Source organism: Miscanthus floridulus, chromosome 5 (assembly GCF_019320115.1).
Source record: "Miscanthus floridulus cultivar M001 chromosome 5, ASM1932011v1, whole genome shotgun sequence".
NCBI lineage: Eukaryota > Viridiplantae > Streptophyta > Magnoliopsida > Poales > Poaceae > Miscanthus > Miscanthus floridulus.
This window is the reverse complement of record NC_089584.1, coordinates 72,879,148-73,167,505: the sequence shown is the minus strand read 5'-3', so window position 1 is coordinate 73,167,505 and position 288,358 is coordinate 72,879,148. Positions and strand designations below refer to the sequence as shown.

The following is a 288,358-nucleotide window of genomic DNA, read 5'->3' as shown; positions in this document are numbered from 1 at the left end:
GGAACAGACTACCCTTTCGTTTGGGTAAAAACTATTTACTATATGATAGTAAAAAAGACAGGTGGTATCGTTCCCTTGTGGAGCCCCCGAGCGACCTAGGCCAAGAGTGTTTAGGCCGGGGTGCTTGTAGGAAGTATTGATAAGAACATTGCCATTGTCGTCCTTCAGTCAGTAGGCGCCCGGTCAGATCACTTCGGTCACCGTATAGGGTCCTTCCCATGGCGGAGAGAGTTTATGTTTCTCCTTGGTTGATTGGGTTCTTCGGAGCAAGGATCACCAGTGTTCGGTCAGTTATTTGACCCTCCATTCACTTCCAACTCGAAATCCTATGTGAATGAAGTTTGCTCCAATTGATCTTAGGGCTACTCCTGAGCTACCTAGTGCTAGGTTTGACAAGTGTGCACCACACCTAACCCACTAGACTCACCTTGGTCAAGCTACTAGTCCATACCCCCCTTAATAGTACGACCAAAGGAAAAACAAAGTCCTAAACTACTCTAAGTGCCTCTCTATCACTAAACGACACTTAGAACTAGTCCATCCTTAACCTTGTCGTCCATCCATTAAAAATCGAAATTATTTCCATCCTTAAGGGCATGACAACCAAGATTGCCCAATCAATTGCCATTACCATGACCTAACTCAAATTGCCTCTGTAAAACACACGTTAGTTATAGTAATCTCGTGTCGCCATTAATCTTCGAAACCCAACTAGGGGCCTAGATGCTTTCATGCATGAATAGTCATCGGCGATGAGTTCAACGACGACCACCCTGCATCCTACCTAGATGCCACTCATCACCCGGTGAAGCCAGTCGCTATGTCCCCCGTGCTTGGCCAGATTGTCCTGATTCTAGGCCGTGGCGGAGCATATGCTAGATAGCAGGGACCTGGGCGAAGGCGGCGGAAAAGTAGCCATTCGTGCCCCAACTGGTGCATGGCCTGCCTGCTCGAGTAGTGGAGGGCTGCGTCCCTGCCCGCCAATGCCTCGGCCACCATAGACAGGTCTCCTCCCCTAATGCCGATGGGTGGTAGGACATTCTTCCCCAGCAAGAGACGAGTTCGACGGCTGCCTCGGTTGAGCATCATCCAAAGCTGCTCTTGAAGGCCCAGAGGATCCACGCTGAGTTTCACAATAGATGTTTCAACTGTCTCTCCTACTCGTGACGACTTGCCGGTTGCCACGACGGTGTCTACGCTGCCATAGTTTCGACACCTTGCCAAGGACTGCAAGAATCCCAGGCCTACTTCGACGTTGGTGGCGAAGGGTGCCAACTTGCCACGGCACTGTGCTCGTGAACCGCCCTCGGCCTCCTAGCACACGTCGCACGGTGGTTCCCTAAGCTCGGAGGGTGCAGCACAGGGGCCCGTGGGGGGCGTCGGCGGCAAACGACGTCGACGCCGGCGTCGCAGGACTAAGCTGACAAAGGATATCAACACGGGTATGACTGTTGACATCGCCACCAACACCGCTACTTCTGGTGCTGCTGTACTCTGCTTTTCCAAGCTAGATCCGCTAGCGTTGGTGATGTGCGTGAGCACGGGGTCTCACTGCCTCGTTCGTCTTGAGCTGACCAGCGAGAGAACCAGTGCCCGGGCGCCAGCCTACTCTAGAGGTCGTCTCCTAGGAGATTGAAGCATCTTTGATGGATACATGTTCTCTAGTGATGGTTGTTTCCCCGTCGTTGCTGCTACAGGAGCTGCCACAGCTCACGCCACCTCGGGCTAGGCAACTTGAGGTCGAAGATGAGATCACGGTGTGGACATGCACCCCTAGCGACGCGATGCCCATGCCACGAGAGGCTACTTGGCGTCTTGCAAGGTTCACCAAGGATGTGTAGTGCAAGAGAAGGTCGCCATTGATCGCCAGTCCTCCAAGGCATAAGGCGGGAGCAAAGCGCCCCCTGCCAATTAGGAGCAAGCGGATTGTCGCTCAGCCATTGTCGCACATACTAACCTCCAAGCGAGGCGAGGTATTACTCAAGCATAGGATGGGCATCGCGCTGCTGGCAGTACCAAATTGAAGCTCTAGACGGGTTATTCTCAGCGACCAACAATAGGGCCGGTAGAAAAGCTCTTCTCGGACGCCGGAGTAGGATCACGTAGCCAGCAGTGGAGGCGCGTAGCTTCGTAGGTTGTAGCACTACTCCTAGCTTGGTTGTAGACATTTTATGTAATATCGAAGCTTGGAACTGTTTGCTAGGATGGTCCAGCCTACGGCTGTAAGACCTCCAAGGGCGCTCATCAGCATCATTTGTATATTTAAACTCTTCTTAATTATAATGATGCATAAATCTTTTGCGTATTCGAGAAAAAAAACACTTTAATCCACGTGTGTTAGGGTGGATTAGAGTGGAATTTAGTTGAAGTTCCAGTCCAATCCACCCCAACAAATGTGGATTGATGAGAATTTAATTAGATCAAAACAAGGCCTAATGGAGTAGAGTTTTCATGTGTGTATGTATGTTTATATATGGGATTGAATATGCATGTATGTTTGTGAACATTTGTATCTATGTTGTGCGATTGAAAAAAAAAATTAGCGCTCTAACTAGCTGTCGGTGCGAAAAGTGACTAATACGTAAATATTTGTAGTTTTGCCGTACGTTGTGATTGGATGTGGCCTAGCACTCAATGATACAGGGTTCTTGCAGTCAGTCGGTTCTTGGCAAATTCAGGCAACGTGTTCTACGTCCAGTTTGAGTCGGTCGGTGACTTTATTCCTGAGCCCAGGTGCTCGAAGTTTGCTATGGGGTTACAAACGAGAGGGACTAACATGGGGGGTATCAGAGGTCCGGTCGGACTCCGGACTGAAGGGCCAAGAGCGATGAGAGCTCCGATGTGCACTAAGTGTTCGAACGTATGCTCAATCTGGCTTAGAGTTATAGAGCCAAGCAGAGAGAATCAGAGTCCACTGTCTGAATCGTCCTCCTTTTTGGAGAGAGCGCATCCCCTTTTATAGATGAAGGGGATGATTTTACAAGAGAGAGTGTGAGAGAAAGGAAGTGTGTGTGCTACCTAGTCTTGTTGCCCACAACGTCGGGTACATGGTAGTTTGTCGACGCCCACAATATTGTTGATGATTTGATGCATGTGGTTGGTTCCATCGTATTCTTCTGGTATGGCTAATGTCGGCGCCTACCATACTGTAGGACAAATGACAGCGCTCATAACACTGTTGGTGTTCTGACATGTCTGGAAGGTGATAAAGTACCCTTCTGACTTGACCTGACAGTACAGTCCTGTAGGTGTACAGGGTACGATCCTCGGTATTGCGGTTTGACTTCAGCGCCCTGCCTTACTTGCTCCGTCTGATTCTTTGGGTCCTTATCGAGCGGACGTCCCCGTTCGGTCGTTTTCCAGTCGACTCCGACCGCGCTGGTCGGAGAAGAGCTGTAAGCAGAGGTTCGGTGTACTCCCGGTCGGAGTCGGAAGCGAGCGTCGTCCTCTCCTTTGTCAGGCCTTCCGGTCGGAGAGGTGGGCCGGAGTTGGAAGCGAGCGTCGTCCTCTCTTTGGCCAGGCCTTTCGGTCCGAGAGGCGGGTCGGGAGTTGAAAGCGAGCGTCGTTCCTCCTTGGCTAGGCCTTCCGGTCGGAGAGGCGGACCGGAGTTGGAAGCGAGCGTTGTTCTCTCCTTGGCCAAGCCTTCCGATCGGAGAGATGGGCCGGAGTCGGAAGCGAGCGCCGTTCCTCCTTGGTCAGGCCTTCCGGTAGGAGACTGGATCGCCTTTCTGGCCTGTCGTTAGGTTTTTAGGCCGGCCCAGGAGTTGCGCGTCGTTCGTAACATCGTTTGCTGAGCCGAACTTTTACTGAGAAACAGGTTCATGAAGGACCCCGGGTTTATGAACCCGACGCTAACAATCTGCCATTGTGCACTCTGAAGGTGCCATCATATCGTTGCTTGGACGCTCCGTCTCCGTGCACCAAAGCCACGCATTGCAGTTGGCGTGGCAAGCAGCTGCCAGCCATTAGCTCCTATGATCTGAACATCTGGATGTGCAGCTAGTACAGTCCTACGTGGACTGCACAATTTGGGGGCAGAAACTAACACGAGTGATAGTGAGATAATCTGCTGAAAACACAAGATATCATGAGCAGCAGATCAATATCAACCTGGAACCAGCTAGAATTGTCTAGATTAACAGCTCCAGCGGATCATGTTACTCTTTGGAGTCTGGATCTTCTTGCAAAGGATCCACTTCTAATCTGTACAGTGGCATGTTCTCCACTAATTCGGTCCGTTCGCTGGTTGGTTTCTGGGCTGATAAGTCCGACTGGTGCTGGTTTGTTGTGAGAGAAAAATACTGTTGGCTGGCTAATAAGCCCTGGCTAAAACCAATAAACGAACAGGCTGATTATCGTGTTCAGCTTAAATGATGGCACATGGTTGATTTTGTCGATTAAAGCGACGGGTTTAATTTGCCTCCATATATATGATTTGCGGGTGTTTTTCGATCCATTGTTTCTTGTTCTTCAGCGCTGGCCTGATTGATGTTCGACGTTGGTGATTTGTTGTGAGGTTCAAGGCCGATCATTGTAGGGTGAGGGTTTGTGGGCAGACAAACGGCCACCTGGCACCTGAGCTTAATTTGTGTTCCGATCAAGACCAGTGATCGGTCCTTTTCATCCTATCTCTATCTCTCTGGATATATGATGCGTACCAAATCAATGTGCCAAATGAACGACCCGGGACTTCGCGGTAATGCACCTTCACTTGCAAGCTTTCGTGGTTTTCAGCATTGACCACTTCGTTAAGTTAGCCGGTTTGTTCCTGGGTCCTTGCTAGTGTCAACGCACTCGGCACTGCTATTGGTTAATCACCATGCATATCTAAGATAAGTAACATTCTGGCCATAAATATATAGCAAATGAGTGAAACAAAACAGTACTTCAATTGTTTGAAAATACTACTACCACTCCTAATTGTTTTAGAAAAAAAAAAACATTGGATCTACATGTTACTCATGGGCTGTAGCAAATAGTACATGCAAAAGTGGTGCATACAACGTGTGCGTGGTATATGTGCGTTCAACCTGTAACTGGAAAAAAAAATTACACAGAGGTAAACAACTTAATTCTTAAATGAAATCGATCCAACAAGAGATAAGATCCTGATGATGCAGAAGTGGAGAACAAATGATTTTGTCACAAAATTGTGTGGAAAATAATTTGCATAAACAAAAACACACGACAACCTTGAGATAGCTTCTCCGATCCTTAAACAACGATCCACATCATCGATCAAACATTCAAACATATGCTATTCCAATTCCAAGGTTGATATTCATGGACAAGCCGTTCTCACACTGTATACAATATACCAGAAACAACAATCATCATATCCGTGTCCCCGTTCGCTGGTCTGAACTTTGGCTGAAACTGGCTGAAAAACACTGTTCTGGCTGAATTGTTGTGAGAGAAAAACACTGTTCCGACTGAAAAACAAGCCGAACAAGCCAAACTTTAAGACAAGCGAACGGGGCTTAATCAAAGGATCTGCTCTGCTCGTGTTTGAAAAACATCCCGGAACAAACCAATGCGCAACCAGGAGTTCAAATCAAGCGCATCGGCCGGAATAGTCCGTCCAAGTGCGGTGCCCCAACCGCAAGATTGAGGGGTTCGTCTAGGAACCCATTAGCACTAACTAATATATAATGATCTGTCATGAAACCACATCCACCGGCATACTGGAATTATTAAACTAATGCAGATGATTGTTGATAGCTACTGCACATCTTGTACCAAAGACACACTCCCTCTCTCAGAGAGTGTTCGGCTGGCTGATTAATAAGAAAAAAACTGTTTCGGCTACATTGATGTAAGAGAAAAATATTGTTCTGATTGGAAGACACTGTTCGCGTGAACAGTGCGAACGTGAGTGGACTGGACAGCCAGCCGAACACTCTCTCAAATGGCATGACTAATGTTTGTTAATTGCAGCTGGCCGTACCAGTAGTAGTAGTAGATGCATGCTCCTAAAAAAAGGGTGTAATAAGGAGGGGAGATGTTTTTGCTGTCAGGTTGGTGATGCGCATTGTGGCATCTCGTTGTCGTGATGCGTGGTGCCCAACGCAACCACACGAGGCCCAATCCATCCACCCATTCATTGGAACCAATGCAAATCATCATCTATCCAATTCCAATACCGCAACAAACACACGCACAGGAATCAATCATCATCCGCTTGCTTCACAGCTTGTTTGTTGCTACATGTACACCGTACCGATCGATTCTCTCGTGCAACGCAACAACTGCACGTTATCCACAACACCGTGCCGTACGTACAAGTACATGTACAGGGATGTACTATGTATACAGGATCGTTTCCAAAAAAAAAAAACTATACATGCAGGAACAAAAAGGAATACAATTAAAGAGAAAAAAAAAGGTAAAGATGTGTTACTTTCCTCATCATGGTATATATTTTACAACTCCAAAAGCTCCAAAGTGCAAAGACATGAAAATTCACATCAGCTCACCTAATGCAACACCCAAAGAGAGCTTTTTTGCCATTTTAAAATAAGCACAAAAAGCCTCCACAGCTTTCACACACAAATCTCACTGTCAACTCCTAACTACCCAAACGCAAAATTAGCAAACGAGGAAATCATTCACAAGCAGTACTGTACTGCAGACAAACCAGGATTAGCGGCCAGAAGAAATACTCTTTTGTGGTATCCTTTTTTCTCTCCATTTTCTCGTGACCATTTTTTTCAATTTTTTTTGCCCAATTCACATTTTTGCTTCGACGTCAGTGTCGTTAGAATCCGACGGCGACGGCGGCGGTCGCCGGCGTCTGCGGCAACGAGATGCCGTCATCTTCGTCTTCGTCGTCGTCGCCGAAGAGGGACCCGATCACCATGAACTCCCCCTCCTCCTCGATCTCCACGGCAGCGTTCTCTTGGATCTGCCGCTGCCACTTCTCCCGGTACGAGTTGAGCTTCTCCAGCTTCAGCCCCTCGTGGAAGCTCTCGATGAACCTGTCCGCCTTCGTGTTCACGTCGGGGCTCGCGCAGTACGCCGGCGCCGGCGACGCCGTGACTGAAGGGGAGTCATCCTCGCCCTCTGATACCAGCGGTGGCGGCGGCGGCGGAGGCGGAGGTAGCGGTGGGGACGGCGGCGGGAGCGGGTAGTAGGTGTAGTAGACGCGCCTCGGGTACAATGGCGGCTGCTGCGTGTGCGTGGGCGTGGGCGCCAGCACGTGGGCGCGTGGCGGCCGTGTCCTGACTGGTGGTGGCGGTGGTGCTGGAGGCGCGGGGCGAGACGGAGGCGGTGGTGGTTTCTTAGACCGGCGAGTGGGTGGAGGCGGGGGTGGCGGCTGCGGTGGCGCCACGGAGTGGGTGCGGCGGCTCTTACTGCCCTTCTTGAAGAGATTGGAGAAGATGGAGGAAGGCGGTGGCGGGGGAGGGGGCGGTGGTGGAGGCGGCGGCCGCGGAGGGGCGCTGGTGGTGGTGCGAGCAGTGGAGTCCGGGCTCGCCGACGCATCTGACGACGGCGACGAGTAGTGGCCATCGGAATGGTGGTGGTGATGGGGCCTCCTCTTGGCCTTCATGGTGATGCTCTTGCGCTTCTTCTGGTAGAACGTAGCAATGGCGGACGCTAGCTCCTTGGCGCCGCCCACGCTGCCGCTGCGCTTCTTCTTGCTGCGCGACACCGTCGAGGGAGGCGGAGGAGGGGGCGGTGGGGGTGGCGTTCCAGGCGGGAACATGGCCGGCGATGGCGGCGGCATCGGGTTCCTCACCTCTTCCACTACTATCTCTTGCTCCAGTTCCTCTGGTCTCGGCAGTGTCTCGACGCTGTGCCGTCGCCGTCGAGGAGGCGCCGGCGGCGGAGGCGGAGGTGGTGGAGCAGCAGCAGCCATCACCACCGGCGCTTCCTGCTCCGGGACCACGTCCACCGCCTCCGAGCTCCACCTCCTGCTCCTTGCCGGCGCCACCGCCGCCTCCCGCTCCGTTATCACGTCCACCGCCTCCGAGGTCCATCTCCTGCTCCTCGCCGGCGCCACTCTCGCCTCCTGCTCCAGTATCATATCCAACGATTCTGAGTTCCACCTCCTGAGCCTCGCCGGCGCAACCGCTGCCCCCTGTTCTGGCATGACGTCCACTACCTCCGAGTCCCACCTCATGCTCCTCGCCGGCGCAACTCTCGCCTCCTGCTCCAGTATGCTATCCAACGACTCCGAGTTCCACCTCCTGAGCCTCGCCGGCGCTACCGGCGCCTCCTGCTCCGGCATGGCGCGCACCACCTCCGAGTCCCACCTCCTGCTCCTCGACGGCGCCACCGTCGCCTGCTGTTCCGGCATCACGTCAACCATCTCGGAGTTCCACCTCCTGAGCCTCGGCGTTGCCAGCGCCTCCCCCCTCTGTTGCTGTTGTTGCGGCGGCCTCCCTTCGTCCACCTCGGCCATCCTGGGGAGCCTCTCGACGCTCCTCCTCCGCCTCCGCGGCTCCCGAGGCTGCTCGGTCCGGCCGCGCTCGACGAAGGTGTCGACGGGGATGGTCTTGACCTCCGTCGTGGTCGTCGTCGTCCCCCCGTGCGGGTCGACGTCCCAGGTCCGCTCCTGGCGCTCCGGGCGGCGTGCCCGGTACAGCTCGGCGTCGTCGTAGAAGCGCCAGGCGGCCTCCGGGGACGCGAGCGCCCAGACGCCGTCGCTGCCGAGGCGCAGCTCCGGGTAGGAGCTGCTGCTCTTCATCCGGCGGATCCCCGAGGCGTTGGCGTGGTTGGTGCGGGACAAGCTGGCGTAGATGGCGGACATGGAGTCGTCGTAGCCGTCCCACTCCCCCGAGCTCGTAGTAGTCGCCGCCGTGACGGCCTCCGCCTCCGCGGCATGCGCCAAGGACCCCAGCCGATGATCGTCCTTGGCCGCCGGTGCGGAATTCGCGGCGGAATAAGAGGAGTCCCCGTCGCCGCCGCTGCCGCTGCGGCCAAGGAGGCCGCAGAGGATGGCGAAGAGCACGAGGCAGAGGTTGACGACGTCCCAGCCGCTCTTGAAGTTGATCCCGCCGCGGCGGTACCCTCCTCCTCCAGTGCCGCCTCCACCTCCTCCTCCTCCTGCCCAAGGCGTCCCGCCGCCGCGCCGCATCGCGGAGGGCAGGAAGGGCAGCAGGAGCAGCGCGAATAGGAGCACGAGGACCCAGACCTTGGGCCCGCCGCCGCCGCCCGCATTGTCGTCGGCGTAGTGGTGCGCGGGCGCGTTCACGCTACCGCCGCTCGTGCTCGGAGCACCGTCGTCAACCGCAGCGGCTGAAGGATGATCCCTCACCTGGCCGTCCATCCCAGCTCCTCCTCCTCCGAAGCTGCTCCGTCGTTGCCGCTGGCGTCGTTGGCTGCCAAAGTTTCTGTCGCTGTCCGTCCTAGCTAACCCTGCTTTTCTTGTGTCTGCCTGAGCTCACGGACACGGAGGAGGAGATATATACTAGACTCGTAGTACGTGAGGACGGACACACAGGCACAGGCAGGCAGGTTTTTGCTTTGGGTAAAGGTAAATCGGTGCCTGCTCTGCTTGACGAAGCTGATTGCTAAGCTAACGCCGCGATGATTTGCAGCCTGTTTGGCTCGACTTGTCTCGCTTGTTTAAGTTTGTTTTAGCTTATTCTCTCTCACAGAACACTAATAAGTCGGTACATAATAGTTTTGTGTACCAGTCGAACGGGCTGTTGATTTGGGAGGAAGAAATCCGCGTACGATTGGGAATGATTAGGCGAGCCACTTGCTACAGGAATGCTGACCCTCACCACAAATAATGAACTGTTTTTCTTAATCCGCTAACTAATGCCGGTCTACCGTCACGCGCTTGCACTGCTGTGCTGCACATCATTCCCAGAAAGAGGAGCAGGGGGAGACGGGGGACGTTACGCACGCACATTGTTCCTTCAATACTTGCACTCCATACATTGTTCGTGACATAAGAGACCTGCGCGTCGCGGCAACAACAACGCAACAAGCCGTTCGTTCTCCATGAGCTGCCTGAGGCATGGCCTGACTGATAGACTGATCAGCTGCAGATCCCAAAACCACGGCGTAAACTCCGTCTGCAGCATCAGCGTCCACGCTGAGGATAGGGTACCCAGCCCAGAATGGTTTTGTTTGGTTTGGTTTTGTGTTTCTGGACTCTGTTCAGCTGATCTATAAGAAGCTTGTGTCGGCACCATCACCATGATTCATGCCCTCCGCCGGCTCCGGCCGTCCAGCCGAGCAGGGCGATGCGACTACGCGTGAAAACAGTATGGTATGGCCGCTCCGTTGGCTACCTCATCATTCACGCGACGACCAAACAAGTATGAACGGTTCCCGACCTGAGGCAGCCTCGTCTCAAGTCCATGTTGACAAAGCACCGGCAGGCAGCAGAATGCATGCAGGTGTGAGATACTAGCATCACCAGCGACACGAAGCGAAAAAGCTGTGATTTGGACTCACGCCCCTGGGCAGGCACGCACGCAGAGTTGCAGAGAGAGATAGACAGACAGAAAGGTATGTAGCCTGCTTTCGTACCAGGCACTGTACTCCAGTACACGCATGCATGCAGCATGCTACGCTGATTGGGGCCCGCCGAGCTGAACTGTCCCCAATCACAGACGGCCCAATCAATACACACACAGTGCCAGTGCTGTTAATTGGAATAGTATGTTCTCTTGGAATATTATAACATAATCTTACTAGAATGAAGAAACAGCCAATCACCAATAGCGTATCGCGTACAGGTCTCAGGAATCCAAGCTCACATGCACCAGCTATAGCTCATATACAAGTACGTACCACATGCGTAGCCCCAGGCGCGCCACGCCTAATCCCATGAGTGATCAGAGGCTAATCACCTGGCCACAAAAGCATTAGCAGAGCCAGAAGCTTTTAGGAGCTCGGCAATTCTTATTATACAAAAATATTTAGCTACAAAATTACAGGGTTCTACTTTGATATAAAGAAAATTTACTTTTGAACATAGACGATGAGCCCGGCTGGCCGCCCGGGGTGCTCGGGCGGTGGCTCCGCCACTGCCAGAAAGGAATACAGAGACTCAGGCTAGAGGGGCTCCGACCGACGCTAGCTCTGTTACGGAGCTGGTTGGAACACCCAAAACCCAGCTCCTCGGGCTCTTTTCTGGTTGCAGACGGAACCAGGGACTTTTAAGTGGGCCACACAGTGGGCGGAGCCATAGCCGCCGAGAGCCACTAAACGTAGCCTTAGAGAAAAATCAAAAGGGCAAGTCAATCCAGCCTTCATTCCGCTCTCCCAATCTACCATTTGGTCATTTCATACGTTTGTTCATGGTCCATCACTTTGATATTTTTGCTGCTTCATTCCTACTAATCCTCTCTCGAATCTGCAGGTCAGTTGACTCGGGTGGCTAGGTAAGAGCTTGTCCGGACGAGCGAACCCCGAGCCAACCCTAGCCTGGACGCCCCTTCCCCGACGTCGGCGACGGCGCTGGCGCACATTAACGCTCCGACACCACGGCCGCCTCCTCCCCTCCCTTCCGCACCCTCTCCTCCCTTGATGTGCGCGGATCTCGCGACCACCGCGCGCCCGCAGCCGCCGGCGCCACTGGGCGCGGCCCCCGCACCGACGCGCGCCTCCACCTCACCCTCCTCTACCTCCACTGCTTTCCCTCCCCAGCCATGTGACCTCACGGACGCGCTTCAGCTGTCCGCAGCGGTTGCACACGAGGTGACCGCCTGGACGCCGCATCCACCCGCGGTGCCGGTGCCTTCCTCGTCGCTGGCTGCAGGAGCGCCGGCTGCCTCGGCCTCCCGCCTCTTGTGGCCGCCCCTGCATCACCCAGCGCCGGTGAGGCCTGGTGGGCCTAGTGATGGCGCTGCCATGTCACCGCAAGCTGCGAAGGAGGTGGCCGGATCCCGTCCGGACAGTCCCCATGTGGGCCGATCCACCACCGTCGGCGATGGGGAATCCACCTCGCCGCAGCAGCCGCTGCCATCTCAGCCCTTGACCTCGCCGACGGTCGGGGAGACGTCGCTGAAGGCCTTCCCACTGTCAGCAACCTCAGGCATCCTTGTGACGAAGGCCTCAGTACCCAGCTCGTCGCAGCGGCCCCCTCCGGCGTCGGGGATCGACATCCTTGTCCATCCTTCCGCCCCTAGCTCGTCGTCGTCTTCGCTCTCCGCCCAAGCTTCCCCCTTCGGTGGGGCGTTCCAAGTCTCACTGATGGGCGGAGGAGGACCGTGACGCCTCCGATGCGAAGTCATCACCGGCTATCTCCCCAACCCCATACCTCGACGCCGTTCGGCGGGAGCCACAGCTACAGACGTCGTCGTTGCCGGAGCATGCCCCGACACACTCCACCATCGCCAGGGGCACGCGCGACGGGGTCACTATTGTTTCACGAGCCGGGAGGCGGGGAAGGTGCCCCAACCACCAGTGGCCATCTCGCAGCTCGTCCATGGGCTTCCTATCCGAGCCTAGGACAGCGGCAGCGGGACCGGTCGAGATGCTCGTGATCGTGCGTAGCGTGGGCCGGTTCATCAGAGGCCAAGGCCTTAGCCTGCTCCCAGCATCCGGCAACTCTTCTCCGCTCCAGACGCCGACGACGGGCATGAGGTCCTTTCGCGAGGGACATCTGGAGGCTGAGATGGGGCTCCACCGCCGTGACCGTGGCATCTAGTGCCCCGTTTCCCAGCAGAGCTATAGGGGAAATGCCTCAACTGCCTCTCCACCTCACATAGGTTGGCCACTTGTAGGGTACCCCAGTGATGCCTGTGTTGCAGGGTATTCCTCTATCGCGCGCATGATTACAAACAACCACGAAGGCCAAGTTCGGCAAGGAACGACGTACCTGGTGACTTGGGCGCACACCATCAACGTCCTTCCTAGGGTCGTTGTGACCAGCCATGCCCCCACACCGGTACACTAGGCTTGGGCGTAGAGGGAGGTAGGCCAGGCTCGGACGAAGCCATGCCGGGCGCCGCTAGGCGCTGTGGCAAAGGACGGTGATGTCGTAGACATCGGGTGCAGCACATAGATGACGGCAACGCTGTGGCGCCGAACAACACTGCGACCACCGACAGTGCTGCCCGGGAAGGTCAAGATGAGCCCACCACCGTGGCAGGGTAGGGTGATCTCACCAACGAGATGGGCTTCGTCGAGCCTGACCCATTGACGCTGATGTTGTACCTAGGTGCCACACATGATCACGACATCACGGAGGACCCAATGTTTGAGGAGTTCGCAGCCTCGCTCATCGGTAGTTGGATCGTCAAGTGGCCTTCCCTTGAGCGCATATTGTCACCTTTGGCGCCCCCACCCCAACTACAAGGTGAGGCCCCAGCGGTGGTGGCCCTCAGCTAGAAGATGAGGACCCAGCAGCGGTCTCCTACGAGCTATGGACACCACCCCCTCACCCCATTCAGTGGACAGTGGACTCACCGAAGACACACACGGAGCACAGCTACCCGCCTGGCTTTAGACCAGTCGACCTCACGGTGGATGCTGGCCCTCCTAGTTCACCGCCAGTGGATACCCACCAGATTATGGACAACGATGGCTCCACCAAATGCCGCCTTGATAGTTTCATCCATAAAGTGACTCGTTGAAAGGGTCAAGATGACGACTAGAGGGGGGGTGAATAGTCTTTTCTAAAACTTAATCTCGTCGGCTAACCGAAATAAGTGCGGAATTATAACTATCGGTCTAGCTAAGACTACACCCCTCTATCTATATTCACTGGCACCTTTCAAAGATACTAATTAGCAACAAAGGTGCCGGGCTAGCTAGAGCTCTCCTAACCAATTCTAGAAGCAAGGTCACACAAATCTATGCCACTAGTACTTTAAGCGACAAGGGAGCTCCTACACATGCTAGTAAGCAAAAGCACAAAGCCAACTAAGCTCACTAGCAATGCTCAATAACAAGGCAACCAATGCCAAATTAGAGAACGCAATTACTTAGCTACACAAACTAAGCAATGTGACTAACAAGGTTACACAAACCAAATTAGCCACGCAAGGGAGCTACTTCTATGCTACACAAGCAAGAAGGTAACTAGTAAGCTATATAAGCTAACTAATTACAAGAGCAACTACACAAGCTTAATATGTATAAAAGTAATTGCAAGCTTGTGTAATAGGGATGCAAACCAACGGGAAGAACAAGGTTGACATGATGATTTTTCTCCCGAGGTTCACGTGTTTGCCAACACGCTAGTCCCCGTTGTGTCGACCGCTCACTTGGTGGTTCGGCGGCTAATTGGCATCACCCGCCAAGCTCGCACGTCGAGCGCCGCAAGAACCTATCCTGGAAGTGAGGGTAGCTCAATGACACGCTTTACTAAAGTTGCTCTTCGTGACTCCCGCGGGGCGAGCACAATGCCCCTCACAAAGCACTTCTCCGGAGCGCCGCACAAGCTTCTTACGGGCTTCGACAGAGACCACCACCAAGCCATCTAGGAGGTGGTAACCTCCAAGAGTAACAAGCACCACCGGCTTACAACTTGATCACCCAGTGCCACTCGATGCAACCTCACGATGCAATCGCACTAGAATCGCTCACTCACACAATCGGATGATCACTATCAAGTATGTGTGAGATAGAGGGTTCCTAAGCACTCTCAAGCATGGACACAAAGTCCCTCAAGGTGCTCAGCACCAGCCATGGCCAAAGGCCACTTCTATTTATAGCCCCAAGGGCTAAACTAGCCTTTACCCCTTCACTGGGCAACTGTCGGGTCGACCGGATGCTCCGATCGTGTTGACCGGACGCTGAGCCCCTAGCGTCCGGTCGCTCATAGTCAGCCACGTGTCCCGACTTCAACGGTCATCTGTCTTGACCGGACACAACACCTGAGTTGACCAGACGCTGAACACCCAGCGTCCGGTCGTTTAAAGTAAGGTTCCAAAACCGATTTTTGCCGACCGAACGCGTTCGGTCGCACGTGATCGGACGTAGCCCAGCGTCCGGTCATACTCTAGCTCCTGCGTCACCATGCGTCAGCCTGACCGGACGCGCCCTGCTAGCATCCGGTCACTTCCAGTGCTAGCGTCCGATGCACCTAGTGAGACTCTGTCTTTTCTGTGTAAGGCGCTGGTGGCACCGTCGGACTGTCCGCACTCTACGGGCGGACACTCCACCAGTGGAGTTTCTTCACCAAGTTGATCCACATCAACTCCAACTCCATCTGTATTGTAAATGTGCCAACACCACTAAGTGTACACCACCATGTGTATGTGTGTTAGCTTTTCACACTCATTTCCCAAAGGATGTTAGCCACTCAACTTGCCACGCCACTCGATCCTAGCGACGATGGAAAGTTAGATCACTCAAGTGACACTAGATGACCGATATGCAAATAAGTTTGCTTCTCTTGATAGTACGGCCATCTATCCTAAACTCGGTCATAAACTTCTCTACACTCCTATGACCGGTGAAATGAAATGCCCTAGGTTATACCTTTGCCTTGCACATTCTATTCCTTCCAATGTCAATGCAACACATGCACCAACACGATCAACAATGATATGATCCACTCCATATCATCACATGATCATATTGGTTCATCGATCTTGACTTTACTTGCTCTTCACCGTTGCCATCGTCCATCAGCGCCAAGTCTTGCTCAAGCTTCACCGCCACGCGGTCCATCACTCCAAAGCCTTCGACTTGCCCTTCACGCTTGCAACCGGTCCATCAAGACAAGTCTTGTCTTGATCTTCTCCACCTTGATCACATGACTCAATGTCATGTCTCATGTGCAATGAGCTCCTTCATCTTCACATGTGTGAGCTTTGCAGCATCTCCAAGCCATTTTCACCTTCATGGCATATGTTCCTCACACACATGTACCTGTGGACTAATCACCTGTGTATCTCACATAAACACAATTAGTCCACCTAAATTGTCACTCAATTACCAAAACCAAACAAGGACCTTTCACTCGTAAGAGGGACTCTCTGCTGATTCATGAGCCTCCTAAGCAACCTCTTGCTAAGCCGATGCGGCCATGGTGGAGCAGGCGATTGGTGGCTTAGAGCCTCTCCCAAGTACTTGCTTCCAAATGAGGAGAGGTGCTGATCATACAGCATATGGGCTACACCAAGGGTCTATCAGTGCCATCCATGTCGGAGCAGGAGCCCTTTGACAAGCTCTTTGATGGACGCGCTCTTCCTGGCCGTTGGAAAGGGCTCATCCAGGCAGCCGCGAAGACTTAAGGCCACCTCCTAGGTTGCACTGTTGTGTTGGTATTAGTTGTTTCTAAAAGCATCTAGGCCCCTAGTTGGGTTTTGGTGATTAATGATGACACGAGATTACTATGACTAACATGTGTTTTGCGGAGGCAATTTAAGTTAGGTCATAATAATGGCAATTGATTGGGCAATTATGGTTGTCATGCCCCTGTCGATGGAAATCATTTTGATTTTCAAAGGATGGTTGACAAGGTAAAGGACGGACTAGTTCTAAGTGTCGTTTGGTGTTGGAGAGACACTTAGAGTAGTTTATGACTTTGTTTTTCATTTGGCTGTACTATTAAGGGAGGTATGGACTAGTAGCTTGACCTAGGTGAGTCTAGTGGGTTAGGTGTGGTGCACACTTATCAAACCTAGCACTAGGTAGCTCAGTAATAGCCCTAAGATCAATTGGAGTCAACTTCATTCACATAGGATTTTGAGTTGGAAGTGAATGGAGGCTCAAATAACTGACTGGACGCTGGTCTGGTTATGACCAGATGCTGGAGGGTGAGTCTGGTTAGTTCATTTGATCAACTGCAGTCATTTGGTACTGACTAGACGCTGAGTGGAGGAGCACCAGACGCTGGAGTGCCTACATCTGGTCCACTCCAGAGAGGTTTTTCTTGACCAGACGCGTCTGGTCGGTGCTGACCGAACGTTGGTCAGAGTTTAGTCAGAGCTTAATGACTCTCTCTGACACAGTGGGGGTACAACTGATTGAAGAATCTGGTCACCCTGACTAGAGCATCCGGTCAGCCCGCAGAGTGATGACTCAGCCTTCAAACGTTATGTTTTGAATGAGGGGGTATAAATACATATCCCACTCGTCCATTTGAGGTCTCTTGCCCATTTGTTCAGCTGAGAAACACCTTTGTAGTGCAAGGGAGAGCAAGAGCCTAGTGAGGTGATTGAGATTTGATAATCCAAGATTAAGGACCTCATTAGTGCATAGGGAGTAGCAAGTGTGCATCCACCTTTCTTATTAGGCTTGTCTTGGTCAAGTAAGAGTTTGTGCTTGTTACTCTTGGTGATCACCATCACCTAGATGGCTCAGTGGTGATTTAGAGCTTGGTGATCATCTGACGGAGCTTGTGGATGACCCAAGTCAAGTTGTGAGCGGTTGTGGGCAATGCACCGCGACAGAGTGTCAAAGAATCTGCCCATAGAGAGCACTAGATCCTTGCGTGGATCAAGGGGGAGCTACACCCTTGTGTAGGTGCTCCAACGAGGACTAGTGGGGAGTGGCGACTCTCCGATACCTTAGGGAAACATCGCCGTGTTCCTTTCCCTCTCTTTACATTAAGCATTTACATTTGAGCAATTCATTTAATGTCTTCACATTCCTAGAATTGCCATGCTAGAGTAGGATTGGAACCTAGGGTGCAAAACTTTTATGTAGGAGAACAATAGAAACACATTCTAGGCACAAGGGGTGAAATAGGCTAAGTGTAGGGCTTAATTATTGCAAAAAATTAGAATTAGCCCAATTTACCCCCCCTCTTGGGCATCTTGATCCTTGTAATTGGTATTAGAGCCTCGTGCTCCTTAAATTAGGCTTAACCGCCTAGAGCAAGATGTCCCACGGGGATGGACGCCCTCCCATCTTTGAGGGAGATGATTTTCCTTATTGGAAATTCATATGGAGGCATACCTAGAGGCTTTAGATGTTGGAGTTCTTAGAGCCGCCTCATAAGGCTTCCCAAAACCTAAGGATCCCACCAACCTTCAAGGCGATGAGGTTAACTATGAGAAGTGGAATGCGAAGGCTAGAAACACCCTCTTTAGAGGCCTTTGTAAGGATGTTTTTAACCATGTGTGGAACCACAAAGACGCCCATATACTATGGTCAGACATTTGTGTGCTCCATGAGGGAACCAAGAGTGAGCGTGAGGAACGCTACCACCTTGTGATGAAGAAGCTTAATTCATTTGAGATGCTTCCTAGAGAAAGTGCCAATGAAATATATTCACTCTTGAATGTTCTTGTAGAGGAAGTCAATAGGCTTAGACTCACACAAATGCAACCCTCCGATGTTGTGAGAAAGATCTTGAGTGTCCTCCCCATTGACAAATATGGGCATATTGTGACGGTGCTTCATCAAGGTGATCTTTCCACCGCTACACCAACTCAAATATTGGGAATGATCAATGCACATGAGATGTACATGCACATCACTCCACAAGATGGCTCTTCTTCCACCAAGAAGAGAGATTTGGAATTCAAGGCTAGTCAAGAGAAAAGGGGCAAAGCAAGAGTTGATCATGATAGCTCAAGTGATGATGAGATTGATGATGCAAGTCTTGCTCTCATGGTGAGAAGAACCGCCAAGATGCTCAAGAAGCTAAACAAGAATAGTATCAAGTTTGATGGCAAGAAGAAATTCTTCACTCGTAATAGAAGGAAGCCCATCTCCAAAATGGATTGCTATAATTGTGGAGAACTTGGTCATCTAGATCATCAATGCTCCAAACCCAAGAAAGACAAGTACAAGAAGAAGTACAAGGGCAAGAAAGATGACTCAAGTGATGAAGATGATGATGAGAAGAAGAAGAATAAGCCATACAAGAAGAAGGATGGCAAGAAGAAGGAATTTCACAAGAAGAAAAAGAATGGCAAGGCATACATTGTTGGTGATTGGCTCATGGACATTGATTCATCAAGTGGCTCATATGATGATGAAAGTGAGAAGGAGAAGGAGAAGGTGGCTGCTCTTGTGATTGATTCTTCACTATTTTCACTAACACCGCCGTCATCATCCTCTACACACCTATGTCTTATGGCCAAGGGTGAACTAAAGGTACAAAATAATGATGATAGTAGTGGTGATGATAATGCTAGCAATGATGAGAGTGGTAGTGATAGTGATGAAGAATTTGAATCACCTTCTTATGATGATCTTGTCAAGTTGCTAAACCAATACACTAAAATCATTAGAAAGTCAAGAGCTAAAAATAAAAAGCTAGAACTTGAGAAGGACTCACTCTTAGCAAAATATGACATAGCTGAAAAAGCTAGTGTTGAGCTTAGAGAAGAAAATAAAAATTATGTCATCCAAACTCAAGGAGCTCAAAACCTCTAAAAGGAGCTTAGAGAAAAACATGATAAACTTGAGGGGATACATAAAGAGCTCACCACTAGTTACAATTTGCTAAAAGAAGAGTACATCAATCTCAAGATTAATCATGACAATCTTGTTCTTTCTCATGAGTTATTATTCAATGAGCCACATGAAGCTACTAACAATGTTGTTAAGATTGATATAGCTACATCATGTGATGACTTGATTGTTGAGAGCATTGAGCAAGGTTCTAGTAGCAAAGGCAAGAAAGTAGTTGAGTCCGACAACTATGATGAGTATGTCAAGCTCAAGAATGAGAATGAAAAGCTCAAGAAAGATCTTGAAAAGCTATCAACCACCAACACAATTGTGATAGAGAATCTTGACAAAGATTATGATATGGGTCTTGAGAATGAGATGCTTAAAGAAGAGAACAAAAGACTCAAGGTGGAGAAAAATCATGATGAATTTAGAGAAGAAAACAAGAAGCTCAAATTGGAGAAAGTGCATCTTAAGACCGGTTTGAGCAAGTTTACAAGAGGCCAATATCTCCAAAGTGAGATACTCATAAACACCGTGATGAAGATGGATAGAAGTGGTATTGGGTACTTGGCAAATCAAGAGAAGAAAGCTCAAGCTCAATATCAACAACAATACAAGTCAAAGCCTAAGCCAAAGAGATACTTTGAGTGTGGACAAGAAGGTCACTTTGCTCATGAGTATCAAACCCCACCACCACAACCCTTGCCCAAGCATGCTAGACCCTTTGCTTTCAATGCTCACTACATGCTTAGAAAGGATTCTAGTGGAAAGATGAAAGTCATGTTCTTAGGTCCTCCCAACAAGAATAGGCCTAAGCAAATTTGGGTTGCAAAGTCACTAGTTGAGAAAGTCAAGGGCCCCCATCAAGTTTGGGTCCCTAAACAACAAGCTTGATCTCTTATGTGTAGGTGAACTACAAGACCGGTGGAAGTCATTGGGTTATTGATAGTGGTTGCACTCAACATATGACCGATGATCCTCGTATGTTCACCTCACTAGATGAAGAAGTAGATGGTCAAGAAAGGGTTACATTTGGTGATAATTCAAAGGGCAAAGTTCAAGGATTGGGAAAAGTTGCAATATCAAATGATCATTCAATATCAAATGTGCTATATGTTGCTTCATTGAGTTTCAACTTGCTATCCGTTGGTCAATTGTGTGATCTTGGCTTTCAATGCTTGTTTACCAAGAAGGAGGTGGTTGTGTCAAAGAAAGATGATGATCAAGTTATATTCAAGGGTTTTAGATACAACAACCTATATCTAGTGGATTTCACCTCCGAAGATGCAAACTTGAAGACATGCTTATTCACCAAAACAACACTTCGGTGGCTATGTCATAGAAGACTTGCACATGTTGGGATGAGCTCACTCAAGAAGCTAATGAAGAATGAATTGGTGAGAGGTTTGAAGGATGTAAAATTTGAGAAAGACAAACTTTTTAGTGCATGTCAAGCTGGCAAGCAAGTTGCAAACACTCATCCAACAAAAGTTTACATGTCAACAACAAGAGTGCTAGAGCTTCTTCACATGGATCTATTTGGACCAACAACTTACAAGAGTTTGGGAGGAAATCTCTATTGTCTTGTGATAGTTGATGACTACTCTAGATATACTTGGGTGTTCTTCCTTCATGACAAGACCAAAGTGACCACATGTTTTAAGAAGTTTGCCAAGAGAGCACAAAATGAATTTGAAGTGAAGCTCAAGAAGATAAGAAGTGGCAATAGAAAAGAATTTGACAACACAAATATTGAAGAATATTGTGCTGAAGTAGGGATCAAGCATGAGGTCTCCGCAACATACACTCCTCAACAAATTGGTGTAGTTGAGAGAAAGAACCGGACACTTATCACCCTTGCGAGAACATGAGTACAATACACCTGAAGCTCTATGGGCGGAAGCTATCAACACCACATGTTATGCATCCAATCGCCTATTTCTTCAAAAGTTTCTTGGCAAGACCCCTTATGAGTTGCTCAATGGGAAGAAGTCAGACGTATCATTCTTTCGGGTGTTTGGTTGCAAATGCTACATCTACAAGTAGCGGCAACACCTAGGGAAGTTCCAAAGATGTTATGATACTGGTTTTCTTGTTGGTTACTCATCAAAGTCCAAAGCATATCGAGTATTTAATCATGGTACCGGCTTGGTTGAAGAAACATATGATATAGAATTTGATGAATCTAACGGCTCCCAAGGAGCACATGAGAATCTTGATGATGTAGGTGATGAACCATTGAGGGAGGCCATGAAGAACATTCTAGTTGGAGACATCAAGCCCAAAGATGATGGACATGATGTACAAATGATTGATCCACCCTCTTCATCAAATGAGCCACAAGATGATGATAAAGATGGGAGAGTAGAAAATGAAGATACTCATGTTTCCCATGATCAAATGGTGGCACAAGCTCAAGATATTGATGGTCCACAACCTCCCTCTCAAGTGGTTGATAGAAGAAAATCACCCCTACTACAAGCACATCCACAAGATCTCATCATAGGGAGTCCTTCAAAGGGAGTAATGACTCGCTCTCAAAAACTTGCTTTATTTATTGAACATCACTCGTTTGTTTCTTGCATTGAACCTAAGAATGTAGAAGAAGCTCTTCAAGATTTGGATTGGATAAATGCCATGCATGAAGAGTTGAACAACTTCACCCGCAATGAAGTTTGGACACTTGAAGAGAGACCACAAGGTGCAAGAGTCATTAGAACAAAGTGGGTGTTCCGCAACAAGCAAGATGATCAAGGCATTGTTGTGAGGAACAAGGCAAGACTAGATGCAAAGGGGTTCTCTCAAGTTGAAGGGTTGGATTTTGGAGAGACCTTTTGAAGGGTCAAGATGGCGGACTAGAGGGGGGTGAATAGTCTTTTCTAAAACTTAATCACGTCGGCTAACCGATACAAATGCGGAATTAAAACTATCGGTCTAGCCAAGACTACACCCCACTATATATGTTCACTAGCACCTTGCAAAGATAACAATTATGCAACAAAGGTACCGGGCTAGCTAGAGCTCTCCTAAACAATTCTAGGAGCAAGGTTACACAAACCTATGCCACTAGTACATTAAGCAACAAGGGAGCTCCTACACATGCTAGTAAGCAAAAGCACAAAGCTAACTAAGCTCACTAGCAATGCTCAATAACAAGGCAACCAATGCCTAATTAGAGAGTGCAAATACTTAGCTACACAAACTAAGCAATGTGACTAACAAGGTTACTAAAACCAAATTAGCCACGCAAGGGAGCTACTTCTATGCTACACAAGCAAGAAGGTAATTAGCAAGCTACACAAGCTATCTAATTACAGGAGCAACTACACAAGCTTAATATGTATAAAAGTAATTGCAAGCTTGTGTAATGGGGATGCAAACCAATGGGAAGAACAAGGTTGACACGATGATTTTTCTCCTGAGGTTCACGTGTTTGCCAACACGCTAGTCCCCGTTGTGTCGACCGCTCACTTGGTGGTTCGGCGGCTAATTAGCATCACCCGCTAAGCCTGCACGTCGGGCGCTACAAGAACCTACCGCTTGAGTGAGGGTAGCTCAATGACACGCTTTACTAAAGTTGCTCTTCGTGACTCCTGTGGGGCGAGCACAAGTGCCCCTCACAAGCACTTTTCTGGAGCGCCGCACAAGCTTCTTGCGCGCTTCAATGGAGACCACCACCAAGCCATCTAGGAGGTGGCAACCTTCAAGAGTAACAAGCACCACCGGCTTGCAACTCGATCACCTAGTGCCACTCGATGCAACCTCACGATGCAATCGCACTAGAATCGCTCACTCACACAATCGAATGATCGCTATCAAGTATGTGTGAGATGGAGGGCTCCCAAGCACTCTCAAGCATGGACACAAAGTCCCCCAAGGTGCTCCACACCAGCCATGGCCGAAGGCCACTTCTATTTATAGCCCCAAGGGCTAAACTAGCCGTTACCCCTTCACTGGGCAAAAATCGGGCCTTCCAGACGCTCTAGTCGTGTTGACCAGACGCTGGACCTCAGCATCCAGTCGCCCACAGACGGCCACGTGTCCCGGTTCCAACGGTCACTTGACTTGATCGGACGCAGCAGCTTTCAACTGACCGGACGCTGAAACCCTAGCGTTCGGTCGTTTCTAGTAAGGTACCGACCTCGACCGGACACGTCCGGTCACACTTGATCGGACGCAGCCAGCGTCCGGTCACACTCCAACTTCTACGTCATCGTACGTTAGCTTGACCAGACGCACCCTGCCAGCGTCCGGTGCTTTCAGACCCAGCGTTCGGTCAGTTGACCGACGCCAGCGTCTTCGCGATCAGCTCGTTTTCACTTCTAACTTCTTCACCCTTGCTCTAATGAGCCAACCACAAGAATTTGCATCCGACGCAATAGAAAATAGGCATTCCATTTTCCCAAAAGCGCCGAATGTGCCAACACCACCAAGTGTACATCACCATGTGTATGTGTGTGAGCTTTTCACAATCATTTCCCAAAGGATGTTAGCCACTCAACTTGCCAAGCCACTCGATCCTAGCGACGATGCAAAGTTAGATCACTCGAGTGGCACTAGATGACCGATATGCAAACAAGTTTGCCCCTCTTGATAGTATGGCCATCTATCCTAAACCCGGTCATAAACTTCTCTACACACCTATGACCGGTGAAATGAAATGCCCTAGGTTATACCTTTGCCTTGCGCATTCCATTCCACCTCCTTCAATGTCGATGCAACACATGCACCAACACGATCAACAATGATATGATCCACTTCATATCATCACGTGATCATATTGGTTCATCGATCTTGACTTCACTTGCTCTTCACCGTTGCCATCGTCCATCGGCGCCAAGTCTTGCTCAAGCTTCACCGCCACGCAGTCCATCACTCCAAAGCCTTTGACTTGCCCTTCACGCTTGCAACCGGTCCATCAAGCCAAGTTTTGTCTTGATCTTCTCCACCTTGATCACATGACTCAGTGTCATGTCTCATGTGCATTTAAGCTCCTTCATCATCACATGTGTGAGCTTTGCAACATCTCCAAGCCATTTTCACCTTCATGGCATATGTTGCTCACACACATGTACTTGTGGACTAATCACCTATGTATCTCACATAAACACAATTAGTCCACCTAAGTTGTCACTCAATTACCAAAACCACACAAGGACCTTTCACCTTTGCACCGGCTGCAAGACTTAAAGCCATTAGTATCCTTCTTGCATATGCATCCCATCATAAAATGAAATTATATCAAATGCATGTTAAAAGTGCATTTTTAAATGGTTTCATAAATGAACTAGTCTATGTTGATCAACCTCCTAGGTTTGAAGACCCTAGATATCCTAACTATGTCTATAGGTTGTCCAAGGCGCTATATGGGCTTAAGCAAGCCCCAAGAGCTTGGTATGAGCGCCTTTGGGATTTCCTCATTGAGAAGGGCTTCACCATTAGGAAGGTCGACACCACACTATTCACCAAGAAGCTTGATGGAGAAATCTTCATTTAGCAAGTATATATTGATGATATCATATTTGGATCATCAAATAAAGATTATTGCAAAGAGTTTGGTGAATTGATATCGAAGGAGTTCAAGATGTCTATGATTGGAGAGCTTATATTCTTTCTTGGTTTTTAAGTCAAGCAAATGAGAGAGGGGATTTTCATCTCTCAAGAGAAATATACCAAGGACCTTCTCAAGAGGTTCAAAATGGATGAATGTAAGCCAATCAAGACACCAATGCCATCTAATGGACATCTCAACCTAGATGAGGGAGGTAAATCTGTTGATCAAACTCTCTACCATTCTATGATTGGTAGCTTGTTATATTTGACCGCATCTATGCCCGACATCATGTTTAGTGTGTGTATGTGTGCTAGATTTCAAGCTTGTCCTAAGGAGGCTCATATGGTTGCCGTTAAAAGAATCCACAGGTACCTTAAGCACACACCAAGCATTTGTCTTTGGTATCCCAGAGGAGCTAGATTTCAACTAGTTGACTATTCTGATTTGAATTATGCCGGTTGCGAAATTGATAGAAAAAGCACATCCACGTGGGTGCCATTTGCTTGGTAGATCACTAGTGTCTTGGACCTCCAAGAAGCAAAATAGTATGGCTTTGTCCACCGCCGAAGTGGAATACATTGCCACTGGGTGCTTGTTGTGCATAAATTCTTTACATGAAGCAAACTTTGCTAGACTATGGTGTAGTTCTAGAAAAGTATCTCTTTTGTGTGACAATGAGAGCACAGTAAAGCTTGTTAATAATCTGGTTCAACACTCTCGCACCAAGCACATAGATATCCACCATCACTTTCTTAGAGATCATGTTGCAAAAAATGATATATCACTAGAAGGTGTAAGGACCGAGGATCAATTGGTGGATATCTTCACTAAACCGCTAGATGAGGCCACTTTTGTCGGTTGAGGAATGAGCTCAATGTGCTTGACTTTAGTAACTTCACTAAAAAATGAGCTTGTGTTGTCCCTTGCATTGCATTGTAATATAAAACATGTTTATTTTTTAGTAATGCACTTAGGGCTTGTCTAACATGGTTAAGATAACCACCGAAAAGCATGTGAAGAAGCTTAACCTTGGATCAAATTTGACAAGTAACTCGACTTACTTTCAAGTATTGCATTGCATGTGCATGTGTGTTGCTTTGTCGTTTCTTTTCGGTTATCTTTTGAGCACCCGCTATGTTTGTCCACAAATAGAGAGAGCATTTTAAGCTCCTATTGGTCATAAAACCCTCTTGGGTGGTCATATGGTGCTCCTCGCCCCTTTTATTGCATATTTTCTTAAAAAGAATTATAGCATAAGGCAAAATACTTTGAAAATTTTGAGGGCTTGAGAGAGGTCTCTCACATCAGTCCCAATTTGTAGCACCCGGTTTTAAAGACAAAACCAGATACACACTATATGTGAGCCCAGGAAGTCAAATCTCACATATAGCCACAAATAAGGGTAATATCAAGAGACAATACTTATTACATAACGTATTAGTAAAAGGAATATAACCTCAGAGTATAGACAGTGGAAAGTCGACTCCGATCTTCTAGCAAAGACTCCAAATCCATAGGGACGACTGACTGGTTGACCACAAGCCTAACTCCTCCAAACCAGCAATCCGGTACCCATTCGGGATTTTTATCCAAAGTATAGAAAAGTAAAGCAAGCGTAAGTACATGTCGTACTTAATAATTATATCATGGGGTTCATGAGGCTCAAAAGGCTAACACTAGTTTACTATAATTAGCTTTAATAGGTCATCTTTTTAAGCAATTGAGTAGCAAAGAATTTATCATTCCCATAAACACATGATCAGGTAAACATGATTAATTATTTATTAGTACAATTAACCAATAGTGATCATCTCTATTCCATAAGGGTCTAAGGCCGCTCGTGACCGTGAGCACAACTGTTATAACAATTTTACACTCTACAGAGGTTGTACACTTTCACTGTGAGTCATGATTTACCCTTTCACCCGAGGTAGCTAATCTCTTGACCCACTTCCAAGGAAGGTCGATAGGGTTCACTATGAAGCCTTTCAAAGGTTTGTCTAACAAGTTAGGGCTGCTAGGCGTATGTGGCCCTTCCCTAGGAGTGGCACGCGTGGGCACACAACATGGTACACACATCCCAGCAGGAAAGGAAACATACCCTCTTGTGCCATAAAGGTAACCACTAACAAGCTAGAAAAGGTCCTCATACTGAGCTAAAGCCAGAGCCATATAGCCCTCATAGCTATACTGTAAGTCTCGGATGATCGCTTACAGATAAGTCCTTAGGGAGAGAAATCTGAAGCATTTAGAAAGTAGCTAAATACTCCAGCCCTCTGTTTCCATGTTACTAAAAAGTTATGTTTTAATGTTTATTGCATATACCATTAGTCAAGTTACAAGATCATGGTTTAGTTAAGCACTAGCAAAAACTACCCAATGCAATAACCCAAAGGTATCAAGGTACAAGATATCAAATATCTAGGATATCCTTATTGGCAACAAGGTAGACACATGCAATATGAATTAAGTGATTAAATATGAATAGGTAACAAGGATGGTCCCATGCTATACTTGCCTTACAACACCAATCCTTCGGTAATCTTTAATCTTCAACGTCCTTCTTCTTCTGGATCATCACGTATATCTCACTGACTGGACGTAATCGTAGAACACCACATAAGCATCCATACACATACATGCATCGCATACAATTGCATCTATATCAGAACAATACACCAATCATAGAAAAATAAGTAAAAGAGATTGAAACACGATTCTATGCATCGCTACGAACACACAGTCGCGAGAAGCACTCTAATCGGAGCTACGGGTGAAAAGATACAACTACCGAGAGTTTTACTTTATACGTGGAAAAGAAAACTATAGGCTTCATTTATTTTAACTATATAAATCCATATCAGATATTTTATAAATAATAAATATTGAATTAAGTCAATTTTAGATTTTAATTATCAACTTAAACTAAATCAAATCATATTTTATTTATGAAATTCAGTTGCATAATCATTAATTAAGATATGATTTAAACCATGATTTTTCTGAAATAGTAATATAGTAAACACTATTACTATTGCATAGATCTCATCGTTAGGAAATTAATGCAACTTGAACGGACTATTTTGGAGTTAAAATGAATAAGTTATGATTTAAACAAGTTTTACTTTAGTTAAATAATAGATTAAATCTACCCATGAATTTCAAATATTGAAAACATGCCTAACAATTGTATAAACACATAGAAAACATAAATACGGTTCTAACGTAATTTGAACGGGTCAAATCGGACTTAAAACGTAAAAGGTACGCATGAAATAAGGTTCCGTGGCATTTCTGTAAATAACTCAAACTCATTTTTAAATTAAAACAATTAAAATATGAAATTACACGACTGCTGAACTGCGGGTACTATTTTTGGAAAACACAGGGACCTAAACGAATAAAAATAGGGCTGAATTATAATTAATTTGAACTACTACGGACTACAGGTTGATTCACCAAAACTAGAAGGGATTTTATGCAAAAAGGTCGTGGCTTGACTGCGGGTTTGACCCGGCTGCTGACTGGGCGGATACGTGGCACGCGCAGACTGGCGTAGGGAAATAAGGCGAAGCTTTGGGATACTCCGGCGTCGCGATTTGGGGCACCGGAACGAGGAATTGTGGCGGCGGCTGATGAGCGTGAGCGCAGACAGAGGAAAGGGAGAAGGAGGGGGCTCAGTTCGGATTTATAGGAGGGACGGGGCATTGTAGATGGTAGGGAAGCGGGAGATGGTGATTGGCCACTTGCCATGTGGGCGCGGCGGCTTGCCGAGCATGGCAACGCCATCAACAGCGACGAGAAAAGGAAGGAAGCGTGCGGGGAAGAAAAGGAAAGGGAGGGAGGCGACGCTGACGTGCGGGGCCAACAGCGCAGTGAGGGAGAGGAGGGTGAAACACGTGTGGGCGACTGATGCACGGGGCTAGCGGCGTAGAGCTAGGCTACACGGGCGCACGCACGTGAAGCGGGCCGTCGAGCAGTGGGCCGCGCGGGCGAGGCAGCAGGCGCGCGACGCGAGTGGGAAAAGCAGGAAAGGGAAAGGAGTGGGAGGCGCGCGGAGTGGGCCCGTGACGAGTTGGGCCGAGGCCGGGAAGGAGGGTAGGAAAAGAGGAAGGGACTGGGCCGGTTCCAGGGGCTAGGCTAAAAAAGGAAGAAAGCAAATTTTCAAAATGAATTTCTTTTCCAATTCTAGTTTTCAAATCCAAGCCCAGTTCAAATCGAATTCAAGTATAGTTTCAAATATACTTCCCTATTCAAATGAAAATGGACAATTTTGTTAGGCTTCCCAAGATAAACTTTATAATTTTAAAAATACTTTTATTTTTCTAATTTTCTTTTCTTTTATTTTAAAGCCATTTTCAAACCCTTTTAAAAAACATTCCAAATTACTTTGGAGTTTTGGATCAACACCATTCATCACAATAAATAAAATGCAACAACATGTATGCTCACACATGTTGCTACCTTATGATGGATTTTAAATTAATGAAGATTTTTTTATTTTTCCTATATTTCATGTGCACAAAAATTCATAAATAAATCATTTAAGCTCTATTTTAAAAGAGACAAATTTTAGGGTGTTACACAATTGGTGTTTATTTATGTCTTATTGAAGTTGGGACTTGATTGGAAAGAGGCAGCGCGAAGGAACTTTGAAGATATGCTGAAAAAATGGTGACCGGACGCTAAACAATGTTCCTCCAGCATCCGATGTGAAGATGGCCCTGCATCTGGTCAAACAAAGATGAAGATGTCAGGATCGATCGAACTCTGTTGTGCGTCCGATCATGATCCACCAGACGCGTTCGGTCATGACTTGAGGCGTTTTGGACCTCTCTGTTGTCGACTGGACTCCAGGTGGCAGTGTCTGGTCAGTGTCACCGGTGCGCTCGGTTAGTTGAATCCGTGTGGATCTAAAATTCCTTTTCTTCTATGTCACGTGAGGGCCACCATGAATAGGTTTCCTTTGTCTTCACCTCGTTCGTATCCTATTCATCACGCTGTCGTGCCCTAACCCGCCTCCACTACGCCGCCATCCTAGCCGCTACCGTTGATCCACTGAGCCACCACGCTGCTCTACTCTGCTGTGCCGCGCCTAGTTCACGCAGCCGAGCTCTACCATGCCACGCTCGCGCCTGCTGCCACGCTCATGCCTACGCCTCCATCGCCGCTGTAACACCATTGATGTTACACTATAAAATCTTTTTGCTAAAAGTTGTCATGAGCATCATGGTTATGTGTCAATGTATGTAATATTGTGTGTGAATCAATTTACGTAACTTAAAACGACCAATGGAAATGCTTAACGAAAGGTCGTTCATGACGTATGAAATTGTTAAGTACGGATGTTCGTGAATTTTTATTGAATGAAAACATTATAGAACATACATATGAAACTTTAGTAAAGTTGGAAGTATGAATGTTGTAGATGACGATGAAATACCTGCGGTTAAGAGATGAATTCACTAGCTAGCATACCGAATAGCTTGGAAATAGAATTTAACGTGAATCCGATTGAGACTTAGTCGATTTTGTAAGTCTGAAAAGTGGTTTGACTGTAACACCCTGGCCCAGAGCTTAATAGGATTAATAGGATACTTATACCAATAAATTGCAACTTCTTTTCTGGAAGCCCATCTCTTAAGAACTCTAAGGTTAAGCGTGCTTGGCCTGGAGCGATGGGTGACCGACCGGGAAGTCTTTCCCGGGTGCGCATGAGTGAGGACAAAGTGCGCAAAAAAGACTTGTGTGGGTCTGTGAGGACAGTCTATGTCCTAGAAAAGCTGCTAGATGTAAGCGGGCCCGGCCTTGTAGAGGTGGGACGTTACATTAACAAAGCTAGGTTTGGTGATTTTTGTAGAAGAATTGGGTTAAGAAGTGATGGGGTATTAAGGCTGGTTTTAGTAGCCTAGCATGCCCTCTTAAGTATAGCATAGGTGGCTTGGCAATTGAATCATCAAATTAGATTTTTGGGACGCTCTTAAAAAGCGTGCATGGCACGTTTTGGGCCGAGTTCCTCGTGTTGACGCGGTCACCGTGCTCCTGTGCCATCGTCGGCATGTTGGCCATGTGCGCGTGTCTAGCCGTGCTTGGCTAGTCATGGTGGCTGGCTGCCTGGGGCGTGCAGCTGCTCCTCCACACTGCTGCAAGGTGTGTTGCCACTGACGTTGCTACCGGTGCCTTGGGACCGCTCGTGTCACTCTGTTGTTGGCTTTGCTCTGCCAGGTGCCATTGCTGTTAAGCTCGGGTGCAGTGGCATCGCCACTGCCACGCCAGGCACGTGTTGCACGAGCAGAGCATGCACACTCCCACACTGCGCACCGCCACGCTCGGCGGGCCCGATGCCCTGGCCGCCTACCCTCGCTAGGTCACTACCACTGCTTTGCGTTGCGTCGCATCCGTCTGAGCCGCTGCGCCACCGCTATCCCATCACCATGCTACGCTGTGCTGTCACCGCCACACCATAGCGTTGCATCACGTCCGCCTATGTCTCTACATCGTTGTCATCAAATTCGTGCATGTGGCCTTGTCGAGGCCACCTGCTTGTCGTTCGCCATTAATGGCGCCACGATCACGCTGCCACCGCCCGCACATGGGTATGCCCCCTCTCCTCGCTATGTTGGCTCGCAGTGCTTGCGCATGTGCATTAGCCATGTCCTGCCAGAGCTTGGACAAGCAGTTAGCCCCATTCCTTTCTTTTCCCCTTCCTCCTCTGCTGCCGGTCTAGCCAGGCTGCACAACCAATTTGGTTTGGATAGGTCACGTCCAGTCAATTTAGTGCACTCCCAACTCCATCTTCTAGCCTGCTAGCCAACGGACCCCACACCATGTCAAATCATGCCTTGGCTAGCTCCAATTTGGAGTCAGCGTCCACCATCACGCCATTAAAGGCTTAGACGCTGTTGCCATGGGCTTTACCTGCCTGGTCCTCCCAAGCCCAATTGGTTGCACCGCTAGCCTTGCCTTGCAGTCCTTCACCCCGTGTGCACCCTAATTTGCACTGCTATGACCTACCAAGCATCACTGACGTGGTCACGCCACCGCGACCATCGCTGTGCTTGCCATGTGCGCGTGGCCGGACGGACCCGGTCTGTCCCTGATCAAGCCACCACATCAGGTAGGTTCTGGGTGAGTTGCTAATGCCCATCCTCTAGTCCTTTCATCTTGATTGTGCCTGGGCTCATGGGAACATGGACGTCGCTGCCGCAGGGGGTCCACCACCATGGAGGGAGCTCTAGACAGCGTCTCCGTTCACTGCTTCACCGCCCACCGCCTCGTGTTCACATCTAGGTGAGCATCGACTTGCTATTGGAGACGGGGAGGGGCTAGGCTGGCCAGCGAGACCGCCCAGTGCTGTCGCCACTGCGCTGGTGTAAGAATAGTGTTGCGAACCTTGGAGGGAATCACAAGTAGCTTAAGGTCATTTTCGCAAAAGACCAGCGCGTGCGGGCCTCCCCATCACGGGCCATCGTCGCATGGTTGGGCCATGCCTGCGTGGGCCGCGTCAGTGGGTTGTGTCTTAGTCGATAGAGCTAGCTTAGTAGCTTGATAGATGTATTCTTATCGTAAGAGTTGTTGTTGCCATATTACTAAGTGTTGCATCATCATTTCATGCATGTAGATAACGAGTTGGTAGAGTTCGTGCCTGTGGATGAACAGGAGTATGAGGAGATCATTGAAGAGTATGAGGAGGAGATTCTCATTCAGGAGGGAGCCCTAGAGCCATCAGTTGCTGACTTTGTTGACACCCCGCCTACCCAAGGCAAGCCTCGGTGCATAACCCTTATTTTGAATGATCACTGAATATATATATAATGTGCATTTATGTTATAGGCATTTTATGGAAACTACATGTGAAGGGTCGAGATGGCGACTAGAGGGGGGGTGAATAGTCTTTTCTAAAATTAATCACGTCGGCTAACCGATATAAATGCGGAATTAAAACTATCGGTCTAGCCAAGACTATACCCCACTATATATGTTCACTAGCACCTTGCAAAGATAACAATTATGCAACAAAGGTGCCGGGCTAGCTAGAGCTCTCCTAAACAATTCTAGGAGCAAGGTCACACAAACCTATGCCACTAGTACTTTAAGCAACAAGGGAGCTCCTACACATGCTAGTAAGCAAAAGCACAAAGCTAACTAAGCTCACTAGCAATGCTCAATAACAAGGCAACCAATGCCTAATTAGAGAGCGCAAATACTTAGCTACACAAACTAAGCAATGTGACTAACAAGGTTACTAAAACCAAATTAGCCACGCAAGGGAGCTACTTCTATGCTACACAAGCAAGAAGGTAATTAGCAAGCTACACAAGCTAACTAATTACAAGAGCAACTACACAAGCTTAATATGTATAAAAGTAATTGCAAGCTTGTGTAACAGGGATGCAAACCAACGGGAAGAATAAGGTTGACACGATGATTTTTCTCCCAAGGTTCACGTGTTTGCCAACACGCTAGTCCCCGTTGTGTCGACCACTCACTTGGTGGTTCGGCGGCTAATTAGCATCACCCGCTAAGCCCGCACATCGGGCGCCGCAAGAACCTACCCCTTGAGTGAGGGTAGCTCAATGACATGCTTTACTAGAGTTGCTCTTCGCGACTCCCATGGGGCGAGCACAATGCCCCTCATAAGCACTTCTCCGGAGCGCCGCACAAGCTTCTTGCGCGCTTCGACGGAGACCACCACCAAGCCGTCTAGGAGGTGGCAACCTCCAAGAGTAACAAGCACCACCGGCTTGCAACTCGATCACCTAGTGCCACTCGATGCAACCTCACGATGCAATCGCACTAGAATCGCTCACTCACACAAACGAATGATCACTATCAAGTATATGTGTGATGGAGGGCTCCCAAGCACTCACAAGCATGGACACTAAGTCCCTTGAGGTGCTCCACACCATCCATGGCCGAGGGCCACTTCTATTTATAGCCCCAGGGGCTAAACTAGCCGTTACCCCTTCACTGGGCAACGGTCGAGCCGACCGGACGCTCCGGTCGAGTTGACCGGACACTGGACCTCAGCGTCCGGTCGCTCGTAGACGACCACGTGTCCCGATTCCAACGGTCACTTGACCTAACCGGACGCTCTAGCTTCAACTGACCGGACGCTGGACCCTCAGCGTCCGGTCATTTCCAGTAAGCTCCCGAGCATGACCGGACGCGTCTGGTCGAACGCGATCGGACGCACCCAGCGTCCGGTCACACTCCAGCGACTACTACACTCCACGTCAGCGCGACCGGACGCAGCCTGCCAGCATCCGGTGCATTCAGATCCAGCGTCCGGTCAGTTGACCGACGCCAGCATCTTCTCCATTTTCTTCACCCTTGCTCAAGTGTGGTAACCACAAGAATTTGAATCCGGCGCAATAGAAAATAGGCATTCCATTTTTCCAAAAGCGCCGAATCCCGCCTCGCAAGCTCGGCGGGAGGGAGAGAGGGACCCAAACCCATCTCACCCCTGCAAACACCACCTCCTTTGTAAATGTGCCAACACCACCAAGTGTACACTACCATGTGTATGTGTGTTAGCATTTTCACAATCATTTCCCAAAGGATGTTAGCCACTCAACTTGCCACGCCACTCGATCCTAGCGATAATGCAAAGTTAGATCACTCGAGTGGCACTAGATGACCGATATGCAAACAAGTTTGCCCCTCTTGATAGTACGGCCATCTATCCTAAACCCGGTCATAAACTTCTCTATACACCTATGACCGGTGAAATGAAATGCCCTAGGTTATACCTTTGCCTTGCGCATTCCATTCCATCTCCTCCAATGTCGATGCAACACATGCACCAACACGATCAACAATGATATGATCCACTCCATATCATCACATGATCATATTGGTTCATCGATCTTGACTCTACTTGCTCTTCACCGTTGCCATCGTCCATCGGCGCCAAGTCTTGCTCAAGCTTCACCGCCACGCGGTCCATCACTCCAAAGCCTTCGACTTGCCCTTCACGCTTGCAACCGGTCCATCAAGCCAAGTCTTGTCTTGATCTTCTCCACCTTGATCACATGACTCAATGTCATGTCTCATGTGCAATAAGCTCCTTCATCATCACATGTGTGAGCTTTGCAACATCTCCAAGCCATTTTCACCTTCATGGCATATGTTGCTCACACATATGTACCTGTGGACTAATCACCTGTGTATCTCACATAAACACAATTAGTCCACCTAAGTTGTCACTCAATTACCAAAACCAAACAAGGACCTTTCAACATGCATAGATATACCTATCTATGAGTCCTACTAGTATAGGTTGAGTAGCTGCTATGCTCAAGATTTTGGTAGCGTGAGTAACCTACCGTTACTCACAATAGGTGATTATTAAGATCACTCATGGTAAAATGGTGGAAATGTGTTGACAAAAGATACTCGGCAGTCCACCGAGGGGTATCCCATGATGGTAGATTTATCATAGAGGTGAGCAAGATCAGGAGCGAGATGGTAATACAAGCACCAAGGCCCAAGATTTAGACAGGTTCAGCCATCAGTATGATGTAATACCTATATCCTGTGTTCTGATGTATTGCATTGAGATGTATCTATCTCATGTAGATGTATGTATCTTGTCCACTAGGGGACCCCTGCCTCTCCTTATATACTCTAGAGGGGCAGGGTTACAAGGAAAGTAGCCTATTTGGTACAATACAATATCTTGCAGTGCACGCCGAGCAGCGCCATGCACGTCTTGATCTTGTGGACTGGGCCACCTCTGATGGTGTGGCCCATGTCTTGTCTTGTGGATATCGGGGGCCATACCCCCACAGCTAGTCCCTGAGCCTAATAGTAGGTGATGTAGTCATGTGGTGCCAGGGTCAGAAAGTAGAAGACCAGCCGAGCAAGCAGCCAGTCCCCGGGCGTAGCCATGAGATGAGAAAAAGCACATTCACCACAAGGTAAAGTGTGCCCACTTAGTCCCTAAGCCTGCTGGAAGATGAAGAATGAATCTTGTAGTAGGGTCAAAGGAAAAGAAGTCTAAAAGCTTGCCGACTGTTGGTGCGGGACCCATGGGATACCCCGCAAGGAAGGGAGAAGATCTAGTCTAACTAGAATTCTTCCCATGTAATCTTAGTAGTAGTATTATTCTGTAATCCTACTAGGAACTCTCATTGTAAACTGACTAGGATTCTGACCTCTTGACTATATAAAGGAGGGTAGGGTTCCTAGAGACGGGACTTAGATTTTACAACACGACACTTTACAATCAATCCAACGCAAAGGCTAACACCGACTGGACGTAGGGCTATTACTCGATCATGGTCGAGGGCCTGAACCAAGATAAATCGACCGTCTCTTGCATTAACTGTTGAGTTCTACATACGCTGAAGCCCGAATATACTACCCCGGGTACCCCCATGGCAGGCTATCGGTGGTGAAACACCGACAGCTAGGTAGAGGATTTCGGCGACTTTGCATCCGAGAGCTCGATGGACCTTGACAACATGATCTTCTCGATGGGATCAACCTTCATCTTTGGCTCATGGATCTGCGAGGCGGACGACAATGGCAAGCTCCAGAGCTGTCTCCTCAAAAATTCAAATCACCATGAAGACCATTTTATTTTGGTGACTATGACAGATCAACTTGCTAGAAGATTCGTGCAGCTCACGATGTCCAATCCAACTCAGATTTCACAGCTTCACACATCCGATTCAAACTCAGGTTCCGCTTCTGAGACGAAGTCTTATCCGAGTTCTTTTGGAAAACTGAGTTCTTTTCCGATAAGGCTCCGGAACACGACATCAACCTATCAAGAATACAACTCGAAGTACACTCAGAGTACTTTAAAGAAGACGAGTCCTTTTCCATTCAGTCTCGGCAACTTGGCAATGTCTTATCGGGCACAGCTCAAAAGATCTCTTAATCCAGTGCTTGGAATACCACTGACAGGAGCTCAAGAAGGTCTCATACTAATCGTAACATCTCAAGACTACATCATCCACTGGCCAGGTTCTGTTCTTGAGGATAGCAGTACCCGGCTAGTTGACACAACAACAACAACAACAGCTCTACCCTACCAAGAAGGAGACTCGATCTATGACCTTGAAGCCTCTACTAAAGTTATCAACAACTCCGATAGTATGAAAACCAATGCCGATGATAGAATAACTCACGCTCGAGAAGTATTCATGATTCGCCATCCTCGATCACCATTGGTCCCCCAAAAAGCGCTTGACGTTAGGTCTTTAGATGAATCTAAGTCCAACATATCACCATTTACCCAGGGGCACGATGGTGAGACCGAGAGTCAGAGGCAAGCTAGAGAGAGAAAGAACAAATTGAAACAAGGATGTCAATGCCGTGCTAAGCAGTGCAAGGAAGCTTGGATCAGATATAAGTCAGACCTAGCCGAGTACAATAGAAGAAAATCAGGGCGAGAGGTAGAAGAAGGATGAGCGGCGAATACACCCTACGATAAGATCCGAGAAGCACTAGAAGAACTCAGGGATTAGCCTACCTATAATCCCTATCACAAGACTCCCTCCAGCTATGGCAAGATACACAAGAACCGCAAAATACACCCGGAGGCTTCTCTACTTCACAAACTACCATATTCATGACTACAGAGATTTCACACAAAGCAACAGAATGCTCGATGAATCAAAATAGCACACAAGGAGGATATTTATAGGCCAAAAGAAGCGGTGCACATAGACCGGAAGCACCAACGGAACAAACCTAACAAAGGATACAGTGAAAAGACAGAATTCAATGAAAGAGGACTCAGGCGTGAAGGAGCAGTACTTGAGAACGAGCATATTCAGAAGAATATACCAACACTGTACAACTCGTGAATGAACAGCATTTACTATCAACCACCACCATACAACTACATCTAACAATAGCAGACTACAAGAGAACATGTTAAGAACATGTATCCAAGTTCTTTTTGGATAAAAAGAACCCAGCAAGAGGCTCGGGGGCTACGCTCAATGACTGCACTTTTTCCTTCAAAAAAGCGCACATCACTCAGAAGACTTCCTCAAGACAGCAATTTTTCAAACAACATAAGATCCAAGACCCTCTAACTTTTTGTTCCAAATAGCAAGAGGCTCAGGGGCTACACTCAGTGAGTGCACTTTTTTCCTTCAAAAAAGCGCACATCACTCAGAAGACTTCTTCAAGACAAACCACTTCAAGACCACACGACAAAAAAGAACCCAGACATGGCTATATCCGAGATCTTTTTAACAAAGAACCCGGGTATATGCTCAGGAGCCCTTCGATAAAGAATCAGAGCAATTTGAAGAGAAGACCCTCCAGCTCCTTGTGCCAAACAACAAGAGGCCCGGGGGCTACACCCAAATGGGAGTACTTTTTTCAAAAGGTACACACCACGTGAAGATCTCATGAAGCGCTACATGGTTTCACTCAAGAAAGCATTCGAACGATGCTTGTTTCTGCTTGACAAGACCTGAAGGAAAAAGACGAGGCTTCTAGAGCTCAACCATGAAGTGCTCGGGGGCTTGTCGGTGCGGGACCCATGGGATACCCCACAAGGAAGGGAGAAGATCTAGTCTATCTAGGATTCTTCCCATGTAATCTTAGTAGTAGTATTATTCTATAATCCTACTAGGAACTCTCATTGTAAACCGACTAGGATTCTGACCTTCTGACTATATAAAGGAGGGCAGGGTTCCTAGAGACGGGACTTAGATTTTACAACACGACACTTTACAATCAATCCAACACAAAGGCTAACGCCGACTAGACGTAGGACTATTACTCGATCACGGTCGAGGGCCCAAACTAGGATAAATCGACTGTCTCTTGCGTTAACCGTTGAGTTCCGCATAAACTGAAGCCTAAACATACTGCCCCGGGTACTCCCGTGGCAGGCTATCGGTGGTGAAACACTGACACCGACATTGTCTTACATGCGCGTATCAAGACCCCAGATGTGCTGCCCAAGATTAGCACCCTGATCCAAACAGCATGGAGCAGCTTGATAGCACACCGATGAGACGTAGCAAGATCCGACCAGCAAGGGAGTCCCCGGTGTCGCTGGAGCTATCCAAGCACCGATGAGCGAGGAGTCCCCAGCGTCGCTGGCGATGACCGAGCACCAAAGAGCAAGGAGTCCCCAGTGTCATTGGCGATGTCCGAGCACCGAGGAGCGAGGAGTCCCCAGCATCATTGGTGATGACCGAGCACTGAGGAGCGAGGAGTCCCGACGTCACTAGCGATGACCGAGCATCGAGGAGCGAGGAGTCCCTGGCGTCGCTAGCGATGACCGAGCACCAAGGAGCGAGGAGTCCCCGGCATTGCTAGCGATGTCCAAACACCGAGGAGCGAGGAGTCCCCGGCGTCGCTAGCGATGACCGAGCACCGAGGAGTCCCTGATGTAGCTGGCAATGTCCAAGCACCGAGGAATTCTCGGCAAAGCTGCCAAGGTCTGAGCACCGAAAAGCGAGGAGTCCATGGTGTCGCTAGTGATGACCGAGCACTGAGGAGCAAGGAGTCCCAACATCACTGGCGATGACCAAGCACCGAGGAGTCAGGAGTCCCCGGCATCACTGGCGATGATCGAGCACTGAGGAGCGAGGAGTCCCCGGCGTCATGGACGATGTCCGAGCACCGAGGAGCGAGGAGTCCCTAGCATCGCTGGCGATGTCTAAGCATCGAGGAGCGAGGAGTCCCTGACGTCGTTGGTGATGAGCAAGCACCAAGGAGTCCCCAATGTCGCTGGCAATGATCGACCACCGAGGAGTTCCTGGCGAAGCTGGTGAGGTCTGAGCACCGCATAGCTGGCATTGTCCATGTGGTGAAGTGTGCCCACTTAGTCCTCGAGCACGAAGAAACTGAGCACCGAGGAGTCCCCGGCGTAGCTGGCGATGTCCGAGCACCAAGGAGTGAGGAGTCCCCAGCATCGCTGGCAATGTCTGAGCACCAAGGAGCGAGGAGTCCCTAGCATCGCTAGCGATGACCGAGCACTGATGAGTCCTCGGCGTCGTTGGTGATGACCGAGCACCGAGGAGTTCCCAGCGAAGCTGGTGACGTCCAAGCACCGACATAGCTAGCGATGTCCGTGCGGTGTAGTGTGCCCACTTAGTCCTCGAGCACGAAGAAATCGAGCACCGAGGAGTCCCCGGCGTAGCTGGCGATGAAGCACAAGCAACGAACAGTCTGGTCAACTGGTCGATGGTGAAGTGAGCATTGACTAGAAGCGACCGGCAAACAGTTCGATCAACTAGTTGGCGACAAAGTCGATGAACCAAGCAGTCCGACCAGTTGATCGGTGGAGAAGTCCGAGCACTAGGTGGTCCGATCACCTAGACGATGACCCTGCAATACAAATATGTAGAATGGGTAGTACATGATGTAAAATATATGAACTTTGGAGAAAAAATAGCGTGCGTTGCTTGGAGATCAGTTGGAGCAAAGATGTATTTAATCTAAATCGCCTGAACAGTTAGTGTGTAGCTAAGTCTCCAGCCCTAGCTAGCCTGTTAACCATAACACGGAGCGCAGAGCCCGTGCACATGTAGGAGGAACAAGCATTGCTAAGGAGCCGCTGCTAACCACCCAATACGCAGAGGGCAGACGCTCGTGCACGTGTAGGGAGGAGCCAGAGACAGGGCCATCTCTGGAGGCGTCTGAGCATCAACATGACTATTCGGGGGTTCGGAAAATCGTTTGGAGAGCAAACATGGAGAAAATAGCTTGGAGAAACATCATGGCGATTAATGAAGATTGGAGAATATTTAGAAAAATATTAAAGCATGACTTAGCTTTAGACAGAACGACTGGTCGGTGGTGTATGGCGCTATCTGGTCGGCGAGAGGATGGACGTTTTCAACCTGGTCAGTGAATCTACCCCATAGGGCATGTTGGTAAGCGGCGGTGGTGTTGGTGAACCCAAAGGGTAGGGCCGTAACCCCTAGAGTTTCCCGAGCAACCTACGATAGATCTGGATCGGAGGGTGGTTGGCGCCGAACCAGAGTGTCTAGAGCCGATTCGGCGATGGAGAGGTAATCAACGAGCTTCAGACCGACTCGATCGATGGATATGATCAGATCGTCATTGTTGATCTACCTCCTCTGGTAGCGAGGAAACGGGCATCAAATTATTGATGAAGGCGACCTCAGAGGCGGTTCCAAGATTGGATCTATAGTCACGGGGCTGATGTAGCCAGCGATGAATCATCGTCGTGGACCGGCATGTATCTCCACGAGATTGATGACAAGAACGTGCTATTGATTTGTGGTCCATCTGGCTCGCCATGGATCAAGCGCACACCCCCTACCTGGTGCGCCAACTATCAACAAAAGATGCTTGGCAGTCCACTGAGGGGTATCCCACGATGGTAGATTTGTCATAGAGGTGAGCGAGATTAGGAGCGAGATGGTAATACAAGCACTAAGACACAAGATTTAGATAGGTTCGGCCGTCAATATGACGTAATACCTACATCCTATGTTTTGATGTATTGCATTGAGATGTATCTGTCTCATGTAGATATATATATCTTGTCCGCTAGGGGACCCCTGCCTCTTCTTATATACTCTAGAGGGGTAGGGTTATAAGGAAAGTAGCCTATTGGTACTATATAATATCTTGCGATGCACACCGAGTAGCGCCATGCACGTCTTGATCTTGTGGGCTAGGCCACCTCTGATGGTGCGGCCCATGTCTTGTCTTATGGATACCAGGGGCCATACCCCTACAAAAGGAAAAATGGAGACCAGGCAGGGATATGGTTTGGGTATTGGTGGGTGTTAGAGGTTGTGTACTACGGCCAATGGGTCATAGCTTGGTTACACTTTTTCCCTATCTGTGTCGGTTAAGGACCGGCCATTACATTGGACTCTAGGCAAGTTACAGACTTATTATCTCGAGCACATACTTGTGTATGGCTATAGCGAAGGCTTGTTGCTCTCTTGTCGTGGGTTCTGGCTCTTTCTGGACCGACTGATTAGGGGCAGGGATGGTGGAGGTGTAAGCACCGCACTGAGTCTGGGATTTAAGAGGGGGGCTTGGAGTCCAAGTTTGGATGGGGACCTAGACCCCATGATAGGAGAGTGGCAGGTTGGTCCTACTTGTGCCTAGGGTACAAGCGGGGCGTGTGTTTTGGGGTACCCAGTTGGGTACATTGATTCGCGAATCGCCGAGCAATCCGGTATGGCTTGTCTACACTCTAGCACCGTAGTAAGAACTCAAAGAGGAAAGGTTGTGAAATTGAACTATTTGCTCAACTCTTGCTTGAAAGTAGAATAGGTGCTTAAATAGAATGGTTAGATAATGAACTAATCATGAATGCTAATAATTAACATACATAAGGATTCACTATTAGTATTGCTTTCTGCAAAAAGGAACCCAGCAAACCATAAAGCTTATCATATTCCTTGGAGTCAGGAAATTATTCCCACTAGTCGGATAAGTCTTGCGAGTACATTGTATACTCAGGGCTTATTTACCCCTATTGCAGGTACTGCTTGAGGAGTAGCCGTTGTGTGAAGGATTCTTCTGGTGGGCATAGATGGTTCCTTGTATATTATTGATAGATGTTTCTTTTTATTTCGGTGTTTAATTTCCGCACTCTAAATTTGGTCCTGTAATAATGTATTTCAAAGAACTCTAGATGTATGAAATGGACTAAGTAATGTAAACTCGTTCTCATTATTGGATCCTGGGGGAAAAAGGTGGATTATTTGGGCTCTCCCTTGGGGTGTGCTCGACAGAATCCACCCGATGTAGGTCGCTCTCGGGGTGCTTAGTGTCTAGTGGAAGACAAGCACCTTCGTAAGTGTGTTATTTCAGGTGGTTCTACCATAGTTGGTACCAGAGCCAATAATGAGTCTACGAGTTTCATCACTCTTTTCCAAAGATTAAAATTTGACCAGCAAAAGTTTTGCAAAAAGTAGGATGCGATAAAATTATGTAAATAAGTATAAGCCCTAGCAATATGGTCTATCTAGGATAGCGGCCCTTGTTTTACCTAATCATTTTTCTACAGGTACACTACCTTATGCTGCATAAGAATCATTTAGCAAGTAGAAAGTGAGTGTGCGATGTGCCAAAAATTTTGCGAATGCCGCTATATTCTGGCTTTAGTGAACGTACAGGCCGATGCATACATCATGATAAGAGAATCTTGTTTAAACTAAACTCCCCCTACATGTATAATTAGATTAGTGAATTGATAGGATGAACTAAAAGAATGCTTTAATAAATGTCTTATCATTTCTCTAATCTATTGTTCCTGATCTATAGGGTTGTCCTAAATGGTGGTTCCTATCTATTTTCAGATGAATTTGAGGTCCGGTCGTGGGAGCACTAGTGCTGGAGTGGGCCATGGCCTTGGCGAAGGCCAAGGTGAAAGTGGCTGGGGCAATGGGAATGGCAATGGGGAGAGCCATGAGGCCCCACTTCTGGCTCCACCTTCGCCACCGCCACCTCTGATGACTCATGCAGAGATGATGGTGGAGATGTTGGCTGCTCGTCATGAGTCAGCTCATGCCATGGAGCTGCTGGCACAAGCTATCGGTGGCATCGCCTGTGGAGGCCACGAGGGCAATGGTGGGAACGGGGGTGGTGCCCACGGTCCTGAGGAACCCTACTCTTATCAAGATTTCTTAAAGACGCACCCATCCACATTCACGTCGATGGCTGAGCCTCTGGATGTGGAGCATTGGCTTCACATTCTAGAGAAAAAGTTTCTGCTACTCACCATAACTAAGGAGCAGAAAGTGCACTTTGTAGCACAACAACTGTTGGGATCTGCTAGTGCATGGTGGAACACATTTAATGCCATGTAGTCGGTGGATCACCGGGTGACCTAGCAGGAGTTTAGTGCAGCCTTTAGAGAGTATTATATTCTTGCTGGTGTTCTAAATAGGAAGTTGATAGAATTTCTAGACCTAAGGCAAGGAAGCATGTCCGTGATGGACTATGTCAACAAGTTCAACCACTTGTCATAGTATGCTGGGACTCACGTTGATACGGATGAGAAGAAGAGGGACCATTTCTATCACGGCCTCTCTTGCATCTTGCAGAAGGAGTTATATACAGGAAACTACCAGACCTTTGGGGAGATGATGAACGCTGCTATTGCCATGGAGGGATTGTAGCATGACTTTCAGGCACAATGGAAGCACAAGTAGGTGGCTACTAGGTCTTCTAGTCACCCCAGGCATAGAAAGTATAGGTTGTCAGGCGGGTGCCCTATCAATCTTTGGGTGGGCATTCGTTTCAACAGCCTCAGACCTTTTAGGCTCCTTTCATTTAGTATCATGCACCTACTCAGTAGGTGCAACATCAGCAGCCTCAGGGACAGCAGGTCCAACCTCATCAAGGATAGGGGAACAAGCCTGGTGCTTGTTTCAAGTGTGGCAAGGAAGGCCACTATGCCTAGGAGTGTCCGCAAAACTAGCCTACCTAGTCTACTCAGCCCTTAGCTAACTCCCGCTTGATCAAGTGGATAGTTATAAAGAAGAAAGTACCAGTGAGCCGATCTAGACAGGTTAATTTCACGAAGGCTAAGGAAATATTGCAAAATAAACCGGTGATGGCTGGTATGTTCACCGTTGATTCTCATCTAGCTTATGTGTTGTTTGATTCTGGTGCATCACATTCATTCATGAGCTTGGGATTTGCACAACGGCACAATATACCTCTTATGGCTATACCTTTTGCCTATAGAATCAGTACTCTAGGTGTGTAGTTGTACGTTAATACGTGGATGGACACAGTGGGATTAGTGTTAGCCACTCACACTTACCATCTCTAGTTCATGGTGTTGTCTAGACAAGGCATTGATGCAATTCTAGGAATGAACTGGTTGCAGGTATATGGGGTAGTCTTGGATCTAAAGTAGAGAGTTGTTGAGTTACGACTACCTTCTTCTGAGGATAGGATGTCTCTTCTTATGCCCTCAGATCCAGCCTTACCTGTTGCTGCTCATGCTGAAGCTTCTCCTGATCTTGCCTCTATTCCTATGGTCTGTGAGTTCCTGAATGTCTTTCCTAAAGATCTACCAGGGTTTCCACCGAATAGAGATGTGGAGTTTTCCATTGAGTTAGAGCCTGGCACTGCTCCTATCTCCCGACGTCCATACCACATGGCCTCGAAGGAATTGGCTGAAATGAAGAAGCAGTTAGAAGAGTTGTTGGAAAAAGGATTCATCCATCCTAGCTCATCACCATGGGGTTGTCCAGCCATTTTTGTGAAAAAGAAGGGCGGCACTCTTTGGATGTGTGTGGATTACTTCCCTCTCAATGCGGTAACCATTAAGAACAAGTATCATTTACCTCGTATCGATACTTTGTTCGATCAACTAGTAGGTGCCAAGGTGTTCTCCAAGATTGATCTCTATTTAGGCTATCATCAAATCAAGATTAGACCACAAGATATACCAAAGACAACTTTTTCTACAAGGTATGGGTTGTATGAGTACCTAGTCATGTCTTTTGGTCTCACCAATGCTCTTGCATTCTTCATGTATCTCATGAACTCAGTCTTTATGCTAGAGTTAGACAAGTTTGTGGTGGTATTCATTGATGATATCTTGATATATTCTAAGAACAAGGAAGAGCATGCCCAACACCTTTGGATAGTACTGACTCAATTGAGGGAACACAAGCTATATGCCAAACTCAGCAAGTGTGAGTTCTGGTTAGATCGAGTGTAGTTTTTGGGACATGTTCTGACTCCTGATGGCATCTCTGTAGAGCCAAGCAAGGTGCAAGATGTGCTAAATTGGAAGTCTCCCAAGTCAGTGCATCAGATTCGTTAGTTCCTTGGTCTTGTTGTATACTATCGGCGCTTCATTTTGGACTTCTCCAAAAATAGCTCAGCCAATGACCAAGCTGCTCTAGAAAGATGCTAAGTTTGTTTGGAGCTTGGCTTGTGAAGAAGCCTTCCAAATTTTGAAGAAATTTCTTACCACTGCTCCTGTCCTAGCCCAACCAGATATTGATAGACCTTTTGATGTATATTGTGATGCCTCGAAGATGGGGTTGGGATGTGTGCTTATGCAAGATGGGTGGGTGATAGCTTATGCTTCATGCTAGCTGAAAAAGCACGAGGTGAATTATCCCACCCATGATTTAGAGCTGGCTATCGTGGTGCACGCTCTAAAAATTTGGAGGCATTATTTGTTGGGGAACAAAGTACACATTTTTATGGATCACAAGAGCCTCAAATATATTTTCACTCAGTCCGAGTTGAATATGAGGAAAAGGGGATGGTTGGAATTAATCAAGGATTATAACTTGGAGGTATATTACCACCCTGGAAAAGCTAATGTGGTAGCTGATGCTTTGAGCCAAAAGTCATATCAGGTTGAAGAAACACCTTTGTCTCTCAACCATGCTGAGGTGCTAGCTCACATTGCCTTAGTCTCAGATTTACTTGAGCAGCTTATTATGGAGCAAAGGCAAGATACTTCAGAAATTCCTCACATCATGAAACTAATTGCTGAAGGGCATGGTCCTTAGTTTAGTATTGATGAGCAAGGGGTAGTAAAGTACAAGAATAGATTGGTGGTTCCATCAAATGAGGAGCTTAGAAGGAAGATTTTGAATGAAGCTCATCATTCCAAGTTGTCTATTCATCCTGGCAGTAACAAGATGTACCATGATTTGCGCCACCTGTATTGGTGGTCCAATATGAAGCATGATATCACCAAGTACATCATAGAGTGTGACACTTGTGGGAGAGTTAAGGCAGACCACATGCATACCCCAGGATATTTGTAGTCCTTGCCCATTCCTGGATGGAAATGGGAAGATATTTCCATGGATTTCATTGTGAGTTTACCCCGCACATCCAAGGGCTATAACTCTATTCGGGTCATTGTGGATCGCCTTACCAAGTTAGCTCATTTTCTCCTAGTGGATTCTAGATATTCAGCTAGAAGGTATGCCAAGCTGTATTTTGACCGAATTATGACCCTGCATGGAGTTCCTCTCACTATCGTCTCCGATAGAGGGTCCATCTTTGTCTCCCATTTTTGGGAGCAGCTCTAGAAGTGTCTTGGTATTAGCCTCCTCCGCAGTTTAGCCTATCATCCATAGACTAGTGGCCAAATAGAAAGGGTCAACCAGGTACTTGAAGATATGTTGAGAGCTTGTGTCATTTCTTTTCCTAAGAAGTGGGACGAATGCTTGAACTTAGCTGAGTTTTCCCACAACAATAGCTATCAAGAAAGTATTCTTATGGCACCCTTTGAAGCTCTATATGGGAAGAAATGTAGGACACCACTTAACTGGGTTGAAGTGGGAGACCGTGGATATTTTGGGCCTTATTTCATCAAAGAAGCTCGAGAGCAAGTCAGTATTATTTAGAGTCATTTGAAGGTAGCTCAGAGCCGACAGAAAGCTTATGAAGACAAGCGAAAAAGACCTTTGCAGTTTGCAGTTGGGGAATATGTGTACCTCAAGGTGTCTCCTATGAGAGGGGTGCATCGATTTGGTGTTCATGGCAAGCTAGCTCCTCAATATGTGGGTCCTTACAAGATTATGAGGCAGTGTGGCCCAGTTGCTTATCGTCTCTAACTTCCAGATATTTTATCGGCTGTACACAATGTGTTCCACGCATCTCAGTTGAAGAAATGTTTACGAGTACCTGATGAAGCTGTGGAAATTGAAGGACTTCCCCTCCAGCCTGACTTGATGTATATGAACATCCTGTCAAGATCTTAGATGAGAAAGAAAGAGTGACTAGGAACAATGTGATGAAGTTCTACAAGGTTCAGTGGCAAAACCAATCGGAAGATGAAGCAACGTGGGAGCAAGAAAGTTACATCCTAGAGCATTATCCCCATCTTCTTTCTAGTTCATCGAGGTAGTTGTTTATTTCAAAATGTATTTCTTATATTTTTCCCACACTAGGCACATGAAATCTTAGGGCGAGATTTTGTTTTAGGGGGGTAGATTTGTAACACCCTCGGTGTTACACTATAAAATCTTTTGCTAAAACATGTCATGAGCATCATGGTTATGTGTCAGTGTATGTAATATAGTGTGTGAATCAATTTACGTAACTTAAACGACCAACGGAAATGCTTAACGAAAGGTCGTTCGTGACGTATGAAATTGTTAAGTACGGATGTTCGTGAATTTTTATTGAACAAAAACACTATAGAATGTATATACAGAACTTTAGTAAAGTTGGAAGTATGAACATTGTAGATGACGATGAAATACCTACAGTTGAGAGATGAATTCACTAGCTAGCATACCGAATAGCTTAGAAATCAAATTTAACGCAAATCCAATCGAGACAGTCGATTTTGTAAGTCTGAAAAGTGGTTTGACAAAGCTAGGTTTGGTGATTTTTGTAGAAGAATCGGGTTAAGGAGTGATGGGGTATTAAGGCTGATTTTAGTAGCCTAGCATGCCCTCTTAAGTATAGCATAGGTGGTTTGGCAATTGAATCATCGAATTGGATTTTTTGGACGCTTTAAAAAGCGTGCATGGCACGTTTTGTGCCAAGTTCCTCGCATTGACGCGGTCATCGTTCTCTTGTGCCATCATCGGCATGCCAGCCATGCACGTGCGCGTGCCTGGCCGTGCTCGGCTGGTCACGATGGCCGACTGCCCAGGGCATGAAGCTGCTCCTCCACACTGCTGCGAGGTGCGCTGTCGCTAACGTCGCTACCGGTGCCTTGGGACCGCCCGCGTCGCTCCGTTGCTGGCTCTACTCCGCTAGGCACCGTCATTGTTCCGCTTAGGTGCAGTGGCATCGCCGCTGCCACACCAGGCATGTGTTGCACGAGCAGAGCACCCACACTCCCATGCCGCGCACTGCCGCACTCAGCGGGCCCGATGCCCTGGCCGCCTACCCTCACCGGGTCACTGCCGCTGCTTTGCATTACGTCGCATCCATCTGAGCCACTACACCACCACCATCCCATCACCGTGCTACGCCACGCTGTCATCACCATGCCACATCGTTGCGTCGCATTCGCCTACGTCTCTGCGTCATTGTCGTCGAATTCGTGCTCATGGCCTTGCAGAGGCCACCTGCTTGTCGTTCGCCATTAATGGCGCCACGACCGCGCTGCTACGCTGCCACCGCCCACACACGAGTATGCCCCCTCTCCTGGCTACATTGGCACACAGTGCTTGCGATGTGCGTCAGCCATGTCCCGCCAGAGCTTGGACAAGTAGCCGGCCCCATTCTTTTCTTTTCCCCTTCCTCCTCTGTTGTCGGTCCAGCTAGGCCACGCCACCAATTCGGTTTGGACAGGTCACGTCCAGTCAATTTGGTGCGTGTAACACCCTTGGTGTTACGCCTTAATCAAAACACTAAACCATGTCATGAGCATCATGTTTATGTATTATTGCATGTGGTAAATGAGAAATTAAATTTTATTGCACTAATTCTCAAATTGAGCTCTAATTTATTCCTTGTCCAAATTGTCCTTCCAGCACGTCATCTCTCTCCACGTGAGAGCTCCATAGCCACAAAGTCAAATGATAAATTATTGTCATTCACTAATTATTAGCATACCACTTCGCAAGATTTATATCTCCATCAATCTCGCGATGCGCCACGGTCATCTCTCGTTGTTCTAATTATCCCGCATTTACTTCGCTTGCTAATCACCTTGCAAAATTATCAGTGCATGACGTGCTGCCGCTGCCTTAGTGTGTCGCACACGCTACGCATTACACGCCCTCGCTCACTGCTCTGCAAACGCAGTGAACGCACCCTTTCCTCACGTCAGCACCGGAGCAATGCAGATTTTCCACACGTAGTACTGTAGATGGGCAGAAATCACTGTTCATGCGTGGAAACACTGTTCACTACGGGTCACTGTTCAACCACGACCGCGCGCCTTTCACAGACACCGTTTTTGTTTACCTTTAAGCAAGCTAGTTAGCCACTAACCTTATGATGCGTTGCTGTCGCGCCTTTGCTTCTCCATTCCTGCGTCTCCTGTCTTTAAAAGGGACACGCCAAGCCGCCGAGCCATCTCGCTCCGCTGCTCACTTGTTTCTTCCTCTCAAATCAAGTTCTTCTGTTCTTGCCCAAGAGAGCTGCATCTATCGATTTCTCCCCGAGCAATAATCAGCTGAGGTAGCTAGTCTGCAATTGATCTTCTCATTCTCTAATATTTCCTTGACCTGTGGTCTCCTCCCCCATTAATTCCTTGACCTGCATGAATGAACCAGCGCCACCGCCAAGCATGTTTCACCCAAAGCACACTCCAGTCCTGATGTGCTTGTAAGTCCAAGACCACTCAAAGTCCATCACTGAATTAATTCTCTCATGATCAAAGACCACACCACCGCACACGGCACGGAGCCAGAGGACAACCCTGCCAACTCGTTTCATGCTTCCAGACTACCTAGCTTGTCATGACCACCCACAACCAGTGCTATATATGGTTCTGCTCCGCTCCACGTAGGGCAAGCAATTGCTAAGCTCCCTGGTGTCTCTCATCTTGCATTGCCTCCGCACATCGATCACCGTAGGCGGCACTTCATTCAATTTCGAGGTAGCTAGCCTATAAGAATTCCTTCATCCTCCTTCTCTATTATTTTCTTGACCCATGGTCTCATCTAGTATTTCTAGACCCACAGTCATGTGCAAGTCAACAAGTCCAATAGCATGATTGTCCTTCTCCAATAATATCATTTTCTTCAACTCTAGAGCTCATTTGAATTTATTTATTTATTGTGAAATAAATTTTGTTAGATTCCTAAATTCATGCTCTATCTGTTAGTGTAATTAGTTCGTATAGTTCAGTGATACCTTTAGGATTACTTTATTATTTCAAGATGCGTATTATTATTATGGTTATTTAGAGAATGAATTTTTGTGATGCATTGGTAGAAGTGCTAGCCCTAGAATTCTATTATAGTAGGTTCATTGTATTATTATGTGCTCACTGTAATTTTTGTGACCTTAGAATAGGTTGATAAATATGGTAGCTAGTGCACCTTGTTTTATCATATATATAGTAAATTGATATCAGCAATAAGGATACCTTTAGTTGCTAAGATAATACATGAAATGTTTCATACCTGTTTAGTGGGAATAATAGGTAACTTTGCGTATTAGTCATTAGAGTTAGCTTAGTAGCTTGGTAGATGTATTCTTATTTTAAGAGTTGTTGTTGTTGTATTACTAAGCATTGCATCATCATCACTGCATGCATATAGAGAACGAGCCACTGGAGATCGTGACCTTCGGCGAGCAGGAGTACGATGAAGTCGTCGAAGAGTACGAGGAGGAGATCCTCGTGCAGGAGGACATTTTGGAGCCACCCGTCACTGACTTTGCTGACACCGCGCCTGCCCAAGGCAAGCCCCGGTGCATAACCCTTATTTTGAATAATAACTGAATATATATCTATGATGTGCATTTATGTTACAGGCATTTTATGGAAACTACATGCATAAATATATCTACCTATGAGTCCTACTAGTATAGGTCGAGTAGCTGCTATGCTCAGGATATCGGTAGCGTGAGTAACCTACCGTTACTCGCAAATAGGTGATAAATATGATCACTCATGATAAAATGGTGGAAAGGAAAATGGTGACCGGGTAGGGATATGGTTGGGTTTTGGTGGGTGTAAAGGGTTGTGTCCTGCGGCCAACAGGGCATAGCTCGGTTATACTTTTTTCCTGTCCATGTCGATTAAGGACCGGTCGTTGCATAAGGCATCGTGGGCAAGTCACAAATTTATTGTCCCGAGTGCATACTTGGGTATGGGCGCAGGGAAGACTTGTTACTCTCTTGTCGCGGATCCGGCTCTTTCCGGACCGACTAATGGGAAGAGGAGGTGGTGGAGGTCCTTGCACCACACTAAGTCCGGGACTCAGGATGTGGGGGCTTGGAGTCCAAGTTTGGACGGGGACCTAGACACCCGGGATAGGAGAGTAATGGGTTAGTCCTGCTTGTGCCTGGGGTACAAGCGGGGCGTGTGTCTTCGGGGCACCCAGCTGGGCATATTGATTCGCGAATCGCCGGGCGATCCGGTATGGCTTGTCTCGTGTTTAGCACCGTAGTAAGAACTGAAAGTGAAAGGAGAAGAAATGGAACTGATTGCTCAACTCTTGCTTGAAAGTAGAACAGGTGCTTATATAGACTGGCTAGATGATAACTTAATACGGCTGATAATAATAATACATAACTAAGGACTCACTATTAGTATTGCTTTTCTACCAAAAGAAATTAGCAAGCCATATAGCTTATCATATTCCTTGGAGTCGAGAAATTATTCCCACTAGTCGGATAAGTCTTGCGAGTACATTGTGTACTCAGGGTTTATTTACCCCTGTTGCAGGTGATGCATGAGAAGTACCTTGTGTGGAGGATTCTTTTGGTGGGCTCAGACGGATCCTCGTCCCTATCGCTAGATGTTTACTTTTAAATTCCGTTGTTTATCATTCCGCACTCTGATATTTGGTATTGTAATAATGTACTTTTAAGAAACTCTGATGTATGAAATGGATAAGTATTGTAACTCGTTCTCATTATTGGATCCTTGGGAAAAATGTGGATCTTTCGGGTTCTCCCTTGGGGTGTGCCCGAAGGATACCACCCGCTATAGCTTGCTTTCGGGGTGCTTAGTGTCTGGTGGAAGACGAGCGCCTCCGTAAGTGTGCTATTTTGGGTGGTTTTGCCATAGTTGGTACCAGAGCCAATAATGGTTACGAGTTTCATCACTCTTTTTCAAAACTTAAAAATTTGACCAACAAAAGTTTTGCGAAAATTAGGATGCTATTATATTAGGTAAATAAATATAAGCCCTAGCAATATGGTATATCTAGGATAGTGGCACTGGTTTTATCTAATCAGTTTTCTATAGGTACACTGACTTACGTTGCGTAAGAAATCGCTTAGTATACGGAAAGTGAGTGTGCGATGTGCCAAAAAGTTTTCTGAATGCCGCTATATTCTGGCTTGAGTGAACGTTTAGGTCGAAGCATGCATCATGATAATAGCATCTTACTTCAACTGAAATCCCCCTTCACGTATAATTGAGTTAGTAAATTTATAGGACTAACTAACGAAATGCTTTAATAAATGTGCTATCATTTCTCTAATCCCTTGATTCTGATCAGGAGGGTGCTCTAATGGATGGTTCATATCTCCTACAGATGAATCTAAGGTCCAAACGTGGGAGCACTAGTGCGGGGGCAGCTCACGGTCTTGGCGAGGGACAAGGCGAGAGTGGTCGGGCCCATGAGCCCAACAGGGAGAGCCATGGGGCTCCACTTCTAGATCCTCCTCCGCCACCGCCTCCGCCAATGACTCCTGCAGAGATAATGGCTGAGCTATTGGCTGCTCGCCAGGAGTCAACTGCTGCTCGCTAGGAAATAGCTCATGCCATGGACATTATGGCACAGGCTATCGCGGGCCTCGCCCGCGGAGGCCACGGGGGCAACGGTGGGAATGGGGGTGGTGCCCGCCACCCTGAGGGACAGTCCTCTTACCAGGACTTCCTCAAGACTCACCCACCCACATTCACGCCATCTGACGAGCCCCTAGAGGCAGAACACTGGCTTCGCACCCTGGAGCAGAAATTTCGGCTGCTCGGAGTGACCGATGAGCAGAAGGTGTACTTTGCGGCGCAGCAACTTTTGGGGTCCGCAGGTGCATGGTGGGAAACCTTCCAGGCCACGAAGCAGCCAGATCATCCGGCAACATGGCGGGAGTTCTCCACCGCTTTCCAAGAGTTCTTTATCCCTGCTGGTGTCATCAACCAGAAGGTGACCGAGTTCCTGGAGCTACGCCAGGAGAACAGGACAGTGATGGAATATGTGAACAAGTTCAATCACTTGGCTCAGTATGCTGGCATACATGTGGACTCTGATGACAAGAAGAAGGACTGCTTCTTTCATGGTCTCGCTCCCATCCTTCAAGAGAAGTTATACACGGTGAACTATCAGACCTTTGGAGCACTGATGAATGCCACCATTGCCATGGAGGGTTTTCAGCAGGAGTCTCAGGCTGATTGGAAGAGGAAGCGGGTGGCCATAGGGTCTTCTAGACACCCTCACACTCAGAAGGTTCAGGTTATCCGATGGGGGCCCTATCAGTCATCAGGAGGCCCTTCGTTCCGGTAGCCCTAGCAGACTTCATAGACTTTCTCTACACAGTACCGTGCACCTCCTCAGCAGGTGCAGCCCCAGCAACATCAGGGACAACAGGTTCCACCTCGTCAGGGGTTTGGGAACAAGCCTGGTGCTTACTTCAAGTGTGGCAAAGATGGCCACTATGCCAGGGAGTGTCCCTAGCATCAGCCAGCTCAGTCCGCTCAACCGTCAGCAAACTCTAGGCTTATCAAGAGGACCATCATCAAGAAGAAAGTGCCCAGCAGGTCTGGTTAGGTGCACTTCATGGATGCTCAGCAGGTTGTGCAGCAGGAGGCGGTTATGGCTGGTATGTTTACCATCGACTCCCATCCAGCTTTGGTGTTGTTCGATTCTGGTGCATCACATTCCTTTATGAGCATGGGGTTAGTAGAGTGGCACAACTTATCACTTATGGCTATACCATATGCCTATAAGATCCATACTGCGGGTTCCCAAATGTTCATCAATACCTGTATGGATACAGTAAGTTTGGTATTAGCCACCCACACTTACCATCTACAGTTCATGATAATGCCTGGGCAAGGCATTGATGCTATTCTTGGAATCAACTGGTTGCGGGTGTATGGGGTAGTATTGGATATGAAGAGGAGACGTGTGGAGTTATGGCTTCCTTCTTCTGAGGATAGGATGTCTCTTATTATACCCTCAGAACCGGTCTTACCTATTGCTGCCCATGCTAAAGCCTCTCCTGATCTTACCTCTATCCCTGTGGTTTGTGAGTTCCCAGATGTTTTCCCTAAAGATCTTCCTGGGTTGCCACCGAACAGAGAAGTAGAATTCTCCATTGAGCTTGAGCCTGGTACTGCCCCTATCTCTCGATGCCCATACCGCATGGCTCCAAGAGAACTAGCTGAAATGAAGAAGCAGCTGGAAGAATTGATGGACAAAGGTTTCATCCGTCCAAGTTCTTCACCATGGGGTTGCCCGGCCATTTTTGGGAAGAAGAAGGATGGTACCTTGCGGATGTGTGTGGATTACCACCCTCTTAATGCGGTAACAGTTAAGAACAAGTATCCTTTGCCCCGTATAGATACTTTGTTCGATCAGCTAGCTGGTGCCAAGGTGTTCTCGAAGATAGATCTCCGATCAGGCTATCATCAGATCAAGATCAGGCCACATGATATACCAAAGACAGCTTTCTCTACTAGGTATGGGCTATATGAGTACCTAGTGATGTCTTTTGGTCTCACCAATGCTCCTGCCTTCTTCATGTACCTGATGAATTCTGTTTTCATGCTGGAGCTGGATAAGTTTGTGGTGGTTTTCATTGATAACATCCTGATCTATTCCAAGAATGATGAAGAGCATGCCCGACACCTTCGGCTAGTACAAACTCGACTAAGGGAGCACAAGCTATATGCTAAATTTAGCAAGTGCGAGTTTTGGTTAGATCGAGTGCAGTTTTTGGGGCATGTGTTGACACCTGAAGGCATTTCTGTAGATCCCAGCAAGGTGCAAGATGTATTGGATTGGAAGTCTCCCAAGTCTGTGCATCAGATTCATCAGTTCCTTGGTCTGGCTGGATACTATCGGCGTTTCATTCTTGATTTCTCTAAGATAGCCCAGCCAATGACCAAGCTGCTCCAAAAAGAAGCTAAGTTTGACTGGAGCCTAGCCTATGAAGAAACTTTTCAAGCTCTGAAGACTTTTCTGACCACTGCCCCTATGTTGGCCCAACCGGATATTGACCGACCCTTTGATGTATATTGTGATGCCTTGAAGATGGGGCTGGGGTGTGTGCTTATGCAAGATGGGTGTGTGATAGCTTATGCTTCGCGCCAACTGAAAAAGCACAAGGTGAACTACCCCACCCATGACTTAGAGCTAGCCGTTGTGATCCATGCTCTGAAGATTTGGAGGCATTATCTGTTGGGCAACAAAGTGCATATCTTTACAGACCACAAGAGCCTCAAGTATATTTTCACTCAGTCTGAGCTGAACATGAGGCAAAGGAGATGGTTAGAATTAATAAAGGATTATAATTTGGAAGTCCATTATCATCCAGGAAAGGCCTATGTGGTGGCTGATGCGTTGAGTTGTAAGTCGCATCAGGTTGAGGAAATACCCTTATTGCTCCACCACACAGAGGTGCTAGCTCATATTGCATTAACCTCAGAGTTGCTGGAGCAGATTATTCGGGAGCAGAAGGAAGACCCCGAAGAGATTCCTCACAATAGGAAGTTGATGGCTGAAGGGCGTGGCCCTCACTTTAGTGTTGATGAACATGGAGTCGTGAGATACAAGGATAGACTAGTGGTTCCATCCAATGAAGAGCTGAAAAGAAAATTTTTGAATGAAGTTCACCATTCAAAGTTGTCTATTCATCCTGGCAGCAACAAGATGTATCATGATCTGCGCCACTTGTACTGGTGGTCTAACATGAAGCAGGACATCACCCGACATGTCGTGGAGTGCGACACTTGTGGTAGGGTTAAAGCAGATCATATGCGTACCCCAGGATATTTGCAGCCCTTGCCCATTCTGGCTTGGAAATGGGAGGATATTTCCATGGATTTCATTGTGGGTTTACCCCCACACAACCAATGGTTATAACTCTATCTGGGTCATTGTGGACCGCCTCACCAAGTCGGCTCATTTTATTCCGGTGAAGACATCATATGCTGCCGGGAAGTATGCGGAGATATACTTTGATCGGATTGTGACCGTACATGGAGTTCCCCTAACTATCATCTCTGATAGGGGATCCGTTTTTATGTCTCATTTCTGGGAGTGACTCTAGGAGTGCCTTGGGACAAGTCTCCTCCATAGTTCAGCTTATCACCCCCAGACTGATGGTCAAACAGAAAGGGTGAACCAGGTGCTCGAAGACATGTTGCGAGCTTGTACCATTTCTTTTCCTGAGAAGTGGGATGACTGCCTGAAGTTAGCTGAATTCTCTTACAATAATAGCTATCAGGAAAGCATCCGCATGGCACCATTTGAAGCTCTATACGGAAGAAAGTGTAGGACGCCACTCAACTGGGTTGAAGTGGGGGACCGCGGATACTTTGGGCCTGAATTCATAAAAGAGGCTCGAGAGAAAGTAAGCATTATTCGAAGTCACTTGAAGGCAGCTCAAAGCCGATAGAAAACTTATGCTGATAAGCGGAGAAGGCCCTTGGAGTTTGCAGCTGGAGATCATGTATATCTCAAGGTGTCTCCGATGAGAGGGGTGCATCGATTTGGCATCCATGGCAAGCTAGCCCCTCGATATGTGGGTCCATATCAAGTGTTGGAGAAATGTGGTCCAGTGGCTTACCGTCTACAACTTCTAGATATTCTATCTGCGGTACACAATGTGTTTCATGTATCACAACTAAAGAAGTGTTTGCGGGTTCCTAATGAAGCGGTGGAAATGGAAGGACTTCCCCTCCAGCCAGATTTAACTTATGTGGAGCAGCCTATCAAAATCTTGGATGAGAAGGAAAGAGTGACCAGGAACAGCGTGGTAAAATTCTACAAGGTGCAGTGGCAAAATCATTCTGAGGCTGAAGCCACGTGGAACAAGAGAGTTACCTATTGAAGCATTACCCCCATCTCCTCTCTGGTTCTGATAGTTAGTTGCTGCGTCAAAATGTAATTCCTACCTTCTTCTCACATTAGGCACATGAAATCTCGGGTCGAGATTTTGTTTTAGGGGGGTAGATTTGTAACACCCTTGGTGTTACACCTTAATCAAAATACTAAACCATGTCATGAGCATCATGTTTATGTATTATTGCACGTGGTAAATGAGAAATTAAATTTTATTGCACTAATTCTCAAATTGAGCTCTAATTTATTCCTTGTCCAAATTGTCCTTCTAGCACGTCATCTCTCTCCACGTGAGAGCTCCATAGCCACAAAGTCAAATGATAAATTATTGTCATTCACTAATTATTAGCATACCACTTGGCAAGATTTATATTTCCATCAATCTCGCGACACGCCATGGTCATCTCTCGTTGTTCTAATTATCCCGCCTTTACTTCGCTTGCTAATCACCTTGTAAAATTATCAGTGCATGACACGCTGCCGCTGCCTTAGTGTGTCGCACACGCTACGCATTACACGCCGCTCGCTCACTGCTCTGCAAACGCAGTAAACGCACCCTTTCCTCACGTCAGCACGGGAGCAATGTAGATTTTCCACACGTAGGTACTGCAGACATGCAGAAAACACTGTTCACGCGTGGAAACACTGTTCGCTACGCGGCACTGTTCATCCGCGGCCACACGCCTTTCACAGACACCGTTTTTGTTTATCTTTAAGCAAGCTAGTTAGCCACTAACCTTACGACGCATCGCTGTCGCGCCTTTGCTTCTCCATTCCTGCGTCTCCTGTCTTTAAAAGGGACACGCCGAGCCGCCGAGCCATCTCGCTCCGCTGCTCACTTGTTTCTTCCTCTCAAATCAAGTTCTTATGTTCTTGCCCAAGAGAGCTACGTCTATCGATTTCTCCCCGAGCAATAATCAGCTGAGGTAGCTAGTCTGCAATTGATCTTCTCATTCTCTAATATTTCCTTGACCTGTGGTCTCCTCCCCCATTAATTCCTTGACCTGCATGAATGAACCAGCGCCACCGCCAAGCATGTTTCACCCAAAGCACACTCCAGTCCTGATGTGCTTGTAAGTCCAAGACCACTCAAAGTCCATCACTGAATTAATTCTCTCATGATCAAAGACCACACCACCGCACACGGCACGGAGCCAGAGGACAACCCTGCCAACTCGTTTCGTGCTTCCAGACTACCTAGCTTGTCATGACCACCCACAACCAGTGCTATATATGGTTCTGCTCCGCTCCACATAGGGCAAGCAATTGCTAAGCTCCCTGGTGTCTCTCATCTTGCATTGCCTCCGCACATCGATCACCGTAGGCGGCATTTCATTCAATTCCGAGGTAGCTAAGCTACAAGAATTCCTTCATCCTCCTTCTCTATTATTTTCTTGACCCACGGTCTCATCTAGTATTTCTAGACCCACAGTCATGTGCAAGTCAACAAGTCCAATAGCATGATTGTCCTTCTCCAATAATATCATTTTCTTCAACTCTAGAGCTCATTTGAATTTATTTATTTATTGTGAAATAAATTTTGTTAGATTTCTAAATTCATGCTCTATCTGTTAGTGTAATTAGTTCGTATAGTTCAGTGATACCTTTAGGATTACTTTATTATTTCAAGATGCGTATTATTATTATGGTTATTTAGAGAATGAATTTTTGTGATGCATTGGTAGAAGTGCTAGCCCTAGAATTCTATTATAGTAGGTTCATTGTATTATTATGTGCTCACTGTAATTTTTGTGACCTTAGAATAGGTTGATAAATATGGTAGCTAGTGCACCTTGTTTTATCATATATATAGTAAATTGATATCAGCAATAAGGATACCTTTAGTTGCTAAGATAATACATGAAATGTTTCATACCTGTTTAGTGGGAATAATAGGTAACTTTGCGTATTAGTCATTAGAGTTAGCTTAGTAGCTTGGTAGATGTATTCTTATTTTAAGAGTTGTTGTTGTTGTATTACTAAGCATTGCATCATCATCACTGCATGCATATAGAGAACGAGCCACTGGAGATTGTGACCTTCGGCGAGCAGGAGTACGATGAAGTTGTCGAAGAGTACGAGGAGGAGATCCTCGTGCAGGAGGACGTTTCGGAGCCACCCGTCACTGACTTTGCTGACACCGCGCCTGCCCAAGGCAAGCCCCGGTGCATAACCCTTATTTTGAATAATAACTGAATATATATCTATGATGTGCATTTACGTTACAGGCATTTTATGGAAACTACATGCATAAATATATCTACCTATGAGTCCTACTAGTATAGGTCGAGTAGCTGCTATGCTCAGGATATCGGTAGCGTGAGTAACCTACCGTTACTCGCAAATAGGTGATAAATATGATCACTCATGATAAAATGGTGGAAAGGAAAATGGTGACTGGGCAGGGATATGGTTGGGTTTTGGTGGGTGTAAAGGGTTGTGTCCTGCGGCCAACAGGGCATAGCTTGGTTACACTTTTTCCCTGTCCATGTTGATTAAGGACCGGTCGTTGCATAAGGCATCGTGGGCAAGTCACAGATTTATTGTCCCGAGCGCATACTTGGGTATAGACGTAGGGAAGACTTGTTACTCTCTTGTCACGGATCCGGCTCTTTCTGGACCGACTGATGGGAAGAGGAGGTGGTGGAGGTCCTTGCACCACACTGAGTCTGGGACTTAGGATGTGGGGGCTTGGAGTCCAAGTTTGGATGGGGACCTGGACACCTGGAACTGGAGAGTAATGGGTTAGTCCTGCTTGTGCCTAGGGTACAAGCGGGGCATGTGTCTTTGGGGCACCCAGCTGGGCACATTGATTCATGAATCGCCGGGCGATCCGGTACGGCTTGTCTCGTGTTTAGCACCGTAGTAAGAACTGAAAGTGAAAGAAGAAATGGAATTGATTGCTCAACTCTTGCTTGAAAGTAGAACAGGTGCTTATATAGACTAGCTAGATGATAACTTAATACGGCTGATAATAATAATACATAACTAAGGACTCACTATTAGTATTGCTTTTCTGCCAAAAGAAACCAGCAAGCCATATAGCTTATCATATTCCTTGGAGTCGGAAAATTATTCCCACTAGTCGGATAAGTCTTGCGAGTACATTGTGTACTTAGGGTTTATTTACCCCTATTGCAGGTGATGCATGAGAAGTACCTTGTGTGGAGGATTCTTCTAGTGGGCTCAGACGGATCCTCGTCCCTATCGCTAGATGTTTATTTTTAAATTCCGTTGTTTATCATTCTGCACTCTGATATTTGGTATTGTAATAATGTACTTTTAAGAAACTCTGATGTATGAAATGGATAAGTATTGTAACTCATTCTCATTATTGGATCCTTGGGAAAAATGTGGATCTTTTGGGTTCTCTCTTGGGGTGTGCCCGACGGATACCACCCGCTATAGCTTGCTTTCGGGGTGCTTAGTGTCTGGTGGAAGACGAGCGCCTCCGTAAGTGTGCTATTTTGGGCGGTTCTGCCATAGATCCCAACTCCGTGTTCTAGCCTGCTAGCAAACTAACCCCGCACTGTGTCAAATCATGCCTTGGCCAGCTCCAATTTGGAGCCGGTGTCCACCGTCGCGCCATTAAAGGCTTAGACGTCGTTGCCATGGGCATTACCCGCCTGGTCCTCCGGAGCCCAATTGGTTGCACCCCTAGCCTCGCCTCATAGTCCTTCACCCCATGCGCACCCCAATTTGCACTGCTACTGCCTGCCAAGTGCTACTAACATGGTCAGACACACCCGATCATTGCTTTGCTTGCCATGTGCGCGTGGTCAGACACACCCGGTCTGTCCTCGGTCAAGCCACCACGTCGGGTAGGTTCTGGGTGAGTTGTTGATGCCCATCCTCTAGTCCTTTCATCACGGTTGTGCCTGGGCTCATGGGAACATGGCCGTCGCTGCCACATGGGGTCTGCCACCATGGAGGGAGCTCTAGACAATGTCTCTGTTCACTGCTTCACCGCCCACCGCCCACCGCCTCGCATTCGCATCGGCTCGCTATCGGAGGCGGGGAGGGGCTAGGCTAGCCGGCGAGACTGCCCAGTGCTGTCTCAGTCCGCTCAACCGTCAGCAAACTCTAGGCTTATCAAGAGGACCATCATCAAGAAGAAAGTGCCCAGCAGGTCTGGTTAGGTGCACTTCATGGATGCTCAGCAGGTTGTGCAGCAGGAGGCGGTTATGGCTGGTATGTTTACCATCGACTCCCATCCAGCTTTGGTGTTGTTCGATTCTGGTGCATCACATTCCTTTATGAGCATGGGGTTAGTAGAGTGGCACAACTTATCACTTATGGCTATACCATATGCCTATAAGATCCATACTGCGGGTTCCCAAATGTTCATCAATACCTGTATGGATACAGTAAGTTTGGTATTAGCCACCCACACTTACCATCTACAGTTCATGATAATGCCTGGGCAAGGCATTGATGCTATTCTTGGAATCAACTGGTTGCGGGTGTATGGGGTAGTATTGGATATGAAGAGGAGACGTGTGGAGTTATGGCTTCCTTCTTCTGAGGATAGGATGTCTCTTATTATACCCTCAGAACCGGTCTTACCTATTGCTGCCCATGCTAAAGCCTCTCCTGATCTTACCTCTATCCCTGTGGTTTGTGAGTTCCCAGATGTTTTCCCTAAAGATCTTCCTGGGTTGCCACCGAACAGAGAAGTAGAATTCTCCATTGAGCTTGAGCCTGGTACTGCCCCTATCTCTCGATGCCCATACCGCATGGCTCCAAGAGAACTAGCTGAAATGAAGAAGCAGCTGGAAGAATTGATGGACAAAGGTTTCATCCGTCCAAGTTCTTCACCATGGGGTTGCCCGGCCATTTTTGGGAAGAAGAAGGATGGTACCTTGCGGATGTGTGTGGATTACCACCCTCTTAATGCGGTAACAGTTAAGAACAAGTATCCTTTGCCCCGTATAGATACTTTGTTCGATCAGCTAGCTGGTGCCAAGGTGTTCTCGAAGATAGATCTCCGATCAGGCTATCATCAGATCAAGATCAGGCCACATGATATACCAAAGACAGCTTTCTCTACTAGGTATGGGCTATATGAGTACCTAGTGATGTCTTTTGGTCTCACCAATGCTCCTGCCTTCTTCATGTACCTGATGAATTCTGTTTTCATGCTGGAGCTGGATAAGTTTGTGGTGGTTTTCATTGATAACATCCTGATCTATTCCAAGAATGATGAAGAGCATGCCCGACACCTTCGGCTAGTACAAACTCGACTAAGGGAGCACAAGCTATATGCTAAATTTAGCAAGTGCGAGTTTTGGTTAGATCGAGTGCAGTTTTTGGGGCATGTGTTGACACCTGAAGGCATTTCTGTAGATCCCAGCAAGGTGCAAGATGTATTGGATTGGAAGTCTCCCAAGTCTGTGCATCAGATTCATCAGTTCCTTGGTCTGGCTGGATACTATCGGCGTTTCATTCTTGATTTCTCTAAGATAGCCCAGCCAATGACCAAGCTGCTCCAAAAAGAAGCTAAGTTTGACTGGAGCCTAGCCTATGAAGAAACTTTTCAAGCTCTGAAGACTTTTCTGACCACTGCCCCTATGTTGGCCCAACCGGATATTGACCGACCCTTTGATGTATATTGTGATGCCTTGAAGATGGGGCTGGGGTGTGTGCTTATGCAAGATGGGTGTGTGATAGCTTATGCTTCGCGCCAACTGAAAAAGCACAAGGTGAACTACCCCACCCATGACTTAGAGCTAGCCGTTGTGATCCATGCTCTGAAGATTTGGAGGCATTATCTGTTGGGCAACAAAGTGCATATCTTTACAGACCACAAGAGCCTCAAGTATATTTTCACTCAGTCTGAGCTGAACATGAGGCAAAGGAGATGGTTAGAATTAATAAAGGATTATAATTTGGAAGTCCATTATCATCCAGGAAAGGCCTATGTGGTGGCTGATGCGTTGAGTTGTAAGTCGCATCAGGTTGAGGAAATACCCTTATTGCTCCACCACACAGAGGTGCTAGCTCATATTGCATTAACCTCAGAGTTGCTGGAGCAGATTATTCGGGAGCAGAAGGAAGACCCCGAAGAGATTCCTCACAATAGGAAGTTGATGGCTGAAGGGCGTGGCCCTCACTTTAGTGTTGATGAACATGGAGTCGTGAGATACAAGGATAGACTAGTGGTTCCATCCAATGAAGAGCTGAAAAGAAAATTTTTGAATGAAGTTCACCATTCAAAGTTGTCTATTCATCCTGGCAGCAACAAGATGTATCATGATCTGCGCCACTTGTACTGGTGGTCTAACATGAAGCAGGACATCACCCGACATGTCGTGGAGTGCGACACTTGTGGTAGGGTTAAAGCAGATCATATGCGTACCCCAGGATATTTGCAGCCCTTGCCCATTCTGGCTTGGAAATGGGAGGATATTTCCATGGATTTCATTGTGGGTTTACCCCCACACAACCAATGGTTATAACTCTATCTGGGTCATTGTGGACCGCCTCACCAAGTCGGCTCATTTTATTCCGGTGAAGACATCATATGCTGCCGGGAAGTATGCGGAGATATACTTTGATCGGATTGTGACCGTACATGGAGTTCCCCTAACTATCATCTCTGATAGGGGATCCGTTTTTATGTCTCATTTCTGGGAGTGACTCTAGGAGTGCCTTGGGACAAGTCTCCTCCATAGTTCAGCTTATCACCCCCAGACTGATGGTCAAACAGAAAGGGTGAACCAGGTGCTCGAAGACATGTTGCGAGCTTGTACCATTTCTTTTCCTGAGAAGTGGGATGACTGCCTGAAGTTAGCTGAATTCTCTTACAATAATAGCTATCAGGAAAGCATCCGCATGGCACCATTTGAAGCTCTATACGGAAGAAAGTGTAGGACGCCACTCAACTGGGTTGAAGTGGGGGACCGCGGATACTTTGGGCCTGAATTCATAAAAGAGGCTCGAGAGAAAGTAAGCATTATTCGAAGTCACTTGAAGGCAGCTCAAAGCCGATAGAAAACTTATGCTGATAAGCGGAGAAGGCCCTTGGAGTTTGCAGCTGGAGATCATGTATATCTCAAGGTGTCTCCGATGAGAGGGGTGCATCGATTTGGCATCCATGGCAAGCTAGCCCCTCGATATGTGGGTCCATATCAAGTGTTGGAGAAATGTGGTCCAGTGGCTTACCGTCTACAACTTCTAGATATTCTATCTGCGGTACACAATGTGTTTCATGTATCACAACTAAAGAAGTGTTTGCGGGTTCCTAATGAAGCGGTGGAAATGGAAGGACTTCCCCTCCAGCCAGATTTAACTTATGTGGAGCAGCCTATCAAAATCTTGGATGAGAAGGAAAGAGTGACCAGGAACAGCGTGGTAAAATTCTACAAGGTGCAGTGGCAAAATCATTCTGAGGCTGAAGCCACGTGGAACAAGAGAGTTACCTATTGAAGCATTACCCCCATCTCCTCTCTGGTTCTGATAGTTAGTTGCTGCGTCAAAATGTAATTCCTACCTTCTTCTCACATTAGGCACATGAAATCTCGGGTCGAGATTTTGTTTTAGGGGGGTAGATTTGTAACACCCTTGGTGTTACACCTTAATCAAAATACTAAACCATGTCATGAGCATCATGTTTATGTATTATTGCACGTGGTAAATGAGAAATTAAATTTTATTGCACTAATTCTCAAATTGAGCTCTAATTTATTCCTTGTCCAAATTGTCCTTCTAGCACGTCATCTCTCTCCACGTGAGAGCTCCATAGCCACAAAGTCAAATGATAAATTATTGTCATTCACTAATTATTAGCATACCACTTGGCAAGATTTATATTTCCATCAATCTCGCGACACGCCATGGTCATCTCTCGTTGTTCTAATTATCCCGCCTTTACTTCGCTTGCTAATCACCTTGTAAAATTATCAGTGCATGACACGCTGCCGCTGCCTTAGTGTGTCGCACACGCTACGCATTACACGCCGCTCGCTCACTGCTCTGCAAACGCAGTAAACGCACCCTTTCCTCACGTCAGCACGGGAGCAATGTAGATTTTCCACACGTAGGTACTGCAGACATGCAGAAAACACTGTTCACGCGTGGAAACACTGTTCGCTACGCGGCACTGTTCATCCGCGGCCACACGCCTTTCACAGACACCGTTTTTGTTTATCTTTAAGCAAGCTAGTTAGCCACTAACCTTACGACGCATCGCTGTCGCGCCTTTGCTTCTCCATTCCTGCGTCTCCTGTCTTTAAAAGGGACACGCCGAGCCGCCGAGCCATCTCGCTCCGCTGCTCACTTGTTTCTTCCTCTCAAATCAAGTTCTTATGTTCTTGCCCAAGAGAGCTACGTCTATCGATTTCTCCCCGAGCAATAATCAGCTGAGGTAGCTAGTCTGCAATTGATCTTCTCATTCTCTAATATTTCCTTGACCTGTGGTCTCCTCCCCCATTAATTCCTTGACCTGCATGAATGAACCAGCGCCACCGCCAAGCATGTTTCACCCAAAGCACACTCCAGTCCTGATGTGCTTGTAAGTCCAAGACCACTCAAAGTCCATCACTGAATTAATTCTCTCATGATCAAAGACCACACCACCGCACACGGCACGGAGCCAGAGGACAACCCTGCCAACTCGTTTCGTGCTTCCAGACTACCTAGCTTGTCATGACCACCCACAACCAGTGCTATATATGGTTCTGCTCCGCTCCACATAGGGCAAGCAATTGCTAAGCTCCCTGGTGTCTCTCATCTTGCATTGCCTCCGCACATCGATCACCGTAGGCGGCATTTCATTCAATTCCGAGGTAGCTAAGCTACAAGAATTCCTTCATCCTCCTTCTCTATTATTTTCTTGACCCACGGTCTCATCTAGTATTTCTAGACCCACAGTCATGTGCAAGTCAACAAGTCCAATAGCATGATTGTCCTTCTCCAATAATATCATTTTCTTCAACTCTAGAGCTCATTTGAATTTATTTATTTATTGTGAAATAAATTTTGTTAGATTTCTAAATTCATGCTCTATCTGTTAGTGTAATTAGTTCGTATAGTTCAGTGATACCTTTAGGATTACTTTATTATTTCAAGATGCGTATTATTATTATGGTTATTTAGAGAATGAATTTTTGTGATGCATTGGTAGAAGTGCTAGCCCTAGAATTCTATTATAGTAGGTTCATTGTATTATTATGTGCTCACTGTAATTTTTGTGACCTTAGAATAGGTTGATAAATATGGTAGCTAGTGCACCTTGTTTTATCATATATATAGTAAATTGATATCAGCAATAAGGATACCTTTAGTTGCTAAGATAATACATGAAATGTTTCATACCTGTTTAGTGGGAATAATAGGTAACTTTGCGTATTAGTCATTAGAGTTAGCTTAGTAGCTTGGTAGATGTATTCTTATTTTAAGAGTTGTTGTTGTTGTATTACTAAGCATTGCATCATCATCACTGCATGCATATAGAGAACGAGCCACTGGAGATTGTGACCTTCGGCGAGCAGGAGTACGATGAAGTTGTCGAAGAGTACGAGGAGGAGATCCTCGTGCAGGAGGACGTTTCGGAGCCACCCGTCACTGACTTTGCTGACACCGCGCCTGCCCAAGGCAAGCCCCGGTGCATAACCCTTATTTTGAATAATAACTGAATATATATCTATGATGTGCATTTACGTTACAGGCATTTTATGGAAACTACATGCATAAATATATCTACCTATGAGTCCTACTAGTATAGGTCGAGTAGCTGCTATGCTCAGGATATCGGTAGCGTGAGTAACCTACCGTTACTCGCAAATAGGTGATAAATATGATCACTCATGATAAAATGGTGGAAAGGAAAATGGTGACTGGGCAGGGATATGGTTGGGTTTTGGTGGGTGTAAAGGGTTGTGTCCTGCGGCCAACAGGGCATAGCTTGGTTACACTTTTTCCCTGTCCATGTTGATTAAGGACCGGTCGTTGCATAAGGCATCGTGGGCAAGTCACAGATTTATTGTCCCGAGCGCATACTTGGGTATAGACGTAGGGAAGACTTGTTACTCTCTTGTCACGGATCCGGCTCTTTCTGGACCGACTGATGGGAAGAGGAGGTGGTGGAGGTCCTTGCACCACACTGAGTCTGGGACTTAGGATGTGGGGGCTTGGAGTCCAAGTTTGGATGGGGACCTGGACACCTGGAACTGGAGAGTAATGGGTTAGTCCTGCTTGTGCCTAGGGTACAAGCGGGGCATGTGTCTTTGGGGCACCCAGCTGGGCACATTGATTCATGAATCGCCGGGCGATCCGGTACGGCTTGTCTCGTGTTTAGCACCGTAGTAAGAACTGAAAGTGAAAGAAGAAATGGAATTGATTGCTCAACTCTTGCTTGAAAGTAGAACAGGTGCTTATATAGACTAGCTAGATGATAACTTAATACGGCTGATAATAATAATACATAACTAAGGACTCACTATTAGTATTGCTTTTCTGCCAAAAGAAACCAGCAAGCCATATAGCTTATCATATTCCTTGGAGTCGGAAAATTATTCCCACTAGTCGGATAAGTCTTGCGAGTACATTGTGTACTTAGGGTTTATTTACCCCTATTGCAGGTGATGCATGAGAAGTACCTTGTGTGGAGGATTCTTCTAGTGGGCTCAGACGGATCCTCGTCCCTATCGCTAGATGTTTATTTTTAAATTCCGTTGTTTATCATTCTGCACTCTGATATTTGGTATTGTAATAATGTACTTTTAAGAAACTCTGATGTATGAAATGGATAAGTATTGTAACTCATTCTCATTATTGGATCCTTGGGAAAAATGTGGATCTTTTGGGTTCTCTCTTGGGGTGTGCCCGACGGATACCACCCGCTATAGCTTGCTTTCGGGGTGCTTAGTGTCTGGTGGAAGACGAGCGCCTCCGTAAGTGTGCTATTTTGGGCGGTTCTGCCATAGATCCCAACTCCGTGTTCTAGCCTGCTAGCAAACTAACCCCGCACTGTGTCAAATCATGCCTTGGCCAGCTCCAATTTGGAGCCGGTGTCCACCGTCGCGCCATTAAAGGCTTAGACGTCGTTGCCATGGGCATTACCCGCCTGGTCCTCCGGAGCCCAATTGGTTGCACCCCTAGCCTCGCCTCATAGTCCTTCACCCCATGCGCACCCCAATTTGCACTGCTACTGCCTGCCAAGTGCTACTAACATGGTCAGACACACCCGATCATTGCTTTGCTTGCCATGTGCGCGTGGTCAGACACACCCGGTCTGTCCTCGGTCAAGCCACCACGTCGGGTAGGTTCTGGGTGAGTTGTTGATGCCCATCCTCTAGTCCTTTCATCACGGTTGTGCCTGGGCTCATGGGAACATGGCCGTCGCTGCCACATGGGGTCTGCCACCATGGAGGGAGCTCTAGACAATGTCTCTGTTCACTGCTTCACCGCCCACCGCCCACCGCCTCGCATTCGCATCGGCTCGCTATCGGAGGCGGGGAGGGGCTAGGCTAGCCGGCGAGACTGCCCAGTGCTGTCGCCACAATGCTGGTGCATGCGTGGGTGCCCAAGGACCTGGCTATGGTAAAGATGGGATGTTCCGAGGGCTAGTTTGCTTAAACGCTGACTGTGAGAATAGTGTTACGAACCTTGGAGGGAATCATAGGTAGCTTAAGGTCGTTTTCGCAAAAAGACTAGCGCGCGGGGGCCTCCCCGTCGTGGGCCATCGTCATGTTGGTTGCGCATGCACGCACGCACTGCATGGGAGTGGGCCGCGCCTCTCGCTCGTGGGCCGTGCGAGTTAGAATCTATTTTTCATTTTATAAAGGATAGAATTAGCTTTGTAATTTACATTCTAAGTTGAACTTTGGAAATTAATATCAATTCACATAGGCAGCCAAAAATTGTGAAATAAATTCTGTTGAGTTCCTAAAAATGTGGTCTACCTGATAGTATGATTGGTTTATGTATGACTATGTTGATGCTAAGGTCTATTAAATCATTTGGAAGTGCTAATATCATTTAGATTAATAATTGTAGGAATTCTTGTGGCAAATTGGTAATAGCTTTGGATATGAAATTTTTATAGTAGGTCCATTAGATTATTAGGCACTCACTGTAAATTTGGTAGCCTTAGAATGGGTTCATAAATATGGTAGCTAGTACTCCTTGTTTCATTATATATATATAGTAAATCGGTATTAAGAGTGAGAATGCCTTTAGTTGCTAAGTTAATACATGAAATGTTCATACCTGCTTAGTGGAAATGATAGGCAACTTAGCGTCTTAGTCAGTAGAGCTAACTTAGTAGCTTGATAGATGTATTCTTATTTTAAGAGTTGTTGTTGCCGTATTACTAAGTGTTGCATCATCATTTCATGCATGTAGATAATGAGTTGGTAGAGTTTGTGCCTGCAGGTGCACAGGAGTACTAGGAGATCATTGAAGAGTACGAGGAGGAGATTCTCATTTAGGAGGGAGCCCTGAAGCCATCAGTTGCTGACTTTGTTGACACCCCGCCTGCCCAAGGCAAGCCCGGTGCATAACCCTTATTTTGAATGATCACTGAATATATATATATGATGTGCATTTATGTTACAGGTGTTTTATGGAAACTACATGCATAGATATACCTATCTATGAGTCCTACTAGTATAGGTCGAGTAGCTGCTATGCTCAGGATTTTAGTAGCGTGAGTAACCTGCCGTTACTCACAATAGGTGATTATTAAGATCACTCATGATAAAATGGTGGAAAGGAAAAATGGAGTCCAGGTAGGGATATGGTTTAGGTATTGGTGGGTGTAAGAGGTTGTGTCCTATGGCCAATGGGTTATAGCTTGGTTACACTTTTTTCTTGTCTATATCGGTTAAGGACCGGCCATTGCATTGGACTCCAGGTAAGTCACAGACTTATTATATCGAGCACATACTTGTGTATGGGCGTAGGGAAGGCTTGTTGCTCTCTTGTCGTGGGTTCCAGCTCTTTTTGGACCGACTGATTGGGGGTAGGGATGGTGGAGCTCTAAGCACCGCACCGAGTCCGGGATTCACGAGCGGGGGCTTGGAGTCCAAGTTTGGATGGGGACCTGGACCCCATGATAGGAGAGTGGCGGGTTGGTCCTGATTGTGCCTAGGGTACAAACGAGGCATGTGTTTTGGGGTAACCAGCTAGGCACATTGATTAGCGAATCACCAAGCAATCCGGTATGTCTTGTCTACACTCTAGCACCGTAGTAAGAACTGAAAGAGGAAAGGTGGTGAAATGGAACTGTTTGCTCAACTCTTGCTTGAAAGTAGAATAGGTGCTTACATAGAATGGTTAGATAATGAACTAATCATGAATGCCAATAATTAACATACATAAGGATTCACTATTAGTATTGCTTTCTGCAAAAAGGAACCCAGCAAACCGTAAAGCTTATCATATTCCTTGGAGTCGGAGAAATTATTTCCACTAGTCGGATAAGTCTTGCAAGTACATTGTGTACTCAAGGCTTATTTCACCCCTATTGTAGGTACTGCTTGAGGAGTAGCCATTGTGTGAAGGATTCTTCTGGTGGGCACAGACGGATCCTTGTATATTATCGATAGATGTTTCTTTTCACTCCGCTGTTTAATTTCCGCACTCTGAATTTGGTCCTGTAATAATGTATTTTAAAGAACTCTGGATGTATGAAATGGACTAAGTAATATAAACTCGTTCTCATTATTAGATCCTGAGGGAAAAAGGTGGATTATTCGTGCTCTCCCTTGGGCTGTGCTGGATGGAATCCGCCTGATGTAGCTCGCTCTCGAGGTGCTTAGTATCTAGTGGAAGACAATCGCCTCCGTAAGTGCGTTGTTTTAGGCGATTCTACCATAGCCGCACCCGTGCCTACGCCTCCCGCACCGCTCCCACGCCCACGCCTATGCCATCCTCATCATGCCGTCGTGCCCTCACCCACGACTGCCGCCTGCATCGTGCCGCGCCCTCACCCGCGCCCGCACCTGCCTCACCATGCCCGCGCCCATTGCACCGTCGCGCCACCACACGCGTCTCACCCGCCGCCATGTGCTCATGCTCCACTCTGCCACCACGTGCTCGCGTACCACCGCGTCACCATGTTGCCATCCTCTCGTGCCGTTGAGCTTTCTATCTAGGCGCCAGCAACCCTAGCCCTAGGTGTAATCTTGCCGATCCCGAGTGGTGCCCCGTGATCCTCTCCTTTGCTTGTCGGTCACCGGATCATCGGATTTCATCAGGTAGCAAGCTATCGATTTCAATTTCTCATCTACTACTTGCTTCTTAGGGTTTCTCACCTCTAGATGAATATAGTGATTATTTATATTTCCTATCTATTCCATCGTGCATTGAGATAGTGCTCTTTTGGTTGATTTGGCAGTTGTTAGTAAACTTGGGGCCAAGCCCACGAGTATGGTTTGAGGCTAAGCCTCACGAGTGTCAGTTGGCAGTTGTTCTGTATTAGTGGTAGTGATTCTTGTCAGCTTCAGAGATGGCACGTTGCAAGAATGCTGGAGGTGGTCCCAATGATGAGAATCTAAGGCTCCCACCTCGCCTATTTGCTCAGCAAAAAGGAAAGGCAAAAAAGACTACAAAGAAGAAGCACAAGTTAGATGATGTTGAGGTAGAGAGAGCAACAGCAATGGCGGTCGCCGTAGAGCATGCAAAGAGAGGTGGATCTGGGAGTGCCATTCACATAGGCAATTAGTTGTCACCAGCTCAGAGGGTCACCGTCGAGAGGATTGAGACTAGTCATGGTAGTCTACTTAGGACTATCATGCTTGGAGGACGGTGTGTCTCTTTAGAGGATGCTCCAGAGGTCTCTCTTGCCAAGAAGAGTTAGACTCAGGGGATGACTAAGTAGCAAACATAGTTGATAGAGTAGATATAGGACGCTCAGCAGGGAGAGCAGGTTGAGGAGGCAGAGCAGGCAGCACAGCCATAGCTTCGATGCTCTAGTCACACACGCACTCAGGTGTCACCGAGGTCTCAGACATAGAGGTGGGGCTCTCATCCACCTCCCAGACCATAAGGTCTGCCTCCCATGGTACACCTTGACCTGAGGGTAGCCACAGCCAGACAGGTGCAGTAGCTATGGTTTGTATAGTTTGAGGATTGGTTTTCGCCAAGGCAGGATGAGCGTGACTTAGAGCACTTCTACACTGTGTTGTAGGAGGACTTCTATGCTACATATCTCAATAGCGGTGTTGCTTTCAGATCACAGCGGGTCTGCTCCATAGAGTCTCTTATTACAGCTACAGGCGAGCAGATCTGTCCTCACCTTTCTTATCTACCAGGCTTGATAGATCTTCTTGGATGGACTGGTCGCTATGTTCCGTCATGGGTTCATGAGTTCTACTCCTCTCTATGGATTGACCCGAGGCATAGGTTTATTCACTTTTCTTTTAGAGGTTGTGACTATAGGCTCCAGAGCTCGAGGGTTAGAGAGATACTGAGGATTCCAGAGTCACCTATTTGGCTTCACAAGGTATGCTATGGACAAACAGAGCCTCTAAGACACCCTCACGGTGGACTTGTGCCACCTATAGATCTTGTTAGACCATGCTTCACAGAGCCGTTCGGCGAGGGGTTGAGTAGGACACCATGTGACCTTACACCTATAGCTCAGCTCCTTGATGCTACTATGAGGAGGACTGCTTTCGAGGATGGGCTACCACGAGGGCCTGACTTAAATTTAGCTATGGCTAGTGCATTATCTGGTGTCTCAGACTATCTTTGATATTTGAGATGTGATGCTTTTAGAGATTGAGGACATACTAGCAGAGGGCTTCAGAGGTCACCATTAGCTGTCTTATGCTCATTGGATCACTTTCCTACTCCACAAGATAATTACACACAAGTCTCTAGGGACAATGGCAGAGTGGACAGGTGCTACTACTGAGTTTCCATAGTATGACATGAGCCAGATGCTATGTCACAGTCGTGCGAGGACATCTTGCCAACCGAGTCATCGCCCAAAGGTACCAAAGACAGCAGCTCAGTAGAATGAGATTATCAGGGGCATTGCAGTGATAGAGGAGGAGCAGCTTGATGCACAATAGGAGGATGAGGTTGAGAGCAACCCGAGTGATAGCTCAGATGATGACTATCAGCTTATTCTGCAAATAGCTCCTCGACCGCATGATAGAGAGGCCAATGGCTCTAGCTCAGCTCCACCACAGCCGCCGTAGACTCACCCAGCACTTCTAGCTGTACTTGAGCGGATGAGACAGGACCAGGCACACCAGGCATAGGAGACCGTAGCTGCACTTGCTCAGGTTTAGGCACGACAGGATGAGTTTCAGCGGTAGCAGCAGGCCATGCAGCAGCAGTAGCTTATGATTCAGCAGTAGTTACTTGGCTTCATGCAGCATGTATTCACTGCTATAGGGGTTGATCCTCAGCAATCTACATTTCAGATAGGCCAGCCTACCACCACCACTCCAGTGACTCTAGCTGTATAGCCCAGTGGGCTTCTAAGTCAGAGATAGCCAGCTCCTCAGTTTACCTCACCTATAGAGCAGGTGTCTTAGTGGTTTGCTTCACCAGGGATAGCTCAGGGTCCGCACTTTACTCCTATTGTTACAGGCTTCACTCTGACTCAAACTTCTTCGGCATTAGTAACGGATACCCCAGTCTCTAGGAGTCTCAGCGCTACCTTCAGTGAGCTTATAGGGCAGCCTACACCTCCAGTGTTTCAAGTCCCTATCCCTACCTCAGTTGCTCCAGTTACCGAGACTACTAAGATGATTCTGTCATCTGTTGCATCATCCGAACCACCTTAGACAGTCACTCCTACACTTGAGGCTTCAGCGACAGCGACAGAGGCAGATGTGGCTCCACTTTCTATAGTGACACCTCTAGAGTCACAGGCCACGCCAGTTACTGAGCAGACCCAGACCGCTTCACCTTCACTTCCAGCGACAAAGGACCAGACCACTAAGAGTTTAGGGTTAGAGGATGATGTAGCTCAGTTTCAGGTCTCTCACTGCACCTCAGCGCCCGACTCGACTGCTCCTGTCCTGTCGTCCGACCCTTAGGTTTTGGTGCTTGACGCCAAATGGGAAGAGGGAGCGATTATGTTAGATTTAGGGGGAGCATGTGAGATGGTCTCGATTCATTTCTTTTGGTCTTTTGTGTGTGATACTTCATGCATTCATGTTTACTTTCATGCATAGTATTATATACATGTGATGGTGAGACTTATGTGACATGTGTGATCTCTACATTGATATATATATATGTCATGTCACTTGGTTATGCTCATTTGCTTTGCTTCCATATTTTACTCCGATTCAAATGAGCTATACTTCATGTACTCATGCTTAATTCATATCTTTTGAGTACACTATGTTAGCTTGGGTCATATAAGCATGTCTAACCCCTTTGTTCTTATTATCAAAAGCTTATATGAACCAAGCATGTTGAAAACCTCACTCGTCTCTTTTACATACTCGAGGCTATGTTGTCATCAATCAACAAAAAGAGGGAGATTGAAAGCATATAGGCCCCTAGTTGCGTTTCGGTGATTAATGACGACATGAGATTACTATAACTAATGTGTGTTTTGCAGAGGCAATTTAAGTTAGATCATGGTAATGGCAATTGATTGGGTAATTATGGTTGCCATGCCCCTATCGATGGAAATCGTTTCAGTTTTCAAAGGATGGACAATAAGGTAAAGGACAAACTAGTTCTAAGTGTCGTTTTGTGTTGGAGAGACACTTAGAGTAGTTTAGAACTTTGTTTTTCCTTTGGCCGTACTATTAAGGGGGTATAGACTAGTAGCTTGACCTAGGTGAGTCTAGTAGGTTAGGTGTGGTGTACACTTGTCAAACCTAGCACTAGGTAGCTCAGGAATAGCCCTAAGATCAATTGGAGTCAACTTCATTTACATAGGATTTTGAGTTGGAAGTGAATGGAGGGTCAAATGACTGACCAGACGCTGGTCTGGTTGTGACCGGACGCTGGAGGATGAGTCCGGTCAGTTCATTTCATTAACTGCAGTTGTCTGGTACTGACCGGACGCAGAGTGGAGGAGCACCGGACGCTGGGGTGCCTGCGTCCGGTCCACTCCAGCGAGGTTCCAGAGAGTTTTTTTTCTTGACCGGACGCGTCCGGTGGGTGCTGACCGGACACTAGTAACCGGTCAGAGCTTAACGGCTCTCTCTGACACAGTGGCGGGTACAACTGACCGGAGCGTTCGGTCAGCCCACAGAGTGATGACTCAGCCTCTAAACGTTATGTTTGAATGAGGGGATATAAATACATATCCCACTCGTCCATTTGAGGTCTCTTGCCCATTTATTCAGCTGAGAAACACCTTTGTAGTGTAAGAGAGAGCAAGAGCCTAGTGAGGTTATTGAGGTTTGATAATCCAAGATTAAGGACCTCATTAGTGTATATAGAGTAGCAAATGTGCATCTACCTTTCTCATTATGCTTGTCTTGGTTAAGTGAGAGTTTGTGTTTGTTACTTTTGGTGATCGCCATCACCTAGATGGCTCGATGGTGATTAGGAGCTTGGTGATCATCCGGCGGAGCTTGTGGATGACCCAAGTCAAGTTGTGAGCGGTTGTGGGCGATTCACCGCTACGGAGTGTCAAAGAATTAGCCTGTAGAGAGCATTTGATCCTTGCGCGGATCAATGGGGAGCTACACCCTTGCGCGGGTGCTCCAACGAGGACTAGTGGAGAGTGGCGGCTCTCTAATACTTTGGAAAAACATTGTCGTGTTCATTTCCCTCTCTTTATATTGAGCATTTACATTTGAGTAATTTATTTAATGTCTTTATATTTCTAGAATTGTCATGTTAGTGTAGGATTGGAACTTAGGGTGTAAATTTTTATGCAGAAGAACAATAGAAACGTATTCTAGACACAAGAAGTAAAATGGACTAAATGTAAGACTTAATTATTACGAAAACACCTCTCTCTTGGATATCTCGATGCTTTCTCCATCCGTGCTTAACTATCTTTCCTAAAGCTAATGCATGCCTGGTTCTGTGTGCGCGCGTGTGGTTTCGTGTTGGTAGGCACCATGAGAGGGACGGTAGGAGCAGGACTAGCGTGTGGGCGGTGGTGTGTTCTGGGAGGCTGCCGGCCCTGCAGCAGGGATGGCCGGGTGCTGTCTCTTGTTATTTTAATATCAGGGATGGTCCATGCGCGCGGCGAGAGGGAGACCGGGCGATGGCGCCGCGGCAACCGCACAGACTGGTGTGGATTCTCTGGACCGGTAGTTGGAATGGTCGGTGTGCACTTTCCAGGAGGCTTCCGGATCAAATGATTGCTCTACGACCACCGGTCTGTTCGCTTAAGCTTTTTTTTTAATATGAAATAGTATTTTTTTCTCGTAACAAATCAACACTATAAATCCGCCACAGCCCTACCAAGTGCAGCCGAACAGAGTCGACTCGAGGCAGCTCCTGTAGTGTAGCCCAAATGCTACGATCACTACTACTGGTAGCACGACGACTAGCTACACAATTATTAACGCCTGACATATACGTATAGTATTTAACGTATCGTTGCCAACAGGACATATACTATACTACTACGACTGCTGCTGCTGCTGCAGTTTTCGACGGTTTCCTTCAAAGTCAAGCAAGCATATATGTATGCCGTATAATCAGCGTGTGGAATCCGGAGAAGCTAACCGCATTTGACTGCCTGAAGCCACTGAGCTAGCTGGTTGCCACATGTCCACGTTGGTCGCGTAGAGTAGGGAGCTGCAGATCGAGCATTGCAGCGGAACAGCCAGACTTGCCGGTGAACCCGTGCTGGTTATACTTGGAAACCGAGGCCTGGTTAAGGGTCTGGTTCTCCTGAACTAAAGTATTTTAGACTAAAATCTGTATTTTAGTTGGACTAAACAACCAAACACTTGACTAAAAATGGACTAGAATCCTTTAGTCCATAAAACTGAACTAAAATAGACTAAAAAGTGTTAGGGACACCCATGCCTCTCATTTATTGCTCTCTCTCTTCATTTTAGTCTATTTTAGTTCAAGAAACCAAACATCACTTTAGTCCACTTTTAGTTCATGAAAAGTGGACTAAAACTTTTAGTCCATGGACTCGAGAACCAAACAGGCCCTTAGTTCCTCACTCTAAAGTTTATTTCCTATCACATCGGATGTTTGACAGAGTATTAAATATAGACTAAAAAATAACTAATTATATAGATTGCGACTAATTTGCGAGACGGATTTTTTAAGCCTAATTAGTCCATGATTTGACAATGTGGTGCTATAATAAATATGTGCTAATAACGGATTAATTAGGCTTAATAAATTTGTCTCGCGGATTACCGAAGACTTCTATAATTTAATTTATTATTACTATCTGAACTTCTATAATTTAATTTATTATTACTATCTGAACACTTCTATGTGATATCTCAACGTGACATCCTAAACTTTACTTCCTAAATTTAAACACCACCTAACATTATTTCTCTCTCATGCATTGTCTCTCTCTCTCATGCATCAAATGGCTGCCATGCATGCATGCGTGTGTGCACTGCTCCCATTATTTCTCTCTCACACACACATTGACACACAAGGGCCAGTTTGGATGCCAAAATTTTTGGCAAAACACTACTGTAGCGTTTTCGTTGTTATTTGGTAATTAGTGTCCAATCATACTCTAATTAGGCTTAAAAGATTCGTCTCGTGGATTTCGTCTAAACTGTGTAATTAGTTTTATTTTTTATTTATATTTAATGCTTCATGCATGCATCTAAAGATTCGATGTGACGAGGAATCTTGAAAAATTTGACATTTTGGGGTGCAACTAAACAGGGCCTAACATCTTGTGTGTTGCATCAAAGGTCATGTCATTGACACTTTGCATCGATTCTTGAATTCATTTTGGTCAAAAACGTGAGCCGTCAATGGCTAGAAAAAAGTGGAGGCCCATTTCTAAATAATATAGATTAACTTAATGACTTCTTACTGCCACGTGGGACGCCTAGCACCATGTCAGCAAAAACCTTTGTTAAAATCGCTTGCTGAGGGAGGTAAATCCAACGATTTCAATAGTTCGAGGAGTGTAAACATCCGATTTCTTGGTTAAAGGAGGTAAATCAAAACTACTGCAATAGTTGAGGGAGGTGAAGATGATTTTTTCCCTTAATTAATAACATGTCACATTTTTCAATCACATAAGACTCGTGCCAAGCCAGGAGCCCAGGACCCACAGCCGATCCAGCTTTATTCAGCCCATGGCCCCCAAACGCAATCGATTTTGGGCAACGATTCGAACAGATTCTTTGGCTGGGCTCAATTCCAACCTGGTTGCGAGTCTCATCCACCAGATAGATTCAACAAAGAAAAAAAAGAACATCCACCAGATTGGTGTTGCGCTGCAGTTTTTGATACCAACTAATTTGTGACGGCGACGATGTCCCAGCGGTATATTAAGAAAAATTCAGCAGATCAATTCTTATGCACAGTTTACCTTTTCCAAACTTCGGCAGTTTGGTGATAGCAAATCTGCCGTCAATCAGACAACCAGATACTGCCTCCACCATTGGCATTGCTTGGCAGCATAAAGAGTTAAAAGTTCACTTTTGAACGGCTGCTAAGAAAATTCAGATGCTAAATTCCCATACCGTCTACAGGTCATGGATATAATAATTGATGGTTCATGCACTCAATTTAACCAAAACTTGGCTATAAGCCATCTGAAAGTTGACACCAAAGAATGAGACCAGCAACAATGCCAAGAAATGACTGACCACCTCTTTCTAAGATTCTTCTTCATTCTTGGCTACCAGTCTAACATGCTTGCCATCAACAGAAAATCTGGAGATTGAAGCTATCTGCAACAAGCAGCAGTAAAAGGAATATGCATTAGTAATCAAAATGCTCTAACATTGGAATCAAGGGGAGGGAAACAGCAGGTAAAGTAGCTAGATTCGTTTCATGATGATTGATTACTTTATCCATCAAGGTAGCGCGGAGCCCCTCCTTGTCTTTAGAGACACCACATTCCTCAAGCTCCTTGGAGACTAGCTTTTGCAGCTTCTTTAGCTTCATAACTCCATCTGCGTTCTGAAATAAACCAGCACAATTGTGAACAACATATAGTTTAAAGGATGCGACAATATAGGACAAGATCAAACTTTTTAGGCTCACCGTCTTCAGTGTTTTGGTAATAATCTTCTTCCATTTGATCTTTTGTTTTTCAACACTTTGGCAGTTGGCACCACTTGCTAGTTCATCTACCTTACTCTTCGCTTTGTTTTCTGACTTCACATCGCTAGACTGCGTCAACTCTCCAACGCTGGAACTTATTAAATACTGTCTTTTTGTGTTATCTGGCTCCTCTATGGTCATATCATCCATTCGTTTTCTTTTCCCAGCATCTTTATCTTCTTTTTTTCCACGATCACCACTCACACCACCATTTACTTGAGCAGATTCTTTTGCGGGTACAGCTCCGGCTTCCTTCACATCTGGAGTTTGTTCTGCACCATCTTTTTGTTTCTGAGAAGCATGGAAGGCCTTCGCCTTTGCCCTATGCTTCTTCCCATCAGCATGCAGTAAGAGAGTTTGCTTGCTTGTGGTAGTGGTCTTGCATAGGCTGTCATGCAAATTGACAATAAGTACACAGTTCCTACATATCTAAGCAAGCTCCTGAGTTCTTTGAAGCAAAGATCAAAACACTTCAAATCAAGAACTTGAATGTATGCGCAATGTGCTGACAACGGGATAAACCCGATATTGTTTATATAAACAACAACGACAAATTTGCTTTCTCAGATTTTGAAATTGTCTACAGAAAAGAATCATAAAAAATCAACCTAGCAGTCAATATACATGATAAAGGCACTTGAAAAATATAACACTCCAATGAACCAGAAGAAGACCCAACCTTAAGAGAGATGCAACTTAAAAGAAAAATAGAAAAATTTAGCCTCTACATTACCATGTTTACTGTAGAAGTGTATGTCTGGTTGTCTACATGTACACACTTGTACTGCCCATGTAATAAATAACATAAAAAGGGGCATACACAGTACTGAAAGCTACCACACAGGGTGACATCTGGGAATGGAATTTCTCGACAGCCTTACCCTTGCTTAATTTTGCAAAGAGGCTGGGTTGAACCTAGGACCTCCAGGCCACAAGTGGAGATACTCTACCAACATGCCAGACCCATCATTCATAAGAATTAAGAAAGATATAATACAAATAATTTTAATAGTTCCCAGCAAGCTTTTCTAAATGGAAAAGGAAAGCTAAAAAAATTGAACTTATATCACAGACGTTTGCAACTACAAAGATTACTGCAACCTCTTGATTAATTGTATTACCATGTCTAGTCATGTATATAGATGTACTTGCACTCCATGTGAGTATTATTAATCCAAAAAAACAAAACAGTCCCAAGCATGATTTTTATCAACAGAAAAAATGAGAAGCATAGAAATAAGATATAAACATTGATCACAACCAACACCTCTATGGTTACTTGGTTAGGAGTAAGATGGTTTAGAACTATGGCATCAGCACTGTTACTACATAATAATCTGCAATAATTATTGTGTACTCCGTATATACTAAGGGATCAAATTGGCACACCTACAGAACCAAGGAGGCCATGTCGACAGCCCAACATTGATATCAACATCTGCATTTGGCTTTGGCTTATCTGCCTTACCCTGTACACCATTGGATGGCTTGTTCTGTCCCTTAGGGCCATACTTCTCCTGAATGAAAAAAAAAATACAGTAAAAATGAGCACAGGATTGAATACTAATAATTTGCACATATAACAATAGCCACAGTAACCACATGTCATTGTTTCAGTGCACTTAAAACTTTACAAGGCCCTACTTGACTGAATGCACTAACTATGGAGAACACACTCCGAAGAGTCCTATACATATTATAATCTGTACATAAAAAGGCACTGCTCAGTTAGAAATTAGAGCCTCCACATATTCTAACATAAGCCTTCATGGTTATAAAACTTCTATTGAAACTACCAATCCTAATATGAAAAGGAACAAATCAACCTGCAGACTGTAACCTCTAGATGTAGCTTACCAACAATTGCAAGAAATGACCATAACAGTGCTAAGTTTATCCTAAGTCAAACAATGCTAAATTTGAACAAACTTATAGAAAAGAAGAACGACATCAAATTAGCATCGTTGGATACATTATGAAATATATTTTCATAATTTACCTCTGTGTGGTATATGTTAATACACTTCTCTATAAACTTGGCCAACTTAGGACAAACTTGATCCCATATATTTCAGGACAGAGGGAACATCAACAAAAATGAACAGGTTTATGCACTCCAAACAGTAGCCAAGCAACATTGCCTAGCCACATTAAAGTAGCAAAAGGGGAGCGAACAAATAAAAACACCTACAATCCAATGCAACAGCAGTTCATAGGCACCAATTGCACCGTCAGACACATATCCTTCATTGGAATTGCAGAGACGAACAGTAAATTGCACACTACAGTGAGGATTGAGCAAGGCACAGAGAGAGAGAGGTGCGGATGAACTCACGGCCTCGGAGATGCACTGGGTGTGCCCCTGCACGGTTTCCTGGCTGAAGAACTCGCCGCAATCGATGCATGACAGCTGCGGCCACGCAACAAAAACATCAATTAACCACCGCGGCGCCAAAGATCGGTCCAGAAAGGAACCGGAACAGGGGAAGGGAGTCGGGCGCCGCTCTGACCTTGTACGCGGAGCAGCAGCGGAAGTGGCCGGCGAGCTTGGGCTTCTTGAGGTTCTCGCCACAGTCCTCGCATTGGAACCACACCATCGCTGATGCTCTTGGAAGCTTCTGGCGGCAGGAGTGCGCCCCTCGCAGACGAAGCCTTGTTCGGGCGCGTATGCAAGCTAGGGTTTTGGCTGAAGGAGGCGAGACGCGAGGGGCGCTCGCATTGGGGGTTTTTCTGCGGCCCTCTCGAGAGTGGAGGAGGGGAAGCCAAGGGTGACAGCCCATCATTCACTTGGAGGCCCATATGGCCGATCATTCCTCATTTCCCTGGGCTTATTTACTCCGAGATCTAACGCAAAGTAGCTCTACAATTTTTATTATAGTGACGTGCTACTAATCTGTGCTTTGCAGAGGATATCCACATAGAGTTAGTCACGTGGCAGCCACATGGAGGTTCTTGGCCTCAAAGTTGATATCAAGTATGACTCCAAGGATTTTCGTGAAGATTAAGGATACTATAAGGTCAAGTGCAAATTTGATGCTTGGAGATGCTTGACGTTGTGTCTACGTAGGTCTTTTTTTTTTAATCTTTGGTTGTATTATTAAGAGGAGCTCAAGACTAGTAACTTGATGGGAGTTTGGGTTCAAAGCACTTGGATGTGCACATGAGGTATACTCTCCCAAGTCAGCTCAGAAGTGGTCTCATTGGATAGATTTTAAGTAAAAAATCTCAAAGAGATCAAATTAGAGGAGATCAAACTTAAAACAGGCTAAAAATATGCAACGGAATGTACACCAGATATGATTGAGACCGACTCTACGGATCATCTGGTGACACTGTGCTGACTCACTTAACATGGCCACCGGAGTTCACCCTATGGTTCGGTGGAGCTTTGTGATGCCTAATGGATTACCAGATCATCTGATTAGGTTGTGACTTGATTGTGTGTCAAGTGACCAAGATATCAAAGTTCACCGTATAGTCAGTCCAGTGTGCTTGTGTGGCACCGTACCCAACAGATCATCCAACAACAGTGGCTTCAACTGTGTGTGGAGTGCCCAAGCTTTTGGAGTTCACTATATGATCGGGTGTCACCATGTGACACCTGATGTTTCATCCAGTGAAGGTCTGTTCGACTTAGTGTTGCAGCACTAAGTAAGCACATGATGAACCGATGATGCCATCGTGGACAGCAACAAATAACACGTGGGGTATGTTATAGCGTATCGCTTCTTACCGTTGGAAAACTGACCTGAATAGGATCATTTTATAATTTGGTGCGACTATGTGCCGCTCGGCAGATCATCTGGTAATAACTGCAACTGCATAATTTCTTCAACGCTTAACAACTCCTTCCCACCCTATATATATGTTTTCTCTTACCCATTTGGAGCTCTCTTCGACCCTAAAATATAACACACATATAGAGGGACATTGAAAAGGGCTTGATGGCATCCAAGTCAAGATTGCAAATTGGGAGAGTGTGCTTTGTTGTACACTCGGTGTTCTTAACTTGGATTGTGATGGTTGAAGACGGGTTACTCTTAGTGTTTGCTAGCACCTAGACGGTCCAGTGGATTGATGACTGGGTGATCTTCTTGATGTAGCTTATTGTGGGAAGGCTTATATTGATGTTCTGGATTTAAAACCTGCCCATTCAGATTGGAGAAGGGTTATTCACTAATGAAGATTTGAAACTTTGTGACTCAAGAGAGCATAATCGAGTCTCTTTGACTTATCGGTGCTCCAACGTGGATTGAAAGATGGTGAACAGCTACCAGCTACCATAGAAAAAAATCTGATTATCTATTTGTCTTCTTTCTTTTCATGCACTTACATTCTTTGCCTTTTTTTTCTTTCCTTGCACTGACGTTGGTGTTTGGCATGGCTCCTGAGGGGCTCCTCTGTTTTTCACTAAAAAACGGCTACTCCGAAAAAACGTTTGGCAGGAGCCAGGGCTAGGCCAGGGAGCTTGCCAAACAGGGCCTTAGTTTTGTATTTCTGCTCTTGATTGTATGCAAGATCTCTTGTGTGTTAACCAGGATCTTCCCTCATAGAGTGCTTAGTCGTAGTTTCCATATCGCTATCTAAGGATCTCTTTTTGTGTGATGATGTGCTTCCACCCCGTTACAATTACCGATGTCAGCCGACCCAATAAAACATGTAATTTCTTAGGCTAGTCTCAATGAGTTTTATAAGAGTTTTATGCATATTAAATAAACCAACATGACAAAATATAAATGGAGAGGTGATAAAAGTTTCATGGAATGAAACTTGTTTACACTGTTTTCAACACCTGAGAGTCTTAGAAACAGGGCCATAAACTCCCACTGAGACTAGCCTTAATAAAATCTTTGCATCTCTAGCTTAACTCTATCGTTTTAGACTTTTAGTGGAGCTAACTAGCCTTAATAAAATCTTTGCATCTCTGTAACACCCCAGGTGTTTGCCTTCCACATTTGCACTTGCATTTCATGAACATGAGCATCATTCATCCATTCATAAGCTTGTGTTGCATGAAACATGTTTTTGAAACATTGCAACGTATCGTTATATTTCATGTGTGTTGTTTCTTTTATGAAATGAAAAGTGTGCAACACTTAAGTGCAACATGTGCAACTCACTTTAGTGAAACAAAGTTAGTTAATACTATGCAACAAGATCATGAAACATGTGAAATATGACTATGAAACATTTGTAACATTTCATGTGTTTTTCATTGTTTCAGTACATATGATGCTTGATTCTTGTGTGACCAAGGTGTGGGGTGGCTAATAATTTTCTTAAACAACTTAGTGACACCTAGAATGCCATTTGGAACATTGTTCATATTGATCATGTTGCCTAAATAGGATTTCAAAAAGTGGTTTGACTTGTTTTGACCCCTAAACCCCTTTTTGTTTGACTGTTTAAAAAGTGGAGCTTAGGATGTTTGCATGTCTAAGCAACCTAAAACAAAGTTGTAGCAAATTTGATAAGGAACAAACTTTGTTTAGAAGCCAAGTCATGAAAATGTGCACAACATGTTCAAAAAGGATCCACAAGTCAGAAGTGAAAGCTGATTCAACACTAAAATATTTCTAAGTCCTAAATGCTTGCCATTTCAGTTTGATTGGGCCAACTTTGGCTTGATATAACTCTTGGTCCTCTGTGATTTAGCTGTTGATTTCTAAAGCAAAGTTGTAGACCTAGCTTAACTCTACAACTTTCATGTACATTGCTTCCACTAATTCGTCACGGTTTAAGAGATCAAACACTGTCAACACATGGCTATCAGGCTGATCGAGTTAACTGAATGCGAGCTACAGTACCTGACAGAATTCAGAAAATGAGCGCCGCGTGGGTGACACTCGTCGCCGCCCATCTGACCGCGCTGCCACGCGCTGTGGACGTCCTGGCGCTGCTGGCCATGACTTGAACTCGCGCCCGCCTGCTTGACGCACTCGCCATTTCATTTTCTCCATTCCAGTCGCCTTCCACCGCGTGCAGCAAGCGAGCTCAGCCGCTCCGCCATTGCTGAGCAAACTGCGCCGTCGCAGAGCTTGCTCGCCGCCGCAAAAACGCGAACTACGTCTTCACCATAGCTCCGCCATGTTCTCCTCTACCTCCTCCACCTCTTAGCCGTGCCGATTGGGTCTTGGTAAGGGCGTATTTGCCGTTTCCACCACCGCCGCCATGACGGGGTCTCGCCGGAGTTGGAGCTCCACGCGGCCAACTACCACCGAGGCTTTCTCGTCCCCTTTTCTTTGCGTGGGTAGCACGGTAGTGACCTCCTGAAGCTCGTACCGAGCTCGGTTGAGCCAGCCATGGCTTGCCGTCGCCGGCAGCTCGCGCCGGAGCTTTGCCGTGCCACCATCACCGGTGACGAGCCCCCTCTGCTAGGTCTTAGGTCGTGCCACTTGCACCAATCAGTTCCTCTCCTCACGCAGAACAAGTAGGTAGCCGTGGTTTCGCCAGAGGAGCCGCCGCCGGCGAGCTTCGCCGTGTTCCGCGCCGTCGAAGCCGCCTCCCCTGTTCTGTCTCACTGACAAGCGGGTCCGGCTGACAACCGGGTCCCACACGTCAGTGACGGTGTGTTCATAAGGATAGTTCAAATTTTCAGTTTTGAATGCTGTTTCAAATTTTGTTAGACTCACAGTGAGGTCTAGTATTTGAGAAAAATATGTCTTGAGCATATGATGTAGAAATTTTGGATGAATTAAATAGGAACTTGAAAGGTGTTTTTGAATGCATGCAAACTTGTTTAAATCATATCTTGAGTTTCTGTGATCCAAAAATTATGAAATTTTGTGGGTAAGCTAGTCTTGCTTAGTAGAAGCTCTGGTTAAAATTTGAGAGCCATTGCATGTATAGTTTTTGAGTTATAGATTTTCCTTTTATCATTGATGGATACTTGTATGAATTTTTGTAAATTATCTAGGAATCCTATGACCATGAAACTTGGCGGGTAGTATCTTAGTACCTTAAGGATGCTAGGAAAAATATGAAATCTATTGCTTGACACTTTTCACTAAGGTTTCCTAATTATGCCATTTTAAGACATTATGCCTTATCATTTTTGTGTAGACTGTTATACTTACTCAAATGGTGTGAAATTTTGATGGTAGTCTACTTAGAGCATGTAGTATCTACTGTAATTTTTGTAGATTTAATGGTGTAGTTTTCATATATGTTTACCATTTCCTCTAATTAATTAAATAAATTAAGAAATGTATTAAAAGAAATGTTTTGGTGATGAACACCCTACTTTCTGATATTTTTGTGATATGTGTAATAAGTGAGTAGAGTTAGTTTTGTCCAATTATTTGTTTACATCATAAGTTAATAATTATTTCGTTTGCATTATGTCCTCTGGACAGATCTGGGAACTTTAGGAAGTTCCCCATGATATTTTGATTTGCTGTGAATGTGATGAATACAAGAGTTGTAGATAATTTATATATCTAGCTCCTGTCAAAATTTGAGGGCATTTGGCCTAGTAGTTTAGAAACTACAGCTGTTTAAAGTTAGGTTCCAGTTTTGCTTACTCTCTGTCTTGTGAGGATAGAGTTCTGTTGATCAAAGAATTTGACTTGGTAAAGTATTGAATCATGCTTTGAGGTCTGAAAATGAATTGTAGACAATTTCATAAGCTTTCCAGATTATCTTGTTGCATGTCATTTGGATTTATAAATCTCCAGTTATGGCTAGTTTACAGTACCGCTACATAGTCTTCATTTTTCTGAAATACAAATGCTTGAGTGTATGCTTGATGCAATGTTCTCGTTGATTGTTTAGGGGTTAGCCTAACTTGAGAATATGCTTAGGTGCAGGCGCTAGGTCATTAACTGAAGATGAGCAATTATACATTACGTTGTATAAACTTGGTAAGTGAAAGTGATTTGAATAGGGTTTAAGTTGGAATATGCAAACTACAACGAATATGTGCATTCCCCGAGCATCCCGGACATTCGTTCATGTGCATCCATGATATTTATCTTGCGCATTCATGCAATAGGTGTGCCGGAGGGAGTGACGTTGCTGGAGTTCGAGGGAGCCAGCCAAGAGGAGGAGCCCGAGGTGCAGGAAGCCGACGAAGCAGCCGCCGCGGAGGAGTTGCCCGAGTGCCCTGACCACCAGCCTTCCTCGTTCCTGAAAGGCAAGCCTCAGAGCATATTAAGCCTCCCATGTTTTTACAAGTACATTGAGTATCTTTTATTCGTTGATGATGCATTAAGTATAGGAATTGGTTGGAACCAATTGCTGCATTATATATCCCTCCTTGTCCAGATATCGCACTGGAATCCTATTTAAGTTCAGGAACGGGTTAAATGCTTAGCCATGCTTAGTGCGGTAGAAGTCAGGTGATTTCCTGTCACCTACGAGCTTTAGGATGAGGTGGATCACGGTTGGCTATATTTGCTATCGTGGAAAAGAACCATGTTAATAATGAATTAAGACCGGGCGGAGTCTTATGTAGGTTTGGACATAGTGACTCCGTCTGAGTCGTTTAAGGACTGATACGTTGTATATCCTTATGTCATGTTGAACACAGCCTAACACTTAGCTGGCCGGATAAGTCGTTCCGACCGCGAAGCCTAGTAGCTCGGTTCAGGCCGGGGACGCGAGCAGGGGTCCGCAATCTGGATGGAAGTAAGGATGTGCAGGGAACCATTGGCGTAAGCCCAAGGGCGGGTTAAGTCACCGAGCACTCATGGCAAAGTGGTTCTCTGATTTTGCGGCACTGTTCGGACTCGCGACTTCTGAATTGTACCAACGGTGACTTATTTGCGATCCTGACGGGGGAAGCAGGGTTTGTGTTAGGAATACCCCTCCAGCTGGATAGAAATCGATTCGAATCGCCGTCTCTCCCGGATAGTGAGAACTTGACTGAGCAGCGACAACGTAGATTCAATTAATTTAACGATATGGTTAAATGGAAGATGATGATAAGGTTGCCACAATGAATACCTGATATGATTATTAATGTTTGCACCCTAATAAAATGATTGCTTAGTACAGATGCTAATATAGTTGACAGGTTAATGGCTAAAAGTCACTGCTAGTTCAGGTTAAGAGTTAATCATTATTACTTATGCTTTTCTGCAAAAAGAAAGTGTCAGCCAGATCCACTACATTAAGCTATGCATAATCCTTGGTGTCATTTGTTTTGGTTTTCGACGGGTAAGTCTAGCTGAATACATTCCCGTACTCAGGGTTTATTTCCTCTTGTTGCAGATGACCTTTTATATCAGGGATTCTGTAAGTATTATTTCCACCCGGCGGGTGATGAAGACTAGATCATGGGCATGATCTCTGTTCTCTTATCTAAATGCTTTTGCGGGCTGTGATCAGCAAACCAGTATGCGTATTTGAACTCGGGTGTGTGAGTTAAACTATTTGCTTCCGCATGTTTTACAAGACTTGTTTTGTAATAACGATGACTCTGTGATGATATAATCTATTTGCGAACGTCTATGAAATGTTGTAACGTACGATATGTTATGTTGAATTACTGTGATCTTGGTTGTATACAAGTTGGTTTGAAATCCTTCGAGATTTCAGTTGACTACCGGGTTTATATGGGCTCAAGTTCGAGAATTTAATCGTTTCGACGATTGTTTTTATACTTGTGCTCTTATAAATTGGTCGGTTCTGTGACAATCTCTAGCTTAACTCTATCGTTTTAGTGGAGCTGATTCTGACGCCATTTCTATAGCTTCGCCCATGGCGTTATTTATTGTGTAAAACTCTCAAACTCTTAGTAGACTTGCTTAGCATATTTCTTTAGATAGTTTCAACTTGCTTATTTTTCTTTCTTTTTCTTTGACGTAAGAACTCGCTTATTTTTCTAAGGATATTTTTAACTTCATTAGCCATAAGGCCTCTACATTAGTATAATCTTTTTTGGTCCTAAAACTTTACCATGCATATGTTGAGTACAAATTTATGTAGACTAAGGTCGTTGCTTTAAATTAAACATTTTTAGCCCAACTCAACCCTTTTAGACCATTCGGTTCTTTCAACCAGTATCCAAATTTCGAGGCCATACTTGTACTACCAGCTGATGCAATTGATAGATTTCCCAAATTCAGGAAGGCATGATACAGACCCTTTATAACACTTGGTTTCTTTTGTACCCTACAAGCTCAAATATACATTGCCAGATACTTGGACGCCCAGCTTGACAATAAGAATACAGGGCAACGAAGAAAGAAGAATGAAAACAGGACCGTCACCACGTCAGGAAACATAAACCCTCACACGGATTTCGCAATCTGTACCATATACGAGGAACACAGCCCTTGGCAGCCCAAATGGCTTAAAAAGAACTGAGAAAATAAAGAACTGGGCTAAGTAATGTACTAAGGCAGCGGACTAAACTGACCAAATTTGGATTCTCCAAATCTAGGTTCCTAGCAACTTGTCGCTATAATTGTCCATCAAGCCATCATGGTTAGGTTTTGCTCTTGAACTTGCGCTGTGCTTTCAGGTCAACTACAACGACAGTGATGTTGTCTTTGCTCCCCTTCTGAAGGGCAAGCTTTGACAAACATTCAGCAGCCGCTTGAGCAGCTGGGTCTGCGGAATCACCAACCCGTGGGGCTGATGATGAGCTTGTGCCATTCTTTTTGTGCCACAGAAGTATCCGCTTGCGAGCAACTTCGCATACCTCTTCATTTGACATTACGTCCCAGAGGCCGTCACTGGCAAGAATAAGGCACTCATCATCCTTAGCCCGTGGAACTATTGTTACCTCTGGGACTGGAATTATCCATGGCTTCAGATATCTGTCACCTGCAACAAATAGAAGCCATTAAAGTTCTGATTGTTAGAGAATGACCAACCAATTCTATTCCAGGCCCAAAGGGGCAAGTATACATGTGTGTACATATGCAAAGAACCGACATGTCAGCAACTGTGCCCGAACAGTCTTGAACTCCGGACGAAGCCGAGAGAGGAACTCGTGAAGGCGAAGTGTGTCTCTCTGGTCCCGGTGGCGGTCACAGCACCAACAAGTGCCACCACTGCAGAACTCAGCACCCAAACCGTCTAGACGATGCCAGACGTCTGTCATCTGACGGTGGAAGTCCTCAACTGTAGAATCAAGCTGACGAAGTGACTGAGCCTCCTCAATAACAGCAAGGTACATTGCTTCGTTATGGATCTCGTAACTGCGACGAAGGTGGTCCCACATAAGGTGCGAAGTGGCAAGACCTTTGAGGGACCGGGCAAGATCAACCTCCATGCTTGCAAGTAAAATGGCTTTAGCAGATTTTTCCTCGCGCAGCCAAGTCTCATAAACACCGAGATCAGACTGGTAGCTCTCCATCTCAAGCTCAAACGCCTCAAGTAAAGCAGTCTTGGCATCATCAGCAGCATCTGGCGGGTACGTGGGCGGCGTGGGAAGAACAGCATGCGAAGGACAGACCCGCTCCCCAGTGTGGTAGCCCCACAGCAGCTGTCCGTCCATATGGAAAACAAAATCTCCCCAATTGGTGCCATTGAAAATGACAGGGCACCGAGGGACAGGAACAACACCAGGACACCCGGGAGATGTCATGAAGGAGACAGCAAGCCTCTGTTTTTTATTCCTTTTTTTTGGACAAGAAGGCAGACAGAGGCACTCGCAACTTACGCGAGGCGGACAGAGGCGTGTGAGGCCACGCGGTGTGCGCGCCGCGGGCGGAGGGAGACCGCGCGATGGGTGAAGGGGCCTGGCGCGGGCGGGCAGCGGCAGGTGCACGGGAGGCGGGCGGCAGCTGGCGCGCGGGCAGATGACGCGCGGGAGGCGGGTGAAGTCCGGCGCAGGCGGGCGGCAGCTGGCACGTGGGCTGGTGGTAGCCGGCGCGCGAGGTCGCGGGCAGCCGGCGCACGGGGCCGCGCGGGCGTACGGCCGCACGGGACGGCGGCGGGGTCGGTCTTGAGGTGAGGAAGAAACCCTAGCTCTTTGATACCACGTTAGAGAATGACCAACCAATTCTATTCCAGGCCCAAAGGGGCAAGTATACATGTGTGTACATATGCAAAGAACTCCTCCAAGTAAAGGGAAAATACAAAGTGCATCTATACATCTAACACTGATCATATTATACATGCTTTTGTATCTTGGAATCTTGTTTCAAGTAAAACAACTAAAACTAGCAAGCTTAGACTACTCGGTTCTTCTACAAGCAGATATGAAAAAAAAGCATGACATGTCCTGAGTATGGTCCACTTAGATAGTTAGGGTAACATGATAAAAAAAGGGCATACCCAGTGCAGAGAGCTCCCACTCTGTGCGGGGTCTGGGGAAGGGTGTCAGTGGCAAGCCTTACCCTCGCCTGTGCAATGCGAGGAGACTGTGACTCGAACCCGGGACCTTCCGGTCACAGGCGGTACATACAAACATCAAAATGTTGTAGAAATTACAATAGAAAACATTGTATTTCAGAGTCAAGAACTCAAAAGAGAGCATGCAGCAGAACATCAAAGGTGTAGGATGCCCAGAAATGAGTACTCGAGGATGTTCGGAGTCAACCCAATAACATCTCCAAACTCCATTAGTTTGAATGCATCATGCTATTGGCATGATGGCTCCAAAAGGCCTCTGTAACTTTCAACCATGTATGGCGACAAATAGGAGACAGACAGCCCTTGCAGAAGGATATAAAACATCCTAGGATTCCATCACCCCCACGGTGTACAAATTTCTCCCCAGCTGCTCTCTAATGCACAACCGTTAAAAAAGAGACATAGTTAGGGAAAAGAATGGGCCAGGGGGGGGGGGGGGGGGGGGGGGGGTTCTAGGCTGCCTAGTTTCCCCAGGTTTACAAAGCAACACGGTAGAGCATAGACATCAGAACAAGAGTGCAGGGAAGATCTATCACCTATCTATGCCGCCAATGAGCATACAAAGGGCCATGACCAAACCATACAACTACCAGGCCTCTGTGACTTTCAACCATGTACGGAACCAAGTATCACAAGCTATTGGTCTTATGATGATTCAGGATATGCAGTTTTTCTTCTTTTCTTCCCTCTACGATAGTGCTCCCATAATTCCACAAGAAAGATAGCTTTTAACTGTTGTAGGACCCTGACCTTTCTTGGCCAATAGAAACTTGAGACAGAATAAAATGAGTGGAGTCGGAATCAGAATGTTCAGGGTATAAAGGAACATTGCAGATACGATTCTTTGGATGCTCTATTTGAACAGGATCTGAATTCAGTGCCATGTACTACATCATAACAAAGGGCACAATCCATTTTCATGGCTTCCTTGAATTTAACAGTTCTAGCCAAGACGTGTAGTGCTTGGAAATTTGAACTTACAAAAATATTACAACACGGGTGAGCCTGGGAAGTATGAAAATCGTGTAGTATACAATTTGGAGTAATGCTAATGTGAACAAAATGGTTCCTTGCCACTTAATAAACACAGACAGTTTACAGATAGTTTCTCACTTGAAAGCCAGAAATACTTTGTCAACAAGTAACAAAAATTAAATCAGCTCTTATATAACATTCCTATTTTGCTTGGTAACTTTTCATTTATCATGCTAGGCTGCTAATTTGCCCCAACAATTTTTTTTTGTAAAAACTTGACAGCAGAGTAGCATCAGCAATCAATCAACACAGATGACATTTAGGTAATGGTCCTTCAGTGCATACTATTGTGCTGTTGTGGACCAGAAACTACATAAGAATTGTAGAATCACCAGGTAAAAAAATTCGATAATAACTAATACATTCCCTGTCACCAAAACTAGAGGTTGCAGAGATGTTGATGAACTAGTAAACCAAATAGTAATTCATCAACAGAAATTTATTCAAATTTCCTTATCCAAATCATTGCATGAACAGTAAACCAAGGTGACTTATTATATAGTAAAGCAGTGTGCTGGAGAGTAATAAAAGGCATACCAATTGATCGCGACATTGCAAGAACACCGAAAACTCGATAACCATTCCATTGTATGACCTTGCCACCTTCTGCCTCAATCCTTGCATACTCATCCTCCCTGTTAGGCTGAAGAACGAAAAAGAGCAAAGCAGTCAACATCTGATTAATATGTGAACTGAAAGGTCATGCAAATAAACAGCGTTCCAGGAGAGCTTACTTTATGATCCACCGACAGAGGCACGGGCTGCTTGCCACGGCAGAGCACTGCCCGTGAATCTCCACAATTGGAGATAATGATATGCGAGGAGGAGATGACAGAGACGACCGCCGTTGAACCCACGGTCTCAGGTGCCACAGGTTCTGGCGTGAGCGCCACAGCAGCATTACTTGTGCATGCTTCGCCACCACCTCCCCTGATCGCCTTGCCCCCAACCTCGTCATCCACTCTAGCCAAAGAATCCACAAAGGCCTTTTCCCACTGTTTCTTGAACTCCATGTCTCCCAAGTTAGCAGCACACACGGTCTCCTCTATCCTGCTCAGCTGCTCCAGTAGGGCCACATGGAGGCGTTCCCGACAGTAATTTGCTACCTACAACAAATTGAGTAAATGCCACTCAATGTAGCTGTACCAATAACTGTCTGTTCGATTTAGGAGTACATACAGACTTGAGTAGAGTACCAAAAATGAGCCTGCTAATAGGAAGTCATTAATGAACGGTAAGCATACCTGTGCACCACCGTGTCCGTCATAGACACCAAAGAAATGTGCAGGTAAGCGGAACGTCATGGGATCGAGACCATCGACCACCGCATTGCCAGTGAGCATCCAGAGTGGCACGTCAAAGAATCGCGGCTCTATAGCAACGGCATCCTCCATCTCCGGCCGTCGGCCGCATATGGAGGTGTAGCCCCACAGTGGCACGCAGTCCACGGCGAAGACACTCCTCCCACCAGCCGCGACCCTGGCCTCCGCCTCGACCGTGGCCGCGGACGCGGCCGAGTCCTCGAACACCATGGGGCCACCCTCCGCCGTGCCGAAGAAACCCAGCCCAACCCCCTCGAAGTCAGCGCTGGCCACGCTGCTGCAGTCGCTGGCCAACGAGCACGGGCTCCCGGCCACAGACGCGTCTCCCCCTTCCCCTTCCGGCGCCAGCGCGTCGTCGTCCACCGCCGACGCCGTCCTGACCGGGGGCACGGAGATCCCCTCCATGGCTCCCACGACCGCCGCGGCGATCGGGTCCGCGGCCGCCGCGGCGATCAGCGAAAACGCCGGCGTCGGCGGCGCGGCGAGCGGCGCCACGACCGCTACGACGTCCTCCATCCCTCCTCCAGCCTCCCCCTCCGCCGCCTCCGCAGCCGCCGCCACCTCCTCCAGGATCACCTTCCCAGGCCGGCTCAAGTCCTTCGCAGAAGCACCGCATCGCTCCCGCTCCCGCTCCCGCTACCCCTCCGCCGCCTCCTCATGTGGCTCAAGATCTGCTCCGATCCGTCCCCAAATCCGGTGCCCGAACCTCGCGCGGGTCCGGAGGCAGGCGCACGCGGATCCGAGTCCAAGCCCACCCCCGAATCGCCAAAGCACACGACGGGCAGGCAACGCCCTCCTCGTGAGTCGTGAGGAACTTGGGAAGGAGAGTAGCGGCACCACCAAAGACCAAAGACCAAAGTGCGTCGTGCAGTAGCGAGCAAGGCAGGTTGCGAGCAGCGCCCTCCTCGACCTGGGGAGCGGTGAAGCGGAGGCAGATTTGGCGGCCGTTGGGTAACGCTGCGCTTGCGGCTCGGGAGCCGGGAGTTTCCGGCAGAAAGGAGGGAGAGGCGACGGGCGAGGGAGGGAGGGCAGGAAAGCTACGTGCACTCGCCGTGTGCCCGCGCGCGTGTGGGGGACAGGTGTCGAGGCCGCGCCAGTGGGGACGGGCGGGACGCGCGGGGGCCGCGGAGATCGGGTGCGCCGCCGCGAGCACCCGGCAGCGGCGGGGTTTAGGGGGGCGCGTGTTGATGATTGGGGAGGGGCGCGTGGAGGCGGGGACGGGGCCCGCGAGGGCAGGACAGCGAACTGAGGAAGAAGCTACTACAGGTAGGCCTGTGAGGGATGGGAGGGATGGGAGGCGTACTGCTGCTCAGGTTTGGGCTGCCACTGCCGCTGCCCATGGTGCGATTGCCATTTGTCGTCTCGTCTCATGGTCATGCCGTTAGTACTGTACAACTGCGGTTGTTCCTAGCATATCAGAGAAAGAAATTAATAATATCACGTTTAATTAATCTTATAAAAATAGTATCAATGTTTTTATTTATATAATAGGTTTATAATAAAAATATCATATGTAATTAATTCAATGATGCTTATTATGTCATAAATATTAGTGCACTCTTTTATATACTCCCTCCGCCCTAAATAAATAGATTTTTTGGCAAGTTTTAAACAGATTAGTATAACTGCCAAATGGCCATATTACCCTTGATTAATTTGAGTTCCACCGTTAAGCTACGCACTACTTGGTGTTTAGGTTACGCGCTGGTCACATAATTTATTATTCATCTAGCCGGTTGCAGCAAAATTGGCCAACGGAAGGGGCTGCAACAGTAAAAACGATGGGAATACGAGGAGTATTAAATGGGCTGGTGGACCGTCATCCTACGGGAATCGACTTCTTCGTGAATAAATTTTTATTCTAGGAACTGATTCGTAGACAGATGGAGTATTTAGTTAAACTTAAGACTTGTCGACACCTTCAAATATATAATCATTTAGGACTTCGTAACTATAAAAACCTAAACATAGGTTTAATATTAGTATGAGTACTGTACACTAGTGCCAGAGCGGTACAGTACATAATTTAGGGCAGTCTCAATAGTGCATTGATGATGGTTTCTATCCTCATTAAATGATATGCCACGTAGACAAAACGCTGAAATGGTAACGTAATTAATGAAGAAAGAGAGTAAAAATCATAGAAATTGTTTCTTCATAAAGAAATCAGGTCTACTCTTGACCCAATACATCAAGAAACCATGAAATCGCCATTAGGGAGAAACCACCAGTTTCTAGGGAGCTCGTGTCGCACTCTCATTGAAAGAAGAAGATAAAGTTAGGAGAGAGAAAGAGAAAATAATTATTACTCATAAAAATCATAGGTTAGAAAGCGATATTTTTTTTACGGTATCTACTAATTTTTTTTATTGAAACCGCCCTTGCACCTGAAAATCTTGTGGCCAAAACATGATCCAGCTGTTTTGCGTGAGCGACGCAAACATCTTTCCAGAAAAAGGGGGCAAGATAGCGAGCGAAAAAGAAAACGCTGAAAATGACACACCAGCTATCAGCGCTGCCACGTGTTTCTTCCCAAAGCCAAACCTTCCAACGTGACGAGCGGGCAACAGTGCGACACGAGCCCGTGCCCCGGGCCCCGGCCGGCCCCCTCTGCGCTGCGCCTGCGGTACAAGTACTGATCACTCTGCAGGAGTGACCACGACGCCCGAACAGCAAACACCGCATCGCGCGCCCATGTGCGGCCCTCGCCCTCCGTGAAAAGGAATGGATTGGAGCGGCCAAGTGGATGTCTGGAGCACCGTCACTGGCAGTTGGGCACCGGGGACACACACGTCAGTGAGCCTACGGGAGGAACCTCGAACCCGGCGTCTTTTTTTGGGCTCCGAGTGGGCCCAGCTTCACAGCACGGCAACGGTGGCCGTCAATCGGAGTCGGAGCACGTGGTTTTCTCTGCTCCGTCCGTCAAAGCTCACAAGCTCGGATCGGCAGATGGTGGGTCCCTCGTGTCCGGCTGGCTTTAAATAGCGCTGGCCCGCGACGCGACGGGACTTGGACGAGCCGAGGCGTGCGCGCCCAACACGTGGAGGGAGAATCAGCACGTCACTACCGTAGGGACGGTCGCAGAAGAGCAAAAGGCTACGCGCACAAGGGACGGCTTCTTCTTGGCACGCATTGGCGGAGCTAGGTTAGAATTAAAGGGGATCAATTCTTGTGACTAATCACTAGTTATAGGCATAATCTTCTTTCTATATAACACAGCTATACAATTCTAGTGGAGGAGTTTGTAACCTAAATTAAATATATTAATAGACAAATGAATGCATATGCAGTCTACTATATGTTACTTGATGAGTGTAAGCTGTTGCAAGATAAACTCCCGCTAATTGTCATTTGTCCTTCTTAAGTAGAACAAGAGAGCTAAATAGACCTATTAAAGTAACATACTAATATAAGTGAAATATTATAATACAGTTACACGCGAACAGGGGAAACAACAGCGGTACTCATTTGAAACGGCCAGATGAGCTATACACAAATGCTAATTAAGTTTTGTAATAATGCGTTGAAATATACTCCGAGCATCGTCAGGATGGAAGTAGCTAGAATAAAAAAGAAGCTAATGCAAGTTTAGTCATGGCGTAGATGAATGCTTGTAGCTAGACCATGCAGCGATGTAGATGTGTGTGCGTAGTTGCAACTTTCAAGTGTGCATATATGCTACTCAAGACTAGGGATGAAAATGGTACGGATATTTTCCGACCGTATTTGAAACCGAATCTGTTTAGAGGGATTGAGATCTGTCCGTATCCGAGTCTGGATATCCAACATCCGATACCGTATCCGTATCCGAATACTCAAATAGCATATTTATGATGTCGATATCTAATCGTATCCTATCCGACATAGTTGATACTATCCGTATTCGAATCCGAATCCGGACAGAAATATGAAAACAAATATAATATCAATGATATCCGTCCATATCCGATCCGTTTTCATCCCTGCTCAAGACACATGCTCTCTTTGCACATCTATCCCGAGCAAGAGGGGGGGGGGGGGGGGGGGGGGGGGGGCAGGATGGCCCCAATGTGGCTCCGCCAGTGTTTGCATGAGTCTCATGCGGCTTGGACATTTTATAGCTTGGGACTTCTCTCCGCTCATGTTTTTGAGCTCCACTCTCAAATTTATATAATTATTAAGGGTGGTTAATTATTACTACCTCAATTTTAGGTGCATTCTTAGTTAGTGTCTAAAATTTGACCAAATATATAAATAAAAATATTAATACCTATGCCTCCATTATAAAAATCTATCTCAAGATAAATCTATACTTATTTGATATCATAACTATTTATACCTTTTTTATATAGTTATAGGCAAATTCTAACACGCAATAGATGGTGTCGATGGTAACACTTTCGTGTGAATTTCCAAGCCCACGCATGAGTCCTGCATGTATCTTTTCATTTTTTAACAGTTGCTATTTTCATGCAACTCACATTCCTATTTTTATTCTATGCGTTAATTAAGGAAAAGCAATAGAAAATCAAAAGTTGTAGAATACACTATATTTGAGGACAAATTTAAAATGCCAGAATACACTAAAGAGTGAATTATATTACTAGTCTCTTAATCAAAATTCGCATTCAAAAAAATGGATTTCTTGGCAGAGCCTATAGTCCTCGCTGCAATATAGAGCCCTAAGTTCTAATTTGTCTACAATATTGCTGCAGGCGCCGCCTGTGCATGGAAGATCGCCGTGCACCTATGCCAGTGGCGGCAACAACAACATGCCCCACATCGATTGGTAGATCAGCTTGATGGCCAGGCGTCAGCACAACATACGCCCGTTGTTGCTTAGCCACCTACTAGTTGGTCCACCGCCACCACCGCCCATGATCCTTCCTCGCCCTCGACATGTCTCATGTACCGCCTCATAGTGTCGTCGTCGCTAGCAGAGCCATTGTGCCTATAGAGCAATAGGGCGACAAGATAGGTCGCCAGATTGTGCCCGCCATCAGCAGCGAGGACGAGATCATCGAGGCATCATCGGGGGCTATGGTATTCCATGAATAAGGTTCATATCCTATTGAAGAAGCAAGCCTCCGGGTTGCCGAGTTGGGTTAGGCTAGCAAGGAGGGCTTCGTAGTCGACGGGGTCATCCCACGTTGTCCCGCATCTGAACCAAACTAGTAACAGACGCTGACCGATGGTGGGGTTGCCGTAGATGTTGTCCATGGATGAGCTAGTGAAAGGTCCTTGTTTGGTTTTGGTAATTGAGTGACAACCTAGGTGGACTAATTGTGTTTAATGTGAGATACACAGGTGATTAGTCCACATGTACATCATGTGTGAGCAACCTTTGCCATGGAGGTGAAATGGCATGGAGATGTTGCAAAGCTCACACATGTGATGAAGGAGCTCATTGCATATGAGACATGACATGGAGTCATGTGATCAAAGTGGAGAAGATCAAGACAAGACTTGGCTCGATGGACCAGTTGCAAGTGTGAAGGGCAAGTTGAGTAATGACTTGGCGCCGATGGATCGAAGCAACAGTGAAGAGCAAGTGAAGTCAATATCGATGAACCAATATGGTCATGTGATGATATGAAGTGGATCATATCATTTGGTGATTGGTTGGTGCATGTGTTGCATCAATAATGGAGGAGATAGAATGGAATGCGCAAGGCAAAGGTATAACCTAGGGCATTTTATTTTACCAGTCATAGGCTTGTAGAGAAGTTGATGACCGGGTTTAAGAAGATGGTCGTACTATCAAGAGAGGCAAACTTGTTTGCATATCAATCATCTAGTGACACTTGAGCGATCTAACTTTGCGACGTTGCTAGGATCGAGTGGTCTGCTGAATTGAGTGACTAATCCTTTGAAATTTTTTTGTGAAAATGCTAACACACTTGCACTTGGTGGTGTACACTTAGTGGTGTTGGCACATTTGCAAAGGAGAAGTTGTTGGAGTTGAATTGGATCAACTTAGAGAAGAGAGAAAGGTTTTTCGATGTACTCTGAACTATAGGATGGCTCTTGATTTGAAATTATACATTGCTCCATTGTGCTTTGGATCAAATATGCAAGTGGGATGTGTATACATTTGAATAAGCTTTCCAAAATGTCCAAGATCATTGAAATCAGAGTTCGGAGCTAAGAGTTATGGTCATTTTAGCGGTGAACGGTCAGTGACCGGACACTGGACCAGACACGAGTCAGGTCAGGACCTTCGAGTCTGGTCACAGAGTCCAGTCAGTGTTCCCGAGAGGGCTGTTTAGGGGCTGCGATCGTACGCTGGCAGTGGGGCACGCCCGGATGCACCTGTGACACTATTTCAGGCCTAGAAACGCTGACGGAAAGCGACTGGATGATGTGGCGAGTCTGGTCAATGAAAAACCTCTCTAGAACCTCTCTGTTCATGATCAGACGCTGGGTGATGGCGAGTCTAGTCGATTGACCTGACACGGAGTTCGTTGGTGCCCAACGGTAACATTCAAATGGCTAGTACACGTGGCATGCGCAGCGTGACCAGACTCTATGACCAGACTTTGGACCGAACTCTAGGGTGAGTCCAGTCAGCGAGTCCGGTCAGTACACAGAAATCAGGATGAAGGGGGTAATGGCTATTTTAGCTCTTGGTGCTATAAAAGGAGTGTGTGGCTGGCCTTGGCACATGCTTAGCACCATTGGGACTTAGTGTCCATGCTTGGGGAGTGCTAGGAGAGCCTCTAACTCACTTGTGCACATAGTGGTTTCATCTGATTGCGAGTGAGTGTGATTCTAATGCGATTGCATTGTGAGGTTGTATCAAGTGGCACTAGGTGATTGAGTTGCAAGCTAGTGGTGCTTGTTACTCTTAGAGGTTGCCACCTCTTAGATGGCTTGGTGGTTGTGACTCCATTGAAGCATGCGAGAAGATTGTGCAGTGCTCCGGAGGAGGATTTGTGAGGGGGGTTGTGCTCACCCCGTAGGGATCGCGAAGAGCAACTCTAGTTGAGCGTGTCATTGAGTTACCCTCACTTTCGGGGTAGGTTCTTGTGGTGCCTAATGTGTGGGATTGGCGGGTGATGCCAATTAGCCACCGAACCACCAGGTGAGCGGTCGACACGATAGGGATGTAGCTTGGTGGCAAGCAAGTGAACCTCGAGAGAAAATCACCGTGTCAACATTGTCTTCATCATCTTCTCGGTGGTTTGCATTCCACAAAACACAAGCTTGTATTACTTTCATATACATTGTGCTTGTGTAGTTGCTCTTGTGACTAGTTTAGCTTTAGTAGCTTGCTAGTTGCCTTCTTGCTTGTGTAGCATAAGAAGTAGCTCCCTTGAGTGGCTAATTTGGTTTTAGTAACCTTGTTAGTCACATTGCTTAGTTTGTGTAGCTAAGTAATTTGTGCTCTCTAATTTGGTTTGTGTAGCCTTGTTGTTGAGCATTGCTAGTAAGCTTAGGTGGCTTTGTGCTTTTGCTTACTAGATTGTGTAGGAGCTCCATCGGTTGTGTGAAGTACTAGTTGCATAGGTTTCTGTGACCTTGCAAGCTAGAATGGTTAGGTGAGCTCTAGCTAGCCCAACACCTTAGTTGCTTGTTTAGGATCTTTTCAAGGTGTTTGTTAACTTAGATAGATAGGTGTAGTCTTGACTAGACCGATAGTTTTAATTTCGTACTTATATAGGTTATGTAAGGAAAATGGACCCTAGGCCTATTTACTTTGGATTTTGATGTTTGATGATCAACACAATCAAATTGGACTAATGAATTTGCAAGTGATTGTTTTGTAGTTCAATAGGATGCAAGACGTGACTTGGACGAAGGCAACATGATGATCCGATGATCAACACCATAAGCAAGGCCTTAGAAGCACAAGAGAAGACCCAAGATATCAAGCAAAGTTCAAGCATGAAGATAGGAACCAAGCTATACGCAAGATCATGAAGAAACAAGGTCACAAAGTGTCTGGACGCTAGACCGGACGCTGGTAGCACAGTGACTAGATGCCCCAATCAAGAGGCTCAGCAGCATCAGCGACTAGACGCTGGACTAAACACTGGTGGCAGATCGACCGAACATAGGACAGCAGAGTCTGGTCGAGTACAGAGAGGTTCCAGAGCGGTGAAAATGCGACTAGACGCATTTGGTGGCATGTGACCAGACGCTGGCAGCATCTGATCAGTTGATCATGGCTCCAACGGTCAGGGCGACCAGACACGTCCGGTCAGGACATGATCAGCACCCGATCAGTAGTAGAAAAGCGGGATTTCATCCCCAACGGCTACTTTCTTAGTGGAGCTTATAAATAGACCCCCAACCGGCCATTTGAGGAGTGTGGAGCTGAGGAAACATATCAAGGGTGTTGATACACTATTTTAGTGATTTCCACTTGCATAGTGCTTAGTGTTTCATTAGGTGATTAGCGTAGGTGCTTTGCGAATTGCTTAGGTTGATTAGACCACCGCTTATGCACTTGCTCTAGGTTTAGGCCTAGTGTTTAGTGAGGTTTACATACCTCTTACCACACAGTGCTTATGGACACCATTGTTGTACATCGGAGGGCTTGTAGTCTTGTGAGATCACACCAACTATGTTTGTGGTGTGGCCGCCACTGTGTACCGGAGGGAACAAGGCCCACGACGTTTTAGCCAGAAGCTTGATAGTGAAGACGGCGAGGAGCATCCAGAAGAGGCTTGCCAAAAGACATGTCAGAGACCCACTTGCGCATGGGGAAGGCCCGAGGCTATCCACGGAGTTACCCGACCAGGAGCTTGGCCCTTGCGAGGGATTCCTTGCGAGGGGCTCCAACGAGGACTAGGGGGAAGCTTGCGCGCTTCTCGATACCTTGGTAAAAATACTGGAGTCATTGACGGGAGTTTGCATATCTCTACCTTGCTCTTTAGCTTCCACATTTACATTGATTGTATTACTCCTTTTGTGGTAGAGATAACAACACACTAGCAAAACCGTAGTTGCACATTTAGATAGTTTATCTTTTGCATAGGTTTTGCTAAGGTTAGAAAAAGAGGCCATAGTTTAAAGTTAGAATTTTAAGTTGCCTAATTCACCCTCTCCTCTTAGGCGTCACGGTCCCCTTCAATTGGTATTAGAGCCGGTTGGCTCAATTTGGACCTTTGGCTTAATCGCCATTGAGCCGACACTATTTAGAGTAGTTGGGATGGATACCTCTAGGCCTCCACACTTTGATGGCACTAACTTCCCCTATTATAAAGCTAGAATGGCTTGCTACCTTGAGGTAGTTGATTTAGGAGTTTGGAGAGTCACTCATGATGGGATGAAACCCATTAAGAATCCTGATAAACCCACAAAGAGTGAAGAAAAGGAAATTCATTTCAATGCTAGAGCTAAAAATTGCTTATTTGAATCATTTAGTATGGACGTGTTTAACCAAGTGTTCACTTTAACTACGGCTCATGAAATTTGGTTAAAACTCCAAGAGCTCTATGATGGCACATCTAATGTCCATGAGCAAAAACATTATCTAGCTAAACAAAATTATGATTCCTTTACAATGAATAATGATGAGCTTGTTCGTGATATGTATTCTCGTTTGAACCTAAATATCAATGAGCTCCATTCAATATGATTAACAAAGCTAGATAATGCAGACATCATGAGGAAGATCATCTCTATGCTACCACAAAAGAAATATGCAAGCATCATCACAATCCTTCACAACATGGAGAACTTGAGCACCATGACCCCGGGCATAGTCATTGGCAAGATAGTGGTATTTGAAATGTCATGTAAGATGGGTCAAGAAGAAGCCTCTTCATCAAGCAAAGGCAAAGCTCTCGCATGTAGCAAGAAAAAGAAGATGAAGAGCAAGCAAGTTGAGACAAGCTCAAGCTCAAGCTCTTCAAGTGAAGATGAAGAAGAAGATGAGGACGACGACGACGATGATGATAAAGACACAAGTGAAGATAATCAATCTTTCTCCTCCACCTATGACCTTGATGAAGAATCAATCAAACTAATCAACAAGGTGGAGAAGATGATCCAAAGGCCCAATGCCAAGGGTGTGCTCATCTAAATCCAAGATATCATCTTCACTAATCAAAGAAATGAGCAAAGAAAGAGAGGATGCTACGGATGCGGTGAGTTGGGGCACTTTGTGGAAGTTTGTCTAAACAAGCCCACACCCAAGACAAAGAAGAAGGCATGCAAGAACCAAGCCCTCACATCAATAAGGTCATGGGATGATTCTTGAAGTGAAGAAGAACACCATCACAAGAGGCGAGGGCGCAAGCACTCATCATCAAGCTCTTCTCGTATGTGCCTTATGGCATGAGGTAACAAAAGCTCATCCTCTAGTGAGAGTGATAGTGATGATGAAATGCCTTCTTATGATGAAATTGTGCAACAAAATCTTAATTATGCTAAAGTTTGCACTAGTCAACAAAAGAAGCTCGAAAAATTAAAAGGTAAGCTAGATAGTTCACAAGAAGCATACAAAAATTTGCTTGAACAATATGAGGACTTTGCTAATCTCAATGTTGAACTATCTACTAAAATTGAGAAACTTGAGGCTAGTGCAACAACAAATGCATGCACAATCAATGATGAGCAACTTGTAAAGAAAAATAAAAAATTGAAAGAAAAGTTAGCTAGCTCACAAGATGCTTATAAAAGTTTGCTTACTAAAATGGAAACAATGTGCAAACATTGTGATGAGCTAACTAATAAAGTTGCTAATCTTGAAGCCGTTAGTACAACCCCCACCAAGGCATCTAAAAAGAAAAGTTCTATCATTAATATGTCTAAAAAGGATGCCTCTACTTCTTGTAATGATTTATATTTAGACTCATCTTTGTGCAACCAAGTTTGTGTTGAGAAAGTTATTGTAGATACATGTACACAAGAGGTTGCAAAGGAGAATGAGCAACTCAAGCAAGAAGTAGCTCGCCTCACCAAGGACTTGACTCACGTGAAAGGCAAGGCAAAGTAAGCCCAACTTCATCAAGATAACACCATCAAGGGAGTGAAGAAGCTTGATAAAGGACAAACCGTGGTTTGCTACGTGTGCCACAAGGAAGGTCACAAGTCCTATGAGTGCAAGGTGAAGAATGGGGGAGGAGCAAAGAAGAAAGAGAAGAAGCAAACAAGCAAGCTCTCCAACACCTACACCAACAAGGTGGACAAGAAGGCCTCCACACCATACTTGTTAAAGAAGAAGAAAAATGACAAGGTGGTGGCCATCAAGGTGAACAAGCAAGCCAACAATGGGGTCAAACGCTTTTGGGTGCCAAAGGAAATCATTTCTAACATGAAGAGCACCAAGAAGGTTTGGATCCTAAAAGGGAAGTGAGAAGTCTAATAGACTTCGAGGAATTTGGAGACTTGGCAAAGTATGGGTGTATTTCATGGGGTGCATCATGATGGACAAAATCATTGCCAAGTGGGTTAGTGAATACTATGGACCTAAATTCCTCTTCCCATGTTTGGTAACTAGATTCAATTTCCTTCAAGTAGTATCAATTTGCATTTCCTATAAGTGGTATTTCTTACAAATTGGTATCTTTAAGTATCTAGTTATTTTTTATGCGTATGTTTGCATTTGCATGCTTATATCTTTTGTCATGCATACACTAGGTATATCTTATGGTAGGCTTGCTCGGTTTCATTCTTAACCCTTGGAGCAAACCTACATGGTTTAAAATTGTTTAGGAGCACGGCACATAGCTTGTCTTTTGATTGTTCATCTAATATGTGCCAAAGTTCAAATTATAGATAATTTCTCCCGAATATCATCTTCGAAAATGATTCTCACATTCATGAGATGTCATCTTTCAAGTGGTATTATTGATTCTAAAATAAATGTGTATAACTTCTACAAGTATTCCACACTTGTGTGCACAAATTTAGGGGGGGGGGTTACTCTACAAGTTGGATGCCTTGAGACTAACACCTTTTCAAGCTTATCATATGTGTAGTAGTCTCATTGCAAGGAAAATGGAGTCCCCGGAGTTAAGCATCATATTTCAAATATCCACCACCTATTGCAAGTGGTAGAAATCAAATTGGTTTCCACATGTGGTATTTCTAAACCAATATCATCATATTGATTTCATTTTGATACTTATATGCTTTCTCTATGCATTATATAGATTAAATTCCCTTGTGCAATAAGTTGCCAAATATGCATATGCCTTGCTTTCTACCATATGTATGCATATATTTAGGGAGAGCTTAATCTATATAATGTGAGAGTCAAATTTTGTGACCTATTCCACTCTACACTCAAAGGATCACAAAGTTTGACCCTCCCTTGTGCTACTAATGTCTTCCTTTTTGGTGTTTGATTCCAAAGGGGGAGAATTTAGAGGACCAAAAGCAAGCACTAATTTGTAGGACCAAAAGCTAGATCATAATAATTTACAAGTGGTAATGGTCTACAAGTGGTAATGGTCCGAGAAAGGGAGGATAGTGGATTATGGATTGCCTATGTAATGGGGAGAATTTGTAGGAAGCAAGGCTTATATCCATAATGCCACATAGGGACATTTGTAAGAGCAAGATAAGTTTTCATGTAGTATCTTTTAGTCTTATAAGTAGTATCTTTTAGCATCATATAACCTTGCCCCTTGCATTGCATCCTAGCAAGTAGGTAGTTTTCAATTTTCAAAATTATATTATTTGCTTGCTTTGGTCGTGTTGTCATCAATCACCAAAAAGGGGGAGATTGTAAGGAAAATGGACCCTAGGCCCATTTACTTTGGATTTTAGTGTTTGATGACCAACACAAGCAAATTGGACTAATGAATTTGCAAGTGATTGTTTTGTAGTTCAATAGGATGCAAGACATGACTAGGACGAAGGCGACATGATGATTCGATGATCAACATTGTAAGCAATACCTTAGAAGCACAAGAGAAGACCCAAGATATCAAGCAAAGTCCAAGCATGAAGATAGGAACCAAGCCATATACAAGATCACAAAGAAACGAGCTCATAGAAGTGACCGAACGCTGGACCGGATGCTGTTAGCACAGTGACCGGATGCCCCGATCAAGAGGCTCGACAACATCAGCGACCAGATGCTAGATTAGATGCTGGCGGTAGATCGACCGGACGTAGGACAATAGAGTCTGGTCGAGTACAGAGAGGTTCTAGAGCGGCGAAAATGCGACCGAACACGTCTGGTGGCATGTGACCAGACGCTGGCAGCGTCCGATCAGCTGATCGTGGCTCTAATGGTCGGGATGACCAAACGCGTCCGGTCAGTAGCAGAAAAGCGGGATTTCATCCCCAACGGCTACTTTCTTAGTGGGGCTTATAAATAGACCCCCGACCGGTCATTTGAGGAGTGTGGAGCTGAGGAAACATATCAATGGTGTTGCTAAGGTTAGAAAAAGAGGCCATAGTTTAGTGTTTGAATTTTATCTTTTGCATATGTTTTGCTAAGGTTAGAAAAAGAGGCCATAGTTTAGTGTTAGAATTTTAAGTTGCCTAATTCACCCCCCTCTTAGGCATCACGGTCCCCTTTAGGTTAGCCGACGCGATTAAGTTTTAGAAAGGACTATTCATCCCCTCTAGTCCACCATCTCGACCCTATAGCAAGTTGCCTATAGGCTGCAGAGGTCATTCATGGGCTGCTTTGAGGTCACAACAAGGTGGTCGGCGATCTCAATGGCCAGGTCAGTAGGGGGTGTCATTAGCAACATGCGGTGCCGCTTCACCTCCATGATTGCCGGCGTCGACATTGCGCGTTGTGGAGCGCGACGAGGCCAACCGAGGGCTCACGCGGCGATGTGATGGAGCTACGGTGTGTGGATGGCGATGAGCCAGAGGGCTAGAGAGGTAGAACAGAGCGATCAACATAGTATGTTGATTAAGGAGGAGGGGGGAGGTGGTCGAGTGGCAGGCTAAATACCCTCTGCGAAGTGGCATGGGAACTTGCAATTAGCCACGTGGTGCAGTCAATTTTCTCCATCCAACTTCTAACGCCATTCTGGGAGAAGCATGCTCCACTAAGATTGCGTGGGAGACATGGCCTATTTGATGAAAATGAAAGTCCCACTGAGACGTGGCCTATTTAATGAAAAATGAAAGTTCCACTAAGATCGCAAGATCGCTCGAGATCCAATGAGCGGGGATAGTTTGAAATGTGTAGGTGATTGTAAACCACGTCTGGCATGCAAATCCAACGATAGGTCCAGCCAAGAATCAACACTCCTCTTTAGTCCCAATAAGATGGCAATTGTGAAGGTCAGGGCTGGTGAAGAGGTCAATCTCAGGCTCATCAACACCACATGGGACAGCAAAATGCCTCAAACCACTACGGCTTGCCTTGCCAAGAGCATGCTTCCCTATACCAGCTCTTAGATCATCTTCGTCGATAGCAACCTTGTGTCCCTCATGCTTGATATGCATGCGATGACGGCAAGGCATCAAACTAGATCCGATCGGGCCAGAATCAACTTCCCTCTCCTCTTTAGCTTCGCCACCCTAATACCCAAGCTCCTCAGAACCAACAAACCGAGGGTTACCCAATTCATCAGGCCCTTCATCATCTTCATCTTCATCATCACTGTTCACGCCAGACTCACTGTTGCTGCTAGAGGAACTAGAACCATCAATCTTCACCACCTTAGAACCCTCGCTTCCCTCTTTCTCCTCACCATCGTCACCATCGTCATCTGAGATCACTTGCAAAACAGGCAGATGAGAAATACTTGGCATTTTATGGCTAGGTAGATCCCCCAACCACGCTTGGCCATGGTGCCATGGAAACCGTGGCCACCGGCCTCGCCGTCAACACAGATGAAGCAGCAACCTTCGATGCGGCAACATGATCAACCTTAGATCCACCAGCGCACCCACGACCATGCCCACCTTGCTTAGATGTACATGTGAGTGTGTCACTAGCCCTAGCTCGCTTTCTCTTATTGCCAACCTCTGAATCTTTCTGCTCCATAGACAACCAATCGGGGTAAACCAACCCAAGCAAATTGAAGCATCAATTAACATGATGATGGTCGGCCAAGGCAATCTTTATCGCCTTATTCTCAGTAGTCCCCAAAGCCCCAATGAGTTCATCAATAGCCTTCGCAACCTTTTTATACAGGACCTTAACCCCAACATCTAGGGTGTTACTCTTCCACAACACCTTCGATGAAGCCTGCTTGACATCTAGGCCAAGACCCTTCAAACCACACGCCCGATACTTCTCATCATCCTTTATAGCAAACCATGATAGATTAGCCCTCAAAGGCAAAATCTTCACGCAAACAAACTCCTCAACCAGGTCATGTGCACACTGATGATGCAATAAAGTCCTGAGCGCATCCACAGCGGTGGCACAACCATCAGTCATGATACACTTCATAGTCACACTATCAAGCCTCAATAGCTTCTTGCAAAGACTTGGCTCTCCTTCCATCCATATATAGAACCAATTTTTGGTCCAAGGCAAAGCCCACTTGTTTTTCTAAGCCTGAACTAGAACCTCCGCACCATGATGATACACGAAGGTATAAACACCAAACTACAAATGCACAGGCTTACCATCAACAATCACCTATTGAGGCTGAGGATGGACCTAATGAAGTTGCACAAAGCCCTCAAGATCTGGCTCAACACCTTAAGACTTACGCCCTAAACATAGATACCGAGCTTCACAAAACTAGAGGGGTTTAGCTAATGAAACTTAAGGTTAAACCTTTTCAGCACGCCAACAACAAGAGGGTGCACCGTAAACCTCAAGCCAGCCAAGAAGAATTCCTTATAAACAACAACCTCATCATCACGAGGATCGGGAACAACCTCTCCCTTAGACGGCCTCGCAAGATCCCAACCGAACCAACCAGCCTTCGTGAACTCATCCAAAGTGCTCAAAGTAACCCTCGATAGACCAAACTCAAAGCTCACTATAGCATCTGAAGTAGAGTCAGCAACCTCTAAAGTATCAACAGGCCTCGTAGTTTTCTTCACGTGAGCAATCAATCTACAAAACACACCAGCACACTCTTTAGTACAAAAAAACTCAAAAGACAACAAGTACAAGTGAACAAGCAAGTACCTCAATAAGCGTGATGAGGCAGATGAAGCCAGCAAAAGCATGAACCCTCAAAAAAGCAACCCTCACAACAATCAAACCCTAGCTCAACAAGCTTAGCAGTAGCAACCAGCCAACAAATAGATGGGGCAACAATGAAAAACCCTAACCCACCGTAACTATTTATAGGCACCAAGCACCCACACCTAAGGAAAGAAGCTGGTGCAAATCTCGAAGAATCATGAACAACTCCCTGAGAAAAACACGGAGAGAAAACACCCAACAATCCTGCGTCCCACCCAACTCCACACCAGGCCCATTCACCCAAATAAATCAACGGCCTAGCTCCAGTCAAACAAGATAGGGGTGTTGCTGAACCGGGGCCAAAAGCTAGGTATCCACGCGTGCCTCCCACCCCAAGTATTAATGTTGCTCCGACCCATCACACTGGGCCCCATCCTTGATGGGCTGCTGTTGGGGGGAGGTACCCCAGCACTGCTCCTCCCCTCACCCTCGACCTAGAGCTAGCTTGACTAATCTGCCCTCATCCTGGGTGCCACCCCTATGATGAGGGTGCCCATGTTTGGCTTATTTCATCTGTGTGTTCAGGTGCATGTTCGAAGATTAGCTGCGCCGATGGAGCATGGCGAGAAAGTTGGGAGGCGCAGACAGTGGACAAACCCTTCCTAGGATGTGCGAAGGTTGTTGCCTACCTCAGAAAGGAATCGGCCCATCAACAGCTAGACTAGGGAGTGGTTGGCTGAGGAAAGGAGATTACCATCATACCCATGTCCCTTGTATAGCATGTAATGGTTAGGGTCCGACCCTAATGTAATTCCACCATGCCACCGGGTATGCCCTATAAATGCTTAGGGCGCTCATGTAAGAAGGAGGTTGAACTTTTTCTAGATGAATTAATGGACATTTAATCTACACTTTTCCTTGTTTTCCCATACCCTCGCTCATCCCTTCAGGACAGATTAGTCACTCACCTATGGGAAACCCTCGGCCTCTCCCTCATGCCCCTTAGCGAGGGAGAGAGGCCAAGAGTGACCCCATAGTTAGCGCCATCCATGGTGACCCTAGTCCACCACTCCTCAAAAACAATGGCAACAACAAGAAGAAACACCGAAAGGGATCCACCCCCGCCGCGAGGGTCAGGCCCGGCGGCGGGAATCTCCACAGGTGGAGCTAGCGGGACTCTAGTACTTCAACCCATCGTTCAACCGTCGAGAACATAGCTCAAGTCGGATGGGACCAAGGTAGCCAAGGCTGGAGCCCACCCCCAGTCCAAACCATCTAGAACGAAAGAAACTAGTTATGTGCCGTAGGACGACTAAAAGCTCTAGTTTGGTTTTGGTGAATTGATGAAACCCTAAGTGCTAACCAAGTTCATCTAAGTGATCATGAGATAGGTAGCATTATTCCAAGTGGTGAAGCAGCGGTGAAGATCATGATGATGGTGATGCCATGGTGATGATCAAATGCTTGGACTTAGAGAAGAAGAAAGAGAAAAACAAAAAGCTCAAGGCAAAGGTGAAACTTGATAGGAGCTTTTTTGTTTTGGTGATCGAGACACTTAGTGAGTGTGATCACATTTAGGATCGATAGCCGTACTTTTAAGAGGGGTGAAACTTATATCGAAATGCGGTTATCAAAGTACCACTAGATGCTCTAACTCATTGCATATGCATTTAGGATCTAGTCGAGAGCCAACACCCTTAAAAATGTTTGTGAAAATATGCTAACACACGTGCACAAGGTGATACACTTGGTGTTTGGCACATTTGAGCAAGGGTGGAGAAGTTAGTGAAGTAAAGGAGGTGTTTGTCACTATGAAACTTTGACCGGACGCTGGTCACATGGTGATCGGACTCGGAGGAGTAGTGTTCGGTCATTTATAAAACTAGTGGGCTACTCTCGGCATAAGATTGGACGCAGGTGATTGGACTCTAGCTAAACACTATTTAGGGTCCTGTCCTACTAATGTGGTGGCACGCAAACAAGAGGAGGAGGAGCGGATGCACCGGTGCATCTGGTCATGGTGGACCAGACGTGTCTTGTAAAAAAACCCGACTCTGGTGCCTTACTGAAAACGACCGGGCTCTAGTGATGGAGCATCTGGTCACTTTAAGCTGTGGATCTAGTCGCAACTTAACATGTGGCACAAAGTAGACTAGCTAGTAAGATCGAGCACTCAACATTTGAGGCTGATGAATGTGGCAAGCATCGGGCGATCGGACACTGGGGTCCTGTGTCCAATCAGCCCATGTTTCATTGGACAGTGGAGCCAACGGCTCTATTCAAGGGGGCTCTCTATTTAAGCCCCATGGTTAGCTCAAGCTCACTCTCTTGGCCATTTTTCCATTAACATAGCAACCTTGCGAGCTTAGCCAAAGCCCTCCCACTCATCTCCATCATTGATTCATCATCTTTGTGAGATTGGGAGTGAATCCAAGTGCATTGTTTGAGTGTTTGCATCTGGAGGCACTTGGTGTTCGTGTTTTGCTATGAGTTTGGCTTGTTACTCTTGGTGGTTGCCACCACCTAGATGGTTTGAAGCTGCGAGGATCATCGAGTAGAGGTTGGTGATTGTCTCTGGCTCCGATCATGGTGATTGTGAGGGGTTCTTGACATTTCCCCAATGGAGAGCCAAAAGGTACTCTAGTAAATTGCTCGTGGCTTGTGTGATCCTCATCTTGTGTTGGTTGTGTGGCACCCTATTGAGGATTTGGCTTGTGATGCTAATTTGCACGTGAACCTCCAAGTAAGTGAATCGCCACAATGAGGACTAGCTTGCCGGCAAGCAAGTGAACCTTGGTAAAAAATCATTGTGTCATCATTTGATTCTGAGGTGATTGGTATTCATTCTTGTGATTGATTGGTTCATTCCTTGACTCGGTGGTATAATCATGTTGCTCTCTCTCTCTTTACATTACCGCAAACTAGTTGTCAAGCTCTTTAGTGTAGCTAGTCGTGAGAGCTTGTTAGTTTGGTTAGTGTGGCTCTTTAGTTAGCCTTTGAGAGCACACTAACTTAGTGCAGTGACATAGCCATTGTGTAGATAGAGACTAGAAACTAGAATTGTGGTAGGTGGCTTGCATTTTTAGTAGGCTAGCGCAACACTCGCTTCGCCTCATATTTGTCTAACTAGTTTGATAAGTGTTGTTGTAGAAATTTTTAATAGGTTATTCACCCCCTCTAGCCATTAGGACCTTTCAAGTGGTATCAAAGCCGAGGTCACTGTGATTTGAGGCTTAACAACCTTCGGTGTCAAAATGGCTCAAATTAACAACACCAAGAAGCCACCCCAATTTAATGGCTCCAACTATCCCTATTGGAAGGCTAAGGTGACAACATATATCAAGTCTATCAATAGGAAGGTTTGGAAAGTGGTGGAGACCAAGGTTGAGATAGAAGATCTGGAGAATCCCACCATCGCCGAAGAATTGGTTCTCCAAAACAATGACATTGCTCTTAGTGTCATTCATGATGCCATTAATGAGAGAACATTTGAGCAAATCAAGAACATTGAGATGGCTTATGAGGCTTGGAAGAAGTTAGGGGAATCATTTGAGGGCACTCAAGCCATGAAGGGTGCCATGGCATATATCCTCAAGGAGAAGTTTGCTAGTTTCAAGATGAAGGTGGATGAGAGTGTGCCGAAGATGTTTCATAGGCTTCAAGTGCTTGTCAATGATCTCAAAGCACTTGGAGAGAAGGTGGAGGACAAGGACTTCTCCCATAAGTTCTTGAGATGCCTACCCTCAAGATTTGGTACATTGGTCACTATTCTAGTGAGGAGTGGTTTGGACATCATGACACCAAACCAAGTGTTAGGAGATGTAATGACCGATGATACATATAGAGACGATAATGAGAAGGGAGAAAAGAAGGAAAAGAAAGATGAGAAGAAGGATGAGAAGAAGAAGAGTGTGGAATTCAAAGACACATCATCCAAGGGCAAGGCCAAGCAAGACACATCAAGTCAAGAAGGTGCTTCAATTGTGAAAGCAAAGATCATCTTGTTGCTCAATGCTCATACAATAGCAACAATAGTGTTGATAACAAGAAGAATAAGAAGAAGGACAACAAGGAAAAAAAGAAAAGAAGGATAAGATGACCTTCAATAAGAAGAAGAAGGGTGGTTCGTATGTAGTCACTTAGGATAGTGATGCTTTCTCAAGTGATGATGATGATAGTGATGATGACAAGATCACCAAGAAGAAGGCCCTTGTAAGCATTGCTATTAATGAGAAGCCTTCTCTCTTTGACATTCCATCATGCTTCATGGCTAAGGCCACTAAGGTACAAACTTGTGATGATGGAAGTGATGAGGAACATGATAATGAAAATGAAAGTGATAGTGATGATGATGAACCAACTAAGGATGAATTACTTGACATGCTAGATGATGCTAAAGAACACTTTGACATTAAGAGAAGGGAATGCAAAAGCTTGCATAAGGAGCTAAAAGCCCTTAAGCATGCCTTTGATGAGCTCAATGCATCTCTTAAGAGGCTAGAGGAAGCCATGAGAAGCTTGGCAAGGTTCACAAGAAGCTTGAAAAAGCTCATTCCTCTTTACACCATGGATGTGAAAGCTAAGTTCATTGGTACACCATGGATGGGCTCCAAGAAGAAAGTCATTTGGGTACCAAAGAGCTTGATCACTAACCTTCAAGGACCCAAGCAAGTTTGGGTACCTAAAAAGAATTAATCTTCTTTTGTAGGTCCATTACAAAGCCAGAGGAAGGCATTGTGTTCTTGATAGTAGGTGCACTCAACATATGACCGGTGATGCAAGAATGTTCAACTCAATCAATACCAATGGCAATGATTATTATGATAGTATCACCTTTGGTGACAATGGCAAAGGCAAGGTCAAAGGGCTTGGTAAGATTGCAATATCCAATCACATAAACATATCTAATGTGTTGCTAGTAGAGAGCTTGAACTTCAATTTGCTATCCGTGGCTCAATTGTGTGATCTTGGATTCAAATGCATATTTGGGGTAGATGATGTAGAGATCATAAATGTAGATGGCTCTAACTTAATCTTCAAGGGCTTTAGATATGAGAATCTATACTTGGTTGATTTCAATGCTAGTGAAGCTCAATTATCTACATGTTTGTCCACTCAGTCTAGAATGGGTTGGTTATGGCATAGAAGGCTTGGTCATGTTGGAATGAAACAATTGAATAGATTGGTCAAGCATGACTTGGTTAAAGGCTTGAAAGATGTAGTGTTTGAGAAAGATACGCTTTGTAGTTCTTGTCAAGTCAGAAAACAAGTTGGAAACACCCATCCTAAGAAAAGCATGATGAGCACTAGTAAAGCATTTGAGTTATTGCATATGGACTTATTTAGGCCAACTCAATACACTAGCATTGATGGTAACAAATATGACTTTATGATAGTGGATGATTATACTAGATACACTTGGGTATTCTTTCTAGTGGACAAGACTGATGTGTTTGAAACATTCAAATCATTTGTCAAGGGCATTCACAATGAGTTTGAAACAACCATCACAAGAGTTAGAAGTGACAATGGTAGTGAGTTCAAGAACACTAGAATTGATGAGTTATGTGATGAATTTGGAATTAGACATCAATTCTCAGCCAAGTACACTTCACAATTAATTGGCCTTGTTAAGAGGAAGAATAGAACACTCATTGATATGGCAAGGTCTATGCTTGTGAGTACAATGTGAGTCAATCTTTTTGGACCAAAGCTATCAACATGGCTTGCTATTGTAGCAACCACCTCTATTGTCACCCATTAAAAGATAAGACACCATATGAGCTCTTGAATGGTAGAAAGCCCAACATTGCATATTTTCGAGTCTTTGGTTGCAAATGCTATATCTTGAAGAAAGGCACTAGATTGGGCAAGTTTGACAAGAAATGTGATGAAGGATTCCTACTTGGATACTCAACTACTAGCAAAGCATATAGAGTTTGGAATTTTGATAGTGGCACTCTTGAGGAAGTTCATGATGTTGAATTTGATAAAACCAAGGGTTTCCAAGATGAGAATGAGAACTTGGAAGATGTTAGAGGCATTCAACTTTCAAAAGCCATGAAGAACATGGATGTTGGTGAATTGAGGCCTAGGCAAATGAATGAAGATGAAGACGATCAAGTGCAAGGGCTCTCTAACACAAATTTGCAAGATGGTACAAATCAATCTAGTACAAATGGCTCTCATGACAATGAACAAAATCAAGTGGCTAGCACATCATCTCAATCCAATGATCAAGCAAGTGCAAGCAATCAAGTTCCAACACTCCAACCAACCAATATTGTAAGGGGTCATCCATTGAACACTATTATTGGTGATATTTCAAGAGGTGTGCAAACTAGATCAAGATTGGCTTTATTTTGTGAGAATTTCTCATTTGTGTTATCCATTGAACCAAAGAAGATAGATGAATCATTGAAGGATGTTGATTGGGTGAATGCTATGCATGAAGAATTGAATAACTTCACAAGAAATCAAGTATAGGAATTAGTAGAGAGACCAAAGGGACATAATGTGATTGGAACCAAATGGGTTTTTAGAAACAAGCAAGATCAAGATAGGATAGTAGTAAGGAACAAAGCAAGATTAGTAGCACAAGGTAATACACAAATTAAAGGTCTTGACTTTGGAGAAAGATATGCCCCAGTTGTTAGATTGGAAGCAATTAGAATCTTATTAGCCTATGCTTGTGCCCACAACATCAAACTCTATCAAATGGATGTCAAGAGTGCATTTCTCAATGGTTACATCAATGAAGAAGTATATGTTGAGCAACTTCCCGGTTTTGAAGATGACAAGAAGCCCGACCATGTGTACAAGTCGAAGAAGGCATTGCATGTCTTGAAGCAAGGGCACCTAGAGCATGGTATGAGAGATTGAGGGACTTCCTACTCTCTAAAGGGTTCATGATGGGCAAGGTTGACACCACTCTTTTTCACCAAGAAGATTGGCAAAGATTTATTTATGTTGCAAATCTATGTTGATGACATCATATTTGGATCAACCAATCAACACTTTTATGAAGAGTTTGAAAAGATGATAGCTAAGGAGTTTGAAATGTCCATGATTGGAGATTTAAGTTACTTCCTTGGTCTTCAAATCAAGCAATTGAAGAATGGTACATTTATGAGTCAAGGCAAGTACATTAAAGACATGCTTAAGAAGTTTGGCATGAGTGATAGCAAAGCCATTAGCACACCAATGGGGACAAATGACAACTTGGATAGTGATGCAAGTGGCAATATGGTGGGTGAAAAATTGTATCGGTCTATGATTGGAAGCCTACTCTATGTGACCGCATTAAGGCCGGATGTCATGTTTAGTGTATGCATGTGTGCAAGATTTCAAGCCTCACCAAGAGAAAGTCATTTGAAGGCTACAAAGAGAATATTGAGGTACTTGAAGCATACATAAAATATTGATTTGTGGTATCCCAAAGGAGCAAAGTTTGAGCTAGTTGGTTACTCCGACTCGAATTATGCGGGATGCAAGGTTGAAAGGAAGAGCACCTCTGGCTTATGTCAATTGTTGGGAAGATCACTTGTTTCATGGTCATCAAAGAACAAAAATAGTGTTGCATTATCAACCACTGAAGCCGAATACATATCCACCGATAGTTGTTGTGCACAAATACTTTGGATGAAGGCCACCTTGAATGACTTTGGAATCAAGTTCAAGAAAGTGCCATTGCTATGTGACAATGAGAGTGCAATCAAGTTAATCAATAACCTGGTTCAACATGCAAGAACAAAGCACATTGATGTCTGCCATCATTTCATAAGAGACCACCAACAAAAAGGGGACATTTGCTTTGAGAGTGTGGGCACCGAAGATCAACTTGCCGATATATTCACCAAGCCATTAGATGAGAAAAGGTTTTGCAAGCTAAGGAATGAGTTAAACATATTGGATATCTCAAATATGTGTTGATGCACCCCCCACTTATATGACATGCCTCTCCTTTGAGCAATCTAAGATAAAAGTTGATTGGCATGGCATACATCCTTACTAAGGACATGTTTAGTGCATCTAGTCATCTTTCACTTTTAATAGGCTCATTCATGAAAATCAAATAAATTTGATGCTTTTATGGTACCACTATTGCTTCTATGCTTGACTTGAACAAGTGGTAGCATATGACATGTTTGTGGTCTTATAAACCTAGTGTTTGATCTAGAAAATGAGCTATAAGTGTTTAACTCAACATGGTATAAGATAACCCTTATTTGCAGGTGTGTAGAAACTTATCCTTGGATCAAACCAAGTTAAATATCTTTGGTGAGTGATCTAGATTGGACCAAATTTGGGAAAATAATCCTCACCCCATTGATTGACATTGATAATCTCAACCTATTTAAAATTAAACCATTGTGGTCATTAATGACAAAGGGGGAGAAATAGTGTACAAAGATAGTGAAAAGATAACAAAGGGGGAGAAATTGAGAAATTGACATAGGGGAGAGATATGACAAAGAAAGGGATCAATTAAAATTTTGAGGACATAAGTAGGGGGAGCAAGCTCATAAAGTTATTGGATGCATTTGAATGTGCATTTCATATATTTGCTTGCATGGCACAAGTTTTAAATTTCAATATCCATGCTTGTGTGGTGTATGCTAGTTGTAGGTTTGAATGATGAAATGAAAAACTAGCATGCATAGATTAAGTAGCTAGACTCATGCTCATATTATGAAAAGTAGACCCTTACCTCTAATGTTGATCTCATGGGGTATTCTAGTTTTTTTTTGTGGATGCCTAGTTACTCATGGTGCTAAGAATGGTATATTGGTGCACTCCGATTGGTATCACGCTTCAAATGTCCATCTCTTATACCTTAGCATCATTTGGTAGACATTGACTCCTACAATTTCTATCTAAACCTATGTGTAAGATACTATCCAAACTCTTAGCACATATGTAGGGGGAGCAATTGCTACCATTTAGGGTTCATGAAACTTGTCCATATCCTTTTACACATGGTAAATATGCTTGGGCAAGCAACATGGATTCAATTAAATTTCAATTCATATCTTTGTGTAAGGGTTGTCATCAATTACCAAAAAGGGGGAGATTGAAAGCTCTAGTTTGGTTTTGGTGAATTTATGAAACCCTAAGTGCTAACTGTTAGGAGTATGCCCTAGAGATAATCATAGAGATGATTATATTGCCTTGTATCCATGATATATTATGAGTTCATTGAATTTCCATTAAAGACAACCTATATCGGTTAGCAATTATGTGAATTATTTGTAAAACTCTTTTACTTGAATGGTTATTATAATGTTGTCCCTGGTCAGAGTTCATGTGAGGACACACATGAATAATGGATTAGCACATTATTAGTTGATGACTATGTTTCACAAGTCATAGACATGGAGATGTCAAACTAATAATGTGGGCATATGTATGACATGGGGCTAGACTGACCCAACGTGAGATGTCGTTATTATCTCTATTCACATCATATACGTTATGTCCTTAGACCTAAGATTGTTGTATGTATTCAAGATGTGAAATGACCTACTCAGGGACTATCAAACGCTACTCCGTAACAGGGTAGTTATAAAGGTGGTTTTCAGATTTGTCGAGAAACATGCTATGAGACATAGACAATCAAAATGAAATTTGCCCCTCTCTATATATGAGAGAGATATCACTGATCACTCTAATGATTAGATCAAGAAATGCATGGTCGTGCTTGGGTTAAGTGTTAACCTTTGAGTTGGACCAAATATCGTGAGGCAAGGGAATAACAAGTATGTGGTTTTGTGGTGGTTCTTCTAATATGATCTTTGCATACGCATAGGAGTTGACATGCCTTGCTAGAGGCCGCTATCAATTAATGGCCGAGTAGGAGTACTCGGGCAATGTCTATGTGTGCGTGAACCCATAGGGTCGCACGCTTAAGGGGCTGGAAGCCTAGTTCGGATTGGATCTGAATTAGACAAGGCTTAGGGTTACTAATGGGCCTCCAACTCGGGAACTAATGGGCAAATCAATCCACGCCTTTTTGTAGCCGCCGCCGCCCATCCTACGACCGCACCTGCTGCTCCTCGTGGACCTAGCAATCCAGAGGCGCAACGCTTCCTCCCTGTATGTGTGGATACCTCGGAGGTGCTGCATCTGGAGCACAAGGACACACCCACAAAGGGGACAGATGGACGGATGACCTCACAACTGCATGGCACTGCTACGACATGTTTGACTACATCGAGTCGCTTCCGCTGCACCTGCGTGTCTAGTGGTAATCCTGTGATCTATAACTAGCAGTAGATCTTGGTTTATGAGGTCGAATTTTTTATTTTCCAGCTAGCGTAGCGTCCTCATAACCCTTCAGTGGTATCAGAGCCATTACTGCATTGTTATAGGTTTGGATGAGTGCATATGGAGATATGCGCGGTTGTAGATGAGTCTCTGATCGTGGTTCGTGATTTTACTGTGTTGGTCTTGTAACGATCTACTCGTACCGATCGGAATTCCGCCATCTGAGTTAAGTGATACATGTAAATCTAGTCATGGCAAGATGGAGATCAATCAAATTGATTGAATCGAACCTAGGTCAAGTGCCGAGCGCATGTGATGCGCAATGGTGATAGATTGGATCTACTGCCGGGCGCCGGGGTGCAAGAAAAAGTGCTGTTCGGTAAAACAGCCATAACTTTTGCATACGACCTCAGATTGAGACAAATTCTATATGAAAATTGTAGAGAAAAAAATTTTACATCCGATTCTCACCGGTCTTTCTGGTTTCGCTGAAATTAGTTTTGCGAAAAAGGCCAGGAAGATTGTGTTTTTGGCGTTTTAAGATTAGACGTCGGAATCGGTTAACTCTATTTTGTAGGAATTTATGACTGGTATAGCCCTTATGTGTATGTGATGCATGTATGTAATTAATTCATGGTTTGCATGTCGTGAGTATGACGATATGGCTGGAGCCACTAAGATATTGTCAAATTGATGTAATGGCCTATGTGCCAAACTGTGATGATCCTATCCGCGACTATGTAATCTTCTTCACTGCCTTATGTTAGTGATAGCTAGTCTTGGTGGACTCATCACTGAAGGATGGCATACATGGATCATGGAGATGGAGATCATCATGAGGAACAGTTGGATGGAGATGGAGATCCCCAAAGGAACATTGGGCTATACCATGTCATATCTCTGTGTTAATGTCGTTCTTACTATATTCTACTTTCACGTGCGATAATGTTTTTTGTCTACATGCAATGGTGAAGTAGAACGATCCCTCGGCAATGTTTAAGTTAAAATGCTTCCCTAAACCTTGCACTGTCAGGTGTCTTGTACAATCGGTGGTGGGTCTATGAAATTAGGGTGCCACTGGTTTTCCTTGACTAGACAGGTTCGTATCGGATACTTATAGCAGAAGGGTTGGTTACTTGAACAAGGTCATCCTAACGGTTAGGGACCTTGGAGCATGAGTAGTTGGGCACCAAAGCATAGAGATGCTACCCAACAATAAGAGTCATATGTGATATGATTAGCAAAGAGTTGCTTACCAATCTACCATCTCTTCTAGCGGTGATGCTAAAGCTCACTAGTAGACTTGTTAGTTGTGGGTCTTGAATCACTAAGTTTCAATAGAGGGATATTGATTTTAGTGGGAGTAGATTATATTAAAGTTTTAATATTGTTTACTCTATCTTGGATACATTGTCTTAGTATTTTGCATTACTTTTGTTGTAGATAAATGGCACCTAGCAATCAACCATTTACTTTGCGTTCAATTCTTGAGAAAGATAAGTTGAATGGAACAAACTATGCGGATTGGATCCATAACCTGAGAATCGTTCTTAGGGTAGAGAAAAAGGAAGAAATTCTAGACACCCCATTACCAGATGAGCCTACTGATAATGCACCTGCTACAGAGAAAAATGCTTACAAGAAAGCATGTGATGCTGATCTTGAAGTGAGTTGCCTTATGCTTGCTTGTATGGAACCAGATCTGTAGTTGTAGTTTGATAATAACCATGCAGCGCACGATATGATCATGACGCTCAATGATATGTTCCAGACTCAAGCCAGGACTAAAAGGTTCAATGTCTCAAAGGCTTTTGCTGAAACCAAGCTAGCAAAGGGCGCAGCAGTTGGGCCACATGTGATCAAAATGGTTGGTTACACTTAGAGGTTGGAGAAGCTGGGCTTTGCAATTGACCCTGAATTAGCTACTGATTTTATTCTCGCGTCTCTTCCACCCAGCTATGGAAATTTCATCGCAAACTACCATATGCATGGGGTGGAGAAGGGCTTGAATGAGTTATGTGGCATGCTTAAAATAGCAGAGGCTAACATCAAGAAAGGTGCTGGCAGTAGCCATGTGATGGCGGTCCAAAACAAGCCTAAGTTTAAGAAGAAGGGCAATTCTTGGAAGAAGAAAAAGGGCAAGGCTAAAGATGTGATCTCTAAGCCAAACCCACCTGCGCCCAAGGCTGGACCACCTGCTGATGCTGAGTGCTTTAATTGTCATGGGAAAGGTCACTGGAAGAGGAACTGCAAGCTATACCTAGAATCCATTATGGATCGCGGTAGTAAAGGTACTCCCGCAGCTTGTACACTTGTTGTTTATGTTACAGACATTTTCCTTGCTAATTCTTATATTAATTCTTGGGTATTTGATACCAGATTGGTTGCTCATATTTGCAATATGATGCAGGGAATGATAAGAAGTAGAAGCGTGGAAAGGGAGAAGTTGATTTCTGCATGGGCAATAATGCAAGAGTTGCTGCGTTGAACGTCAGGATGATGCAACACCACCTCCTGTCAGGATTTATTATGGAGTTGAATAATTGTTATTTTGTTCCTAGTTTAAGTCGAAACATTGTGTCACCTTCATGTTTGATGAAGGATGGTTATTCATTTGCGAGTAAAGACAATGGTTGTGTGATCTCTAAAAATGACATGTTTATGGCTTCTGCATCCATTGTGAATGGGTTATTTATTTTAAATCTTGAAGATGCTCCTATCTGTAATATAAGTGCTAAAAGGCCTCAGCTTAATGAGTTAAGTCCTACCTATATGTGGCATTGTCGTTTAGGTCATATAAGTGAGAATCGCATGAAGAGGCTCCATTCTGATGGGCTTTTAACTTCGTTTGATTTTGAATCATACGAGACATATGAGGCTTGCCTGCTGGGCAAGATGACCAAGACGCCTTTCATAGGTTTTCCTGAGAGGGCGGTAGACTTGTTGGAACTCATACATACTAATGTATGCGGACCAATGAGTACGACAGCAAGAGGTGGATTCCAATACTTCATAACCTTCACTGATGACTTTAGTAGATATGGCTATGTCTACTTAATGAAACATAAGTCTGAGACATTTGAAAAGTTCAAGGAGTTTTAGAGTGAAGTAGAGAATCAACGTGGAAAGAAAATTAAGGCTTTGCGATCTGATCGTGGAGGCGAATATTTGAGCCACAAGTTTAGCAATCATCTAAAGAGTTGCGGAATTGTTCCACAGCTTATGTCACCTAGAACGCCTTAGAGAAATGGTGTGTCTGAGCGACATAATCGGACATTGTTGGACATGGTTTGGTCTATGATGAGCCAGTCAGACCTACCGTTATCATTTTGGGGATACGCTCTAGAAACAACCGCTTTCACATTGAATAGGGTACCATCTAAGTCAGTAGTTAAGACACCACATGAGATGTGGACTGGTAAGAGTCCTAGTTTGTCTTTTTTGAAAATTTGGGGTTGTGAAGTTTATGTCAAACAACTTATGACAGATAAACTAACACCCAAATTAGACAAATGCTTTTTCATGGGATATCCGAAGGAAACTTTAGGGTATTACTTCTACAACCGATCAGAGGGCAAAGTGTTTGTTGCTTGGAACGGTGTTTTCTTAGAGAAAGAGTTTCTCAAAAGAGAGAAAAGTGGATAGAAGGTGTATCTTGAAGAAGTTCAAGATGAGCCAGTTGGGAAGGACTCTATGAGTGATGCTAATATAGCAGAACAAGTTGAGATACCCATGGCAATAGAAACACCACCACAACCATGAAGGTCAGCAAGAATCCATGAGTTGCGTGGGGATTTGTTATTGTTAGATGATGATGAACCTATGACTTATGCGGAAGCAATGATGGACCTAGATTCCGAGAAATGGCAAAGTGCCACGAGATCCGAGATAGATTCCATGGGAAACAATCAAGTTTGGAAGTTGGTTGACCCGCCTGATGGGGTTAGACCCATAGATTGCAAATGGATCTATAAAAAGAAAAAGGATATGGATGGAAACATTCACATCTATAAAGCTCGACTTGTTGCAAAGGGTTTTTGGCAAGTTCAAGGAATTGGCTACGATGAGACTTTCTTGCCAGTAGCGATGCTTAAATCTATCCGGATCATTCTAGCAATAGCTGCTTATTTTGATTATGAGATATGGCAGATGGATGTTAAAACAACCTTTCTAAATGGAAATTTGGATGAGGATGTGTATATGATACAGCCCGAAGGTTTTGTTGATCCAAACAATGTTGGAAAAATATGCAAGCTTCAGAAATCCATTTATGGGTTAAAGCAAGCATCTTGGAGTTGGAACATTCATTTTGATGAAGTGGTCAAAGGGTTTGGCTTTCATCAGAATGAAGAAGAACCTTGTGTTTACAAGAAGGAAAGTGGGAGCGTTGTTGTATTTCTGATCTTGTATGTGGATGACATATTATTGATTGGGAATAACATTCCTATGTTGCAATCCATAAAGACTTCATTGAATAATAGTTTTTCTATGAAGGATTTAGGAGAAGCAGCATATATTTTGGGCATCAAGATCTATAGAGATAGATCAAAGAGGCTTATAGGATTAAGCCAAGATATGTACATTGACAAGGTGTTGAAACGATTCAACATGGAACAGTCCAAGAAAGGGTTCTTGCCTATGTCACATGGTATGCGCTTTAGCGATAAACAGTGTCCTTCAACAGCTGATGAGCGGAAGTGTATGAGTAAGGTTCCATATGCCTTGGCAGTTGGTTCCATCATGTACACCATGATATGTACTCACCTAGATGTCTCATATGCTCTAAGTGTTGCGAGCAGGTACCAAGCTGATCTAGGAGAGAGTCACTGGACACTTGTTAAAAACATTCTTAAGTACTTGAGAAGGACTAAAGATGTGTTCCTAATCTATGGAGGTGAGGAAGATCTCGTTGTAAATGGTTACACTGATGCTAGCTTCCAAACTGACATGGATGATTCACAGTCTCAATCAGGTTTTGTGTTCACAATAAATGGTGGCATTGTAAGTTGGAAAAGTTCCAAGCAGGAGACGGTGACCGATTCTACAACAGAGGCTGAGTACATTGCAGCTTCTGGAGCTATAGAGGAAGGTGTTTGGATGAGGAGGTTTCTCATTGAACTTGGTGTGTTTCCAAATGCGTCTAGCCCATTGAATCTACATTGTGACAACAATGGGGCAATTGCGCAGGCTAAGAAGCCAAGGAATCACCAAAAGAGCAAACATGTACTGTGGAAATTTCACCTCATTTGAGAGTTTGTTAGACAAGATGAGATCAAGATGTGCAAGATACACACAGATTTGAATGTTGCAGATCCTTTGACAAAGGCTCTTCCACAGCCTAAGCATGAGGCGCACATAAGAGCTATGGGTATTAGATATCTTCGAGATTAACTCTAGTGCAAGTGGGAGATTGTTAGGAGTATGCCCTAGAGATAATCATAGAGATGATTATATTGCCTTGTATCCATGATATATTATGAGTTCATTGAATTTCCATTAAAGACAACCTGTATCGATTAGCAATTATGTGAATTGTTTGTGAAACTCTTTTACTTGAATGGTTATTCTAACGTTGTCCTTGGTTAGAGTTCGTGTGAGGACACACATGAATAATGGATCAGCACATTATTAGTTGATGACTATGTTTCACAAGTCATAGACATGGAGATGTCAAACTAATAATGTGGGCACATGTATGACATGAGGCTAGACTGACCCAACATGAGATGTCGTTATTATCTCTATTCACATCATGTATGTTATGTCCTTAGACCTAAGATTGTTGTATGTATTCAAGATGTAAAATGACCTACTTAGGGACTATCAAACGCTACTCTGTAACAGGGTTGTTATAAAGGTGGTTTTCGGGTTTGTCGAGAAACATGCTATGATACATAGACAATCAAGATGGAATTTGCCCCTCTCTATATATGAGAGAGATATCACTGATCACTCTAATGATTAGATCAAGAAATGCATGGCCGTGCTTGGGTTAAGTGTTAACCTATGAGTTGGACCAAATATCGTGAGGCAAGGGAATAACAAGTATGTGGTTTTGTGGTGGTTCGTCTGATATGATCTTTGCGTACGCATAGGAGTTGACATGCCTTGCTAGAGGCCGCTATCAATTAATGGCCGAGTAGGAGTACTCGGGCCATGTCTATGTGTGTGTGAACCCATAGGGTCACATGCTTAAGGGGTTGGAAGCCTAGTTCGGATTGGATCCGAATTAGACAAGGCTTAGGGTTACTAATGGGCCTCCAACTCGGGAGCTCATTAGGGACGCCTATAAATATGTGGGGTGGGGCAATAGGGCAAATCAATCCATGCCTTTTTGTAGCTGCCGCCGCCCCATCCTATGCCCGCACCTACTGCTCCTCACGGACCTAGCAGTTCAGAGGCACAATGCTTCCTCCCTATACATATGGATACCTTGGAGGTGCTGCATCTGGAGCACAAGGATGAACCGCACGAAGGGGACGGACGAACGGATGACCTCACAATTGCACGGCACTGCTACGATGCGTTCGACTACATTGAGTCGCTTCTGTTGCACCTACGCATCTAGTGGTAATCCTGTGATCTATAACTAGCAGTAGATCCTGGTTTATGAGGTTGAAATTTTTGTTTTCCGGCTAGCATAGCATCCTCATGACCCTTCACTAATTGAGTTCATCTAAGTGATCATGAGATAGGTAGCATTATTCCAAGTGGTGTAGCAATGGTGAAGATCATGATGATGGTGATGATCAATTGCTTGGACTTGGAGAAGAAGAAAGAGAAAAACAAAAAGCTCAAGGCAAAGGTGAAACTTGATAGGAGCTTTTTTGTTTTGGGGATCAAGACACTTAGTGAGTGTGATCGCATTTAGGATCGATAGCCATACTATTAAGAGGGGTGAAACTTGTATCGAAATGGGGTTATCAAAGTGCCACTAGATGCTCTAACTCATTGCATATGTATTTAGGATCTAGTGGAGAGCCAACACCCTTGAAAATGTTTGTGAAGATATGCTAACACATGTGCACAAGGTGATACACTTGGTGTTTGACATATTTGAGCAATGGTGGAGAAGTTAGTGAAGTAAAGGAGGTGTTTGTCATAGTGAAACAGTGATCGGATGATGGTCACGTGGTGACCGGACTCGAGGGAGCACTGTCCGGTCATTTATAAAACTAGTGGTGTGCTCAGGCTACTCTTGGCCTAAGACCAGATGTAGGTGACCAGACTCTAGCTAAACACTATTTGATGTCTGGTCCTGCTAACGTGGCAGCAAGCAGAGAAGAGGAGTGGACGCACCGGCGCGTCCAGTCAAAAAAATCTAGCTCTGGTGCCTTACTAAAAATGACCGGACTCCAGTGATGGAGCATCCGATCACTTTAAGCAGTGTGTCCGATCGCTACTTAACATGTGGCTTGAAGCAGACTAGCCATTAAGATCGAGTGCTCATCATTTGAGGCTGATGACACATGGTGAGCATCGGGCGATCGGACGCTGGGGTCCTGCATCTGGTCAACCTAACCGGCACGTCCGGTCAGCCTATGTTTCACTAGATAGGGGAGCTAATGGCCCTATTCATGGGGGCTCTCTATTTAAGCCCCATGGCTGACTCAAGCTCACTCTCTTGGCCATTTTGCATTGACATAGCAACCTTGTGAGCTTAGCCAAAGCCCTCCTACTCATCTCTATTATTGATTCATCATCTTTGTGAGATTAGGAGTGAATCCAAGTGCATTGCTTGAGTATTTGCATCTAGAGGCACTTGGTATTTGTGTTTCACTATGGGTTTGGCTTGTTACTCTTCTTGGTTGCCACCACCTATATGGCTTGGAGCAGCAAGGATTGTCGAGCGGAGGTTGGTGATTATCTTCGGCTCTGATTGTGGTGATTGTGAGAGGTTCTTGACCTTTCCCTGATGGAGAGCCAAAAGGTACTATAGTAAATTACTCATGGCTTGTGTGATCCTCATCTTGTGTTGGTTGTGTGGTACCCTATTTAGGGTTTGGCATATGATGCCAATTAGCGTGTGAACCTCCAAGTGAGTGAATTGCCACAACAAGGACTAGCTTGCCGGCAAGCAAGTGAACCTCAGTAAAAAATCATTGTGTCATCATTTGATTCCGAGGTGATTGGTCTTCATTGGTATTCATTCTTGTGATTGATTGGTTCATTCCTCAACTCGATGGTATAACCATCTTGCTCTCTCTCTTTACATTACCGCAAACTGGTTGTCAAGCTCTTTAGTGTAGCTAGTCGTGAGAGCTTGTTAGTTTGGTTAGTGTGGCTCTTTAGTTAGTCTTTGAGAGCACACTAACTTAGTATAGTGACATAGCCATTGTGTGGATAGAGACTATAGAAACTAGAATTGTGGTAGGTGGCTTACATTTTTAGTAGGCTAGTGCAACACTTGCTTCACCTCATATTTGTCTAACCGGTTTGCTAAGTGTTGTTGTAGAAATTTTTAATAGGCTATTCACCCCCCTCTAGCCATTAGGACCTCTCAATAACGATGAAGGTGTAGAGGCAAGAGGCCTTGAGGCCCTAAACTAGATGCATGAGGAACTCTATGAGAAAAGGCGTTGAGTCAAAGCCCACCAGAGGTAGGCATGCCTACAAGTCATAAGGTAGAAAGAAGACGAAGCCAGGGAACAACTCAGGAAAATGGATGAGTACCTAGCTTCAATCGAAGCTAATCCAAACAATCTACCCAAACAACATGACTTGCCACCTTCGCTCCACCCAAATCCACCTCTACCCCACCTGAACCCACCCCCACCACCACCACCTTGATTCCACCAGCTCTACCCATAGCACCACAGAAACCAACCCCCGCCAATGCCATATGATCCAAAATCCCCATTGACCTAGATTCTCCAAACTAGAAGCTAGCCGCTCGAGTACAAACCATAGAACCTACCAAGGTACGATGGAAGCATAGACCCTCACCAATTTGTAATGAGCTACGAAGCGACAGTGGCAGCAGCAGGTGGGGATGAGTACACCATGGCGAAATCCTTCATGATTATAGCATGGGACATCACCCAAAGCTGGTACAACAACCTCCTACCAGGCTCCATTGATTCCTGGGGGAGTCTCCATGAAAAACTATGCAACAATTTCAAAGGTATCATCCCCTCGGTGACCAATCCCATATAATTGTTCACCTATACTCAAGCCAAAAGAGAACCCCTCCAAGACTTCTGATGAAGATTTGTCCAACTCAGAGCATGAACACAAAATATAATAGATGATGCAGTGATTCTAGTGGCAGTCAACAGAGTAAAACCTAGGCCATGCTCCTCTATTCTAGCAAGGAAGCCACCAAAACCATCGTAGAGTTACATGAGGTCATGGATAAGTACCTCAGATCAGACACTGTCTTCCATTCGAAGACTAAGGCTTTGAAACCTTAAACATGCCCGCCTTCAAGGACACTATAGCATAACCAGTACCCTCACAATGAACCAGTCAACCTAAACATCGTAGAGACCACACCTCTACAGCGCCATAGATAGCAACCAAATCCACCATCTCAACAGACCCCCACCAATAGCTAGAACGACAATAGAGACAATACCCAAAGTAAACCCAACCTAAGAGATCCATTGAAGCTATACTGCCATTTTTGCGGACTAAGCAAAGGCCACTCAACAAAGCAATGCGCATGTTTCATGAAGGGAAAAGAATATCAAGAAGCACATCAAGCCGTCACTTCAGGCCCACCAAAACCTATTTACTACATAAGGAGACAACCCACCCCTAAGACCACCCCATACCAATACACTCTAGTAAACTACGACATCCCCTCGCAACAACATCCTCAGCATTACCCAACCTTTGCCGACTACAATCCCTCCTATCACCATTACAACACCTACGACAACCCCTAGCCATTGTACGGCTACAACAATCACTCCAACAGCTAATCATACATGATTACTCACCCACCAACCCCACCATAAATACAAAGCTAGCACCCAGCCTTACCGCCACCACCCCCACCACCATCAACCTAGCCACAACAATAGCAAGTAAAACCAGAACCCATGAGCCAACCCCTTCAAACTACAATCAACAACCCAGCCACAACCTTTGCATGGTCCGTAGAGGACCTCCGAGGGGTAGACAGGTCCATCATTGAGCACACACTCGACATCGACAAAATCACCCCCCCGATCAAGCAAAAGCTTCACAAACTATCTGAAGAAAGAAAGCAAATAGCCAAGGTGGAGGTCCAAAGATTGCTCGACGCAGGGGTCATCTGACTAGTTAAATACCCCACTTGGTTATCAAATGTCATGCTAGTCAAATAGAAAAATTGCAAGTGGAGAATGTGCGTCGATTTCATGAGCCTAATCAAAGCTTGCCCTAAGGATGATTTCCCATTACCAAGAATAATCACCCTCATCGATTCAACAGTTGGTTGCAAGCTCTTGTCACTCCTAGACTACTTTTTAGGTTACCATCAAATTTGGATGAACTAGGAAGACGAGGAAAAAAACAAGCTTCATCACTCCTTTCGGAACGTACTACTTCAGAAGAATGGTAGAGGGGTTACGCAATGTAGGGTCAAGTATTCAAAGAGGATAAAGCAATGACAGGAAAAGTATTCAAAGAGGATAAAGCAATCTCAGCTTATGTCGATGATATCATTATGCAAAGCAAGCTCAAACAAGAACATGTCGAGGACCTCCATAGAGCTTTCAACAACCTTCACAACGCAGGGCTCAAATTGAATCTAGAGAAATGCATATTTGGTGTAAGGAAGGGAAAGCTACTCGGTTGCCTCGTCTCAATAAGAGGAATCGAGGCCAATCCAGAGAAAATCGATGCAATTCTTAGCATGGAACCCCGACCTCAAGAAAGCTAGCACAGAGGCTCGTAGGAAGACTAGCAGCATTAAATAGATTCATTTCAAGGTCCATGGAGCGAGGGCTCCCCTTCTTTGAAGTACTAAAAAACATAGATTCGTACAGTTGGGGACGCCAACAACAAAAGGCTTTTGAGGATTTGATGGTCTACCTGCACAACCTAACAACCCTCGCTAGCCCCCAACCCAGTGAACCACTCCTCCTATATGTTGCAGCCTCGTCACATGCCGTTAGTGTAGTACTAGTAAAAGAAAATCAAGAAGAGCATCAGAAGAAGCAGCTACCAGTGTATTACATATCCAAAACCCTTGACGGAGAAAAATGTTCTATATGGAAATGGAGAAGGTAGCATATGTAGTCGTCATGGCCTCTAGAAAACTAAAGCACTATTTCTAGGCTCACAAGATCACTATACGCTCAAGTTTCCCTCTTGACAACATCTTCAAGAACCCAGAAGCCATAGGCCAAATAGGAAAATGGGCCACCAAAATCAACGACTTCGCATTAGAGTTCATCAAGAGATACACAATCAAATCTTAGGCCCTCGTAGACTTCTTTGCAGATTGGACCCCCAACACTCACAATATAGTGGAAGTCACAGAACCAATGTGGACAGTGCACATAGACAGAGTGTAGCAGAACCAACCAATTTATAAGAGCACAAGTACAATGGCAGCTCGCAAGCGGTCGCACTGTCATACTTGAGTCCATATAAATCCGATAGTCCATCGAGTTCCACGATGGGTCTCAATTAATCATCAACATATAACCAAGATCATACATGTCACATGTTACATAAGGTTCACAAATACAGTTCATTCATCAGAGTACGAATTAAGGTTATTACAAACCAAGTTTAGTAGATAGTAGCCGAAGCAAATTAAAGTTTGAAGCTAACATTTGCCATCATAGTTCAAATATAGTGCCAACTAGTGATCACACTCCCACAAAAGCAAGTAAGAAGGATTAACAAGAGATGTCTACCCGGGGCTCACTCCTCGTCCACGGTGGGACAGAAGCAGTTCTTACAATAGCCATGATAAACTGTACCATCTGCAACAATGGGAATAAAACCCTGAGTACAAGAAGATACTCAGCTAGAGTTACCAGTCATAAACAAAAAATAAAGTGACTCCAAGGATTATGCTAGACTTTATAAGTGGAGCTAGCTTGATAATATTTTGCATAAAAAGCGACTAACTCAGTTGTACAATTATAATTTGGTCATCAAGTTAATTATATCTATTCATCTCTAGATTAGCAACTAACCTATGCCAAACATGTGGTATATCATTTAGTAGCATACAATAGTAACCATAGCTACTATAGCAATCCCATGTTCATCCAAACCATCACATTCTATAACACAGTTACTATGATGTTTGAGCTAGCCAAGGTTCTCACTGTCCGAGAGAGACGCCAATTCGAATCGATTTCAACTAGCTGGGAATTTATTCCAAACATAAACCTAGATAGACCAGATCAACGGTCACCTTATGATTCGATGCTAGGTTCCGATCTTCATGACATAGGATTAATCACCAGATAACTAGCTGAAGAACAGCCGGATCAGTACTTCCATAGAAAGGAAGCTTGGTATATCTTCGACCTGTCATGGTTAATATATATACAAAATAGCAAGCTTATATGTGGTATAGGATAATATGTGGAGCTCTCACAACCTCACCTCTCGTACCAACCGAAACTCTTATGAAGTCCCTGCGGGTTATAGAAAAAAACAGCGTGTGGTGGTAATGAAAGTGATGGCTAGGCGAATACAAGACCAGAGAGTACCAATTATGATGGCTTGTATGTGGAGCTTGGTAGGGAGTGATACACAAGGAATGCAATCTAAAATCTAGTTGTTGTAAAGTTAAATAACAATCCAAACTAGAAGTTCTCTGCCTAGTGCTGACCATAAGATATGAATGATGTAAATAGATCAAACACACGCGCAAAGAAATTTTGAATTTGATACAAACAAGGAGTATGATTGGGATGCAAGTGTTGCGATCAGACCCAACCACAATTTGCACCAAACAAAGATAGCAAACGGGTTACTCACTTGATATGAAAAACTTTCAGCACTTGTGCACATAAACCAACTGAACTTCAACTTTTATTTCACAACTTTTCTCAACTCTCTGTTTTTTTGTTGCACTTCTTTTTTTATAGAACTAAATACAGGGATTAGATATAACACTTGCACACTTTATGATAGAAACAAAAGTAACCAGTAACTATAATTTGATAGGATCAAAGTTTACGCGAAGGAGATGATATGGGTTTCAGATTTTTTTGTGTGGGAATGTTCAGATATATGAAAGAGGCACAAAGGACACGCGAAGGAAAATTATGATCAGCAACTAAAACAAGACTCTAATGGACTGAAACTTAACAAAACTCACTAAAATAACAGATTGAAACAAAGGGCTATGACAAATATTTTTGTGGCTTTTTAGTGGATAGGACGAACACAAAATATATGTAGCTAAGGGTAAAGAATCCTACCATCGTAATGAAAGCTCTGATACCAGATCATACAATGCTAGGTCCTGATCTTCACGACGTAGGATCAATCACCAGATAACTAGCTAAAGAACATCCAGATAACTTGCTGCAAGCAGCGATAACTAGTGCAATCTGGCAAATAAAACTCGAAGCCAACCACCGTCTTTAACCGGCAACCTAAATCGAGGATTCGCCCAACCACACTATCAAAGAACCAACCAACACAACCTACAATCAATCAAGGCAAACCTTGAAGGGAGTAGGAGCACCAATTAGAGTGGATGAAGCCGCCGCTTCTATAAATCCCACGAAGGAAATCACAAGAGTAAAGGGGTAGAGATCACTCTCAATATTTGTTAGCACACAGCTGAACAAAGGGGGTTCTGTATTTCGATTATCAAAAGTCTTCTTTTGCTTAGGAGTACATGGATATTTATACTAGGAACAACCCTCCGAGATAGGTATAAATATGAAAAGGAAAAGAAAGGGTAGGCTATGTGAACAAGCTTCCCCGAAAAGAGTTTCTGAGTAGTTTCCACGTGGCTGTTGGTCTTCTGCGCAGTCTTCAGTGTTTTGGCAATAACTCCATCTTGGAAAATCCAAATGACGTGTTGTTGGTTGCATTGGAAAGCTAACTTGGTAAGGTTTCACACCATGTATAGCATGCACCACGAAACATTGTAGAATGGTATAGTTTAATATGAGAAGTTGTACCAATATCATGTCCTAAGAAGACTGTTAACCCTCTAAGTAGTCTGCACTAAAGCTGGTCGGATCTACACTAAAACTGGTCGGATATGGTCAGCCTTGAAGCATTAGAAACTAGATTTCACAAGCTTTCCAAAAAGTCCTCATGAACCTCCATAGCCTTCGGGAATAAAAAGTTATGATATTTTCTTCTTGACAGTACTGTCAGTTTCAAGCGGTCTGACCAGTATGCACTAAGCTGGTTAGATTTCATTAGTTACTACTCAGAACTACTCGACATTAGCATCATTGGAAAGTAGACTCAATAAGCTTTCCAAAATGTGCTCATTCACCTTCATAGCCTCTAGGAATCAAAAGTTATGAATATTTCTTTCTAACTGTTCTGTAGGACTGGTCTGGTTCAAGTGTGGTTCTTCTATGTATTCATCACCTTGTGTGTTCTTGCCATTCTGCTTGGTGAACCCGAGCAACAATAACGTGCATGACTTAGGCAGTATATAATTCTCATTAATATTAAATTGAACTTCATAAAGTAGCGCGTTCACCTCTTGTTGTAGCTTCTTTGCTCGACTACGTGTAATCGGTCCCTTAAAGACGTGATATGGTGTAGCTGTAGGTGGTGTTCGGGTTGGACTTGGTGCAACTTGAATTGGTGATGGCGTGGTCATATCATCCTCCTCCCCTTAAAAAGGAGTCGTCCTCGACTCTACTCCGTCTAAGCCCAATAACTATGCTAGGCCAACAGGGCTAAATGCTTTGTCTCTGTTACCATCTACTTCTTCCATCACAGCAAGGTGTTTGAATCTATAATCATATAAACCAAGTAGTAGTCTTGTAGGTGGAAACCAAAAGGATTTAGAATCAAGTTTAGCTTTCACCTTGAATGGATGCTTAGGATTAAGAGTGAATGTTGATGTCCTTGGCATGGTTATATCATCCTTCCTGACTTCAAGAAAAGTCATCCTCGACTTTTGTTCACCTGAAATCAGCTTAAACAAACTAAAGGGTGGATGTATGTGCCAATTGCTAAGATCACTTATTGAAGATTGTTTATTGCATTCTTCATTATTCATATGCACATTATTTCTTTTCTGGTGAGAGAAATAGTTTTTCAATGTTTGTGAACCTAATATTAGCTTTGAAAATGGTAGCACAAAAATTTCTTGCAAACCACTTATTTTATTCATGTTATCATGTTTCATCATAGGGAGATCAATCATATCAAATGATGGGAGTGAAACATTCATGGCATTATAAAGATTCATATGTAGATTATTACCTTTTAGGTTTGATGAGGGTGTATGTAAAATAAAATGTATTTCTGAATTTTTACCTCCATCATTGCCATGATTCAAACTTGGGGCAACAATGAATTGGTTATCAACATTGAGTACCTTTTCACTTCTCTCATCAAGTATGGTGGAGTTATGAGCATCAATCTCTTCCTCATTTTCCTTGTACACCTGCATATTTTGAGAAACAATACTAAGAGTAGACATTAGTGGGTTAATGTTTAAATTATTCTCACATGTTTTGCAATAAAGCTCTCTCTTTTTGTGTGGTGTATCCCTCACACTCCTTTTGTTGATGCTCTCAACCTCACATTTAGTGGAATCACGCAACTCACTTTTATTTTCACTCTCACTTAATTCGGCTATGTGGCTCTCATTCTCACATGGGTATTGATGCACAATCACTTCGTCGGCTTGTGGAGCACCATATGAATAGGCGCCATCATTCATGGTCTCTTCCAGTGGCATTGTGATAGCAATAGTCAAAGCACAACAACCATCTTTTGACTTCTCAAAAGACATTGAATTGCATTGGTTGAAGTGGATTCATCTTTATCAATCTTGCCTTCAATCTGAGTTTTAAGTGGCATGTTGGAGCACAAAGTTTTAGCACCACTGTCTAATAATTCATCACATATTGCAGCTGATGGTACCATACATCTTTGCATTATGTTCATGCTTGGAACAACATTAGTTTGCAACCGCAGTTTTGTTGGAGCATGATGAACTTCATCTTAGACAAATTTGTCACTCGCACTAGGTGACACAATAGTAGCATCTTTCTTCTCACATTCATCTTGCAAACTAAAGATATGGGTAGCCATCATGTTCAGATTAGAAGGTCCTTCAAAATTTGAAGTGTTCTCAATCTCTTCATCACATTTTTGCTCTGAATTTTCATCGTGTTGCACAGAAAAATTCTGGATGGTGTCAGAACATGTAACTTCACCACATTTAGCACTAGAACAAGACTCAACATATCTAAGATCTCCAACACTTGTGTTCATGCATTGTGATGGCACTTCTTGCTAAATAATTTTCAGATTTGCATGCTGTGAAACTACAATAATTTCCTTCAATTGAACTCTCAAAGGATCAACCTTGGATAGAGAAGTACGTTCTCTAGTATCACAACTCAATTGATTATCTTCCACAACTTGCATAATGGTTTCTTCTAGCTCACCTTCTTTGGTATGTGCAGAAGAATTTTCTTCTTGATCTTGCTCAGAACTGAGAGAACCAGTGATGAGAATATTTGTAACTTCTTCCTTCACAATTTTAGATTGTAACTGACACTTTGGGATAGCAACTCTCTTAGGAGTTGGTGTAACATTATGATCTAGAGTAACGTTACACACCTCATCATTTCTCTTATCAACTTGAGGCATAATGTTGTCTTCTTGCTACTCAATAGAGTTCTTCTTGGAGTTGCATTGTTGATGTTCACTTCTTTTAGCACTAGAATCAACTGAAGAAACTTTTGGGACAACATGTCCTCTCTTCTTGCATGCTGATGCTTGCTTCTCTCTAGCAACAGAGGATATAGTGGGCTGAAGCTTAGATCACATGTCTTGGCACAAATTAATGGACCTTGTGATCTTGTCTTGCTGCAACTTCATAATTTCCTTCTCTTCTCTAATTGCACAACTCAAAAGATCTTGCATGCCTCTAAAATATTTCCCCTCAACAGCAATAGCAATATTAGGATTAAGGCCTCTCTTGAAGTAGCTCATTGTATCGATACCATCAATAATATTGGCTCGATGCATGGAAGAATATAGCTTGTCATAATATACTTGGACAGATTTAGTTCCTTGCTTCACATTCTCCAAACGATGAAGCAAAATCAACCCATATTTCCTTGAAACAAATTCCTTTCTCATGGCCTTCTTCAAATCTTCCCAATTCTTGATGAGACGCTTATGTGGATATTGTTTCCACCAATCAAGAGCATAATCTTCAAATTCAAGTATGGCTCATGATATCTTCTTGGTTTCAGAAAATTCTTGGACTTCAAGTTCAATCTCCATTTGCTCTTACCAATCAAGAAATTCCTCCGGATCAGTACTTCCATAGAAAGGAAGCTTGGTATATCTTTGACCTATCATGGTTAATATATATACAAAATAGCAAGCTTATATGTGGTATAGGATAATATGTGGAGCTCTCACAACCTCACCTCTCGTACCAACTGAAACTCTTCTAAAGTCCCTATGGGTTACAGAAAAAAACAGCGTGTGGTGGTAATGAAAGTGATGGCTAGGCGAATACAAGACCAGAGAGTACCGATTATGATGGCTTGTATGTGGAGCTTGGTAGGGAGTGATACATAAGGAATGCAATCTGAAATCTAGTTGTTGTAAAGTTAAATAACAATCCAAACTAGAAGTTCTCTGCCTAGTGCTGACCACAGGATATGAATGATGTAAATAGATCAAACACACGCGCAAAGAAATTTCGGATTTGATGCAAACAAGGAGTATGATTGGGATGCAAGTGTTGCGATCAGACCCAACCACAATTTGCACCAAACAAAGATAGCAAACTAGTTACTCACTTGATATGAAAAACTTTCAGCACTTGTGCACATAAACCAACTGATCTTCAACTTTTCTTTCACAACTTTTCTCAACTCTTTGTTTTTTTGTTGCACTTTTTTTATAGAACTAAATACAGGGATCAGATATAACACTTGCACACTTTATGATAGAAACAAAAGTAACCAGTAACTATAATTTGATAGGATCAAAGTTTACGCGAAGGAGATGATATGGGTTTCAGATTTTTTTGTGGGAATTTTCATATATGAAAGAGACAAAAAGGACACGCGAAGGAAAATTATGATCAGCAACTAAAACAAGACTCTAATGGACTAAAACTTAACAAAACTCACTAAAATAACAGATTGAAACAAAGGGCTATGAAAAATATTTTTGTGGCTTTTTAGTGGATAGGACGAACACAAAATATATGTAGCTAAGGGTAAAGAATCCTACCGTGGTAATGAAAGCTCTGATACCAGATGATACAATGCTAGGTCCCGATCTTCATGACATAGGATCAATCACCAGATAACTAGCTGAAGAACAAACAGATAACTTGCTGCATGCAGCAATAACTAGTGCAACCTGGCAAATAAAACTCGAAGCCAACCACCGTCTTTAACCGGTAACCTGAATCGAGGATTCACCCATCCACACTCTTAAAGAACTAACCAACACAACCTAGAATCAATCAAGGCAAACCTTGAAGGGAGTAGGAGCACCAATTGGAGTGGCTGAAGCCACCGCTTCTGTAAATCCCATGAAGGAAATCACAAGAGTAAAGGGGTAGAGATCACTCTCAATATTTGTTAGCACACAGCTGAACAAAGGGGGTTCTGTATTTTGATTATCAAAAGTCTTCTTTTGCTTAGGAGTACATGGATATTTATACTAGGAACAACCCTCCTAGATAGGTATAAACATGAAAAGGAAAAGAAAGGGTAGGCTATGTGAACAAGCTTCCACGAAAAGAGTTTCTAAGTAGTTTCCGCGTGGCTGTTGGTCTTCTGCGTAGTCTTCAGTGTTTTGACAATAACTCCATCTTGGAAAATCCAAATGATGTGTTGTTGGTTGCATTAGAAAGCTAACTTGGTAAGGTTTCACACCATGTATAGCATGCACCACGAAACATTGTAGAATGGTATAGTTTAATATGAGAAGTTGTACCAATATCATGTCCTGAGAAGACTGTTAACCCTCTAAGCAGTCTGCACTAAAGCTGGTCGGATCTACACTAAAACTAGTTGGATCTGGTCAGCCTTGAAGAATTAGAAACTAGATTTCACAAGCTTTCCAAAAAGTCCTCATGGACCTCCATAGCCTTCGGGAATAAAAAGTTATGATATTTTCTTCTTGATAGTACTGTAAGTTTCAAGCGGTCTGACCAGTATGCACTAAGCTGGTCGGATTTCATTAGTTACTACTCGGAACTGCTTGGCATTAGCATCATTGGAAAGTAAACTCAATAAGCTTTCCAAAATGTGCTCATTCACCTTCATAGCCTCTAGGAATCAAAAGTTATGAATATTTCTTTCTAACTGTTCTGCAGGACTAGTCTGGTTCGAGTGTGGTTCTTCTATGTATTCATCACCTTGTGTGTTCTTGCCATTCTGCTTGGTGAACCTAAGCAACAATAACATGCATGACTTAGGCAGTATATAATTCTCATTAATATTAAATTGAACTTCATAAAGTAGCGTGTTCACCTCTTGTTGTAGCTTCTTTGCTCGACTACGTGTAATCGGTCCCTTAAAGATGTGATATGGTGTAGCTGTAGGTGGTGTTCGGGTTGGACTTGGTGCAACTTGAATTGATGATGGCATGGTCATATCATCCTCCTCCCCTTGAAAAGGAGTCATCCTCGACTCTAATCCTTATAAGCCTAATAACTGTGCTAGGCCAACAGGGCTAAATGCTTTGTCTCTGTTACCATCTACTTCTTCCATCACAACAAGGTGTTTGAATCTATAATCATATAAACCAAGTAGTAGTCTTGTAGGTGGAAACCAAAAGGATTTAGAATCAAGTTTAGCTTTCACCTTGAATGGATGCTTAGGATTAAGAATGAATGTTGATGTCCTTGGCATGGTCATATCACCTTAGGTCACCTTTGGTACAACTCAGGTACACATTTTGTGGGTTTGACCAGTGCCGCACAATCAGGGACAACTAGCTGCCAGGATGATCTGGACTACACTGCCCTTGGGCTTATGCCTAGCTCCCCACACATCCTTACTACCATCTAGAGTGCGCACTTTTATAGAATAGGGCCTGTCCTGAGTTGAGCTACTCGGCTTCACGGTTGGAATGAGTTATCTAGCCAGCTAAGTGAGAGGCATGCGTTCAATCTTATCACAAGTGCCAACAACAGTACGATCCTTAATCAGCATAGACGAAATCACATGAGTCAACCTACATATAGACTCCGCCCGATCTCCATTTACATTACCCCATGGTTCTTGTCCATGATAGCAAGTGCTTTGGTATCCACCTATATCTCGTAGGTGATAGGAAATCACCTGACTTCTACCGATCTAAGCATGGCTAAGCATATGTTTAATCCTGGACCTACATAGGGTTAAAGGTATATGTAACTAGACAAGGTAGTTCTTTACATTAAGTGTTTCCAATCAACTCTTATAACCTAATGCATCAAACATAAAGGACTCAAGTAATATTTTGTAAAACATGGGAGACTTAGAATGCTCTAGGGCTTGCCTTTAAGGAAAGAGATTGGTCGATGATATGGGCACTCAGGGAGATCTTCAAGAGTTTGCTCCTCTTCTCCTGGAGCTAGGTCCTGAGGCGTCTCCTACTGATCCTCCTCGTCTTCTTCGTTGAACTCCAACAAAGTTATTTCTTTGGACGATCCTATATGCATAAGCATGAAATAAGCTATCATGAATGCATATATGATGACATGTATAATATGATATGATGTGATGAATGCATCCTCACATGTGTTTTCAACAACTTTGCATTAAAGTAATAACAAGTTGCATCTTATTTTACTAAGTAGGTGCTTATCTCTTCTCTAATAACTAAACAAACACTTATGTAAATCATTTTCTAGACTATAAGATAACAACCACTTGTTTTGACCATAACTAGAGTTATATATATCAAAATAATATTGTTGTGGACATTTTGGAAAGCTTATGAAATTTCCTACTACCTTATTTTAATAATCTTAATGTGATTCAGTAGTTATCTAGGTCAAATAATTCAATCATTCAAATCTATCTAGAGAGCAAGCATTTCGGATAGTAGAATTCTAACAGCCATAATTCTTAAACCATAAGGCCTATGACTATGAAACTTTAACACAAGGTAGATAAGTAAGTTGTCTACAACTTTGTTATTAACACGTTTTATAGAAAAGACCATTATCATCACAAAATTATCATCACAACTGGAACTATATATGCAGCCATCTAGTTGAATTATAAAGCAACAATTAACTAGTTGCATATAACCAATTACTTTTAATCCTAACTAATACATCAACATATCATATGCATCACAAGAACCATAGGAAACATCATAGTTAACTATAACTAAATTATTTATATCCATTTATTAATTTTCTTAGATAATAAGGTGATTTAAAGGATAAATATTCCTAGTGCTAAATAAATTCTGAGAAAATTATAGAAGCCTACAAATGACATTTAAAGTCTACTGTGCAAATGTCATGCCATTTGCATAAGTATAACTACCTCAACAAAAATGACAAGTTACATAGGATTATTTTAGTAAAAATAGTTTATCATAGTGAAAAGTGTCAAATAATAGTTTTAATATTTTTCTTACATTCCTCCAAGCATAAGAATACTGTATAAAAATTTGCATGATCATATGATTTGTATTTTTGTCCCAATTAATTTAACTAGAGACTAGCAATTAATTAGAATTAAATATGAAGACCATATTCAAAGTATGCTTACTATAGGTTTAGTATTTTTCCTAGCTAGAGCATGTCAACATAAGACCAGCAAAATTAGAATCATTATTTTATCACCTTTCTAGCTCAAGTTATGCATTTAACAATATAGAAACCATTTAAAAAGCATTTATCTAGCTACATTTTATTCTCCTAGAAAAATACTAGAAACAGTGCATCTCATATTTTTTTCAAATACTACACTTTAAGTTGAAACTAATAAAATTTGGTTCACCAAAATTGGACACAGCTAGCCTGAGATATGAATTTTTAAAACATGCATTCAAATCTATGAAATAAATCCAGAAAATCAAATATCATACAGACTGCCAGCCAGGGCCCATGGTCAATGAGGACCCACCCGTCAGTGAGACCAAAATAGGGGATGGCGCGGACCAGCGAGAACTCGCCAACGATGAGGTCTCCGGCGATAGAGTCTTCACCACTACCTCATCTCATCCATGTGCATCGACTGGTAGGCTTAGTTAGCCCAATGGCTCACCGGAGCAAGCTCGACGGTGGCCACGGTGGACGGCGAAGGCCGGCGGGGTATGCCAGCCATCTTCAGCTATGGCACACTTAGGTGAGGACGTCTACTACATCCTAGTGACCTAGCGAAGCTACATGGTGCAAGTGAGAGTTCGAGGTGGCGTAGGTGAGCTTGGTCGCGTGCATGGCCGTACGGTGGCGAACGGAGCACGGTGGTGCTCATGCTGTTCTGGTTAGATGGCAACGAAAGGTGGGTCTCTATCATGCCACTAGCGAGGTCTAGGGTTACTTGACCTAAGGCATGAGAGAAAGGAGGGAGACGACAAACCAACTCGGCGGCGGTGAGCTCGAGTGCCATGGCGGCCATGGCGGACGCGGGCGGAGCGACGACTCGTTCTGGTGCCATCAAGTGGTGGCCTCATTCCTAACTCTGGCCTAAGCTTCTAGACGCTAGAGTGGTGCTAGAACAAAGAAAATGAAGGCATACGGTGTGGTGGAATGGTCGGGCCACGAGCACGGTGGCGCTCCGATGATGACAACGACTGCGGCGATGCGAAAAGCCACACTACCTAGGGTTGATAGGTGGTGCTGGTGGCTCAAGGAGGTGGAGGTGATGGCATAGCAGTTATGGTCAAGATGAATCAACCAGCAAGGCTACATCAGCGGCGAGCAGTTGTGGCAGAGCTACGATAGTGCTGTGGAGAGGTAGAGTGAGCAAAAGGGAGTGAGAACAGGCAAGTGGTTGGAGTGGCGGGCGTGCGGTGCTTAAGTGCACGCTTGGGCCTAACCAGCCGGACCAATGCTAGTGTGCTGCTACCATGTGGTGGCCATGGCCTGTGGCCAAATGGCCATGACGCCACGCGCGGACGTAGGTTCAGACGCCGCCATTATCGACTAACAGTGCAACATAATGATGTTATAATTCCTAATATGTTCGTGCACTGCAAAAACTTCCTTAATGAAAGTTGTAGAGCTACATGAGATCTCCAACTTTGCTTTAAGAACCATCATCTAATTCTCATTGGTTAAAAAACTACACAACTCTAAAGTGAGGTACTTTGAAACTGAAAATTGTTTCCACACTAAGAAAATTTTGCAAGTCTCAAAACAACATTTTGTTGATACTTGTGAGCTATTTTTGAACATGCTATGCACTGAATTAAACCTTGACCCAAAAATAAAAGTTGTTACCCTAGTCAAGTACTACAACTTTTATTTAGGTCACACAGCCATGCAAACATTCTAAGCTACTGTTCAACTTTGGTCAAACTAGTATCATGAAAATGGCATTTCAAATGAAACCAACACTTAGAAGCAAATTTGGCCTATGTCATGAGTACAAACATTGTTTCATTTACCATCCTAGATGTGTCTAAGGTGTTTTAATGACCTCACAACCATTTCATACATTAGTCATACATGATTGCAAGCATAAACATATATATAAATCAACATTTCATGTGACAAAGTATAGGAATGATATGAAATTTCATAAGCACATGTTCATGAATGCTTGGATGATGCTTGTGCTCATGAAATGCAGGTGTGAAATGCAATGCTTAACACCAGGGTGTTATAGCCCCTCCCCCTTATAGAAATCTCGTCCCAATATTTGCAAGACCTACCATTCTTTGTAAAAGGCGAGATAAACCTCACGTAAGTAATCTTCCTGTTCCCACATGGCATCTTGTTCACTGTGGTTATTCCACACCACCTTATAGAACTTAATGACCTTGCTCCATGTTACTCTTTCCATCTCTTCTAGCACTCGGATTAGTTTCTCTTCATAAGTCAAATCCGATTAGAGCTTAATGTTGGTGGGTGCAATGGCTTCCTCAGGTATGCGAAGACATCTTTTCAACTAAGAAACATGGAAGACGTCGAATATTGCACTCATTTCTAGAGGAAGTTGTAACTTGTAAGTGACATTTCCTTTCTGTTCAATAATCTTGTATGGCCCTACATATCTAGGCGTAAGCTTTCTTTTTACTCCAAATCTCTACACTCCCTTCATAGGTGACACTTTTAAGTATACATAGTCTCCCACTTCAAAAGTTAGTGGTCTTCTTATTTTATCAGCATAACTCTTTTGTCTTGATTGATCTGCTTTCATATGCTGTTGGATAATGCATACCAGTTCTTCAGCTTTAGTGACAAAGTCAATGCCAAAATATATTCTTTCCCCGAGCTCAACCCAATTCAAGGGAGTTCTACATTTTTGACCGTATAAGGCATTAAAAGGAGCCATCTTGATGCTCGCTTGATAACTGTTGTTGTCAGAGAACTCGGCTAAAGGTAGCCATTTCTCCCAAGAACCATTGGAAGATTAACACAGACACTCAACATATCTTCTAAGATCTGGTTCACTCACTCGGTCTGTCTAGAAGTTTGTGGATGGTATGCTGAACTTCTGATTAGTTTAGTTCCCAAAGCTCAGTGCAAGTGTTCCTAGAAATGAGCTATAAATTGTGGTCCCTGATCTAAGATTATGGCCCTTGGTACTCCATGTAGTCACACAATCTGAGAAACATATAGCTCAGCATACTTCCCTGCGTGATACGCTGTGTTAACCTGTATAAAATGTGCTGACTTGGTGAGACGATCTACAATGACCCATATGGAATCATGACCTTGCTATGTTATTAGAAGGCCGATAATAAAGTCCATACTTATTTCCTCCCATTTCTAGCCTGGAATAGGCAAAGGCTAAAGTAATCCAGCAGATTTCAAATGAACGGCCTTTACTCTACTGCAATTATCAGACCTAGCGACATAGGTAGTGATCTCTTTCTTCATCTTGGTCCACCAAAATAGGTTTTCAAATCTTCATACATTTTGCTACTACCCGGATGGATAGACAACTTGGATGAATGAGCTTCATCCAAAATTTAATTTCTAAGCTCACGGTCTTTTGGTACTACAAATTGGTTCTCAAACCATAGCACACCTCTTTCATCGAACCTAAAATGCTTGGTGTCTTGTTCTTTCATCTTCTGCTTGATGTGAAATACACCTACATCTATCTTCTGCAGCTCTATGATTTTGCTCTCAAGTGAGCAACTAATAGTGATATTGTGCAGCACAACAGGATGCATGAAATTAAATCCATCTTTCAATAAGGCTTCCAAAGCGTTACAATGAGATTTCTGACTAAGTGCATCTGCTACAACATTAGCTTTTCTCGAATGGTAGTGTACTTCCAAATTGTAGTCCTTGATTAGCTCTAACCATCTTCGGTGTCTCATGTTTAGCTCACGTTGAGTGAAGATATATTTGAGACTTTTGTGGTCAGTATATATGTGACATACGTTTCCCAACAAGTAATGTCTCCATATCTTCAATGCATGAACAACTGCTGCAAGCTCTAAATCATCCGTAGGATAATTGACTTCATGCTTCCTCAACTGCTGAGAAGCATAGGCAATAACTCTTCCTTCTTCAATGAGCACACACCCCAAACCTATACCCGATGCATCATAGAACACATCGAAAGGCTTTTCAATATCGGGTTGTGCTAGAACAAGAGCTATAGTTAATAAGGTCCTTAGGGTGGGAAAAGTAGTTTCACACTCTGGTGTCCAATTGAACTTTTCATCCTTCTAAAGTAGTCTGGTCATAGGCTTAGCTATCTTGGAGAAATCAGGAATAAAACGATGATAGTAGGCTACCAGTCCTAGAAAACTCTAAACTTCATGAACCAAAGTCAGGGCCTTCCAATCCATGACCTCTTGTACTTTAGATGGGTCTATAGAAATTCCATCTCTTGATAAGATGGGACCAAAGAAAGGTACTTTGCTCAACCAGAATTCACACTTGCTAGACTTGGCATATAACTTATGTTCCCTTAATCTAGACAAAATTATTCTTAGATGCTCTGCATAGTCTGCCTCATTCTCTGAGTAAATCAAGATATCATCGATAAACACAACCATGAACTTGTCGAGCTCAGGCATGAACATGAATTCATCAAGTACATGAAGTAGGCAGGAGCATTCGTCTATCCAAAAGACATGACCAAATACTCATACAAACCATATCTAGTGGAGAAAGTTGTTTTAGGTATATCCTCTGGCCTAATCTTAATCTGATGATAGCCTGACCTCAAGTCAATCTTAGAGAATACCTTTGCTTTTGCTAACTGATCGAACAAGATATCGATAAGAGGCAAAGGATACTTGTTCTTAATGGTCACAACATTAAGCGGCCTATAATCCACACACATTCTCAAGGACTTGTTCTTCTTCTTTACAAATAAAGCTAGACATCCCCATGGAGATGAACTAGGTTGAATAAGACCTCTGTCCAATAGTTCTTGTAATTGAATTTTAAGTTCAGCTAACTCATTTCGTGGCATCCTATAGGGTCTTCTAGAGATAGGTGCCATACCTGGCACTAACTTAATCTTAAATTCCACATTCCTATTAGGCAGTAAACCTGGCAACTCATCTAGAAATACATCAGAAAACTCACAAACCACTAGAATATAGCAAAGGGTAGTGACTTGGATAGCGTAAGATAAGTTTTGGAGATCAAAACTTTGGGGAAATGGTACTAGAAAGGCATTACCTCCCTTTGGTTCTCTCAACATAATTGTCCTAGTACTAGTGTCAATGAGAACTCCATGATCACTCATCCATTTCATGCCTAAGATCACATCTATGGCTAATCTGGGCAATACTATTAGATCCATCATGTACTCCCTCTCTTGTATAGAGATGAGCACATCCCTGATTATGCGATTTGTAGAGATAGTAGCCCTAGTCAAACTTATACTATAACCACCATTGCTTACTTCAATTATTTTCTGATCATACTTAGATGCAAAGGCTTGGCATATAAATGAATGAGAAGCTCTAGAATCAAATTAAACAATGGTGGGAGTTTGTTAACAAGAAACATACCAATGGTGACAACCTCTCCCATAGGAACTTCTTCAACAACAGTGTAATGCACGTATCCAGGACATGCTTTAGGATTTGCCTGTCTCTGATTGCCCTAGTTTTGATTGTTGTTCTTCTTAGAATGGGGGCACTCTTTGGACCAATGGCCAACTGATTATAGTTGAAGCATGGTTGATTGCTCCTGGGTCCTACTGAGCTTCCTTGCCCTCTGTTTCCCTTGGGTAGGGCAATGGTGAATGCCTTATGAAACACCTTCTGAGGTTGGTTGGCCTGGGCTTTTGGCGGAGGAGGCCTAAACTTGGGCGCTGGAGATCAAAACTATGGCCTAGCTGCCACTATAGCTCTAGACTAGGAAGACCCTGAGGCACCTACCTTAGCTATTCTCTTGTGGCCCTTCGCCACTGCATACAGATTGTTTTGGTTCTCCTGAGTCAAGGCATCACTGATGAACTCATTGTATGTGGTGCACCTTGAGTTGGCCATGGTTTTCATTAGCTTAGTGCTAAGGCCTCTCTTGAAGCTTTCAATCTTCTTTTCCTCTATATCGATGAACCCTGGGGCATAACAGGACAAATTATTGAATGCATGCATGTATTCCAAAAGGGTCTTGGTCCCTTGTGTGAGTCACATGAACTCGGCTGCTTTCATGCGCATTAGCCCCGGGGGAATGTGATGTCCCCTAAAGGCTAACTTAAATTGCTCCCATGTGACCTGAGAATTAGCAGGTAGAGATGATAGGAAATGGGTCCATCATATTCTGACCGGCCCCTATAGCAGATGGGATGCATACTCTACCTTCTGATGCTCCGTAACCCTCAATAGATGGAACTTTTGCTCAATTGTGTTAAGCCATTCATCCCCCTAAAGTGGTTCTTCGGCCACCTTGAAGATAGGAGGCTTAGTGTCTAGGAAATCCTTAAAAGAGATATATTGATTTGGCTTAAGCCCCTGTTGTTGCTAATGGGCGCGAGCAGTGTTCTATGCAATGAGGCATAGGGTTTCCTCCCAACCGTCATCCTCGATCAACATCTCTTGATCTTCTTCTTCCTCATTAAGGATCAGTGCAGTTGGTTGTTTAGGAAATGCACCTCATGTTGAAAATCAACCACCATGTTCTAGGTCTGTGCAAGCTACTGGTGCAAGTCCCTCTCGACATGGTCTTATTGCATGTTCAAGGCTTGGGTCCTATCTCATTCTACTTCTGCCATAGTTGCATGGTTGTTTGCTAGGATCCGTTGGTGCGTATCTGTGAATGCCTTGGCACGGGTGGCCTCTAGCTGCTTCCGCTGTCCTACTAACACTGCCTGATCATCCACTCTTGCCTCTTGGGTGGTAGCTCTCTGCTGATCAACTTGCTCCATTTGGGTGTGAAGATTTTCTAAAGCTACATAAGCTTGATCAGTTTCCCATCGAGCCTCACTTGCTGTCTTTTTGTGCTTGCGCACATGCTTCTTTAGCTTACGCTATGCAGCTTCGGCTCTCATGAGCTTATCCATGTAGGTGGCATACGACTCCTACCAGAAGTCCCTGGTGTCCTAACGAGTGTAGAACATCTTCATTATTGCAAACATTGCGTTCATAGCGGAACTAGAACTATCTACCCACTCATCCCGGTCTCGGATCATCGCATTGCTATTACGCTATGCCCATACTGTTGTGGATGGATCCACCCGAGGAAAAGTACCTATGGCACTACCGGTGAGCTCATCCCCATGTTGCTGACAAATCTGACTCAACACCTCAAAATCCACTACTTGGGTAGCCTCCCAAGGAGTTCTTCCTTCATATTTTGCCCTCCATTCCTGCTAGAAGGTGCTTGGTTACGAGCTGGTATGGTCAGCTATACTTCATACCATGGTTGTCCCTCTAGGTATACTTCATTCTAGTAATAGAGGGGCGGTTTGTAATACCCCACATAATGCAAGACTCTCCAAAGTAGGGCAGGAGTACCAAACATCAACATGAAATTCTCACTTCCAGTCGTTGCTGCCATCTATACCAACAACATGGTGCAACTCACATGAGACAAAGTCATAATGGATAAGAGTTACATAATCAAGTAAGAGATTTACAAGGGGAGGAACAATGCAAGTATGTAATAATGATGATTTATCTTGATGCACGTACGTTCCATGTGTCCTCACAAAATTAGGAAAATTAAAACTTCTAACAGCATACACTGTGGCATACAAGCGTTCTCTCATATATAACGTAACTAGTCGGGCCACACGTTCGCTGTTAGTGTACCTGCACAAGAATTCTATTTTAGCCTCAACCCCACAATTGTATATGCAGAATGTAAATCTGGGCTCTATGTTGCAAGCTAAATACTTCCATATATATATACCCATATATATATATATATACTTCCATATCGGAACTACCCAAAAGTAAATATGTCCTATATATACATATAAATATGCATATACAGTCATATCAAAGCTAACCCATAATTAAATATGTCCGCATATATATGAGACATATATATACTTCAGTATCAAAGATAACTCTCCCCATAGACCGCATGCTCACAACTTGCGGTCATGCCACTGTGATGATGATTGGCATCTTACCTTGGGCGTAGAGGCATTTGATCCATACATTACCACTCAAGTGAATGGCATCCATACAATAGCATGCCGTATGGACCACGAAATTGAAAACCCCCAAGTTAGTACTTAATTAGCCACCTAAAGTCTTAACTGGGCATAAAGGAAGTGATCACTGGCACACTTTAGATTCAAACTCTAGGTTTTAAACACCTATATATATAGCTATAAGTCGCTAAAAACTAGTTTTGGAAAACAAAAACCTTTGTTTTAAATACACATGGGGCAATTAATGTTGAATCTTGCTCTGATGCCAGCAAGTGGTCGCACTGTCATACTTGAGCCAATATAAACCCAATAGTTCATTGAGTACCACGACGGGTCTCGATTAACCATCAACATATAACTAAGATCGTAAACGATTCAACATACATGTCACATGTTACCTAAGGTTTACAAATACAGTCCATTCATTAGAGTATGAATTAAGGTAATTACAAACCAAGTTCAGTAGATAGTAGCGAAAGCAAATGAAAGTTTGAAGCTAACATTTGCCATCATAGTTCAAATATAGTGCCAACTAGTGATCACACTCCCACAAAAGCTTGTAAGAAGGATTAATAAGAGATGCCTGCCCGGGGCTCACTCCTCGTCCATGGCGAGATAGAAGCAGTTCTTGCAATAGCCGTGATAAACTGTACCATCTGCAACAATGGGAATAAAACCCTGAGTACGAGAAGGTAGTTAGCTAGACTTACCCATCATAAACCAAACATAAAGTGACTCCAAGGATTATGCAAGGCATTATAAGTGGAGCTAGCTTGATAACATTTTGCATAAAAAGCGACTAACTCAGTTGTACAATTATAAGTCGGTCATCAAGTTAATTATAGCTATTCATCTCTAGATTAGCAACTAACCTATGCCAAGCATGTTGTATATCATTTAGTAGTATACAATAGTAACCATAGCCGGTGTAGTAATCCCATGTTCATCTGAGCCATCACATTCCATAACACAGTTACTACGATGTTGGAGCTAGCCAAGTTTGTCACTATCTGGGAGAGACAGCGATTCGAATCCATTTCAACCAGCTGGGAATTTATTCTTAACACAAACCCAGGTAGGCTAGATCAACGGTCACCTTTGGTACAACTTAGGTACACATTTCACGGGTTTGACCAGCGCCGCATAATCAGGGACAACCAGCTGCCAGGACGATCAGAACTACCCTGCCCTTGGGCTCATGCCTGGCTCCCTACACATCCTTACTACCATCTAGAGTGTGCACTTTTATAGAATGAGGCCTGGCCTAAGTTGAACTACTTGGCTTCATGGTTGGAATGAGTTATTCGGCCAGCTAAGTGAGAGGCATGTGTTCAATCTTGTCAGAAGTGCCAACAATGGTACGGTCCTTAATCGGCACAGACGGAATCACATGTGTCAACCTACACATAGACTTTGCCCAAACTCCATTTACATTACCCCATGGTTCTTGTCCACGATAGCAAATATAGCCAACGATGCTTCGGTATCCACCTATGTATCATAGGTGATAGGAAATCACCTGACTTCTACCGATCTAAGCATGGCTAAGCATATGTTCGATCCTAGCCTATATAGGGTTAAAGGTATATATAACTAGACAAGGTAGTTCTATGCATCAAGTGTTTTCAATCAACTCCTATAACCTAATGCATCAAACATAAAGGACTCAAGTAATATTTTATAAAACATGGGAGACTTAGAATGCTCTGGGGCTTGCCTTTAAGGAAAGAGGTTGGTCGGTGATCTAAGCACTCAGGGAGATCTTCAAGAGTTTGCTCCTCTTCTCCTAGAGCTATGGCCTAAGGTGTCTCCTACTGATCCTCCTCTTCTTCTTTGTTGAACTCCGACAGAGTTATTTCTTCGTACGATCCTATATGCATGAGCATGAAATAAGCTATCACGAATGTATATATGATGACATGTATAATATGATATGATGTGATGAATGCATCCTCCCAAGTGTTTCAATAGCTTTTCATTAAAGTAATAACAAGTTGCATCTTATTTTACTGAGTAGGTGCTTATCTTTTCTCTAATAACTAAAAAACACTTATATAAATCATTTTCTAGACTATAAGACAGCAACCACTAATTCGACCATAACTAGAGTTATATGTACAAAATTAATATGGTTGTGGACATTTTGGAAAGCTTATGAAATTTCCTACAACTTTATTTTAATCATCTTAATGTAATTCAGCAGTTATCTAGGTCAAATAATTCAATCATTCAAATTTGTCTAGAGAGCAAGCATTTCGGACAGCAGAATTCTAATAGCCATAATTCTTAAACCATAAGGCTTATGACTATGAAAATTTAACACAATGTAGATAAGTAAGTTATCTACAACTTTGTTATTAACAAGTTTTATAGAAAAGACCATTATCATCATGAAATTATCATCACAACTAGAACTATATATGCAGCCATCTAGTTGAATTATAAAGCAATAATTAACTAGTTGCAGATAACCAATTACTTTTAATCCTAACTAATACATCAACATATCATATGCATCACAAGAACCATAGAAAACATCATGGTTAACTATAACTAAATTATTTATATCTATTTATTAATTTCTTTAGATAATAAGGTGATTTAAAGGACAAATATTCCTAGTGCTTAATAAATTTTGAGAAAATTACACAAGCCTACAAATGGCATTTATAGTATACTGTACAAATGTCATGTTATTTGGATAAGTATAGCTACCTCAACAAAAATAACAAGTTACATAGGATTATTTTAATAAAAATAGTTTATCATAGTGAAAAGTGTCAAACAACATTTTAAATATTTTTCTTACATTCCTCCAAGCATAAGAATACTGTGTAAAAATTTGCATAATCATATGTTATGTATTTTTACCCCAATTAATTTCACTAGAAACTAGCAATTAATTTGGATTAAATATGAAGACCTTATTCAAAGTATGCTTACTGTAGGTTTAATATTTTTCCTAGCTAGAGCATGTCAACACAAGACCAGCAAAATTAGAGTCACAATTTTATCGCCCTTCTAGCTCAAGTTACACATTTAACAATATAGAAACCATTTAAAAAGCATTTATCTAGCTACATTTTATTCTCCTAGAAAAATACCAGAAATAGTGCATCTCATATTTTTATCAAATATCACACTTCAAGATGAAACTAATAAAATTTGGTTCACCAAAATTGGACACTCCTAGCCAGGGATATGAATTTTTGAAACATGCATTCAAATCTGTGAAATAAATCCATAAAATCAAATATCATACAGACTGACAGTCGGGGCCCGCGGTCAACAGGGACCCACCTAATGGAAACAGGGATCCCGATCTTCCGTCAAGTTCAAGATAAACAACGATTTGTTCGAAGAGCGACACACCGATCCGGCTTCAGATCACAAAGACCCAAACCCTGCAACCTTAGCACCACGTCTCCTCTAGTTATCAACCGTGTCACAATCTAGTTGACCTCACCAAGAAGGCTAATCCTTGCTGCAAATTGAAGAACACAAGCAAGAACAAGATAAAAAGCAACTCAATTAAAGTGACAATTGCAGATGAATGATTAAGCACTTGAAGTTGGGGTCTTGCAAACCGATAATAGCGACTGTTTAATGACAGATTGATCTAAAACAAAACCCAAAACCTAATGTAGATGGTGGCTACTGATTATATAGCCTAAGGGACATCCAAGGATCCCTCTTCATGTCCTAAAGGTGTCCCAACACGTTACAAGGCCCAACGGCCCAAAAGACGACGACGCAGCACCATGACAGATTCTAGACATCAAATTGTTTCGCCGATTCCCATTGATTCTGATGGAATTTTGATGTGGGACTACTTCCATTGGTTTCCTTATGAAATTATCTTTTCATCTATATGTGGATCATCAAAAACAGAGTTTGGATGCGTCCTAGGCGTCCATTTTATTCCAGACTGGTCCTGACGGCCGAGGCAGACTCGAACTCGGATTGGACTGGGCCTCTGGCTTGGCTTGGACATCCTTGCTGGCCTCCTAAGGTGGTGGCCAAGGAGGAGGATGTCCAAGGCCATCTCTTAGGCATTCTCCATCTTCTTGATGTGTGCTCCAACTTGGGCCTACGTCCCAAGGATGTGTAACAAGCCCATGACGACAGTGTAGCTCCTGCCAGAAATAGTGATAGAATATATTGGTGATTTGGAGGCCTTGCCGATGCGATATTCAGATGGAACTAGATCTATTTGAAAGCTTATCAAACAAGCTTTCCATCAAGTGCTCATTGACCTCGATTGCACTCCGGATGGATGAGTTATGGCCTTCCCAATGAGGCACTATCGGGCTGCCGACGAACCAAAAGTTCAACTTTGATGAACTTCCATTATAAAACACATTTGAACCTACAATCAAATAGTGACATATATATGTGGAACCAAGTGAATTATAACCAAAGCCACTATGCAAATGTAGGAACGAGCGCATCTTATAATCATTGTTCATATCCGAAGGTGCCATGTCCTCATCATCCTCCCCTTCTTGACAACAAACCGTCCTCGATTTGAGCTTAGTTGGTGGACAAGTTGTCGGTAGTAGCCAACATTGCTCCCCTTCTTGAAATTTAACCTGTTGCCTCATTACAAAACTTGGGGATTTCGACATGACAACATTATCGCTATTGGTGCCCTCTAGTTGATCATATTTTTGCACAATGAAAGGAGATTTCAGAGTTGAACAAATATAGACACGATGCACCATATACTCTCCTTTACAATTATATTTGCCAATAAAGTAACATGTACATCTAGATAACCATGACAATCCTACACAATTAAATTTCTCCTCCAAACTACTCAGAGCACATAGTGTCTCAAACTCAATATACCCCAAAGTATTTAGAGAAGACAACAATTTTAGTTCATCTTGTTCAGTGGCAATTGGAAGCAATTGTTTATTTTTAGCACAAGTATTTGGTTCCAAAACAAAAGAATCATTCTCATTCACTGGTTGCGGCACATTAATAATCATATCACTATCACACAACTCTTCTCTATCGCAAAGATCAATAGAACATTCACCATGTGTCAAAGGTAAATCAATAGAAGATTTTAGTATAGAATTATTAGCATCATTGGTGGAAAAAATCAGCACATCAAGAGAGCTCTTACCTGATACATTTACCTATTCTTTCTCAGTCACCTTGTCCTCTTTTTGGGATACATGCTGCAAAATATTAGTTCTAACAAGAGGCAAAGCACTATCTCCATTTTGTAAAAATTCAGATTTAGATGACAGTATTGTAACATCTGAAATAGCCCATTCTTTTCTAAAAGGCTCATTTTTTCTTCTCTCTGCTCTCATGAGATCTTCTCTTAAAATTTTAGTAGCAGTCATAGGTATAAAAGTAATTTTTCTACCATTATATCTGAGCAAATATTTATTAGTAGTTGTGTTGTGCAAAATATTATTTTCAGATATCCATGGCTTGCCTAGCAATAATTGACATGCTTGCATAGGTACTATGTCAAATTCTGCGCTGTCCTTATAAAGACCAATTGAAAACTCAATACGAGCAATTTCAGTTACCTTTATCTTATCCCTAGAATTTACCCATTGCATGTAATATGGATGTGGATGTGGCTGTGTGGTCAGACCAAGCTTCTCAACCATCTCTAAGCTTGCAAGGTTGTTGCAAGTCTCACCATCAATCATAACATGACAACGTCGTTCCTTCACAACAAAGTATGTTTGGAACAAGTTGTTGAACTGGTTTTGCTCTGCCTTCTCCATTTGAGAACTGAGCACGCGCTGTGCAAACTCTGTAGTACATGCAGGAGGTAACGGTGATGATGTTGTTGTAGCCGCGGAGGAGGAAGGTTGTGTGCACGCTCTAGTGACCGCTTTTGCAATTATTTCATCCATACTTGTAGTCAGTCGGTCCATGATGTCCTGCATTTCACACTTAAAAAGAAACTCATTGTTTGGCATTGTTAGCAATCAAAATAAATGTCCTATCAACTATTTATTGGTCATTGGAATCACACTCTCACACGTCTTACCAAGTTCTTACAAGGTTCTTACCAACGCAAAGCAGTGGACGGTACAACCGGTGGCTGGTTCACGATACCTGTGAGGGTGTGACACTAAGATTGCAAGGGTCTTTTTCTGTACCGATCTGAAGTATATGTGGATCTTGGGAGGCACGAAAAAGAACAAGTATATATATGTGGCACACAAGTCAGTGACAGACAACAATATTAAATAAATGTCCAGAGCACTTGTCCTAGTTGCTGGCCTATACATGTTTCTATCACTAGTTGTGATAAACAAGAGAGGAAACAAGGATGAAAGGAAACAAGTATTAAAGGTAGCAACGGATATGAACAAGGCAAAAGATACCACAAACAATAGAGCTATTGAGTGTTCCTTATGTGCTCCTTTTCGATATCTTCTATTCTCTTTTACTATTTTTTCTTTTATTTTTTGTCCAATCTTTTTTTCTTGCTTTTGCTCTTTTGATATTTTTTTCTCAGCAAGGAGCACACAAGAATAAACCACAAAAAATTTGAGCTCAATTGAATAAAAGATGTGGCCTATAGAAAATTAGGACTGTGCTCTAAAAAGCATACCAAAACTTGTGGGCCCAGAAACTCAATTTTCCTAATCGAATTTCACAAATCTAATTTTTGCGAACCTAGCAATGCTAGGATGAAATAGATCTAAACTTTTCTGGTGTTCTCCATAGATATAAAATTTTCCCTGTTTCAAGTTCAGATGCAAAAGTTATGACTGTTTTAAAGAAACTGCTCGAATCAGGGTTTTAGTGGACACAAGATGCAAACCGATGGTGATACAGAATAGCGGCGGGTGAAGGGATCAACACAAACTAGAAAAGAACACAATCTAAACTAGCAACAAGACTTTGACCTAGGACACAAACTCAACAAAGCGGACTCTAAAACTGAATCATGCAAAGGCTATGGCACGGATGGTTATAGGATAGGAAACAAATATGGCATTGGACTATGGGATAAAAGCAAAAACACTCGAACTAAGGGTAAGATGCAAACTTGACGGTATACCTAAAGCTCTGATTACCACTTAATGGCAACGGGGATCCCGATCTTCTGTCAGGTTCAAGATAAACAACGATTTGTTCTCCAAAACAATGACATTGCTCTAAGTGCCATTCATGATGCAATTGATGAAAGAACATTTGAGCAAATCAAGAATATTGAGATGGCACATGAAGCTTGGAAGAAGTTGGAAGAATCATTTGAGGGCACTCAAGCCATGAAGAGTGCAAAGGCATATATCCTCAAAGAAAAGTTTGCAAGCTTCAAGATGAAGGAGGATGAGAGTGTGCCGAAGATGTTTCATAGGCTTCAAGTGCTTATCATTGATCTCAAAGCACTTGGAGAAGAGGTGAAGGACAAGGACTTCTCCCACAAGTTCTTGAGATGCTTACCCTCAAGATTTGGTACATTGATCACTATTCTAGTTAGGAGTGGTTTGGACACCATGACACCAAACCAAGTGTTGGGAGATATAATGACCGATGACACTTATAGAGATGATGATGAGAAGGAAGAAAAAAAGGAGAAGAAAGATGAGAAGAAGGATGAGAAGAAAAAGAGCATGGCATTCAAAGCCACATCATCCAAGGGCAAAGCTAAGCAAGAAACATCAAGTGAAGAGGATGAATCATGGGATGATGATGATGATGAGAAGATGGCTCTATTTGTCAAGAGATTTGGCAAGTTCATGGTGAAGAAGGGCTACCATGCTAGAAGAAAGAAGTCTTCTTCCAAGAACAAAGAAGAGTCAAGAAGGTGCTTCAAATGTGGAAGCAAAGATCATCTTGTTGCTCAATGCCCATACAATAGTGAAAATAATGATGACAACAAGAAGAACAAGAAGAAGGACAAGAAGGAAAAGAAAGAAAAGAAGGACAAGATGGCCTTCAAGAAGAAGAAGGGTGGTTCATATATAGTCACTTGGGATAGTGATGCTTCCTCAAGTGATGATGATGATGATAGTGATGATCACAAGACCACCAAGAAGAAGGTTCTTGCAAGTATTGCCATCAATGAGAAGCCTTCACTCTTCGAATCTTCATCATGCTTCATGGCTAAGGCCACTAAGGTACAATCTTATGATGATGAAAGTGATGAAGAACACGTTGATAATAATGAACATGAAAGTGAAAATGATAGTGATAGTGCTGATAATGAACCTACTAAAGATGAATTATTTGACATGCTAGAAGATGCTAAAGAACACTTTGACATTAAGAGAAGGGAATGCAAGAGCTTGAATAAGGAGGTAAAAGCCCTTAAGCAAGCCCTTGATGAGCTCAAAGCAACTCATGAGAAGCTAGAGGTAGCCCATGAGAAGCTTGGCAAAGCACACAAAAAGCTTGAAAAGGTTCATTCCACTTTGCTTAATGAACAAGATAAAAAGAAGCATGTTGAAACTTGTGATGTAGGTGTAACTTGTGATTTAATTAATACATCACTATCTATGCCTATCATTGTTGCTACTACTAACCCTTCTTGTAGCACTTCCACTTCCACCTCATCTAGTAGTGATGGTCTCACTTGTGATACCTCACTAGTGGTTGAGAATGAAAACCTCAAGAAGGAGGTCACTAAGCTCACTCACAACCTAGCTAAGGCTTATGGTGGTGAGGACCGCTTGCTTATGTGCTTGGGTAGCCAAAGAGCTTCTCTCTACAAAGAGGGATTGGGCTATATCCCCAAGAAAGGCAAGGCGGCCTCTGCTCCTCACAAGACTAGTTTTGTGAAGAACAATGGTTGGTTTTGCATTAGTTGCAAGCAAGTTGGTCACAAAGAGCAAGAATGCACCAACAAAAGCAAAAATGCTAATGTATCCTCCATTAAGTTTAATTCTTCCTATATGCTTGTTAAGGGTACAAATGGTATGAAGGCTAAAATCATTGGCAAACCATGGATGGGCTCAAAGAAGAAAGCCATTTGAGTGCCAAAGAGCCTAGTGACTAACCTTTAAGGACCCAAGCAAGTTTGGGTACCTAAAAAGAATTGATCTTCTTTTGTAGGTCAATTATAAAGCTAGAGGAAGGCATTAAGTTCTTGATAGTGGGTGCACTCAACACATGACTGGTGATGCAAGAATGTTCAACTCAATCAACACCAATGGCAATGATGGTTATGATAGTATCACATTTGGTGACAATGGCAAAGGGAAGGTCAAAGGGCTTGGTAAGATTGCAATATCCAATTACTTGAGCATATCCAATGTATTGCTAGTAGAGAGCTTGAACTTCAATTTGCTATCCGTGGCTTAATTGTGTGATCTTGGATTCAAATGCATATTTAGAGTAGATGATGTAGAGATCATAAGTATAGATGGCTCTAACTTGATCTTCAAAGGTTTTAGATATGAGAATCTATACTTGGTTGATTTCAATGCTAGTGAAGCTAGATTGTCTACATGCTTGTTCACTAAGTCTAGCATGGGTTGGTTGTGGCATAGAAGGCTTGGTCATGTTGGAATGAAACAATTAAATAGATTGATTAAGCATGACTTAATTAAAGGCTTCAAAGATGTGTTTGAAAAGGATAAGCTTTGTAGCTCTTGTCAAGCCAGCAAACAAATTGGAAACACCCATCCTCAGAAAAGCATGATGAGCACTAGTAAAGCATTTGAGTTATTGCACATGGACTTATTTGGGCCAACACAATACACTAGCATCGGTGGAAATAAATATGGCTTTTGTGATAGTGGATGACTACACTAGATACACATGGATATTTTTTCTAGTGGACAAAAGTGATGTGTTTGCAACATTCAAATCATTTGTCAAGGGCATTCACAATGAGTTTGAAACAACCATCAAGAGAGTTAGGAGTGACAATGGTAGTGAGTTCAAGAACACTAGAATTGATGAGTTGTGTGATGAATTTGGAATTAGACATCAATTCTCGGCCAAGTACACTCCACAATCAAATGGCCTTGTTGAGAGGAAAAATAGAACACTCATTGATATGGCAAGGTCTATGCTTAGTGAGTACAATGTGAGTCAATCTTTTTGGGCTGAAGCTATCAACATGGCTTGCTATTGTAGCAACCGCCTCTATTGTCACCGATTGAAAGAGAAGACACCATATGAGCTCTTAAATGGTAGAAAGCCCAACATTGCATATTTTCAGGTCTTTGGTTGCAAATGCTATATCTTGAAGAAAGGTACTAGATTGGGCAAGTTTGATAAGAAATGTGATGAATGATTCTTACTTGGATATTCCACTACAAGCAAAGCATATAGAGTTTGGAATTTGGATAGTGGTACTCTTGAGGAAGTTCATGATGTTGAATTTGATGAAACCAAGGGTTCACAAGTAGAGAATGAGAACTTGGAAGATGTGAGAGGCATTCAACTTTCAAATGCCATGAAGAACATGGATATTGGTGAATTGAGGCCTATGCAAGTGATTGATGATGAAGATGATCAAGTGCAAGTGCTCTCCAACTCAAATGTGCAAGATGATACAAATCAAGCTAGTGCAAGTGACTCTCACGACATTGATCAAAATCAAGTGGCTAGTACATCATCTCAACCCAATGATCAAACAAGTGCAAGCAATCAAGTTCCATTGCTCCAACCAACAAGTATTGCAAGAGATCATCCTTTGGATACAATCATTGGAGATATTTCAAGAGGTGTGCAAACGAGATCAAGATTGGCATCATTTTGTGAACACTTCTCATTTGTGTCATCCATTGAACCAAAGAAGATAGATGAAGCTTTGAAGGATGTTGATTGGGTGAATGCTATGCATGAAGAATTAAATAACTTCACAAGAAATCAAGTATGGGAGTTGGTAGAAAGACTAGAGGGACACAATGTGATTGGAACCAAATGGGTCTTTAGAAATAAGCAAGATCAAGATGGAATAGTAGTAAGGAACAAAGCAAGATTGGCAGCACATGGCTATACTTAAGTTGAAGGTCTTGACTTTGGAGAAACATATGCCCCGGTTACTAGATTGGAAGCGATAAGAATCTTGCTAGCCTTTGCTTGTGCTCACAATATCAAGCTCTATCAAATGGATGTTAAGAGTGCATTTCTCAATGGTTATATCAATGAAGAAGTATATGTTGAGCAACCTCCTAGTTTTGAAGATGACAAGAAGCCCAACCATGTGTACAAGTTGAAGAAGGTATTGTATGGCTTGAAGCAAGCACCTAGAGCATGGTATGAGAGATTAAGGGACTTCCTCCTCTCTAAAGGGTTCACAATGGGCAAGGTTGACACCACTCTTTTCATCAAGTAGATTGGAAAAGATCTATTTGTATTGCAAATCTATGTTGATGACATCATATTTGGATCAACAAATCAAGAATTTTGTGATGAGTTTGGAAAGATGATGGCTAATGAGTTTGAGATGTCCATGATTGGAGAGTTGGGTTACTTCCTTGGTCTTCAAATCAAGCAATTAAAGAATGGAACATTTGTGAATCAAGGCAAGTACATTAAGGACATGATCAAGAAGTTTGGCATGATTGATAGCAAAGTCATTAGCACACCAATGGAAACCAATGGCAACTTGGATAGTGATGCAAGTGGAAACATGGTGGATCAAAAGTTGTATCGGTCTATGATTGGAAGCCTAATCTATGTGACTGTATCAAGGCCGAATGTCATGTTTAGTGTATGCATGTGTGCAAGATTTTAAGCCTCACCAAGAGAAAGTCATTTGAAGGCTACAAAGAGAATATTGAGGTACTTGAAGCATACACCGAATGTTGGTTTGTGGCATCCCAAAGGAGCAAAGTTTGAGCTAGTTGGTTACTCCGACTCAGATTATGCGGGATGCAAGGTAGAAAGGAAGAGCACCTCAGGCACATGTCAATTGTTGGGAAGATCACTTGTTTCATGGTCATCAAAGAAGCAAAATTGTGTTGCATTATCAACCGCCGAAGCCGAATATATATCCGTCGGTAGTTGTTGTGCATAAGTACTTTGGATGATGGCCACTTTGAGTGACTTTGGAATCAAGTTTAAGAAAGTGCCATTGCTATGTGACAATGAGAGTGCAATTAAGTTAACCAACAATCCGGTGCAACATGCAAGAACAAAGCACATTGATGTCCGCTACCATTTCATAAGAGATCACCAACAAAAAGGGGACATTTGCATTGAGAGTGTAGGCACCGAAGATCAACTTGTCGACATATTCACCAAGCCATTGGATGAGAAAAAGTTTTGCAAGCTAAGAAATGAGTTGAACATATTGGATTTCTCAAATATGTGTTGATGCACCCCCCATTTACATGGCATGCCTCTCCTTCGAGCAATCCAAGGTAAAAGTTGATTGACATGACATACATCCTTGCTAAGGACATGTTTAGTGCATCTAGTCATATTTTCAATCTTATTAGGACCTTTCAAGTGGTTCCATTTTATTAGGTTCATTCAAGAAAATCAAATGAATTTGATGTTTATATGGTATCACTATTGCTTCTATGCTTGACATGATCTAGTGATAGCATATGACATGTTTGTGGGCTTGTAAACCTAGTGTTTAATCTAGAAAATGAGCTATAAGTGTTTAACTCAACATGGTACAAGATAACCCTTATTTGGAGGTGTGAAGAAGCTTGTCCTTGGATCAAACCAAGTTAAATATCTTTTGTAAATAATCTAGACTAAACCAAATTCAGGAAAATGATTCTCACCCCATTGATTGACATTGATAATCTCAACCCTACAAGTAATACTATCTACATTTAGAACCTTTGTGGTTATTGATGACAAAGGGGGAGAGAAAACAAAGATATGGGGGAGAGAAAATAAAGATATGGGGGAAAGAGAAACAAAGATATAGGGGGAGAGATATGAAAAAGGAAAGGGATCAACTAAAATTTTGAGCACACAAATAGGGGGAGCAAGCTCATAAACTTGTATGATGCATTTGAATGTGCATTTCATATGTTTGCTTTCATGGCACAAGTATTTAATTTACACATCCATGCTTGTGTGATGAATGTTAGTTGTAAGGTTGAATGATGAAATGAAATCACTAGATAATTTTCATTTCCAAGCAAGTCTTTACAAGTGGTATCTTTTTAAAGTATGTTTCCAAGTGATATAGAACTAACCATGGTGCTAAGGATGGTATATTGGTGCACTCCAATTGGTATCACGCTTCAAAGGTCTATTTTCTATACCTTAGCATCATTTGGTAGACATTGACTCCTATATTTCCTATCTAAGCATATGTGCAAGCTTCAATCCAAATTCTTAGCACATATGTAGGGGGAGCAATTGCTACCACTTAGGGTTCATGAAACTTGTCCATATTCTTTTACACATGGTAAATATGCTTGGGCAAGCAACATGGATTCAATTGAATTTCAATTCATATCTTTGTATAAGGGTTGTCATCAATTACCAAAAAGGGGGAGATTGAAAGCTCTAGTTTGGTTTTAGTGAATTGATGAAACCCTAAGTGCTAACCTAGTTTATCAAGTGATCATTAGATAGGTAGCACACTTCAAGTAGAGAAGCTTATGAAGATCATAGCATGACAATGGTGATGGCATGGCAATGATCAAGGGCTTAAACTTGAGAAGAAGAAAGAGAAAAACAAAAAGCTCAAGGCAAAGGTATAAACCATAGGAGCTATTTTGTTTTGGTGATCAAGACACTTAAAGAGTGTGATCACATTTAGGTTTGATAGCCGTACTATTAAGAAGGGTGAAACTCATATCGGAATGCGGTTATCAAAGTGCCACTAGATGCTCTAACTCATTGCATATGCATTTAGAATCTAGTGGAGTGCTAACACCCTTGAAAATATTTGTGAAAATACGCTAACACATGTGCACAAGGTGATACACTTGGTGGTTGGCATATTAGAGCAAGGGTGGAGAAGTTAGAAGTGAAAACAGAGGTGATGCTAGCATCGGTCAACTGACCGGACGCTGGATCCAAAAGCACCGGATGCTGACTGGCTATGTTCGGTCGCGTTGACTGGCGGTACAGTGGCTAGGGTTTACCACTGGACACTGTGCTGTGTCCGGTCAAGGTGGACCGGACGCGTCCGGTTGAGGAAAACTTGGTTTTGACCCTTATTGTACTCGACCGGACGCTGAGGCTCCAGCGTCCGATCAATTCTATCGGAGTGTCCGGTCAACATTTCGACCGTTGGAATCTGATGAACACTATTGAACACAGATAACACATGGCCGCCATTGGGCGACCGGACGCTGAGGAGCAGCGTCTGGTCAGTTGGACCAGAGCGTCCGGTCACCCCGATCAGTGCCCAGTGAAGGGGTACAACGGCTCTATTTCGTGGGGGCTTCTATTTAAGCCCCATGGCCAGCTCAAGCTCACTCTCTTGCACATTTACATTGACATAGCATACTTGTGAGCTTAGCCAAAGTCCTCCCACTCATCTCCATCATTGATTCATCATCATAGTGAGATTGGAGTGATCCAAGTGCATTGCTTGAGTGATTGCATCTAGAGGCACTTGGTGTTCGTGTTTCGCTGCGGATTTCGCTTGTTACTCTTGGTGGTTGCCACCACCTAGATGGCTTGGAGCAGTGAGGATCATTGAGCGGAGGGTGATGATTGTCTCTGGCTCCGATCGTGGTGATTGTGAGGGGTTCTTGACCTTTCCCTGGCGGAGCGCCAAAAGGTACTCTAGTGAATTGCTTGTGGCTTGTCTAATCCTCATCTTGTGTTGGTTGTGTGGCACCCTGTTGAGGGTTTAGCGTGTGAAGCCAATTAGCACGTGAACCTCCAAGTGAGTGAATCGCCACAACAAGGAGTAGCTTGCCGGCAAGCAAGTGAACCTCGGTAAAAATCATTGTGTTCATCCTTTGATTCCGAGGTGATTGGTCTCCATTGTTATTCATCCTTGTGGTTGATTGGTTCACTCCTCTACACGACGGTATAACTATCTTGATCACTCTCTTTACTTTACCGCAAACTAGTTGACAAGCTCTTTAGTGTAGCTAGTTGTGAGAGCTTGCATGCTTGGTTGGTGTGGCTTTTTAGTTAGCCTTTGAGAGCACACTAACATAGGGTAGGGTCATTGCTCTTGTGTAAATTGACACTATCTAAACTAGAATTGTGGTAGGTGGCTTGCATTTTGAGTAGGCTAGTGCAATACTTGCTTTGCCTCATAATTGTCTAATCTTTTGTTAAGTGTTGTTGTAGAAATTTTTATTAGGCTATTCACCCCCCCTCTAGCCATTAGGACCTTTCAGCAGCGCCGTGACAGATTCTGGATGTCAACTTGTTTTGACAATTCCCATTGATTGTGATGGAATTTTGATGTGGGACCACTTCCATTGGTTTCCTTATGAAATTATCTTTCCATCCATATGTGGATCATCAAAAACAGAGTTCGGATGTGTCCTGGGCATCTGTTTTATTGCAGACTGGTCCTGATAGCCGAGGCAGACTCGAACTCAGATTGGACTGGACCTCTGGCTTGGCTTGGACGTCCTTGCTGGCCTCCTAAGGTGGTGGCCAAGGAGGAGGACGTCCAAGGCCATCTCTTTGGCATTCTTCATCTTTTTGGGGCATGCTCCAACTTGGGCCTGGGTCCCAAGGATGTCTAACAAGCCCATGACGATAGTGTAGCTCCCGCCAGAAATAACGACAGAATATATTGGTGATTTGGAGGCCTTGCCGACGCGATATTGAGATGGAACCAGATCTATTTGAAATCTTATCAAACAAGCTTTCCATCAAGTGCTCATTGACCTCGATCGCACTCCAGATGGATGAGTTATGGCCTTCCCAATGAGGCACTATCGGGCTGCCGACGAACTGAAAGTTCAACTTTGATGAACTTCCATTATGAAACACATTTGAACCTACAATCAAATAGTGACATATACATGTGGAACCAAGTGAATTATAACCAAAGCCACTATGCAAATGTAGGAACGAGCACACCTTATAATTATTGTTTGTATCCGAAGGTGCCATGTCCTCATCACCACCCGTCAGTGAGACCAAAACAGGGGACGACGCTGACCGGCGAGAACTCGCCGACGGCGAGGTCTCCGACAGTAGCGTCTTCACCATTGCACTCATCTCATCCATGTGCATCGACTGGTAGGGCTTAGTTGGCCCAGTGGCTCGCCAGAGCAAGGTCAATGGTGGCCATGGTGAAGGTCGGTGGTGGTATGCTGGCCATCTCCGGCTATGGCACACTCAGGCAAGGACGGCTACTCCATCCTGGTGACCTAGCAAAGCTACATGGTGCAGGTGAGGGTTTGAGGTGGCATTGGTGTGCTTGGCCGTGTGCATGGCTGTGCGATGGCACACGGAGCACGGTGGTGCTCATGCTGTTCCGGCTAGATGGCGATGAAAGGCGGGTCTCCATCATGCAACTACTGATGTCTAGGGTTACTCAACCAAAGGTGTGAGAAAAAGGAAGGAGACAGCAAACCGACTCGGTGGCGGCGAGCTCGAGTGCCACGACGGCCATGGTGGACATGGGTGGAGCGACGACTCGTTCCGGTGCTGTCAAGTGGTGGCATCATTCCTAACTCTGGCCTAAGCTTCTAGACTCTAGCGCGGTGCTAGACCAAAGAAAATAAAGGCATGTGGTGCGATGGAACGGTGAGCCGCGAGCGCGGCAGCGCTCCAATGACGACAGCGACTACGGCGAGGTGAAAAGCCACACTACCTAGGGTCGGTAGGTGGTGCTGGTGGCTTGAGGAGGTGGAGGTGATGGTGTAGTAGCTGTGGCCAAGATGAATCAGCCAGCAAGGCTGCATTGGTGGCGAGTGGTTGCGGCGAAGCTACGGCGGTGTTGTGGCAAGCTCGGTGTGGTGCTGCAGAGAGGCAGAGCGAGCAAGAGGGAGTGAGAGCGGGCGAGTGGATGGAGTGGCGGGCGCGTAGTGCTTAAGTGCACGCTTAGGCCTGACCAGCCGGGCCAACGCTGGCATGCTACCACCATGTGGCGGCCATGGCCTGTGGCCGGTCGGCCATGACGCCACGCGTGGACGCGGGTTCAGACGCCGCCATCGTCGACTGACAGTGTAACATAACGATGTTATAATTTCTAATCCGTTCGTCCACTGCAAAAACTTCCTTAATGAAAGTTGTAGAGCTACATGAGATATCCAACTTTTCTTCAAGAACCATCATCTAATTCTCATTGATTAACAAACTACACTGCTCTAAAGTGAGGTACTTTGAAAGCAGAAATCGTTTCCACACTTTGAAAATTTTGCAAGTCACAAAACAACATTTTGTTGATACTTGTGAGCTATTTTTGAACATGTTATGCACTCAATTAGACCTTGACCCAAAAATAAAAGTTGTTACCCTAGTCAAGTACTACAACTTTTATTTAGGTCACACAGCGATGCAAACACTCTAAACTACTGTTCAACTTTGGTCAAACTAGTATCATGAAAATGGCATTTCAAATGAAACCAACACTTAGAAGCAAATTTGGCCTATGTCATGAATACAAACATTTTTCCATTTACCATCTTAGATGAGTCTAAGGTGTTTTCATGACCTCACAACCATTTCATATATTGGTCATACATGATTGCAAGCATAAACATATATATAAATCAACATTTCATGTGACAAAGTATAGGAATGATATGAAATTTCATATGCTCATATTCATGAATGCTTGAACGATGCTTGTGATCATGAAATGCAGGTGTCAAATGCAATGCTTAACACCAGCGTGTTACATGGAGCATGGGGTTCAACAGGTGCTAGAATAGTGGCAATCTTAACCTCGTCGTCCAGTATCAAACTCAGATATGCAGTGAGGCTAGAATTCCAATGCATAAACAATAGCGTAGAATATGAAGCACTCATACTGGCTCTATCAAAGCTCCACGCACTCTCAGTAAGGTGAGCAATCATCAAAACCGACTCCTAGGTCACCTCTGGCCATATCGAGAAAAGCTTCAAAGCCAGATATCCCGAATTACAAAAGTACTTGCACATAGTCCGCAAGATCGAGGTTTCTTCCTAGGAATCACAACCAAACCAATACCGAGATCAGAGAACAGCGAGGCTGACGAACTAGCAAAAGTCATAGCTTAAGGCATCACCTTATCCTCGAATGTTTTCTATGAGGTCATCAATCAACCCTTGATAGAACTAAACATAAAAACACCAAAGCTCATCAATGCAATACATAGCGAAGACTAGAGAGCGCCCATAATGGCCTATCTCAAAGGATATCATGAACCAGAAACCAAAGAGGAAGAGAAAAGGATGCAACAAAGGGCACAAGGGTATAGAATCATTAATGATGAACTATACAAGGCTAGCGTAACAGCACCACTGCTCAAGTGTGTCGCATCCAGTGAGGGAAATAACTTTTAAAGGAGATACATGAGGGTTCATGCGGTTCACACAATGGACCTAGGGCTCTAGTGGGCAAGGCGTTTAGACAAGGATTTTACTAGCCAGCAGCAATCAATGACATAGCCTTGCTTGTACAACATTGCGAAGGTTGCCAACTCTTAGCAACACACTCAAACTGACTAGGGACTCAAACAACACTAATTTACCCAGCATGGCCTCTCTAGTGATGGGCAATGGACCTAGTCGGACCATTGCCAACAGCTCTAGGAAACCTCTGCTTTACAGTGGTCACCGTCGAGTACTTCACCAAATGGATAGAAGCAAAGCCACTAGCTATAATAACCTCATAGACTATCAAAAGATTCTTCTGGCAACAAATCATATGCCACTTTTGGAGTGCTAAGAGAACTCACAGTAGACAACAAAACCCAATTTGACTATGAAGTATTCAAGTAGTTTTGTATGCAAATAGGAACAAAGTTGTGCTTTGCTTCGGTAAGACACCCTCAATCTAGTGGCCTTGTCAAAAGAGCGAACGGTATAATCCTCCAAGGCATCTCAAGAAGATTGCACGGCAGACCTAAGGGAAAATAGACAGAAGAACTCACCTCAGTCATATGGTCACACAATACCTCTGAATCGAGGGCAACAAAATTCACCCCCTTCAAACTCCTCTTTAGAGAAGAAGCCATCCTCCCAGAAGAGCTTACTCACAAATCACCAAGAGTGACCTTCACTAAAGATGAAACAAACACCCTCGATGAAGAATAGTTAAAAAGACCTCGTAGAAGAACTCAGATGCCAAGCAGTCAACAACCTTCGCTCATATCAAGCTAAAATTGTCTGGTGGCAAGACAAGAAAGTGAACCCCCACAAAATTAGCATAGGAGACATGGCGCTAATCAAAAAACAAAACACAAAGATGGCGGGCAAGCTCCAACCAAAATGGGTAGGCCCATACTTGGCCACTCAAGCAAAAAGACCAGGAGCATATAATCTCCACGATAGCGATGGCAATCAACCACCTCCCACTTGGAACATAGATAATCTTCAAAAATACTATCCCTAGTGGCGCCTTAGCATGCACTCGCACAATGTAATTTTCCTTTTTTCATTCAACAATCTAAAAACTTAGTGATGCACTCTTTTTCCTTGTGAAGGGGTGCAAGGTTTTTTAACGAGGTAGTCGCTCCAACCTCTAATGTAACATTTATTCCCCAAAACCTCAACCTCCGCCGAAATGGGTGGGTCATGATCAACCCACCCTCATCGACGAAAAAGCATAGGTAAAGATTTGTACCGACCAGGGTCCCTAACCAATCAACCCCCGCTAGGTACAAAACATTCCTCCAAAGCTCACAAAAGCAAAACCCCACCCGACCTTAATATAAGGTCGAACGCGGAGGTCAAAACAAGTGAGCACCCTCACAAAACGCTAGGGAAACACAAAAGCAAACCCCACCCGACCTTAAGATAATGACGGACATGGAGGTCAAAACAAGTGAGCACCCTCGCAAAATGCTAGGGGCTCACAATAGTAAACCCCACCTGACCTTAAGATAAGGATGGACACGGAGATCAAAACAAGTGAGCACCCTCGCAAAACGCTAGGGGCTCACAAAAGCGAACCCCACCTGACCTTAAGATAAGGACGGATGTGGAGATAAAAAAAAGTAAGCACCTCGGCAAAGCGCTAGGGGCTCACAAAAGCAAACCGCACCCGACCCTAAGATAAGGATGGGTGCGGAGGTCAAAACAAACGAGCACCCTCGCAAAGTGCTAGAGGCTCACAAAAAGAAAACCCCAACCACCCTTAATATAAGGACAGACGCGGAGGTCAAAACAAGTGAGCACCCTCGCAAAGCGCCAGGGGCTCACAAAAAGCAAACCCCACCCGACCTTAAGATAAGGATGGACACGGAGGTCCAAACAAGTGAGCGCCCCCACAAAGCGCTAGGGGCTCACAAAAGCAAACCCCACCCACCATTAAGATAAGGACAGACACTAAGGTCAAAACAAGTGAGCACCCTCACAAGGCGCAAGGGGCTCACAAAAAGCAAACCCTACTCGCCCTTAAGATAAGGACGGATGCTGAGGTCAAAGCAATTTAGCACCCTCACAAAAACACTAGGGGCTCACAACATAAACCCCCACATCCCCAAGACACAAAGACAGACATAGTGCCACCGATCCTCAAAACAAAAGGATGAAAATGAGGGTCAAAGCGCGTGAACACCCTCATAAAGCAAAACAACCCAACCAAAGGGTATCCTCGCACCGCCGACTCAAAATCCAACAACACAAAAACAAAAGGGGGCCCACAAGAATACTAAATCAATCGTCAAAATTCAAAAACAAGTCCAATGCATTGAGAAAACATCTCTCATAAACTAGCCGCATTCACCACTACATCAAGAAACAAATCAACTAGGATTAAATACTCCACCCACCCAATCAACATTAAAAACAAATCACCACACCAAAACCCAATAGCAGGTTCACCCTAATGATATCACCCCAATCCACCCAATGGGTCGATCAGCAACCACAACAACAGCCACAATTCTCAACTCCCCACACTCGAAAATGCCTCCCAAACTTCCAAACCCTCATAATAGAAAAGCCCCCACCTAAAAAACCACCAGACCCCACCCTTGACAATCCAAATGAGGGTACCACAAGAACAAACATAACGCGGGATAGCTGGAGCAATCTCATCTGTGAACCCAACTAACGTAGTCCCAAAGCCTAGAGCACTCATGGATATCGCAAGAAAAAACGTAACATCCCCCGAGTGCTCCCTCGCCACCAATCTCAAGCCCGGGAGCACAGGGACTGCCAACACCTCCTACTAGAAACTGGTGCATGCCAGGCAACACCTCTGCTCAACTATGCGAGCCCTGAGGATCAAATATATCTAGCAACCCTCGGGTGAAGGTTCAGCGGAAGCAAAGTTGACAAGGACTATGGAGTTGTCCACCAATAATTCAAGAGGAGAGGTTTCAATCCCACCCGCCTACAAGTGGGCAATCATCCACACACCAAAGAAGCTTCGCTAAGAACAAGAACATGAAGGCGCTCTAGGAGAAACTCATACTCAAAGCGGCACGGAGCCTTGTGAGGTCCAAGCTCCACAAGAAGGAAACCAGTGAACCCTGCGGCCAACAAAGACAGCATCAATCAGTACCTCCATCACAAAGGCGACAACAAATCACCAAGGGCTGACCAAGGTTCATCATCAATCGACGGGTAGCAGCGAAGCTGTCGTATCATCTTCCACGAAGACGACAATAAAAAAAGTTCACCATGACAAACCCTCGATGTATTTAGAACTAGCACTGCTAAGTAACCCCCATCAAAGAAAATAAAGTAAAACCTAGCATTCTTCTCTCATTCTATTTTTACCCAAAGCGCGTTAGGTTCTACAAAACAAAAAAACAGCGAGCCTCGCCTAAAAGAAAGGGGGAATCGCTGCACGACAAGTTTTAGAAAACAAAAAAATAGCAAGCCTCGCCTAAAAGAAAAGGGGGCGTCGCTGCGCGACAAGTTTTAGAAGACAAAAAAATAGCAAGCCTCGCCTAAAAGAAAAGGGGGCATCGCTGCGCGTCAGGTTCTACAAAAGGAAAAATAGTGAGCCTCACCTAAAAGAAAAGGCGGGTGTCGCTGCGTGTTTGGTTCTACAAAACAAAAAACAGCGAGCCTCGCCTAAAAGAAAAGGGGGACATCGCTGTGCGCCAAGTTTTAGAAAATAAAACAAAACAGCGAGCCTCGCCTAAAAGAAAAGGGGGCATCGCTGTGCGCCAAGTTTTAGAAAAAAATACAGCGAGCCTCGCCTGAAAGAAAAAGGGGAGTCACTGCGAGTCAGGTCTTAGAAAACAAAAATAGCGAGCCTCACCTGAAATAAAGGCGAGCGTCGATGCGCGTCAAATTTTGGAGAACGACAAACGGCGAGCCTTGCCTAAAAGAAAAGGGGGGCATCACTATGAACCAGAGCAAAAACAAAATCGCACCGCATCCTAACTAGTCAATTAAACAGCTCCAAATAATGTTTACAACGATTAGAACCCTCAAAGAGGTTCCCAAGAACATGCCAAATTTACAACAAATACAACAACAACCTTTACATCGATAAAAAATAGACGTCAAGTCGACCCTTGATGCCGAAACTCCCTGACATCGAGAGCATCCTCTTCAAAACACCTCGCAAGCCACATCCCTCGCCATCTACATGACTGTATTTTCAAGCACAATCTCAACCAGCTCATCTGCTACACCCTACACAGACTCAGCCACATCATCCACAACCGCCTACAATCCCTCACCTCTACATGGCCCCTCAACCCTTACAATTGGGCCCCAAAGAACGGGTGCCAAGGGAACCAAAGGCAAGTCACCTTCCAAAACCCTCGCGTGGTACATTAGTCGATGGTCACGCTCCTCAAGCTCCAATGGCTCTAGCTTCGGCACCTTCAGCTCCCCCTCAACATCTAGACTCAGGTGCCCTCGCCGAAAAATAAAGTCTATAGCATCCTCATCATCAACATCGTCCAAAACCCCTGAAGTAGACCCCGAACCAAAATGCAAGCGCTCTGACTGACGATTCATAAGATCTATGTCCCGCCAAAACCTACTCGCTTCCTGATTCTTCTTATCATACAAACCAACCTTCGCCCACCAAAAACAATCGAATGACAATGAAGGAAACTTAGACTTAGCATGCGCCCAAGATGCGCTAGAAATAAACGTATCCTGACGATTCAACATTAGGGGCAAAACATCCAACACCTCACGCGTAGGCCCTGTAGGAACCTAAGCAATGAAGGCAACAGTCAACCACCAACCAAAAATAGACCCTCACAGGGGAACAAACTATTTTCCAAAAGGCACCACCATCCTAACTACAACACACATGCGCGTCAAACCTACCCTGTTGTATCAACATCCATGGCTTGCAAGGCTGGCACTCCTTCAACTCATGCTTCCTCGGTCCCTAGGCCCGCAACCAACCCCAACAATGACCTTGCTGGTAGACGCCTTGCTGACAGTAGACGTCACGACCCTCGTGCTTATCAAAGAGGTCCTAGCCTCGCTAGTTTCGCCAGCTAAGGTTGGAGCGTCCCAAGGCTGTGTCAGCTAGCAAAATGAACAAAATCATAAGTAGAATAAAAAGGAAGGGAAAGGAACGACAAACAACAACAAGACTAAAGCCACAACGTACCTCATGAGTGCTAGCCGCTGCCTCATTAAAGGCAAAGCCCGACCCTCGCCCTCTATCCAAAACTTCATCAAGAAATGTGCCACATCATTCTTGCAAAGCAAGTCACTGGCTACACCTCGCACATCCTCCAAACTAGGAAAGCCATGGTTAACACACACAAGCCTCTTCTAATGATCGCACCCAGCAGCTTGAAAAGACCACACAATGGCGAGGGCAGCCCCATAAGCCCCAAAATCAGCAATGCTGTCCAACAGTGGAGAAAACTAGCCTAGCTCCGCCTAAAACCAAGCAGAGAATGCAGCAGGATCAGCCTCAGGTAACACCCTACTTGACTCCGCACCACCCTTAACAAAAGCATTATCAATGGCAACCTTCACCTCTTGCATACATGCAAGCAAAGCGGCATGCTAGCCTTCCAACTTTTTAGCGTTCTCCTCTGCCAACTACTCAGCCTTTTTGTGAGAATCCTCAGCCTCCCTCAAATCCTCATCCTTTCTTTTTAGCTCCGCGTTAAGGTCAACATTACGACTCAAACAAGCCTCTGCGTCATCAACCAAAGCTTTATTCCTTACAATCGAGGCCTCAAGTGACAAAACTTTCCCTCATAGCTCCTTGTTTTTGTCCTTCAGATCAACCTTCTCCTTCTCCAATGAGGCAATTCGCTCCTTTAGCTCAGTCTCAACATGACCATAGCATCGACGTGCAGCTCAAGTGAACATAATGGCCCTAACCCTAGCCACCTTGACATCCTCAGTCAAATGATCTACTGACTTGTGGGACATCAAAAACTCTGCCTCTAGCATGCAAATCCAATGATAGGTCCCCACCAAGAATCGATGCTCCTCTTCAGTCATAATAAGATGGCAATCATGAAGGTTAGGGCTGGTGAAGAGATCAATCTCAGGCTCATCAGCACCACATGAGATAGCAAAATGCCTCAAACCATTGTGGCTTGCCTCGCCAAGAGCATGCTTCCCCATACTAGCTCTAGGCTCATCTTCATTGGTAGCAACCTCACGTCCCTCACGCATGATATGCATGCAACAATGGTGAGACATCAAACTAGATCCGATCAAGCGAGAATCAACTTCCCTCTCCTCTTTAGCTCTGCCAGCTTGAAACTTGAGCTCCTTAGAACCAACAAACTAAGGGTTACCTGATTCATTGGGCCCTTCATCATCTTCATCTTCATCATCACTGCTCATGCTAGACTCACTGCTGCTGCTAGAGAAACTAGAACAATCAATCTTCACCTCCTTAGAACCCTCACTTCCCTCTTTCTCCTCACCATCATCACCATTGTCATCTGAATTCACATGCAAAATAGGCAGATGAGAAATACTTGGCATTTTATGGCCAGGCAGAGCCCCCAACCATGCTCAGCCACGGCACCAGCGAAACCGTAGCCACCAGCCTCGCCGTCGACACAGACAAAAAAGCAACCTTTGATGCAGCAACACGATCAACCTTAGATCCCCCAGCACGCCCAAAACCATGCCCACCATGATTAGATGTACTCATGAGTGTGTCACCGGCCCTAGCTCGCTTTCTCTTCTTGCCAACCTCAGAATTTTTTAGCTCCACAGACATCCAATCTGGGTAAACCAACCCAAGCAAATCAAAGCATCGATTAACACAATGACAGTCAGCCAAGGCAATCTTTATCGCCTTATTCTCAGTAGTCCCCAGAGCCCCGATGAGTTCCTTAATAGCCTCCGCAACCTTTTTATACACGACCTTAACCCCAGCAGCTGGGGTGTTACTCTTCCACAGCACCTTCGACCAAGCCTACTTGACATCCAGGCCAAGACCCTTCAAACCATGTGCTCGATACTTCTCATCATCCTTTACAGCAAACCATGATTGATTAGCCCTTAGAGGTAAAACCTTCATGCAAACAAACTCCTCAACTAGGTCGCGCACACACTGATGATGCGATAAAGTCCTGAGCGCATCCATAGCGGTGGCACAACCATCAGTCATGATACCCTCCGTAGTCACACTATCAAGCCTCAATAGCTTCCCACAAAGACTAGGCTCGCCTTCCATCCTAATATAGAACCAATTTTCAGTCCAAGGCGGAGCCTAGTTGTTTTTCTGAGCCTAAACTAGAACCTCCGCACCATGACGACACACAAAGGTATAAACACCAAACTATAAATGCACAGGCTTACCATCAATAGTCACCTTCCAAGGCTGAGGATGGACCCAATGAAGTCTCACAAAGCCCTCAAGATCTGGCTCAACACCTTAAGACTTACAACCCCAAACATAGATACTGAGCTTCACAAAACTAGAGGGGTTCAGCTAGTGAAACTAAAGGTTAAACCTTTTTAGCATGCCAACAATAAGAGGGTGCGCCAGGAACCTCAACCCAGCCAAGAAGAATTCCTTATAAACAACAACCTCGTCATCCCATGGATCAGGAACAACCTCTCCCTTAAATAGCCTCACAAGATCCTAACTGAACCAACCAGCCTTCACGAACTCATCCAAATCGCTCGAAGTAACCCTCGACAGACCAAACTCAAAGCTCACTATAGCATCTGAAGCAGAGTCTACAACCTCTAAACTGTCAATAGGCCTCATAGTTTTCTTCATGTGAGCCATCAAACTACAAAACATGCTAGCACACTCTTCAGTGAGCCAGAGCAGCTCTAACTTATGAATGCAATCTAGATGTGGGAATAGATATCCTCGTTGCTCTACCTCTCCTCTTCCTCCCACTGCTCCCATTGGGATGTCAGAGGAAGTTTTGTGAGGCTGTTCCCCATCTCCATTCTCCTTTTTAATTTTAGTCAGACATGGGTTACCCCCATACTTGTAAGGTCTTTGCAAATAGAAGAATGTTGTTGCATCTAGCTCCATCATTGATTGAACATATTAAAGAGATAGATGCAAATGACCCTTATCCAAAGCAAGTTATGAGGATCATTGGAATGTCGTATTTCAATTCTTAGACCCATAGATTGTATGTAGGGTATAAGATATTAATGGAAGATTTATTGTTGAATGTTAGACTCAGTTCTAGTTTATTTCATACTTAGGCTAGTCTCAATAGAGAGTTTCATTGTATTATTTCCAAGATGGCCACGTTATGTAGAATAAAATGAAATATGGATGAAACACCCCTTGTCAATGGAGAGTTTCACTTTAAACTTTAGCAGGAGGAAACCAAACAGGCCCTTAATCTAAAATTTTTCTAGTTACAGTCGGGTAGAACGAGTGATGGTTTACAATCGGGTAGAATGAGTGATGCCCTCAACCAGGCAACAGTCATCACCGTCCATGGCGACAGTGTCATGGTGGCTCCTGGAACACCTTCGTAGGACCCATTCACCACCACCGATAGCCTTCACCGCTGCCTGCATATGGTCTGGTTGGTAATACTTTCGTCAATTTCAAAGCCCATGTGTTTTTACAAAGTTGTACATAATTTCCCTTCCTATGTCTAAAAGGGTTGCTTACAAAGCACGTTTCCTACCCTATGCCTTTCTCCTCGCCCATAGCTTTTGTTCCTCATTGTCGCTCCTTGCTCCCCAGTGCTGAACTACGTGACCGCCCCTACTCAGTGGGGTGTAAGCCGCCACTTACCGCTGACAAGCTAGTACCCCATGGCGGTATGCCTCACCGGCAGGGCCTGCATAGATCCACTGGTGACCAAGCTACTACTCGTCACCGCCATGGCCTCCAATCTGACAAGATCCAAAGGCAATGGTAATTCTTTTGCACTTCCCTCCAACTTTCTTGGATTTTTATTCCCCACTTCACTCATCTAAGTATGAAACAAGCTTCCATCTGTTTACTAAGGAGCTCATGATCCAATCTTCATAGGCACTCCTTCTCTGATTCAGGTGGCGGCGCAATCGCTTCCATTGCCAGCCCCGCTCCACTAGATCCTAGTCAAGAACTAAAGATGGAGGAGGAGGCCCCCAACAAGAGGAACGAAGTGGCCGTCCTCATAGACCATGTCTTCATCCTCATCCTCCAATGCCTCACCGCTCGCACCTTGTGTAGCTGCAAGTGTGTCTATCGCTCCTAGAACTGCCTCATCTCCGAATTTGAGTAACATAAGGAGCTGCCCCAAATTATCGCTGGATTCTTCTATTGTAGCTATAAAGGCAAACTCAAGTTCATCAGCATCAACAATGAATACTCCTCCTTGACCTTCTTGCCCTTCCCCATTGAGGATGTTGTGATCTCAGATTGCTACCATGGGCTCATCCTATGCTGGTGTGTTGGGTTTCCCTATGTTGTCTGCAATCCAATGACTAGCAAACGTTGGTTACTACCGAATAGCATCCGTTCTTTTGGTTTAGCTCGCTTGGGGTTTGATCTGATAGTCTCCTCATACTTCCATGTGATTGAATATGGGAAGAAGAGGGTAGGTGAGTCCATAGGTGTGAGCATCTACTCATCTAAGAGTGCAGCATGGATGTTTAAGGAATCTGAATGAGGCGAGGGTGTTGTATGCACATATTCAACAAGTGTGTTCCTTAATGGTTCTATGCACTGGCTAGAGTTATCCTAGTTAGTTGCTGTTGATATGCAGGGAAGACATGGAGGAAAATTCATAGGCCATGTGGTGAAGCAATCTCCATCTATGAAGCTCAGAGTCAGTTGTGTTTATGTACTGCTAGTATGGTTAGGAAGTATTAGCTTTTATTCTAGATTCTAGAAGACTATGGTACTGATAACAGAACACTAAAGCATATGGTGATCACGCTGGAGATATTTGGATGGGACAATATTCAATTTGGTTATGATGTTTGCAATGCGGACTATAGAGTGATTGCAGCTCACCTAGATGGAATTTGATTTTCCTTGTTGGTGAGGACAAAAAACTGATCGCATATGACATGAACCTCATAAAAGTTCTTGTCCTCCCTGCCCAGGTCATGCAGTATCATAGACCTACCTGGAGGCTATGTCCGAAGGGACCTCACTATCTTCCTTATATTCGCTTGTTCATGGAGTCAGTAGGAGAGCAGTAAAGTTGCATATGCTATGCTATCTTCAGGTAGGGAGTTGTTTTGATTCTATATACAGTCCAATTTTGCCTTGGTAACTAAAGCAACTGTATGTTGAATATTATTAATGTTGCTGTTTTGTGCAGGTTGTGGATTCTGAGTGCTTTTAAATGATTTTCCTGCAATGGCTAAGGGAGAAAGAAGAGGGGTTCCATGGTGCATTGGCTACCAGCTAAAGGAAGCTTTGCCTTGCAAACATGAGTGCCAATCTAAAGGAGGAGAACACATCTACCTTGTTTTTGTTATGTAAGTCTGTAGGAAGCAAAACCTTTATTGTCCTATCTATGTACCGCTTGTGTTAATTGTTGAGTTGACATAGTTGTTATGTTAGTGTTGCTTCTTATTATAAAAAGTACTCTTCGTTGTGGACATGATAAATGGTGTGTAATGATTATATACGTATGGTGTATGTTTAGTAAGTTATTAAGGCCCATCTGAATTAGTAAATAAATTATGAAAACAAGATGTAATTCTATCACCGTTAGATGTAAGGGCCATTGTCTGTTTTGTCATCACCGTTGTAACACTCGTCGTTGGTGAAGCAGACGGCCAACACCACCTGTTGGTGCAGAAAGTGACCAACACGTAAATATTTATAGTTTTGTCATATGTTGTGATCAGAGGTGGCCTAGCACTCAATGACACAGGGTTTATACTAGTTTAGGCAACATGCCCTATGTCCAGTTTGAGTCGGTCGGTGACTTTATTCCTGAGCCTAGGTGCCCAAAGTTTGTTGTGGGGTTACAAACAGAAGGGAGAAAGATGGGTGGTACAAGAGGTCTGATCAGACTCTGGTTAGAGGGACTAAGAGCAACAGGAGCTCCGCTAGGTACTAAGTGTTCGAGCGTGTACTCATGGTTTGAACCTAGTGGTTCTACTATTGTGTACTAGTGAACTGATCAATCAAAATCAACCTATCTATTGGAAGAGAGCGCATCCCCTTTTATAGATGAAGGGGATGGCTTTACAAGTGAGAGGGAGGGAGTACGTTCGCTACTAAGTCTTGTTGCCCATGCTGGTGGGTACAAGACTGTAACACCTTTGGTGTTTGGCTCCCACATTTACACTTGCATTTCATGAACATGAGCATCATTCATCCATTCATGAGCTTATATTGCATGAAATATGTTTTCGAAACATTGCAACATATTATTATATTTCATGTGTGTTGGTTTTATGAAATGAATAGTGTGCAACACTCAAGTGCAACTCACTTTAGTGAAACATGGTTAGTTAGTACTATGCAACAAAATCATAAAACATGTGAAACATGACTTTGAAACAAAGGTAACATTTCACTTGTTTTTCCTTGTTTCAATGCATGTGATGCTTGATTTTGGTGTGACCAATGTGTGGTGTGGCTAATTATCCTCTTAAGCAACTTAGTTATACTTAGAAAGTCATTAGGAATAATGTTCATGTTGATCATTTTGCCTAATTAGGTTTCCAAGTCATGGTTTGACCATTATGGACCCCTAGAGCTCCTGAGTTTGACTATTTAAAAGTGTATCTTAGAGTGTTTGCATGTCTAAGCAACCTAAAGCAAAGTTGTAGCAAATTTTATAAGGAACAAACTTTGTTTAAAAGCCAAGTCATGAAAATGTGCACAACATACTCAAAAAGGTCCCACAAGTCAGTTTTGGGGTTGTATTCAACACTTAGAAATTTTCTAAGTATGAAGACTGGATTTTAGTTTCATTTGCACAACTTGTTAGACTTGTAGCTCCCAAACCAAGCTGAATTAGTTCGAGCTCCAATTGTAAAAGTTGTAGTTCACATGTCGATGTCCAACTTTGTCAATTACACCAGAGCCTAGATCATCACGGATTGTGAGTTTGAAGCTCGCCAAGTCACGCTATCAGGCTCGATCGGTTTCACTGAAACGCATCTACAGTGCCGACCGGCAACAGAGCATGAACGCCACGTGGTGCCATGCGTCGCCGGTCGCCTGACCACATAGGCCACGTGCCATGGCCGGCCTAGTGTCGCTGCCCGCTGTCCACTGCAAGAGCCCGCGCCCTTCTGCCCTCCCAGCTCACATTTCCATTTCCTGCTCTTCCTTCATTTCCCACCGCAGCCGAAGCAGAGCCATCGCCCCACTATTGCTGCCAAGCAAGCCGCCGTCACCTAGCTCACTTGCCACCATAAGATCGCCGCCTCTAGCTAACCCATAGCTCTGTCGTGTCCTCCTCTACCTCGTCGACCTTCTAGGTGAGCTAGACGAGCCATAGGTGAGGGCCTTTGGCCATTTTTCCGACACCGTCGCCATGGCCGTACCATGCCAGAGTTGGCCCTTGTCATGGCCGGCCGCCTCCGAACCCTTCCTGCCTATTCTAGTGCACACATGAGGAACCATCTGAACCATAGTGTCTACCTCAAAGACGTAGTCCTAGGATTCATCGCCATTGAGCCGGAACACGGCCTCGCACCACCATGCGCCATGGCTGAGCCACTGAGCTCCATGGCCGGGGTACTTAGGGGTCGATAGAGTTGGTGGATAGGGTGTCAATCGACACGTGAGGTTTAGGCGGTCACGTTGGTGCCGTTCTTGTCGTCGGTGAAGCTGTCGTCGGCGAGCTTCGCCGCTGTCGCGCCGTCGCAAGCCGCCTCCCCTGTTTCCTTTCGCTGACTGGTGGGGTCATCTGACCCGAGGGCCCCGCTTGCCAGTGACCGTTGAGCAATAGGATAGTCCAAATATTCTAGTTTTGATGTTGTTTTGTAAAATGTATATCTCCAAATTGGTAGATCCAAATGGGGTGATTCAAATTTTGTTAGGATCATAGTGAAGTCTAGTATTTAGAAAACATATGACATGAACACTTGTAGTGGAAATTTTGGATGATTTAAATAGGAACTTGAAATGTGTTTTTAAATGCATGCAAACTTGTTTAAATTATATCTTGAGTTCCTGTGCTCCAAAAATTATGAAATTTTGTTGGTAAGCTACTCTTCCTTAGTAGAAGCTCTAGTAAAAATTTGAGAGTCATTGCATGTATGGGTTTTGAGTTATAGATTTTCCTTTTATCATTGAATGATCCTTGTGTGAATTTTTGTAAATTATCTAGGAATCCAATGACATTGAAATTTTGTGGGGAGTATCCTAGTACTTTAAGGATGCTAGGAAAAATATAAAATCTGTTGCTTGACACTTTTCACTAGGGTTTCCTAATTATATCATTTTAAGCCATTATATCTTATCATTTTTGTGTAGGCTGTTATACTTGCTCAAATGGTGTGAAAATTTTCTAATGGTCTACTTGGATCATGTAGTACCTACTATAATTTTTGTAGATTAAATGGTGTAGTTCTCATATATGTTTGTTATTTCTCTTAATTAATTAAATAAATTAAGAAAGGCATTAAAAGAAATAAAATGATGGTGAACACCTTACTTTTTGGTGTTCTTGTGACATGTGTGATGAGTGAGTAAAGTTAGTTTTGTCCAATTATATGTTTGCAACATAAGTTAATAATTATTTTTCTGCATTACGTCTTTCGGGACAGTTATGGGCACTTTACAAAGTTTCCCATGATAATTTGGTTTGCTGAGAATGTGGTGAAGACAAAAGTTGTAGATAACTTATGTGTCTATCTCCTATCAAAATTTGGTGACATTTGGCCTAGTAGTTTAGGAACTACAGCTGTTCAAAGTTAGATTCCAGAGTTGCTTGTTCTCTGTCTTGTTTGGACCTGATCATGTAATTCTGTAAGTTCTACCTAGTAAAGGTTGGAATCATGCCTTAAGGTCTAAAAATGAATTGTAGGTAATTTCATAAGCTTTCCAAATTGTCTTATTGCATGTCATTTGGAATTGTAGATCTTTAGTTATGGTCAGTTTACCGTACCGCTATATAGTCTCTGTTTCGCTGAAATATGAATATTTGTGTGCATGCCTTGTTGCAATGTTCTTGTTGATTGTTTAGGTTCTAGCCTAACTTGAGAACATGCTTAGGTGCAGGTGCTAGAACCTTAACTGAAGATGAGCAATTGTACATTAGATTGTATAAACTTGGTAAGTAAAGTGATTTGAATAGAGCCTAAGTCGGAAAATGTGGACTGCAGTAAGCATGTGCTTTCCCCGAGCATCCCTAACTTCGTTCATGTGCATCCATGATATTTATCTTGCGCATTCATGCAATAGGTGTGCTGGAGGGAGTGACGCTGCTGGAGTTTGAGGGAGCCAACTAGGAGGAGGAGCCCGAGGTGCATGAAATCGACGACGCAGCCGCCGAGGATGAATTGCCCGAGTGCCCTGACCACCAACCTTCCTCTTTCCTAAAAGGCAAGCCCCGGAGCATATTAAGTCTCCCATGTTTTTGACAAATACCTTGAGTACCTTTTATTCGTTGATGATGTATTAAGTATAGGAACTGGTTGGAACCAATTGTTGCATTATATATATATCCTTGTCTAGATATCGCACTGCAATCCTATTTAAGTTTAGGAACGGGTTAAATGCTTAGCCATGCTTAGTGCGGTAGAAGTCAGGTGATTTCCTGTCACCTACGAGCTTTAGGATGAGGTGGATCACGGTTGGCTATATTTGCTATCGTGGAAAAGAACCATGTTAATAATGAATTAAGACTAGGCGGAGTCTTGTGCGGGGTTGGACATAGTGACTCTGTCTGTGTCGTTTAACGACCGATATGCTGTATGTCCTTATGTCATGTTGAACGCAGCCTAACACTTAGCTGGCCAAATAAGTCGTTCCGACCGTGAAGCCTAGTAGCTCGACTCAGGCTGGGGATGCGAGCAGTGGCATGCATTCTGGAGGTAGTAAGGATATGTGGAGAGCCATTAGTATAAGTCCAAGGCGGGTTAGAGTCCCGAGCAACCTAGGCAGAGTGCTTCTCTGAGAATGTCGATCTATTCGGACTCGCGATTTCTGAATCGTACCAAAGGTGACTCATTTGCGACCCTGACAGGGGAAGCAGGGTTTGTGTTTAGGAATACCCCTCCAGCTGGATAGGAATCAATTCGAATCGCCGTCTCTCCCGGATAGTGAGAACTTGACTGAGCAGCGGCAACGTAGATTCAATTAATTTAACGATATGGTTAAATGGATGATGATGATAATGTTGCCATGATTTATACCTGATATGGTTATTAATGTTTGCATCTTAATTAAATAATTGCTTAGTACAGGTGCTAATATAGATGTCAGGTTAATAGCTAAAAGTCACTGCTAGTTCAGGTTAAGAGTTGATCATTATTACTTATGCTTTTCCGCAAAAAGAAAGTGTCAGCCAGATCCACTAAATTAAGCTATGCATGATCCTTGGTGTCATTTGTTTTGGTTTCCAACAGGTAAGTCTAGCTGAGTACATTCTTGTACTTAGGGTTTATTTCCTCTTGTTGCAGATGACCTTCTATATCAGGGATTCTATAAGTATTGTCTCCACCCGGTGGGTGAAGAAGACTAGATCATGGGCATGATCTCTGTTTCTCTTATCTAAATGCTTTTGCGGGTTGTGATCAGCAAACCAGTATTTGTATTTGAACTCGGGTGTGTAAGTCAAACTATTTGCTTCCACGTACTTTACAACACTTGTTTTGTAATAACGATGACTCTGAGGTGATGTAATCTATTTGCAAACCGTCTGTGAAATGTTGTAACGTATGATATGTTATGTTGAATTACTATGATCTTGGTTGTATGCAAGTTGGTTTGAAATCCTTCGAGATTTCAGTTGACTACCGGGTTTATATGGGCTCAAGTGCGAGAATTTGATCATTTCGGCAATTGTTTTTGTACTTGTGCTCTTATAAATTGGTCGGGAATGTGACAGCTGGCATCAGAGCTAAATTCAACACTAAACCTGTCATACGGGTATTTAAAACAAAAGCTTTTGTTATGAAAACGGTTTTCCAACTTATAGTTATATATAAGTGCTCAAAAATCATAATTTTTATGGTGTACTGGTGATCACATCCCTTGTAGCCCACTTAAGGACTTCTAGGTGGCTTATATATAATTACTAACTTGGGGCAGATTGATTGTTTCTATTTCATTGTCCATACGGCGTGCTATTGCATGGGTGCCATTCGCTTGAATGGTAATGTATGGATCAATTGCCTCTACGCTAAGATAAGTGTGAATTGCGAGAGCATGACCGTCCAACCATCGGTCTAGGGGAGAGTTAGTTGTGGATATTGGAGTATTTACATGTTGCATACATGTATATATGAAGGTACTTAATTATGGGTACATCTGTCGGGTAGTTTGGATACCAAAAATATATATATCTGGGGATGTATATATGGAAAGTACCTTAGTTACTACTGTTGTTATTAGCATTATATCTTGTTGGGTTGGGCTGCAATGAAGTTTTCTACAGGTACGCTAACAACGCACCATGTAGATTGACTAGTTACCGCTAATTAAGAGAACGTATGTATGCCACCGTATAATCCACTAAAACTTAAATTTTCTTAGGTTTGTGAGGATGTACGGAACGAGCATGCATCATATTCACTCATCTCATTCATATTGCATTACTCCCTCCCTTATAATTGCTTATCCCAAGTATTAAGTTCAATCTCTCAGCAAAATAATCCTCTCATGTAAGTTGCATCCCTTTTTGATACAGATGGCCACGCCCGTGTTTCCTACTGGTAGCAGCACCTTTTTGGACCAATTTGGTACGCCCACCTTGCTCTGGAGGGTGCTCGGTTCAGTTGGGTACCCGAAGGCACCCCACTACACGTGGAGGCAGGTAGTACCATTGGGGGATGTACCTTGGTATGTTGTGACCTTTATAGTGCCATAGAACTCCACGAGACCATTGTGGCATGGGTGGAGCATTGAGACTAATGGGCAAAGCCCATGGGAAGCTGCTCAAGTTGCTACCCTTGATGTGCTTATGGATATAGAATAGAGCTTTGAGGATGAGTTAGTGGGTGGACCAGCTTCATCCATTCTCCGAGTGGCTCCTACTGAGGCTGAGTGGACTCAAGAAGTTGGCCAGGCCTTGGTTCGAGGCTGTGGTGAACGTGTTCAGAGCGACAATGCTGGAATGAGTGCTATCATGGCCGTCTTGAAGCTTTATCGAGTCAGGCAGGACACCCTTTCTAGTGTGCTAGAAGAAGCTAGCAAGGCAATGGCAGCCCAGCACAAGTTCAGGCTACGTGCCCACAAATATCGCCATAGGGAAGATGCATGTGGGCGAGCTCAGCAAGAAGTAGATGAGATTCAAGGTATTGCAAATTATCGCCTGTAGCAGTGGGGTCAAACAGCATGCGAGAGAGATGAGCTTCATAACCAGCTGATGAACCTGACTATAGAGAGAGATGAGGCAGCATAGGAGTTGGATCGTGTGACCCGTCATAGAGATGCAGCTTTAGAGTTAGCAGAAGAAAGATGTCAGGGCTGGATCATGGCTAAATATAATGCTTTCCAAAGGGAGCATGAGCTCCAAGAGCAGCTGGAAGAGCTTTAGGTTGAACACCATCAACTGAACAACCATCTGTTTCCTATTCCTCACCCCATACCAAGGTATCCTAATGTGGGTGGACCACAAGTGATTGAGGCTGATGAAGAAGAAGAGGACGTGCAGATGGATGACAATGCAGCTGAACCTGCAAATGAAGAAGAAGAGGAGGATCCAAAAGAAGTCCAAGGTGTCTCCGATGTGGACAGCGATCACTTCAATGAGTAGTTAGTTAGCAAGTCTCGCTAGTTAAAGCTTTTGCAGTCATTGGTGTAATGGACCTAGTACTATGACTGATGTGGGATGTACCTTTTAATTGAACTTGGCATGTAATGTACTTTAATTTGCTCCCTTCAGGATGTGTATCTTGATGGTTAAGTTTAAAACTTGTCATGTTGGAATGCACTGTGTATGGCGCTAGTAATCTGATTGATGATGTGGTGATTAGAGAATGAATTATTGCCTCTGTTTATTATATGAAGTTTTCATTCTCTCCAGTAAATTCAGTTTGGCGTAATTACATTGTTCCTCTCCAATGTGCTAACATCACCAATAATTACTGGTTGCGCATGGTTGCAGATGCCTCGCACTTGTTCCACTGGTGCGGCTAGTGATGATGATGACCTTCCATCGCTACCACCACCCACACCAACAGAATCAATGGCAATTCTTGTGGAAGGACAATGCACTATGGCTGAGGCTCTCCGCACGATTGCAAATCGTGATGGTCGTGGTGCATGCCAAGGACCAGAACCAAATCAGTATAGCGACTTCAAAGATTTCCTTGACATGAAACCCCTAATCTTCAAGGAGGCTGAAGAGCCCCTACAAGCTGATGAGTGGTTGAACACTCTTGAGTAGAAGTTCCGTCTGCTTCGCTTGACTGAGGTGCTGAAGACTGAGTATGCATCTCACCAACTGCATGGGCCAGCTGGTATTTGGTGGAGTCATCATCAGTCCACTATGCCCGCTAATGCCCAAATCACTTGAGATCAGTTCAAGTCTACTTTCAGGGGAAATTATATTCCTCCTGGTCTCATGGCAATCAAGCATACGGAGTTCATAAAGCTGACCTAGGGGAACAAGAGCTTGAATGAATACTTGTAGGCTTTCAATAATCTTGCAAGGTATGCTACTAAGTTTGTTGACACTGATGCCAAAAAGATCGCTAGTTTCAAGCGGAGACTTAGCCCCAAATTGATGAAGACCATGGGAAATTGCAAGTGTGCTCATTTTAATGAGTTTGTGAGTGATGCGTTATCGTAAGAGAACAACAATGCTGTATATGCTACTTCGAAAAGTCGTAAGAGAGCCTATGAGGTGGGTGCCTCACACTCCAAGGCTCCAATCAACCAAAGGGCTCCATTCTACCCTCTAGCATCAGCTGCTAAATTCTGCCCACCGCAGAAGAAGAATCCAGGCAGGACTAGATTTTGCAAGGCCTTTACAGTTGCTCTTCCCAAGGGGACTACCAGCCAAGGCAGTTCCAAGGCTCCTCCAAGCAACATGCCATGCTGGAACTACAACAAGATAGGCCACTAGGCAAGGAAGTGTCCTTACCCCAAGAAGAATAACTACCAAGGTGGCCGTTAGGGATAGGTGAACCACACTAATATTGCTGATATTCCATCAGGAGAGGTGGTAATGGCTGGTAAGTTCCTGGTTGATCAACACCCCGCAGTTGTACTATTTGATTTGGGTGCTTCGCAATCTTTTATTAGTCCCGTATTTGCATCCAAGTTTATGCAGAAAACATACACTATTGAGGGTGAGGGTTATTGTATTAGGGCTGCCTGTGGTACTATCCCAACCAAGCTTGTAGTTGGGGATGTACAATTTGAGATAGAGGGGCGGAGTTATTAGGTTGATCTGGTAGTTTTACTGGGGCTGGGTATCGACGTGATATTAGGAATGAACTAGATGAGCAATCATGGAGTGCTTATTGATATATCAACTAGAGTAGTCATGCTCAGAGATCCTGGTAATCAGGAGGGTTTTCTAGTATAGCTACCCAGAGACATTAATCTTTCTTGTACGGCTAATGCGCTGCAAGTAAAGGCTATGGCAGATATCCCTGTCGTGTGTGATTTTTTGGATGTCTTTCTCGGTGATTTACCTAGATTGCCCCCGGATCGAGACATGGAGTTCAAGATAGAGTTGCTACCTGGTACAGCGCCCATCTCTAGAAGGCCTTATAGGATGCCTCCCAATGAACTAGCCAAACTTAAGACCTAGTTGAATGAACTTCTAAAGAAAGGCCTTATTCATCCTAGTTCATCTCTGTGGGGGTGCCCAGCTATCTTTGTAAAGAAGAAGGATCAATCACTATGCATGTGTGTAGATTATAGGCCCTTGAATGCACTTACAATCAAGAATAGGTATCCTCTGCCACGCATAGATATCTTATTTGATCAGTTGTCTAAAGCAAAAGTCTTTTCCAAGATTGATTTGAGATCTGGTTATCATCAAATCAAAATTTGGCCTGAGGATGTTCCAAAAACTGCATTCTCCACAAGATACGGTCTGTATGAGTACCTTGTTATGTCTTTTGGATTGACCAATGCCCCCACACACTTCATGTATTTGATGAATTCGGTGTTTATGCCCGAGTTGGACAAATTTGTGGTGGTATTTATAGATGACATCCTAGTTTATTCTAGGAATGAAGAAGATCATGTTGAACATTTGCGAGTGGTTCTCACTAGATTGTGGGAACACCAGCTTTATGCAAAGTTCAGCAAGTGTGAATTCTAGCTTTGTGAGGTACCTTTTCTTGGACACGTGTTGTCCGATAGTGGAATTATGGTGGATCCCACCAAGGTGCAAGAAGTGTTGGGTTGGAAGGCTCTCATCTCGGCGCATGAGGTTCGAAGTTTTCTAGGATTGGCTGGCTATTATCGTCGCTACATCCCGGATTTCTCTAAAATAGCCAAGCATATGACTCAATTGCTGCAAAAAGACATGAAGTTTGTCTAGACTTCCGAGTGTGATGTGGCTTTCCACACCCTGCGAACTCTTCTAACTTTGGCTCCGGTTTTGGCGCAACCAGATATCAAGAAACCTTTTGATGTGTTCTGTGATGCATCAGGTATAGGTTTAGGAGGTGTTCTTATGCAAGAGGGTAGAGTCATTGCTTATACCTCTCGCCAACTTTGGAAGCATAAGGTGAACTATCCAACACATGACTTAGAACTCACTACAGTTGTTCATGCTTTGAAGGCCTAGAGACATTATTTGCTCAGCAATGTGTGCAACATCTACACTGATCATAAAAGTTTTAAGTATATCTTCACTCAACCTGAGTTGAATATGCGTCAGAGAAGATGGCTCGAGTTGATCAAGGATTATAACCTCCAAGTGCACTATCACCCTGGCAAGGCAAACGTCGTTGTGGATGCCTTAAGCAGGAAATCTCATTGTCACTCTTTGATTGAAAGTGACTTCCATTTGTCAAAACTCCTACATCCTGTAGTCCTTCACAACATCACCATCAGTTGTACTCTACAGAGTTGAATTATCGAGCTATAGAAGATAGATTTAGGTGTGTTCCACATCAAGCGTAAGATGAAAGAGCATGAAACTAAACATTTTTGGGTAGATGAGAATGACGTGTTATGGTTCAAGGATAGGTTGGTGGTTCCGAAGGATAGAGAGCTTAGAAATCAAATCATATCCGAAGCCCATTCCTCTAAATTATCTATTTATCCTGGTAGTAACAAAATGTATCATGATTTGAAGCCTCGCTTTTGGTGGACCAAAATGAAGAAAGAGATAGCCGCTTATGTGGCTAGGTGTGACACTTGTTGTTGAGTCAAAGCTATGCACATGAAGGAGGGATTGCTTCAGCCACTCTCTATTCCAGGTTGGAAATGGGAGGAGATAAGTATGGATTTTATTGTTGGACTCCCTACTACTAAGAGGAATTTTAACTCCATTTGGGTGATTGTAGACCGTTTGACCAAGTCTGCACACTTCATTCCTGTCCTCATAGATTTTCGTCCAACTGACTATGCAGAATTGTATTTTAATCAGATAGTCTGACTTCATGGGATACCTCATACTATTGTCTCTGGTAGAGGACCATAGTTCACTGCTCGCTTTTGGGAGCACTTACATGGATTATTAGGAACTAAGTTAGTAAGAAGTTCTGCCTATCATCCGCAAACCAATGGTCAAACTGAACGAGTGAATCAAATCTTAGAAGATATGTTGAGAGCATGTGTCATCTTGGCTAAGGGTTCATGGGAAAAGTGGTTGCCCCTAGCTGAATTCTCATACAATAATAGTTATCAAAAGAGTATCAAGATGGCACCGTTTGAAGCTTTGTATGGTCGGAAGTGTAGAACTCCGATGAATTGGGTTGAAGCTGATGAAAGGAGATATTATGGAATTGATTTTGTTCAAGAAGCCAAAGAACAAGTTCATACTATCCAAACCCATATGGTTGTAGCTCAAGCTAGGTAGAAAAGTTATGTTGATCGTCATAGAAAACCTATTGAGTTCGAAGTTGGAGACTTCATTTATCTGAAAGTCTCACCCACGAAGAGTGTCCAACGCTTTGGTATGAAGCGAAAGCTTGCACCGAGATATGTTGGTCTGTTTGAAATCAATGGACAAAGTGGTAAGGTAGCATACAAGATCCAATTACCTCCTGAGATGAGTGTTATCTTCAATGTCTTTCATGTATCCCAATTGAAGAAATGTCTTCGCGTCCCTGAAGAGAGAGTTCCACTGGGGGATATCGAGTTAAAATTTGATTTGACCTTTGAAGAAAAGCTGGTCTAAGTAATTGACACTCATGAGCGAGTGACTCGGAGTCGTGTGGTCAAGTTTTACAAAGTCATGTGGAGTAATCAGGGTAGTGAACGCGATGCAACATGGGAAAGAGAAGATTATTTAAGGGACGTTTATAAGGAATTATATCAATAATGGTACGCTTGTCAAATCTTGGGACGAGATTTTTATAAGGGGGAGGGCTGTAACACCTCTGGTGTTTGGCTCCCACATTTACACTTGCATTTCATGAACATGAGCATCATTCATCCATTCATGAGCTTATATTGCATGAAACATGTTTTCGAAACATTGCAACATATTGTTATATTTCATGTGTGTTGGTTTTATGAAATGAATAGTGTGCAACACTCAAGTGCAACATGTGCAACTCACTTTAGTGAAACATGGTTAGTTAGTACTATGCAACAAAATCATAAAACATGTGAAACATGACTTTGAAACAAAGGTAACATTTCACTTGTTTTTCCTTGTTTCAATGCATGTGATGCTTGATTTTGGTGTGACCAATGTGTGGTGTGGCTAATTATCCTCTTAAGCAACTTAGTTATACTTAGAAAGTCATTAGGAACAATGTTCATGTTGATCATTTTTCCTAATTAGGTTTCCAAGTCATGGTTTGACCATTATGGACCCCTAGAGCTCCTGAGTTTGACTGTTTAAAAAGTGTAGCTTAGAGTGTTTGCATGTTTGAGCAACCTAAAGCAAAGTTGTAGCAAATTTTATAAGGAACAAACTTTGTTTATAAGCTAAGTCATGAAAATGTGCACAACATGCTCAAAAAGGTCCCACAAGTTAGTTTTGGGGTGGCCATTTTGGGGTGGTGCGCCGAGCGCGCTGGTGCAGTTGGTGGCCATTTTCCCGACATCGTCGCCATGGCCGTACCTCGTCGGAGTTGGCGCTTGTCATGGCCGGCCGCCTCCGAACCCTTCCTGCCTATTCTACTTTAGCGTCATAAAAAAGAACAATACGTGACAACAGTGTATACCATCACAAAAGGTACCACATTTTGTGACGGTCCACCATATTTTCGTCACGTAGTACATTTAGCGATGGTCGTTATATGACGACCATTGTGACGGTGACATTTCATCATAACATACTTTTTGTGACCAACTCTGTAGTTTACAGGATAGTTTCTGTTTGTCATACAAAGCCACAAATCATGTAGTGGTGGTTCTAGGCTGTCAGGGCTGGGACTCCGATCGACGCTGCGTGCGTCTCAGTTCGGCCCGAGCCGCGTGTAGATAGGCGGTCGGCATAGGGCAGTCGTCAAGTCAAGATGAGGTGCGATTGCGTCTTCTTGTGTCGCAATCGGTGGTTGTGGCAGTGACAGGGTGTAGTGCCCCATCTGCTGCGTCCCTGTTCCCCAAACGGGGAGCGAGGTCATGAGTCGTCGTCATGATACGGAGCACTCCGCTTGTTGAATGGCAGCGGTCTCCACTAGTGCCCGGAGGTTCTAGTGGATCGCCTGTTCGCGAGGGTCATTCGGCTTGGACAGGCTGCGCAGGAGCATTGCCGCGACGGCAATGTTCTGACTGGCCCGAGGGAACTGTGGGGGGTCGGTCCCCCAAACCGGGGCGTTGTGCTGGGGCTGACGGGTGCGACCCCAAGCACCGCTCGTCGGTCTATGCGCATGAGGCGTAGCGTGGTGCACCGAGCACGCTAGTGCAGTTGGTGGCCATTTTTCCGACGCCGTCGCCATGGCCGTACCTCGCCGGAGTTGGCGCTTGTCGTGGCCGGCCGCCTCTGAACCCTTCCTGCCTATTCTAGTGCACGCATTAGGAACCATCTGAGCCGTAGTGTCTACCTCGAAGATGTAGTCCTAGGATTCACCGCCGTTGAGCCAAAACACGGCCGCGTGCCACCGTGCGCCATGGCCGAGCCACCGAGCTCGATGGCCAGGGTACTTAGGGGTCGGTAGAGTTGGTGGATAGGGTGTAAATTGACGCGTGAGGTTTAGGCGGTCACGTTGGTGCCATTCTCATCGCCGGTGAAGCCACCGTCAGCAAGCTTCGCCGCTGTCGCGCCATCGCAAGCCGCCTGCCCTGTTTCCTTTCGCTGACCGGTGGGGTCATCTGACCCGAGGGCCCCGCTTGCCAATGACCGTTGAGCAATAGGATAGTTCAAATATTCTAGTTTTGATGCTATTTTCTAAAATGTATATCTCCAAATTGGTAGATCCAAATGGGGTGATTCCAATTTTGTTAGGATCATGGTGAAGTCTAGTATTTAGGAAAAATATGACATGAACACTTGTAGTGGAAATTTTGGATGAATTAAATAGGAACTTAAAATGTGTTTTTAAATGCATGCAAAATTGTTTAAATTATATCTTGAGTTCCTGTGCTCCAAAAATTATGCAATTTTGTTGGTAAGCTATTCTTCCTTAGTAGAAGCTCTGGTAAAAATTTGAGTCATTGCATGTATGGTTTTTGAGTTATAGATTTTCCTTTTATCATTGAATGATCCTTGTGTGAATTTTTGTAAATTATCTAGGAATCCAATGATGTTGAAATTTTGTGGGGAGTATAGTAGTACCTTAAAGATGCTAGGAAAAATATAAAATATGTTGCTTGACACTTTTCACTAGGGTTTCCTAATTATGTCATTTTAAGCCATTATGTCTTATCATTTTTGTGTAGGCTGTTATGCTTGCTCAAATGGTGTGAAAATTTTCTAGTGGTCTACTTAGAGCATGTAGTACCTACTGTAATTTTTGTCGATTAAATGGTGTAGTTCTCATATATGTTTGTTATTTCTCTTATTTAATTAAATAAATTAAGAAAGGAATTAAAAGAAATGAAATGATGGTGAACACCTTACTTTCTGGTGTTCTTGTGACATGTGTGATGAGTGAGTAAAGTTAGTTTTGTCCAATTATATGTTTACAACATAAGTTAATAATTATTTTTCTGCATTATGTCTTTCGGGACAGTTCTGGGGACTTTACAAAGTTTCCCATGATAATTTGGTTTGGTGGGAATGTGGTGAATACAAAAGTTGTATATAACTTATGTATCTAGCTCCTGTCAAAATTTGGTGACATTTAGCTCAGTAGTTTAGGAACTACAGCTGTTCAAAGTTAGATTCTAGAGTTGTTTGTTCTCTGTCTTGTTTGGACCTGATCATGTAATTCTGTAGGTTCGACCTAGTAAAGGTTGGAATCATGCCTTGAGGTCTAAAAATGAATTGTAGGTAATTTCATAGGCTTTCCAAATTGTCTTGTTGCATGTCATTGAAAATTGTAGATCTTCAGTTATGGTCAGTTTACCATACCGCTGTATAGTCTCTGTTTCGCTGAAATATGAATGTTTGTGTGCATGCCTTGTTGCAATGTCCTTGTTGATTGTTTAGGTGCTAGCCTAACTTAAGAACATGCTTAGGTGCAGGTGCTAGAACCTTAACTGAAGATGAGCAATTGTACATTAGATTGTATAAACTTGGTAAGTAAAGTGATTTGAATAGAGCCTAAGTCGGAAAATGCGGACTGCATTAAGCATGTGCATTCCCCGAGCATCCCTAACTTCGTTCATGTGCATCCATGATATTTATCTTGCGTATTCATGCAATAGGTGTGCCAGAGGGAGTGACGCTGCTGGAGTTCGAGGGAGCCAACCAGGAGGAGGAGCCCGAGGTGCAGGAAATCGACGACGCAGCCGCCGAGGAGGAATTACCTGAGTGCCATGACCACCAACCTTCCTCTTTCCTAAAAGGCAAGCCCTGGAGCATATTAAGTCTCTCATGTTTTTGACAAATACCTTGAGTACATTTTATTCATTGATGATGCATTAAGTATAGGAATTGGTTGGAACCAATTGTTGCATTATATATCCATCCTTGTCCAGATATCGCACTAGAATCCTATTTAAGTTTAGGAACGCGTTAATTGCTTAGCCATGCTTAGTGCGGTAGAAGTTAGGTGATTTCCTATCACCTACGAGCTTTAGGATGAGGTGGATCACGGTTGGCTATATTTGCTATCGTGGAAAAGAACCATGTTAATAATGAATTAAGAACGGGCGGAGTCTTGTGCAGGGTTAGACATAGTGACTCCGTCTATGTCGTTTAAGGACCAATACGCTGTATGTCCTTATGTCATGTTGAACGCAGCCTAACACTTAGCTGGTCAGATAAGTCATTCCGACCACGAAGCCTAGTAGCTCGACTCAGGCCAGGGACACGAGCAGTGGCATGCATTCTAGAGGTAGTAAGGATGTGCGGAGAGCCATTGGCATAAGTCCAAGGCGTGTTAGAGTCCCGAGCAACCTTGGTAGAGTGATTCTCTGAGAATGTCGATCTATTTGGACTCGTGATTCCTAAATCATTCCAAAGGTGACTCGTTTGTGACCCTGATGGGGGAAGCAGGGTTTGTGTTTAGGAATACCCCTCTAGCTGGATAGGAATTGATTCGAATCGCCATCTCTCCCGGATAGTGAGAACTTGACTGAGCAGCGGCAACGTAGATTCAATTAATTTAACGATATGGTTAAATGGATGATGATGATAATGTTGCCACGATTTCTACCTGATACGGTTATTAATGTTTGCATCTTAATCAAATGATTGCTTAGTACAGGTGCTAATATAGATGATAGGTTAATGGCTAAAAGTCACTGCTAGTTCAGGTTAAGAGTTGATCATTATTACATATGCTTTTCTGCAAAAAGAAAGTGTCAGCCAGATCCACTAAATTAAGCTATGCATGATCCTTGGTGTCATTTATTTTGGTTTCCAATGGGTAAGTCTAGCTAAGTACATTCTCATACTCAGGGTTTATTCCCTCTTGTTGCAGATGACCTTCTATATCAGGGATTCTGTAAGTATTGTCTCCACCCGGCAGGTGACGAAGACTAGATCATGGGCATGATCTCTGTTTCTCTTATCTGAATGCTTTTGTGGGTTGTGATCAGCAAACCAGTATTTGTATTTGAACTCAGGTGTGTAAGTCAAACTATTTGCTTCTGCGTACTTTACAACACTTGTTTTGTAATAACGGTGACTCTGAGGTGATGTAATCTATTTGCAAACCGTCTGTGAAATGTTGTAATGTATGATATGTTATGTTAAATTACTGTGATCTTGGTTGTATGCAAGTTGGTTTGAAATCCTTCGAGATTTCAGTTGACTACCGGGTTTATATGGGCTCAAGTGCAAGAATTTGATCATTTTGGCGATTGTTTTTGTACTTGTGCTCTTATAAATTGGTTGGTTCTGTGACAAAGACGATGGTAGGTGCCCACAATACTATGGAATGTCAGATGCATGTGGGAGGTTGCGTCGTCTTCTTTAGGTATGACAAATGTCGGTACCTGCTATACTGTTGATGCCCAGAGGCATGTGAGGGGTTTTACCGCGTTCGCCTGCTATGGTAAATGCCGATGCCCACAACACTATTAATGCCTCAGAGGCATGTGGGGAAGCCTTACCGTATTTGTCTGGTATGGGAGTTGACGGTGCCCACAACACTATTGGGAAAATGTTGGCGCCTACAACACTGCTTGGGTTCTGTTATGTTAGGGAGGTCATAGGGTACCGTCCTATAGGTGTACAGGGTATGGTCCTCGGTATTGCGGTTGACTTGGGTGCCCTACCTTGCTTTCTCCATCTGTTTCCTGGTCCTTACCGAGCGGGCATCCCTAGTTGTTTGGGTCCTAGTCAGGTCTGATTGCACCAGCCGTAGAGGAGTTGTAAGCAGGGGTTTGGTGCAACCAATCGGAGAAGCGGGTCGGAGTCGAAAGTGGTGTTTGGCTAGGCCTTCTGGTCGGAGAGGCCATCCGAAGGCGGGCTAGAGACCGAAGCGAGCGCTCTAGTTAGAGAGGTGGGCCGGAGTCAGAAGCGGACATCGTTTCTCCTCGTCCAGGCCTTCCAGTCAGAGATTGGATCGCCCTTCTGGCCTATCATTTAGGCTCTTGGGCCAGCCCAAGAGCTATGCGTTCGTTCATAGCATTTGTCTGGTGGGTTGAACCTTTGCAGGGAAGGCGGTCCATGAGGGACCTCGGGTTTATGAACCCGAAAGGAGCCCCCAAGCGATTCGAGTAGAACCGTCTGGGGGATTTTTTTGTCTTGATGGCGGGTGCGTGCGAGTGCACCCATGGGTGTAGCCCCGAGCCCCTGGGCAATTCAGGTGGAATCGTCTGGGGGTTTTTCGTGTTGCCTGCGGGGGAAGTTTTTGTTTTGTCAGCGGGTGCACATGAGCGCACCCACGGGTGTGGCCCCCGAGCCCCTGAGCGATTTGGGCAGAATCGACTGGGGGTTTCGTTAGCGGGCATGTGTGTGTATTATAGTCAAGTTAGTTTATTTTTAGGGATCGAGTGTGAAAGAGCTCATGGATCCTAGCGTCGGTGCGCGTCGTGGGATTGGGTGAGTCGGGGTCATGGATCCTGGCATCGGTGCGCGCTGTGGGATTGAGGCAATTAGTCAGTTAGTTTAGGGATCAGGCGAGGCAGAGCTTGTGGATCCTTGCCTTGGTGCAGCCCGTGCAGCCGAGGCAGTTTAGTTTAGGGATCGGGCAAGACAGAGCTCGTGGATCCTGATGGGGCAAGTTCGGGGTCACAGACCCAGGCATTTTGGTGTGCAGTCGAGGCATAGCCGAGGGATGGGGCAAGTTTGGGGTCACAGACCCCGACGTTTGGTGTGCAGTTGAGGTGTAGCCGAGGGATGAGGTGAGTTTGGGGTCACAGACCTAGGCGTTCAGTGTGTAGTCAAGGCGTAGCTGAGGGATGGGGCGAGTTCGGGGTCGCAGACCCAGGCATTGGTGTTTTGAGCCCCCGAGCCCCGTTGGGCTCGGTAGGGCCGGTTTGAGTTTTGTGCGTTACCCCATCCTTGGTTTCTCACAACCAAAGGGGCTAAGCTTTGTCACTTGCCTCGATTGCTCAGGATTGAGTGACGCGCTCGGTGAGCTCGCTAATGGGTATGATCAAGTGGAATCTGGGTCCATCGTTAGTGATGGGGTCGACATAGCCCTCTTGTGACATTCCACTACTCCTTTACCTACAACTCGATAGACGCCTGGTCATTCCAGAGACTAACCTATCATAGGACCAACCAATTTATAAGAGCACAAGTACAAAAACAATCGCTGAAACGATCAAATTCTCGAACTTGAGCCCATATAAACCTAGTAGTCAACCGAAATCTTGAAGGATTTCAAACCAACTTGCATACAACCAAGATCACAGTAATTCAACATAACATATCATACGTTACAACATTTCGCAGACATTCGCAAATAGATTACATCATCACAGAGTCATCGTTATTACAAAACAAGTCTTGTAAAACATGGGGAAGCAAATAGTTTAACTTACACACCCGAGTTCAAATACACATACTAGTTTGCTGATCATAGCCTGCAAAAGCATTCAAATAAGAGAACAGAGATCATGCCCATGATCTAGTCTTCATCACCCGCCGGGTGGAGACAATACTTACAGAATCCCTGATATAGGAGGTCATTTGCAACAAGAGGGAATAAACCCTGAGTACGGGAATGTACTCCGCTAGACTTACCTGTCGAAAACCAAACAAATGACACCAAGGATTATGCATAGCTTAATGTAGTGGGTCTGGCTGACACTTTCTTTTTGCAGAAAAGCATAAGTAATAATGATTAACTCTTAACCTGAACTAGCAGTGACTTTTAGCCATTAACCTGTCCTCTATATTAGCACATGTACTAAGCAATCATTTTATTAGGGTGCAAACATTAATAACCATATTAGGTATACATTGTGGCAACCTCATCATCATCATCCATTTAACCATATCGTTAAATTAATTGAATCTACGTTGCCGCTGCTTAGTCAAGTTCTCACTATCTGGGAGAGACGGCAATTCGAATCGATTCCTATCCAGCTAGAGGGGTATTCCTAAACACAAACCCTACTTCCCCCGTCAGGGTCGCAAACGAGTCACCTTTGGTATGATTCAGGAGTCATGAGTCTGAACAGATCGACATTCTTAGAGAACCACTCTACCAAGGTTGTTCGGGACTCTAACCCGCCTTGGACTTATGCCAATGGCTCTCCGCACATCCTTACTACCTCCAGAATGCACGCCACTACTCGTGTCCCCGGCCTGAGTTGAGCTACTAGGCTTCACGGTCGGAATGACTTATCTGGCCAGCTAAGTGTTAGGCTACGTTCAATATGACATAAGGACGTACAGCATATCGGTCCTTAAACGACTCAGACGGAGTCACTATGTCCAAACCTACACAAGACTCCGCCCGGTCTTAATTCATTATTAACATGGTTCTTTTCCACGATAGCAAATATAGCCAACTGTGATCCACCTCATCCTAAAGCTCGCAGGTGATAGGAAATCACCTGACTTCTACCACACTAAGCATGGCTAAGCATTTAACCTGTTCCTGAACTTAAATAGGATTTCAGTGCGATATCTGGACAAGGAGGGATATATAATGCAGCAATTGGTTCCAACCAATTCCTATACTTAATGCATCATCAACGAATAAAAGATACTCAATGTACTTGTAAAAACATGGGAAGCTTAATATGCTCCAGGGCTTGCCTTTCAGGAATGAGGAAGGCTGGTGGTCAGGGCACTCGGGCAACTCCTCCGCGGCGGCTGCTTCGTTGGCTTCCTGCACCTCGGGCTCCTCCTCCTGGTTGGCTCCCTCAAACTCCAGCAACGTCACTCCCTCCGGCACACCTATTGCATGAATGCGCAAGATAAATATCATGGATGCATATGAACGAATGTCAGGGATGCTCGGGGAATGCACATGTTCACTATAGTTTGCATATTCCAACTTAAGCCCTATTCAAATCACTTTCACTTACCAAGTTTATACAACCTAATGTATAATTGCGCATCTTCAGTTAATGACCTAGCACCTGCACCTAAGCATATTCTCAAGTTAGGCTAACCCCTAAACAATCAACGGGAACATTGCATCAAGCATACACTCAAGCATTTGCATTTCAGCAAAATGAAGACTATGTAGTGGTACAGTAAACTAGCCATAACTGGAGATTTATAAATCCAAATGACATGCAACAAGACAATCTGGAAAGCCTATGAAATTTTCTACAATTCATTTTCAGACCTCAAAGCATGATTCAACACTTTACCAAGTTGAATTCTTTGATCAACAGAACTCTGTCCTCACAAGACAGAGAGTAAGCAAAACTGAAACCTAAATTTAAACAGCTGTAGTTTCTAAACTACTAGGCCAAATACCCTTAAATTTTGATAGGAGCTAGATACATAAATTATCTACAACTCTTGTATTCATCACATTCACAGAAAACCAAAATATCATGGGGAACCATCTAAAGTCCCCAGATCTGTCCAGAGGGACATAATGCAAACAAAATAATTAATAACTTATGATGTAAACACATAATTGGACAAAACTAACTCTACTCACATATCACTCATATCACAAGAACACCAGAAAGTAGGGTGTTCATCACCAAAACATTTCTTTTAATACCTTTCTTAATTTATTTAATTAATTAGAGGAAATGGTAAACATATATGAAAACTACACCATTAAATCTACAAAAATTACAGTAGATGCTACATGCTCTAAGTAGATTACCATAAAATTTTCACACCATTTGAGTAAGTATAACAGCCTACACAAAAATAGTAAGGCATAATAGCTTAAAATGGCATAATTAGGAAACCTTAGTGAAAAGTGTCAAGCAACAGATTTCATATTTTTCCTTGCATCTTTAAGGTACTAAGATACTACCCACTAAGTTTCATGGTCATAGGATTCCTAAATAATTTACAAAAATTCATACAAGTATCCATCAATGATAAAAGGAAAATCTATAACTCAAAAACTATACATGCAATGACTCTCAAATTTGAACCAGAGCCAAAATTCACATTTGCTGAACTTTGCATATAGCTGGTGTTCCCGCAATCTAGTGAGAACCACCCGCAAATGTTCAACATGATCTTCTTCATTCTCAGAATAGACCAGAATATCATCGATAAACACCACCACAAATTTGTCCAACTCGGGCATAAACACCGAATTTATCAGATACATAAAATGTGCAGGGGCATTGGTTAATCCAAAAGACATAACAAGGTACTCATACAGTCCATATCTTGTAGAGAATGCGGTTTTTGGACATCCTCAGGCTGAATTTTGATTTGATGATACCCAGATCTCAAATCAATCTTGGAAAAGACTTTTGCTTTAGACAACTGATTAAAGAAGATATCTATGTGTGGTAGAGGGTACTTATTCTTGATTGTAACTACATTCAAGGGTCTATAATCTACACACATGCGTAGAGATCTATCCTTCTTCACAAAGATAGCTGGGCAACCCCACGGAGATGAACTAGGACGGATAAGGCCTTTCTTTAGAAGTTCATTCAACTGGGTCTTAAGTTCAGCTAGTTCATTGGGAGGCATTCTATATGGCCTTCTAGAGATGGGAGCTATGCCAGGAAGCAACTCTATCTTGAACTCCACTTCTCGATCCAAGGGCAATCCAGGAAAATCATCAGGAAAAACATCCGGAAAGTCACACACGACAGGGATATCTGCCAGAGACTTTGCTTGCACCGCATTGGTCATGCAAGAAAGATTGATGTCCCTAGGTAACTATACTAGAAAACCCTCCTGATTACCAGGATCTTTGAGCATGACTACCCTAGTCGATGTATCAATAAGCACTCCATGATGGCTCATCCAGTTCATTCCCAATATCACATCGATACCTAGCCCCGGTAAAACTACCAGATCAACCTGATAACTTCGCCCCTCTATCTCAAATTGTATGTCCCCAACAACCAGCTTGGTTGGGATAATACCACTGGCAGCCCTAATACAATAACCCTCACCCTCAACAGTATATGTTTTCTACATAAACTTAGATGCAAATGCTGGACTAATAAAGGAATGCGAAACACCTGAATCAAATAGTACAACTGCGGGGTGTTGATCAATTAGAAACTTACCAGCAGTCACTACCTCTCCTGAAGGAATCTCAGTAATATTAGTGTGGTTCACTTGCCCCTGACGGCCACCTTGGTAGTTATTCTTCTTAGGGTAAGGGCACTCCCTTGCCTAGTGGCCTGTCTTGTTGCAGTTCTAGCACGGCATGTTGCTTGGAGGAGCCTTGGAACTGCCCTGACTGGTAGTGCCCTTGGGAAGAGCAACTGTAAACGCCTTGCGAAACCCAGCCTTGGCGGGATTCTTCTTCTACGATGGGCAAAACTTAGCGGCTGACGCTGGAGGATAGAATGGAGCCCTCTGTGCGACTAGAGCCTTGGATTGTGAGGCGCCTGCCTCATAGGCCCTCTTATGACTTTTTAAAGCCGCATACACAGCATTGTTGTTCTCTTGCGATAAGGCATCACTTACAAACTCATTAAAAAGAGCACACTTGCAATTTCCTATGGTCTTCATCAATTTGGGGCTAAGTCCCCGCTTGAAGCTAGCAATCTTCTTGGCATCAGTGTCCACAAACTCGGTAGCATACCTTGCAAGGTTGTTGAAAGCTTATAGGTATTCATTCAAGCTCTTGTTCCCCTAGGTCAGCTTCATGAACTCTGTATGCTTGATCACCATGAGACCAGGAGGAATGTAATTTCCCCTGAAAGTAGACTTGAACTGATCCCAAGTGATTTGGGCATTAGCGGGCATCGTGGACCGATGATGACTCCACCAAATGCCAGCTAGCCCATGCAGTTGGTGAGATGCGTACTCAGTCTTCAGCACCTCAATCAAGCAGAGCAGACAGAACTTCTACACGAGAGTATTCAACCACTCATCAGCTTGTAGAGGCTCCTTAGCCTCCTCGAAGATCAGGGGTTTTGTGTCAAGGAAATCCTTGAAATCACTATATTGATTTGGTTCTGGTCCTTGGCGTAGACCACGGCCATCCTGATTCACAATCGTACGGAGAGCCTCAGCCATAGTGCGCTGTCCTTCTGCAAGCATTGCTATTAATTTTGTTGGTGTGGGTGGTGGTGGTGGAAGATCATCATCATCACCCGCACCGGTGGAACAAGTACGAGGCATCTGCACAATGCGCAACCAGTAATTATTGATGATGTCAGCACATTGGAGAGGAACAATATAATCGTGCCAAACTGAATTTACTGACGAGAATGAAAACTTTATACAATAAACAGAGGCAATAATTCATTCTCCAATCACCACATCATCAAGTAAATTACTAGCGCCATACGCAGTGCATTCCAACATGACAAGTTTTAAACTTAACCATTACGATACGCATCTCGAAGGGAGCGAATTAAAGTACATTACAAGCCGAGTTCGAATTTAAAAAGGTACATCCAACATCAGTCTTCATACTTAAGTTCATTACATCAATGACTGCAAAAGCTGAACTAGTGAGACTTGCTAACGAACTACTCGTCGAAGTGATCGCTGTCCACATCGGAGACACCTTGGACTTCTTCTGGGTCTTCCTCTTCTTCATCATCTGTAGGCTTAGCTGCATTGTCATCATCTGCACGTCCTCTTCTTCCTCATCGGCCTCAATCACTTGAGGTCCACCCACATTTGGATACCTTGGTAGGGGGCGAGGAATAAGAAACAGACGGTTGTGCAGCTGATGGTGCTCAACATGAAGCTCTTCAAGCTATTCTTGTAGTGCTTGCTCCCTTTGAAAGGCGTTGTGGTTAACCAAAATCCAACCCCGACGTCTTTCTCCTGCTAACTCTAAACCTGCATCCCTGTGACGGGTCACACGATTCAATTCTTGTGCAGCCTCATCTCTCTCAATAGTGAGGTTCATCAGCTGGTTATGAAGCTCGTCTCTCTCACGTGCTGTTTGACCCCACTGTTGCAGACGATACTTTGCAATACCACGAATCTCCTCAACTTCTTGCTGAGCTCTCCCACATGCATCCGCCCTACGGCGATACTTGCAGGCATGCAACTTGAACTTGTGCTAGGCTGCCATTGCCTTGCCAGCTTCGTCTAGCGCACTAGAGAGGGTGTTTTGCCTAACTCGACAAATCTTCAAGACTACCATCATAGCACTCATTCCAGCATTGTCGCTCTACACACATTCACCATGGCCTCAAACTAAGGCCTGACCAACATCCTGAGTCCACTCAGCCTTAGTAGGAGACACTCGGGGAATGGAGGAAGCTGGTCCACCCACTAACTCATCCCCGAAGCTCTGTGCTATATCCATCAGCACATCAAGGGCAGCAACCTGAGCGGCTTCCCATGGGCTTCGTTCATCAGTCTTAATGCTCCACCCATGCCACAACAGTCTTGTGGGGTTTTGTGGCACTACAAAGGTCACGACGTACCATGGTACATCTCCCAATGGTATCGCCTGCCTCCATGTGTAGCTGGGTGCCTCCGGGTACCCAACTAAACTAAGCACCCTCTAGAGCAAGGTGGGACTACCGAACAGGTCCAAAAATGTGCTGCTACCAGTAGGAAACATGGGCATGGCCATCTGTATCAAAAAGGGATGCAATTCACGTGAGAGGGTTATTTTACTGAGAGATTGCACTTTACACTTGGGATAAGCAATTATAAGGGAGGGAGTAATGCAATATGAATGACATGAGTGAATATGATGCATGCGCGTTCTGTACGTCCTCACAAACCTATGAAAATTTAAGCTTTAGCGGAATATACGGTGGCATACATACGTTCTCTCCATTAACGGTAACTAGTCGATCTACATGGTGCATTGTTAGCGTACCTATAGAAAACTTCATTGCAGCCCAACCCAACAAGATATAATGCTCATTACACAAGTAGTAACTAAGACACTCTCCATATATACATCCCCAGATATATATACTTCGGTATCCAAACTACCCAACAAATATACCCACAATTTATTACCTTCATACATACATGTATGCAACATGTAAATACTCTAGTAACCACAACTAGCTCTCCCCTAGACCGATGGTTGGACGGTCATGCTCTCGCAACTCACACTTACCTTAGCGTAGAGGCAATTGATCCATACATTACCATTCAAGCGAATGGTACCCATGCAATATCACGCCGCATGAACGATGAAATAGAAACAATCAATTCCCCCAAGTTAGTAATTATATATAAGCCACCTAGAAGTCTTTAAGTGGGCTATAAGGGATGTGATCACCAGTATACCATAAAAATTTTGATTTTTGAACACTTATATATAACTATACGTTGGAAAACCGTTTTTACAACAAAAGCTTTTGTTTTAAATAGCCCTAAGACATGTTTAATGTTGAATCTAGCTCTGATACCAGCTATCACAGAACCGACCAATTTATAACAGCACAAGTATAAAAATAATCGCCGAAATGGTCAAATTCTCGAACTTGAGCCCATATAAACCCTGTAGTCAACCGAAATCTCGAAGGATTTCAAACCAACTTGCATACAACCAAGATCACAGTAATTCAACATAACACATCGTATGTTACAACATTTCATAGACGTTCGCAAATAGATTACATCATCACAGAGTCATCGTTATTACAAAACAAGTCTTGTAAAACATGCGGAAGCAAATAGTTTAACTTACACACCCGAGTTCAAATACACATACTGGTTTGCTGATCACAGCCCACAAAAGCATTCAGATAAGAGAATAGAGATCATGCCCATGATCTAGTCTTCATCACCCGTCGGGTGGAGACAATACTTACAAAATCCCTGATATAGGAGGTAATCTGCAACAAGAGGGAATAAACCCTGAGTACGGGAATGTACTCAGCTAGACTTACCCGTCAAAAACCAAACAAATGACACCAAGGATTATGCATAGCTTAATGTAGTGGGTCTAGCTGACACTTTCTTTTTACAGAAAAGCATAAGTAATAATGATTAACTCTTAACCTGAACTAGCAGTGACTTTTAGCCATTAACCTGTCCTCTATATTAGCACCTGTACTAAGCAATCATTTTATTAGGGTGCAAACATTAATAACCATATCAGGTATACATTGTGGCAACCTCATCATCATCATCCATTTAACCATATCGTTAAATTAATTGAATCTACGTTGCCACTGCTCAGTCAAGTTCTCACTATCCGGGAGAGATGGCAATTTGAATTGATTCCTATCCAGCTGGAGGGGTATTCCTAAACACATACCCTGCTTCCCCCGTTAGGGTCGCAAATGAGTCACCTTTGGTATGATTCAGGAGTCGCGAGTCCGAACAGATCGACATTCTCAGAGAACCACTCTGCCAAGGTTGTTCGAGACTCTAACCCGCCTTGGACTTATGCCAATGGCTCTCCGCACATCCTTACTACCTCCAGAATGCACGCCACTGCTCGTGTCCCCGGCCTGAGTCGAGCTACTAGGCTTCGCGGTCGGAACGACTTATCTGGCCAGCTAAGTGTTAGGCTACGTTCAACATGACATAAGGACGTATAGCGTATCGGTCCTTAAACGACTCAGACGGAGTCACTATGTCCAAACCTACACAAGACTCCGCCCGGTCTTAATTCATTATTAACATGGTTCTTTTCCACGATAGCAAATATAGCCAACTGTGATCCACCTCATCCTAAAGCTCACAGGTGACAGGAAATCACCTGACTTCTACCGCACTAAGCATGGCTAAGCATTTAACCCGTTCCTGGACTTAAATAGGATTCCAGTGCGATATCTGGACAAGGAGGGATATATAATGCAGCAATTGGTTCCAACCAATTCCTATACTTAATGCATCATCAATGAATAAAAGATACTCAATGTACTTGTAAAAACATGGGAAGCTTAATATGCTCCAGGGCTTGCCTTTCAAGAACGAGGAAGGCTGGTGGTCAGGGCACTCGGGCAACTCCTCCGCGGCGGCTGCTTCGTTGGCTTCCTGCACCTCAGGCTCCTCCTCCTGGTTGGCTCCCTCAAACTCCAGCAACGCCACTCCCTCCGGCACACCTATTGCGTGAATGTGCAAGATAAATATCATGGATGCATATGAATGAATGTCAGGGATGCTCGGGGAATGCACATGTTCACTATAGTTTGCATATTCCAACTTAAGCCCTATTCAAATTACTTTCACTTACCAAGTTTATACAACCTAATGTATAATTGCGCATCTTCAGTTAATGACCTAGCACCTGCACCTAAGCATATTCTCAAGTTAGGCTAACCCCTAAACAATCAACGGGAACATTGCATCAAGCATACACTCATGCATTTGTATTTCAGCAAAATGAAGACTATGTAGTGGTACAGTAAATTAGCCATAACTGGAGATTTATAAATCCAAATGACATGCAACAAGACAATCTGGAAAGCTTATGAAATTTTCTACAATTCATTTTCAGACCTCAAAGCATGATTCAACACTTTACCAAGTTGAATTCTTTGATCAACAGAACTCTGTCCTCACAAGACAGAGAGTAAGCAAAACTGAAACCTAACTTTAAACAGCTGTAGTTTCTAAACTACTGGGCCAAATGCCCTCAAATTTTGATAGGAGCTAGATACATAAATTATCTACAACTCTTGTATTCATCACATTTACAGAAAACCAAAATATCATGGGGAACCATCTAAAGTCCCCAGATCTGTCCAGAGGGACATAATGCAAACGAAATAATTAATAACTTATGATGTAAACACATAATTGAACAAAACTAACTCTACTCACATATCACTCATATCACAAGAACTCCAGAAAGTAGGGTGTTCATCACCAAAACATTTCTTTTAATACCTTTCTTAATTTATTTAATTAATTAGAGGAAATGGTAAACATATATGAAAACTACACCATTAAATCTACAAAAATTACAGTAGATGCTACATGCTCTAAGTAGAGTACCATAAAACTTTCACACCATTTGAGTAAGTATAACAGCCTACACAAAAATAGTAAGGCATAATAGCTTAAAATGGCATAATTAGGAAACCTTAGTGAAAAGTGTCAAGCAACAGATTTCATATTTTTCCTTGCATCTTTAAGGTACTAAGATACTACCCACTAAGTTTCATGGTCATAGGATTCCTAAATAATTTACAAAAATTCATACAAGCATCCATCAATGATAAAAGGAAAATCTATAACTCAAAAACTATACATGCAATGACTCTCAAATTTGAACCAGAGCTTCTACTAAGCAAAACTAGCTTACCCACAAAATTTCATAATTTTTGGATCACAGAAACTCAAGATATGATTTAAACAAGTTTATATGAATTCAAAAACACCTTTCAAGTTCCTATTTAATTCATCCAAAATTTCTACATCATGTGCTCAACACATATTTTTCTTAAATACTAGACCTCACTATGAGTCTAACAAAATTTGAATCACACCATTTGGATCTACACATTTGGAGTTACAATATTCACAAAACAGCATCAAAATTTGCATAAATGAGCTATCCTATTTACTAACAGTCACTGGTAAGCGGGGTCCACGTGTCAGTGGGTCCGCTTGTCAGCAACAGCGAAGCAGAGCACGCTTCCAAGCGCGACGGCGACCGGCGGAGCTTGCTGACGGCGACATCCCCGGCGACGGCACGGGTACCAACACGTTCACATCGACCTCCCGCGTCTATAGACCTACTTGGCTTGGCCTATTGCCAATGACCAAGACGGTGGCGGCGCCCATGGCGGTGCGGTGGTTCGGCCCGACGGCGAGGCATCGACGGCGACCGAAATAGCGCAATCACTGGCTACTCCGAGCTTCCCCAACCCAACGTGACTCTAGCGCACCCTATAGAAGGACCCGTGGTGGTCGGAGATGAGCTGGCCACGTGAGCCACCGGCGGTGACCATGGCATGGCGGTGCGCGGCCGTGTTCTGGCCTGGCCAGACCGGCATTGTTGGTAGCGTCTTCACTAGAGCAACTATACATGATGGAGAAGATGAGACAAAGGCTAGGGATGGAGGAGCGATGCGGTGATGCGCTAGCCATGGTGAGCGCCACTCCAGCGAGGTACGGCGGCGGTGGAAACCAGAAATTCAGCCACTACCTTGGTTTGGTGACCCAATAGCGAGGTGGAAGAGCTAAAGGAGGCTACGGTGGAGCTTCGGGCTAGCTGGAGGCAGCATTTTTGCGGTGGGGATGGAGCTAGGCGATGGCGTGGCTTGCTCAGCCATGGCGGAGCTGTGCTGCGCTTCGGCTGTGAATGGGGAAGGTGACGGAGGGTCAAGGAGAGTGAGCAGAGAGGCAGGAGGATGTGGCTTCAAGTGGAGGACACCGGCAGCAGAGTCTGGCCAGCCATGGTGCGTGGCCTGTGCGGTCAGGTGACCGGCAATGCGCGGCATACACACTGTCGTCTAACTCTGAACCTGTCAAAACACTGTAGCGCCGATTCAGTTAACCTTATCGAGCCTGACAGCGTACCTTCATCGAGTTGCAACTCCTCAACCGTGATGATCTAGCTCATGGTGTAATTAACAAAGTTCAAGATCCAAGTGAGTACTACAAGTTTGCCAATTGGAGTACGAGCTAAATTAGCTTGATTTGGGAGCTACAAGGTGAATAAGTTGGGTACATGAAACAGAAATCCAGCCCTTATACTTAGAAAATTTCTAAGTGTCAAATACAACCCCAAAACTGACTTGTGGGTCCTTTTTGAACATGTTGTGCATATTTTCATGACTTGACTTCTAAACAAAGTTTGTTCCTTATCAAATTTGCTACAACTTTGTTTTAGGTTACTCATACATGCAAACATCCTAAGCTACACTTTTTAAACAGTCAAACAAAAGGGGTTTAGGGGTCAAAACAAGTCAAACCACTTTTGAAATCCTATTTAGGCAACATGATCAATATGAACAATGTTCCAAATGACATTCTAGGTGTCACCAAGTTGTTTAAGAGAATTATTAGCCACACCACACCTTGGTCACACAAGAATCAAGCATCGTATGTACTGAAACAATGAAAAACACATGAAATGTTACAAATGTTTCATAGTCATGTTTCACATGTTTCATGATCTTGTTGCATAGTATTAACTAACTTTGTTTTACTAAAGTGAGTTGCACATGTTGCACTTAAGTGTTGCACACTTTTCATTTCATACAAGAAACAACACACATGAAATATAACGATACGTTGCAATGTTTCAAAAACATGTTTTAGGCAACACAAGCTCATGAATGGATGAACGATTCTCATGTTCATGAAATGCAAGTGCAAATGTGGAAGGCAAACACCTGGGTGTTACACGACCTGGGTGGCCTGCTGGCCTCCCCTCAATGAAAATTCTATGGGCTTGGCAAAGGTTTAGGATCTAACAAGAAGGTTGAGATGACCCTGTCCGCTTCGGGGTAGACTGGGCGAGGGACGTATGGGCTCATCTGTGTTTTCTCCCCTAGCTCTATTTGACATGAGGCAGTCTCGAGCCCTTCATGGGCCATCCTTTGAACCTTGGTCGGTCATTGCTCATGTTTGGATGAGGCAACTACCGCTTCGTGATGCAACACGAAGCGTTGTGATGCATTTCACCGCATGTGCGATGCCTTAGTTCCTGAGCCCCTAGGTGATTCAGGGCTTGAATCGTCCAAGGGGCATGGGCATATGGAATGAATGCATGTATGGATGTATGAAATGAATATAAAGAAATAGCGAGGGTTCGGTAGTGTTACCATGATGACTTGAGTGACGGGGTCTGAAGAGCTCCAATCGAAAATGTCTGACCGGGATCCATGCACGTCATTCATGACGGAGTCGGCATGGCCTACATGGGGCATCCCTTTGCTCCTTACCTATCTCTTCGTGTTTTCCTAAGCCATTCGATCAACTTAGGAAGCCCGGTGATCTCTCCTGGCGGAGATTTTGTTGTTTGGGTTTTTCCAAGTCCCGCCTAGGGAGGTGGAGAGCTGCCTATGCATGGTGGTGCTTTGGTTCTCATGTCTGGTGTGTGGTAGTGGTGGGACATACCTAGGCCATGTCCCATCTAATTAGGTGTCGTTCCATCGGGCAGGGCGCATCTCATCGGTCAAGGTGTGTCCCATCGTATCTCATCTACATTAAATGGGGAAGGGAGAGGGTTTTTTCACTCTGATCTTTTGCCCTTCTTCAGCTGTCACATTTTCTCCTTAAATAAGGGGAGGGAGAGGGCTTCTTGATGTAGTCCTTTGCCTGTTCTCCAACTATTGCCTCTCCTCCTTCTTCCTCCTCATCGAGAGTGCCTACATGCCATGGCGGTTCCTAAGTGAGAGAGGGGAAGTGAGGGTGAGGACTTATAGATCCTTTCATGAATCCAGAGCATGATGACAAGCTGGAGGCTGCCCAAGGTGGTGCTAGCCATCGTTGCCTGAGAAGGGGTGGCTTTCACCAAAGGAGGTGGTGCGCTGGATTCATCTGCAAGGCCTTTTTCGGGATGGAGCCGTGCGTGGATTTTTTCTGGTGGATCTTCACTAGGCGAGCCATGTTGGAGGGAAAGTTGCCTAGGATCATGTTGGTGGAGGGTTCCATGCCTGTAGCTGCTCGGGTTGGCTAGTTCATAAAGTTTGATGAGATTTCTTCTAGCCATGGTGGCCATACCTCGGTGGCATCGTCCCTGTCCAGGAGCTGCCTCAACTGCATGAGAAGGTCAAGAGCTCCATGCTCTTCTACTGAGCATCTATGGGTGCGACACCCTTGAGGTACCTGTTGCGCTCACTAAAGTCAAGGGAGCGGAACTGAGTGGGTCCCTTGAGGTACCCATTGTGCTTGCCGAAGTCGAGGGAGCGGAACTGGGCGGGGCCCTTGTGGCGGTGGCTATGTCTGGTGGCATGTGTCGTGGCCTCTCCTTTGGCATTAGGCGATGTCGTCGAGCGGCCGCAGTAGTATTTAGAGTAGTAGTTAGAAAATGTAACAGTTGAGTTCGTGGGTGAGCCCCCGTGTGAACTGTTTTTGTATTAATGAATACATTAGTTCTATTTTTGTGACAGAACCACTATCCATTCCTTGTTTTTAATCCTAGCATAGCTTTTGTTTTTATCCTTTCTTTTTCACACCTGCCTATTAGTTCCATAGGCTACAGCTTTTAAGAACCTGGGCATGGCCCGTGGGGCTCGGCTGCTCATAACCGTAGGTCATGGCGGGGTGCATTCGATTAGGAGTAAGAACAAAGTTACATAGGGCAATCAAAGGAATGGAATGTGCTTCCATTCGGGGACAAAGTTGTTACCATCTGATAGTAAAAAAGAGAGGTAGTATTTAGTATTGTACCCTCATGGAGCCCTAGAGTGACCTAGGCTGAAAGTGTTTGGGCTAGGGTGCTTTACAAGAGCAAGTGTTGACTAAAAAGCGGTAAGACCAAATTTAGGGGGGAAACGACGTAGTTGCTCAATGTCCAAATGTTGGTGAGAATGTTGCTGTTGTCATCCTCTAGTCAATAGGTGCCTGGTTGGATCACTTCGGTCACCGTATAGGGTCCTTCCCATGGTGGAGAGAGTTTGTGTTTTTCCTTCGTTGATTGGGTCCTCCAGAGTATGAGATCACCAACTTTGAGTATCCTCCCTTGATCTTCCTTTAGTAGTACCTATGGAGAGTTTGCTGGTAGCGAGCAAAGCGGATGACGGTCGTCTCATGGGCCTCTTCGAGTAGGTCGACTGCATCTTGCCGAGCCTCTATGGCTCGGTTACGATCAAAAGCCTTCACTCTTGGGGTGCCGTGGTCGAGGTTGGAGGGTAGCACTGCCTCAGCTCCATAGGCTAGGAAGAAGGGTGTGAACCCTGTGGATCAGTTTGGGGTTGTTCTCAGGCTCTAGAGGATCACTAGGAGCTCTACAACCCATTGCCCAGCATACTTGTTGAGTCGGTTGAAGATGTGTGGCTTAAGTCCTTAGAGGACCATGCCATTGACATGCTTGACCTGACCGTTAGTACGTGGATGTCCGACCGAGGCCTAGTCGATTCGAATGTCATATCCATCATTGAAGTCTAGGAACTTCTTTTTGGTAAAGTTAGTCCCATGGTCAGTGATGATACAATTAAGAACACCGAGCAGATGTTGGTGATGGGCTTGGCCTCTATCCACTTGGTGAACTTGTCGACTGCTATGAGTAGGTGAGTGAAGCCGCCCGGGCCCTTTTTGAGGGGTCCTACCATGTCAAGGCCCCAAACCACGAATGGCTAGGTGATGGGGATGGTTTGAAGTTCCTGTGTCGGTAGATGAGTTTGCTGAGCATAGAATTGGCATCCCTCACACCTGCGGGCGACCTCCTCTGCATCTCATAGTGCGGTGGGCCAGTAAAAACCTTGGTGAAAGGCTTTTCTGACCAACGACCTTGGGGCCATGTGATGTCCATAGATCCTGGCATGGACCTCGAGGAGGAGCTGCTTCCCCTGGTTGGTGGGGATGCACTTCATGAGCATCCCCGATGGACTCCATTTGTAGAGTTTGTCACTGAGTGCGATGAAGGTCTTGGCACATTGAGCAATCCATCGGGCTTCAGTCCTTTTGGGAGGAAGAACCTCCTTAAGGAGGTAGGCAAGCAGCGGCGCTCACCAGTTGGTTTGATCGAGTGCCAATACGATGATGTCAGTGGGTGACGTCATTAGAGGTACTAGGGTCAAAGCCCCTAAGTGTCGGCTTGGCATCAAGGTTGGAGCCCCTGGGTGCCGGCTTGGCATCGAGGTGTGTCTAGATCAGACCTTCCAGGATGTGGGTGAACGGCTCATGGAGATCATTGATGAAGACCCTGCTTGGGGACGAAACCCGCCTCATAGTCAATTTTGTGAGAAAATTGGCAGCATCGTTGTCCTTTTGGGGGACGTGATGAAGCTCGATTCCCTAGAATTTGTCCTCGAGCTTGCACACCTCTTGGAAGTATGCCGCCATGAGGGGGCTTTTGCAGGAGGACTCCTTCATAACCTGATCGACGATCAGCTCTGAGTCACCACGAACATAGAGTCATGTAGCACCAAGTTCAATGGTGATGTGTAGTCCATTGATGAGGGCCTCATACTCTACGGTGTTGTTTGAGGCTAAAAAGTGGAGGCAGATGGCGTAGCGGAGCCTACTCCCATCTAGGGAGATCATAACCACTCTAGCCCCTGATCAGGTGCCATGATGGACCTATCAAAGTACATTGTCCAGTACTTGTGGGTGATGTCTGGGGTCGGTAGCTGGACCTCCATCATTTGGCAACAAAATCTATGAGAGCTTAAGACTTACTGGCAGTATGGGGGATATACCTGATGTCGTGGCCCATGAGTTCGAGTGCCCACTTAGAGACCCATCCCATGGTGTCACGATTGCGGACGATATCTCCGAGCGGGTATGAAGTGACGAACAAGACTTCATGGTCTATGAAGTAGTGCAGGAGCTTCTATGTCGCCATCAGCACGGCGTATAGGAGCTTCTACACCTAGGGGTACCAGACCTTGGGGTCGGTGAGTACCTCCCCAATGAAGTATATGGGCCACTAGACCTTAAGGTGGCGTCCTAGCTCCTCCCTTTCCACGACCAAGGTGGTGCTTCCACATGGTTGCTGGCCACGACGTAGAGGAGGAGGGGTTCTCCTTGTTTGGGAGCAACAAGGATTGGGGCCGACGTTAGGGACACTTTGAGGCTTTCCAGAGCCTACTGAGCTTCCTCAGTCTAGACAAAGGCGTCCATCTTTTTTAGGAGCTTATAGAGTGGCATCCCTCGTTCGCCGAGCCAAGAGATGAACCAGCTCAGAGCGACCAGACAGTCGGTGAGCCTTTGCATACCCTTGACATTGCGTATGGGGCCCATGTTGGAAATGGCTATGATTTTTTTGGGGTTGGCCTTGATGCCGTGCTCGGACATAATGTATCCTAGTAGCCTCCCCTTTAGAACCCTAAAAACACATTTTTTGGGATTCAATCTGATGTTGAACCTTCAGAGGTTTGCGAATGTTGCGGCCAAGTTTGCGATTAGGTCACAAGCTTGAGCCGTTTTGACCACAATGTCATCAACATAGACGGTGATCATTGGTCTTGGCCGCTCGACTTGGTTAGGCTGATCAAGCGGGTCGATTTGGTCGGTGAAGCATTGTTGCATGCACCTTTGGTAGGTGGCGCCAGTGTTTTTAGGCCGAAAGGCATGGTTACGTAGCAGTACAAACCATATGGGGTGATGAACGAGGTTGCGAGCTGATCAGACTCTTTCATCGCAATCTGGTGATAGCCCGAGTAGGCATCCAGAAAGGAGAGGATCTCGCAACCCGAGGTAGAGTCAACTATCTGGTCTTTGCGTGGCAAACGAAAGTGATCCTTTGGACATGCTTTGTTGAGGCCAGTATAATCAATGCACATCCTCCATTTCCTAGTCTTCTTTTTAATAAGAACAGGATTGACAAGCCAGTCGGAGTGGAATACCTCTCTAATAAATCTGACTATTAGGAGTTTGGTGATTTCTTCGCCTATGGCCCTACAACTTTCATCGTTGAAACGATGTAGGCATTGCAAAGCGGGCTTTGAGCCTAGGATGAGGCGCAACGTGTGCTCGGCGACGTCCCGTGGTATGCCTGGCATGTCGGATGGCTTCCATGTGAAGACATCATGATTGGAGAGCAGGAAATCGATGAGCTCGCGTTCCTATTTAGCCGGGAGCTAGGTCCCGATCTGCATCATTTTGGTTGGGTCGGTGGGGTCAATTCCTACCACCTTGGTTTCCTTGAGCGGGCAGAAGGCCTTCGAGGAGTTTGGTTTGTTGCAGTCTGGGACTACTAGGGTCGATGACTCCCCGGGCTATGGAAGCTCGGACAAGTTGATGACTGTGATGGCGAGCTCGAAATGCTCGTGGTCGCACGTGAAGGCGTGTGAAAAGGCGCTGCTCATGGTGATGATGTCATTCAGTCCCAGCATCTTCAGCTTGAGGTAGGTGTAGTTGGGGATTGCCATGAATTTGGTATAGCATGGCCGCCCCAAGATGGCATGGTAGGACCCTAGAAAGTCCACCACTTCGAAGGTGAGGACCTCTGAGCAGAAGTTGGCTTGGTTGCCAAACATGATGGGCAGGTCGATCTGCCTGAGCGAGTATGCCTACTCTCCTAGGATCACCCCATGGAAGGGAGAGCCCACCATGCGGAGTTCCGACCGGGGGATGCACATGGCGTCGAGGGTGTCAACATAGAGGATGTTGAGGCCGCTACCTCCATCCATTAGCACCTTGGTGAGGTGCTTCTTGCAGACGATGGGGTCGATGACAAGCGAGTAACATCCTGGTCTCGCGATGTGGGAGGGATGGTCCCTCTAATCGAAGGTGATTAGAGATTCTAACCAGCTGAGGAAGGAGGGGATGGCTATCTCAGTGGCGCATGCCTCCCTATAGTGCACCTTGTGCTGGTGCTTGGACTAGATGGTGTCGGATCGGCCGAAGATCATGATGCATTCCTCAGGGTCAGGGAAGCCATCTCTGTCCTTACCCGTCGTGCCTCCTTTCTTGGCTATCGCCTCTTTGCTGTCTCCTTCTTTTGGCCCGCCAGCCTATCGTAGGAAATGTTTAAGGAGCTCACAGTCCTTGTAGAGGTGTTTGATGGGGTTGGCGTGGTTGGTGCATGGGCTATCCATGAGCTTGTTGAAGAGGTCAGGCAGTCCTTGTTGGGCTGCTTGCCCATGCGATCAGCCACGGTGACCAACGCGATGTTGTCCGATCGACACCGATCCTTTTTGTTCTTCTGGCCCCTCTATGTGGAGGGGCCCTTGTCTTGGTCCATGCGCTTGGCCTTGCCTTTGTATCAGCCTTCATTGAAGACCACTCTAACCGCCTCCTCACCGGAGGTGTGGTTAGTGGCGATGTCGAGCAGGTCATGGGTGGTATAGGGTTTTAGGTAGCCAAGCTTGTGGATCAGGGACTCATAGGTCATCCCGAAGAGGAATGCACTGATGACATCCACATCGATGACATCAGGGAGGGAGTTGCATCTTTGGGAGAACCTATGGATGTAATCCCACAGGGACTCGCTGGGCTCCTGCTAGCAGCTCTTGAGGTCCTAGGAGTTTTCAGGTCAGACATACATCCCCTAGAAATTTCTAATGAAGACCCTCTTGAGGTCTGCCCAGTCGTGGATGCTATCGTGTGGGAGGAATTCAAACCATGCCCGAACATGTTCCCCCATGTAGATGGGGGGATACTGAATGATGAAATAGTCATCATCCACCCCTTTGGCTCTACAGGCGAGCCAGAAATCTTCGAGCTAAATACCAGGGTTTGTCTCCTTGGTGTACTTGGTGATGTTGGTGGGCGGTCAGAAGCGTTGTGGGAATGACGCTCTCTACATATGCTGGTCAAAGGCCTATGGTCCTAGGCCCTTAGGGCTGGGACTCTGGTCATTGGGCCGATGACCATGCCTAGGGCATGTTTCACCGCTCTCCTCGATGGTTCAGCCAGGACCCGTGTCGCCTGCCCTCATCGCGCCCAGTGGACGTCATCATCATGTTAGGCCTGATGTCGGTTCCTGATGACGCTGTGAGCGTCTTGGTGCAGACCAGGCTATTCACGTACCGGCAGTCGGTGTAGAGCAGGTGCTAGGTCGGACCACGGCATGGTCGTTGCCTCCCAAGCCACACTTGGCAACTGTAGCGGTGAGCGGATGGAGCGATCCATCTAGCATGTCCCCACTCCAGTGATGGGGAGAGAGGGCACGTGTTGGAGTCATGATGCAGAGTTTTTTGCCTATTGAACGGTGGTGGCTTCTACAAGCACCCAGAGGTTCTAGTAGACCGCCCGCTCCTGTGGGTCGACGGGCTCGGGAATGCCGAACAGAAGCATTGCCACAGCAACGATGTTCTGGCTAGCCTGAGCAAACTATGGGGGATCATTCCCCTCGTTCATGATGACATGTTGGACCTGGTGGGCGTGACCCCGGGCGCCGCCAGCTAGGTCATACCCATGGGGCGCAACGTGCCGCACTGAGCACGTCAGCGCAAGCGACGGCTAGTTCTGTCGCCATTGTCGTAGTTCCTCGACGTGCTCTTGCACAAATGCGAGGGCCCCCACACACGGGTCCAGAGGGGTGTGAGTCTGCATAGACTTTGCAACCACAGGCAGTTGTCCTGGAGCATTAGCCATAGTGCACTCCCGGGACGGACGGTGGCTAGGTGCCATGTCATCGATGCTAGAGTCGTCGCTCTCACCCTCATCATTTGGGAGTTCGTGGAAAGTGGTAGGAGCATAGCTTGCCATTCCCACAAATTTGGATGTGAGAGGATGGCGCTGGCGTCCTTTGGAGCCCCAGAGTGTAAGCGTCCGTGGGGAATGCGACGCCATAGGGGAACCAATCGTACGGTGTTTATGGTGCGGTCAATACGGTCCCTCTAGATAATCGGCAGGAGATAGTAAATAGAGAGTAAATAACAGTATGCATATTACTCATAGCAGGGTTTGAGCAGAGAGTTCGCTCAAAATGAAGCGCAGATGCCTCATCGTTGAAGTCATCATGCGTCCTAGAGCCGATGGAGGGTGCCCTTCCGATGGGCGTCGGAACAAGTGCCTCCTCGTGGAGGTGTAGTAGGTTGAGCCGGTCGGCGATGAAGTCTAGGCTTCCAAAGAGGAAGGCCTAGGATGGCTCGAAGACAGGTGGAACCCACATCCCAACAGGTGGGAGTGCGGGAAACTCTAGTGAGCTGAAGCGAGTAGTATCACTTGAGCCCGCCATGGCAAAGGTGGTAGAAAAGTGGGCCATCCGATGACCAAAAAGTGTTGAACGTACAGAGTCTTCCCCATGGACGGCGCCAACTGTCGGTGCAGAAAGTGACCAACACGTAAATATTTGTAGTTTTGCCGTGCGTTGTGATCGGAGGTGGCCTAGCACTCAATGACATAGGGTTTATACTGGTTCATGCAACGTGCCCTACGTCCAGTTTGAGTCAGTCGGTGACTTTATTCCTGAGCCTAGGTGCTCGAAGTTTGCAGTGGGGCTATAAACGAGAAGGAGAAAGATGGGAGGTACAAGAGGTCTGATCGGACTCTAGTTAGAGGGACCAAGAGTAATGGGAGCTCCGCTATGTGCTAAGTGTTCGAGCGTGTACTCGTGGTTTGAACCTAGTGGTTCTACAGTTGTGTACTAGTGAACTGATCGATCTGAATCAACCTATCTGTTGGAAGAGAGCGCATCCCCTTTTATAGATGAAGGGGATGGCTTTACAAGTGAGAGAGAGGGAGTATGTTCGCTGCTAAGTCTTGCTGCCCACGCTGGTGGGTACAAGACGATGGTAGGCGCCCACAATACGGTGGAATGTCATATGCACGTGGGAGGTTGCGTCGTTTTCTTTAGGTATGGTAGATGTCGGTACCTTCTATACTATTGATGCCTAGAGGCATGTGAGGGGTTTTACCATGCTCGCCTGCTATGGTAAATGTCGCCCCCCACAACACTGTCGATGCCTTATAGGCACATGGGGGAGCCTTACCGTATTTGTCTGGTATGGGAGTTGATGACGCACACAACATTGTTGGGAAAATGTCAGCGCCTACAACAATGCTGGGGTTCTGTTATGTCAGGGAGGTCGTAGGGTACTGTCCTATAGGTGTATAGGGTATGGTCCTCAGTATTGCAGTTGACTTGGGTGCCCTGCCTTGCTTTCTCTATCTATTTCCTGGTCCTTACTAAGCGGGCATCCTCGGTCGGCTGGGTCCTAGTCGTCTCTGATTGCGCAAGCCGGAGAGGAGTTGTAAGCAGGGGTTCGGTGCATCCGGTCAGAGAAGCAGGTCAGAGTTGGAAGTGGTGTTTGGCCAGACCTTCTAGTCGGAGAGGTCATCCGGAGGCAGGCTAGAGACCGAAGTGAGCGCTCCGATCGAAGAGGCGGGCCAAAGTCGGAAGCGACGCCATTCCTCCTTGGCTAGGCCTTCTGGTCAGAGATTGGATCACCCTTCTAGCCTATCGATTAGGCTCTTGGGATGGCCCAAGAGCTGTGCGTTCATTCATAGCATTCGTCTACTAGGCCGAACCTTTGCAGGAAAGCCGGTCCATGAGGGACCCCGGATTTATGAACCCGATACCACCGCTATTCGTCTCATGCGGCAAGGGTCAATAGTGTATCACCACTGAATTGTACTACAATCCAATAGTGACCATCTTTTATGACCAGACGGTTCATACGCTGCAGTGGCGGTGATGTCCACCTCGACATAGACGCGTTGGGCACCAAAGCGATGGTGAACACGCACCACACACAATTGGGTCATTGTGCAAGCCGGCTGTAATCCTGATCATTGGTCAAACCGGTGGTGTTAGTGTACACCCACATAGGCGGGTCATGGTACAATGTGATGGAAACAACGACATGATCATGGACAGATCATAAGCCAACATGGCGGTGTTAGTGTACACCAATACAGGCGGGTCGTGCTCCAATGCGACACAAATAATGACCTAATCATAGACGGATCATAAGCCAATATGGTGGTGTTAGTGTATACCAACACAGCTAGGTCATGCTCCAATACGATAGAAGTAAGGATTTTATCATGGATGGATCACAAGCCAATATAGTAGTGTGAGTGTACACCGCTGACGGTCTCAGATAGGGACGGTGATGACCATGACTATCACTACCAATAGCTTACTGTTGAGGCCAAAATTGGACTACATTGGGGTTATGACATGGCTATGAAAGGTGCGAGTGTAGCAGTGAATAACTGCACAACACTTTTACATATCAGCAGATAAATCTCCTAAATAATTTAGGAAAAAATAGCATATTAGCAAAAAAAATACGTATTTTGTAGATATCATACTAAAAACCTAGTGACAATGAATCGAAATACTAAATAGAATTATGGAGTCTATTGGATGCAGTAATATATGTGGCATAGTTAAGATGTGTGTGTGTGAAGCACGAGGATTGGAGTTGTGAACAGTAAAGCTTTAGCAACACGATTGCTTCTTTGCTCCCTTCCACTCGCTTGAATCTAGCGGAAACTAAAAAAATACTATAAACATCATAATACAACATGATAAAAGAGAACTGGCTTGCTAGGAATATTAAAAGAGAACTCTTTCCGATCTAGAACAAGGTCAACAATTGGATACATAACATCCCTGATTTTCTGGTTCATTTCATCTAAAGTGAAATTCTTTGCCATGATACTACACTCCTTACTAAGCTTTTCCAAATCATCATCAATCAACTCCCACATCGGGATGGTAATGTCTTCATTGTTGTGAGGGAGATAGCTCATATACTGACTATATCTAGGAGTCACTAGCTATTATTTTTCTACACTCTTCAAGCTTTGGGCCAGAACCTGCTTTCATGTTAGGTTTCTTGTTTGTTGCTGAAGGATCAAATTCATAACCTCTGACATTCATGTGTGACTTCAAGAGCTTTGACTCCACCAGCTGCGGCTGTGACGTATCTTGTTTGCTTGATGTAATGACTCGACGTCGTTCCAATTAGTGACCTTAAACTGAATCCTCCTGAATGGAACCTCAACCTTGTTTCTCAAGCACGTTGACTGAAAACACTTCAAACATGAGATGTTTTAGACACAACATTACTTCAACTCACGAGTTGGCTACGCAAGCTTACAAGCAAAATCAAAGTTTGGTCAAACCAAGTCAACTTATCCTCAATATTGATAATGTATCTCTCAAGTAGTTTGACAAAGGATCTTTATCACTCTTAAGTAAAGGGAAGCACTATTTGGACTAGTGATTGACCCCAATGTCATAACCCTCAATTCCTAAGTCAAATGGGTTAGACACTGATTCACCGGATCATCTGCCGAGAATACCGGACTGTCTGTCAGGAATGCAGAGACATCAGATTGAGTGGGAATGAGTTGTTCTTTCACTTATGAGTCATGGCCCACATGTCAGCTTCAAATAGGATATTTCCTAACAGCTGAACCTTAGCTCTCCCCATTCCCCATTTCATTTCCTTCACTCCCTCTCTCTCTCTAGAATGAAGAACAAGAAGGAGAAAGGATGAACTAGAGTGAGAAAGTGCAAAAGATGAAGAAGAGAAGATGGATCAAGCTTACCAAGAGCAACAAGATCAGCTATGGATCAAGATCAAGAACCTTATCCATCTCCTATCCCACGGTTATCTCAAGAAACCCTCTCTTCTCATTATCTTGAGCTCAATCCTCAAACACTAACCTAAGCTCTCCTCTTTGCATGGATGGATCATGAGTGTTGGATGATACTTCATCTTCTCAAAGGTAAGATTCAAGTGTTGCTACAACTCAATCCTTTCAAGTTCTTCTTCAAGAATCTCTTATTTGGTTTATGGGTATTTTGGGCAAGAAACTTTGGATTTCATCCCAAAGGTTTGGAAGAATGGATCTTCAAGTGCTATCCTCTGATCTTGGTGGCAAGGAACTCACCAAAATCCCAAGCTAAGTTGCCATGCTCAATCTTAATCTCTCTACCTCTCTTTTCTAAGTTTACAAAGTTATTTAGTGAATCACTAGTTGCACTTGTTAACCAAAGCCAAAACCCTAGGTATCTTAAGCTTAGCAAGCTACCTAAACACTTCTAGGAATATCTTGCACATGCATAGAGCCTAACTCCCCACATCTAGAGTTGTATCACCTAAGCTTATCTAAGAAAGCATGAACATAGGTTCCATCACCCAACCGACAGATCATCCGTCAAAATCAACAGGTAGTCCATCAATCCAAAAACCTAATAGCCAGAGACTTAACCTACTTTGCTATAATTCCATGGAGCATTCGTTCAGACCAATGGAATGTCTATCAAATTATAAACCAAACCCTAGAGTAACCTAAAGAACCTAGTCTCTACCAGAGCATTCGTGAGTCCTCACGGAGTGTCCGTTGATTTATAGAGATGAATTAATAACTAACCCGAACATCCCTGGTATCCATAGAGTGTCCGTCAATTGGTATAGAGAGTCCATCCATCCTAACCATAGTCAGCACAAAGTCTATAAACCCTAGAGTTGTTCCAGGGGTGTGTTTGCCAGGTCTACCAGAGTGTCCACTGAATAACAGAGAGAGCACATGAAGTCTAGAACCCTAACCTCAACTTGTGACAGCCCTAGTGACCTATGCACACAATAGTACAGTAGTAGAGCCATCGTAGTGTCCCTTTCCAAGCTCTCAACTCGGTCTCAATCTTTATCAAGGTCTCTTGGTTCATCGACCAGTTATCTTCAATCCTACTCTTATCTCTTTCAGGATCAATCGATGCGTGAGGATCATGGATAGGTCATCATCGTCAGCTTCGATTAATGACAGCATAATCAGCCAGGCACCCCACTACTATACACCCTATTTTGGATATGAACGATTGGTCTCATTTTGAGCTATGCGTTGCATCAAAACCTTGTTTTGTGACTCAACTAAAAATCATTTCACCTTTTAGATTTTTACACTAAGCTAGAGCCTTTCATTAATATCAACTGGGTCAGGAATACATTGATGCTATGCTTACATGTTAGCCATGGTAGAAGACGAGTTTGAGAAGGGAACTCACTCTCGTGCATATAAGATGTTACATGGGGATAATTAACTATTGAAACTTGCAAGGGTGACAACTTACCTAGTTCTCTAATCTGGATTAAGTACACACCCCAATTTTATGACTTGCCCTAGTGGTCAGATTGATCTTTTCACTCAAGTGAGGGGTAGGTCACTATGAGTGTGGGATCTCAAGTGACGTAGCTCGCGGAGGATTAAGGACCGTTCATTGGGATAGTGACACTACAACACTCGCACCTTTCATAGCCATCTCATAACCCCTATTGTAATCCGATTTTGGCCTCGGCAGTAGCCATAGCCATCGTTGTCGCTATTTGAGACCAACTGGGATGTTCACTACACCGCCGTTTTGGCTTATCATCTATCCATGATAAGGTCGTTTCTTCCGTCGCATTGGAGCACGGCTCGCCTATGTGGGTATGCACTAACACCACCATATGGCTTATGATCCATCAGTGATTAGATCCTTATTCCGTCGCATTGAGGCCCGACCAGCCTATGTAGGTGTACACTAACACCACCGTGTTGGCTTATGATCTGTCCAAGATTAGATCCTTATTTCTATTGCATTGGAGCACGACCCACCCATGTCGAGGCGAACATCACCATCGCTTCAACGAATGAACCACCTGGTCATATCGTCACCATCGCGTTACAGTACGATCCGCCCATGATGATTCTTTAGTCGGTGTCGATTTACTAAATGATTTGGTGGTGATACACTATTGACCCTTGCCGCATCAGACGAATAGCGGCGGTGATGACAAAACAACCAACGGCCCATACATCCGACGATGGCAGAATTGCTTCTGATTTTCACAATGTATTTACTAACTCAGTTGGGCCTTAATAACTTACTAAACACACACCATATAGATATAGTCATTACACATCATTCATCATGTCCACAACAAAGAGTATTTGTTATAATAACAATGCTTGACACTAACATAACAATTATGTCAACTGATGAATTAACACAAGCGGTACATAGATAGCATAATAAAGGTTCTGCTCCCTACAGACTTTCGTAAGGTAGATGTGCTCCTCTCCTTTAGATTGGCACTCCTTGATCAGCTTGGCAGCCAATGTATGATGGAACCCCTCTTTTTCCTCCCATAGTCATTGCAAGAAAATCGTTCAAAAACACTGAGACTCTAAAACCTACACAATGCAAAGCAGCAGATTTAATAATTAAGAATATTCAACATACTATTGGTTTAGTTACCAAGCTAAAATTGGACTATATATAGACTCAAAACAACTCTCTACCTAAACAAAGACATGTCTGAACAATAAAATATAGCATATGCACCTTTACTGCTCTGCTAATGACTCCATGAACAAGGAAACATAAGGAAGATAGTGAGGTCCGTTGATACATAGACTCTAGGTAGGTCTAGGACAACGGATGACCTGTGTAGGGAGGACATGAACTTTTCCGTGGTTCATGTCATATGCAAGCAGTGTTCTGTCCTCCCCAACAAGGAAAATCAAATTCCATTAAAGGTGAACTGTAATCACTCTATACTCCGTATCACAAACCTCATAACCAAATTTAATACTGTTCTATCCAAATATCACTAGCATGGTTACCATATGCTTCAATGTCCATTTATTACTACCATAGTCTTCAAGGATCTAAATTCAAAGCTGAGTCATAGTGTAAATATCAGTCATACATAAACACAACTGACCCTGGGCTTCATGGATGGAGATTGTATCACCACGTGGCTTCTATATTTTTGTCCATGTTTTTTTTGTTCATATCAACAGCAACAATCTAGGAGAACTCGAGCCAGTGCATAAAACCATTAAGAAACACACTTCTCGCATATGTGGATACTATAATACCGTTGCACCATTCAGATTCTTTAAAGATCCAAGCTGCACTCTTAGATGAGTAGATGCTCACACCTATGGACTCACCCTCCCTCATCGTCCCATATTCAAACACATGGAAGTGCGAGGAGACAGTCAGATTGAACCCCAAGCGAGCCTCACCACAAGAATGGAGGTTATCCGACAGTAGCAACCATTTGTTAGTCATTGGATTATAGACAACATAGCAACACCCAAAACACTAGCAAAGGATGAGGCCGCTGCAGTAATCTAAGACGACGACATCATGAATGAGGAAGGGCAAGAAGGACAAGGAGGGGTGTTCACCGATGATGCTGGTGAGGTAGTGTTTGCCTTTCTAGGTACGATAGAAGAATCCAACAATAATCTAGGGCAGCTCCTTTCGGTACTCGGTGTCTGAGATGAGGTGGTTCCAAGAGCGGCAGACACACTTGCAGCTGCACAAGGAGCGAGCAGTGAGGCAACAAAGGATGAAGACCAAGACATGGTCTGTTAGGATGCCCACTCCCTTCATCTTGTTGGGGACCTCCTCCATCTTGACAAGGATCTGCTGGAGCGGCAGACACATACTAATCAGATGGAAGCTTGCTTCCTACTTACATGAGTGAAGAGGGGAATAAAAATCTAAGAAACATAGATAAGGGAAGTGTGAAAGCATTACCCTTGCATTTGGATCTTGCAGCAATGAGCTCGAGCGGGCATGGCGGTGAGTACCACCTTGGTCACTAGTGGATCTGTGCGGGGCGATGAGGCGTACTGGCGCTATGGCGCGGAGCACTAGATTATCGGTGGTGAGCAACAGTTATGGAGAATAGTAGTACTGAGGAGGAGGTAGACAGGGTGGGGAAGCGGTCTTTGTAAGCTAAAGTCAGGGCCACGGTAATGCAAATTTAAGCGAAACTTCGTAAATACGCGCGGGAGATTTGGCAGGCTTAGAAATTAATGATAGCGGTGCCATCCTAACCATCTAGAAGCGGTGGTGAACTATGTCGACGATGGTGGTTGCATGTTACGAATATCACCTAACGACGGACGTGACATAAGGTCGTGAAATCTAAGGTGCTCAGGGGCTACCATCACACTACCCGTCGTAGAAGGCCGCTTCTCCATCACACAAAATAAACATCGCAGTAAAGATGAGGAAGATCCAAAAAATACATAATTTAAGAACATTTCATATTTTATGTAAATAAAACATACATATTTTACGCTAAAAATTTAGTACATAAAATAAAATCCTCCTACAAGGCTAGCTTCAGTGGGATGCGAATGACGCTCCATCGGGCCTTCTGCCAGGCTTGTAGTAGGGGCCTTTCCCATGCGGTGCATGGTCCGTTGTGTTAATTAAAATATATATCGTTAGTTTCAATTGGTGAGAGGAACTACGTAGCAACTTATAAAAATTGAGAGAAGGTTGATCACAAAAAAATATCATCACATAGAGTTATTATTTCTTTAGTACCTTCTCGTGCTTCCTTGTCGGCCCTATTGGCTGCGTGGCGCTTGTCCCTGTGAGCCTTCACCGCCTGATTGCCACCGCAGTCCCCAACTCCACCAAGCTCGTGGTCGCGGGCCATGGCGTCATTGCTTAGGATATACTTGTCCAAAGCACTATGCTCTGGCCTAGAGATCCCCTCGCCTCTGTGAGACTTTCCATTCACATGGTGCAGCAACTCACGAAGACTCCATGATGGCACTTTCTTGCTGTGACAAAAAGGACACACAAAGGTGCCCTCGCCATGACCACTAAACATGATGCCTCTATTGGAGAGGCCGAGTAGGATCTCGCTCTCCATCTCTTCAAATACAGAATCATCTAAATATGAGTTTTTGATCTCAGAGTCACTGTGACCTACCATGCTTGTGGAGACATTTGAAGAAAGAAAGAGAAAGATCAACTACAAAATTTTGTAAGTTCAGAGTGGAGAAAGCAACACACCGTACCCCCTTATACGAAGCAATGGTGATGATTCGCATGTGAAAGCTCTAGTTTGGTTTTGATGAATTGATGAAACCCTAAGTGCTAACCTAGTTTATCAAACTGATCATGACATAGGTAACACATTCCAAGTGGTGAAGCAAATGAAGATCATGACATGATGATGGTGTCGCCATGGTGATGATCAAGTGCTTGGACTTGAAAAAGAAGAAAGAAAAACGAAAGGCTCAAGGCAAAGGTATAAATTGTAGGAGCCATTTTATTTCGGTGATCAAGACACTTAGTGAGTGTGATCACATTTAGGTTTGATAGTCATACTATTAAGAGGGGTGAAACTCGTATCGAAATACGGTTATCAAAGTGCCACTAGATGCTCTAACTCATTGCATATGCATTTAGGATCTAGTGGAGTACTAACACCCTTGAAAATGTTTGTGAAAATATGCTAACATATGTGCACAAGGTGATACACTTGGTGGTTGGCACATTTGAACAAGGGTGAAGAAGATAGAGTTGAAAAGAAGTTAGTCGTGCTGGTCATAGAGTGACTAGACGTGTCTGGTATGGTGATCGGACGCGTCCGGTGTGTGGCTCGGTACTAGATCGTAGAGTGCGACCGAACACGTCCTGTCGCCACATTGGATGTGTCCGGTGTGAATCAGCAAAGTCGGTGTTCAGTGTAATAGTAGATCGGACGCTGGTAGCGTCCAGTACGGAGTGACCGGGCATGTCCGGTTGGACCTAGGAGCTTACTAGACTCGACTAAATGTTGCGTCTCCTGCGTCCGGTCTGGAGTGACCAGATGCGTCTAGTCGGCCCGGGTACTCTCTAGACCCGACCGGACGCTGTGGCTCAATGTCCGGTCATTTCTAACTCAGTGTCTGGTCAGAGCGTCCGATCGCAAGTGAGTTTGGGAAGCAACGGCTACTTCATTTTGAAATTGGACATGTGGCGGTAAGGGAGCGACCGGACGTGTCCGATGTACACGATCGGTGCGTCTGGTGCACACGAGCTGTGCGTCCGATCGATGCGTAGTCAGCCCAATAATTAAGCCAACGGCTCTATTTCATGGGGGCTTCTATTTAAGCCTCATGGCCAGCTCAACTCACTCTCTTGGCCATTTACATTGACATAGTAACCTTGTGAGCTTAGACAAAGCCCTCCCACTCATCTCCATCATAGATTCAACATCTTTGTGAGATTGGGAGTGAATCAAAGTGCATTGCTTGAGTATATGCATCTAGAGGCACTTGGTGTTCGTGTTTCACTGTAGGATTCACTGGTTATTCTTGGTGGTTGCCGCCACCTAGACGGCTTGGAGCAGTGAGGATCGTCGAGCGGAGGTTGGTGATTGTCTCCAGCTCCGATCGTTGTGATTGTGAGGGGTTCTTGACCTTTCCCCGTCAGAGAGCCAAAATATACTCTAGTGAATTGCTCATGGCTTGTGTGATCCTTATCTTGTGTTGGTTGTGCGACACCCTATTGAGGGTTTGGCATGTGATGCCAATTAGCACGTGAACCTCCAAGTGAGTGAATCGCCACAACGAGGACTAGCTTGCCGGCAAGCAAGTGAACCTCGGTAAAATATCATTGTGTCATCATTTGATTCCGAGGTGATTGGTCTTCATTGTTATTCATTCTTGTGATTGATTGGCTCCTTCCTCGACACGGCGGTATAACCTTCTTGCTCACTATCTTTACTTTACCACAAACTAGTTGTCAAGCTCTTTAGTGTAGCTAGTTGTGAGAGCTTGTTAGTTTGGTTAGTATGGCTCTTTAGTTAGCCTTTGAGAGCACACTAACTTAGTGTAGTGACATAGCCATTGTGTGGATAGAAACTATGCAAACTAGAATTGTGGTAGGTGGCTTGCATTTTTAGTAGGCTAGAGCAACACTCACTTCGCCTCATATTTGTCTAAACGGTTTGTTAAGTGTTGTTGTAGAAATTTTTAATAGGCTATTCACCCTCCCTCTAGCCATTAGGACCTTTCAGCATGGCAACATCGACTTCCCTAGGCACATGTTTCCCGTTGATTCGCCTCGCTGTGTACCCAACACATCCATTCAATGGTGACCATTCGCTTGGCAGCGTTGAGTTCCCAAGGCACGTATTTCACGTCGCTTGGCCTGGCAGCGTACCTAAAGCGTTCAAAAACATTGGAAACGCAACCGCCACAATGGTCATCAATTAGGAGTGCGATTCACATGTAAGAACACATCGTACCCAACTGCGACGTTGTGGGCTATGCCATCGAGATCGCGTCCAACGTCCAAGATCAAGTGGCACAGTGCAATGCGTGGCCGGACGATACTCTTTAAATAACCAGGAAACAAGTTCATCAAAATAACTCCTCAATCAATCAAATTAAATTTCACAAAAAAACTCCTTCTCAATCAACGTACATCACGCCGTTGTGCCTCTACAGTCCTCTAACTCGCCATACCTTCATCCACGCCAACAATCATGGCGGTGAGGCGGCACCCCACGTCGCTGACGGCGTTCCCTGTCGAGGTGCAAATTGAGATCGCCGGCCATCTCGGAGCGGCCCATGGACGACCTCCGCAGCCTATGGGTGACGTGCTTGTCCATGCGTGGCATCTGAGGTGACCCCGCCCTTGGTCAACGCATAGCAGTGGATCGGTGCAGACGCGGGGCGAGGTTGTCAAACGACCTTGTCAACTACTTCACCCTCCTTGCTAGACTGACCCAAGTTGACAACCCGAAGGCTTGCTTGCTCACCAGGATACAATCCGTATTCGTGGAAAACCACAGCCCCTAGCCATGCCTCGACTATCTCACCCGCGTCGTCGATGGTGGGCACAATGTGGCGGCCTATCTGGTTGCCATATTCCTCTATAGGCACAATGGCGATGCCGGCGATGAAAATATTGCGAGGCGGTACATAAGACGGGTCGAGGGCGAGGAAGAATCGTTGGCAGCGGCAGCGGGCTGCGGCGGTGGACCAACGAGTAGACAAGGGGTGTCGGTTGTGCCGCGAGGTGATTGTGAAAGTGATCCACGAAACGATGTGGAGGCGCAACAAGTGGCCGCCTCCGCCGCCACTTGGGCTGCAAGTTAACTCCGATGGTTGTCTACGAGTGAATATAAGAGAGTAACTTTAGAGAGGAGTCAAACCTTTAGTTGTACCTTCCACTGCAAGTTTAATAAGATATTTTGAAATACTTCGATTTGTTGTGAGTTGAATTGGAAATATTATACACATGATCACAAGTTAGTTTATTACTTGGATTACTGTATGTAACTCAATTGCAAGATCCTGATGAGGGGAAAGCCGATTGGCACTCTCCTGTTGGTGACCTGCTGTCGGCCTAACTGGTGCAAGTTGGTCAAGAGGACGACACCTGTGTCGGTGAGATAAAACAGTATTGAGTCATCACACTTGACTTGTCCATAGATGAAACTCAGGGGCCGCTTGAAACACCCTAGTTTGTTAAGAAAGGATTGAACTAATTTAATATTCATATCACTGTACCAAATAAAAAATTCAACAATTTTTAGAGAATCGATTAAGTGAAATTTCTGTGATCATCACTTGCAAGCACCCACGTTAGCCTAAGAAGCATCACTTTTAGTAGTGGCACAATATGTTTCTACCAGGGCAGGTGCATAGGATGATGCATCCAGCGCTGGAGCATCCTAATGGGTTTGCAACCCATTACGATGCTCTGTGAGGAGGGGTGGTAATCTATTCACAGCTGGTTGATGACAGGCGGTGTGGTGAGTGAGAAGGACGTCAACAACCATCACGACTCACCAAATGACATTTTTAAGAAAAACAATAATCGGCCTGTTCGCTGGTTGGTTTCTGAGCTGGTTTGGACTAGCTGGTGCTGGTTTGTTGTGAGAAAAAAAACACTGTTAGCTGACTGGTTTGAGCTGACTAAAACCAACAAGCGAACAGGCTGAATAACTTCAGCATCCTTCTGTGCCTTTCCTAGAACCACCCCTGGTTAATCTAGGCTATGGCCTATGAACCTAGTACTGCACAGCACAAAACAACTACATATAGCAATATAACTCAATTTGTAAAAAAAAAACTAAAGGAATGGACGGACATCAAATGAAGCTGACATCAACCAAACATAAACACACTCAAACCCACTAAATCCACAAACGCAAGCATCCAATATAATCTTACGGTCCGTATCTGCTCACATGGCGACGTGGAGAAGGGAGCTCTCACCAGCAACCAAAGCCAGAGATGAGGAGGACGCAGTCGTCGGGAGCAGGCAGCGGGCGAAGAGCGGGAGAGGGTGTGGAGGGGTTCTCCATCTCTCGTCGGCGTGCGGGCCTCGTCGAGGAGGTGCCACCGCGGGAGGTCGGAGCCGCGAGGAGGTCGACGCAGAGGGTTCGGGAGGACTTGGGCGGCGCCGGGCTTACGAATATACAAGAAGCGCGCCTCGAGAGCAAAGATACGGTTTGCGAGTCGTCCTCCTATCCATAAAATGTTTTTTAGTTTTATAAAAGTTTTCTCTACATTTAGTTTGTTATCAGTTTTGTTAAATAAAAATGTATCTTTGCTACCAGTTTTGTTAAACAAAATGTCTTCGTAAGGACTTTCTAAACCAATTTTTTAGGGGTGTTATTCATGTTGACTGCATAATTATATCAAAGTAAAATAAATTACAAAATTCATTTAAGTCTAGAAAACCTCCGTTTTTAAAAAAAAATAGAGTCTCAAAATCATGTTTCAAACCCTAGTTATAAAAATGAGATCAAATTTGGCTTTCAAAAGTCTTTAGAAATGTTCTTTAGTTACATTTCCAAATAAAATTTTATAAAGGGTTTAAATTATGAAAATAATTTAAACCATATTTTATAAGTAATTCTAAATTTAGTTTGGAAATCATGTTTTAAAATTTTGCTTCGAATTCGTTAATTTCTCAAAGTTTAGTTTTATTTGTTTCCAAAATAAAGTCTAAAATGGATTTAAAAAGAAAATTGCAAACATGTTCAAAATAAACTTTTATTTTGAAAACTCTATATTAGATTCGTGCAACATATTCTTAAAATAGGGCCTTGTTTAGATCACCTTCAAATTCCAAGTTTTTTCACTCTCTCTCCATCACATCAATTTTTGGACGCATGCATGGAGCATTAAATGTAGGTAAAAAAAAACTAATTGCACAGTTTGGTTGTAAATCACGAGACGAATCTTTTGAGCCTAGTTAGTCCATGATCGGACAAAGTTTGTCAAATATAAACGAAACGTGTTACAGTGTCCAGATTGCAAAAATTTGCAATCTAAACAAGGCCTAGGTTACAAATGGTTGCAAAAGAATTTGACAAAGTTGGAAAACTTCAAAATTGCCCAAAATCTTTTCTTTCTTTTTCCTCCTTTCTTTTTGTCAGGCCCGGCCCGCTCCTCTGCCGTCTCTTTCTCCGGCTTGCTCAGCCTCGGGCTAAAACTGGCCACGCCCACCAACTCATCCCCGCGTGGTCCTTGGCCCTACTGGCCAGCCACTCCGTTTGCATTGATCGCCTAAATACATGTACAGCATGGTAACGTTAGCTAAACTGAAGGAGAGCCTATGATTGTACATCTCAGTCAAGAGCAGCTAGGTATGAACATCTCAGACAATACGGTTGCTAACAGTGAAATTTGGCATTGCCTGCTGGATCATCCTCAGATTTTTTAGTCAGATTAGTTCATGGCCATTACTCCTACTCATTAGGAACCTCCTTTTTTAGGAAGCATCGTGGACGAGACGAATTTTCCTGGCCGGCTGCTGCCTCCTTTGCAGCTCCACAGACCGCCACCAACCGCAAAGCGCGCGCGGGCGGGATCAGTCAATTCACCTGCATAATTCTCTCTCTTTCTTTCCTTTAAGCCATTCCAACTGAAAAGGAAAAGGAGATCCTGCTGATTGCCGGGCATGCCCAGTACAAAGCAGAGATAACTCCAGTTTACTCTGTACTCCGTATGTTCTAGCATAGCATGTTAAAAAATGTACCTCAGCGACACCGGTAACGATGCGAATGACTTGTACAGAGTAGGAAGGGGCTGCAATTCTGAAGAAGACGAGCAATTTTAATTGCCAATTTGAGTAGTCCTAGTACGTTTTCACGTGGCAAAGCTGCTGTATCCCTATTACGGAGATTGGCTGGATGGACCTCGTTACGTGTTTCTCCATCTGCAGAAGAAAGACCGAAGGAGCATGAGCTGGTCCGGCTCCAGCTAGAGTTTTTCTGCGAGACCACGGACTTGCGATCATACCATCCGCGTCCGGGTCAGCTCCAGGGCGGCGCCAACAAATGGTCGTCCGCCGTCCCTTTGACAGCCGGGCGCCTGCCAATATGCACAAATGGCAGGCAGCTGCGGCTGCGCAGCAGAGCAGGAGCAGCAGTCGGCCACTGGGCCTGGCCTGGCCGTCCCATGAAGGACGGCACAAACATCCAACAGGCCTAGCGCCCATCGGTCAGCAAGGGCGGAAAATCGGTGGCGAGAGCAGTGGGCCCAGGTGGCGCCTCACATGCTGACTACTGCTCCCTCCGTCCCAGAATATCTGTCGTTCTCGCTTTCCGAGAAACAACTTCAACAAAATATATATTAAAAAATATTATTATTTATGATACATAATTAGCATTATTGGAAAGATCTTTGAATCTAGTTTTTTAACAAATTTATTTGGAGACACAAATATTGCACATATTTTGTACAAATTAAGTCAAAGTCGTGGTACGAACACCCGAAACGACAGATAAATTGGGACGGAGGGAGTACTACTCTTGAGGGCAGGTCTATCCCCTTACCTGCAAAGGTTCTTCAGCCCTTGGAGACGAGGCTCCTGCAGAACATTGAACAAGATAGCACAAAGGTTCATGCACAAACAGAAGACATTCCTTATGTTGGTTCTAAAATTGTCCTCCCAAGTACAGTAAGTATAAGTAGGGCCATGTTTAGTGGCCCTGAATTGGCTCCGCCCAAAACACTGTAGATTCCTGTAGCGCGCTGTATCATTTGTTTGTATTTGGTAATAGTTGTCCAATCGTTGACTAATTAGGCTCAAAACGTTCGTCTCGCAAAGTATAATCAAACTGTGCAATTAGTTTTTGATTTCGTCAACATTTAGTACTCCATGCATGTACCGCAAGTTTGATGTGACGGAGAATCTTCTTTTTGCATAGTGCCAAAGTTTAAATTCGGAGGTGAACTAAACATGGCCTAGGCCCTTGTTTAGTTCCCAAATTCTGCACCCCCAAAGTTTGCAGTTACTGTGTACCTAGATTCTGCATACCGAAATATGCAGATTTTGCACCCCCAAACAGACTGAAACATCTACATACCCAGATTTTGCATGCACAATCACATGAACTGTAACTCTACATACTTTATTGCATATTAAAAAAACTCAAGTAAAATGTAGTCAAATCCGTCGAAAATTGTTACAGACATTCCGATAGTACATAAGAAATTACATCTCAATCTCAGATTATTCACGACCTATTAAACAAATGATGAGCCAGCCTGTCTCGGAATGCATTCATGCTTTCCATGTCCGCACTGTCTGGAGCAAGCTCTGTCTCAGGCTGATCTACATATGCTTCAACAGGCGCATAGTTGACATTGCTGTCTAGCATAGCAAAGTGACCGTCAAAGTCACCATTCATCCTGATGAAGTTGTGCAACGCCATGCATGCAACTATTATATGTGTCTGTGTCTCAGATGGATACGACGGAATGTTAAACAATATGCGCCACTTCATCTTAACACTCCAAACGCCCTTTCGATGACATTTCTAAGAGATGAATGCGCATAATTGAATATCTCCTTAATACCTTGTGGTTCGGGGGCGTTTTGAAAGTCTTGGATGTGATACTTGGTCTGTCGGTAAGGAGACAGAAACCCGGGGCGGTTTGCATACCCCGAGTCCACCAGGTAGTACTTCTCTACAGCAGTAAGTACCTGTAAGTTTAACAAGCTTCAATTAGAGAACAGTATTGAACTAGCAGCAATGTGTGTACCTCTAGGCGCCTTAGGGAAGAAATCTCTGTACTTTGTGAGTGCATCATCTAACACTCTCATGTCATGCACCGATCCAGGCCAGCCAGCAAGGACAAAAGTAAAGACCATGTCGAAGTCACAAACGGCCATGACATTCTAGGTTGTCTTGCCCTTCCGACACATGTGTTGCATAAATTTATCACTTGGCACAACCACAGGAATGTGAGTGCCATCTATTACCCCTATGCAACCCTTGAATTCAGGATAGAACCTAGCATTCTGGACCCTAGGATGCATTGTTGTAAAATCTGGGTCCCTAGGTTTAATGATGTCGGCAGATAGGTCTAACACACTGCTGAGGACTTTGTAAAAAAGGTTGTGCACAGTGCCTAGTGATCTCTCAAATCTATCCTCTGCTTGCCTAACTGATTGTGGAGCCCCAAGTATCCAAAGGAACATTGCTAGAGCCTCAATAGAGGTAGACTTGGTTGAGGATGTGAGGCCATAGTTTGTACTCAACAAACTATACAGACTATAAAACATTTGGGGACTCATTCTAAACATGTTGTAGCAGGCAGTTTGATTGGCAAGCTTGTTTTGTACCCATTCCTCACCTGTATATTATGGCTTCCTATACTCAGCTCTATTGCAATACTTGTCCAGATGTATAGCGTAGTCATACGTACCATAGATAAATGTTGCTTCATCATCATCTTCTAGCAGCATTTTCCAAAACTCCTACCACCAGTCGTCGTCATCATCCACTTGAGCATTAACTTGATGAACAACTTCCTGGCCATTGCAATAGAACACACAGACAGTCAGTACAAAATCTGTTGGTACCCACTATACTCATGCAAGGCTACCTCAATTCAAACATACCATGATCTCACACAGGCAATCAATATAAAAAATGAGCTTCAGAACTTAGTTTAACAACCATGCTGCAAATTAAGGGCTTAATGACATTATTCCTCATCACAACCTCGCACATAAAAGACATAGTTCATATAGGACTAATGATCTGCACACACAAAAGACATAGTTCATCATGCCAACTACAGTCACTTTTAGGTGAAATGCATGGATAGATGGTTCTAGTTTTCGACCCCAGCATAGTGCTTAATGACTTTAAGCCTTTGCTTCCACAGGTGTCTCGAGGAAGACAGTCCTGGCATCGTCATCTTTGCAGATATTGATGACACCAACCCACAGCCTTTGAATCTTGTGCACCCCAACCTCTCTTGCTGCAGCCGCAACCAATTTCTGTTCTTCTTTCTTGATGTTCTTCTCCTCATCAAGAGCCGCAACCTGTTGCTGCCTCTCCTTCCAGCAGTTTTGCATCATTGCGGTCCTGTTCTCATAACTGAAGTTGAACCTGCTCATGTTGGCATCCATGGACCGAACAGCTGCACTCTTGGACTTCTTGCTGGGAGATGATGCATCGCTGCGAGTGCTGCTGCTCCTCTTGCTTCCAGAGCTGACTGGGGTCACACAGCTCAGAGGGGTGACCTGGTCATGATCTGCTTCTTCTTCGCCGTTGCTAACGTAGTGAAGGCGGTGGCTCACCCTAGGAACAAATGAGGTCTCTCCGTTCACGGCAACTCCAACGAACATGCGGTCCAGTTCATCAATGTATTCTGGCCATCCATCTTTGAGTTCCATCCAGTCTTGCTTCCCCTGCATTGCAAACAACAAACCACGTACTGTCAGAATCAACAATAGATGCGAACCATAGAGGAACAATAGATGAGTACAGAGCTCATGAACCTTGCAATGGTCTTCCCACCACTTGTCAGAAGCAACCATAGAGCCATCTTCTCTTCTTCCCAAGCCTGTGGCCTTGTGCCGAAGGTCCTCGATGAAAAGCCAAAGCTGTTTCAGCTGTCTGTACTTATGCCCGAACTGCTCACTGTCATGAAGCTTACCAGTCGCAGCTCGAAACCTGTCCTGGACATCTTTTCACCCCCATTTGGTCATGTTGCCATTCTTGCAGTTACCCAAATCAATTTGGGTGCTGTAAATCTCACAAAACTTCTTAGTATCATCTTTGTTCCACTTTGCTCTGGTTATCTCATTCTGTGGACATTGTAATGGACAAGCAATGCATGAACAATACCTCGTATGAAAGTAAGCATTACAAATGGAGGCATGGAACATGGCAGGGAATAATGTAAACACAAAGGCAGAACTTTGATTTGAAACGTGCAAATGGGATGCGAGATGTACCGAGACGGGAGGGTTGTTGTCGCCGGCCACTGCATGACCCGCGCCGCGACGACGGCCACCGTGCGACTTGGATGCAGCTCGGCGCTGACGATGCACGGGAGCCGTGTGCACCCCACCGCTGCAGGGAGGCACGCGGACGGGAGGGGGGCCCGGCTGCTGCCGATTCCGCCCGCTTGGTCGCCGGAGCGAAGGATGCCTTCGTAGGCGTCGATGTTTGGCCAACCTTCGCTTGCGTTGACGTTGAGCCCAGACATACGCAGCTCACCTAGGGACGGGATGGTCGACGACGAGAGCGGAGGCGGCACGGAGGTGTACGAGTTGTAGTCACCGGATCCGGAGCCCGGCGGCGCCAGGGAGAAGAGGTTCCTTGTGCGGCGGCCGTCGTAGTAGTCGGAGACGTTGTCGTATCCGGCGAGGTCGAACTCGGAGCCGTTGCCGGATGCGTCGACGTTGAACTCCGAGCCGTTCCCTTCGCCGTTGAAGCCGTCCATCGCCGACGACGGGGTCAACCACGGTCGATCCGGTAGCGGACGCGATGGATCCGACCGACAATGGGGTGGATCTGGCGGTGGAACGGTGGATTCGAGCGGAGGCGGCGAGAGGAGCGGCGAGGGAGAGGGAGAGCGGCGCTGCGGGAGAGGGAGCCAGCGCTAGGGTTTGGGAGTGTGGCTGAGGAGTGTGAATGAGCGAGAGAGGATGGGGGCGGTCGTCGGCGGGGGTATTACGTCCACGGCCGAATTTGGGCGGTCCAAAGTTTGTAGGCCTGTTTAGTTAAGAAAGCCGAAACACTGTGCAATTCTGGACTCCTCGCCCGAATTCGGGCGAACTAAACGGGCCCTAGTACTAGATCAGAGATAAAAAAAAAAGTAGTACTAGATCAACAGGGCTCAGAAGTGCAGCTGCCTCCCAACTGTACTATGCTGGTTGCTGGGAACTGGGTGTTCTTCATATATCTGAAGTGGTGCTTTTGATAGAAAACTGCAAGCTCTGTTCTATGGTCATCGATCAGGCAAGGTCAAATTTTACCCTATCACTAGTGATCACCACGACGACCGTACAACCAGGGGACCGACCATTGAATGCTCTGCAAGTGGCTTGTCCGAGAGACATGTCCATTGACATCCAGTTCGTCATATCGTTTTTCAGTTTTCCGTTTCTTTTTCACATCATCATCGTATTCCATGCCTTGCTACCGTGTGTGGAGATAGCTTCAAGGACTGTACACAACGAGGAAAGGCGCCGGCCAGGTTGGGCTAGTACCGAACATCAATGCGCAATTAAGTGAGTGAAGGACTGTGGCAAGAAGGTTTGGGCCATGTTTAGTTGCCACCAAACTCTCAATTTTGGTATTATGCAAAAAGAAGATTCTCCATCACATCAAATTTCCGGTACATGCATGAAGTACTAAATGTAGATAAAATCAAAAATTAATTACACAGTTTGGTCGAACTTTGCGAGACAAATTTTTTAAGCCTAATTAGCCAATGTTTAAACAATAATTCATAAATACAAATGAAATTACTACCGTGTTTACCGTCACGGTGCAAATGCCGATTCCGGCGCCAACTAAACGTGGCCTTGACAGGCTATGGGATCCCAAGATTCAGGTAGGGCAGGCCAAGAGATTCTGCACCACTAGTGCATCGCATCGTATCAACAGTGTCCAAGTGCATGGTAGTAGATAGGTGTGCGTATGATGCAACCCAAATTTACATCTTGATGCAAGATGAGGCGTAGAATCAACCGCATCCGCACTGCACCCTGTCCTCAAGTCCTTATCCAAAGAAGGACGGCACTGCAATACTCCAGACAAGTTGCCCCGATATCAACGCATCAACAGTTGTTGGCCGATCGCGCTCGTGCTGAAATGAAATCTAGTCGCAGGACACAGCATACTGCCTGTTTAGATGGCAAATTTTTGCGATCTAGATACTGTAGCACATTTCGTTTGTATTTGATAAATTTTGTCTGATCATAGACTAACTAGGCTCAAAAGATTCGTCTTGTGATTTACAACAAAACTGTGCAATTAGTTACTTTTTTTACCTACATTTAATATTCCATACATGCGTCCAAAAATTGATGTGATGGAGAGAGAGTGAAAAAACTTAGAACTTTGACGCAATCTAAACCAGACCTACACAATGCAAATCATCATCTTTCTCGGGGCCTTATTTAGATTGCAAGTTTTTTCACTCTTTCTCCATCACATCAAATCTTTGGACACATGTATGGAGTATTAAATGTAGATAAAAAAAATAACTAATTACACAGTTTAATTGTAAATTACGAGACGAATCTTTTGAGCCTAGTTAGGCCATGATTAGATAATAATTATTAAATACAAACGAAAATGCTACAGTGCCAAATACGAATTCCTAACCTCAATCTAAACCAGGCCCAACTTCTCTTCTCCAAATTAGATAAAAAAGAAACTGTATACATATACTGCAACATAAGAAAATCTGGAGGCAGATTTTCCAAATGAGATGATGGTTACATAGCGTCGCTTAAATTAATTACATGGTCCTGTCCTGTGTCGGTCATTTGCCGTCTGGATCAATCAAGTGATTCGCTCACCAGCTGCTAACAGCAGCAGTATAATAATCCTACCAAAATCTTCTTCTACTGTAATTAAGCTACCCGCTAAAAGAATCCCTATTTCTTTGTTGTTCGGGCCCAATTTTTTTTTGTACCTACTGCTACCGCAAAGCAAATAAGGAAGCAGGTGATGATGGATGAGAATGCGATCAGAAGAATGTGGTTCCGCCGAAGCCGCGGTGGAGCAGGTTGTGCGCGATGTTGTCCCTGGCGCGCTTGGCCGTCTCCGACCGCAAGGGGTTCTCCGGCGTGGTCTCGTCGTCGACCAGCTCGCAGCGGATGGCCGGGTCCACCTCCTCGCCCCGCAGCTCGCAGATGTTGTGGAGCACGCAGCAGGCGCCCAGCACCACGGGGAGGTCCTGCAGCTTCACCTCGGTGCGCTTCTGCAGGCACGCCCACCGGGCCTTGAGCCGCGCGAACGCCTCCACCGCCACGCGCCGGAGCTCGCACACCTTCTCGTTGAACGCGTGCTGCGTCCACGTCAGGTTGGGGTGCGTGTACGGCACCAGCACCCAGTCCATGAGCGGGTAGCTGGCGCCGCCCACCAGCCACGACTCGTGCATCATGCCGGCCGCGGCGCGCTGGTGGAGCATCGACTTCTCCAGGACCTGGTCGTCGGGCATAGAACCCGGCCAGCCGATGCACACGTCCGTGAAGGCGCCGTCGGGCCCCACCACGCCCTGGAGCGTGATGGAGTAGGACGTCTTCTGGTTCCGCTCCGTGTGCCGCCGGTTGAAGTAGGCGGCCACCGAGATCTTGGGCGCGATGATGGGGATGTGGGTGGTGTACATGGCGCCGATCACGCCGGGGACACCCGAGCTGCGCTCGAAGGTCTCCTGGAACCGCGCCGCCGCGGACTCATCGGGCCACTGCAGGAAGCGCGGCATCAGCACCGACTTGATGGCGGCGCACACCTCCAGGACCAGCTTGTGGCAGGTGGAGATGCCGAGGCCGAAGCGCTTGGACACCAGGCGGAGCGGCTCCCCCGTGGCCAGGCGCCAGATGCAGACGGCGACGCGCTGGCGGACGGGGATGGCGGCGCGGAGCATGGTGTCCTCCTTGGCCACCGAGGAGCCCAGCGCGTCGCAGATCATGTCGAACGTCTCCCGCCCCATCCGGAAGGCGCGCCGGAACTCCTCCTCCGGGTAGTCGGCGCTGTTACACCGGTCCCACCACGCGCGGGACCGGTCCTTGACCCACAGCCGACGCTGGTGGTGGCCCTTACCCTGCCCCTGCCCCGCGGCGCGACTCGGCGAGCCCGACGCAGAGGACGCCGCCGCCTCCTCCCCGGCCACGACGGCCGCGGCGGCGGCCGACGCGGCGAGCCTGGAGCGCTTGGACCTGGCGGCGGCCTCGGACTCGGCGGTGGCGTCGAAGCTGCTCTCCATCTTGGCGTAGTAGTTCATCATGGCCTGCGACCTGGTGTCGGCGTTGGACTCCAGCAGCGCCAGCTCCCGCCTGGACGCGTCCGCGGCGCCCGCGCGGTCCGCGTGCTCCTCCGCCTCCAGCGCCGCCAGCGAGGTCAGCAGTTTGGCGATGGACCGCTTCTTGCCCTCCTTTTTGACCTCCTCCTCATCATCATCTTCCCCAGCCGCTCCGCCGCCGTCTGCTGCTCCGCGCTGCTTCCGGCGCCGGCCGTTGGTCATCCCTGCGGCGTTGGGGTTGGGGTCGTCGAGGGCGAAGGCGAGCGGCGACGTCACTGAGGCGGCGGCGGTGTCCTGGAGGAAAGAGCAGTAGAAGGCGAAGTCGTCGTCTCCTGCTGAACCAGCTGCTGCTCCCGCTCCACCCCCACCGCTTGGAGGCCGGCCATTGGATGGGGATATCATATACATACACGTCTCCTCCCTATCTTGCGGCCACTACACACGCAACGCAAGCAGAGGCAGTGCTGGTGGTGGGTGCGCGTCAAAGGCAGGCAGGCAGGCAGGCAGGCAGGCAGCGGACGGCCGTGGGGGGAGCGGAATGGAACGGGAAGCCGTGTGTGATTGGCGCGGCGAGGCAAAGGCGATACGGGGAGACCGGTGTGAAAGGGGGCGATATAAATACCTGACCCTTTGGATGGTCTGATGTGATGAGGCAGCGCTAGGTGTGAACGCGGCTGGTGAGTGGCTTTTGGACAAGGGGGCCATGTTTAGATTGCAAAAAATTGCAACCTGATAAATAGTAGCACTTTCGTCTTATTTGGTAAATATTATCCAATCGTGGACCAACTAAGCTCAAAAGATTCATCTCGTGATTTTCAACTAAACTGTACAATTAGTTATTTTTTTTACCTACATTTAATACTCCATGTAAGCGGCTAAAAATTGATGTGATGGAGAGAGAGTGAAAAAACTTTGGAATTTAGAGGTGATCTAAACAAGGCCGGGATTACGCGGTTTCGCGCAGGTGGGGGAAGGTGGCTGGGTCGGTAGGCTGGCGCGGCACGACACCGCGTGGACCAGATGGATATACACCAGCGGTCACCCTCCGCGGTGCGCGGTCAATAGGCATGTTCCGCATGCCGAGAGAGCTGGCGTGGCCGGAATTCTGGAAGGATTCGCCGATTCGCGCGCGCGGACAGCGCCGCCACGCACGGTGACGAATGGTCATTGTTGCCCGAGCCCGACCTCCCAAGCCCGAACGGCAGCTCCCTCGGGCGATTCCATGAGATCTGCTGCGTCCACTCGTGCCGTTTTTTTTTTTTGCAAATTCCCCCGAAACGAAGGGCGCGGCGTTCTTGGTTGATCGGCGACAGCTCGTCTCGCCTTGCTTGGATGAGGTTTTTCTCTTAGAAACGGGGAATATATTAATAATATTTCAGCTTCTGCATCGTACACACGAGAATCTCGCGGGGCAAGTAAACTTAAAAATGACGTTTTGAGCCAAAATGAGGAAACATAACAAATCGAAAAACCACATCTAAAAACCGATTCTATTGTTGAATCTCTAACCATGACGTGCAAACACCTCCATCGCAGTTGTTTCAATTTTTCTGCATCCTATCTTCATCGTCTGGCGATCCTGCTCCTTCTGCAAAAGGGACCAGGATCTGATCCAGTAAGTTCCCTGAAGATAGCCCGCAAAAAAATGCTATTAGGACCTTGTCTAACACTACATTATTCCTGGTTAGCCATAATGCCCAACAGATCGTAGTAGCTCCCACAAGAATCTGAGCTTTCAGTTTTGTGTTTAACCCTTCCACCCAACCGGGGAACAAATCATGTATACTAGTTGAAGGTGGTAAATTAAAGAAAACATGGACAATTCTAAAAAAAAACTTAGTAAAATGGCAGTCAAAGAGTAAATGTTGTATAGACTATCTGAAGAACAGAAACAACAATTCTTATCTCCTTGTCACTGCCGCCGTACTAAGTTATCCTTTGTTAAAACAACTCCCTTATAAAGATACCACATGAAGACTTTGATTTTGAGAGGTAGTTTTATTTTCCAGATCAGAGTGTTATAAAGTACAACTTCTACTATCAGTAAGGCTCTGTACATGGATTTTACTGAAAATAATCCATTCTGATGTAGCCCCCACACAGAACGATCCCTTTGGTTTGTTAACCGTACATTCGCAACCATGGCGACCATGTCCTGCCATGCTTGTAAATTAACACCTACCAAAGATCTTCTAAAGTCTACATTTAATAGTGCCATGGATAACACCGTTCTTACCGATGCACTTTTTTCCTAACAACATGGTAAAGCGCAGGAAAGAGAGATTTTAGTGGACACGATCTCATCCACGAGTCCTCCTAAAATTGCCCTTGAGACCCATCACCTAGATCAAACTTGCCCAGCGAGAGAAACTCTCCCTTGACCTTCATGAGGCCAGACCAAAACTGAGAGTCTCCATGCATGTATTGAACCTGTGTCAAGGTTTTATCTCTTAGATATTTATTCCTAAGCAACTGTTGCCAAACCCCATCTCCATTTAACAATTTAAAGAGCCATTTGCTTAGAAGACACTTATTGTGAACATCTAAATTTAAGACTCCCAATCCTCCTTGGTCTTTCGGTGTACAAACTACCTCCCATTTAGTCAATCGATATTTCTTCTTGTGGTCATCACTCTGCCAGAAGAACCGTGATCTAAAGTAATCCAACCTTGTCAGAGCCCCTTTAGGTACCTCAAAAAAAGAGAACATGAACATAGGGAGCCTACTCAGAACAGAGTTAATCAAAATGAGCCTTCCTCCTACCGACAACATCTTACTTCTCTATTAATTTAGCCTTTTTTGAAATCTTTGCCCAACATGTTTTCAATCCTTATTCATGAGTATTCTATGATGCATAGGAATTCCTAAATATCTAAAAGGGAACGATCCCATATCACACCCAAAAATGAGTGCATACTCATTTTGTTTGTCTTTGGCTGTTCCGTAGCAAAATATTTCACTTTTATGGAAATTGATCTTGAGTCCAGACAACTGCTCAAAAGCACAAAGTAAAAGCTTTATGTTTTTGGCCCTTTCTAGATCATCATCCAAAAAAATGACAGTGTCATCCGCATACTGAAGGACTGAAAGTCCCTCATCTGCCAAGCGTGGAACAACCCCTTGGATTTATCCAGCCTCTTTAGCTCGTGAAATAAGAATAGCCAGCATATCAACTACTATATTAAACAGGTTTGGAGATAACGGACCCCCTGCCACACTCCTTTTCTAGTTTAAAAAAATGTCCTATATCATCATTGACCTTTACTGCAACACTCCCTCTAGACATGACTTTTAAAATCCATTCACACCAAGTAGGTGAGAATCCTTTCATTCTGAGAACCTATTGCACAAAATGCCACTTTAATTTGTCATAAGCTTTCTCGAAGTCTAGTTTTAAGATAACTCCATCTGGTCTTTTCCTATGCAATTCATGAATTGTTTCATGCAAGATCACAACTCCCTCCATAATATAACCGCCCAGAATAAAGGTTGTCTGCGAAGGACCTATGAGCTTATCTGCCACTTTCAAAATTCTATTGTTTAGCATCTTCGTGAATATTTTAAAGCTCACATTTAATAAACAAATAAGTCTGCATTATTGTATCTGGGCTCAGCGACCTTTGGTAGCAAAGAGATTACCCCAAAATTAAGACTATGAATAGGCAGCCTCCCAGCATGGAATTCATGAAAAAGGCTCATTAAATCCGGCTTTACTACCTCCCAAAAGAACATGTAAAATTCTGCAAGAAAACTATCCGGACCAGGAGCCTTGTTATGTTCCGTATCGAAAACTGCCATTTTAATCTCCTCCTCGCTGAATGGAGTCGTCAATACATCATTCTCCTCCATCGACACTTGAGGTATGTCGCACCTCAACGTCTCGTCCAATGAGAAAGAATTTTGTGTATGCGGTCCCAACAATCCTTTATAGTATTCAGTTATATAATTTTTCAAGTTCACATCATCAACAATAGTTTCTTCTTCCTATTCTAGCTGTACAATTTTTGTTTTCCAGTGTCTGCCATTTACCACCAAATGAAAATACTTAGTATTATCATCTCCTTGCAATAACTTTGTTGCTTTTGATTGTTAGAGCCAGTAAATCTCCTCCTCTCTCAGCAACTTAGTTAATTGCCCTTTGAGATGATGTCTAAGTTCCATCTCTTGAGGTGACAACAGAGATGTCTCTGCCTTTTTCTCCAAGACATCTATCTTATCTAACAAATTAGTTTTTTTGTTCCTATTTTGTGACACCAAATTTCTAGCCCATCCTCTAAGAAAATGTAGTAGTCTTCTAATTTTGTTTTGCCACTGATCCAAGGGTGACCAGCCCCTATTCTCAGATTCCAAACTCTTGAACCAGTTCAAAAAAACCATCCCTTATTAGCCATCCTAGCTTGAATTTAAAATTCCTAGCGTTGCCACGGTGCGATGGTTCCCCACCATCTAGTAAAAGGGGTGTGTGATCTAAGATCTCTCGGGTAAGTGCTTGGACGTAGGCTAGTGGGAATTTTTGCTCCCACTCTGTTGTTACCAAGATACGGTCTAGCTTTTCATAAGTTGGAACCTCTGCATAATTCGCCCAAGTAAATTTCCTACCCGTCAACACCAGCTCTCTCAAATTCAGAGATTCAATAATAGCATTAAACAACATTGGCCACCTATTGTTATATCTTTGTTTTTCTCTGCTGGTTTTCTGATGATATTGAAATCACCCCCTACTAAGAAAGGTAGATTCCCACAGTTAGAACATGCTTGTACTAACTCTGATAGAAAAATGCTCTTTGTATTCCTCTTGTGCTACACCATAAACAGACAAGGGGCCCATCTGAAACCATCTTGTTTATTTTTTTAATACAAACTTGATATGGAAATCATCATCCTCAATGTTTTCTACTTCAAAACAATCTTGATTTATCCCCATTAGCATTCCCTCGGACATACCCCGAGGATACCGCCAATGCCAAACAAAATTAGCCCCCGCACAAAAAATTTCTAGACACTGAGTCGAGAAACTATTTTTGTTGGTTTCTGATAGAGCTATAAAGTCAAGTTTATAATCTACCGCCACATCATGCAAAAACGTATGTTTAGCTAGGTTGCGTAGACCTCTACAATTCTAGAAAACTCCTTTCATTAAAACAAAATTTTGGTTTTTTTTTCTCATAACTAGTTTCTTAGTGAGGAGTTTCATTTTCTTTTTACTCTTTGCCACCTTGATGGGTACATTTACAAGTACTCCTTCAAGGTCCGCACTATTATCGTCCATCACCTCCTCCGTTAAGTCACCACAGAGTCGACTAATAGCGGAGGTGTCGGGATCGATCTCATCCTCCTCAAAATCGATGTCATTCTCAAAATTGTTAAAACACTTAGGCGCCTTCAATCTTTCTCTTTCAACATCTTTGATTAAAGAAACAGACCCACAGATTAAATTATCTTTGTTACCCAAACTAATACCCACTCTCCCTAGGTTTTCCTCAATACGAACATTAGAAAAAGAACAAATTGAATGAACATCTAAAGTACCTTGGGGTTCCTCGAGGTTCTTGAGTGCAACCCTTCTCTCTGCTCTTTCGAGAGAATCTACATCAGCCAAGTCCGTATTCTGCTTGCTGAGCTCTCCGTCTGACAACACCGCCATCTTCATGACACTCCCCAACTCATTTTTTGACCCGTCATCTGCTGCCACTCCCGCTTCGATCATGGCATCAAGAAGGTGACCAAGGTGTTGTGCACCATCAGCAATCGCTCCCTTTGTTGCACCAGCAAAATGCCCAACTGAGATCTCCGTAAGTTCCTCATCAAACAAACTAGCCGGCTACCTCAACGGTGTCAATTTCTGCAACTCCCGAGCTGCAGCCCCACTAGCCGACATGGTCGGCTGTCCTTTCTTTGAATCGGCCACTGACGTCTGTAGTTCCAGCCCTTTAACAGTAGGTTCAGTCCCTGGCGATATCCCTTTGGGTGGCTGATTTGGTCCCGTGGAGCTTTCTCTTGCCGAGGTCACCTTCTGAGCCGCCCATCCAGAGGTCGCCGGCTTTCCACCTGGCCTAGTATGCTGCGAAGAGAAACGAGCCAGCGCTGAAGCTTCAAGACTTGCTGCGTTCCTCACGTTCACCGAATTTCCTTTTTGAACTCCAACAAAGCATAAGCTGCATCACTTAGAACATCTCCGAGAGTTCTCAAAACACTCTCCTAATTCTTTGTTTTTTAGCAAGATTGAAAAAATTCATCTCCAACAGTTCCTAATCCCACCTCCTAATCTTTTAGGACTAGGAAAAAATTGTTAGTCACTGGACGGCGGTTGATGCCGGCGGGAGGTCACGAGCACGACGATGCACGGTGGTTTTTTGTGCTGCCTGAAAGCGCAGCTTTTCTGAGTTGCTTTCTTCCTTTTATTGAAACGGATTACAAAGAACGGAGGTCTCAGCGGCAGCCCGTGCATCGCGCTCTGGTGCGTCCATCCCCACACCCACGATGTCGTGCACGACCGAGATCCCAGGCTCGTGGGCGAGCTAGTCCAGCTCCACGGCCTCCTAAGTGTGCGGCTAACCACAGGTTGGTGCTCGGCACATGCAAAACAGAAAAGGAAACATGCCTATCTTTTGCAACTAATCCTGCGCAAGAATTACTAACAAAACTCCTCCTAAGTCTTGCGCAGGTTCTGTACATTGATGACACCGATCCTGGAACGAAGTTCACAAAAATGATCCTGTCCCAGAGCCTTTGTCAAGATATCAGCCAGCTGCTCAGCAGTCCCAATGGACTCAACCTTAACCCTGTCTTCCTCAATGCATTCGCGAATATAATGGTATCTAACATCAATATGTTTGCTGCGATCATGGAACACAGGATTCTTACTGAGCTGAAATGCCGACTGGTTGTCAATCTTCAAGCTGATGGCACTGGACTCCTTGCCTTTGAGTTCTGCGAGGAGGCGTGCCAACCAGACTCCCTGGCAAGCAGCTGTTGTTGCAGCCATGTATTCTGCCTCACATGTAGACAGTGCAACTACCTTTTGCTTCTGAGATTGCCAGGTGATCAGATTGTTGCCGAGGAAGAAAAGAACTCCTGAGGTGCTCTTCCTTGTATCAATGTCTCCTGCATGATCACTGTCACTGTAACCCATCAGCTGAGCTTCTCTCTTCCTCTTGTACTGACAGCCATAATGTAAGGTCCCAGAAATGTATCTGAGCACCCTTTTGTCAGCTGCCATATGTTCAGTGGTTGGGTTCTCCATGAACCGGCTTACATAACCCACTGAGAATGCCAAATCCGGCCTTGAATTCACCAAGTAGCGCAAAGATCCCACAATGCTTCTGTACTGAGTTGAATCAACAGCAGGGGCAGTGCTCAACTTACTCAGTTTCAACCGTGGCTCCATGGGAGTCTTGCTTGGTTTACAGCCGGCCAGACCGGCTCCTTCAAGGATCTTCGCAGCATACCCTCTCTGGCACAGGGTGATCCCATCTTCAGCCTGTACCACCTCCAGCCCGAGGTAGTATTTGAGCAGTCCCAGATCAGACATCTGGAACGTCGACTTCATCTCCTCCTTGAACTTGTCGATGTCGGAGTGGTTGTCGCCGGTGATCACCAGGTCATCCACATAGACCCCCACAACTAGACGCCGATCACTCTGTCCACGCAGGTACACAGCATGCTCTAAAGTGCTCCTTGTGAACCCAAACTTGAGCAACGAGGCGTCCAGTTTGGAGTACCAGGCACGAGGAGCTTGGCGCAGACCATACAATGCCTTGACGAGATGAAGTACCTTGTGTTCGTGCCCTTTGAGCACAAAGCCTGGTGGCTGCTCGACGTAGACGTCCTCCAGTAGCTCCCCGTTGAGGAACGCGGACTTGACGTCCATGTGATGCACTGCCCATCCTTCACACGCAGCATAGGCCAACAGCAAACGCACGGACTCAAGGCGAGCCACTGGTGCGAAAACTTCGTTGTAGTCCAAGCCTTGTCGCTGCACATAGCCCTTTGCGACGAGCCGGGCTTTGAATTTGGTGATCAGCCCAGCCTCATCCCTCTTGGTCTTGTACACCCATTTGAGGCCAATGGGGCGCGTCCGTAGCGGCGGCTCGACCAGCTCCCAAGTGTCATTGGCCTCGATGGAGGTGAACTCATCGAGCATCGCGTGGCGCCAATTTTCATGCTTCAGCGCCTCCTCGAACGTTACAGGTTCAGCTTCGCTCGCCAGCAGCAGCTGCTCCTCCAGCTCTCGTGCGGCCACCCCAGGTGGTGTGACCGACCCCAAGATGTTGTCGACACCTCGGTACCGGAGGGGAACATCATCGTCATGGTCCGCGTCTAGGTGTTGCGATGCGTCGGCACCCGGTGGTGACACGAACTCGACCGGGTCCGTGTGTAGCTGCGTGTGCGTGCCCGATGTCGCGCTCCCGGCTGTGTGCCACGGCGAGCCTGGTGGTGGTGTCGAAGAGGACGATGTAGACGAACTCGCCCCTAGAGTCGATGTGCGTGTGGTCATCGACGTCGTGGTGGTGATCACCTCGGGCGACGCTGTGGGGAACTGCTCGATGACGAAGTCCCCGCCGTCGTCGAAGTGGCCTTCACCCCAGCTCCACTGTGCCTCTTCTTGGAACACCACATCGTGACTGATATGGACACGCCGCGCCACCGGGTCGTAGACACGGTACGCCTTGGAACCCGGTTCGTAGCCGACGAAGATCATCTTGCGGCTGTGATCGTCGAGTTTCTTGAGGCTTGGGGAAGTCACCTTCACATGGACGAGACACCCAAATGTCCGGAGATGGTGGACAGCTAGCGTGTTCCCCGTCCAGAGCTCGTAGGGAGTCTTGCCCCCGACGCTCTTTGACGATGATCGATTGAGCAGGTACACCGCCGTGGTGACTGCCTCCCCCCAGAACACGCCGGGGAGGTCCTTCGCCTTTAGGATGCTGCGTGCCGTCCCCACGATGGACTGGTTGCGGCGCTCCACGACACCGTTCTGTTGTGGCGTGTACGGTGCCGTGAGCTCGCGCCTGACACTGAGTTCAGCACAGTTGTCAACGAAGTCCGCGGTAGTGAATTCCCCGCCACGGTCCGTCCGCAGCGCCTTCAGCTTCTTCCCGCTCTTGCGCTCCGCAGCGGCCTGGATGCGCTTGATCGCCGTCGGGGCAGCATCCTTGGTAGGCAGCAGGGCGAGCCACATGTAACGAGAATAGTCGTCGACGAGGAGAAGGAAATATCGGTTGCCGCTCGGCGTCGCCGGTGTGATGGGGCCGCACAAGTCACCGTGCAACAGCTGGAGCGCCTCGGTGGAACGTCCCCGCGCACGCTGGGGAAACAGGGCGCGCCGGTGCTTCCCAGCGAGGCAGGCATCACAGACCTGCTCCACCTGAGTGAGCAGGGGCAGACCTCGGACGAGCCCATCTCTGCCCATCTTCCACAGAGCGGCGAAGTGGAGATGCCCAAATCGGGCGTGCCAGACCCAGGCGTCGTCGTCGACGCGAGCAGCCAGGCAGACCGGCCGTGCGATGGTGACGTCGAGCACGTACAGCCTCCCTGGGCTGCGGTGGATCTTCGTGAGCAGGTGCCTTTCCTTGTCGTGGATCCGCATCACGCCGTCCTCCACGAGCACCTGGTACCCGGCTTCGTCGAGCTGGCCGACGGAGATGATGTTGGCGGTGAGGCGCGGAAGGTAGTAGATGTTCGGGAGTGACCGGTGCTCGCCATTTTTGTAGGCGAAGAGCACAGTACCGCTCCCTTCGATCTGCGCGACGGCGCCATCACCGAATCGCACGGTGCCGGTGATGCCGGTGTCGAGGTCGGCGAAGGCAGCTCGCGATCCCGACATATGGTTGGACGCGCCGGTGTCTAGGATCCAGCGCTTCGGATCCCGGTCCTCCGTAGTGTCGAGGGTGGCGTGGACCTTCTGCTCGACGAGGTGGAGGGCGGCGCCACCTTGGGTCGCCGGGGTACAGGGCACGTTGGTATTGGCGGCGGCTGCGTGAGTGGTGGAGCGGGCGGCGGCTGGGCGAGCAGTGGAGCTGGCGACGGCGGCCCTGAGCCGTGCGGTGGCGGCGGCGATGGTACGAAGGAGTACGAGCTCTCCTGCTCGTGGGTGGAACTGATGGCCAGCAAAAGAGTGGGCTCATCATCTTGGGCCGCGTGGGCTTGCTCCTCCCTTTTCTTTGTCCTGCAATCTTTGGCCCAATGGCCTTTTTTCCCACAATGTTTGCACTCATCGTCAGGAATTGGACGGCCCGTGCTGGAACCAGCCCTCGAGTCATTGCTGCCGCCGGTGCCACGGCCGCGGCCTCTCCCACGACGTTTGCCGCGGCTGCCAGAGGTCGAGCCACCACGATTGGACCCTTGGTCCCGCTTCTTGTAGCGCTCGATCCACTGCTCCTCCATGAGTAGCAGCTTCCCAGCAACAGTCTGCGCCGGCGGGGGCTCGTCGTCGGCAGCCTTGAGTCTCCCTGTGACTTCTTCGATGGACAACGTGGAGATGTTTAGGAGGGTCTCTATGGAGATGACAAGTTGCTTATACCTTGGGCACGCGACGCGCAGGTACTTTGCCACCACCTTCTCGTCTGGCTCCAGGTCGCCCAGCATTGCCAGACGCTGCACGATGTTCGTTAGACGGAGCGCAAAGTCTTCGATTGACTCGCCGTTGCGGATGGCGATGCCCTCGTACTCGCAGTGGACGGCCTGCGCGGTCGCCTTCCGTATGCGGTCGTCGCTGATGCGGAGGGTCTTGATGGCCTCCCAGGCTTCCTTCGCAGTTAGCTTGGTCGCGAGTGCGGGCACCATCTCCGCCGGGACTGCGCTGCAGATCGCGTCGAGTGCGCTGCGATCGTCATCGAACTCCACGTCGTCGTACTCGACGGTGTCCCAGAGGTGACGCGCCTGCATCTTTAGCTTCATGCGGAGCGACCATTCATGGTAGTTCATCCTTGTCAGCTGTGGCCAGTTGCCAGAGCTGCTGCCCTCCCGGATGATACGTTCGATGACGACCTCCCGCGGACGTCGTGCGTCGCGGGTGCGCGAACGGCGTGCGTCGCGCGTGCGTGAACGACGAGGAGGGGAACGAGTCGGAGTAGGCGTGCGCGGCGGCGTCTTGCTGTCGAAGCCGCCGGAGCCGTCATCCTTCTTGGACAGTGAACGGCCACGGGCTCTCGTCGGAGACACCATGGTGACGGCGAGGTCCCTCGAACTGAGCTCTGATGCCACTTGTTAGTCACTGGACGGCGGTTGATGCCGGCGGGAGGTCACGAGCATGACGATGCACGGTGGTTTTTTGGTGCTGCCTGAAAGCGCAGCTTTTCTGAGTTGCTTTCTTCCTTTTATTGAAACGGATTACAAAGAACGGAGGTCTCAGCGGCAGCCCGTGCATCGCGCTCTGGTGCATCCATCCCCACACCCACGATGTCGTGCACGACCGAGATCCCAGGCTCGTGGGCGAGCTAGTCCAGCTCCACGGCCTCCTAAGTGTGCGGCTAACCACAGGTTGGTGCTCGGCACATGCAAAATAGAAAAGGAAACATGCCTATCTTTTGCAACTAATCCTGCGCAAGAATTACTAACAAAAATGACACAATGCGCGCAAAGATACGCGCCCTGTCGCGCGGATCTTGCATGCGAACGTCAGGTTTCCCGGGAGTTCCGGTGTTCCTCTCTCCCTTGCGCACGGCGTCGGGTTGATCATGCTGCAGATCACCACGAGGATGCCGACGTCCTTGAGCTCGACACGCCCATCTTGGCGAGCAGAAGCTCTCTTCTCCGTGAACGTGCAGCGGCGCTTGAAGCCCGAGCTGCCCTGGGGCTACTACGGCAACGGCTTTGTGCTCAAGTGCACCGAGTCCACGGCGGCCCAGCTGACCTCTTCGTCACCACGGCGCTGCGGATCCTGCTCGTTGGCATGCTTGTCGTGGCTCCTAGCTCGGCCGTGCGGCCCTCTCCTCGCCCGCGCCAGTGCCGCCGCCGCTGCCATGCCCGTTGCGGCCCTATGCTCGCCCATGCTGGTGTGGCCGCCGCCGCCGCGCCCAAGGCTCCACGTTGTGGCTGCTACTGTGCGACTTGTACGTGCTTGTTCTCAGGTACGGGCACAAGGCAGCAAGGCCACCATCTACGTGCTTCTCCTCAGGAGGAAGAAGATGACCATATTAACGAAAATGCCATTAAATGATTGGAATATGCTTTCCTAATATGTTTTTAGGAGTGAATTATTAGAAACTCTTGGAGATGGTCTTGTTTAATCCTTCCAATAGTTTTTTAGGAGTTGCAAAACTATAAGTTTTTAGGAAGAAAAATTAGGATACTCTTGAAGATGCTCTTAGTTCATTTTCCTCTCCTAGCAAATCGTCATTTGAAAAGTCCATGTCCATCTGCGCTTCAGGGGCTTCATCTCCGGACTTGTGACTAGTTTCTTTATTCCCAGCACTTGCATCTGGTAAAATAGTGCTCCCGTTAATTTCTGCCTCTTTCATCTCAGTGCCCTTCAGTGCACCATTTTCATGATCTTCATTCTCCTCATTTTTTGTGTTCCATTTGCTCCGCAGCCCTATATTTGGTAAAAATGGCTCAACCGCAAAAGTCAGCTGAAAATACCTATTACCAATGATGACATTTAGCTTTGTCAGAATAGCATCAGGTTCCAGCACCACCACTGCAAACCACCCAAAATTACTAGCCCTCGTGGTGACCATATCCACTTCCTGGGTGACACCAAATAGAGTTCCTAGTGCCCACAGAATGACATATTCTCTTAGAATCGTTGGTAAATTCGTTACCTGCATCCACACCACTAGTAAAGCATGCCCAAAATACTCCTCATCTTCCTTAAATTCTACAAACTTGAGAGTCACCCCTTCCTTCATTTCTGCATTGAATCTTGTCATCTTCATGAGATCAGCTTTCGTAGGGAATATGTCGGGGCTAATACCGGGGTACCCAACGAGGTGGAACTAATAACCATCAAACGTTGACGCTTCCGGTCAGACAAGGACGCTACCACGCCTCTTGCCTGAACGACGGAAGCTTGGTTCCGCCTCGCTCGACCCCCGAGGGCTAGACTCTGCCTTGCCCGATGGCTGAGGGCTGTCTCCGCCTCGCCCGACATCCGAGGGCTGGCTCCGCCTCGCCCGACATCCGAGGGCTGGCTCCACCTCGACCGACGGTTGAGGGCAGGCTCCGCCTCGCCCGACAACTACACCCTGCTCCTTCATAATGACGAGCACAGAGTATGACAGGACAATCGAGTCAACCGTAGTATCGAGGACCATGCCCTGCACGCCTACAGGAAGGTACTGTCAGGATATGATGGGATGGGCCCTTTAAGCCCTTTTCGACCTAACAGAGCCTGAACAGTGTTGTAGGCATCGACTTTTGTCCTACAGTGTTGTAGGCGCCGCCATCGGCCCTCGGGCATGGATACTAACATAGGCATATGACAACGACTACAATCCAAGGAGGAACTCACATCATCTATAGTAACAGGCGTATAGTCCTTTCCCCGTCTACTCCTCGTAGAGTCATGGCTCGGCGCCCTGACACACCGCACCATCCACCGGGGGAGGATGGGACATGACCACTCGCTGAGACGAAGTCAGAGCCCGGCCCTATCAAGATCGATGAAACATGCTATCCCTGGCATGGTCTACCATGTCAGCAGGGCAGGCTCAAGGGAAAAGGAAGACCCGGCACCCTCGAAGGACCTTCTCTACCTTTGGTTTTTTCCTCTTTCTCCCATATGTAACCCCTGCTCCCTTGGTCTATAAAAGGGAGGGCAGGGCACCCCACTAAAGGGACCAACTTTTGATGGATCAATCCCACTACAATACACAGCCAAGCAGCAACCGAGCTCTTGGCGTCCTTTCGACCTTTCCATCAGAGACTTGGGACCTATCCCTCTCTCGACCGTTTGTACCCCCTACTACGAACCTTTTTCGGTACTAATAACACGAGCAGCAACAAACTGGACGTAGGGACATTCTGCCCGATCCAGTATAAACCTTGTGTCCTTTAGTACACCATCCGAGCCTAATGCGCAACAATTATAAATTTACTAGTTGGTGTTTGTTCGAAACACCGACAGTTGGCGCGCCAGGTAGGGGCCTTTGCACGTTCCAAATCAAGCCTCAGATGGCTAGCCACACAATCAGCTAGGTCCTAGGCGCACATGTGCATTTTGGTGACCTGGACTTCATCGTCACGGTGGGAGGAGAGTTGGCGTTGGCCCACGCCGCCATCCAGTCTCTCCCCTCCATTGGCTTCAACTACGGGAGGCTTGAGTGCCAGCCCGGTGTCTCCCTTGGACCCCAGTCGTCTAGGGAGGGCCCACGCCACCTCACCCTCTCTCCAGAACACTCCGCATGAAGCACCCCGATGGTGCTTCCGTTCAGTCTCCGCAACACCACGACGACCGTTAGCCACCTTGTGGCACAGCACACGATCCCGTCCCCTACAAACAACGAGTTCGTGGGGATGATCGAAAGCATCACGGAATCCCTCCACGGCCTCCTCGCGGAGGAGCCAGGGTCGGACTCTAGCTCTGACTTGAGCAGGGGGAGCCATCACCCCTCCTAGGAATGTTTCACGGCGGGTACCCCCGAGGGACACATCAAGAGCATCTCCGTGGAGGAGGCTACCCCAGCAGGCAACCCCGGTGACAGAACCGAAGGGGGGATGGTGACACCACCTCGGTAGGGGTGGAGCAGCTAAGAGCCCGAAAGTGGGAGATTGATGAAGCTAGACTCACGCTTGTGCGAGAATACTCGGAGGTCGATCGAGAGATCGAACGCCACGGAGACGGTGGGCGGGCATGCACCGTGGCCCATGATGTGAATCGAAGGATCATCGCCGATGATGAAACCTGTCCTCACTTCGCTCGGGCAAGCCAGAACATCACTGCCGCAATAGCCTTGCTCCATGGCCTTCCAGAGGCCGCAACGCTCGAGGATCGTCGGGCCCATCGTGAAATTCACACGCTGCTCGAGCGTGTGGTGACACAGCAGGTGGAAAGCTCGTTGTCTCGGTGATGCAAGCTTGACTCCAGCTAGTGCACGCCCTCGGTGCATCCTGCCAGAGACACATCAGTCCACCAGGCACACAAGGCGGCAGGCAGCGTGCTGCGATCCCAATACATCAACGTCTTGGCCACAACCGCGACGCACGTAGCACCCTCGACGCCCGTAGATGCACCTACAGCGACCCAAGGGAAGGAGCCCACCACGGCTATTATCCTCATCGTGGCGAATGCTACAATAGTGGCGAGGACCGAACCCTGAGCCTCGGCTTGCTAGGGCCTCAGGCCTTCAGCCGACACATCCTCAACGCTGCATTCCCACCAAGGTATCGACCACCTACCAATATCCCTAAGTACTCTGGGGAGATAAATCCTAGACTTTGGCTTGAAGACTATCAGCTTGCCTATCAAGCCGGTGGTGTGGATAATGATGACTTCATTATCCGTAACCTTCCACTGTTCTTGGCCGATTTAGCACGAGCGTGGTTGGAACACCTACCGTCCAATGTAATCCAGAGTTGGGCGGATCTGAAGGAGATCTTTGTGGGAAACTTCCAGGGCACGTACAAGTGCCCTGGGAACCCATGGGACCTCAAGAACTGCCATCAGAAGGTCGGTGAGACCCTCTGCGGGTACATCCGGTGCTTATCCCAATAGTGCAATGAGCTCCCTAACATCACTGACACCGATGTGATAGGAGCCTTCTTGTCCGAGATGACCTATGAGTCCTTGGTTCATAAGCTGGGACGCAAGGGCCCATGAACCACCAAGGAACTCTTGGACATCGTCACCAGCCATGCCTCAGGAGAAGAGGCGGTCGAAGCAATCTTCTATCGCCTTGAGGGCAAGGGAAGGCAGGACGAGGGTGCCAGCGAAGGCACCTCTAGTCGTTCCACCAAAAGAAAGAATAAGAACCAATGGCACAAGGACTCACTCGTGGCCGCTGCTAACCGCAAGGGTGGTCAGAAGCCCACAGAGGGCACTCTAAACCACTTCAAAAAAATGCTCAAGGGGCGAGCCAAACCACGCCTTTCCCGTTAAGCATCTGCTCAAGGACTGTAGCCTCATGCGGTGGTTCTTGTCTGGAGGCTCCAACAAAGGGGAGCAGGGGAAGGAACCCACCCCCACTATAGACGATGCCGAGGAGAAGGATAATGGCTTTCCAATGTTGGACGGTTGCCTCATGATCTTCGGAGGATCAACGACCTACGACTCCAAACATCGCTAGAAGGTCACACGTTGCCAAGTCTACATGACTCAATCGGCCACACCTCCCTTCCTTCGGTGGTCGGAGTCTGCCATAACCTTTGATCTGACCGACCATCTAGATACCGTCCCACACCTAGGAAGATATCCTCTTATAGTTGACCCAATCATCGGCCCAAAGCGACTCACCAAAGTACTGATGGACGGAGGCAGCGGCCTCAACATCATGTACGCCAAAACGCTCGACATGATGGGCGTCGACCGGACGCACCTCCACCCAACCTGAGCACCTTTCCATGGCATCATGCCCAGGAAGCAGGCCATGCCACTCGGGTAGATCGATCTGCCCATTACCTTTGGGGATCAGTTCAATTATAGGACTAAGACCCTCACCTTCGAGGTGGTTGGGTTCCCTAGAACCTTCCACGCCATCCTAGGATGTCCATGCTACATGAAGTTCATGGTCGTCCCCAACTATACCTACCTCAAGCTAAAGATGTCGGGCCCCCATGGGGTCATCATCGTTGGCACCTCCTTCCAGCACACCTACGAGTGCGAGGTCAAGTGTTGTGGCCACGCCACGATAGTTGTTGCTTCTAGAGAACTCACCGCCCTTAGGGAGGATGTCACCGAAGAAGTGCCCAACGCGAAGGAGTCGACCGGGTCGTTTGAATCAGCAGAGGGCTCCAAGGAGGTCCTCATAGATCCCAGCAGCTCCAAGGGTAAAATGGTACACATTGGTACCACACTTTTCTCCAAATAGGAAAGCGCGCTCGTCGACTTCCTCCACGACAACAAAGACATCTTTGCGTGGAAACCCTCGGATATGCCATGCATTTCGAGGGAGGTCATCGAGCATACCTTGAAGATCCACCCAAGCTCTAGGCTGATGAAGCAACACCTGTGTCACTTCGACGAGGAGAAATGTAGGGCCATCGGCGAGGAGATAGCCAAACTTTCGGCGACTAGATTCATCAAGGAAGTATACCACCCAGAGTGGTTAGCTAATCCTGTTCTTGTACAAAAGAAGAGCAGGAAATGGAGGATGTGTGTTGACTATACGGGTCTTAACAAGGCGTGCCCAAAGGATCCGTTTCCTTTGCCGCGCATAGACCAAATAGTCGACTCTATCTCGGGTGCGAACCCCTCTGCTTCCTTGATGCGTACTCCGGCTAGCATCAAATCACGATGAAAGAGTCCGACCAGCTCACAACATCTTTCATCACCCCCTTTGGATCATTCTGCTATGTTTCAATGCCGTTCGGACTAAAGAACACTAGGGCTACGTACCAGCGCTGTATGCTCAGATGCTTCAAGGACCTCATCGGGCGGACCGTTGAGGCCTACGTCGATGACATCGTAGTTTAGTCTAAACGGGCTAACCACCTTATCGCCGATCTTGAGCAAACCTTTGCGAAACTCTAGGCGAATGGCATCAAACTCAATCCCGAGAAGTGCGTTTTCGGGGTCCCGAGGGGCATGCTGCCTGGCTTCATCATCTCTGAGCATGGCATCGAAGCCAACCTAGAGAAGATTTTAGCCATCACAAAGATGGGCCCGATCCAGAACACAAAGGGGGTTCAGCGAATCACAGGGTGCCTCATCGCCCTCAGCCGATTCATCTTGCGCCTCGGCGAATGAGGTCTCCCCCTTTATCGACTCTTGAAGAAAGCTGACTGCTTTGAGTGGACATCCGAGGCCTAGGAGGCACTTGACATGGTCAAACTACTTCTGACAAGGCCCCCGATCCTAGTTCCTCCAAGCAATGGAGAATCCCTCCTGCTATAAATAGCGGCCACCACGCAAGTGGTTAGCGTCGCCCTGGTAGTAGAGCGGGAGGAAGAGGGGCATGCCCTCAAGGTACAGCACCCTGTGTACTTCATCAATGAGGTACTATCCGACTCCAAGACCCACTACTCCCAAATCTAGAAGCTCCTATATACTGTCCTTATCATAGAGAGGAAGCTACGCCACTACTTCGAATCACACACCGTGATGGTTGTGACATCGTTCCCCCTCGGCGAGGTCATCCAGAGCCTGGATGCCATGGAAAGAACCACAAAGTAGGCACTCGAGTTAATGGATCAAGGCATCACATATGCCTCTCGAACGGTGATCAAGTCCCAGGTGTTGGCTGACTTCATTGTGGAATGGACTGAGGTCCAAATGCCACCGACAGTCATTGATCAAGAGTATTGGACAATGTACTTCGATGGTTCACTGATGAAGAAGGGCACTGGTGTAGGGCTGGTCTTTGTATCACCCCTCGAGGTCTGCATGAGGTACATGGTTCATCTCCATTTTCCCTCATCAAATAATGTGGCCGAGTATGAAGCGCTCATCAACGGCCTATGCATCACCATCGAGTTGGGCATCTGACGCCTCAACATCTAGGGCGACTCCTAGCTGGTCATCAACCAAGTCATGAAGGAGTCAAGCTTCCACGATGCCAAGATGGCTATGTACTACCAAGAAGTCCGATGGCTAGAGGATAGTTCAATGGCTCAAACTCAATCACATCCCAAGGCGCCTCAATGAGGCAGCCGGCGCGCTTGCGAAAGCAGCGTCCGGTCAAGAGCCGGTGCCAACGGGCATCTTTGCCAGCGACTGTCGATGAAATATGGTTGGCAGTCTACCTAGGGGTATGTCCAAGGTAGTAGATCATCGGTAGACAGATGCGCAAGCCACAAACAAGACGGTGACGCAAGACAGACATGAGGTTTTATCCAGGTTTGGCCGCCAAGAAGGCGTAATACCTACGTCCTGCGTCTGATTTGTATTGCTATATGTCAATGAGAGATGATTTTTAGAGGGATCCCCTGCCCGCCTTATATAGTCCGGGGGGTAGGGTTACAGATCTGGAAACCAATCCTAGTCAGTTACAATTGCCATATGTGGCCAGATAAGGATTCTTATTCTAACCAACCAGGATCCTGCTTGATCGCCAAATCCGCCTTGACTCCTTGTGCGGGACTCCGATCAGGTTGGCTGGGCCACACGTCGTCTTTCGGGTGGACCAGACCCGTCGATCCGGGCCGGCCCAAGCTTAGCCGTAAGGGTATAGGGGTTAATACCCCCACAGCTAGTCCCCGAGCACCATGTATTATGCTGAGACACGCCATTTTAACCTTCTCCGACAAGTAAGGCTTGAGTTCTTGACATTTCTGACCACCATCATCGCCGGAGAAGTAAGCTGTCCGAAGAATGTATGGTGCTCTTAAGAAAAAAGAAAAAGATTTCCATCCTAAGAAGTGTGCCCATTTGTATTTCTGGAAAGAAATGTAAGTGGTCTTGAAGCATAGCGTCCTTGAATCGTCAGAGGTGTAGGGGTCGAAAAAACAACACATTCACCGCAAGGTGAAGTGTGCCCACTTAGTCCCCGAGCCTGGTAGTAGGTGACGTAGGCACGTGGTGCCAGGGTCCAAAAAGAATTCCCAGTTAAGTTGAGAACCCAATTGTCGTACAAACAAAAACGAGATGCACCGGCAGGTGCATCGTACTGACATAGTCCCCGAGCTTGCTGGAAGGCAATGTATGAACCTTGTAGCAAGGTCTAAATAAATGTCTCTTAACTGTATGTGAGTACAACTCACATGTAGCCGAGGAGAACCATTCTCCGAGCAATGGTCGGGACAGTCCCCGAGCACATTGATAATCCTTACATTCAAAGCACAGGGGTCAATTAAAACACATTCACCGCAAGGTGAAGTGTGCCCACTTAGTCCCCGAGCCTAGTAGTAGGTGACGCAGGCATGTGGTGCCAGGGTCTAAAAAAGAATTACCACCGAAGTTAAAAATCCAATCATTGTACAGGCGATACAAGATGCACCGGCAGGTGTATCGTACCGACGTAGTCCCCGAGCTTGCTGAAAGGCGTAATATTAGTCTTGTAGCAAGGTCTAAATAAATGTCTCTCAACTATATGTGAGTACAAATCACATGTAGCTGAGGAGAACCATTCTTCAAGCAGTGGTCGAGACAGTCCCTGAGCACATCAGTTATCGGAGCAGTCCCCGAGCACGGCAGTGGTCGGAGCAATCCCCGAGCACGTCAGTGGTCGGAGCAATCCCCGAGCACGGTAGTGGTCAGAGAAGTCCCCGAGCACGTCAGTGGTCGGAGCGACCCCCGAGCACGGTAGTGGTCTTGGTAATCCATGAGCACGGCAGTGGTCTGGGTAGTCCCTAAGCACGACAGTGGTCTGGGCGGTCTCCGAGCATTGTAGGAGTCTGATCCATCCTTGAGCACAAAACAAGCATAAAAAATACGAACGCCATTGATGTATTTATTTGGTGTATTTATTTATCTCCCTTCTCTGCCAAGTCCAGTCTAACACGCCTGGTCAAAAAAGCAGATGGGTATAGTGCATCATTCTGTCTTCTTACTCTTTTCTGGCAAATAGTCGCTTGGCACCTGTATAGAGGTGCGTCAGTGTGGGCCCTCTTACACTATCAACGAAAAGGCACGTACACTGGTAACGAAGGGGCGCATTTATTGGTGTAAATCTCAAGGTTGTGTGAACCAACGTCTGCGGCGCGTGCGCACGTCTCCCAATAATCTCGGGCGGACAAAACGACGGAGCTCTTTGTTATTTATAATGTAGATCTGGTAAGTTACTCATACCATTCCCCATTGTCATTCGCCGTCGCGACCTTCTTCTTCCTCTTGCCGAACCCTATTCCTCCAAAAATCATCGCCAACCCCCTCGCCACCGCATCCACCCCCTTAGTAAAGACAGACTAATGGCGAAGAGAGACGCCCAGAAGAAAGGCGGAGTCATGGCGAAGGAGTGGTGGAAATCGCGGAGCAATGAGCAGACCATCGAAGACCTCATCGCCATGGGAGTGCTCCACAACAAGGCACTCACAGGATGGCATGTGCCGGAAGGAGAAAGCTTCCCCGATCCACAACCAGGTGAGATTGTGGTTTTCGAGGATTTCTTCAAACGCGGTTTCGGGGTTCTAGTGCACCCTTTCCTTTAGGGTCTCTGCTTGTACTATGAGATTGGGATTTGCAATCTGCATCCCAACTCGATTCTTCTTGTCTCCACCTTCATCCATCTCTGCGAGGCTTATGGTGGCTTCCAGCCCCATTTTGACTTCTTTCGCCACCTATTTTGTCTGCGAAAGAAATGGAGCGGCGGCTCGAAGATAGCCGGGGGCGTCTACCTCAATCTTCGTGATGGCATGAAGACCCAGTACTTGCACTACCCCTAGAACACCTCGCTGGACGAATGGTACAAGAAGTGGTTCTACATTCATGAAGAGCCAAACACAATCACCCTCTGCGATGTGGGGTTGATTCCAGAGAGGAAGAACAGCTGGTCGGAGAAGCCCGAGAACTTGGAGCAGATCGTAGAACTGCTCGGGATGATCCCATGGAGAAAACTGGATGGTCCAAGCGTGGTTGGGAACTTCATCAGCCGAAGGATCCAACCCTGCCAGAAGAGGGTACATCCTGGCTTTGAGTACTAGGGAAGCGCAGACCCAACAAGGACCAGGAAAGAGGCGCTCGACAAGATAGAAGTCAAGGCTAGGATTGGGGAGCTATTCAACCTAGCCGATCCCAATTACGTCAGGTTGAACGACATCGAGTATGACTTCAAGCTGGCCCGACCTCCCCCAAAGGTAAATGATGCTTCCTTTTAACTATAGAATCATGTTGTAACAAGAAATTGACTATTGTCTCTATTATGTGTCTCAGAGTAATGGTCGTGACCGGGCAGCAGTGTTCGTGTCTCCACCTCCCGGTGTGGATTGGCCACAAGTTGCCGGCCCGGCTGCCCCGACCAGCGCTAGGACCGATGATGTCCACTAGGCGACACTCGAGGCTGTGGAGGATGCGTCGACCAGAGCCGCTGGCAAGCGTCCGGCTGTCAACAAACGACACCAAGCCATCTTCCCCCTTTCGGACGACGAAGCAGAGGATGCAGACATCTTCCGGCTCATCCCTCGAAAGAGGAGGAGACAAATGGGCTCGACGGAGCAGGGTACCTCCTCTGTGCCAGCAGTGATCGCATCACTGACCACTGCAACACAGAGGACAAGCGAAGGAAATGCCAAGCATCAAGCCCCGACACCTGTACTAGTGGTGGAAAGAGTTCCGGTGGAACCTACCGAGCATGCAGAGCAGGGGCGGTCGAGGAGACGCTCCTTCGCCACATCATTCCGTGCTTTGAAGCTGTAAGTATCTATAACTTTGATGTAAGCTTGTAATTTGTATTGAATACTATTATCTTCTAAACTTTTCTCTGATAAATTAGGTCGGCGTCCACCGAGAACCCCGACCAGCTAGTCGGGTGCGGCACAACTTCGCCAACAATGGCAGAAAAAACTGCCTGGTAGCCAGCCATGGAGGAGCCTGTAGAAGGAACTCCGCCGGGACCTCAGCAGGCGGACGACCAGACATTAGTCCCTGAGCGGCTGGTCGAGAAGACAGTCGAGCAGAGTACAAGTGCTCCAAGCACAAAACCTGCTAAGGCAGATACCTTGGCACCAAGGGAGCCGGATCAAGCCGAGGAGCAGCAGCTAGAAGTGGCATAGAGCACTCTTGCAGATGCAACGGCTCATGGGAAAGCCCTGGTGGTCGCGGAGACTATAGACTCTAGACCGGCGCCGCCCCCAAACAGGAGGCTGAAGAGGATGAAGTAGAAGAGGTCCTAGGCCATCCCCAAGATAAGCGACAACATGTATATGTGTCGCGCTGGCAGAACGACGAATGGGTTATGCACGAAGAAATCCTAGAGGTCGAGGAGACCCTAAGAGTCGAATGGGCGGCAAAGCATCTGGTGACAGAAGTCCAGGTATGTTTGGCTTGACCACTTGACCCTGTTATGTAGTCGATCTATCTGACTTAGCTTATTTATGTGTAGGACTTGATGAAGACTATGAAGTACCAAAAGAGGTGCTTCGACTAGATTGAGGGGATCATGGCGAATAATAAAGAACTGGTGGCCAAGGTGGAACACTTGCGCTGCCAACTTGAAGCTGCCGACCAGAAGAGGGTAGAGCTAGAGGCACAAAACCAGAACCTGGTTGGCCAGCTTAATAACAAAGAGCGGGAAAGAATAAGTAAGTTGTCACTTTATCACAGCAAGTGTGTAACATGTATTGTTGTGTTGTTGGTAGTGACAGCTGTAATGCAGGCTTAGAAGCTGAAGTAACCCGCCTCCAAGAGGGGAATATCCACATGACCGCAGAGTGTGGTCGTCTGAAGGAAGACAACGAGAAACTGGCACGCAGCCAGTCTCAACTCCAGGACCACACCACCAAAATGAAGGAGGAACTGAAAAGTAAGTATTCTAGACCCCCTTTCTCATCCTGTTGCCCGCCTTGTCTTGCCGTGCAATAACATTTTGATGTCTCATATGGTGTTCAGTTTTAAAAGTCAATGCCAAGAGGCATTTGGAGGCCGTGATCAAAGAGCGTGACGGCTAGAAAGCACGATGCCTCGAGGCCACCGAGGAGCGGGACACGTGGAAGAACTGGTGCCAAGAAGTGGCAACTGGCATTGTCCCCGTCCTCGACCTTATTGACTCGGCGCTCGCAGAGGAAGAGCCAAAGATGCCCCAGCTCGGACTAGTCGAGAGATGCCGACAAGCGTGGGGATGGTTCCAAGAGTTCATGAAGGAGGCGGGTGAGTACACAGATGCCTATGTACTAATCATGGTACGTGCTCACTACTCCCTGATCGATCTCAAGTGCCTGGAGGCTAGGTACCCAAAGGAGGTAGACCCAGACAAGGCGGAGGAGCTTTGGACGGCCCAGCTGGACTTGTCGTCAAAGATAATTGGTGACATTAACCTATGTGGAGGTGGGACAGCACCTGTACAGGGTACACCATTGATAAGTCAGCTGGAAATGCCATCAATTGCAAACCAACCAATGAAGCCTGCGGTCTCGACCAGCCAGGCATCGGCGGGGCCATCCCCTTCAGCTCGACCAGCACAAGAGTCCCCGAGACTCGAGTAGGATGTCGGAATCGGTGAGCAGTAAGTGCCACGTGCCCCGACCAGCCAATGTAATAGGCTTAGAGCTGTAGAAGGAGGACATAGTTGTGTTATTGTAAACTTGAGCCTCTTTAGGCAAGCTTGTAATAACATAACTGGATATCATTATAAGCTTGTTTGCTTTGTATAAAATGTATTTAAGCTTGAAACTTTATGTTGGTGTAACTAAGTGAGAACATGTTAACGTTCTATTTAGTTGTACCATTTTGCTCGACACATCATCCTGGAAGGTTTGTGCGGCCTTAATTTGCCATGTGGTCGGAGTGTGAGGTACAATGACCTGTGCACATGTAGACGTGGACAAGTCAAACTAAGGGGGACCTGGCGATCACCCGTAATGTAGAGAGCGGATCCCATGCACGTGTTGGGAGGAACCGGAGACAAGGCCTGCTCCGAAAACCGTAGAAGGAGTGGTGGTCGGCTTGTATTGGCTAAGTTAGAATAACCATAAAATTCGGAGTGACACATTAGAGTGCTCGGAGAAATCATAATTGCTTTATTGAAGTAAATCAAAAGTGCAAGAGGAGTACATATCTTAGTTGTTAAACATAGAAACGTCTAAGCTTGTCAATGTGCCACGAGTTTGGTACGTCCGTACCGTCTAGGTGAGCTAACCTGTAAGACGTTGGTCGTGTGACTTCCTTGATCATGAAGGGTCCCTCCTATGGGGTTGCGAGTTTGTGGACACCAGCCTAGTTCATCTTCCACTTTAGGACTAAGTCCCCGACCATGAAGAACCGCTCTTTAACGTTCTTGTTGTAGTACCTGCGCAAAACAGCAGGGTATTTGGCCATGCGTACACAAGAATCGAGCCTTTTCTCTTCTGCGCTGTTCACTTCTAGCTCCCGTACTTCATTGACCTTGCCTTCGCTAAAGTTCTCTACTCATGCTGATCGGAAAGCTATATCTAGTGGGAGGACTGCCTCAGTGCCGTAAACCATAAAGTAGGGTGAGACGCCGGTGTTACGACTGGGCTGCGTCCTGAGGCCCTAGACCACAGCTGGTAACTCTTTGAGCCATCTTCCGGGAGCTTTGTCGTTTTCTCTGTACATCCTCTTCTTCAATGCATCCAAGATCATGCCATTTGCCTGCTTGACTTGTCCATTGGCTCTAGGGTGTGCCACCGAGATGTATTTTACTACTATGCTCCTTTCATCGCAGAAGTCCCAAAAAGCGTTCCCGGTGAATTGAGTACCCAGATCGGTGATGATGCTGTTGGGTATGCCAAAACGGTGGATGACCTGGTCAAGGAACGTGATAGCCTTCTATGAGGATGCCTGTACCAGGGGCATGTATTCTATCCACTTAGAAAATTTGTCAATCAGCACGAAGACGCATGTAAATTTCCTAGGAGCCGGTTTGAAAGGCCCGATCATATCCAGTCCCCAGCATGCGAAGGGCCAAGAGGCTGGAATCGTCTGTATCTCATGTGCTGGTACATGGATTCTCTTGGCAAAGAACTGACAACCCTCACAGTGGCGGACTAGCTTCTCTGCGTCGGCTACTGCTGACGGCCAATAGAACCCTGCTCAGAAAGCCTTACCGACCAGTGTTCTTGAGGCCGCGTGGTTGCCGCAGGAGCCAGAGTGGATTTGGTCCAGGAGATGTTCGCCTTCCTCCTAGGTTATACACTTCATCAAGATTTCCTCCTTTGCGTTTTTGCGCCATAACTTACCATCGACAAGCAGATACTGCTTACTACGACGCATCAGGTGCTCATTTTCTGTCCAATCAGTATAACCGCTGCCATCTATTAAGTACTTGATGAAAGGTGTTCTCCAGTCTGGCTCATGAGTGGTCGGAGGCGGCTCGGTTGTGCTCGGCGCCGGAACCGTAGCCACCAATTGCTGGTCTGGAGCTTTGTCGGCCATGGAATCTTCCTCTTTGATAGAAGGCGTGAGTAGGTCTTGGACGAATACGCCATGTGGGATTTTGGCTTGGGATGATCCTAACTTTGACAGTGCATCCGCTGCTTGGTTCTTGTCCCTGACCACGTGTATGTACTCGATGCCATAGAACCTGCCTTCCAACTTTCTTATCGATTTGCAGTATGCGTCCATCTTTTCGCTGGTCGTGTCCCAGTCCTTGTTGAGTTGGTTGATGACCAGAGCCGAGTCTCCATAGACATAGAGACATTTAACACCAAGCTCAACCACAATGCGTAAACCATGCAGGCATGCTTCATATTCAGCGGCGTTATTAGATGCCGGGAAATAAATCCTAAGGACGTACCGGAGCTGCTCCTTGGATGGTGATATGAAAAGAACCCCTTCTCCCGCACCATCAATGTTGAGAGAGCCATTGAAGTACATCGTTCAATATTCGTCGGATCCCGGAGAGGCAGGCGTGCTTAAGTCTGTCCACTCGACGATGAAATCGACGAGTGCCTGTGACTTGATTATAGTACGGCTTGCAAATTCCAAGGAGAAGGGGCATAGCTCCATTGCCCATTTGACGATGCGCCCATTCGCATCCTTATTGCGAATGATGTCTCCCAAAGGGTACTCTGTCAAGACCACCACACGATATCCGTCGAAGTAATGTCTCAAGTTTCGGGATGTTATCAGTATGGCATAGAGCAATTTCTGAATCTGTGGGTACCTGGTCTTGGATTCATTGAGTACCTCACTGATGAAATAAATTGGCCACTGTACCTTATAGGTGTGGCCTGGCTCGTCGCGCTCGACCACCATGGTAGTGGAGACCACCCGATTGGTTGCTGCAATGTAAAGTAGGAGAGTTTCGTCTTCTCTGGGAGCAGTGAGGACCGGAGGTGATGTAAGGTATTGTTTTAGCTACGTGAAGGCAGCGTCTGCTTCCTCCGACCACTCAAACTTCTCGGATGCTTTGAGCAGTTTGAAAAATGGTAGCCCTTTTTCTCCTAATCTTGATATGAAATGGCTGAGAGCAGCCATGCATCCGGTAAGCTTCTAGACATCCTTCACCTTTTTGGGGGGCTTCATGTCTAAGACAGCTTTGACTTTCTCTGGATTAGGGCGTATGCTGTCATAACTGATGATGTTGCCTAGCAATATACCAGAAGGAACACCAAAGATGCACTTCTTTGGGTTTAACTTCCATTAGAATGTATTGAGGGCCGCAAAGGTGCGTTTTAGGTTGTCAACAAGGGTATGTGCTTCCTTGGTTTTGACAACTACATCATCCACATAGGCCTCTACCAGGTCATCTTTTATCTCATCTACGAGGCAGGCTTGAATGGCGTGTTGGTATGTAGCCCCGGCGTTTTTGAGCCCGAACGACATAGTCATGTAGCAGTAGGCGCCGAAAGGCGTGATGAAAGACATCTTGATCTGATCGTCCTTTTTGAGAGCGATCTGGTGATAACCAGAGTAGCAATCGAGAAAGGAAAGGAGCTCGCAACCGGCGGTTGAATCTGTGACCTCATCTATGCGAGGTAAGCCAAAGGGGTCCTTAGGGCAGTGTTTGTTGAGATCAGTGTAATCAACTCACATTCTCCATTCATTATTCTTTTTGCGTACAAGAACCGGGTTGGCTAACCACTCCGAATGATACACTTCTTTGATAAATCCGGCTACCAAAAGCCGTGTCACTTCTACCCTAATCACCTTCTTTTTGTCACGAGCAAACCATCGTTGCTTCTGCTTGATAGGTTTGGCCTTGCTGTTGACATTCAAGGAGTGCTCGATCAAGTTCCGAGGTACACCGGGCATGTCGGCAGGTTTCCATGCGAACACATCCACGTTGCTCCTCAAGAACCCGACAAGCGCGTCTTCCTATTTGGGATCCAGGTTGGCCCCGATAAGGGCCATTTTGTTGGAGTCACCGTCGACCAGCTGGATCACCTTGTGCTCCTTTGACTTGATGTTCTTGCATGGAGTCTCGAGGTTTGGGATCTCCAGGTGATCGGCTGAGGTCTTCTTAGCGTCGAGCATGGTCTCAGCCATGCGAATAGAGAGGTTGTGGGCCTCTGCTATTTTGAAACTGTCGTCTTCACAGGTGTAAGCGGTGTACACGTTACCTCGGAGGGTTAGGACTCCTTTCTCGGTAGGCATCTTGAGCACCAGATACCTATAATGAGGTATGGCCATGAACTTGGTGAGCGACGGTCGACCAAGAATAGCATGGTAGGTGCCATCGAAGTTAGCGACCACAAAGTTGACGTAGTCGGTGCGGAAGTGGTCTGGGGTCCCAAACTGCACAAGTAACATGATCTACCCGAGAGGTGTAGAGCTCTGTCCGGGGAGAACACCCTAGAACTGTGCCTCGTATGGCTTAAGATCCGCCTGAGCTATCTTCAGGGTGGGCAGACTGTTCTTGAACAGTATATCGATGGAGCTGCCGCCGTCGATTAGTACCATGTCGAACTGGACCTTGTTGATACAAGGATCGAGGACCAGGGGAAAACATCCTGGCTCTGGTATTGCGGCCCATTGGTCCTTCCTGCTGAAAGAGATTTCGAGGTGAGACCACGAAGGGAGCCGTGGATCGGCGAGGAGGTTATCGGCGTTGGCCACGTTCAAGCAAGCACGGGCGAGCAACTTGCATTCCCGCTTGGTCTTGATGGCCACTTTGCCTCTGATGATGGTGTGCACATGATCAGTTGGCTTGATGTACTTGTGACGAGGGACTGCATCGTCGTCGTCGTTATCCTCGTTGCGCTGTTCCCCTGCATCGTTAGGCTTGTCGGATGTGTCCGGAGCCTATTGACGCGTATAGATAGACCTGAGAACGTGACAATTTTCCATGGTATGGTTTGACTTAGGATGGAGCTGGCAGGGCCCTTTCAATGCTTTGGCATAGTCGTCCTCGTAATTACGACGTCCGCCACCCTTTTTAAAGGTATTGACCTCACCGTCGTCTTCCCAAGCACGCTTGCTCCTATAATCGTCACGGCGGTTACGCCGCTGATTACGTTGGTCGCGGTGGTCGCGGGAGTCGTTGCGCTGGTTGCGGCGGTCAAAACTGTCATTCCGACCACGGTTGCCGCGGTAGTCATCACGGTGTGGAGGGTGGTCGGAGCGTGGAACCCTTGCTGCTTCTTCAATAATTATCTTCTTAGCATCGTCGGCGTCCGCATATTTCTTAGCGGTGGCTAGGAGTGCTGTGATCGATTCAGGTCTCTTCCAGAGGAGCTTGTCTCTTAGGGCATCGTGGAAGCGGAGGCCAGTGATGAAAGCCTTAATTGCCTCGTTGTCGAAGATTGATGGGACCTTGATGCGCATATCTGAGAAACGCCGAATGTACTCACGTAGTGGCTCGTCTTTCCGATCTCGGATCCATTGCAGATCGTACTTGTTGCCCGGTTGTTCACAAGTAGCGATGAAATTGTCGATGAAGGCTTGCTTAAGCTCCTGCCAAGAATCAAAGTAGTTTGCCGACAAGCTGACCAGCCATTGGTGACCTGCATGGCCAACAGCGACTGGGAAGTAGTTAGACATGATGTGCTCATCAGCCATGGCTGATCTGCATGCAGTTTCATAGAGCATGACCCATAATTCGGGGTTTTCCTTGCCGTCGTACTTCTAAAGTTTCTCAAGCTTGAAATTCTTGGGCCATATGACTTGGCGAAGGTGTGGAGTAAACTGCTTCAAGCCCGGCGGACCATGGGCAGTGTCATACTCCATATGGCGATAGCTTTCGTAGGATGCTCGATCGTCGGCTCTCTGGTTAATGCAAGCGCATAGATCGCGTCCACCGAGGTAATGGCGAAGATTGTTATTGCCATCGCGGCGATCTCGATTGCCATCCGGATTAGCCCTGCGACCGCGGTTATCACGGCGATTGTCCTCCCGACGGTGGTTGTCATCCCGACCATCGTCATGGCCACCGTTTCCGCCTTGATGGTTGTCTGATGGGTCGTTGTTGCGCGAGCCATGTGGGTTGAGTGGCTGTGAGCGACTTGGAAGCTGGCAGCTGTGGCTTGACTCAACTGAGACAGATGGAGCCCAGACTTGATTTACAATCTCTACGGTCTGGGCCATGGCAGCCATCAGATAGGCTTGTATTTCATCATGAACCGCTTGGGTTTCTAGGGTGTTAGGTAGCTGTTGCATTGTCGCCATGGCGACGGCTACGTTGGCACTTGGAGTCTTGAAGACCTATTTGTCCCCCACCCTGTCGAAAGCATCGTTGAGGTCGCGTGGCTGGACCCTTATGCGTCACGCCTCCTGGTCTACTTTGGCTTCGATTTGTCAGTGATTGAATCGATCAAAATTGCGTGATTTGCACGTGGTCCTTTCTTGTTCTGTTTTGTCGATCGTCGGTGGTTCGCCATTGCTGACAACATGGATCAAATCCCCTCGTCATGGCGGGAAAGATGGAAATTGTGAAAACCTCAGGGCATGGTCTGGCAGATCCAGATCGTACTTGGTGCCATCGTCTTCGTGATGCTGAAGCTCGGTGTGTACAGATGCTTTAGATGCGATGCTAGATGAGGAGCTGAAGTCGCCCTCTTGGACTGTGTGGACGGATCCTTCTTGATAATCTTCAGTCTGGATCATGTTGACGAAGTCGCACGGCTTCGGCCGAGATTGGTGCATAAAACATAGATCCAAGCGGCGTTGTAGGTTATATGCGTAGCTGGAGGCAGCGTTTTGTAGGCCGTAGGGCTGGACCTGGTGGTTCTCCATCAAGGCTTCATACTCGGAGAGCCGGAGACCCATCGTGGGGGCTGGCCGGCGACGAGCGGAGCACCCTTTGGGAGTAGATATGACCACGAGATCTGTACCGAGTCGTGCAGGACGACTGGTCCGAGCTGGTTGGGTAGATCTGTTGTGGGGAGCAGTTACCTGCTCGTTAGGTTGATTTTGAATCGTACTTACTAGAGCTAGGGTTTCAGCGAGTTTGGCACCGACCTGATCGATGGAGTTGAGCAGGTCGGTGTTGTCGATCTGCTTCCCTTTGTAGCGGGGAAGCAGACGATGAGTCATCGGCGTGGCTGAAGATGATGCAGGCATGGTCAGAGCCAGATGTACCATGGTCAGAGCCAGATCCATCGTGGTTGGAGCTATACCCGTCGTGGTCGGAGCCATAGCCGATGTAGGTGAAGCAGTGGTCGGCGCAGATTGAATCCACGCCTCCTCCGTGGTCATGGCGATGAAGTCATCGGAGCCGGTGGTCTAGGTGATCTGGCCGACGGTGAACGTGAGGCCATTCAGCGTAGCCATGGAGGTGGAGATAATGACCATCTTGTTTGCTTGGAGAGCAGTACGCACACTCCCTACCTAGCGCGCCACTATTGACGAAATATGGTCGGTAGTCTACCTAGGGGTATGCCCAAGGTAGTAGATTGTCGACAGACAGATGCGCAAGCCACAAACAAGATGGTGACGCAAGACAGACTTGAGGTTTTATCCAGGTTCGGCCGCCAAGAAGGCGTAATACCTACATCCTGCGTCTGATTTGTATTGATGTATGTCAATGAGAGATGATTTTTAGAGGGATCCCCTGCCTGCCTTATATAGTCCGGGGGCAGGGTTACAGATCTGGAAACCAATCCTAGTTAGTTACAATTGCCATATGTGGCCAGATAAGGATTCTTATTCTAACCAACTAGGATCCTGCTTGATCACCAAATTCGCCTTGACTCCTTGTGTGGGACTCCGATCAGGTTGGCTGGGCCGCACGTCATCTTTCGGGTGGACCGGACCCATCGATTCGGGCTGGCCTAAGCTTAGCCATAAGGGTATAGGGGTTAATACCCCCACAGCGACCAACACAAACCCTCGGTGCACTACAAAGGGTCAGAGCGGGCCAATGATGGTCCATCTGATCTAGCCTTGGGGGCTAACCAATCAACGGCTCCATCCGGCCCTGAGGTCATGGAACTTGAAGAGGATCCAGCGATAGAGCCTGACCCTCTGGATGACTAGAGAATGCTCTACCTTGACTACCTCCTCCATGACATGTTGCCGACGGACAAGATGGAAGCTCGATGGCTCGCATGTCGCACCAAGTCCTTCATTCTTGTAGAGGGCGAACTCTACAAATGGAGCCACACCGAGATCCTGTAGCTCTATATCCCCATTGAATAGGGGAAGCTTCTGTCGAGCGATGTCCATGGTGGGGTCTATGGTCACCATGCTGCGCCTAGAACTTTGGTTGGGAACGCATTCCAACAGGGCTTCTACTGGCCCATTGTAGTAGCCGACGCCGAGCAGATCGTACGCACCTGCGAAGGGTGCTAGAACTACACCTAGCAAATGCACCTCCCGGCCCAGGCACTCCAAATGATCCCCATCACGTGGCCCTTCATGGTCTAGGGGCTCGATATGGTTGGGCCTCTCAAGAAGGCACCCGGGGGCTACACCCACTTGCTTGTCACCATAGACAAGTTCACAAAATGGATCAAAGCTCGGCTGATCTCTGTAATCAAGTCCAAGCAAGCTGTGCTGTTCTTCCTCGACATCATCCATCACTTCAGAGTACCAAACTCCATCATTACAGACAATGGCACACAGTTCACCGGCAAGAAATTCCTTCAATTCTACAATGAACAACACATCCGGGTCGATTGGGCTGCCATCGTGCACCCCCGAACGAATGGGCAGGTTGAGCGCGCAAACAACATGCTCCTACAAGGCCTCAAGCCTAGGATCTTCAACCGGTTAAACAAATTTGGCACACATTGGGTCGCCGAGCTCCTTGCAGTGCTCTGGAGCCTAAGGACAACTTCTAGCTGGGCCATTGGCTACACGCCTTTCTTCATGGTCTATGGTTCTGAGGCCGTCCTCCCAACCGACCTCAACTATGGAGTGCTAAGAATCATAGCATATGATGAATAGGGAGCCGAGGCATCCCACACAGACTCCATGGACTAGCTAGATGAAGCCCATGACATCGCCCTCCTCTGTTCGGTCAAGTACCAACAGGCGCTGCGATGGTACCACAGCCGACGGGTGCAGGACTGAGCCTTCAACATCGAGGACCTGGTTCTCCACCTCGTGCATAGCAACAAGGACCACCACAAGCTCTCCCCACCCTAGAAGGGGCCGTACATCATCACGGAAGTACTCTAGTCAGGCGCCTACAAGTTGAAAACCATCGACGGCGAGGTCTTCACCAATGCCTGGAACATTGAGCAGCTATGTCGTTTTTACCCTTAAATAAGCGCATACCTTCTCTTGTCAGTTTTTGTCATAAAAAATCTCCGATCTTTAGTGACATCTGACCCCTACAACGTGGGAGGGGTTGGACCTCACTCGGGGGCTGATATAAGTACATTTATCTTACAAACACTCTTTGTGTTATCTTTGCAAACATTCTTTGTGTTTTCCATCCTCTCTCATGGCAAGTCCTAAGGGCTAGGATTTTGGGAACAAAATCTGAGTATAACTGGTATGACTACGGGAAACCCATGCCCCAGCGGCTATGGCCTCCTTGTTCACCAGCGTGATCAGAATTGGCTCGCCCATACTCTAAATTTTTTGCGACCTTAACTATGGGAAGGGTCAGAAGGCACCAAACCTCTTTTACAAAAAGAGGGAGAAAAGCTAAAAAGTTGTTTGCCATAACAAAAGTTGAAAACTTATTCATTTTTCGCATAAATTCATCGCTTACAAAGTGATTTCATCATGAAAAGGACTGATGTATTCATAAATACAAAATACTATTTACTCGGGGGCTCCCCCACAACTTATTCGATTACAGTTTCTGACCAGTTCTACTATGAGTACTACTACGATTGCCACGCCACACTCTCCATCAGCGACGTCCTACCACTCCACGGGACCCTCAAGGGCGCTGTCGTCTACAACATCGAGCACCACGTCGGCAACTATGGCACCTCCACCGGGGCGTCCAGGGACTACGCCATCGTGATCAGCCTCAACTCTAACAACGGCGTCTAGACGGGGGGCGCTGCCCGCCAAGGAAAGGCCACCATGGCTGATGAATGTCTCCGACATCTCATCAAGCTTCATGAACTGGCCGATCTAAGCGGACACAAGGGTGAAACCCCCCATCGATGTAGTCCCAAGCGGCTTCCCCACCAATAAGGCTCGCCCAGAGAAGGCTCGCTGGAAGAAGTCCTCCTACGGCTCCATTCCAACGAAGGCCTCCCAGACGATGGCAAAGCCGACGATGCTCGGCACCATCTAGCGCACCTCCCCATTCAACAGAAGCGGCCCCTTCTCGACAAAGGTGGCCAGCACCTTCTTATCTACGTTGGATGACCTCCAGCTCAACATCACACTCCAGATTTACAAACAGATCGGTGAGTTCTCCTCTCCCTCGCATTACCCTCTCTCACTTAGGAATTGCCATGACATACGAATGTGCTCGGCGAGTAGGAGAAAGGAGGGGAGGTAGCAGCTCAGGAATAGGCGAAGGAATGGGATGAGAACTCCTCTGCCCCTCCCTATTTAAGGAAGAGGCGCAGTAGCTGAGGAAAGGCGAAAGGTTGGGACGAAAAACTCTCTCCCTTCCCCTAATTAATGCAGATGGGAAATTGATGCTGACAGGAATCCAAGGGGACGCGCCTAGACCGATGAGACGCGCTCTAGTCAACGAGACATCGCCTGGTCAAATAGGATGCTGCCTAGGCATGGCCCACCACTACCGCACGCTGAGCGCGAGAATCAGGGCGCACCCACATGTAGGCGACTCTCCACTTCCCCAAGTAGGACCTGGAAAGACCCAACGATGGAACCCCCATTAGGAAGAGCCCATCGGGCCTCCTAGGTTGATCGAACGGCCTAGGTAAAACAATGAACGAACGACCGCTGAAAGATAAGCATCTCTATTTACTTACTTTGTGTGTTAATTTCATTACCGTGCTTTCGACCCCAGCAACAGCAGGGGCACGGACATTGCTCGAGGGCTACTGAGAGTGTCTACTTGTTTAGACATCCTCATCACCTGACCCCTCCTTACATTTAAAAACTAGAGACACAGTGTGCAGGTGTAAAACTTTGAGTAAAACTAGACGAACCACTAGACCCTATGCCCCAGCGGCTATGGTGTTTTTGTTCACCAGCGTAATCGAATTCATAGTTCCCTGTACCCCAAGCTTTAGCATCCGCCTTCTTGAGAAGGGTTTGGAGGGGTCCGCCTATAGAATCTCCTTCAAGGAGAAGCTGTCAGGTCGCTTAAAGTCAATCGAACGACTCGAATCGCCACTAAGAGGCGGAAACAAAAAATTGCAATGCTCATGTAGGTTACACCAGCCCCATCACGAACATCGAACTTGAACCCTACACAAACATTCGGTAAGAGCCTCCCATCAATCATACCACCAAGGTAACATTACTCACCCGTGCTTTCATTTCAATTAAACCCATACATCCAAACAATGCATATGCGATCGTCGCATCTCAACGCTTCGTGTCACGTCACGAAACAGTAGTAGCATCATTTGATATGAGCAGCAACTAACCAAGGTTCGAAGGACGGCCCATGAAGGGCTCGAGGCTGCCTCGCATCAAATAGAGCTAGGGAGAAAAACCAAGATCAGCCCCAGCGACCTTGCCCGACCTCGCTCAGAAGCGGATAGGGACATCTTGACCTTTCTCATTTGATTCTAACCTTGAGCCAAACCCATAGAATCTTTGTCGAGGAAAGGCCAATGGGCCACCTAAGCCTATCAAACGGCTCAGGCATCTACCGGGAGGCGGGTTTAGAAGCAGTGGAATGCCACATGAGGGCTCTACCGACCCTATCAATGAATGACAGACCCGAATTCCACACAAACATGCCCATTAGCGAGCTCATTGAGCACGACACTCGAGCCGTCGAGGCAAGTGTCATTAGCTTAGCCCCTCTAGTGGCAGAAATGAAGGACGGGGTGACGCGTGAAACACGACCAACCCCTATCAGACCCCAAGAAGCTCAGGGGCTCGAGCCGCTCGATCTGAGATCGAGAGATCGAGGTTCGAAGGCTGGCCCGTGAAAGGTCTAAGGCCACCTTATGTCAAACAAGAGCCAGGGGAGAAAACATAGATGAGCCTCAGTGCCTTTGCCCAACCCACATTGAGGTGGATAGGGTCATTTTAACCTTCTAGTTCAATCCAGCCTTTAGCCGAGCCCATAGAATCCCCATTGAGGGGGAATCTGTTGGAAGGTAGGTCAAGGAGCAACGGAATGCCACCCGTGGGCCTTGTCGACCCTATCACAAAGCAACAGGATCAGATTCCGTTCAAACATCCTTGTTAGCGAGCTCACTAGGCACATCACTTGAGCCGTTGAGGCAACTGACGTCACCTCAACCCCCCTATTGCGGAAACCATGGATGGGGCGACAGTCACAAAACAAGCCGACCCTTGACCGAATCCCCACCATGCATAGGGGCTCAGGGAAGGCTGGGCCAGCAATAAGACCAAACTCATGGTCATGGAACGATCGCCAAAATCCTAAGGGGTATGTGCAAATACAAGAGTAAGTTCGCTACCCTCGCTTCGGTCTCTAGTAACATCTGGCCCCAGCAACCGCAAGGGGTCAGATCTCACTCGAGGGCTAATAAAAGGTATAAATACATCCTTTTTTGAAACAGTCATTGCATTAGACCTCTTCCTCATGATAAGGTTAGCGGCAAGGTTTGTGGGAGTAGATATATTAGCATACCCGGTAAGACTACAAAAAGCTCACGCCCCGATGGCTATGGTAACTTTGCTCACCAGCATAATCAAGATTTCCCCCTTATACACCTCAGGCTCTATGGTCTTAACCGAATGGAAGGGTCAGATTGCATAAACCTTTTTTCTTGATTGCAAAAGTGAAGAAAGTAAGCTCAAACGAACGAAACAAAATTCCAAAACGAAATCACGAATCTGTTCTCGGACACAAAAGTACCAACACTTGTCCACATATTACAGATAAATGTTTATCAAACTTATTCAACTAACTACTTCCTCGGAGGGAGAACTATGTCTTTTAGCCTGTTCGCCAGGTTTCACGCAATGGGAGTCATCGCCTTCTCAATCTCGTCCAGCTCGGAGTTTTCATAGCCAAGTGTGAAGCCGAGGCTCATTACCTCCAAGTTAACTTCTTGATCATAATGAGAGCGGGCAACAACAAAGGCTTGGGTGATCCCGGTGTGAAAGGCGTTCTCCTCAAGCTAGCGCACCTGCACCATGATATCTATGGCACGGGCCACAAGTGAACCGGTTTCCTCCGGCCACGCCACCACTAGGTCATCGAAGACCACCCCAACGGCGGCGCGCAGAACATCGTGCTCATCACTCTCGACCTAGAGAATCCCCCGCACTCGGCGAGCTCCGTGCCCAGCCTGGCAGAGATGCTCTTGGCCTCCAACCTTCGGGTCACCATGGCTCCAAGATCTGCCCAGAGGGAGTTGACCACTTGACGCGCCTCGCCGTGCTCTCGGATGGCATGGTCACACTCCTCGCAGACCGTGCCACGCTCCGAGCAGAGTCTTTCTGTGGTCTAGCATAGCTCGTCTCGCTCCCTGTGTAGCCGATCGATCACCTTGGCATCCTGATTCACCCTCTGCTGCAGGGTCACGGACCTTTCCTCGGCTTCTAGCTTGAGGTTTCGCTCCCTCTCTAGCTCTTCTAGGAGCTCAATAGCCCGCTGGCTGGCCTTGGTGTCCTTCTAGAGCAGCTTGTCCTGCTCCTTTCAGACCTCGGCAGCTAGCTCCTCGTCCTACTGCACCCTCGCCGATAGATCCTAGAACATCCCATGGATCTCCTTCGTGTCCCGACGCGCCTTAGCTTCCCGCTGTTGGGTGGCAGCAAGCTAGGTGCTCACGTCTCCACGCAGCCGGGCCTCCTCGATGAGGCGGTCCCATTCCACCTTCTGCTCGTGGAGGAACCATGACTTCTCCCGGCTACGAGCAACGAGGGACTAAAAAGAAGGCAAGTGTCAATAATACAAAAATACATGAAGAAAGAAGAAAGCAAGAGAGAAGATCAAACAGATACCTAGCCAGTGGGAATGATAACATCACGTAGGATGCCCCTAGCCTGGCTGAAGGCATCCATCACAGCCGAGAACCCAACGTTGAGACTCTCCTGTTCCATGCTCTCGGCAGCATCGTCGAGCGAGAAGAGAGTCAATGTTGGGTCATGAGGAGCCATCCACTAGAGCGGTAGCTCACCCCACGTAGGTGACCATCTGCTGACCCTCTCCACCACTGCCACAATGCTTGAGGACCCTCTGGTGGTGTCCCCCTCTGTCCGGCCCACCTCAAGCGCCGTCGCCTAGGACGCCAGTGCCACGGATTGCGTCGCTCCCTCGGATACCACCATGGCTGTGTCTGGCTTGTCACAGTCATAGTCACCTCTGCTTGTGATGCCGGGGCCTAGGCTTGTGGTGCCGCACCTACCATAGAGGGTGCCACAAGTGCGGGTGGCAATTCCATCCGCTCCAATGTAGGCGATGGAGTCACCTCTGCCATTGTCTGCTCGGTGACCCACGAGGGCGCTTCTTCAGCTCCGACACCTGCTTGACCTATCGAGAGCATGGGGCGCCACCGCTGGTGGGGCCTGACCGACCTACAAGACCGCAACATCGGCTCCACTCCTGCCCAAAACAGGAGCGACGTCGAGCGGCGGCACCCATTCTACTTGAAGAGCGACACTCTTCTTGGGCGCAAGCGCCAAAGAATGGCCCCATCACAAGATTCTACAAAAGTTAAAAGGCATAGGACACACTGAAAATAGAGAGGTAGAAAAACTAGAAAAACAGAGGAATCAGAGACTTACGCTGGCACTGTTGGGCGGTAGGAACATTTTGGGGACAAACCCCTAGATTCTTGCTCCAACTCGTCTAGGCGGGGCCCTTTCAAGCTTGCTCCCTGCTTTCGGGTAGGGGGTTCATCTCCCTTGTCTCTAGGGGCACGGCGGTGGAGCCACCCCCCCTCTATCGGCACCTCGGGCATGGTGGCAGATCCATCCACCCCTATTAGCTCATGGGGCATGATAGTGGAGCCACCACCCTCTGTTGGTAGCTCAAGTGCAGCAGTAGATCCGCCTCCCCCAATCCACCGGTCCTGAGGACGGGCCGATGGTTTGGCCCGTCTCCGCTGGCCTCATGGACTCACTTCCCCCCGCATGGAATGGGAAGGGTGCCTGCATGGATGAGTGGGTGCCTGTCAGCGAATCCTTGCCCTCCAGGACATCCCACTCCACATCGGCAACTACCTCATCAAACTCCTCATTGTCGTCGTCACTGCCCGTCTCCTCTCCTCGCTCCCGTGCTTGCTGCTTCCGTAGCATCTTCTTCCTCTTGAGCTCCCTCGTCTTCTTATCCCACTCGGTCGTGGTGCGATTCGCCGTTGCCATGATCTAGTCCTTCGGCAGCAGAGCTACGCTATCCCCGAAGACGAGTCTCTTCGGCTGGTCCCGCTATCCTGAGGTTAGCATCAAGGGGTCATAAATTCAAGTGAAAAGGAGGCATGGGAAAAGAGAACTTACGAAGTCAATGAACCCCAGTTTCGGCTGCATTGGGGATGCCCCAGCACTAGATACACGAAATCAAGGACAACGCCGATATTGTCCTTCAAAGGCTCCATCGTCTCCTTAATGCGCTGCGCCACTTTGGAGCAGGAGAGCACTTCGTCGACAAGCGTCGTCCCTTCGAGCAACACTTTGAACCCCATCAGGTGCAGGGGAAGCCTGCAGCTCATCAATGGCACCACCCTCCATGTATGGTAAGCACCGATGATCCCCGATCCTTTCATGCCATCTCCTTTAGAATTTGGAGGGCGGCGAGATGGTCCTTGATCCTCTTCTTGTCTTTGTCCAAAACACCCCACTTCCATGACCCCTGGACCTCTTCGATGATGCACCCAGAGAACGCTGGTAAGGGGGCGACAACATCGTCCTTGACATAAAACCATTGCGAATGCCACCCCTTGTTGGAGGTCAATAGATGCATCGATGAGTATTCATTCACCCGGTTGTTGCGGAGATAAATGCTGGCACATCCCATCTACATGCTCAGCTCTTGCTTCCCAACCCGCTTCTTCGATAGGTTGACGGCGAAGATATACTGTCATAGGTTGAAGTGGGGACTAATCCCCAAGAACCCCTCACACAGGGCAACGGACGCCGCAATGTGCTAGACCCCATTGGGAGTAAGGTGCTGCAACTCTACCTGATAGTAATCCAACAACCCCCGAAGGAACTTGTGAGCAGGTATAGCGAATCCCTGCTCATGGAAGTGAGCGAAGGACATGACATACCCTTCGGGCGGCGATGACTCGTCCTCATTACCGGGCAGCTGCTACTCTTCGATGGCGGTCAGTGGGCAAAGGAGTCCACAGCGAACGAGGCCCTCCAGGTGCTGAGGGGTGATGACAGATCTGCACCATGGCTCCATTGAACGATTGGGAGGGGGTGGATGTGAGCTTGATGACGGCTATGATACAGATGCAAGCTTGGCGGCGGCTGCGATGTGGGCATGGGAAGCTCAGGTGATTGGCGGTGAAGATTTTGGATGCAAAAGTGAGGAGACAAAGTATGGAACCCTAGGGGTGAACCCCTTGGTTTTATAGGGGCGACGGATACGAGAAGGGCAACCACCCACCTAGGTCTCCGAGCCTACCACGATACGCCACCGCGTCACATCGTGGGATATACGCCCGTGATCCCTATCCTTTTCCACCAAGATCACGCTGGATGTTTCGCCTTCCCAGGCAGACCAGAACTCTTTTCCCACAGAGGGGATACGAGTCAAAAAGCATTTCTCTGGCCCACCTAGGCCAAGGAGTTTGAGGGATGGCCCAACAATTCCAGCGGCTGTCCCAACGAGGGATGGGCCCGCGAGCGGCCAGAACTCAGGTGCACGAGCTCAAGGGAGCCTCGATCCGCAATCGAGTCCCAACCAGGCTGACCCTAGATGAAATCCCCACGAACAAAATACCAGGGTTCCCTTAAAACTGTCTAGTTGACAAAAACCAAAAACTCACAGCCTTACCCACGAAGGGTCCGAAATTACCTCCCGGGCGATTCTATCCGAATCACCCGGGGGCTACACCCGTCGAGTGCGCTCACGCGCACCCTCTACCAAGTCAAATCATCCCCTGGGCGATTCTATCCGAATCACCCGGGGCTACTATCGGGGACCTAATACCGAGGTACCCAATGAGGTGGAACTAATAACCATCAAACGTTGACGCTTCCAGTCAGACAAGGATGCTACCACGCCTCTTGCCCGAACGATGAAAGCTTGGTTCCGCCTCGCCCGACCCCAAGGGCTAGACTCCACCTCGCCCAATGGCTAAGGGCTGGCTCCGCCTCGCCCCGACATCCAAGGGCAGGCTCCGCCTCGCCCGATGACTACACCCTGCTCCTTCATAATGACGAGCACAGGGTACGACAGGACATTCAAGTCAATCGCAGTACCGAGGACCATGCCCTGCACGCCTGTAGGAAGGTACCGTCAGGATACGATGGGACGGGCCCTTTAAGCCCTTTCCAACCTAACAGAGCCCGAACAGTGTTGTAGGCGCCAAATTTTGTCCTACAGTATTGTAGGCGCCACCATCGGCCCTCGGGCGTGGATACTAACACAGGCATACGACAACCACTACAATCCAAGGAGAAACTCACATCATCTACAGTAGCATGTGTATAGTTATTTTCCCGTCTACTCCCCGTAGACTCATGGCTCGGCGCCCTAACACACCGCACCGTCCGCTAGGGGAGGATGGGACATGACCACTCACTGAGATGAAGTCAGAGCCCGACCCTATCAAGATCGATGAAACATGCTATCCCTGCGCGTGGTCTGCCATGTCAGCAGGGCAGGCTCAAGGGAAAAGGAAGACCCGACACCCTCGAAGGACCTTCTCTACCTTTGGTTTTTTCCTCTTTCTCCCATATGTAACCCCTGCTCCCCTTGGTCTATAAAAGGGAGGGCAGGGCGCCCCACTAAGGGGACCAACTTTTGACGGATCAATCCCACATACAACACACAGCCAAGCAACAACCGAACTCTTGCGTCATTTCGATCTTTCCATTAGAGACTTGGGACCTGTCCCTCTCTCGACCGTTTGTACCCCCTACTACGAACCTTTTTCGGTACTAATAACACGAGCAGCAGCAAACTGGACGTAGGGACATTTTGCCTGAACCAGTATAAACCTTGTGTCCTTTAGTACACCATCCGAGCCTAACGTGCAACAATTATAAATTCACTAGTTGGTGTTTGTTCGAAACACCGATAGAATAGGACTTTGAATTCATAGCCATTGTGTCGTTTTACTTCCCAAGTAAAAGTACCAGACATCAACATCCTCAAATATGCGGCAAGTTCCTCCTCTGTCAGATTCTTCCCTATAGTAGAGACTAGAGCCAATCTAGAATCTTTCTTTGTTGGCTGAATGGGAGCATGTGGAATATGAAAACTTGCAAGAGCATCAGCGGCCTGACCAACCAATTGTGGTACTGGCTTGGGCTGCTTGAGAACCGAGCACCGACTCATAGCGTGATCGGTACTCTTACAAATTTCACAGAAGACCGTCGCCATGCATTCAAACATCAGGTGTCCCTTGATTCCACACTGCCTGCACATTTTGGTGGTGGCTGTCCTATGCACTTCCATAGTATCAATGTTGGCCTTCACAATCTCCGAATTCTCAGCCTGTACAACCGTTGCCCCAGAAGCCGAGGAGGAACCCTGCAAAACATGAGGTGCTGGCTGCCCTCCCTTGTTGCCTAAATCCTTGCTGCAAACAGTCGATACAAGCCCTTTGCCCCCTCCTAATTGCTGCTGAATATTGTTGTCCCCTCCTAATTGCTTGGATGAGGTTATTAGGTGGTAAAAGTCTCTTTGCCCGGTGAGCTCGCTCAACTGTACAAGGTTCTCTCGCTCCTGTCTTCTTCCAACCTTAACGTGGCTGCAGCGGCAACATCTTGAAAACATCTATCAAATAAATGAATTTATAACTTTTCAAATGAAGTCAAATGGAGACAAAATTTATATCAAATTAAGATCTAAATCTTGGTAGCTCACAACTTTTTATTTAAGCTCATTTAGGGGGCTAACACAATGATACTAATATTGTTTTTTAGTAGTGTTATAAAAAAGGAATTATAGTACTATTGATATTGTTTTTTTTGAACTACATAGTACTACACTCGTTCTCGATAGGCACGTCGCCTACCACAAAAGAACAGCATTGTTAAATCCTACACTTAAACTCGAGTGGATATGTTCTACTAAAAAAAGTGCAACCAACTGATCCACGCTCACTTCGCACTACAAACATTGATTTGAAGAGGACAAAAGAAAATCATCGAATCAGATATGAAACCAAGATAGAGAGGACTTGCAGTACTCCTCCGTCTAAAAACTATAATTCTAGGTTTTAGGTAAGTCAAACTTTTATAAGTTTGATCAAGTTTTTTTAAAAAAAAATATTAACATTTATGTCTCCAGTTAAATTTACTATGAAAATATATCTCATAATCAACCTAATCATATTTATTTGGTGGCATAAACATTTACATTTTTTAAGGTTTGATCAAATTTAGTTTTGTTTGACTCTCTAGAAAGTGAAAATTGTATTCTTTTTTGGACGTTGGGAGTATAAGTGAAACCAAGTCTACATGTTTTTACAAGAAACACGGGAGTAACACACAGATAAACAAGCCTACACCCATAGTAATATGCATTTATTCATGCGCTATAGTAATTTAACACGGTTTTATCCGGCTCCGGACCATTTTCGCAGTGCATGAAAGGAGTTGAATCTGGTGAATCGTTTATTTTGAGAAGCGAGATAAAAATAGTTCCTTATTACACCTATAGTGACTTGAGAGGTTGAAGCTGGAGTCAAAACTCTACCAAACATAAAATTACTATTGCTTGAAACATTTATTCAAAATTTATTTTATTTTATTAAGGCTTCTCTGGCATGAATAATAAAACACCCATAAATGAAAACATATGATCTCTTATGTTTATTCGGAGAGTCCAATCCATGCCCCCGATTTCTCTTTGTTCTCTTTGATCCAAAGAATTGCTCCAATCTTTAGTGCTTTCTTCGTGACAACTACTGATCTTATGTATTAAAGCATAACAATGGCACTTAACGGAAGTGTCATGTGTCATAGTGTACGTAATGTAACTACCGAAGACTTGATCCAGACACCTTGGATCGGAGCATATAAGTTTTTTTTTTGGGTCAATTGTGCAAAAGTATGGCACTGGTCTAGTGTTAGCGGTGCTAGTAGTTGTTATTATAAGAAAAAAAGAAGTAGAGCTAGTGCACTAGTTTGAATGGGACAAAAAGGCAAAAAGATCGAATCACGTCGTGTTCGTTTGACTTATAAGTCATATTTTTTTAGTCAATAAATAATATTTTTTCTCACAATAAATCAGTCAACAATACTCTCAATCATTACTTGTCATCTAAGCGAACATGACATCAATCAAAGTAGTATGAACAGAGAGAGAGGATGGGACGACTTCCAGGACAAGTCAAAAACCAAGCGCACATGTTCAGATCGGGCTGTGTGACAGAAACCCTTGACAAATCAACTGATAAAGGCAAAAGCGAGACAACAAAGCCCGTGCCCATGGTAGGTACGATGACTCCCTTTTCAAACTTCAATCAAACCAAGAAACAGTTCTCGTTGACGCAAGTTACAGAAGTCTGCTGAAATTCGAAAAGAAAAACTGAATTTGTACTAATGCTTTGTCAACGCAACCAAATCTGATTTGTCGTTTGCCAAATTGACAAATCTTTAGTAGATGGCACGACCGACCAACATAACATACTCCCTTCGTCCCACAATAACTGTACGTCTAGGTTCAAACGCAACAACTTAGTAGAGGTGGCAAATTACCTTTCTACCCCTATGCTACCGTCCTGTACGGATCAGACAGATCGTCAGAGTAACAGCGCATATTGTCAAGCCCAGCAAATATGTGGTCAGGGCAAGTTCCACGCCGCAGCCCTGTCCGTCCGTGGCCACTCGTTCCGTAGAGGAAATAAAATACTACTAGGGCCTGTTTGGAATGGAGGATTTCCAAAGAAAAAATCAAAGGAATGAATTTCATAGGAAGGTTTTCTCAACTTGCTGTTTGGAACAAAGGAAACCTGCATTCCTTTCCAAAGGAAAGACTAACCGTGCTTCACAAAATGTAGGGAAATAAGCATCCAAGGAAACCTAAAGGAAACATTCCTACAATGTTTTGTCAAGTTCTCAAGCATGGAACCTGCTTCTTGGGCACATGTGGCATTTTTGTTTTCCTGTGATCCAAACACCCCAAAGTTTCTATTCCCGTGTGTTTCAAATCCTATAGTTTTCTACTTTTTGCTCTATTCTATTCCTGTGTTTTTTTTCCATTCCTTTGTTTTCTATTCCTGTGTTCCAAACAGACCCTCTAGTGCTGCACTGCTCTGTCTAAACTTTCCAAGATTCTGGGCTACTCTACGCTCTTTCAGGCCTATGAGAACCGATTATTTTGGGATAAATTTTGAAGTGCAAACGGGCACTTAAATTTGGAGGGAGGGAGTATGCTTTTTCACGGTTTACTAATGTGAAAATGACCTCGTCGACGCCGTAAAGCGAACACGGACTGGACCATCTGCTTAAGACCATTGCAACATATAGGAATGCAAAAGCATGGAAATATAAAAACCTAAAAATTCTACAAAAATATACTTGTAAAACAGAGGAATAGAATACATTAGAAAACATAATAATTTTACCGAGAGATTTGAACATATGCAAAATTTATAAAAAAAATTCTCCAAAATAGCAGGCAAAGAGAAATTGGCTATACTAATCTATTCATATGAACCAAATGCATAAACAATAGTGTAATCCCTCTGGGACAATCAATCTTGTGTTTTTTTCCCCATTTTTTCTTAGGGAAATTTTGCTATTGGACATGCCAAATGACGCGTCTTTGCTGGCGGACACTGCGTTTTTCATCTTTTGCCGTGAGACACTCTGGTTTTTGGAAATACTGCCAGTGGGCACCGCAACCCAGTTGCACCCGGTTTTGGAGAGAGAAAACTTCGTTTTGGACATCGGGTGCCCCTGAACCATACTTGGCGCCGTCCCAACCTGGTCTGGTTCGACCCACTTAAAACGGCCGGCCCGCACCCGACTCCGTCGTTAGGGTTCCAGGCTTTCCCCAATCCCGCTGCCGCCGCTCACTCCCAATCGCGCCGCCACCCACTCGTCTCCACTGCTTGTCGCGCCGCCATCCACCCAGTGCCCGCCGTTGCTGACAGATCGAGCCTCGGCCGTCATCCGCCATGGGGGGTTGAGGATCTATAGTTCCCCCGCGCCCCGAAGATGAAGTCCCCCAGCTCGAAGAACGGGCAGTGCCCTAGGTCTCTGCCTAGGGTTCCTCAATTCAAATGGCTAGTGAAAGGGTGAGTCTTTTGAATCCCTACTATTTGTAGATGAATGCCTGCGGATGTGGTAGAATGCTTGCGGTTTTGAAATCGTTTAGTTTGGTTGTTATCCTTTGTGTTGATTTAGGATGGATCCGACTTCCGCGTGTAGACTGGCGATTAGCGTACCTGCATATGTAGAGCAAAGAGCAGATGGGCTCGATGATTATCATGTAACTGCTAATTACATTCGTGTGGTAGACAAGGATAAATTCTCTTGGATGGGGTTTCTTGGGTGCCTTGGTGAGGAGATAGTCCATGGGGTCGACCAAGAACTGCAGGTCACCTTCTTTGACAAAACCAAGGATGAGACAGTGCGCA

The 288,358-nt window shown here is 45.7% G+C and overlaps 7 protein-coding genes and 1 pseudogene across 10 annotated transcripts; 3 read left to right on the top strand and 5 right to left on the bottom strand.

The window, feature by feature from the left end:
* Positions 1 to 6,376: 6,376 nt before the first annotated feature.
* Positions 6,377 to 10,365, bottom strand: LOC136452342 (formin-like protein 20). The gene has a single exon (XM_066452958.1). It carries the CDS (start codon positions 9,269 to 9,271, stop codon positions 6,758 to 6,760), a length of 2,514 nt encoding a protein of 837 aa, XP_066309055.1. The 5' UTR covers positions 9,272 to 10,365; the 3' UTR covers positions 6,377 to 6,757.
* Positions 10,366 to 11,490: 1,125 nt separating this feature from the next.
* Positions 11,491 to 12,177, top strand: LOC136454768 (uncharacterized). The gene has a single exon (XM_066455063.1). The coding sequence runs from the start codon at positions 11,491 to 11,493 to the stop codon at positions 12,175 to 12,177; it is 687 nt and encodes a 228-aa protein (XP_066311160.1).
* Positions 12,178 to 53,142: 40,965 nt separating this feature from the next.
* Positions 53,143 to 53,880, top strand: LOC136454766 (uncharacterized). Its single transcript, XM_066455062.1, has one exon. It carries the CDS (start codon positions 53,143 to 53,145, stop codon positions 53,878 to 53,880), a length of 738 nt encoding a protein of 245 aa, XP_066311159.1.
* Positions 53,881 to 79,148: 25,268 nt separating this feature from the next.
* LOC136452341 (UBP1-associated proteins 1C-like) lies at positions 79,149 to 82,317 on the bottom strand. The gene is made up of 6 exons (XM_066452957.1): positions 82,113 to 82,317; positions 81,938 to 82,012; positions 80,992 to 81,119; positions 79,543 to 79,990; positions 79,345 to 79,458; positions 79,149 to 79,226 (listed from the first exon to the last, which is right to left on the bottom strand). The coding sequence occupies exons 1-6, from the start codon at positions 82,197 to 82,199 to the stop codon at positions 79,152 to 79,154; spliced, it is 927 nt and encodes a 308-aa protein (XP_066309054.1). The 5' UTR covers positions 82,200 to 82,317; the 3' UTR covers positions 79,149 to 79,151.
* Positions 82,318 to 89,629: 7,312 nt separating this feature from the next.
* Positions 89,630 to 95,462, bottom strand: LOC136450071 (probable protein phosphatase 2C 6). Of its 4 annotated transcripts, XM_066450345.1 has the most exons (5): positions 94,191 to 95,462; positions 93,681 to 94,052; positions 93,484 to 93,589; positions 91,834 to 91,939; positions 90,259 to 90,375 (listed from the first exon to the last, which is right to left on the bottom strand). In XM_066450345.1, the coding sequence occupies exons 1-5, from the start codon at positions 94,782 to 94,784 to the stop codon at positions 90,372 to 90,374; spliced, it is 1,182 nt and encodes a 393-aa protein (XP_066306442.1). In that variant the 5' UTR covers positions 94,785 to 95,462; the 3' UTR covers positions 90,259 to 90,371. The 4 variants fall into 4 exon arrangements, with proteins under 4 accessions (XP_066306441.1, XP_066306442.1, XP_066306443.1 ...); XM_066450344.1 differs by lacking the exon at positions 91,834 to 91,939 and having other exon boundaries at positions 89,630 to 90,375; positions 94,191 to 95,420; XM_066450346.1 differs by lacking the exons at positions 90,259 to 90,375; positions 91,834 to 91,939 and adding an exon at positions 92,362 to 92,680 and having other exon boundaries at positions 94,191 to 95,456.
* Positions 95,463 to 108,695: 13,233 nt separating this feature from the next.
* LOC136454765 (uncharacterized) lies at positions 108,696 to 226,944 on the bottom strand. The gene is made up of 5 exons (XM_066455061.1): positions 226,830 to 226,944; positions 175,085 to 175,234; positions 148,165 to 148,346; positions 135,958 to 136,087; positions 108,696 to 108,886 (listed from the first exon to the last, which is right to left on the bottom strand). The coding sequence occupies exons 1-5, from the start codon at positions 226,942 to 226,944 to the stop codon at positions 108,696 to 108,698; spliced, it is 768 nt and encodes a 255-aa protein (XP_066311158.1).
* A 12,960-nt stretch (positions 226,945 to 239,904) lies between these two features.
* On the bottom strand, positions 239,905 to 242,130 carry LOC136452339 (protein ALP1-like). The gene has a single exon (XM_066452956.1). The coding sequence runs from the start codon at positions 241,934 to 241,936 to the stop codon at positions 240,254 to 240,256; it is 1,683 nt and encodes a 560-aa protein (XP_066309053.1). The 5' UTR covers positions 241,937 to 242,130; the 3' UTR covers positions 239,905 to 240,253.
* Positions 242,131 to 288,258: 46,128 nt separating this feature from the next.
* LOC136454764 (uncharacterized) overlaps positions 288,259 to 288,358 on the top strand; it is a 2,653-nt pseudogene continuing 2,553 nt past the window's right edge.

Bases quoted from the DNA above. Each gene is read 5' to 3' on its own strand.
- LOC136452342 (XM_066452958.1), bottom strand. From the start codon at position 9,271: ATGGACGGCCAGGTGAGGGATCATCCTTCAGCCGCTGCGGTTGACGAC.
- LOC136454768 (XM_066455063.1), top strand. From the start codon at position 11,491: ATGTGCGCGGATCTCGCGACCACCGCGCGCCCGCAGCCGCCGGCGCCA.
- LOC136454766 (XM_066455062.1), top strand. From the start codon at position 53,143: ATGGACATTATGGCACAGGCTATCGCGGGCCTCGCCCGCGGAGGCCAC.
- LOC136452341 (XM_066452957.1), bottom strand. From the start codon at position 82,199: ATGGTGTGGTTCCAATGCGAGGACTGTGGCGAGAACCTCAAGAAGCCC. The intron at 81,120-81,937 runs GTGAGTTCATCC...TTTTTCATTCAG, and splicing joins CCCAGTGCATCTCCGAGGCC to GAGAAGTATGGCCCTAAGGG. The intron at 79,459-79,542 runs GTGAGCCTAAAA...GGTTTATTTCAG, and splicing joins TTACCAAAACACTGAAGACG to AACGCAGATGGAGTTATGAA.
- LOC136450071 (XM_066450344.1), bottom strand. From the start codon at position 94,784: ATGGAGGACGTCGTAGCGGTCGTGGCGCCGCTCGCCGCGCCGCCGACG. The intron at 94,053-94,190 runs GTATGCTTACCG...AATTTGTTGTAG, and splicing joins ACGGACACGGTGGTGCACAG to GTAGCAAATTACTGTCGGGA. The intron at 90,376-93,483 runs GTATGCCTTTTA...TATTTGTTGCAG, and splicing joins TGCAATGTCGCGATCAATTG to GTGACAGATATCTGAAGCCA.
- LOC136454765 (XM_066455061.1), bottom strand. From the start codon at position 226,944: ATGGCCCGCGACCACGAGCTTGGTGGAGTTGGGGACTGCGGTGGCAAT. The intron at 148,347-175,084 runs GTAACCCTTAGT...GTTATGCCCCAG, and splicing joins TGAAGGGCCCAATGAATCAG to GGTTCATCGATATAGAGGAA. The intron at 108,887-135,957 runs GTAAAAATTCAG...AAGTGATCTCAG, and splicing joins GAATCATGGCAATGATGGAG to ATGACGATGGTGACGATGGT.
- LOC136452339 (XM_066452956.1), bottom strand. From the start codon at position 241,936: ATGTATATGATATCCCCATCCAATGGCCGGCCTCCAAGCGGTGGGGGT.